Consider the following 288,358-nt stretch of genomic DNA (forward strand, 5'->3'; position numbering starts at 1 on the left):
CTAAAGGGTCTGTTTTCATGCTGTACATCTCTATGATTCTACCCCACAGTTAAACCCCTGCCCAGGGCACAGCAACCTGAACAAATGGTACATTCCTTGTGTGAAGGAGCTTAGGGGTGAGGGGGCTGAGGGGCGATAAATGACCCATTAAAACCTGACGCAACACAACTGCTGAGGCTATTGCAGGGGGAGCAGAGACAATAAAGATCAGGGAATGGGGATGATCAGGGGATGGGGATGATATGGGATAGGGAAGATCAGGGGATAGGGACGATCAGGGGATAGAGAAAATCAGGTGATAGTGAAGATCAGAAGTTAGGGAAGATCAAAGGATAGGGAAGATCAGTGGATAGGGAAGATCAGGGGATAGTGAAGATCAGGGGTTAGGGAAGATTGGGGATAGTGACGATCAGGGGATGGGGAAGATCAAGGGATAGGGAAGATCGGGGATAGGGAAGATCAGGGGTTAGGGAAGATCAAGGGATAGGGAAGATCGGTGGATACGGAAGATCAGGGGATAGTGAAGATCAGGGGTTAGGGAAGTTTGGGGATAGTGATGATCAGGGGATGGGGAAGATATGGGATAGGGAAGATCAGGGGATAGGGACGATCAGGGGATAGAGAAAATCAGGTGATAGTGAAGATCAGAAGTTAGGGAAAATCAAGGGATAGGGAAGATCAGTGGATAGGGAAGATCAGGGGATAGTGAAGATCAGGGGTTAGGGAAGATTGGGGATAGTGACGATCAGGGGATGGGGAAGATCAAGGGATAGGGAAGATCGGGGATAGGGAAGATCAGTGGATAGGGAAAATCAGGGATAGGGAAGATCAGTAGATAGGGAAGATCAGGGGTTAGGGAGGATCAAGGGATAGGGAAGATCAAGGAATAGGGAAGATCAGGGATCGGGAAGATCAAAGGATTGGGAAGATCGGGGATAGTGAAGATCATGGGATAGTGAAGGTCAGGGGTTAGGGAAGGTCAGGGGATAGGGAAGATCAGGGGTTGGGGAAGATCGGTGATGGGGAAGATCAGGGGATGGGGAAGATCAGGGGATGGGGAAGATCAGGGGATAGGGAAGATCAGGGGATGGGGAAGATCAGGGGTTAGGAAAGATCAGGGAATAGGGGAGATCAAGGGATAGGGAAGATCAGGGGATAGTGAAAATCAGGGGATAGGGAAGACGAGGGGTTAGGGAAGATCAGGGATAGAGCAGATCAGGAGATAGGGAAGATCAGGAGTTAGGGAAGATCGGGGAATAAGGAAAATCAGAGGATAGGGATGATCAAGGGATAGTGAAGATCAAGGGATAGGGAAGATCAGGGGATAGGGAAGATCAGGGGATGGGGAAGATCAGGGATAGGGAAGATCAGGTATCGGGAAGATCAGGGGATAGGGAAGATCAGGGGTTAGGAAAGATCAAGGGATAAGGAAGATTAGGGGATAGTGAAGATCAGGGAATAGGGAAAATCAGGGGATAGGGATTATCAGGGGATAGGGAAGGCCAGAAGTTAGGGAAGATCAGGGAATAGGGAAGATTAGGGGATAGTGTAGATCAGGGATAGGGAAGATCAGGCATTGGGAAGATCAGGGTATAGGGTAGACCGAGGTTAGGGAAGATCAGGGGATAGTGAAGATCAGGGATTAGGGAATATCAGGGCTTAGGGAAGATCAGGAGTTATGGAAGATCAAGGGATAGGGAAGATCAGGGCATAGTGAAGATCAGGGAATAAGGAAAATCAGGAGATAGGGGTGATCAGGGTATAGGGAAGACCAGGGGTTAGGGATGACCAGGGGATAGGGAAGATCAGGGGATAGAGAAAATCAGGGGATAGTGAAGAGAAGTTAGGCAAGATCAAAGGATAGGGAAGATCAGGGTATAGGGAAGAACAGGGGTTAGGGAAGATCAGGGGATAGAGAAGATCAGGGGTTACAGAAGATAAGGGGTTAGGGAAGATCAGGGAATAAGGAAAATCAGGAGATAGGGATGATCAAGGGATAGTGAAGATCAAGGGATAGGGAAGATCAGTGGATAGAGAAGATCGGGGATAGGGAAGATCAGGGATTAGGGAAGATCAGACCTTAGGGAAGATCAGGGGATAGGGAAAATCGGGGATTAGGGAATATCAGGGGTTAGGGATCTTGGGAAGGGAAAGATCAGGGGATAGGGAAGATCAGGGGTTAGGGAAGATCAGGGGATAGGGAAGATCAGGGATAGGGAAGATCAGGGATATGGAAAATCAGGGCTGAGGGAAGATCAGGGGTTAGGGAAGATCAAGGGATAGGGAAGATCAGGGGATAGTCAAAATCAGGGAATAGAGAAAATCAGGGGATAGGGATGATCGGGGATAGGGAAGATCAGGGGTTAGGCAAGATCAGGAAATAGGGAAGATTAGGGGATAGTGAAGATCAGGGATAGGGAAGATCAGGCATCGGGAAGATCAGGGTATTGGGGAGACCGGGATTAGGGAAGACCAGGGGATAGTGAAGATCAGGGGCTAGGGAAGATCAAGGGATAGGGAAAATCAGGGATTAGGGAAGATCAGGGGATATGGAAGATTGGGGATAGGGAAGATCAGGGATTAGGGAAGATCAGACCTTAGGGAAGATCAGGGGATAGGGATCTTGGGAAGGGAAAGATCAGGGGTTAGGGAAGATCAGGGGATAGGGAAGATCAAGAAATAGGGAAGGTCAGGGATTAGGGAAGATCAGGGATAGGGAAGATCAGGGATATGGAAAATCAGGGCTGAGGGAAGATCAGGGGTTAGGGAAGATCAAGGGATAGGGAAGATCTGGGGATAGTCAAGATCAGGGAATAGAGAAAATCAAGGGATAGGGATGATCGGGGATAGGGAAGATCAGGGGTTAGGCAAGATCAGGAAATAGGGAAGATTAGGGGATAGTGAAGATCAGGGATAGGGAAGATCAGGCATCGGGAAGATCAGGGTATAGGGGAGACCGGGATTAGGGAAGATCAGGGGATAGTGAAGATCAGGGGCTAGGGAAGATCAAGGGATAGGGAAAATCAGGGATTAGGGAAGATTAGGGGATATGGAAGACCATGGGTTAGGGAAGGTCAGGGCTTAGAGAAGATCAGGGGATAGGGAAGATCAGGGGTTAGGGAGATTAGGGGATAGGGAAGATCAGGGGATAGGGAAAATCAGGGGTTAGGGAGATAAGGGGATAGGGAAGATCAGGGGATAGGGAAAATCAGGGGATAGGGAAAATCAGGGATTGGGGAAGGTCAGGGGTTAGGGAAGATCAAGGGAAGGGAAAGATCAGGGGATAGGGAAGATTGGGGATAGGGAAGATCAAGGAATAGGTAAGATAAGGGGTTAGGGAAGGTCAGGGATAGGGAAGATCAGGGGTTAGGGAAGATCAGGAGATCGTGAAGATGAGGGGTTAGGAAAGATCAGGGATATGGAAGATCAGGGGATAGTGAAGATAAGGGGATAGGGAAGATCAGGGGTTAGGGAAGATCAGGGGTTAGGGAAGATCAGGGGATAGGGAAGATCAGGGATTGAGAAGATCAGGGGTTAGGGAAGATCAGGGGATAGGGAAGATCAGGGATTGAGAAGATCAGGGGTTAGGGAAGATCAGGGATAGTGAAGATCAGGGATAGGGAAGATCTGGGGATAGGGAAGATTGTGGGTTAGGGAAGATTGGGGATAGGGAAGATCAGGGGATATGGACAATTGGGGATAGTGAAAATCAGAGAATAGGGAAGATCAAAGAATAGGGAAGATCAGGGGATAGCGAAGATCAGGGGATAGGGAAGATCAGGGGATAGGGAAGATCCGAGGATAGTGAAGATCAGGGAATAGGGAAGATCTGGGGATAGGGTAGATCAGGGAAAAGGAAGATCCGGGGATATGGAAGATCAGGGATTGAGAAGATCAGGGGTTAGGGAAGATCAGGTATAGTGAAGATCAGGAATAAGGAAGATCTGGGAATAGGGAAGATCGTGGGTTAGGGAAGATTGGGGATAGGGAAGATCAGGGGATATGGACGATTGGGGATAGTGAAGATCAGGGAATAGGGAAGATCAAAGAATAGGGAAGATCAGAGGATAGTGAAGATCAGGGGATAGGGAAGATCCGGGGATAGTGAAGATCAGGGAATAGGGAAGATCTGGGGATAGGGAAGATCAGGGAAAAGGAAGATCCGGGGATATGGAAGATCAGGGATAAGGAAGATCGGGGGATAAGGAAGATTGGGGGTTAGGGCAGATCAGGGGATATGGAAGATTAGGGATAGGGAAGATCAGGGAATGGGGAAGATCAGGGATAGGGAAGATCAGGGGTTAGGGAAGATCAGGGGTTAGCAAAGGTCAGGGAATGGGGAAGATCAGGGAATGGGGAAGATCAGGGATAGGGAAGATCAGGGGATAGGGAAGATCAGGGGTTAGGGAATATCAGGGGTTAGCGAAGATCAGGGAATGGGGAAGATCAGGGATAGGGAAGATCAGGGGTTAGCGAAGATCAGGGAATGGGGAAGATCAGGGGAGTCTCCAACCATCTTCATCTTCCTTTTTCAAGGAGAAAGATGTCCAGACTGAGGGGTGGCTGAGGAACTGACTGAAGGAAGACTTAAAATCCGGGAGTGGGGCGGGGCTGCAGCGGCTGTTCGGCCGCCGAGTTGGCTGCTGTACTCTGGGCTGGTTCCAGTCGAATGCAGAGTAGCCGTGTGGCTAATTCGATTTATTTTCTGCGCAGATGGAATGAGTGAGCGGGACTGTCAGCTGCTTTGTGTGTGTGAGAGAGGGAGAGAGAACCCCGGACACTGTTACCTCGCTCTGCACAAATCAGAAGGAAGCGGAATAGAAATCAGAAGTTTATTTATTCCTGCGCTAGCTGTTTACTTCATTCGGGTCCGGGTTAATTTCACCACAGAAGCTGGGGATGAGATGCAGTAGAGTTGGTGAGGAGCTGGGAGATTGCAGATTCATTGGGAACGGAATCCTTTATTCAACATCAGCAGACGCTGAGAATCCCAGGAAGAGAGAGAGGTTTTCACACCGAGGGACCTGTTGGATCTGCAGCCGGGGCTGAACCATGTCAGAGATGGTGCTGTCAGCGCTGCTGCTGCTAATGTCTTACCTCGGAACCCAGTCAGCACCAGCCCCCAGTGAGGAGACAGTCCTGGGCATTGTGAGTATGGCTTTTCCCGTATACAACAGCTCCACAGCACCAAAAATCAATCCTAGGGTTTGGATTGTGGGCTTATTCGGGTAAGATTCAGTTCAGGCGTTTTCTGGCTGCGAATTAATTCTTTAAAAATGTGACACTGAGACACTGAATGGGTGCTGGGGGCTGGTACATGGAGCGATGTTTTCTATAACAAAGCGAAAGGTAAACTCCGCTGAGAATGGTCAGCTTTGCTGATCCTGATCCGCTATCTGCCCTGGACTGGCTGAGTTTGACTCTGGCAACTTGCTCTCCCTCTCCATACAGGGACCTGCCTGGTTCAGGGCAGACACAGCACTGGGATTAACATGGAGCATCACCAACTCCCCCTGTCCTCATCCCCCCCGGCTGTCTCACCCCACCCCCTGCCTCGTTGCCAACCCCATGGTCAGTGCCCACTGTGTGCTCTGGGTAGGTGCAGTGCTTTGATCTGCAGTATCTGATCTGACTGGAATATGGCCTGACTGCATTCTGCCCAGTCCCTGGGGCTGGGATAAATTGGCAACTCTTTGGTTCTCAGTCAGAGTGTCATGAATTGTAATGTGACCTTTGGTTTCTTTTTAACTGAAACATTTTTGAACAATCTTGAAGCTACAGCTGAAATCCTGACAGCATACACACACTTGGAGGGAGAATGTTCCAGCTCTTTTCTGGTCTGCTGGCTGTGTACACATTCTGCTGGCTGTGTACACATTGCACTGGCTTTGTACACACTCTACTTGCTGTGTACACACTCCACTGACTGTGTACACATTGCACTGGCTGTGTACACACTCCACTGGCTATGTACACATTCCACTGGCTATGTATACATTGCACTGGCTGTGTACACACTCCACTGGCTATGTACACATTCCACTGGCTATGTATACATTGCACTGGCTGTGTACACACTCTGCTGGCTGTGTACACACTCTGCTGGCTGTGTACACATTTTGCTGGCTGTGTACACACTCCACTGGCTGTGTACACATTTTGCTGGCTATGTACACATTCTGCTGGCTGTGTACACCTTGCACTGGCTGTGTACATATTCTGCTGGCTGTGTACACACTGCACTTGACTGTGTACCCACTCCACTGGCTGTGACACATTCTGTTGACTGTGTACACAATCTGCTGAAGAGGACACTGCATGCAGTCTAGGTATGTATACATTTGACTCAGTGGACTTTCTGCTGGCTGTAAATACTCAAAGCACTTTCATTCGTGGATCTTGGTGCAGTTTCAGAAGCCTTTCAGACAGTGGCTGTCTTCAAAGATAACCAATGTGTTTGTATAGATGTGGTCCCAATTTTAGCACCAGCTGGTGAGGGGAGACAGCAATTCTGGGGAAATATCTGTAACAGCCACAAGTAATTGCTGTTTGTCACTGTGTTAATTTAAAACAGCCATATCTGATTTTACTTTGCATAGAGGCGTTATAATTGTTTAATCTTTCCGAGACTGAGGCTGTTGCAGAGCTCCCCCTGATGGTTAACCTGGTAGCCTTTGTATAAGAAGCAGACAGCCATAGCCTTGGCTTTGCAAATGCATATCTAAGTAATTCTTCAATGTTCTGAGAGTTTCTGCCTCCCCCACCCTTACAGGCAGTGAGTTCTGGATTCCCACCACCCTCTGGGTGAAAACATTTTTCCTCACATTCCCTCGAAACCTCAACCCTTCCCTTCAATCTCTGCCACTTGCTCACTGATCCCTCCACCAAGGGGAAAGGATTCTTCCTGTCTACCCTGTCCATGCCTCTCATCATGTTCTCCATCTCAATCATTTCCCCCACAGCCCCCTCTGCTCCAAGGAAAACAACCCAGTCTGCCCAATCTCTCTCCATCAGTGAAACTCTCCAGCACAGGTAACATCCTGGTAAATCTCCTTCTGCCCCCTCTCCCACTGCTATTACATCTGGAGTGCTATGTGCAATACTGGTCACCATACTTACAGAAGGATGTTAATGCATTAGAAGCAATTCAGAGAAGGTTTACTTGACTAATACCTGGAATGAATGAGTTACCTTTTGAGGAAATGACCTGACAGGCCAGGACCATGGGCCAGGCTCTGGAGTTCAGAAGAGTCAGAGAGAACTGAGTTGGAACACCTAAGACCCTGAGGAGGATTGACCGGGTGAATGTGTAAAAGGATGTTCCCCCTTGTGGAAGAATCTAAAATAAGGCGTCACTGTTAAAAAAATAAGGTGCCGCCCATTTAAAACAGAGATGAGGAAACTTTTTTTTCTAAGTCTTTGGAATTCCCTTCCTCAAATGTCAGTGGATGCAGAAACTTTGAATATTTTAAGACAGAGGGAGATAGATCTTTGATTCCCAAGAGGATGAAAGATTACTGGGGATATGCAGGAATGTAAAACTGAGATTAACATCAGACCAGCTGAGACCTTATTGAATGGTGTAGCAGGGTCAAAGGGCTGAGTGGCCTCCTCATTTTTTTTGTTTGTATATTCATGAATTTCATACAGTTTTTACTTGTGTATGTTTGGGAGAATTTTTCCCCTTTTTAATTTGGATATTGAAAAATTTCTGCTCTTGAGCAGCAGATTTCCGTAATCTCTGATTTCTTTACAACAAATTTGGATGATGTAAAATTGACGGGATCTCTTGAACCCTCTAGGCTGTTAGACCGATGTCAGTGATCCCCATGTAAATTGCACACTGGGGAAAATTCAATCATGTCTATTCATCGCTAAAATTATAACTCAATTGCACCTCCTAGTGGTATTAGAGAAATAGCAACAACATCTTACACAATGTTGTTCCAAGACAGTGTTTTTAAGATGTGACTGAGCAGTAATTTGGTTAACAGGAAGCTTTACTTACATGTAAAGAGGTGATTGGGACCTTGGTTTGACATCTCGCCTAGGAGCAGTGTAGATTATCCTCCAGCTCTCAGCAGTGGATCAGGAATCCCGAAATGGTATGGAGACGGTAATGACTGCAGATGTTGGAAGCTAGACAAAAGTGAGTATTACAGATGCTGGAGTCAAGATTAGAGTGTTGCTGGAAAAGCACAGCAGGTCAGGCAGCATCCAAGGAACAGGAAAGTCTACGTTTTTTTCCAGCTTCATATCTGTTGACTCAGGAATCCTCAAATCTTTGACCTAAATGTGTGATTTGCTCTGAAAACAAAAGATCTTAATTAATTTCTCTTTGAAATGCTGTTAAATCATCAGCATGGTCTTCAATACAGTAAGACATATCATGAGTTTGATCTCCAGATTACATTCGCTGCTTTACAAACCTAATTATAAGCCTGCCACTAACAGAGTAAAGCTGCAAGAGGAACGAGCAATGATATTATTTTGCTCAGAAGTCAGTGACTGGTGTGAGATCCAAACTTGGAAATCAAATATTGCAGTGTTATGCGGTGCTTTATCTAACACTGAAGATAATGACTGTTCTTCCCAGCAAGTCTGTTTGATGCTACTTTCATTTTAAAAATGGTCTCATGCTTAACAGCATGCAGGGTCTATAAGTATTATATATGTTTGACTCAGTCAGCAGCCAATGTGCTCCATTCCTCTAATTGTGCAGTGCAACTCTTCCTTTTAAAATCTTACTGAAGTCAGGGAGTTGCTTTGAATTCATATTGCAATGTTGAATTTGAAATCTCTGAGGGAGCTGCACTCGGATCTGTAATTGGATGAACTTTGTTTGACTGCTCACAACCCCCTGGATATGTGCAATTGAATTAATTGGTCGGCCTACCCTGAGGAGTCTGAGCCCCCTGTGCCAACTTCAACCTCACTCCAAAAGGATGTTTTGTATCAGTAACTCCCTTTCCATTGGGGCAGGTGGGTCATGGTGCTGATGAATGTTGAGAATTCTTTAAAGTGGGAAAGTACAAAGTCTAGGAGGAAGTGGGTACTGCAGATACTGGAGATCAGAGTCTAGATTAGAATGGTTCTGGAAAAGCACAGCAGGTCAGGCAGCATCCAAGGAGCAGGAAAATCAAAAGCCCTTCATCAGGAATGAAAGTACAAATGTAGACCCAGGCTTAATAGTCTGATCGAAAACCCTTTAAGGGAGACTGTGAGCAAAAGCTGCTAAAATTCTAAATTTCAACACCGTGTGAAGGATCTGTGTGACTCGTATCAGAATATCAGAGCATTCTTTCATGGGAATGCTTCTTCTCAGTCCCTGGGGGGGTTGTCGACTCTTTGACAGGGAAACACAATGCACTTTATAGCATCAGAACAGACCATTCAGCCCAACATCTCCATGCTGGTGTCTGTGCTCCACCCTCCCACCCCAACCTGTTTCCATCTCAGCCTGTGATTATAACCTTTGATTCCTTGCTCCCTTGTGTTTATCAAGATATTCCTTAACTGTCAGGGGGTCAGTTAGCTCAGTTGGCTGGTTTCATACAAGCATAGAATCCCTACAGTGTGGAAGCAGGCCATTCAGCCCATTGAGTCCACACTGACCCTCTAAACAACATCCTACCCTGTCCCTCATAACCCTGCATCCCTCATGGCTAATCCACCTAGCCTGCACATCCCTGGACACTATGGGCAATTTTACACTGCAGAGTGCCAGCAACAGCATGGCTACAATTCCTACGCTAGCTGAGGTTACCATGAAGGCCGTATCTTCTCAACCTCACCCACTCTTGGGGTAAGGCGCAATGACCATCAGGTTAAACCACCCCCAGTCATCTCTCTCTCTCGCAAGAACTGCAGCCCTAAAGTCTGGTAGGAATTAATCTAGATCAGACTGGTGCTGGAAAAGCACGGCAGGCCAGGCAGCATCCGAGGAGCAGGAAAATTGACATTTCGGGCAAAAGCCCTTCATCAGGAATGAGGCTTTTCCTCAGATGCTGCCTGACCTGCTGTGCTTTTCCAGCATCATTCTAATCTAGAGTCTGGTCTCCAGCATCTGCAGTCCTCACTTTTGTCTGGTAGGACTTAGTCATTCCAATCACTTGGAGCACCCTCTGGGGCCGTGAATTCCACATTCATCCCACTCTAGGGGTTATAAAGTTTATTTTTCTGAATTCTTGATTAGTTTTATTAGGAACTGCCTCATCTAGATGCCCGATTCTGGATCAGTGGTGCTGGAAGAGCACAGCAATTCAGGCAGCATCCGACGAGCAGCAAAATCGACGTTTCAGGCAAAAGCCCTTCATCAGGAATAAAGGCAGAGAGCCTGAAGCGTGGAGAGATAAGCTAGAGGAGGGTGGGGGTGGGGAGAAAGGTGATAGGTCAGGGAGGAGAGGGTGGAGTGGATAGATGGAAAAGGAGCTAGGCAGGTCGGACAAGTCCGGACAAGTCATGGGGACAGTGTGGAGCTCGAAGTTTGAAACTAGGATGAGGTGGGGGAAGGGGAAATGAGGAAGCTGTTGAAGTCCTCATCTAGATGCCCACCAGCCTCTAGTTTGTGGTGTTCCCCTAAAGCGGGAACCTCCCCATGTTCAAAAGAGAAAATGCTGGAAAATCTCAGCAGGTCTGGTAGCATCTGTAAGGAGAGAAAAGAGCACCTTTTCCAGTGCAACTGTGACTTTCTGTGCAAGGACCTGGCTTGATTAAACCTACGATGGCGAACATTGAGTAAAGCATTGCCACTAATCGATGTAACATTCAATAGCTGAACCCAGCAGTCTCACTCCCACCTTCCTGCTGCTCTCTTGTTCTCCGTGATTTATCTGTCCATTACTGTTCTTCTAATCACCTCATTCCCCCTCCCTGGCGCAGACTCTCAGAAAGTCAATCTTTCTACATTGTAAAGTCAAGATTTGAGAATTGGCTGGTTCTGAGGAAGGGTTGCTTGACCCGAAACGTTAACAATGATTTCTCTCCACAGATGCTGCCAGACCTACTGAGCTTTTCCAGCAATTTCTGTCTTTCTTTCTGACTGACAGCATCTGCAGTTCTTTTGAATCCTTTAGTTGAGAATTGGCCACACAGTGACAGAGCGTACTGATTGGTCATGGCTGACCGAATGAAGGCTAGGGCTGGGAGTGATGTGAAGGTAGTGTCCTGTCCTGGTCTTGTAACTGAACTCATAATCCAGGGACTTGGGCACACCCTCTGAGGGGGTGTGTTAAAATCCCGCCGTGACAGATGCTGGAATTCAAATTCAATTCATAAAATTTTGTGATTGAAAACTAGTCTTAGTGTTGATCTATCATCAGTTGTTGTTAAAAACCCATCTGTTTCCTAATGTCCTTTAGGGAAGGAAATCCTTCCCTGGTCTGGCCTACATGTGATTCCAGACTCACAGCAATAAGGTTGACTCTTTACTGCCCTCTGAAATGGCTATTAGGCAATCAATCAGTTCAAGGGGCAATTAGGAACAGCAGCCACTGCTGACCCTGTCAGTGACATCGAAAAGCCATGAATAAGTTTCCAGAAGCATTTTCCTGGATTATCCACCATTTTTACCCTCCTTCCCTCTTCCTAAGAGGTGGGAGGCAGAGTCCTTGGGATAAGGAAAGAGTTTGAGGATCAGTTGTAGGCCAGTGAATATCCCTTAGGATTAGAATATCCTTTATTGTCACATGTACTCAAGTCCAGAAGTACAGGTGTACTGTGAAAAGTTTTTCAATTCCTCCTCTTATGGCGCGAACCTAGGCCCAGGTACCTCAGTACAGACCTTTTGCATTATTTCACAGTGATTCATAGTATAAGTTAGAAATAAAACATAGTTCAAAGGATAGGCATGACAGTCACATAAACTATTTATACATGAACATTACATTGCAATAGCTTAGTACAGGGGCTTCCCCTCAGTCTAACCGTCAGCGCCAGACCCAGTCCAACAAACATCCCCGCACAGCTCCAAACCTCCACCCCGCATCACAACAGCTCTCAGGTGCACCAGAGAGGTTTACTCCAGGACTCACTCCCTGCACCATTCCCCGCTCCGAGACTCACTCCCTGCACCATCCTCCACTCCGAGACTCACTCCTTGCACCATCCTCTGCTCCAGGAATCATTCCCTGCACCATCCTCTGCTCCAGGACTCACTCCCTGCACCATCCTCCGCTCCTGGACTCACTCCCTGCACCATCCTCCGCTCCAGGAATCACTCCCTGCACCATCCTCCACTCCGAGACTCACTCCCTGCACCATCCTCTGCTCCAGGACTCACTCCCTGCACCATTCTCCACTCCGAGACTCACTCCCTGCACCATCCTCCGCTCCGGGACTCACTCCCTGCACCATCCTCCACTCTGGGACTCACTCCCTGCACCATCCCCCGCTCTGCGACTCACTCCCTGCACCATCCTCCACTCCGAGACTCACTCCCTGCACCATCCTCCACTCCGAGACTCACTCCCTGCACCATCCTCCACTCTGGGATTCATTTCCTGCACCATCCCCCGCTCTGCGACTCACTCCCTGCACCATCCTCCACTACGAGACTCACTCCCTGCACCATCCTCCACTACGAGACTCACTCCCTGCACCATCCTCCACTCTGGGACTCACTCCCTGCACCATCCTCCACTACGAGACTCACTCCCTGCACCATCCTCCACTTCGAGAGTCACTCCCTGCACCATCCTCCGCTCTGGGACTCACTCCCTGCACCATCCTCCACTTCGAGACTCACTCCCTGCACCATCCTCCACTACGAGACTCACTCACTGCACCATCCCCCACTACGAGACTCACTCCCTGCACCATCCTCCACTCCGAGACTCACTCCCTGCACCATCCTCCACTACGAGACTCACTCCCTGCACCATCCTCCACTCCGAGACTCACTCCCTGCACCATCCTCCACTACGAGACTCACTCCCTGCACCATCCTCCACTCTGGGACTCACTCCCTGCACCATCCTCCACTACGAGACTCACTCCCTGCACCATCCTCCACTCCGAGACTCACTCCCTGCACCATCCTCCGCTCTAGGACTCAATCCCTGCACCATCCACCGCTCTGGGACTCACTCCCTGCACCATCCTCCACTTCGAGACTCACTCCCTGCACCATCCTCCACTTCGAGACTCACTCCCTGCACCATCCTCCGCTCTGGGACTCACTCCCTGCACCATCCCCCACTCTGGGTCTCACTCCCTGCACCATCCTCCGCTCTGGGACTCACTCCCTGCACTATCCTCCGCTCTGGGACTCACTCCCTGCACCATCCTCCTCTACGAGACTCACTCCCTGCACCATCCTCCACTACGAGACTCACTCCCCGCACCATCCTCCACTCTGGGACTCACTCCCTGCACCATCCCCCGCTCTGCGACTAACTCCCTGCACCATCCTCCACTCCGAGACTCACTCCCTGCACCATCCTCCACTCTGGCACTCACTCTCTGCACCATCCTCTGCTTTGGGACTCACTCCCTGCACCATCCTCCACTCTGGGACTCACTCCCTGCACCATCCCCCGCTCTGCGACTCACTCCCAGCACCATCCACCAATCCGAAACTCACTCCCTGCACCATCCCTCGCTGTGGGACTCACTTCCTGCACCATCCTCCACTCCGAGACTCATTCCCTGCACCATCCTCCACTCTGGGACTCACTCCCTGCACCATCCTCCACTCCGAGACTCACTCCCTGCACTATCCTCCACTCTGGGACTCACTCCCTGCACAATCCTCCACTCCGAGACTCACTCCCTGCACTATCCTCCACTCTGGGACTCACTCCCTGCACCATTCTCCACTACGAGACTCACTCCCTGCACCATCCTCCACTCCGAGACTCACTCCCTGCACCATCCTCTGCTCTGGGACTCACTCCCTGCACCATCCTCCCCTCTGGGACTCACTCCTTGCACCATCCTCCCCTCTGGGACACACTCCCTGCACCATCCTCTGCTCTGGGACTCACTCCCTGCACCATCCTCTGATCTGGGACTCACTCCCTGCACCATCCTCCACTCCGAGACTCACTCCCTGCACCATCCTCCACTTCGAGACTCACTCCCTGCACCATCCTCCACTCCGAGACTCACTCCCTGCACTATCCTCCACTCTGGGACTCACTCCCTGCACCATCCTCCACTCCGAGATTCACTCCCTGCACCATTCTCCGTTCTAGGACTCACTCCCTGCACCATCCTCCACTCTGAGACTCACTCACTGCACCATCCTCCACTCTGGGACTCACTCCCTGCACCATCCTCTGCTCTGGGACTCACTCCCTGCACCATCCTCTGATCTGGGACTCACTCCCTGCACCATCCTCCACCACGAGACTCACTCCCTGCACCATCCTCCACTCTGGGACTCACTCCCTGCACCATCTTCTGCTCCGAGACTCACTCCCTGCACCATTCTCCGCTCTGGGACTCACTCCCTGCACCATCCTCCACTCTGGGACTCACTCCCTGCACCATCCTCCACTCTAGGACTCACTCCCTGCACCATGCTCCCCTCTGGGACTCACTCCCTGCACCATCCTCCACTCTGGGACTCACTTCCTGCACCATCCTCCCCTCTGGGACTCACTCCCTGCACCATCCTCCACTCTGGGACTCACTCCCTCCACCATCTTCCCCTCTGGGACTCACTCCCTGCACCATCCTCCACTCTGGGACTCACTCCCTGCACCATCCCCCACTCTGGGAGTCACTCCCTGCACCATCCTCCACTCCGAGACTCACTCCCTGCACCATCCTCCACTACGTGACTAACTCCCTGCACCAAGTCCAACCAGCATCTCCATTTCTGTCCAAGGCACACATTGTTTGAGGCTGTCATAACACAGGCTGACATTTGCAGCCAGTGTGTGCTGGCACAGACTGGTCAAGGTGCCCTATACCAGTTGGGACACGTCCAGTGACTTCCTTTGTGCTTTCTGGCCAAGCTGAGATGGAAATGATGCCATTGTTTGGTGGAGTGACTCCAAATATGATTGGCTTTCCTGGATGAGAGATCATCCCTCGCTGTTTCAATGTAAAATCTATAAAATGACATGAAAATGGGATTTCAAATAAACTCAAAATAAAAGGAGGTGATCGTAGCTGGAATGCTGCCTAGACATCATGCATTTCCCCCAGTTTGTGGGACACAATGGGACCATTGTTCCTTTTATTCTGTGTCTGGAACTGGCAAGAGATGGAGCTGGGAAGCCAGGAACATTCTCTCTCCATTGTGCAAAATGAAGTGAGGAAGAATCCCTCAGAAACAAAAGAAACAGAAATGGCTGGAGAAACTCTGGCAGCATCTGTGGAGAGAGAAACAGAAATAATGTTTCCCGTCCAATGACCCTTCTTCATAGTGAAGAATTCTTTAAGCCTGCAATGGTTTTAGCGATCAATCCTCAGGCCTGTATGAAGTGACGTGTTTCTGTTTTATCTTTCTTCGTATATGTTTCATTTCCAGAAAACATCTGTTTGGACATGTGTGTGTGTTTGTGTGTGTGTGTGTGTGTTTGTGTCTGTGTATGTGTCTGTGTGTGTGTGAGTGTGTGTGTCTGTGTGTGTGTCTGTGTGTTTCTGTGTGCGTGTCTGTGTGTATATGTGAATGCCTGTGTGTGTATCTGTGTGTGTGTGAGTGTATGTGTGTCTGTGTGTATATGTGAATGCCTGTATATGTATCAGTGTGTGTGTGTGTGTGTGTGGGTGTGTGTGTATCTGTGTGTGTATATATGTGAATGCATGTGTGTTTATATCTGTGTGTGTGTGTCTATATGTATATGTGAATGCCTGTGTGTGTATCTGTGTGTGTGTGTGAGTGTGTATATATGTGAGTGTGTGTCTGTGTGTATATGTGAATGCCTGTGTGTGTATCTGTATGTGTATGTCTGTGTGTGTATGTGTCTGTGTGTATATGTAAATGCGTGTGTGTATGTGTGTCTGTGTCTGTGTGTGTATATGTGAATGCCTGTGTGTGTATCTGTGTCTGTGTGTGTGTGTGTATACCTGTGTGTGTGTGTTTATCTCTGTGTGTGGTGTGTCTGTGTGTATATGTGAATGTCTGTGTGTGTGTGTCTGTGTGTATGTGTGTCTGTGTGTGTGTGTGTCTGTGTGTGTGTATCTGTGTGTGTGTGTGTGTGTCTGTGTGTATATGTGAATGCCTGTGTGTGTGTGTATCTGTGTGTGTGTGTGTGTGTGTCTGTGTGTATATGTGAATGTCTGTGTGTGTATTCCTGAGTGTGTCTGGAGGCCCTACCTCTCCCTCATGTGATCGCCAAATTCCAATCACATCTGGAGAAAATTGCAGAAATTCTCCCTGTGTCCTGACTAATGTTTACCCCTTCAATCATCACTCAAAGACAGGATTACGTTTTCATTTCCATGTTACTGCATGTGGGAACTTGCTGTGTGCAAATTAGCTGTAAAGCACTTTGAGACATATTGAGGGTGTGAAACGGTTTGTAAAATGCAAATACTTCTTCAAGTTGTTTCTTGCTTTATCTGTTTCATCCTCTTCAAAATTATCACTTTCCCTTTAGCTGCAAATTTGTTGATACCCCTTCATTTCCTGCTCAATAACAGTTGGTAATGCAACAGATAATCTAACCTTTTTTTAATATGTTTCTAACTCATCACAAGACCATAATCTCTTAGTACAGGGATTAATTTACGTCACTTATTAATCGCTCCATGTTTGTTTTAATCTGCAATCACATCTGACTGATTAGAGCCAGTATTTTCACTCTAAAGTGATGCTGAGCGTGTTGCAGTTTAATGTCCATGAGTTATTTTTGCCGCCCACATAACTCCCTATAATTGTCCACAATGTCTGCATTCATCTGATCCTGACATCTACAGTTTCCTTCACCAAACTTATTGGTGGTTATAATTCTGCCTCCTCCTTTCAAACACGGTTAAAATCTTTGACCAATGTTTCGGTTAACTGCCTGACTATAATTTTATATGGATTCATTGCTGAATTTTTGTTGACTTCCCCTTGAATCATCTTGGAATATATTACAATTTTATAGATGCTTTACAGTTGCAAATTGTTGTCACAATTTTTTCAGCTCATTCCTGAGACATGGGCATCGCTGGCTGGGCCCAGCATTTATTGCCCATCCCTAGTTGCCCCCTTGAGAAGGTGGGGGTGAGCTGCCTTCTTGAACCGCTGCAGTCCATGTACTGTGGGTAGACCCACAATGCCCTGAGGGAGGGAATTCCAGGATTTTGACTGAACAACAGTGAAGGAACAGCAATATATTTCCAAGTCAGGATAGATGAGGGGCTTGAAGGGAACTTGCAGGGGATGGTGTTCCCATGTATCTGCTGTCAAAGAGTATGGTGCTGGAAAAGCACAGCTAGTGGGGCAGCATCCAAGGAGCAGGAGAATCAGTATTTCAGGCATAAGCCCTTCCTGACCGAAACATTGATTCGCCTGCTCCTCAGACGCTCCCTGACCAGCTGTGTTTTCCAGCACCACACTTTTCGACTCTGGTCTCCAGCATCTGCAGTCCTCACTTTCTTCATGTATCTGCTGCCCTTGTCCTTCTAGATGGAAGTGGTCGTGGGTTTGGAAGTGGCTCTCTGAGGATTTTTGGTGAATTTCTGCAGTGCATCTTGTAGATATTACACACGGCTGCTACTGAGCATCGGTGGTGGAGGGAGTGGGTGTTTGTGCATGTGGGGCCAATCAAGCGGGGGCTGCTTTGTCCTGGTTGGTGTTAAGCTCCTTGAGTGTTGTTGGAGCTGCCCCCAACTCAGGCAAGTGGGGAGTATTCCATCACACTTCTGACTTGTGTCTTGTAGATGGTGGACAGGCTTTGGGAGGCAGGAGGTGAGTTACTCGTTGCAGTATTCCTAGCCTCTGACCTGCTCTTCAAGCCACTGATTGATTGATTGATTTTATTGTTGTCACAGACATTAAACTGCAACACTATCAGTGTCTATTTAAGGTGAAAATACTGGCTCTAATCAGTGAGATACTGTGAAAAATGTTGCTTTGCGTGCTATACAGGAGATCAAACCCAAGAAAGTGTATCAGGCTAGCAGAACAGAGGGCAGGATACAGTGTTACAGCAGCAGCAAAGGTGCACAGAGAGAGAGAGAGAGAGAGAGAGAGAGAGATATCAACATTAACATTTGAGAGGTCTGTTCAAAAGTCTGATAACAACGGGGAAGAAGCTGTTCTTGAATCTGATCATACATGTTTTCAAACTTTTATATCTTTTGCCCAATGGAAGAGGGTGGAAGAGAGTGTAACAGGGATGGTAGGGGTCTTTGATGATGTTGGTTGTTTTCTTGAGGCAGCGAGAAATATAGATGGAGTTAGTGGATGGAAGGTTGGGTTGTGTGCTGGAATGGGCTGTATTCATGACCCTCTGTAGTTTCTTTCAGTCTTGGGAAGAGCAGTTGCCATACCTTGCTGTGATGCATACACATTGGATGCTTTCTATGGTGCATATGGGGTATGGATGGGATAAATAGGCAAAGTCTTTTCCCTGGGATGGGGGAGTCCAGAACTAGAGGGCATAGGTTTAGGGTGAGAGGGGAAAGATATAAAAGAGATCTTCGGGCAACGTTTTCATGCAGAGGGTGGTACATGTATGGAATGAACTGCCAGAGGAAGTGATGGAGGCTGGTACAATTGCAACATTTAAGAGGCATTTGGATGGGTATATGAATAGGAAGGGTTTGGAGGGATATGGGCCAAGTGCTGGCAGGTGGGACTAGATTGGGTTGGGATATCTGGTCGGCACGGACGGGTTGGACCGAAGGGTCTGTTTCCATGCTGTCCATCTCTATGACTCTATCTATAAAAATTATAGTCCTTATAGACACGCTGAATGTCCTTAGCCTCCTGAGTAAGTAGAGATGTTGATGTGCTTTCATGACCATCACATTGACATGGGTAGACCAGGACAGATTGTTGGTGATCATCACTCCCAGGAACCTGATGCTCTCGACCATCTCCCCCTCAGCACCATTGATACAGACAGGGGGCATGTCCTCCACTCAGCTTCCTGAAGTCCACTCCTTCGTTTTGCCAATAAACATCCAATCTCTTTCCCGTCTTCTGTATCATCGTTGTTTGAGATCCAACCTACAACACTGCTGTTGTCATCAAACTTGTAAATGGAGTTGGGATGGAATTTGGCCACACAGCCATGGGTTCATAAGGAGGGGGCTGAGTACACAGCCTTGGAGGGACACTGGTTCTGAGAGTTATGGTGGAGGAGATGTTGTCGCCTATTCTTACTGACTGCGGTCTGTGTGTCAGGAAATTTAGGGTCCAGTTACAGAGGGGAGAACTGAAACCCAGCTCTTAGAATTTGGATTCTGGATCAGTGGTGCTGGAAGAGCACAGCAGTTCAGGCAGCATCCGAGGAGCTTTGAAATCGACGTTTCGGGCAAAAGCTCTTCATCAGGAATAAAGGCAGTGAGCCTGGAGCGTGGAGAGATAAGCTAGAGGAGGGTGGGGGTGGGGAGAAAGTAGCATAGAGTACAATAGGTGAGTGGGGGAGGGGATGAAGGTGATAGGTCAGAGAGGAGAGGGTGGAGTGGATAGGTGGAAAAGGAGATAGGCAGGTAGGACAAGTCCGGACAAGTCATGGGGACAGTGCTGAGCTGGAAGTTTGGAACTAGGGTGAGGTGGGGGAAGGGGAAATGAGGAAACTGTTGAAGTCCACATTGATGCCCTGGGGTTGAAGTGTTCCGAGGCGGAAGATGAGGCGTTCTTCCTCCAGGCGTCTGGTGGTGAGGGAGCGGCGGTGAAGGAGGCCCAGGACCTCCATGTTCTCGGCAGAGTGGGAGGGGAGTTGAAATGTTGGGCCACAAGGCGGTGTGGTTGATTGGTGCGGGTGTCCCGGAGATGTTCCCTAAAGCGCTCTGCTAGGAGGCGCCCAGTCTCCCCAGTGTAGAGGAGACCGCACCGGGAGCAACGGATACAATAAATGATATTAGTGGATGTGCAAGTAAAACTTTGATGGATGTGGAAGGCTCCTTTAGGGCCTTGGATAGAGGTGAGGGAGGAGGTGTAGGCACAGGTTTTACAGTTCCTGCGGTGGCAGGGGAAAGTGCCAGGATGGGAGGGTGGGTTGTAGGGAGGCGTGGACCTGACGAGGTAGTCACGGAGGGAACGGTCTTTGCGGAAGGCAGAAAGGGGTGGAGAGGAAAATATATTCCTGGTGGTGGGGTCTGTTTGGAGGTGGCGGAAATGTCGGCGGATGATTTGGTTTATGCGAAGGTTGGTAGGGTGGAAGGTGAGCACCAGGGGCGTTCTGTCCTTGTTACGGTTGGAGGGGGTGGGGTCTGAGGGCGGAGGTGCGGGATGTGGACGAGATGCGTTGGAGGGCATCTTTAACCACGTGGGAAGGGAAATTGCAGTCTCTAAAGAAGGAGGCCATCTGGTGTGTTCTGTGGTGGAACTGGTCCTCCTGGGAGCAGATACGGCGGAGGCGGAGGAATTGGGAATACAGGATGGCATTTTTGCAGGAGGTAGGGTGGGAAGAGGTGTAATCCAGGTAGCTGTGGGAGTCGGTGGGTTTGTAAAACATGTCAGTGCCAAGTCGGTTGTCATTAATGGAGATTGAGAGGTCCAGGAAGGGGAGGGAGCTATCAGAGATGGTCCAGGTAAATTTAAGGTCAGGGTGGAATGTGTTGGTGAAGTTGATGAATTGCTCAACCTCCTCACGGGAGCACGGGGTGGCGCCAATGCAGTCATCAATGTAGCGGTGGAAGAGGTGGGGAGTGGTGCCAGTGTAATTACGGAAGATCAACTGCTCTACATAGCCAGCAAAGAGACAGGCATAGCTGGGGCCCATAAGTGTGCCCATGGCTACCCCTTTGGTCTGGAGGAAGTGGGAGGATTCAAAGGAGAAATTGTTAAGGGTGAGGACCAGCTCAGCCAAACGAATGAGGGTGTCAGTGGAAGGGTACCGTTGGGACGTCTGGAGAGTAAGAAACGGAGGGCTTGGAGGCCCTGGTCATGGCGTATGGAGGTGTAGAGGGATTGGATATCCATGGTGAAGATGATGCATTGGGGGCCGGGGAAACAGAAGTCTTGGAGGAGGTGGAGGGCGTGGGTGGTGTCTCGAATGTATGTGGGGAGTTCCTGGACTAGGGGAGATAGGACAATGACGAGGTAGGTAGAAATGAGTTCAGTGGGGCAGGAGCATGCTGAGACAATGGGTCGGCCAGGGTGGTCAGACTTGTGGATCTTGGGAAGGAGGTAGAACCGGGCAGTGCGGGGTTCCCGGACTATGAGGTTGGAAGCTGTGGGTGGGAGGTCTCCTGAGGTGATGAGGTTCTGTATGGTCTGGGAGATGCTGGTTTGGTGATGGGGGGTGGGGTCATGGTCGAGGGGGCGGTAGGAAGAGGTGTCCTCGAGTTGGCATTTGGCTTCAGCGGTGTTGAGGTCAGTGCGCCAGACTACCACTGCGCCCCCTTTATCCGCTGGCTTGATGGTGAGGTCAGGATTGGAGCAGAGGGATTGGAGGGCTGCACGTTGTGAGGGTGAGAGGTTTGGAGTGGGGGAGGGGGGTAGACAGGTTGAGGCGGTTAATGTCCCGGCGGCAGTTGGAATTTGGAGATGAGTTTGTGTCTATAAGGCAAATCCAGTAGAGTTTCTGGTCGATGGTAACCCCCAGGATGTTGACAATGAGGGATTCAGTGATGATATTACCATTTATCATAGAGTCACACAGCATGGAAACAGACCCTTTGGTCCAATCTGTCCACGCTAACATTTCCCAAACTAAACTAGTCCCATTTACCTGCGCTTGGCCCGTGTCCCTCTAAACCTTTCCTATTCATGTACCTGTCTGAATGACTTTTAAGTGTTGTAATTGTACCTGCATCTACCATTTCTTCTGGCAGTTCATTCCACACACAAACCAGCCTCTGTGCAAAAATGTTGCCCAACAGATCCCGTTCTCCTCTCACCTTAAAACTATGCCCTTTAGTTTTGAAAATACCCTTACTATTCACCTTATCTATGCCTCTTATGATTTTATAAATCTCGATAAGGTCATCCCTCAACCTCTTACACTGCACTTCCCTGAGTTGGGGGCAGCTCCAGCACCACTCAAAAAGCTCAACACCATCCAGGACAAAGCAGCCGCTGCTTGATTGACCTCATAGGCACAAACATCCACTCCCACCTCCACCGACGCTCAGTAACAGCAGCTTGTAATATCTACAAGATGCACTGCAGTAATTCACCAAAGATCCTCAGACAGCACCTTCTAACCTCTCCTTATAACTCAAACCCTACAGTCCCAATAAGATCCTTGTAAATCTTTTCTGCACCCTTCCTAATTTGATAATGTCCTTCCTGTAACCGGGCAAGGTGGTGGTTAGGTTGTCTCTTGGAGATGGTCATTGCCTGACATTTGTGTGGAATGAATGTTACTTGCCACTTGCCATATCAAACCTTGATATTGTCCAGATCTTGTTATATTTGAACATGGATTGCGTCAGTATCTGAGGAGTCGTGTATGGTGCTGAACATTGTACAATTATCGGTGAACATCCCCACTTACAAAGAACATAGAACATTACAGCGCAGTACAGGCCCTTCAGCCCTCGATGTTGCGTCGACCTGTCATACCAATCTGAAGCCCATCTAACCTACACTATTCCACATGCTTGCCCAATGACGACTTAACTGTACTTAAAGTTGGCAAATCTACGACCATTGCAGGCAAAGCATTCCATACCCTTACTACTCCCTGAGTAAAGAAATTACCTTTGACATCTGTCCTATATCTATCACCCCTCAATTTAAAGCTATGCCCCCTCGTGCTCGCCATCACCATTCTTGGAAAAAGGCTCTCCCTGTCCACCCTATCTAACCCTCTGATTATCTTATATGACTCTATTAAGTCACCTCTCAACCTTCGTCTCTCTAACGAAAACAGCCTCAAGTCCCTCAGCCTTTCCTCGTAAGACCTTCCCTCCATACCAGGCAACATCCTAGTAAATCTCCTCTGCACCCTTTCCAAAGCTTCCACATCCTTCTTATAATGTGGTGACCAGAACTGTACACAATACTCCAAGTGCGGCCGCACTAGAGTTTTGTACAGCTGTAGCATAACCTCATGGTTCCGGAACCTGATCCCTCTATTAATAAAAGCTAAAACACTGTACACCTTCTTAACAACCCTGTCAACCTGGATGGCAACTTTCAAGGGTCTGTTTACCTGGACACCGAGATCTCTCTGCTCATCAACACTACCAAGGATCTTACCATTAGCCCAGTACTTTGCATTCCGGTTACTCCGACCAAAATGAATCACCTCACACTTGTCCGCATTAAACTCCATTTGCCACCTCTCAGCCCAGCTCTGCAGCTTATCTATGTCTCTCTGTAACCTACAACATCCTTTGTCACTGTCCACAACTCCACTTCCTTAGTGTCGTCTGCAAATTTACTAACCCACCCTTCTACGCCCTCATCCAGGTCGTTTATAAAAATGACGAACAGCAGTGGACCCAACACCGATCCTTGCAGTACACCACTGGTAACTGGACTCCAGGATGAACAGTTCCCATCAACCACCACCCTCTGTCTTCTTTCAGCAAGCCAATTACTGATCCAAACTGCTATATCTCCCACAATCCCATTCCTCTGCATTTTGTACAATAGCCTACTGTGGGGATCCTTATTGAACGCCTTGCTGAAATCCATATACACCACATCAACTGGTTTACTCTCATCTACCTGTTTGGTCACCTTCTCAAAGAACTCAATAAGGTTTGTGAGGCACGACCTATCCTTCACAAAACTGTGCTGACTATCCCTAATCAAATTATTTTTTTCTAGATGATTGTAAATCCTATCTCTTATAACCTTTTCCAGCACTTTACCAACAACTGAAGTAAGGCTCACTGGTCTGTAATTACCAGGGTTGTCTCTACTCCCCTTCTTGAACAGGGGAACCACATTTGGTATCCTCCAGTCTTCTGGCACTATTCCTATAGACAATGACAATTTAAAGATCAATGCCAAAGGTTCGACAATCACCTCCCTGAGTTCCCAGAGGATCCTAGGATAAATCCCATCCGGCCCAGGGAACTTATCTATTTTCACACTCTGCAGGATTTCTAATACCTCTTCCTTGTGAACCTCAATCCCACCTCGTCTAGTAGGCTGTATCTCAGTATTCTCCTCGACAACATTGTCATTTTCTAGAGTGAATACTGTTGAAAAATATTCATTCAGTTCTTCCACTATCTCCTCTGACTCCAACACAACTTCCCACTACTATCCTTGACTGGCCCTAAACCTACTCTCGTCATTCTTTTATTCCTTAAATACCTACAGAAAGCCTTAGGGTTTACCCTGATCCTATCTGCCAACAAATTCTCATGTCTCCTCCTGGCTCTTCTGAGCTTTCTCTTTAGGTCTTTCCTGGCTACCTTGTAACCCTTAAGCACCCTAACTGAGCCTTCAAATCTCATCCTAACATAAGCCTTCTTCTTCCTCTTGACCAGCAATTCCACTTCCTTCATAAACCATGGCTCCCGCGCTCTACAGCTTCCTCCCTGCCTGACAGGTACATACTTATCTAGGACACACAGTAGCTTTTCCTTGAATAAGCTCCACATTTCTATGTGCCCATCCCCTGCAGTTTCCTTCCCCATCCTATGCTTCCTAAATCTTGCCTAATTGCATCGTAATTGCCTTTCCCCCGGCTGTAACTCTTGCCCAGTGGTATACACTGATCCCTTTCTATCACTAAAGTAAATATAACAGAACTGTGATCGCTATCACCGAAGTGCTCACCTACTTCCAAGTCTAACACCTGGCCGGGCTCATTACCCAGTACCAAATCTAATGTGGCTTTGCCCCTTGTTGGCCTGTCTACATACTGTGTCAGGAAGCCCTCCTGCACACACTGGACAAAAACTGACCCATCTATAATACTCATACTATTGTGTTCCCAGTCAATATTTGGAAAGTTGAAGTCCCCCATGACAACTACCTTGTCTCTCTCACTCCTATCAAGAATCATCTTTGCTATCCTTTCCTCTACATCTCTGGAACTATTCAGAAGCCTATAGAAAACTCCCAACTCTCCTTTCCTGTTTCTAACCTCAGCCCATACAACCTCAGTTGACGAGTCCCCAAACATCCTTTCTGCAATTGTAATACTGTCCTTGACCAACAATGCCACATCTCCCCCTCTTTTACCATCTTCTCTGTTCTTACTGAAACATCTAAATCCTGGAACCTGCAACAACCATTCCTGTCCCTGCTCTATCCATGTCTCCAAAATGGCTACAACATCGAAGTCCCAGGTACCAACCCATGCTGCAAGTTCACCCATCTTATTCCGGATGCTCCTGGCATTGAAGTAGACACACTTCAAACCAACCTCTTGCTTGCCGGTGCCATCTTGTGTCCCTGAAACTTGATTTTGGACCTCCCTACTCTCAATCTTTTCTATACTCGAACTACAATTTTGGTTCCCATCCCCCTGCTGGATTAGTTTAAACCCACCCCAATAGCCCTAGTGAATTTCCCCCCCAGGATATTGGTACCCCTCTGGTTCAGATGAAGACCATCGTGCTTGTAGAGGTCCCACCTCCCCCAGAAAAAGCCCCAATTATCCAAGAATCCAAAACCCCTCCCTCCTGCACCATCCCTGTAGCCACATGTTCAACTCCTCTCGCTCCCTATTCCTCACCTCACTAGCACGTGGCACAGGTAACAAACTAGAGACAACAACTCTGTTCGTCCTAGCTCTAAGCTTCCATCCTAGCTCCCTGAATTTCTGCCTTGAATCCCCATCTCTCTTCCTACCTATGTTGTTGGTGCCTGTGTGAACCACGACTTGGGGCTGCTCCCCCTCCCCCTTAAGGATCCCAAAAACACGATCAGAGACATCACAAACCCTGGCACCTGGGAGGCAACACACCAACCGTGAGTCTCTCTCATCCCCACAGAACCTCCTATCTGTCCCCCTAACTATGGAGTCCCCAATGACTACTGCTCTGCTCCTCTTCCCCCTTCCCTTCTGAGCAGCAGGGACAGACTCTGTGCCAGAGCCCTGTGCCCCACTGCTTTCCCCTGGTAAGTCATCCCCCCCAACAGTATCCAAAATGGTATACTTATTGTTGAGGGGAATGGCCACGGGGAATCCCTGCACTGCCTGCCAGCTCCCTTTCCATCGCCTGACTGTAACCCATCTGCCTTTTTCTTGTATATGGGGAGTGACTACCTCCCTGTAACTCCTCTCAATAACCCCCTCTGCCTCCCGAATGATCCGAAGTTCATCCAGCTCCAGCTCCAGTTCCTTAACGCGGTTTTCGAGGAGCTGGAGTTGGGTGCACTTCCCGCAGATGCAGTCAGCAGGGACACTAGTGGTGACCCTTACCTCCCACATTCTGTTAGAGGAACATTCAACTGCCCTAACCTCCATTCCCACTATTCTAAATTCCTAAAGAGACTGTTGAAAAAATAAGGAATAAAAATAAACTGGTTACCTTACCAATCTGGCACACAGAACCTTTTTGCTTTGGTTAGAGGAGGAGGATGGGTGGGAGACACTACCCGAGTAGTGTTTCGGGTAACGCAATCACACAAATATATGACTTCCCAGAAGTCCTTCGCTCCTCCCTCGCACCTCTCAACAAATGGAGGCCTTAGTCCCGAGGTAAGTCCCTTTTAATGCGGGAAGACCCACCCTTCCCGGCAGCCCTCGCTTCACCTCCTTTTCTCCTCACTGCTCTTGGCAAAATGGAGGCCCGACTCCCGAGGTAAGACCCTTTTAAAGCGGGAAAACCCACCCTTCCTGGCAGCCCTTGCTTCACCTCACTTCTGACCTTATGATGGAGAGAAGGTAATTGATGAAGCAGAAATGGCTGCATCCAAGATTCACAATTCATTTGAAAGTGATGGAGGGAGTGATGAAGGAAATTCTTGCTTTTTTGATACCTATTTATTGTTTGTTTTGTGTGTGAATCACACCCGCTATCAGCTACCAGCCCCTGGTTGAATGAACTGGCTTGTTTCAAGGACAATCAGTATACAGCAGACAGGGTGTGAAGACTGGTTTACTCAGCTACTCTCTGACAGTTGGACAGTGATTTGAATCTTTTCCATCTGAAAATCATTTTTCTCTTTGCTTCAGGTTCCAGCCTCCTCCTTGAGTCAGTGCTGAGCCTTTGAGCATAAGGAGAGTTCAAAAACAATGACCCGGGGCACACTGTCCTGACAACAACAGGATTCATCCCTCCCATCGACCAACCAGGTTGCATTCACCTCCTGTGTTCACCTAGCACGACCTCATCATTCCCCCGTAGCTCTTTATCTGTGGCTCCCCCTACCCCCACCTCCAGTCCTGAAGGATTATACCCGATACATTGACTCCTCCACCTCATGATGCTGCCTGGCTTGCTGTGTTCTTCTAGTCTCTTGTATTTTATTCTGGATTCCAGAACCTGCAGGGTTTTTTTGTCCCAATCCAAGTACAGGCCTCAGAAATAAGCAAAAGTGTGCTTCCCAAATGGTAATGGCCAATCCCATCACACTGGTGTACAGAAATTACCACTTCTCAGACAGACCATACATTTCAGTAGCACCTTCAACATAACAATGCCGGGAGACCCAGTACAGTGGAGGAGGAATGGAAGTTCGGAAGTTACACTTCAGTTAGACCGAGCTCTCATTGAACCTCATTGGAATTTAATTTTTGGAGCTGCAGCTCAAAGAGGATCAGATGAAACACAAACCTAGCGAGTTTTGAGAACATTTGTAGCTCAGGTTGAGGTTCTGGATGTGTTTGCTCGCTGAGCTGCAAGGTTCATTTCTAGACGTTTCATCACCTTACGAGGTAACATCCTCAGTGGGCCTCTGGGTGAAGCACTGTTGATGATTCCTGCTTTCTATTTATATATTTATATTTATATTTATATGCAGAGACTCGAACAAACAGCTCTGCCAACCATCCAACCCAAACTTTGGTTCCGCTACATGGATGATACCTTTGTCATCATTAAACAAAACAAGTTAGTGGAAACCTTCAATGCCATCAATAATACCCTTTCTGGCATAAAATTCACTAAAGAGGAGGAAAACAACAACAAACTGCTATTCCTAGATGTCACAGTTCAGCGAACAGCCAATGGGGAACTTCAAACCAGCGTCTACAGGAAAACAACACATACAGACCAAATATTGAACTACAGAGGCAATCATCGCAACACCCACAAACGAACCTGCATCAGAATATTATTTCAATGAGCCACCACACACTGCAGCACAGAGGAACCACGCAGAGCAGAGAAAAATCACCTATACAGTGTATTCAAAAAGAACGGGTACCCAATGAACACAGTCCGCCGGTTTCTCAGCAACAAACCCAAACAAGCAGACAAAACATGTCCAGAAACCCTAGCTCCTCTCCCCTACATCAAAGACATCACGGAAATGACTGCCAGACTACTCAGATCCCTTGGATCACGGTAGCCCGCAAACCCACCAACACACTAAAACAGCAGCTAATGAACTTGAAAGATCCCATACAGACAACAAGCAAAACTAATGTCATTTACAAAATACCGTGCAAGGATTGTAACATACACTATATTGGACAAACAGGCAGAAAACTAGCCACCACAATACATGAACACCAACTAGCCATAAAACGACATGACCCTCTTTCACTAGTATTCTTACACACAGATAAGGAAGGACACCACTTCGACTGGGGTAACACATCCATCCTAGGACAAGCCAAACAGAGACACGCACGAGAATTCCTAGAAACATAGCATTCCAGTCGGAACTCTATCAACACACACATTGATTTAGACACCATCTACCACCCCCTGAGAAAAAAAAACAGGAAATGACATCACCTCAGGAAATGACATCGCCAACCCAAAGCAACCAAAACATATAAATAGAAAACAGGAATCATCAACAGTGCTTTGCCTGGAGGCCCACTGAAGATGTTACCTAGTAGGGTGACGAAAACATCTGGAAATGAACCTTCCAGCTCAGCGAGCAAACCTACATCCATAAACCTAGCAGGATAATATCGCCACTTTACAGGGTTAAATAATGAGGGCAGGTTGTACATATTACATGGAGTTGTTCTCACCTCAGTTTTGACATTTGCGGTATTTACCTAACTTGTAAACTTTACAGGGAAATTCAGGTTAAAGTTGAGTAGCAGGACGCACTGAATTATCTCCTCCTCCTAATCCATTCTCCCAAGGATTTCCTAATTCCTAATTTATAGATTAAAGAGTCATAGAGTCATTTAGAAAATGTCTGATTGCTCCTGCCTTCAGAATCATTCCTGTTCATAGAATGACTACATTTGATTCTCATGATTGCAAAGACATCTGTGAATAGCACATTCATTCATCTCAGCTTTATCAGAAACAATCCCGCAATCATGTAACCTGTTCCTCAAACTATTATTTATAACCATAGAGTAACTGTGCCTCTCAAGCGCAATGATTTTTTTTGATAAAAGATTCCTTTGAAACCTTAAAATATAGCTTAATGATTAGCTTCCACAACAAAAAAAAAGCCTCTTACTTTTCTAAATGTAATTATTTCAGGCTTTTTTCATGTAAGTGCAATCCAGCTGAGAAAGTTGGGAGCAGCAAGTTGAGATGCTAGAAACTATTGGGTCAGAATCCTGGATTTCCCTCCCTAAGGCCACTGTGGGTCTATCTGCAGCACATGGACTATAGTGGTGCAAGAAGGCAGCTCACCCCCACCTTCACAAGGGACGGGCAATAAATGCTGGGACCAGTCAGTGACACCTATGTCCCATGAAGTCTCAATTGTAGGTTGTAGATTCTTGTGTAAAACTAAGGACAAGCCTGCACTCTCAAGTGGATTGTAGAAGGTCAGAGGTCACAATTAGGAGAAAAAATGATGGGGACTTCCCTCTGGCTTTCTTGCTCAGTATTTTTCTCAGTAGACGAGTAGGGAACTGGAAGAACACAGCAAGGCAGACAACATCAGGAGGTGGAGAAGTCGTCATTTCGACTAGAACTCTTCTTCAGGAATGGAGATGCAGTATCATTAAACCAGATTCTTAGGGCCACCATCACATTGCTGCTTGCTGTGCACAAATTTGACACTATGCTTCTCACATTACAACAGCGACCTCACCTCATTGGCTGCACCCTGCATTCCGGTGGTATGAAAGGTACCACCGGAATGCAGGGTCTTCTGTGTGTTCGCAAGTAGAAGTGTTGATACTTACCCCAGAGAGTTGTTCAGCTCAGCAGCCATGTCTCAGCGAGACTCTGATTACTCTATGTTTTTACTGAGGATTGTTTCAACTGACCTTTAAAGGAAGTTTTGGAAATCCGTTTGCTCTTCTATAATATCTTGAAATGCAGCTCCTTGTATGGGGTCATTGTTAGACTGTGCCTGGAATTGAGAGGAGATTAGATTCCCTACAGTGGCCCAACCAGTCCACACCAACCCTCCGAAGAGTAACCCATCCAGACCCATTTCCCTCTGACTAATGCTAACACTACGGGCAATTTAGCACGGCCAATTCACCTGACCTGCACATCTTTGGACTGTGGGAGGAAACCGGAGCAAACTCCACACAGACAGTTGCCTGTGGCTGGAATAGAACTTGGGTCCCTGGTGCTTTGAGGCAGCAGTGCAAACCACTGAGCCACCATACCTCACCTGAGGTTCAGGTGAAGTGCGTGTTTGTTACAGAGGCCATTTCAGGATCGATTTAGATTTGAACTGAATCATGATTGATTGTGTGTCCTGAAACTCAGCTTGAGGCTGGACTGCTTTTGCTGTGCTTTACTTTCACTCCTTCATTTGCTGTATTGTAGGAACATGGGAGCGGGAGAGGGATTGAACATTCATGGACTACCTATACAGCCAGCCCCATTCATAGAAACATAGAATCCCTACAATGCAGAAAGAGGATATTCAGCCCATTGAGTCCACACCGACCCTCCAAAGAGCATCCTACCTAGACCCGCCCCCTTACCTATCCCTGTAACCCCACATTTCCCATGGCAAATCCATCTAACCTGCACATCCCTGGACACTACGGGCAATTTAGCATGGCCAATCCACCTTAACCTGCACATCTCTGGACTGTGGGAGGAAACCGGAGGACCTGGAGACACAGGGAGAACATACAAACTCCACACGGACGGTCACCTGAGGCCGGAATGAAACCCAGATCCCTGGTGCTGTGAGGCAGCAGTGCTAACCACTGAGCCACTGTACTGCACTAGATCCTAGATTAGAGTGGTGCTGGAAAAGTACAGCAGGTCAGGCAGCATCCAAGGAGCAGGAAAATCAATGTTTCGGGCAAAAGCCCTTCATCAGCTCTATTCCTGATGAAGGGCTTTTTCCCGAAACGTTGATTTTCCTGCTCCTTGGATGCTGCCTGACCTGCTGTGCTTTTCCAGCACCACTCTAATCTAGGATCTGGTTTCCAGCATCTGCAGTCCTTGTTTTTACCACCGTGCTGCACCAGCCAATGCCACACCCCCTGCCACCCCTACCATTTCTCCTCCCCACCCAACAACATTGAGAAGTTTCAGAAGCCTTTCTCATGCACCTACAGATTCCCTTGAGCAGCTGACCTGCACAACCATCACCATTTCAATCCACCTCGTTGTTGAGCAGAGCAGGAGGCCAATCAGCCTATCATGTTCCTTGGCGTTCTCTGAAACAGCTACCAGTCACCTCTTTCCACTAAGTATTTTTCGCCATTATCCAACTCCCCCTAATGAAAGTGTTTAATCCATTTTCACCAACATCACAGTTAATGAATCTGGATTATTCCACTGGTCCTTTTACTCTCCAACTTTAATCTGTGATTTTTGGTTTCTTGCCTTCCTATCATTTGGAATAGTTTCCCCTTTTTTGAGTATCAGGGTTTTGAACTTGTTTATTAAAATATCCCCTGAACACTTGATGCTTGAGGAAACAATTATTTAGCTTACTGTGTACATTCAGCAATGTTTCTTTCATTTGTATGTATCGTTATGCAATCCTAATTTCAGTATTCCTGCAACAGCTCAGACTGTGACCTTCAGATTATAATTATATCATGGCAAATGCACCCACAGCCGTGCCTGCTCTCAACTATATCCCAATTAGGGAATTTTAGCCATCCATCTGTCCTAATATGATAACTGCACTTTCATCCTTTGATGGTTCTGTTCCCAATGAAATCATTTCTCTTCCCCACTGAGGCCTTTCCTGTCTCTGCCTCACCTCTGCTCCCATCAGTCCAAGGGACACTGATTTGAAGAGCTATGGTAAATCTAGTTGTGGCTTGGCTTCTGCAGCTTATCCAGCTTGGTCTGTGTTCTGCAACAAGATTCAATCAGATTCAAAGATTTCATCAGACCTCAGCGACTCACAGGCGTTTGATTCTGAGTTTCCATTAACCTTCCTTTACCATGCTCTGCCTCTTACACTTTGACCTGTTAAGCATTTTGTTGGCAGAGTGGGCACTTGAACAATCTCACTCACTGAGGTATCAGTTCTCCCAGTATGTGGATATAATCTCCTGATAAACCCCCTGTCTGTCAATGTGAGGATGTGACAGCCTACTGGCCTTACCCCTGGTCTACTAATCCTGAGCACCTGAGTTCAAATCTTGCCACGGCAGGTGGAATTTGAAATTAATAAAAATCTGGAATTAAGAGTCTAATGATGACCATCAAACCACTGTTGATTGTCAGGGAAAACAAATCTGGTTCACTCCTTAAGGAAAGATCGGGCCTACATGTGACTCCAGATCCACAGCAATGTGATTGAACTCTTAACTGCCCTCTGGACAATTAGGGATAGGCAATAAATGTTGATCTAGACAGAGAAGCCCTCATCATGTGAATTAATTAAATAAACTTGCAAAGGATTTGAGCTCCTCCAAAATTCTGCTGCGTCCTACCCTGCACCAGTTCCCCTTTGCTCATCATCCCTGCACTCAGTGACCGGTTACCTGCCCCTGTACTGTCTCAGTTTTAAAATAATCCCAATGATATTCCCTCTTTAGCTCTAATCTCATCAGCCCACACCCGTTTCCAACATTTGTACTCTTCCAAGTCGTGCTCTCTTGTTCATCCACAATTTTAATCACTCTGCTGTTGGTGAGCCTGTGGCCCAAGCTCTGAGGTTCTTTCCTCACCATCTCCCTACCTCTCTCTTCTTCTTAACAAATAACGACCAGATGTGGCTTTGATGTCAAACATTGGCCAATAATGCACTTGTGAAGCACGTTGTGAAATGTTATTGCTTCAAAGGTGCCACGTGAATGTAGATTGCTGTTGTTGTAGTAATTATTCTTGTGAAATTCAAGACGTTAGACATTGGTGGAACAAAAAACAGATGAAATCTTGTCTTATTCCAATATAAACTCGATGGATTAATTGGCCTCTTTCTGTGCTGTGATAAATATGATACTTTCAGTCAACAGTGGCCTTCACATATGACCTATTGCACGTGTGTATTGACTTAGTTTGAAAGTGTCTGAGTGACAAGGTTGTGGTTTAAGATGATAATTGTTCCTGAGTATACAATATAGGCTGACACTTCAAATTCTAACTCTAGTCCTGGTGCTTATCATTCCCCTGTGCACTTTCCATTCTGTAAGTCTCTCATGATTTATTACTGTGCAGCATTGACACCAAACTCAGCAAACTTTCCCAGTTTGGAATTTCAACCCATGCCAATACTCATCCTTGAGTGTTATCTGATCATCTTTAGGGTGTAATCATAAATATTTATGGTGATAATAACCAAAGAGTTTGAATAAAGTGTTGGTCCTGCTTGGGAATTGGCATTTGCTGCTTTTTAATCTTGACGATGTTATGAAGGATGTAATCATTTAAAGTATTGTACAGAACAGTGAAAAGAGCTCTCCCATCCTTCAATCTTGCTCCCAGTTCTATCATGTATAATTATAATGGGAGGGTTTTTGCAAGTCTTTGAAATGCTTGAATTTAATTTTGAAAGAACTTGCACTTCCATGGCACCTTTCCCAACCTCACAATACCCCAGAGCACTTTTACAGCCAATGAAGGTCTTTTTGAAGTGTAGTCATTGTTGTAATGTAGGACATGAGTGCACAGCAAGATCCCACAAACAGCAATGTGATGCACTGAGCATCTGTGAAGTTATTAAAGCACCGATTCTTAAACCCTCATTTGCTCAGGAATGGTTAGTAATGTCTTTATTCTTTATCCACGTTCATTCAGGGGATGAGGGTGTTGCTGGCCAGGCCTGCATTTATTTCCCAGAGGGCAGTTGAGAGTCACCCACATTGCTGTGGGTCTGGAGTCACATATAGGTCAGACCAGGTAAGGATGGCAGACTCCTTCCCTGAAGGACATTAGTGAACCCAATGAGTTTTTCCCAACAATAGTTTATGGTTGTCATTAGACTCTTAATTCCAGTTTTTTAAAAAAAAATTGAATTCAAATTCTACCATCTGTTGTGGCAGGACTTGAATTCAGATCCCCTGAGCATTACCTCTGGATAAACAGTCCAGCAATAATACCACTGGGCTATCACCTCCCAATATGTCCTCAGTTTCTGCTAATTTTACTTCCTCTGAATGTAGGGAAACTGGAGTCTGCTTTAAATGGCAGAGTTCACGTTGACCTTATCCATTCATTGTTTAAAGACATTTTGTCTCTTCTCAGTCTCCTGTTTCAAGCTAATTCAGTAATTGAGGGGTGACCCCCTGGCATATAATTCAGATCCCCAGTGTAAAGTTCTGAAGATATGAGTTCAATTCCCAGGATGGTGAAATTTGAATTCAATTTTAAAAACAATAATCTAGAATATAGACCTAACCTAATGTGACCATCTAACCTGTCAATTGTTGTAATTAACCCATCTGATTCACTGATGTCCTTTAGGGAAGGAACCTGCCATCCTTACCTGGTCCTAAATGTGACTGCAGACACACAGCAATATTGTTGACTCTTAACTGTCCTCTGGGCAATTAGGTATGGGCAATAAATGCTGGCAATTTTGCTCACATCAATAAAAGAATTTTTTTTAAAAAAGTAATAATTTCTATTCAAGGCACGTTCATTAGGAGAATCCAGCACTGTGTTTCAATCTGAATGCTCCATTAAAACTTACCCCAGGTTGGGCAACTTTAAAAGACATCAACTTTATTCATACCACACCTTTGGTGACTGGTTCTATTATGATGAGTGATTACTCTCAGCAAATTGGAAAGGGTGTCGAAAAGTTTTACAAGGATGTTACCAAGACTGGAGGGTTTGAGTTATAAGTAGAGGCTGGATAAGCTAGGACATTTTGCCCTGGATCATAGGAGATTGAGGGGTGACCAAGTAGAGGTTTATAAAATCATGACGGGCACAGATAAGGTAAATATCTAAGGTCTTTTCCCTAGGGTAGTGGAGTTTAAAACTAGAGAGCACAAGTTAAAGGTGAGAGGATGAAGAATTAAAAAGAACCTGTGGGGCAGCGTTTTCACACAGAGGCTGGTTTGTCTGTGGAATGAACTGCCAGAGGAAGTGGTAAGTACAGATACAGCTATAATATTTAAAAGACATTTATACTGGTAGATGAATAAGAAAGGATTAGAGGGATGTGGGCCAAACACAGGCAGATGGGACTAGTTCAGTTTGGGAAATTTGGTTGGCTTCGATGATTTGGACCGAAGAGGCTGTTTCTGTGTTGGTTGACTTTATTGTCTCAGAGCTGAGATAATTGACCTCCAAGAAACATGACAATGGAAAGATTTCCCTGAATTTTATTGGCTCCAGTTTTGCTGGGGCTCCTTGATGCCTCACTCGGTCGAATGCAGCCTTGATGTTAAGGGCTGTCCCTCTCCCCTCCCCTCTGGAATTCATCTCTTTTGTACATGTTTGACCCAAGGTTGTAATGAGGCCAGGAGCTGAGTGACCCTGGGGGATCCCAAGCTGGGCGTCACTGAGCAGGTTATTGCTGAGCAGGTGCTGCTTGATAGCCCCGTTGGTGACCCCTTCCATCACTTTACTGATGATGGGGAGTAGACCGATGGGGATGGTAATTGGCCAGGTTGGATTTGTCCTGTTTTTTATGTATTGGACATACCTGGGCAATTTTCCACATTGTCAAGTAGATGCCAGTGTTGTAATTGTAACTGCTTGGTGAGGGGAGTGGTAAGTTCTGGAGCACAAGTCTACAGTGCCATTGCTGGTATGTTGTCAGGGCCCATAGCCTTTGCAGTATCCAGTGTCTCCAATTATTTCTTGATATCATGAGATTGGCTGGAGACTGGTATCTATGATGCTGGGGACCACTGAAGGAGGCCAAGGTGAATCATTGACTCAGCACTTCTGGCTGCTAGCACACAAGAATCACAGCAAATTTAGTTGCTTTATACAATCTATAGGCTATTACTAGAAGACATGTCTAAAACAAATTAAAAATGCAGAGATATCCAAGGTTACGTTAATGTTGAGAATAACCATTTACCAGAGTTTGCCAGTTTCTGTCTTTCAGCCTAATTTTTATCCAGGCTGGCACTGAGCCCTGTATTCCATAAGCCTCGATGTTATCAAACACCTTTCTCCATATAGACACTATCTACTGTATTCCCTTCATCACATTCCCTTTTACGGCATTAAAACTTTCTAACGGATTAGTCAAACACAATCTGCCTTTTCCAACCCTGTGCTGCCTCTCCTAATGAACTGAAAACTCTCCAAAAGCCTGGTGTTCCCTGATTATAACTCCCCACCAATGATAACCTAACAGGTCTGTAGTTATTCAGGAAAATCCTGACACCCCTTATTGAATAAAGGTGCCATGTTTGCCAGTGTCCAATCCTCTGTAGACAAGCAGGAGGTTGGAAGAACACAGCAAGCCAGGCAGCATCAGGAGGCAGAAAAGTCAACAATTTGGGTGTAACCCTTCTTCAGGACTGGGGGTGGGGGTTGGGGGAGCTGCAGATAGAGGGGGAGGCGGGGGGAAGATTGGGGAAGTGGGGATAGGTGAGGACAGGTAGAGGGTACGACCTGGTTGGTCAATAGGAGGAACGAATCCGGTTGGTGGCAGAGGAAGGGAGGGGGAGGGGCTGGGAAGCGAGTTGGGGAATGGGAAGGGAGGTTATTTGAAATTGGAGAACTCAGTGTTGAGTCCTCTGGGCTGTAGGCTGCCCAGGTGGAAGATGAGGTGTTGTTCCTCCAATTTACGGTTTGGTTCATTGTGGCAATGGAGGAGGCCAAGGATGGTCATGTTGGAAAGGGAGTGGGAAGAGGAATTGAAATGGGCGGTGGCTGGGAGGTCTGGTCAGTCCCTGCTGGCCTGGCTGTGATGCTCGGTGAACCGTTCCCTAAGTTTACGCTTGGAGAGAAGATGGAGAGAAGACCACGTTGGCAGCACCTAATGGAGTAAACCTGGTTGGAAGGGAGGCAGGTGAACCTCTGTCTTGCCTGGAAGGACTGTTTGGGGCCCGGGATGGAGGTGAGGAGGGGATGGGGAACCAGCAGGTTTTGCATCTTTCCCAGTTGCAGGAAAAGGTATATTCGGGGGGCTCGGTGGGGAGAGTGGCGTGAATCAAGGATTGGCGAAGGGAATGGGCCTTGCAGAAAACAGAGAGGGGTGGGGAGGGGAAGATGTTCTTGGTGGTGGGGTCTAATTGCAGTTGGCGGAAGTGTTTAAGGATGATGTGTTGGATGTGGCGACTGGTGAGGTGGTAGGTGAGGACAAGAGGGACTCTGTCTTTATTGCATTGGGGGGGTTTAGAACAAAAGAATGGGGAATGGAGGTGGTGAGGCGGTGACAGAGGGAGGAAAAGCATGTTGTTCAAAATAGGTGGACATCTGGAATTCTCGCGAGTGGAATGTCTCCTCATCCAAGCAAATGTGGGGGAGGCGGAGGAATTAGGAGAATGGGATGGAGTTACTGCAGGATACTGGGTGGGAAGAGGTGTAGTCCAGGTAGTTTTGGGAGTCTGTGGGTCTGTCATAAATGTCCATCTGGAGACTGTTGCCGGAGATGGAAGTGGTGAAGTCAAGGAGAGGAAGGGAGGTGCCCAAGATGGGCCAAGTGAATTTGACGGTGGTGTAGAAGTTGGGTCTGAAGATACATGTAGACCTGACCCGGCAGATTTCCTTCCCTGGAGGACATATGTGAACCAGTTGACTGTATGCTACAATTCAGTAGTTCCATGGTCGTCATTACTAAGACTAGCTTCTAATTCCACACTTCTTTAATCAAATTGGAGCACTGAAATTGTTCAAAACTCTGTATTAAAGTTTCAGAAATAAAGCCACTTTTTTCCTTTACCCTGCATGGAGTGATACAAAGTTGGTCTATCTGTCTGGTAGCTGTAAACTGTACTCACCACTGAGAGTGACAGCTTGGTGATTTCTGACTGAAGTCCCCTTTTAATGGTGTGTTAAAAGTTAGCTCCAAACAACTTCACTATCTTTGAAAAAGTAACTTTTACACACCTGGAGTCTCATTCCTTTAGAATTTAATTGATGGATATTCTTTAAAATTCAAATTTAAACTACATTTTTAAAAGTTTTCAGAATTTTTCTCCCTCTCTTTCTTTTCCTCTGTTTATCTCTCTTACTGTATTGGATTGGACAGTGAAGCAATCCACTCGAATTTACACTTCCCGATTAGTCATTACATTGTTACTTTTATTATCAGTCAATTTGATTGGTTGAAGTGATACTCCATTAATGACCGTCCACCCAGGTTCCCATTGCTGTGACATTATCAAGTCACATTGTCAACAGGGTGTCACGCTGAAAAATGTAAAAGATTAAATGTACACATTATAGAATTTCTTTCTTTCTCTAGGCTCCATCTCCACCTATCGCTTACTCCTTCCCCCTCCTCCCACCCCTTCTCCAGCACTTATACCAATCCCAACCTTTTCCTAGCTACAGTCAGTTCTGAAGAAGGGTCACTGGACACGAAACATTTCCTCTGCTTTCTCTCCACAGATGCAGCCTGACCTGCTGAGTTTTTCCAGCAAGTTCTGATTTTGTTTCTATGCTCCACATTCTATGTAGATGCTCTACTGTCCAGTAAAAACAACATAATTAACCTATTGTCTTGTCTGCACCCTCAGTGACAATTCATTGTTCGGTTTCTTAATAAAGATTTATGGAGGGTAATAAATACTGGAAAATTCGGTTGCATCTCATCTTCCAATAGTCAGTTAATTTATTTGTGTGTCCTTATTCTATTCCTATCTTGTTTCACTTTCTCATTTCTTTTATCAAGTGCACATTGATCAGGGGGTTTCTCTATGACATTAAGCCATTCATCGAAGTATTTATTAATCTTTCATCCACTACAGCATTTTCCTCTGAGTCAGCATTATTCCCTGTGACACAGAAGCCTTTTTGTAATCTGCTCTTGCGAAGGTGAATGAGAACTAAACAGTTTGCGGCAGTTCATGGACTAAATGATAAAGAATTGGAGAACATCAGTTGCAGATCAGAGCTTTAATAATCCAAGTTAGCTGAATTGTGCTTACAATTAGACAGGAGAGAGATAAAAGACAAGCATGATAGGAATTTGTTATTGTGGTAACTCGATGAATAAGGTGTCTAGTCATTGTGTTTTGCCCCAGAACAGTTAGCAGCTCCAGTTTCTGATGTGAGATTCATAAATCCCCTACTTGAATCCATAATATAGATTGACCCTCTCAGTAATTCTCTGAGGTAGTGCTGCACTGCTTAAGATGCTGGCTTTTGTCTGAGATTGAGGTCTCATCTGCCCATTTCAAGGGCTTAGGTATAGTTTTTAGGGCAAAAGGGATTGAAGGGTACGTGGAGCAGGTGGGAACAGGGTAGTCAGTTGGATGATCGACTATGATGTCATTGAATGACAGAGCAGACTCGAAGGGCAGAATGGCCTACTCCTGCTTCTATTTTCTATGTTTCTAGAATAGGATTTGATCCCCATTCCCGGGAGAACCCACTCAGTGAAGACTGGAATGTCGTCCTTACAAACAGGGTTGATAATCCCCCACAGTATGTAGCACTGAAGGTGGAGACTATGACTTTCCATCTGTACCCACTCCAGACCCATGTGACCCCTGCCCAATTCCCTCTGCCCACTGACCGCACTTACCATATGGCACTATTTTGAAGTAGAGCAGGAGAGTTTTTTTTCATTCATGGGATGTGGGCATCGCTGGCTGGGTCCAGCATTTACTGCCCGTCCCTAGTTGGCTCTTGAGGAGGTGGGAGTGAGCTGCCTTCTTGAACCGCTGTAGTCCATGTACTATTGGAACACTCACAATGCCATTCCAGGATTTTGACCCAATGACCCTGAAGGAACAGTGATATATTTCCAAGTCAGGCTAACTCTCCTGAGTGTCTGTGCTAATGTCTATCCATCAGGTATCATTCTGATTGGTTGTTGCTATATTACAAACACTCTCTGAAAGTACTTAATTGGCTGGAAAGTACTTTGGAACATCCTGAGGTTGTGATAGGCACCACAGAAATGCAATTCTGTTCTTTCCTGAGGAAGAGCAGTTGAAACAGTTTAGTATTGCCATTGTCATGGTTGAGGTTTGCACCTGACCTTAAGACTGGGTAAGGTAAACACTACTGATGTTTGGCAGTTGTGTGGGAAAAAGATAAAGAAAATTAGTATTTAAACAGAGAATTTAGAATCTCCTCTAAAAGAAAAGACTGGAGTAAATCACACCTCCTCCTATTCTATAGTATGGGGTTGGAGCCAGCTGAGGTCAGTGGGGAGCAATGATTACAGGGAGAAGGCAAGGGAGTGGGATTGAGAAACACATTAGCCATGATCAGAATGGTGAAGTAAACCTGATGGACTGAATGGCCTAATTCTGTTTATATTTTATGGTCTTATGATCTAACCAATCCAGTCCACCTTCATTTAAATGATGCCACTGAGGCACCAGCTGCTGAACAACGTCTATCAGAGGCGATTTTCTCTTTTTAAATCCTGAGCTCTGATCAAGGTTCTTTATTTGAGTGAGGAGTCCTTCATAATTCCACTAACGTTCTTTTTTCTCCTCTGTTGCTCTCCCTCATAAATCTTTGCTGTAATTTGTAATGGAATCAGCATGCGTATAACCTGAGTCATACATCAGAACCCTTCAACAACTCCAATCAAAGATGACATCCTGCCGATTCCTATTCCTAATCATTTAAGGGTCTTTGTAGTCAGTTTTCCAACCAGCCAAATTCCTCAACACCTTTAATAATTAAATTGTTACCGACTCGAACCTTGACACGATTATGTTCCAAAATTCTATTGCCTGTCTTTGTATGTTTCTCTCTGTTTGAAATATAAATATAGTTAAAATGGTACACGAAAAAAAAAGAAACTTTATTTTCATCCCTCCAGCGGTTGATATTTACTTTTAAAAGGGTACTTTCAATATTAGCATGTTTTCCACAGTCTGTTGTGTTGCTTGAAGGATTGTTCTATAAGACAACAGCTGGTTTGAGTTGTTTGCAGTGTTGTGTCTAAGATAATAGCCAGCCAAACCAGATGTGCTTGTTGTGGTGGTTTCATCAAATATTAGAGATTTGACTGTGGTGAGGAATGTTGATGTGGGGATTTTGGGGGAATGGTGGTGGGGGAATTAAATCAGAAATATGGAGTGACTACCTTTGGAATTTTGTACAGTTGATAAAAATAAATTGCTGAGGATTGGTGAGCCATTAAACTATGGCCAGATCTGCACTTTCTCAGATGGAGCTAATTGCTTTGATGATGTGTTGAAGAACAGGGCAGGATGCCAGTGTCCTAGCCAATATCCTTCAGCCATTATCATTAAAATCAAATTATGCAGTCATTATCTCATTCCTCTTTGTGGGAGTTTGCTGTGTGCAAATTGGCTGCCTTGTGCCTTACATTATAACAGTGACAACATCTTAAAAGTATTTAATCGACTGTAAAGCAGTTGAGACATTCTGAGGTCACAAAAGATGCTAATGAAATATAAGGCTGTCTTCTAATTCTTTGACTGTCTGCCCATCCTTCCACTGTATGCCTGTGTCTGTCTGTCCTTTGACAGTCTGCCTGCCCTTCAATTGTCTGCCTGTGTCTGCCTGTTTGTCTGTCTATCCTTGAGGTGTCTGCCTGTATCTGTCTGTCTGTCTGTCCTTTGTCTGCCCATCCATTGTTATCTGCCTGTGTCTGCCTATTTGTCCATCTTGCGATTGTCTGCCTGTGTCTGTCTATGCCTTGATTGTTTTGCTGATCTTTGATGGCTGAATCATTACACCATGTGTCATTTTTTTTTACGTGGCTTCACATTGAATGTCTTTTGGAAATCTAAATATGCTGACACTTTCCATGACAAAGCAGCTCATGTGATTGGCAGCACATCTGTACCTTCATCATCTCCTCCCTCCAGCAGCGGCGCTCAGTAGCAACAGCAGTGGGAACCATCTACAAGATGCACTGCAGCAACTCCAACAGTCATTTCCCAAACCCACACCCTCTAACACCAGGGAGGACAAAAACAGAAAAATCTCTGTCTCCTACTTTATCCTCTGGCTTGGATCCATGTAACATATTCCAATTAAAAGTCGTTGTTTTTTTAGTAATGACTTCTAGTTCTTATCTGCACAATCCCCACAATGATTAATCTATTAAATCTTTTTCTAATTTTAAAGCTGCCATGAAGCTATAGCTGAGAGGAAAGAGTGCCAGCCTGTTCAAACTTCCCAGTTCAATTGTCACATCTCAGTCAAAGTGTTCTTGTTGTTCAGTTTCTCCATATCCTCTCTGGAATGTGGAGATCTGAACTATTCACATATGCTCCGACTAAAAGCTAACCTTATACTTTGCCACAAAAACAGAAATTTCTGGAGAAACTCAGCAGATCTCTGTGGAGGGAGAAACAAAGTTAACATCTCGAGCCCCAGTGACCCTTCTTCGGGACAATCTGAAGTTGAGGGTCAAAGCAATACCCTTGGGGAGAGAGACAGAATTAAGTGTCAGCCACATCCTACACCACACTCCCTGCCATCATCCCACTCTGCAGCTCAACATGCTATTACATGTAACCTTTAACACAGGTTCCTAGGAATGTAATGCTAATGAAAAGCAGAATAAGCAACAATGCTGGAAATTGCCAGGACCCATAGTCTTTGCAGTATCCAGTGCCTCCAACTGTTTCTTGATGCCTCATGAATCAAATTAGCTGAAGACTAGAATCTGTGATGCTGGGGACCGCTGGAGGAGGCTGAGATGGATCATCCACTTGGCCCTTCTGGCTGAAGATTGCTGTTAATGCTTCTGCCTTATCTTTTGCACTGATGAGCTGGGTTCTTCCATCATTGAGGAATAGCCTCCTCAAGATAGAAATTTTTAAGGGGAAGTTGGATAAAGACATGAACCACAGAAAAACAGAAGGAGAGGTGAGAGGGCAAGTGAAGGATGCTGATTTGTGATGTAAAATCTCTGGTGTGGACTGAATGGCTTGCTTGGATGTAATTCTATATAAACACATGTTGTTTATGTTAAATCCATTGTATTTGAGATCTGACAGCATTTTCTTATTCACTCCTGGGACCTGGGCATCGCTGGCTGGGCCAGCATTTATTGCCCGTCCCTAGTTGCCCCTTGAGAAGGTGGGGGTGAGCTGCCTTCTTGAACTATTGCAGTCCATGTGCTGTCGGTAGACTCACAATGTCCTTAGGGACGGAATTCCAGGATTCTGACCCAGTGACAGTGAAGGAACAACATTATATTTCCATTATGAGCATCACGTTAAGGAGTGGGAGTCAGGAGGGGAGAAGTGGGGGAATGTCAGACTTTGAGCTTCAGCAATATCTTTTTGACTCGACACTGATCAGGGATTTCCTCTGAACAAAGTTGACTCTAGACCTTGAAGAAACCTGGGTCGTGTTGGGAAAAGCTGCAAGCAAATTCATGGTGATACCTTTAATATGAGATAAAAACAGAAAACAACCTGCCAGATTGTGCAGTTTCTGTGTTGCTGTCTCTACCTTTGTAGCAGCATTTACTTTGGCAGTCTAGTGTCTAATTCCTTCCAGCAATCTTTGTGTTTGGTTCAGATTCCCAGCTTCTGCAGTGTTTAGTTTTTATCTGAGGTTGTGCTGGGACTGTATAAAATACTGGTTAAACCATAGCTGGAGTACTGTGTGCAGTTCTGGTCACTACATTCTAGGAGGATGTGATTTCACTGGAGAGGGGGCAGAGGAGATTTACCAGGATGCTGCCTGGGCTAGAGGGAGGGTCTGAGCTCTGAGGAGAGATTGGAGAAACTGGGCTTGTTTTCTTCAGAACAGTGAACACAACCCTTCTGAGGAAGGGAGACTTTGACCCGAAACATTAACTCTGGTTTCTCTCCACAGACCTGCTGAGCTTTTCCAGCAATTTCTATTTTTGTTTCTGACTTACAGAATCCACAGTTCTTTCGGTTTTTATATGTAAATAACTAACTCCAGTCCCCAGTTTAACACATGTGCCAGTGGCTGATGTATTCAGATAAACGCCGGGCTTGGCAAATGGATATTCTTGTTTCCTGAGGTGTCACTCTTAAGACAAGATGCTCCACTTGGTAAAAAATGAATGTGTAGACTGGGAGAACCATTTCACTTCTCTGCTGTTCATGGTTTGTGGCTGGTTCTGACAGATTGATGAATTGAAGGTGTTGAATGGATTTGTTTATCATAACTTTAAAGATAATGGGTCTCCAGATCATAAAACTGTATTCAATTGTTACCTTCCACAGGAATGGTTGACTAAGTTTGGCTACCTGGCTCCACTGGGTCCTGCTACTGATCAACGTCAAACCCAAGAAGCATTAACTAAGGCCATTAAAGCCATGCAGAGGTTTGGAGGCCTGGAAATTAATGGACTATTAGGTACGTGCTGTTATTTCTGAAGCCAAGTTAGCATTTCAAATAAGCTTTTGTAACGTATATTTCAGTTTGTAATTTTGATTCAGTCCCAATAGCTGCACAAAGAGCTCTGCTTCTCTTCCTTTACTCATTCCTGGGACACAGGTATTGCTGGAAAGGCAGTGATTTGTCACTCATCATCATTTCCCCTTGAACTGAGTGGCTGGCTAGGCCATTCCAGAGGGGAGTTAAAGAGTCAATCACGTTGCTGCGGGTCTGGAGTGACATGTAGGCCAGACTGTTAAGGATAGCAGATTCCATTCCCTAAAGCTCAACCAGATGAGTTTTTACAGCAGTTGATATATAGGTGGTTGCCACCAAAGGAAGTTTTATTTCCAGATATTTTTTATTGATGAATACAAATTTCATAATCTTCCACAGAACCATTAGTCTGGGCTTCTGGATTACTACTTTACAGCAAGTAAATTATTTCCTAACTCCCCACAGCCCATCCAGCATCTACACGGCACAAGTCAGGAGGGTGATGGAATACTACCCACTTGCCTGGGTGGGTGCAGCTCCAACAACACTCAGGAAGCTCAATACCATCCAGAACACAGCAGACCACTTGGTTGGCATAACATCCACTTATTCCACCTCTGACACTCAGTAGCAGAAGTGCGTAGCATCTACAAGATGCACTGCAGAAATTCACCTGATGAAGGAATAGCAGTCCAAACGCTAGTGATTTCAAATACACCTGGTGTCATGTGACTTCTGACGCTGTCCACCCCAGGTGATCACTGGCACCTCCACATCATAGAAGAACAAGGGCAGTAGATATTTGGGAACACCATCCCCTGCAAGTTCCCCTCCAAGCCACTCATTATCCTGAAATATATCGTCATTCCTTCACTGTCACTGGGTCAAAATCCTGGAAATCCCTCCCAAAGGGCATTGTGAGTCTACCCACAGCACATGGACTGCAGCGGTTTAAAAAGGCAGCTCGCCCCCACCTTCTCAAGGGGTAACTAGGGATGATAATAAATGCTGGGCCCAGCCAGTGACACCCACGTTTGATGAGTGAATAAAAAATAAACAAACACATAACTAAACAAGCAGACAAATAAATAGCATCCTGCCATCTGCCCATAGCTATATTGAAGTTAACATTGTACTGATACCAATACAGGTAAATGTATTCAGCACCAGGGACAGTTACTGAACAAACAACTGCCACTATTCAGTCACAAAGAAGGTAAAACACTCACAACAATCAGAAAGTTAAAAATCAAAAATACCCTGGTTATCGTCCAACAAGTTTATTTGGAAGCACATCCACAGCCACCTGGTGAAGGAGCAGCTCTCCAAAAGCTCGTGCCTCGAAATCAGCCTGTTGGACTATAACCTGGTGCTGTGTGATTTTTTAACTTTGTCCACCCCAGTCCAACACCAGCACCTCCAAATCATGACACCAACCAGAAACCTCACCTCCTTTACCCTCCAGCTTAGCAACAAATGCAGAAATACCCAGGCAACTCTGTAGAATATCTTTCATAGATATTTGTGTTTGCTGCTTGTGAAACTTTCTCTCAGTTTGAGGGCCATAACTATTTCAGAAAGATGTTGATACAAGCCATAAACTAGAGCAGTGACTGCTTTGTAAAAAATAGTGGAAATGTTCCTGTACAGAGGATCTTGAGGCTGAAGAATCATTTTATTTCCTGGCTGTATGACTGGGCCAACATGAAGGATTGTCTGAGAGAGGCGAATAGAGAACTAAGGGTTAACAATATATGGGAATGGATGGCTAGACTTTGCTAAGCCACATTTGGAGTGCTGGAAAAGATGGAAATAGATTTACGAGGATGATACCAGAACTGTGACTGATTAATAGGTTGGTTCTCTTTCCTATTAAAGAGAGTAGGCTCAAGGGTAACCAAATGGAGTTTGTTAAAATTGTGCAAAGTTTTGATTGAATGGATACAGAAGAGTGTCTCCAGTTGTGGGAAGGAGCAAGTCTAGAGGCCACTGATATGAGGCAGTGACTCGAAAGTCCAATTGGGAATTCAGGTGGGAATGTACTCTCACTATCACTCACTGAATTGTGTGGGTTGTTTTAAGGAAGGCTTGGTAACTACATTAGAGAGAATAGGATAGATACGCCAATGGCTGAGATGTGTGTTTTATTATGTCACCTAGTTAGCTCTGGGGTCAGTTAGCTCAGTTGGTTGGATGGCTGGTCTTTGCTGCAGAGTGACACCAATGGCGTGGGTTCCATTCCCATACTGGCTAAGGTGACCATGAAGGACTCTCCCTCCCACCTTAACTGAGGTGGGATCACCCTCTGATTAAAACACCACCAGTTGTCTATCTGTCTCATAAAAGAGCAGCCCAAGGACTATGGCAGTGTGAGTCCTTCAGGTTTAGGTATTGACTTAGACCAGGAACCTGCTCATTGTCACACTGTACATGACACTGATAGAACCGAGTAACATGCTCTGAGCTGGACAGAATACAACTTCTTAAAGCATTAAACAAGACTACAAAGGTCACAGTCCCATCAGTGCCTACCTAATGACCTTCACCCACACATTCATCCGAGCAGGCGAGAGAGGAGCTCTGACACTCAGCCTGTTTCTGTATTGTCATAAAGTACAGAAAAGGCTCTTCAGCCCATCAAATAAATCTATGCCAACAAAACAAAATCCATCACCTTAGTTCTGTGGAAGGGTCATTGGACCTGAAAAGTTAACTCTGATTTCTCTCCACAGATGCTGCCAGACCTGCTAAGCTTTTCCAGCCATTTCTGTTTTTGTTCCCATCATTTATCTGCACCAATCCTGTTTTCCAGCATTAGGTCCATAGCCTTGAGGTTTATGACGTTTGAGGTGTTCATCCACTTAGCCTTTTAAAGGTTTCAATATCTCCCATCCCAATTACCCTCCCAGGCAGTGCATTTTTCCTGAAATCCCCTCTGAACCTCCTGCCTTTCACCTTAAAATGATGCCCCCGTCTTATTGACCCTTCAAGCCGAGGGAACAGCTGCTTCCTAACCACTGACTCCATGCCCCTCCTAACCATGATGTTGTATGTTCTATATAATTGAGTCAGAAGTCATACAACACTAGGTTATAGCCTATCAGGTTAGTTTGAAATCACAAGGTTTTAGAGCACTGTCCTTTGTCAGGTGAAGTGGAGGGAAGTGCACAGGCACAGAATAAATAGGCAGAGAGATAATAGCAAGATAATTCCAGGTAATTAAGAGTGTCAACAGGTAGGTACAAATGGTGTGAGTGGAGTGTTGACTGGCTGAATAATAGGTCTCTGCAGGTGGTCAAAATTGCCAAATTGTAAGAGTAAAGTGTCAACAGCTGAATAACAAGCGAAGGGGTGACCTATAATCTGACTAAATGAGGCAGAGAGATCATTACAAATAATCATAAATAAGATGGTGCTGGAGACAAACCAAATGACTGAAATAACATGATAAGTAGAAGAGTCACATGCTGAGGGTCTAACCAAAGTGATAATTAATCCAAAACCGTATAAACTAATTCAGGCTGAGAGATCATAACAATTTATGAAGGCGATGGTGTCAAAACAGGACAGTAAGGAAGATCTTACAGGTACAGAACAGTCTGGTGGGTCACATGTAGCATGATAGGAACCCAAGATCACGATTGAGGCTGTCTTCATGGCTACGGAACGTGGCTATCAGTTTCTGCTCGGCGATTCTGCATTGTTGTTTATCTTGAAGGCACCCTTGGAGGACGTTTACCTGAAGATCAGAGGCTGAATATCCCGGACAGCTAAAGTGTTCCCCAACTGGGAGGGAACACCCCTGCCTGATGATTGTTGTGCAGTGTCCATTCATCCGTTATCGTAGTGTCTGCTTGTCCTCGCCAATGTACCTTGCCTCAGGGCATCCTTGCCTGCAGTGTCTGAGGTAGATAACGTTGGCCCAAGTACTCAATACCAACAATTGCCAATCTCCAGGCACCATCCTACAGCTCATCTGCTTCATCCTTGACCACAACGACTTCATCTTTGACAACCAGCTCTTCATCAAGACACACGGAACAGCCATGGGAACCAAATTTGCATCCCAATATGCCAACGTTTTCATGCACAAGTTTGAGCAAGACTTCTTCACTAAGACTCCAACCAACGTTATATTGACGACATTTTCTTCCTCTGGACTCACGGCAAAGTATCACTGAAACAACTATGTTGTGATATCAGCAAGTCTCATCCTACCATCAGATTTACCATGGACTACTCTTCAGAATCAGAGTCGAGAGTGTGTTGCTGGAAAAGCACAGCAGGTCAGGCAGAATCCAAGGAGCAGACGAATTGACATTTCAGGCCAGAGCCCTTCATCATGAATGAGACTGGGAGTTTCAGGGTGAGAGATAAATGGGTGGAAAGATAAACCTATTGCACTCTTATCCCCAGCCCCACCCTCCCTCCTATTTATCTCTCCATCCCCAAGGCTCCTAGCCTCATTCCTGATGAAGGACTCTGGCCCAAAACGTCGACTCTCCTGCTCCTCGGATGCTGCCTGACCTGCTGTGCTTTTCCAGCAACTCATTCTCGACTCTGATCTCCAGCATCTGCAGACCTCACTTTCTCCTACTCTTCAGAATCAGTCTCAATCTTAGACATATACATCTCCGTCAAGAACAGGCACCTCAGTACCTCACTCTATTGCAAGCCCACAGATAACTTCACAATGCTGCACTTCTCTAGTTTCCATCCTAAACATGTTACAGAAGCCATTCCCTATGGGTAAGCTCAGACAAGGAGGAACATGATGGACACCTAAAGATGCTAGTAGATGTCCTTATAAGAACAGGATATGATGCTCATCTCATCGATCACCAGTTCCAACTTGCCACAGTGAAAAACTGTAATGGGATGGAAGGGATGAGTGGGAGCAGTTGTTGAATGGGAGAGTAGAGGCTGTGGTGATGCGGAGGCAAGGAATTAATGAGCAGTGTTTAATATTTTTGTCCTGAGCCATCTGAAGTCTCAGGGCCAATCCTGGGACTGTGTAGAACGTCTTCACCCAGAGGGATGGAATTCCCTGCCCAGTGAAGTAGTTGAGGCTTCCTCATTGAATGTTTTTAAAGCTAAGATAGATAATGTTTTGAACAGTAGAGTAATTAAGGGTTAGGTTTAGAGGGTGGGTAAGTGGACCTGAGGTCACGAAGATCAGCCATGATCTTATTGAATGGGGGAGCAGGCACGAAGGGCCAGATGGCCTTCTCCTGCTCCTAGCTGTTATGTTCTTATGTCAATCTCCAGTCAACAGTGATTATTACTGCCTCAGGGCTGAGCATCCCAAATGATTGCTCCCCCAGCCACTTTGGGATCCACTCATCTGGATTGTTACACTCATGACCACAGGGGAATTTAAGCAAATTGTTTTTGATGCTTTGAAAGGGTGAATGTGAGAGAATAAGAGATAGAACCACATGCTGAGAGTCTGAGATGAGGCAAATTGTACAGGAGGAATTGTGTGGATTCTCAACATCAGCACAGGTGCTTTAGGACAAACCACTATATTCTGCATGCACCTATCTTTTTGAAGTTGGGAATCATTTCTTTATTGTTGCCTAATATTAGATGCAGTAACGTTATGCAAAACAGATCCCATTACCTGCTTGTACTCACAATATTTGAAATTATTCCTTCAGTCCCTTTACTAGGATGATTCTTAATGTGTGCCTCATTAACAATTCTCTATCATAACGTTTCCTACCGCCTTTATATCGGAGGGATGTTTTCCATTACTGCTTTTGATGTCCATGTTTAATTATTGTACCCTTGAGCTAATAGAATTACAATTCTAGAATTCCTACAGTGAAAAAAGAGGACATTGAGCCCATTGTGTCTACACCAACCTTTGAAACAACATCCCACCCACACCCTATAACTTTGCATTTTCCAAGGCCAATCCACCTAACCTACACATCTTTGAACTTTTGATGAATGAAGAAGCATTTTGTTAGAGTTTGTCTTGCACTCATCATGACAATTGCAAGAATACCAATTCAAGTGGAGTAGAAACTAACATTTATATTGCAAAAGAGGAGAGCACTGATTGGTTGGCAATTGAGCTATGATTGATTGAGATGTAGAATGCTGCAATAATGTTGATTGACAGTTAACTGCCAGCTTTGTTTAATTTTTAAACCAGACGGTTTGACACTGACTGATCTAGGGATTGCTCTGAGAAATGAACCAGAGATTGGCTGCCACCTATTTTAATGTTTTGAAACAGACACAGTTCTATAAATATGCAGAGAACAGACCCCTGTGCATTAACATATGGAGCTTCCACTACACACAACTACACCACACTGTGAACCTGAAGGATGATCCTAAACTAGTTGTCAGTACAATTCTTCACATACTCTCCAGTCATGCAGTATTGATGTTATTTTTCCCTTTGGTATTCTTATGAATTGTCCTGGTGAGTGCAAAACAAACACTTCGACAAAGTGTGTCATGTTTCAGAAGCCAGAATGTCTGGCTTTAATTTTGGTGCCTATACTTCCTATTCCTTTCTCAAACTCCGGCTGCCCATTTCCCTCTTCATCATCCCCAGCTCCTTTTCTCAACCGTTTCCACATGCAATTGCACAGTGCAGAGTGAGGCCTTCAGACCCATTGTGCTTGTGTCTGTGTTCTTCTTCCTAACTCTAATCTTAATCCTATTCCTAGCCTTAACCTTAAGTTGAAACCAAACCCTGAATCTAACCATAATCGTAATCCTAACCCCAACCCTAACCTTAACCCAAACCCTAATTCTGAGCCCAACTGTAATCCTAACCCTGATCCTAACTTAAGACTAACTCTAACCTCAACCAGAAACCTAGCTTTAACCCTCGCCCTAACCCTAATCTTAACCCTAGTCCTAATTTTAACATTAACCCTAAGCTTAACTTCAACCTTAACTTTAACCTTAACCCTGACCCTGACTCTAATCCATATCCTAACCCATATTTCTGTTAGTAGAAACATTATGGAAGTAACTGAGATTGAATGCCTGAGTGAAGGACCTTGGTGCATGGAGGTTCCCACATCCATCCAGTTCATTTATTGCGCTCCTATGTGAAAAACAATTAACTTGTTTGAATTTTAGATCAAGCCACTGTGACACTAATGAAGACACCTCGTTGCTCACTGCCTGATATTGTGGAACCAGAAAGTATCAGGAGGAAAAGATCTCTTCAACTCGGGACTAAATGGAATAAAAGAAATATATCCTGGAGGTAAATGTCAATCTTGTAATTGCATCCTCACATTTAATGTTATTAATGGAAAGTTGTGAGCAGATGAAAGCTACTTCAGTTAATCAGATGTAAAATTTATTGGCAATAGCACTTTAGGACCAAAGTCACTTGCTTGCAGAAATGTAATAGTTTTAAGTGCTATAAATAATTTCACTTCTTATTACAAACGACACTTGGCCAGTAACTTGCTCCATTTTCCTTCCACTATTTGTTATCAGATCTCTTTCTCCCCCCCTAAGTCATTTGGAGGTCTCACAGCACAGTGGGTAGTGTCCCTGCCTCTGAGCCAGAGCTCCAGGTTCACATTTGCAGTTTGGGACTGGATGGCCAAGCTGACTGTTTATCACAGATCAGCAAACTGTAACAGTAGAGTTAAAAATCACACAACACCAGGTTATAGTCCAACAGGTTTAATTGGAAGCACACTAGCTTTCGGAGCGATGCTTCAAAAGCTAGTGTGCTTCCAATTAAACCTATTGGACTATAACCTGGTGTTGTGTGATTTTTAACTTTGTACACCCCAGTCCAACACCGGCATCTCCAAATCATAACGGTACAGAGTGACCTCATTCAGTCCATCCAGCTTACACTGGCTCTGTCCTCTTGTGCTAAACTCCTCCCATCTCTATGCAAACCATTTCCACTCAAATAACCATCCAGTGCTCCTCTTGAATGCTTCAATGGAATCTGTATCCCTCACATTTCCAGGCAGAGGATTCCACAGTCTTGCTGTCAACTACTCAGCTACTCACTGTAGAAAGAGATTTTCTCTCATGTAGTGCTTACTTCATTTGCACTTTGTTTTAAACCTTGCACTTTGTTTTAAATCTGCACCTCATCATTTTTGATCGTTTTATGAGCGGGGGGTTTCTCTCTGTCTGTTGTGTCCTGTCCACTTACTCTGCTGAAGACTTTGTCAGATCAACTTGCAAGGGTGTGGGACAGGGTGCTGCTCAGATGTGTGAGGAGAGAGAAGAGGAATTTCTACCATCACTATCCATAGCCCCACGCTGGTAAAGGTGCAGCCATCACAGCTTATAACCATGGAGGTGGTGGAGGGAGCCAGTCGGTAGGGGTGGGTCACACCTTTTCAGGCCTGTTTGCTCTCTCCATGGTAGAGGTAGTGTGGCTGTGGGTCAGACCTGCCTTCAGACAGAGAACTGAATACAGAGTCACTTGGAATCAACAACTTAAGGTGTTCTCTGCAGAAACATTCCACTGGCCAGATTTTGATGTACCCACTGGCAAATGGTTCTTCTTTTGCCCGGTGTGATTTGGGGATTTGCTAAAGTGTGGCTCACTCCCTACTAACAGCAAAAACATTCCTTACCACTGCCGGATCACAGGATGTCGAAGCACCAAACTAAAGAAGTGAGAGTGTGTGTGTTTGTGTGTCTGTGAGAGTGTGGGGTTGTGTGTGAGTGTGTGTGTGCATGTGTATGTGTGTGAGTGTTAGGTTGTGTATGAGTGTGCGTGTGTGTGTGTATGTGTGCGTGCGTGAATGTGCGTGTGTAAGTTGAATATAATGTGCCTGAAACAGTTTACAATGTTTAATGTCAGCCAAGACGTGGTGTAAAATATTCTGATGTTGTGAGTTTGAGTCCCACTGTAGAGACTTTGGTACATAATCCAGATTGCCCTTCCCAGTGCGGTGCTGAAGGAGTGTTGCACTGTCAGGCAGCGCCATCCTCCAGATAGGATATTATACCAGGGCCATGTCTATCCTGACTGATATAAACGTTCCTAATTGAAGCTGTGCTGCTGAGTTCGCTCTGGTGTCTTGTCAATTTTTAATCTTTAATTCAGCCCCATTCAAGCTGATTATCCAATAACTGTTGCAATGCAGTTTCTGGGAGTTTGCAACATGGCGATTGACTGCTGTGTTTTCTTTATGACAATAGAATTAATAATTGAAAGGTATTTGAGTTCTAAAGTGTTTACAGATGCCCTGAGATTGTGAACCGTAACAACTTGCATTTATATAGCATCTTTAAAATAGTCATCAAACAAATCTTGACATTGAGCCATGTGAATGGGAGTTATTAGGAGAGGTGAGAGCAAGAATTTAAGGATGGCTGAAAAGAGGGAGAAATCGAGGACTTAGGGTTACATTGAAAACAGGAGCAGGAGGAGGCCATTCAGCCCTTTGAGCCTGCTCCTCTATTGAATGGGATCATGGCTGATCATTCGCCTCAGTCCCCTATTCCCACATCTTCACCATACCCTTTCATCCCTTTAGCCCTAAGAACTATATATAAAACTCCTTCTTGAAAACATTCAATGTCTGGGCCTCAATCACTTTCTGCTCATGACAGCAGAGAATCCCACTGGTTCCCCACTCTCTGGGTGAATACATTTCTCCCCATCTCAGTCCGAAATGGCCTATCATGTATCCTTAGATTGTGACCTCCTGGTTCTGGGCTCCCTGGTCATAGAGAACATCCCTTTTGTGTTTACCCTTGCCTTAGCATGTTAGAATTTTACACGTTTCTGAGATCACCCCTAAACCTTATAAACTCCTGGCCAATCCAGTCCCTCTTCATCATCACACCTGCCGTCCCAGGAATCAGTCAGGGAAACCTTTGCTGCCCTCCCTCCATCACCAGAACATCCTTCCTCAGATAAGGAGACTCCAAACTGCACACAGTACTCCAGGAGTGGTCTCAGCAAGGTCTCTATACAATTACAGCAAATCAACCCTGCTCCTATACGTGAATCCATGGCTGATGAAGACTAACATAACATTTATCTTCTTCATCATGTGCTGCCCTTGCAATGCTTACCTTTAGTGACTGATGTACAAGGATATTCAGGTCTTGTTGCACTCCCCACTTTCCCAATCTATTGCTGTTCAGGTAATCCTCTGCCTTCCCGTTTTTGCTAGCAAAGTGGAGAAGCAGCTGAAGACAGAGCAGGAGAAAGTGAGCACTGCAGATGCTGGAGATCAGAGTTGAGAGTGTGTTGCTGGAAAAGCACAGCAGGTCAGGCAGCATCTGAGGAGCAGGGGAATCCAGGAATTCCTGATGAAGGGTTCTTGCCCGAAACGTCGATGCGCCTGCTGCTTGGATTCTGCCTGATCTGAAGACACAGCAGCCAATAGTGGAGCAATATAACTTGAGGATACACAAGAATCACACAGTGTTATGGCACAGAGAGAGGCAATTCAGCCCATTCTGTCCATACTTGCCATCCAATGAGTGTCAAGATTTAGTGCCATTTTCCTACCCTTTCCCTATACCTTCGCACATTGTTTATGAAATTAACTGTCCCATGCCCTCTTGAATGCTTCAGGTGAATGTGTGTCATTTCAGGCAGATCGGAACCTTGCTGTTTGAAACTTTTATTTCTCACATCACATTTGCAATATTTGAAAATCACTTTAAGTCTGTGTCCTTTCATTCTTGAAAGTGACACACTTTCCTCATTCCTGAAGAAGGGCTTATGCCCGAAACGTCGATTCTCCTGTTCCTTGGATGCTGCCTGACCTGCTGCGCTTTTCCAGCAACACATCTCCAGTATCCGCAGTCCTCACTTTCTCCAGGAATAGAACCCCCCTACCTAATCCCTCCAAATCTCTCATGATTTTGAGAACTTATATTAAATGTCGTTCTAGTCTGCTACTCTGCAAGGAAATCAGTCACGCTCTCCCCTCATAACTGAAGATTCTTATCCCTGAAACTATTCGTGAAAATCACTTCTGCACTTTCTGCAATGCTCCCCATAATATGGCACCCAGAACTATACACAATACTCCAGCTGCAGTCTCATAAGCATCTTACAAAAGTTTGGTATCACCTCCCTGCTCTTGTATTGTATGTCTATATTAATAAAGCCAAGAGCACTATATGCTTTATTCACTGCTTGGAAGGTTTGAGCGATAGGGAGAGGCTATATAGACTAGGGCTGTTTTCCTGGAGCATTGAACGCTGAGCCTTATAGAGGTTTATAAAACATGATGGGCATGGATAGGATAAATAGACAAAGTCTTTTCCCATGGGTTGGGGAGTCCAGAACTAGATGGCATAGGCTTAGGGTGAGAGGGGAAAGATATAAAAGAGACATAACGGGCAACCTTTTCACGCAGAGGGTGGTACGTTTATGGAATGAGCTGCCAGAGGAAGTGGTGGAGGCTGGTACAATTGCAACGTTTAAGAGGCATTTGGATGGGTATATGAATAGGAAGGGTTTGGAGGGATATGGACCAGGTGTTGGCAAATGGGACTAGATTAAGTTAGGATATCTGGTCAGTATGGATGTGTTTCTGTGCTGTACATCGCTATGACTCTTCACCTGACCTGCCACCTTCAATGATCTATGAGCATAAAGATCAGGTCCCTCTAGCACCCTTTTGAGTATTGTACACTGAAATTGGCCAAACCTGAATCAAACCCTAACTCTATCGCACAGGGAGTTGCTGAAGTTATAAGTTTAAGAAACTACTCCAGCAGTCAAACCTACTCAGCCATTCAGTCCATTGCGTCTACTCTGACCCTCTGAAGAACATCCCACCCACACCCACCCAATCCATGTCACCCTGAATTTTCCATGACTCATCCAACTAGCCTGCACATCCCTGGACTGGGAGGAAACCAGAGCACCCAGAGAAAGCCCAGACATACAGTCACCCATGGCTGGAATTGAACTTGAGTCCCTGGTGCTGTGAGGCAGCAGTACTAACCACTGAGCCACAATGACACCCTTCAGTTTTCTTCATGTCTTGGTATCATGTGGGACACAGTCAATATTCATATTCCCCCAAAAGCAAACAGATATTGCTGGGATATACTGCTTGAGATCAGGATGCTGGTGTTTATCAGGCCTTTTATGCTTCTTCAATATTCAGGTGCATCAATCTTCATTACATCAAATATGGATCAATGATTGCTTTATAACAAACAAGGAATTCTCCTTGAGTCAACTGCAGTTTATTACTCATTAAACCCTAAGCAATAACATCACAGGATACTGATTGCCTTTAATGAATGTCAAGACATTAGAGTTAGCTAAAGGCTGAATCTTCTTTCTCAGGGATGAGAAAAAGATACAATCCAATTTTCTCTCCCGCCTGGATTGTGAATCAAATTTAGCTCTAGAGAAAGATGAGAAGACAGTTCAGTCCCTTTACCATTCCGTTGGAACATGCCTGAGCTCTAAGTCCCATCCCTTCACCTGTAATTTATATACCGTGATGTCCAAAACTAATAATGATCAATTCCAGACACAACTGCCCAAAAACATCAACAGTATGTTTGGGGAGAGGGTCTTAAATTTCCATGACGCTTTGTCTAAAGGGGTATTCAGCCCTGAACAGCCCAAATTTAAGACCGTGCCCCCTTGAACTGGATCCCCTCTGCCCAAGGAATTAGTTCTCTACATGGGACTGGTTTAATTTGGTGCAGACTAGATAGATTGAAAGGTCTGTTTCCACACTGTGTGACTCTATCTACCCAACTGGAACATCCTCCACTATTTTACACAGTGAAAGCACTCACTTTGTGGAAATATGAAGAAAAGTGATTTTAAGTCTGCCTCTTTGGCCCTGATACACAACGCCTGATTAGATCTGGAGGAGAAAGTGAGGTCTGCAGATGCTGGAGATCAGAGCTGAAAATGTGTTGGTGGAAAAGCGCAGCAGGTCAGGCAGCATCCAGGGAACAGGAGAATCGACGTTTCGGGCATAAGCCCTTCTTCAGGAATGAGGAAAGTTTGTCCAGCAGGCTAAGATAAAAGGTAGGGAGGAGGGACTTGGGGGAGGGGCGTCGGAAATGTGATAGGTGGAAAGAGGTCAAGGTGAGGGTGATAGGTCAGACTGGGGTGGGGGCGGAGAGGTCAGGAAGAAGATTGCAGGTTAGGAAGGCGGTGCTGAGTTCGATGGATTTGACTGAGTCAAGGTGGGGGGAGGGGAAATGAGGAAACTGGTGAAATCCGAGTTCATCCCTTGTGGTTGGAGGGTTCCTAGGCGGAAGATGAGGCGCTCTTCCTCCAACCGTCGTGTTGTTGTGATCTGGCGATGGAGGAGTTCAAAGACCTGATCTGGAGCCCTGGGAGCTCCCTGATGCTTTGCCCACTAGACTTTCTGCAGCCATCATAAAATTGGTGTTTGGCAAAATGGTCAAAAGGCAACATGAGGAAATGTTTTTACACTGCACATAGCAAGGATTGGGGTAACATTGCTGGACTGTGTGCTGGATGTCCATTCAATTGTAGAATGGGGTATGTTTCTGAAGGGGAAAATAATTGACAGGACTAGAGGGAAGGAGCAAGAGAGTGGAATTAATTCCTCTTAGGTAGGGCTAGCAAAAACATGATGGGCCACATAGCCTCTGAGCTGTAACTATTCTGTGATTCTAAGCACATGTTTTCAGGCAAAGCTGCTAAAACACAGCACCCCAGCTAAATCCAATCTGTCCTCAGGTGATTCTCAGACATGAACTGTTCTCCTCTAGATGCGATGATCTTTCGATCACAATGTCAAGATGAGTCACAAACGTCCAGACTCTGAATGAGATTATTGAGTAATTCTACACTGGCTACGATACAGCATTTCCCATTCCAACTGGTCCTATTTTCCATAAAGCTATGGTGCAGAATCTTGCAGCATTCCGCACATTGACCCATATCCTTTCAGTGTTATCCTATCAATTCCACTTGCCTGTTCTTTCCTGGTAATCCCACAAAGGCTCAGCTGTTTACTTTGTATAATTTTGAAGATTATTACAGAATGTTCTCCCACTTCCTTTTCATTGTGTGCACCCCAGGTCATAACAACTGACTGTGTTCAAAAACATTCTCCTCAACTCCAACTCCAGCTCTTTGACCAATTATCTTCAATGTCTCTGCTCCAAGAAACATCAAACATAGGAATAGGAGTCAGCCATATAGCCCTTGCTCCCCCATTCAATACGCTGATATCCAACACAGTTCCCACTTTCTCCCCCTTCCCATTGATTCCTTTAGCCTTACGAATTATATCCAACTCCTTCTTGAAAACATTCAGTGTATTGAAATAACTGCACAGAAGCAATATCCCATCACTAGGTCACCATTTATTTACACGTACACAGTACACTGGCAGTGGCCAGCCAGCTTGGAGAGAGTCCCTGAACTGAGGAGGTTCGAAATCCCCTGTTTATACCTGTCAGCCAGGGCTCCCTGACTGGCCCAGGTTAACAACTCCAAACAAGGATCTCACAGTTAATAAGATCAACTTGGTTCCAATCATTACCGGACTCAACCACGTTCTGTGGCTGGGAATTCCCCAGGCTCCCCACTCTCGGGATATTTCCCCATCTCAGTCCTAAATGCCTACCCTGTATCTTTAGACTCTAACCCTCCGGTTCTGATCTCCCTGGTCATCGGGAACATCCTTCTTGTGTTTACTCTGTCTTGTACTGGTAGAAATGTATGGGTTTCTCTGAGGGTTACCCCCACAATTCTTTTAAACTGCAGTGAACATGGCCTGACTCTATCAGCATCCTGATAGCTTCTCCCTGTCTGCCCTTCACACTGTTTTAAACAGGCTGGATTAGATTTCCCCTTCACCATCGTGGTTTGAACGAGAACAGTCCAAGACTCCTGACGTAATCGAAGGCCTTCACCTTAGACAAATATCATCTGTAACCTCTCTCTCTCTCTAACCTCATCCAGAGTTGTACCATTTACAGAGAGGCAACCGGGTATGGGTCATTAAGGAGCTGCCCAATAGCTGCCCCTAATGGCTGGCTTGTTATTTTGTTTACTGGCATTATTTAGGAAGGCATCTGGGAATCGGTAAGGAACCTCCACTTTTCATCAGTGCAAGCCTACAGTCAATTATTGACATTTTAATCTTAATGCAAATGTCAGTTGTGAAAAGCATTATCATTTTTTCACGGAAGCTTAAAAGACTAGAGTATCACATTGTGCTCCCATTAATGTTAACAAGAGATTAATTGCACCTTTGTCGCTCATTAGCAGTAATGAAGTCCGTGCTCACAGCTTTGATTTACCATCTGCAGAGTCCGAACATTTCCAACGGACAGCCGGTTGGGACATGACACCATTCGTGCTCTGATGTATTATGCTCTGAAGGTCTGGAGTGACATTGCACCACTCAATTTCCATGAGGTGGCGGGAGACAACGCAGACATTCTGATCGACTTCACAAAGTCACAACACAATGACCAGTACCCCTTCGATGGACCAGGGGGTGCCGTGGCTCACGCATTCCTCCCCGGTGACGAACCAATTGCAGGAGATGTGCATTTCGATAACGATGAGGCTTGGACCTTCCGGTCGTCAGGTATTGTCATTCGTTGGAGCCACAACCAATGGAAACCTTTTAAAGATGTCAGGCAGTGGCTTCATTGGGGATTGTTTGTGACTTTGAGTCAGGAGGTGCATGGCACTAACTCACCACACCACAGCAGCCCAGCTCATCCTTTCAGGGTCAGCACTGAGGGAGTACCGCACTGTCGGAGGGTCAGCACTGAGGGAGTGCCACACTGTCGGAGGGTCAGCACTGAGGGAGTGCCGCACTGTCGGAGGGTCAGTACTGAGGGAGTGCCACACTGTCGGAGGGTCAGTGCTGAAGGAGTGCTGCACTGTCAGAGGGTCAGTGCTGAAGGAGTGCTGCACTGTCGGAGGGTCAGTACTGAGGGAGTACCGCACTGTTGGAGGGTCAGCACTGAGGGAGTGCCGCACTGTCGGAGGGTCAGTACTGAGGGAGTGCACCACTTTCAGAGGGTCAGCACTGAGGGAGGACCGCACTATCGGAGGGTCAGCACTGAGGGAGTACACCACTGTCAGAGGGTCAGCGCTGAGGGTGGGCCACACTGTCAGAAGGCCAATTCTGAGGGAGTGCCGCACTGTTGGAGGGTCAGTGGTGAGGGAGTACCGCACTATCGGAGGATCAATGCTAGGGGTGTACCGCACTGTCAGAGAGTCAGTGCTGAGTTCCGCACTGTTGGAGGGTCAGTACTGAAGGAGTGCCGCACTGTTGGAGGGTCAGTACTGAGAGAGAGCTGCACTGTCGGAAGGTCAGTACTGAGGGAGTGCAGCACTGTCTGAGTGTCAGTGCTGAGGGAGTGCCGCACTGTCGGAGGGTCAGTGCTGAGGGAGTGCTGCACTGTAGGAGGGTCAGTACTGAGGGAGTGCTGCACTGTCAGAGGTTCAGTGCTGAAGGGGTGCTGCACTGTCGGAGGGTCAGTACTGAGGGAGTGCAGCACTGTCTGAGTGTCAGTGCTGAGGGAGTGCCGTACTGTCAGAGGGTCAGTACTGAAGGAGTGCTGCACTGTCGGAGGGTCAGTACTGAGGGCGTACTGCACTGTCGGAGGGTCAGTGCTGAAGGAGTGCTGCACTGTCAGAGGGTCAGTGCTGAAGGAGTGCCGCACTGTCAGAGGGTCAGTACTGAGGGAGTGCTGCACTGTCGGAGGGTCAGTACTGAGGGCGTACTGCACTGTCGGAGGGTCAGTGCTGAAGGAGTGCTGCAATGTCAGAGGGTCAGCACTGTGCCCCTTCCAGCTGTGGGTTTGAAGAGGAAATTGAATAGAAATCCTCACAGCCCTGACTGTTTTGCTGTTGTAAATAAGTAGAAACTGTTCCAGTGACAGAAATCTCAATGTCTGGAGCACGCAAGTTTTAAGGTCTGGCAGCATCTCTGGAGAGAGAAACAGAGTTAATGATTCAGATCCAGTGACCCTTTATCAGAACCAACTCAGAAGGGTCACTGATCTGGTATCATTAACTCTGTTTCTCTCTCCACAGATACTGCCAGAGTTTCTCCAGCAATGTCTTGGTTTGTTTTGATTCCCAGGGTCTCTGGATTAAAAGCCTAATGATAATTTTGTTTTTTATTTTGCCTATTTTTCTAACCAACCTGTTCAGACATAATATTACACATTGTGGCACATGTGGGATGAACTCAGATCCCTTTGTTCAGGGGTAAGAATTCCACCAGAGGGGCCCTTATCGCAGTAATACCACCAGGCTATTGCCTCCCCTAAACCTGCAGATAATTCTCCTGTAATAACTTATCCAACTCCCTGTTCATAGCCTTGACTCGATGCTCCCCCTCCCCCTCCCTCTGCACCTACTAATTCTATCGGCAGTGTTCCAGCTACTGCATTGAGGTAATTCTTCAAATCTAATCTTTCACAGATGAAATGATCCAAATTGCGAGGAATACATCGATGTCAGAAACATATTGATGCATTGACGAGATATGCATCTTATAGACAAAGTAAAGACCTTTACATGAAGCTCTGAGGATGTCTGCTCAATTGCTGGTGTCTCTCCCGATGGAAGGCATTGTCAGCAAGATGAGGAAGCACATTAAATACACATAAAATCCATCTGTTGAGCCCCCGGCTAAAGGAGACATTTGAACATTAGATGCGACATTCTCAGGTAGCTCTTTAACAGGGTTCTAGTGCTACACAGCAGCAAGCCTGATTTACAGTTCCATTTTATTGCTTTCCTGTTTATCCATTTGCATTTGTTCTGTTGTTTATGAGCAGAGTAAAAGGTGGTTGGATGTGTACTGTGAGGGCTGGGGGTGCAGTGAATACAGATTGACATGAATAGAGAGAGGCAGCAGGGGGTTACAATGGATACAGCACCCCCTCCCTCTGTTGGCACAGTACTTCCCTTACTGCCATTACTCTGTTAACTCCCAGGTTTCACAAGGCAACAAAAAAGCTCTTCAAAATAATCAACAAAGGCTACTGAAGCATTGTTAAAGATCACACAACACCAGGTTATAGTCCAACAGGTTTAATTGGAAGCACACTAGCTTTCGGAGCGTCGCTCCTTCATCAGGTGGACACACATACACACAGATGCGCACACAGACACCCACACACCCTTACAGACACACACACCCACACATGCACCCCCTCACAGACTTAAGACACTCTGCACTCACTACACATATGCACTTTCTCACACTTACAACCCCCAACCCAGACAGACTCACACACACAGACAGACCAAGACCCACATGCACACATATATTTTGTGGGGTGAATTTGTACTTGCAGGGTTACATTGTACTTTGCTCAAAAACTGCATGAATTTATGTAAAACTCCGTTATCTCACTTTTTAGATTAGAATCAATCTAAACGTCATGGCATAGACAGAGAACACAGGGGGCTAACACCTTCAACATATTGTCTAGCTATCACCATTGTTAACAGCTAACCCGAGAATGCAACTTTTTAAAAAAAGGTTTTGTGATTTACACATGAAAGAAGTGAAACTATCATGGTATTCTAACAGATGAAAGGCTTAACAGACAATCAGTTTTTCAATGTATAATTTCAGTTACATCACACTGTAAATTTTTGCTATAAATTCTGTGTTACGATCGAGCCCTCCACTACCACCTGATGAAGGAGCGACGCTCCGAAAGCTAGTGTGCTTCCAATTAAACCTGTTGGACTATAACCTGGTGTTGTGTGATTTTTAACTTTGTACACCCCAGTCCAACACCGGCATCGCCAAATCATGACTACTGGAACATTGACCTTTATAACTAGAGAGCTGGAACATAAACAGGACATTTTCTGCAACCATACAAATCCTTGGCAAGATTGAAGTACTGTGTGTGCTTGTGAGCATTGCAACTTCAAATAGGTGGACAGTAATGGCTTTTGGGAAGCTCTTAGCACAGACCGGGGGAAGGAGTAAGGTGGTATTGCTAGACGATTAACTCAGAGACTGGATTAATACACTGGGGCCTGGGTTCAAATCTCATCAGTGACCACTTGTGGAATTTCAAATCGTTTAATAAAAATCTGGACTTAGCAAAGTTAAAAATCACACAACACCAGGCTATAGTCCAACAGGTTTGATTTGGAAGCACACTAGCTTTCGGAGCGCTGCTCCTTCATCAGGTGGTTGTGCTGGACTATGCAGCGAGTGTTAGTGATGGTAAATGTGAAGCAATTATTGATTGCTGCTCCCTAGTGCTGTTTAAGGAAGGGAATCTACGGTCCTTGCTCTGTGTGGTCTATGTGACACTTCAACTCATTAGAGTCGACTCTTAACCACCCTGAGATATAGTCTAGAAAGCCATAAGGTTCAAGGGGTATTAGGAATGGGCAACAGATCCCACATCTCATGAAAGAAAAATCACAAAAGTGTGACCAGAAGTTAGATTGTGGCGCATACATAAAGTTGCCATAGCTCTAAAATCTCACCAGATAGAGTGAGGTGACAGGAGATGGTTTAACCTGAGGGGGAGAAGTGGGTCCTTCATGATAACCTCAGCCAGTTTGGGTATCAAACCGATATTGTCACTCTGCATGACCATCATCCAACTGAGCTAACCCACACCGCAACAAGTCTGGTATTTTCAGGAGATAGAGTCATGGAGTCATAGAGACGCACAGTACGGAAACAGACCCTTCGGTCCAACTTGTCCATGCCGACCAGATATCCCAACCCAATCTAGCACCAACTGCCAGTACCCGGCCCATATCCCTCCAAACCCTTCCTATTCATATACCCATCCAGATGCCTTTCAAATGTTGAAATTGTACCAGCCTCCACCACTTCCTTTGGCAGCTCATTCCATGCATGTACCAACCCCTTGTATGAAACAGTTGTCCCTTAGGTCTCTATTATATCTTTCCACTCTCACCCTAAACCTATGCCCTCTAGTTCTGGACTCCTCCACCCCAGGGAAAAGACTTTGTCTATTTACCCTATCTATGCCCCTCATGATTTTATAAACCTCTACAAGGTCACCCCTCAGCCTCCAACGCTGCAGGGAAAAAAAACCCAGCCTATTCAACCTCTCCCTATAACTCAAACCCTCCAACCCTGGCAACATCCTTGTAAATATTTTCTTTAATCCTTTCAAGTTTCACAACATCTTTCCAATAGCTAGGAGACCAGAATTGCAATATTCCAACAGTGGCCTAACCAATGTCCTGTACAGCCGCAACATGACCTCCCAACTCCTGTACTCAATACTCTGACCAATAAAGGAAAGCATACCAAACACCTTCTTCACTATCCTATCTACCAGTGGCTCCACTTTCAAGGATTTATGAACCTGCACTCCAAGGTCTCTTTGTTCAGCAACACTCCCTAGGACCTTACCATTAAGTGTATAAGTCCTGCTAAGATTTGCTTTCCCAAAATTCAGCACCTCGCATTTATCTGAATTAAACTCCATCTGCCAGTTCTCAGCCCATTGGCCCATCTGACCAAGATCCTGTTGTAATCTGAGGTAACCCTCTTCGCTGTCCACTACACCTCCAATTTTGGTGTCATCTGCAAACTTACTAACTATACTCTTATGTTCACATCCAAATCATTTATATAAATGACGAAAAGTAGTGGACCCGGTAATGATCCTTGTGGCACACCACTAGTCAGAGGCCTTCAGTCTGAAAAATAACCCTCCACCACCACCCTCTGTCTTCTACCTTTGAGCTAGTTCTGTATCCAAATGGCTAGTTCTCCATGTATTCCATGAGATCTAACCTTGCTAATCAGTCTTCCATGGGGAACACTGTCAACTGCCTTGCTGAAGTCCATATAGATCCTGTCCATTGCTCTGCCCTCATCAATCCTCTGTGTTGCTTCTTCAAAAAACTCAGTAAAGTTTGTGAGACATGATTTCCCACGCACAAAGCCATGTTGACTATCCCTAATCCCTTGCACGTACACGTACATCCTGTCCCTCAGGATTCCCTCCAACAACTTGCCTACCACCGAGGTCAGGTTCACCGGTCTATAGTTCCCTGGCTTGTCTTTACCGCCCTTCTTAAACAGTGGCACCACGTTAGCCAACCTCCAGTCTTCCGGTACCTCACCTGTGACTATCTCTGGAAGATTTAAGAGGTTTAAGGTTTTTGGGATGTTGGAAAGAATTGAGCAAGGTGTGTGTGAGAGAGAGAGAGAGAGAGAGAACCTTTTCATTCAGGGAGGAGTCCAGGAAAGGGGATAGAGTCCAGCTATTCAGGAATTTGCATGGTATAAAGTTGGCACTCTGCCCTAGGAATGCTGTAGATAAAACATTTTAAATTCGAGGCCAGTCGGGTTTTGACAGATAAACATGTTAGAAATATGAATCTTCAGTGGGTGGATGGAATGAAGATATAAATCAGCTGTAAAGGATAGAATAAGGTAGAATGGAAGAATGGCCACCTGCTCTTCCCGTCTTCCTTCATTGTAGGCAGCCAAATTCCTCATTAAAATGTAGAGTTGATCATCTGATGTCCTCATTCAGATCCCAGAACTATTTCAACTCTGCATTTTCCACCAATTCAGCCTCTATATGATCTGCGGATAACCTAGACGAGAGTCAAGAAGGTTGGAGGATTTTATTGAGTAAAGTTTCTGCCCAACATAGAATAGAAACAAGGAGTGCAGTAACATCACCACCCCAACCCATAATCATACAGTCAGCAGGTCAACACCTCAAACAATGTTCTTGCAACTGTATTGAAATCTTTCTTTGCGAGATAATGATACTCCTTGAAATCTACTCATTGTAACAAAAGCAGCAATCACTTTTACAATAGTAAAATTTCCAAGGCAACTCAAACACAGTCTAGCACTGAGTCACATAGTGGGAGATCTGGACAGATGATTGAATTCTGGATCAATGGTGCTGGAAGAGCACAGCAGTTCAGGCAGCATCCGAGGAGCTTCAGCAAAATCGATGTTTCAGGCAAAAGCCCTTCATCAGGAATCAGGAAGAACGCCTCATCTTTCGCCTCGGAACACTTCAACCCCAGGGCATCAATATGGACTTCAACAGTTTCCTCATTTCCTCTTCCCCCACCTCACCCTAGTTCCAAACTTCCAGCTCAGCACTGTCCCCATGACTTGTCCGGACCTATCCTACCTGCCTATCTCCTTTTCCACCTATCCACTCCACCCTACTCCCTGACCTATCACCTTCATCCCCTCCCCCACTCACCTATTGTACTCTATGCTACTCTCTCCCCACCCCCACCCTCCCCTAGCTTATCTCTCCACGCTTCAGGCTCACTGCCTTTATTCCTGATGAAGGGCTTTTGCCCGAAATGTCGATTTCGCTGCTCCTCGGATGCTGCCTGAACTGCTGTGCTCTTCCAGCACCATTGATCCAGAATCAGGTTTCCAGCATCTGCAGTCATTGTTTTTACCTCACAGATGATTAAATGCCTAGTCATAGAGTTGCAGAGTTAAACAGCATGGAAACAGACCCTTTGGAACAACTTATCCAAGCCAATCAGATATCCTAAATTAATCTAGCCCTGTGTGCCGGCAGTTGGTCCATATCCCACTAAACTCTTCCTATTCAGAATTCTGGATTAGTGGTGCTGGAAGAGCACAGCAGTTCAGGCAGCATCCAAGGAGTAGCAAAATCGACATTTCGGGCAAAAGCCCTTCATCAGGAATAAAGGCAGTGAGCCTGAAGCATGGAGAGATAAGCTAGAGGAGGGTGGGGGTGGGGAGAGAGTAGCATAGAGTACAATAGGTGAGTGGGGGAGGGGATGAAGGTGATAGGTCAGGGAGGAGAGGGTGGAGTGGATAGGTGGAAACTGAGATAGGCAGGTAGGACAAGTCCGGACAAGTCATGGGGACAGTGCTGAGCTGGAAGTTTGGAACTAGGGTGAGGTGGGGGAAGGGGAAATGAGGAAACTGTTGAAGTCCACATTGATGCCCTGGGGTTGAAGTGTTCCGAGGCGGAAGATGAGGCGTTCTTCCTCCAGGCGTCTGGTGGTGAGGGAGCGGCGGTGAAGGAGGCCCAGGACCTCCATGTCCCTCCTTCCCAAGATCCACAAGCCTGACCACCCTGGCCAACCCATTGTCTCAGCATGCTCCTGCCCCACTGAACTCATCTCTACCTGCCTCGACACCGTCCTATCCCTCCTAGTCCAGGAACTCCCCACATACGTACGAGACACCACCCACGCCCTCCACCTCCTCCAAGACTTCCGTTTCCCTGGCCCCCAATGCCTCATCTTCACCATGGATATCCAATCCCTCTACACCTCCATCCGCCATAACCAGGGCCTCCAAGCCCTCCGTTTTTTCCTCTCCAGGCGTCCCCAACAGTACCCTTCCACCGACACTCTCATTCGTTTGGCCGAACTGGTCCTCACCCTTAAAAATTTCTCCTTTGAATCCTCCCACTTCCTCCAGACCAAAGGGGTAGCCATGGGCACACGTATGGGCCCCAGCTAAGCCTGTCTCTTTGTTGGCTACGTAGAGCAGTTGATCTTCCGTAATTACACCGGCACCACTCCCCACCTCTTCCTCCGCTACATTGATGACTGCATTGGTGCCACCTCATGCGCCCGCGAGGAGGTTGAGCAATTCATCAACTTCACCAACACATTCCACCCTGACCTTAAATTTACCTGGACCATCTCTGACACCTCCCTCCCCTTCCTGGACCTCTCCATCTCCATTAATGACGACCGACTTGACACTGACATTTTTTACAAACCCACCGACTCCCACACCTACCTGGATTACACCTCTTCCCACCCTACCTCTTGAAAAAATGCCATCCCGTATTCCCAATTCCTCCGCCTCCGCCGTATCTGCTCCCAGGAGGAGCGGTTCCACCATAGAACACACCAGATGGCCTCCTTCTTTAGAGACCGCAATTTCCCTTCCCACGTGGTTAAAGATGCCCTGCAACGCATCTCATCCACATCCCGCACCTCCGCCCTCAGACCCCACCCCCTCCAACCGTAACAAGGACAGAACGCCCCTGGTGCTCACCTTCCACCCTACCAACCTTCGCATAAACCAAATCATCCGCCGACATTTCCGCCACCTCCAAACAGACCCCACCACCAGGGATATATTTCCCTCCCCACCCCTTTCCGCCTTCCGCAAAAACCGTTCCCTCCGTGACTACCTGGTCAGGTCCACGCCCCCCTACAACCCACCCTCCCATCCTGGCACTTTCCCCTGCCACCGCAGGAACTGTAAAACCTGCGCCCACACCTCCTCCCTCACCTCTATCCAAGGCCCTAAAGGAGCCTTCCACATCCATCAACGTTTTACTTGCACATCCACTAATATCATTTATTGTATCCGTTACTTCCGATGCGGTCTCCTCTACATTGGGGAGACTGGGCGCCTCCTAGCAGAGCGCTTTAGGGAACATCTCCGGGACACCCGCACCAATCAACCACACCACCCTGTGACTCAACATTTCAACTCCCCCTCCCACTCTGCTGAGGACATGGAGGTCCTGGGCCTCCTTCACCGCCACTCCTTCACCACCAGACGCCTGGAGGAAGAACGCCTCATCTTCCGCCTCGGAACACTTCAACCCCAGGGCATCAATGTGGACTTCAACAGTTTCCTCATTTCCCCTTCCCCCACCTCACCCTGGTTCCAAACTTCCAGCTCAGTACTGTCCCCATGACTTGTCCGGACTTGTCCGACCTGCCTATCTCCTTTTCCACCTCTCCACTCCACCCTCTCCTCCCTGACCTATCTCCTTCATCCCCTCCCCCACTCACCTATTGTACTCTATGCTACTCTCTCCCCACCCCCACCCTCCTCTAGCTTATCTCTCCACACTCCAGGCTCTCTGCCTTTCTTCCTGATGAAGGGCTTTTGCCCAAAAAGTCGATTTCGAAGCTCCTTGGATGCTGCCTGAACTGCTGTGCTCTTCCAGCACCACTAATCCGGGGTCTGGTTTCCAGCATCTGCAGTCATTGTTTTTACCCCTTCCTATTCAGAAACTCATCCAGATGACTTTTAAATGTTATTATTGTACCAGCCTCCACCACTTCCTCTCAAAGAGGGAGGTTTTAAAGGGAGTTTCTAAAAACAGGAGAGGGAGAAGTGGAGAGATTTGGGCAGGAAATTCCTCAGATTAGGGCACAACACAGCTCAAATCATGGCCACCAACGGCTGAATAATTAAAATCAGGAATGTGCTCAAAGCTGGGATTGGAGGAGCACAGAGATCTCAAATGGCTGTGGGGCTAAGGTTGGTTCTGGAGATGTGGAGGGTGGGGTGGGAAGTGGCAAGGACCTGGAAGATTTGAACAATGAGAATGAGGATGATGTGGGATGATGTGACATCACAGCCAGTTTCAGAAGGTGTTTTTGTCCCTTTCTTGCAGATCCCCAGGAGATGGACCTGTTTGCAGTCGCTGTCCATGAATTTGGTCACGCCATTGGACTGTCCCATTCTTCAGTCAACGAATCCATCATGAGACCTTATTACCAGGGGCCTGTGGGTGATCCCCTCCAATACCATCTTCCTTACGATGACCGGCTCCGGATCTGGCAAATTTATGGTTTGGACTCTAACCTCATGCATTGTTCCTTGATTTTCTCTTGGGACCCAGAAAGTAGTAACAGAGAGTATTGTAATAAAACAGAGAACTGTAGAAGTTGGAGAGCCTAAACAAAAGTAGAAATTATGAAAACAAAGCCTTAGCAGCATCAATGGGGAGAAAGCAGAGTTAATGTTCCCGAGTCTAGTGATTCTCCATCAGAACCAATAGCAGTTAGGAAAACATGGTATTTATGGTGAAGGTGAGGTTGAGGGTTCAGGAGGGAAGGCAGAAGAGATGAGCAGATAGGTAGAGTTGGAGCACATGGAGACCACGAAATGAAACAAGGAGGTATCTGAGGGGCTTATTGATGGTAAGCCAGGACAGAGGCGAAGCTGACTAAGTGATAATGAGAGTTAAGGATAGGAGAGAATAGGTAGGTTGTGCTGAAAGCCACTCATGTTATGATACGACCTGGGTGTGGGGGGATGGGTAAAAAACATGGAAAGATAAGGGTGGGCACGGTGGCTCAGTGGTTAGCACTGAGGACCGGGATTTATTCTAGCCTCGGGCGACTGTCTGGGTGGAGTTTGCACATTCTCCACGTGTCAGTGTGGGTTTCCTCCAGGTGCTCCATTTTCCTCCCACAGACCAAAGATGTGCAGGTTAGGGTGAATTGGCCATGCTAAATTGCCCATAGTGTCCAGGGATGTGCAGGTTAGGTACATTAGTCAGAGGTGAATGTAGAGTAATAAGTTTAGGGAAAAGGGTCTGGTTGAGTTACTCTTTGGAGGGCTGGGGTGGACTTGTTGGGCTGAAGGGCCTGTTTTCACGCTGTAGGGATTCTATGATTCAATGGAATCAGGGTGTAAACTTATTGAACTTGGTGTTGAGTCCTAGAGGCTACAGGGTCCCTAAGGGAAAGGGGAGATGCTGGTCAGCATTACGGAAAGTATTAGTCAATTCAGGTACAAATAGGAAAGGTTGTTTTCAGAAGTAACATTGTTGGGATGCAGTCTCTGAGTAATTTGAGAGTTGACATCTGGTAGGTGTGGCATGTTCCGGGAGAAACAAGCGACTGTGGACCTACCATTCCCAAAGCTCACCCCCCCCTCCCTCCCCACCTTCGGGTTTTCCTCATCCTCATTGTCAGACTGCACCAGGTTTAATTGGAAGCACTAGCTTTCAGATTGCCACTCCATCAGGTGGTTGTGGAGGGTAAGATCATGCTCATAGAATTTTTAACCAAAGGAGTCCAGTGTCATGGCGATGTGATGCAGTAAACAATCTTAGATTAAAACTTTCATCTTTTAGAATACGCTGGTTCTGTTCTTTGATATGTAAATCTAAGAACTTCTTTTAAATTACATTCTCAACATAGCTCAGCTTTTTAAACAATAGGTCTGAAGTCGGTCTGCGTCCCAATGCTGTGTCAGACTAACAAGCCTTTGGTACAGTTTTACTGAGGTTTACGTGGATTCATGCAGTTTTTGAGCAAAATAAAATGTAATTCTGCAAAAACAAATTCACCCCATAAGCTTATATGTGTGTGAATGTAGGAGCGACAGATTGAGTGTTCATGTCAGTGTGTGCATGTGGGTGTGAGCGCATATGATAGAGTGTGTGTGTAAATGTGTGTGTGTGTGTAAGCTTGGTTAAGTGTGTGTGAGGGGTGGAGGTGTGTGCATATGAGAGAGAGGATCTGCATGGTGTGTGAGTATGTAGGGTTGCGTGTGTGTAAGAGTGTATCGTGCAGTGGGGTCACCTGTAGTGTGATGTGAACCCAAGGTCCCATTTGAGGCCATCCCCATGGGTACCGAAGTTGGCTATCAGCCTCTGCTCGGCCACTTTGTGTTGTTGCCTGTTCCAAAGTCCGCCTTGGAAGGTGGTCACACAAAGATCCGAGGTCAAATGTCCAGGCCCACTGAAGTGTTTCCTGACTGGGAGGGAACACTCCTCTGGTGATTGTTGTGCAGTGCCCATTCATCCGTTGCCTGTACCCTCTGTTCGGTTTTGCCAATGTACCATGCCTCAGGGCAGAGTATGAGATAGATAATGTTGGCCGAGTCACCTGAGTACACGCCGCGTACACCTATGTTTAAAATGCTGAGCTATCTTGAGAATGTAATTTAACTGAAGCTCTGCGATTTACATATCAAAGAACAGAAACCAGCAAATCCCATTATAAAAGATGTAAATTTTAATCTAAGATTGTTTACTGTATCATATTCCATGACAGTGGATTCCTTTGGCTATAAATTCTGTGAGCATGATCTTAACCTCCACAACCACCTGATGAAGGAGCGGCGCTCCAAAAGCTAGTGCTTCCAAATAAACCCGTTGGACTATAACCTGGTGTTGTGTGATTTTTAACTTTGTCCACCTGAGTCCAACACTGGCTCCTCCAGGTCATTGTCAGACTGGTGTAGACAGATCCCTGTGATTGGTCAGTAATTCCATCTTGCTGTATCATGTGATGGAAAAGAGTGAACTCAAGGGCTTTTTTTTCAAAGAATTGTTAACGGGATGGCTAGGCCAATATTTATTTGCCCAGAGGGCAATGAGGAGTCAGCCATGTTTCTGTGGGACTGGAGGCACATGTAGGTAAAATAAGAGCAGAAGATTTCCTTAACTGGAGGACATTGGTAGCAATAACTGAATGTTTACATAGCTCTTCATTCCAGATTTTCTTCTGAATTCAAATTTCATCCATCTATCATGGTGGGAGTTGACCCTGTGGCCACCCAGTTCTGAGGAAGGGTCACTCGATCTGAAACGTTAACTCTGATTTCTCTCCACAGATGCTGCCAGACCTGCTGAGCTTTTCCAGCAACTTCTGTTTTCGTGCCCAGAATATTAATCTGGCTGAGTGATATTCCACAATGCCACCACCACCTTCCCCCACTTGGGGGCTGCTATGTTCCTAGCTTAAGATATGCCGGGTTATATGCAGTCTTCAGAACAGAGAGAAAATTATATTTGTCCAACCAGAAACCATCTCGAATCCAGCTATTGCCTGTGACTGCCAGCATTAAATCTCACAATGTGCCTGGACTTAATGTACTCAACTGAGTACTTACACAATGAGATTTATGACTTCTCTGGGCTAATCAATCATTGAGAGAATTTAATAAAAATCAAACTGTCTGGAAGAATGTGTTTGACTTCCAGCTGTGTTCTTGTTGAAAACAGCCTTCACATCTGTCTAACTGTGACCATCTTTAATATTAAAAGCTAAGATTTAAATGTCTCTCTCTATTGCTTTTTCCTGAATTGAGATGAATCCTGACAGTGGAGATTGGTTTCACATCCATCTGCCAGGATACAGATATATCCGTTACCTGCTGAAAGATCATAGGCACAGATCAGGTCCCCGTGGTTACATGCAGGGACAGAGCAGGAGCAGTGGGTCTGGGTTGGATGCTCTTCAGAGGGTTGATGTGGTGTTGATGGGCTGAATGGCCTGCTTCCACACTGTAGGGATTCTGTGATTCTATAATGTCTCACTGAAGACTGAAGGATAATTTGAATTCACGGTGAAAATCAATCTACCCAGCCCCAACCTTTGGGAGTGCAAGATTTTAACTCTTTTAGCCTGACACATGATTCCTGGTCAAAACTGGTGAGAATTATGTCATACTTGGACAGCAGGGGTGGGGAAGTGGGATTGGGATGGGACAAAGTTGGTGAGGTACCTTGTGGGGCGATGGTCGCTGTGATCACGAGTTCCCGGGTGGGGAGGATGAAGGGATTGTCAACGCTGCAAGACAGAGAGTGCAGGATGTGTGGCACCTGAATGAGCCTCCCACTCCTCCAGTCTCCCACCTCGTGGGCTGCACGAACAACAACTGAGACACGAACAACAACAACTTACACTGGCCCAAGGTGCTATGTAGTGGTAGCAAAGCTAGATTTGACTATGAAACAAAAACAGAAATTGCTGGAAAAGCTCAGCAGGTCTGGCAGCACCACTCTAATCTAGACTCTGTGAAGAGAAATCAAAGTTAACATTTTGGATCCGGTGACCCTTCCTCAGAACTGATGGTAGCTAGGAAAATGTTGGTTTACCTGCAGAAGCTAGGGTAGGGGGAGGGGGCAAGGAGTAAACAGTAGGAGGGGATAGAGCCCAAAGGGAGAGAAAAACAGTTGGACAAACAAAAGAATTGATAATGATCTGGCTGGGAGGGTGAATAGCTGTTAATGGAGACTAACAATAGGTAGTGAGCAATGGCAGACTGTGTGATAACTAGGCCTGGGTGTGTGTGGCAGGTGCATGGGAGACTATACACGAGACAAGGTGATGTTGGGGACAGGAGATATAAAAAAAATTGGTCAAAGAGAGTAGGGTTAGAAGGAAGCGAGTTAGAGGGATGGCGATGTGCAGGAACGGAACTCCAGAGGTTGAAGTGTCCAAATTTCTGAACGGCTGACCGATGACACTGAAATGATTAAAAGAATGCTGAGATCTCAGGTGAAAATGGAGGGAGATGGGGGGGGAGAGGGTGGAGAGCTGGATACAGCCACAGAGGGATTTCAAAATTATACAAAGAATGTCAAAACTGAGGCACTGTTTAACCAGGAGCCAGTATCGGTCAGGTTGCACAGAGACCATTGGGTGAATGGCACTGGATGCAAGTGCATAGATAGCAGCAGAGATTTGAATGGCCTCAGGCTTGTGAAGGATAAAATATGGAAGGCCAGTCCGCAGGGTGCTGGAATAATTCTGCAGCAAGGTAATAACTATGTGAATGAGAGATTGGGCAGCTGATGAACTGAGGCAGGATGTTATAGTGGTCTTCATGATGATTGGATTGGGAGACGGAAGCTCAGCAAGGGCTCAATGTGACACCAATGTTGTGAAGAGTCTGGTGGAGCCACAGGCAGTTGCCAGGGAATGGGTTAAGATTGGTGGTGACAGAGTGTGGTTATTGGGCAGGGCTAAAGACAGTGAATATTTGTGCTTATTCAATAAATAAATTAGAAATTTATGGAATTTGTGGAATAAATTAGAAAGAGATTTCATCACCTATGAGGGGCAACTAGATAAAGCAAGGAAGGTGTTCATTGCTAGGCTAATTATAAAAAAATTTAAAACATTTTTACAGAAGAACTACCTCTGTTTCAGCTCCTTCGACTAACTAGACACCGTGGTTATGTTGGAGAGTATTACTGTTGACTTGCTTATTCCTGTTTCGAGTTCAGATCTGTGTGTGTGTGTGTGTGTGTTCATGCGTGTGGGTGTGTGCGAAGTGTGTGTGCCCATTTATGTCCCTTATTGTGAGGTGATAGACACTGACTTTAAAAACAGCTACTAATTGTGGAAGAACAAATTATTCCAAATAGAAACTATTTGTTTCAGTGTGGCACTGAGGGAGTGCCACACTGTCACAGGATCGGTACTGAATGAGCAGCACACTGTCGGAGGGTCAGTACTGACATATTGTCGCACTGTCGGAGGGTCAGTGCTGAGGGAGTGCTGCACTGTCGGAGGGTCAGTGCTGAGGGAGTGCCTCACTGTCGGATGGTCAGTACTGAGTGAGCGCTGCACTATTGGAGGGTCAGTGCTGAGGGAGTGCAGCATTGTCGGAGGGTCAGTGCTGAGGGAGTGCCTCACTGTCGGAGGGTCAGTACTGAGGGAGCACTGCACTACTGGAGGGTCAGTGCTGAGGGAGTGCCGCACTGTCGGAGGATCAATGCAGAGGGAGCGCAGCACTGTTGGAGGGTCAGTGCTGAGGGAGTGCTGCACTATCGGAGGGTCAGTGCTGAGGGAGTGCCTCACTGTTGGAGGGTCAGTGCTGAGGGAGTGCCGCACTGTTGGAGGATCAATGCAGAGGGAGCGCTGCACTGTTGGAGGGTCAGTGCTGAGGGAGTGCTGCACTGTCGGAGGGTTAGTGCTGAGGGAGTGCTGCACTGTCAGAGGGTCAGTGCTGAGGGAGTGCCGCACTGTCAGAGGGTCAGTACTGAGGGAGTGCCGCACTGCCGGAGGGTCAGTGCTGAGGGAGTGCTGCACTGTCGGAGGGTCAGTGCTGAGGGAGTGGGCACTGTCGGAGGGTCAGTGCTGAGGGAGTGCCGCACTGTCGGAGGGTCAGTACTGAGGGAGTGCCGCACTGCCGGAGGGTCAGTGCTGAGGGAGTGCTGCACTGTCGGAGGGTCAGTGCTGAGGGAGCGCTGCACTGCTGGAGGGTCAGTGCTGAGGGAGTGCTGCACTGTCGGAGGGTCAGTGCTGAGGGAGTGCCGCACTGTCGGAGTGTCAGTGCTGAGGGAGTGCCGCACTGTCGGAGGGTCAGTGCTGAGGGAGTGCCGCACTGTCGGAGGGTCAGTGCTGAGGGAGTGCCGCACTGTCGGAGGGTCAGTGCTGAGGGAGTGCTGCACTGTCGGAGGGTCAGTGCTGAGGGAGTGCTGCACTGTCGGAGGGTCAGTGCTGAGGGAGTGCTGCACTGTCGATGGGTCAGTGCTGAGGGAGTGCCACACTGTTGGAGGGTCAGTGCTGAGGGAGTGGGCACTGTCGGAGGGTCAGTACTGAGGGAGTGCCACACTGTCGGAGGGTCAGTACTGAGGGAGTGGGCACTGTCGGAGGGTCAGTGCTGAGGGAGTGAGCACTGTCGGAGGGTCAGTGCTGAGGGAGCGCTGGACGTCATTCAGTGGGGCATGAACTGATAGCTCCCTCAAATACAATCAAATCCTGTGAAGGCTTCACAAAAGTTTGAAGTGTATTCCAAACAATGAGAGAAGACACATGTTCTATTAAATTGAGGTCATTCAGCCCTCAGAAGAGCGTCTTTCTTCAAGTTGCTCTCTGATGCCACACTCCGAGCTGATAATGAAAGCTGAAGCAGTACCCTGGGTATAAAAGAATAAATGGGATAGTCGATGAACTGGAAAGAATGTTGCTAATTAGAAATGTCACCCGTTGATTTAATACATATGCAGAGTACAGAAGGCTACTTAGATCTAGATGATGAGATACCAATGGCCTTGACAAAGAGCCTGAAAAATTGCAGTTATAGCTTTCTGCAGTTCCAGACAGCTCTGAACCATTCACATTAACCTCGTGATACCAAAGGGGATAAAATAAAAGCCTGTTTGGAGAGATTTTACAAGACTGCACTATCAAATTTGATTTGCTCTTTGGTTAATCAGGTTTAGTCAGGACCGTGCTTGTCTGTTTTGTTTATTTGAAGTGGTGTTTTAATTTTTGTCTTTCTCCAGGTGTCAGGGAGCTGCTGTTCCCCACCAGCCAAGTTCCACTGGATAATTCATCCTGGAACCCAGTGTTGCCAATTCCTGCAGACTCATGGCCGACTGCTCCGTGAGTACTGCTTATTCAAGCCATCACTTTCACCAACCCCCCCTCCCAGCTCCCCCATCTCTCTCTCCATCCCCTCACACCCCAGCTCAGCAGTCAGCTTCACTACAAGGCAAGAAACATTACATTTTGAGGGACCACCTTTTTTTTTAATGTTTTCATCTTCCACTCATCAGGACAATTTGCAAGAATACTGTGATGGGGAGAAACCTCTTCACCCAGAGAGTTGGGAACCCGTGCAATTCACTGCCATGGAACATGATTGGAACCAAAACATTGTGTGTTTTTAAGAAGGACGCAGATACAGGTCCTGTAGCTAAGGGGATCAAGGGATCCCCTCAGGCGACTGACTGTGTGGAACATAGAACATAGAAGAATACAGCGCAGTACAGGCCCTTTGGCCCTCGATGTTGCGCCGATCCAAGCCCACCTAACCTATACTAACCCACTATCCTCCATATACCTATCCAATGCCCGCTTAAATGCCCATAAAGAGGGAGAGTCCACCACTGCTACTGGCAGGGCATTCCATGAACTTACAACTCGCTGAGTGAAGAACCTACCCCTAACTTCAGTCCTATATCTACCCCCCCTTAATTTAAAGCTATGCCCCCTTGTAATACCCGACTCCATACGCGGGAAAAGGTTCACACTGTCAACCCTATCTAACCCCCTAATCATCTTGTACACCTCAATCAAGTCACCCCTAAACCTTCTTTTCTCTAATGAAAACAGCCCCAAGTGTCTCAGTCTTTCCTCATACGATCTTCCTTCCATACCAGGCAACATCCTGGTAAACCTCCTCTGCACCCGTTCCAGTGTCTCCACATCCTTCCTATAGTATGGTGACCAAAACTGCACACAATATTCCAGATGCGGCCGCACCAGAGTCTTATACAACTGCATCATGACCTCAGGACTCCGGAACTCAATTCCTCTACCAATAAAAGCCAGTACGCCATATGCCTTCCTCACCGCACTATTTACCTGGGTGGCAACTTTCAGAGATCTGTGTACATGGACACCAAGATCCCTCTGCTCATCCACACTACCAAGTATCCGACCATTAGCCCAGTACCCCATCTTTTTGTTATTCTTCCCAAAGTGAATCACCTCACACTTAGCTACATTGAATTCCATTTGCCACCTTTCTGCCCAGCTCTGCAGCTTCTCTATATCCTGCTGTAACCTGCCACATCCTTCCTCACTGTCCACAACTCCTCCGACTTTCGTATCATTTTCGTATCGTTTGCACGTTCTCCCTGTGTCTGTGTGGGTTTCCTCCAGGTGCTCCGGTTTCCTCCCACAGTCCAAAGATGTGCAGGTCAGGTGAATTGGCCATGCTAAATTGCCCGTAGTGTTAGGTAAAGGGTAAATGTAGGGGTATGGGTGCGTTACGCTTCGGTGGGTCGGTGTGGACTTGTTTGGCCGAAGGGCCTGTTTCCACACTGTAATGTAATCTGTAATCTGTAATCAGATTCTAATCTGTAAAGGGATGTGGGGGGAGGGTGGGATTAGGGTATTGAGCTCAATGATCAGATTGAAGGGAGGACAGGATCGAGGGGCTGAATGGCCTGCTCCTCTCTTCAATGTTTCTGTGTAATTCATGTGAAAAGCCGACATTTATACTAATAGCTGCCACCTCCATACATTAAGTTGCCAGTAACGTTCAAATTGATTCTAGTTGTCAGGGTATCACTGCATTAGGAGTGCGTTTTCACCCTCTGTCTATCTCATCCCAGACTCGATAGGTAGCTGAAAAAAAAATGGCTGAATTGAATTTATTGTCACCTGTACCGAGGCACAGTGAAAAGCTTTGTTTTTTGAGCACTACAGCTTATATATTGTCAGATGTTTTGAGTCTATTGTTGCCATCAAAACAATGAGGTTTAATGAGAACGAACAGAGTGTATCCTGTTCAGGAACTTTCTGTCCTTTGACAATATTAATCCCAAGGTGCTGATTTCAAATGGCCCCGCTCCATCAATGCTTTCTAATTGCACGGCCTGCAAACTGATGTCAATAATATCTGCCAAAAATGGCTGTACGTTTCCTCAATGGATTGGAAAGAATGTAGGCAATGCTGGCTAGGCCTACATTTATTGCCTTTCCCCAGTTCCCTTGAGAAGGTGATGGTTGAAATAACTCCACAGGAACCTGTATCCAGTCACCAAGTCCCCCTTTATTAACATGTGGAGAGTCCTGATCCAGTTCCCTCGGTGCCAGTTCTCACAGGGAACAGAACCCCTGACACTATTGTTTATATCTGTCAGCCAGGGCTCCTGATTGGACCATGTTAACAGCCCCAATCAGGGAACTCCTACTCTATGAGGTCCACCTGGCTGACCCCATTACAAACACTACTTCCCTCCCCCTCTGAGACCGAGGATGTGGGCTGCTCTTTCTCTTGTAACTCCTCCCAGGGTGTGTCAGCACTGGGTCAGGCTCCCCTTTCACCCAGAGCATCTCGGAAAATATTCATCCTCTTCTTCAGCTGACAAATGCGTCAAGGCAGTGACATCCCCCGTGTCCATCTCAGATTCCGAGGTATCTACCGTGCTCGATGGAGAGGGAAAGCCCACGGGTTCAGGGACAGTCGGAAAGGCTGTCAAGGGGCCGGGCACGTTCTGCTCCTGCACCATTTGTGAGTTTGCAGCTTTCATGTGGTCTCCGTATTCGTTCAGGATTATCACACCAACCCGAACTTTCTACATCACTGGCCCTGACCTTCCGTTGACCATGCCTCTTACCCATACAGGGCCATTCCTGTAGCACCCTAATCATCATCTCCTAAAGTTAACTGTCTCTCTCTCTCTCTCTGTCAGCGGAGTCTTGTGTCTGACATTCGTGTTCCTGATGCTGTTTCACCCTCCCCTGCCCCAGGTCTGCGAAGATCAGGTTTAACCTGATTCTCCCAGTTAGTAACTCTGCTGGAGCTCTCCCTGTAGTTACATGAGTGTGGTCTGATAATCAAATAGTGACCAGGATGGCTTGGTATCTGGTGGAGTTTTCAGCTGTTTCTTTAATGAAAACAACAAATGTTGGATAAACCAGCAGGTCAGACAGCATCCATTCTTCTTCATCCGAGTCATCTAGACTTGAAACATTAGCTTCCTCTCTCTCTATGGATGTTGTCTGACTCACTGTAATCTCCAGAATCTGCAGTAACTTGCTGTTTCTTTAAGCCTGCCTTCAAAGTTTGGACTGCTCTTCCAGCAGTTCTGGGAGTCCATTTATTGCAAAAGATGCACACATTTTTTTCTGTTGTAATTCCCATGTTTGATGAATGGACTCTGTGCACATCCGGCCACTTTAAGTGGGGGTCCACAGTGACGAAGAACATCAAGCCCGTGAAAGGACCAGCATGATTATGTGTAACTGCATCCAGCATTTACTTGGCCATTCCCACAAATGTGGGGAAGTTGCTGGTGGTACCTTTTGTCCTTGTTGGCACCCTGGGCACTGTCCCACCAATGCAGCTATGTCTGTATCCAATCCTGGCCACCAGACATAACATCTCACCCACATTTTCATTTTGGAAACCCCTGGATAACCCTGGTTGAGTTCAGCCAATATCTGGTAGTGACCCATGCTCAGGGCAATCACTCTTACTCCCCATAATAATATGTCATCCTCTACTGCAATCTGGTCTCTCCAGGTCCAGAACAGGTCTCAGTTGCCTCCTGGTCAATATGCAAGGTTGCCTTGGATCATTTAATATCCTAAGCCTTTCCTGAAAAACGTAAGTGTATTTAGTTAGGACTTCACTCAGGCAGCCATTTTCTAATCAGAAAATGTTAAGCCACTGTAGATGAATCTTTCTGAAGCGATTTCATCCAATCAAGCTCAGGCCTGAGTCTTTTACTATCGTCAGTGGGAACTGAGCCAGCTGCTTCTCATTAGAGACCAGAACCACAGTTGTACCCCTAATCTGTAAAGGTTCCCTGGTATGGGTTCTCAGTCTAGCTGAGGTCTTGCACAAATTTAAGGATTGGAGTCCAGAGCGAATTTTGTTACAGACTGGTTCTGTGATCACTGAAACAGCTGCACCGGGATCAACCTCCAATAGAGCTGGGTGACAATTTAACCAGGATATTGTAAGCAATTTAACTTCTAAACCAAATGTAGGTTGACTTCCCAGGGTGTGCTCTCTCACGGATACTGGTCTATGAGTCCTCTTTCCCCATTTAGGTCCAGTGAGACTGCCTTGCTGTTTTGATTCCATAAACCGGCAGCAACTACACTGGTTTGCTGGCCCAGATCCTGAAGAAACGAGTTAACCGTTTGACCGAGGCTTGGTTTTGTTTTGGGGTTTTGCTGTGGGCTGATCTAGAGTCCCTCTGTCCAGGATATACCCGAGTGAGGCGACGCAATTGCCTTCACTCAAGCGGTGTTCCCCAAGCTCGGTCGGACTGGTGAGGGTGTCGACTTCCATCAGCGTAGCCTGAAACTCATATGCTCCACTTGCTGCATTTTCCAAAGATGAAGCCAGTTGTAGTGCCTGTTTTGACATCCAGTTAGGCCTCAGTTGGTAGGTGCTTTTACATGGTTACATCATTAATCTCACATACCAATCAGTCTCCCAGCATCTCATGAAGAGTTAAACCAAAGTCACATGCCTCTGTCAGTCACTCTTAACCTCATAAAAATCCTGACATGGATTCCCCTGGTTCTCAAACTGCTGAGTAAAACAGATAATGTCTCTGAATTAGAGGAGGCTTGGGGTCATAATATTCCTTAACTAAATATGTCAACTTTTGAAAGGTTTTAGTATCTGGTGCCTTAGGGAACAATAGGCTCCTAATAACTGAAAAAGCTGTGGGTCCACATGCAGTCACAAGAATTACTCATTACTTTTCATCTGCCCCAATGTCATTTGCCTGGAAACAAATAAGGCATTCTTTCCATACACTGGGCCCAGTCTTCGATGGCAGGTTTGAATGAGTCAAGCTTCCCAAATAACGGCATGATGCCAGAAATGCTTATCCCAACTCAAAGACAACTGTTGTGAGTGAATTTTTTTCAGGAACATGCTTTTCTCTCTTTGCCACCGAGGTCCACACAGGTCAGATTCTCATCATTGAGTCCCCCTTTATTTACATATGGAGAGCCCTTGACACTGATCCAGCTCCCGGGGTCAAGGTTAGAGTGGTGCTGGAAAAGCACAATAAGTGCTGTCAAATAGCTATTTATATAACAACCTTCGTTTATTTTGTGTTAATTAAGTAAATCTTAGTTACTTTTCACCTGGTGAAAACCATGAAGGCACATGGTTTAGCAGCCAGGGTGAATGCGATCAGGGTCATGTTTCAGAATCAACACGTGACCCTGTTGGGTCATTCTAAAGTACGAAGGGGGCAGGGGTGTGATCAGGAATACCACTGCCTCTCAATTTCTGCCCAATTTGGTCATGGGTGAGAAAGCTTGTTGGTTACCTTCCTGCCCCACAGTCAACTCGAGCCTCTAGGTGGGAAATCAACATCCAATGAAGGGCATCATTCTGCTGCTGCTAGTTTTCACTCACTGGCTAGTGAATCGGGAACCTGTAAAGCAAATACATACAGGGCACCACCCCTCACCCATTCAAACTCCTCGGATACCCCACTGTCTCACACACAATAGGAAATGGAAAGGAATCTTCATTCAGTTGAGTGAATGAGCCCCAGCTTTCAGTCAGCCATCTCTCCACAGAAATCCTCAATCTCTATTTTATTAATGCCTCCAAATTTCCTTCCTGGGGCTTTTGTGCCAACCAACATCCTAGAGATTATTCTTCAATTCTTGGAGATTACAGAGCAATCTGCAGGATTCGCAATCCCCTAGCCCCCAAAGCCTGCCCACCTACACTGGTGAGTGTTTCCCCACATTTGCCATTGGAATGAAAAGTGGATGGATTGAGGAGTTCTTGAGTATGAAGAAAGCTGTGTCGCTGACCTTGCTGCCTTTCCTTTGAAGGTCTCGACCGGATGTTCCTGACAGATGTAACACTAACTTTGATGCTGTGGCTCAGATCAGGGGAGAAGCTTTCTTCTTTAAAGGTAAAGACTGGAATTCTGCTTTTATTTCATTTTGATGCAAGATTGTATGAGCTATTTTGACACATAAATTCTAACCTACACCGTACCAACAAGTTCTGAGAACTGAACTCATCACCTCTTTCTGTGGTGGTGGTTAATATTCCCCTCTCCTTCCCCTGCTACCTGCGTTAAATCTACTGTGTACAGCTTGACTCAGAACCCGCATCAAGCACTGTGTCTACTTCTGGTCAATCCCCACATTGAGCACTGTGTCTATTTCCACTGACTGAAACAGGAGGGTGATGTTGAAATTGCAGAATGTGCCACAGTGAGAGGAACGAACTGTCACAAGACGAGTAAATAATGAGAACTGGAGAAAACTGGGCTCGTCAGAAGGGACTTTGTGGAGTTTGAGCCAATATTCAACAGGCAGAAAAATGTAACTTTATTCTCATCTCCAAATACACTCATGGCAAGGGATTCAGAGGAAATGAGTTAGAACTGGCAAAAATAAAGTATAAACACTTAAGTTACACAAAGAATGAATCAGCACGTAGCAGCAAAAATGTTGAAACAATTACTGGAACAGTCAGTGGCAATGGTGGAGAGGGAGACACTTATTTTTGCCTGAACTTAGCATTGCTGTCTCACAGTGTGATATCTCATTGTGTCTGAGCTCGTTACCAACCCATTGAATCACGTCATTTGCAGTTGGAACATAGTGATGCCTTATTCACAAATGTCCGGGGCAAGACCTGCATCCAACACTGCATTCTGTTAGTTCTCAGGTATAATTTACTCTTTACAAACCTGTGAGCGCAGGCAGCTGCCTCCAATGTCCTTGTCTATTTATGTGAATGTTTACAGTGGTGGAGTGGACTGTGTGACAATGAGGTATTCAAATCGCAATGCTATACAATTACCAGCACAGGCTGGAAATGCAGATTGACCTGAAGGATACACTAGAACTGGGCAGTCAGTCAGTCTGTTTCCTGCTAAGACAGCTGAAGGATTATTTGTGCATAAGACTGAAATAAAATGAATCTTGGCTCCATTCAACCATGCAGCCTCCAGAAAGAAATTATAAATGTGATGCATGTCTCGCTCATTTAATTTTTTAATTTTCCACCTTCGTCAATTCATAGCATCCAAGAAGAAAGACCAGTCAGTCCATTGTCCTGGTACTGGCTCTCTATAACAACCGTCCAATTCCTCATACACCAGGATTGTTTTTCTCTTCAAATTATTATAAAATTCCTTTCTGAACGCTCCTGTTTATGTCACCCTGAGTAGCAGAATGTTCCAGATCACAACAATTCGTTGCAAGAGAAACCTGTTTCCTCTTTTATCTAACTTTTCCCAGGTTACTGAGGGAAGCGAGAGAGGAAATAGCTGGGGCCTTAATAGATATCTTTGCAGCATCCTTGAAAATGGGAGAGGTCCCAGAGGACTGGAGAATTGATAATGTCCCCTTGTTTAAGAAGGATAGCAGGGATAATCCAGGTAATTACAGACTTGTGAGCCTGACATCAGTGGTAGGGAAGCTAGTAGAGAAGATACTGAGGGACAGGATCTATTCCATTTGGAAGAAAATGGGCTTATCAGTGAAAGGTAGCATGGTTTTGTGGAGGGAAGGTCATGTCTTAGAAATCTAATAGAATTCTTTGAAGAGGTGACAAAGTTATTGATGAGGGAAGGGATGTAGTTGTCATATACATGGACTTCAGTAAGGCATTTGATAAAGTTCCCCATGGTAGGCTGTTGAAGAAGATGAAGTTGCATGGGGTCCAGGGTGTTCTAACTAGATGGATAGAGAACTGACTGGGCAGCAGGAGACAGAGAGTAGTAGTGGAAGGGAGCTTCTCAAAATGGAGACCTGTGACCAGTGGTGTCCCACAGGGATCTGTGCTGGGACCGCTGTTGGTTGTAATATACGTAACTGATCTGGAGGAAGATAGAGGTGGTCTGATTAGCAAGTTTGCAGATGACACTAAGATTGATGGAGTAGCAGATAGTGAAGGGGACTGTCAGAGAATACAGCAGAATATCGATAGATTGGAGAGTTGGGTAGAGAAATGGCAGATGGAGTTCAATCTGGACAAATGCGAGGTGATGCATTTTTCAAGAGTGAACTATACAGTAAATGGAAAGGTCCTGTGGAAAATTGATGTACAGAGAGATCTGGGTGTTCAGGTCCATTGTTCCCTGAAGGTGGCAACGCCGGTCGATAGAGTGGTCAAGAAGGCATACAGCTTGCCTTCCTTCATCGGATGGGGTATTGAGTACAAGAGTTGGCAAGCCATGTTACAGTTGTATAGGACCTTGGTGCGGCCACATTTGGAATACTGCGTACTGTTCTGGTCCCCACATTACCAAAAGCATGTGGATGCTTTGGAGAGGGTGCAGAGGAGGTTCACCAGGATGTTGCCTGGTATGGAGGGCACTAGCTATGAAGAGAGGTTGTGTAAATTAGGATTATATTCATTAGAAAGAAGGAGGTTGAAGGGGGGACCTAGTTGAGGCCTACAAAATCATGAGCGGTATAGACAGGGTGGATAGCAAGAAACTGTATCTCGGAGTGGAGGACTCAATTACTAGGGGTCATGAGATCAAGGTAATGGGGGAAAAGTTTAGGGGAGATATATGGAGAAGGTTCTTTATGGAGAGGGTGGTGGGTGCCTGGAGCGCATTGCCAGTGGAGATGGTAGAGGTGGGTACGATAGCATCATTTAAGATGTATCGAGACAGATAGATGAATGGGCAGGGAGCAGAGGGATACAGACCTTTAGAAAATAGGTGACAGGTTTAGATAGAGGATCTGGATCAGCACAGGCTTGGAGGGCTGAAGGGCCTGTTCCTGTACTGTAATTTTCTTTGTTCTTCTCATTGGCCCTTTCACTAATTGGATTCAATCTGCATCTTCCATTTGAGTTAACATTTCGGATCCAGTGACCCATACATCCAGGCCTCTCTACATTGGGGAGACAAAGTGTAGACTGGGTGATGAAATAATTCCACAGAGACTGGAATATCCCTTCACCCAGTCACCCTTTATTTATACATTAACAGTTCTTTACTTTAATACTGCCTCATTCAGAGTCAGCTATCAGAGAGGCAGCATCTCTGACCCTCCTGTTTATATCTGTCAGCCAGGGCTCCCTGTTTGGACCAGGTGAACAGCCCAAATCAGGGAACTCATAGTCTAGGAGGTCCTACTGGCTGGCCTTGTTACAGTCACTACAGGTGGCCACTGTGCAGAACATCTACATTTCATCCACAAAAATGACCCTGAGCTTCCAGTCGCCTGCCACTTTAACAGCCCACCCTGTTCCCTGGCCAACATCTCTGTCTCAGGCTTGCTGCAATGTTCCAATGAAACTCAGCACAAGCTGGAAGAACAACAACTCATTTTCCACTTGGGGACCCTGCAGCCCATTGGACTCAATACTGAGTTCAATAATCTTTGGGCCTGAGCACCTTCTCCCATGCCGTTACCCCAACCCCCACACACCAGGCCCTGTCATCACGTGAGCTTCTACAACACACAGCCCATTGTCAGTCAGTAATCGTCCTGACAGACAGCTATTTGTCCTCACAGACTGACCTTTACTCTTCCCTTTGTCTGTACAGCTGTTGTTCTCTCTCTCTGGGCTCCATGGCCACCTCCCCCTGTCCCCACCCCATCCTCAGCATATACACCAACCTTTTCTGAGCTATAATCAGTTCTGAAGAAGGGTCGCTGGACCCAAAATGTTAACTTCAATTTCTCTCCCCAGATGCTCCCAGACCTGCTGAGTTTGTCCAGTAATTTGTGTTTTTGTGACGAATTTCCAATACCATCAGTTCTTTGTTTTCTTTTCCTTCATTTGTTGACCCTCCTGCCTCTGAGCAGTGTATCTCGTTGTTTGCCCCATTAAAATTCTTTGAGAGCGTGAACACCCATAAACAACCTGAGCCCACTGCCCAGAACCAGGCCATGGAGCCCAATTGCTCTAAGCTGGTGTTTCTGTTACATCTCATCTTCTCACTCCCTCTCCATCTCACTCCAATGCCATCGCTTTCTGTCTCTTTCTCCCTTCGAGTGTTAATATAACTTTCTCTAAAATACATTTGTATCATTCATCTTAACCACTGCCTGTGGCAGTGAGTTCCCCATTCTCTTCATGTCGGTAGTTAAGCACTTCCCCTGGCTTCACCTTTACTACTCTAAGGAGAATAATCGCAGTTTTCTATATGTATGATGGATGTCTTGACCTGGTACGGCTGAAATTCTGTGAATGGTTTTCATCCCCTTATCCAAGGAAAGATCGTAGTATCCCTCCAGTGTGGAGCCAGGCCATTTAGCCCATTGGGTCCAACCTGGCCCTCCTAAGAGCATCCCGCCCACCTCTGTAACCCTGCATTTCCCATGACTAATCCACATCCCTGGACACTATGTGTAATTTAGCTTGGCCAATCACCCTAACCTGCACATCTTTGCATTGTGGTAGGAAACCGGAGCACCTGGAGGAAACCCATGCAGAGACAGGGACAATGTGCAAACTCCACATAGACAGTCGCCTGAGGGTGGAATCGAGCCAGGTCCCTGGCGCTGTGAGGCAGCAGTGCTGACCACTGAGTCAGCGTGCCACCCTATCCCAGGCTTAATTACACACAAGGATACAAAGTGTAACTACTGATCATGAGATTCCTTAAGTCGTCCTGACAATATGATAATATGATGTACAAGCATGAGCTGTTTCACTTCAAAATATCCTCCCAGAACATCCTTTGCACTTGGAAGCGTTGAAGATATTCCAATCTGCAGATCAGAAAGGTGCTTATCATTCCCCTGTGCACTTTCCATTCTGTAAGTCTCTCATGATTTATTACTGTGCAGCATTGACACCAAACTCAGCAAACTTTCCCAGTTTGGAATTTCAGCCCATGTACTTGCATTGGAGGCAGTCCAGAGAAGGTTCATTAGCTTGTTCCTGAGGATGCAGGGACTGCCTCATGAGGAGAGGTTGAGTAGGTTGGGCCTGTACTCATTGGAGTTTAGAAGAATGAGAGGTGACCTTATTGAAGCATATAGATTCTTCGAGGAGTCGACAGAGAGAGATGTGGAGACATTGTTTCCCCATTGTGGGAGGGTCTAGGATCAGAGGGCATCAACTCAGAGTAAGGGATCACCCCATTGAAGACAGAGATGAGGAGGAATTTCCTCTCTCAGAGGGGAGAGAATCTGTGGAATTCTTTACGGCAGAGGACTGTTAAGGCTGGGTCATTAAAATTATTCAAGGCAGAGATAGACAGATTATTAATCAGGAAGGGAAATCAAGGGTTATGGGGAAAAGGCAGGAAAGTGAAGTTGTAGATGATTAAATCAGCCATTGTCTGATTGGATGATGGAGCAGACTTGATGGGCCGAATGGCCTGTTTAGTTCTCACATCCAATAGTATTATCCTGCTTGCTATTTCACTTGGCTCTCATTTGCTCTTGGTCTTACCACTGACAATATATCCACATCAGTGCCCTTCACACCTGTACATGCTTCCTATTTCCCTTCTTCATAACAACAACTCACATTTGAATGGCATCCTTTAACGTTGATTATCGAACAGAATTTAACACTGAGATTGGTCAATGAACTAGGTTTTAGGGAGCATTCTAAAGGAGATGAGAGAGGTGGAGAACTGAAGAGGTTTTGGAGGAGATTCCAGACCTTAGAACCAGGCAGCTGGAGTCACGGCTGCCATTAAAATGTGGGAATCACAAAAGGCCAGAAATCTTGGAACACCCAAAGCTATCGCAATTTATTTTGGTCTTCATTTATGTTTTACACACATGGGATTATTTGTGTTAATTTTGCACGCAGCTTGCTCTCTTCCTCACTGTTTTCTCTGACTTTATACAAAATGCCCAGCATTGAAACAGGCCATTTGGCCCATTGGGTCTATGCAACATTTTTTGTTTTCCAAAGTTTGTGAGAAGATTTGTAGCTCGGGTGCTCATTGCTGTGGTTCTGTTCGCCGAGCTGGAAGTTTTTGTTGCAAACGTTTCGTCCCCTGTCTAGGTGACATCCTCAGTGCTTGGGAGCCTCCTGTGAAGCGCTTCTGTGGTGTTTCCTCCGGCATTTATAGTGGCCTGTCCCTGCTGCTCTGGTTGTCAGTTTCAGCTGTCCGCTGTAGTGGCCGGTATATTGGGTCCAGGTCGATGTGTTTGTTGATGGAGTTTGTGGATGAGTGCCATGCTTCTAGGAATTCCCTGGCTGTTCTTTGTTTGGCTTGCCCTATAATGGTAGTGTTGTCCCAGTCAAATTCATGTTGCTTGTCGTCTGCGTGTGTGGCTACTAGGGATAGCTGGTCATGTCGTTTCGTGGCTAGTTGGTGTTCATGGATGCGGATCGTTAGCTGTCTTCCTGTTTGTCCTATATAGTGTTTTGTGCAGTCCTTGCATGGGATTTTGTACACTACCTTAGTTTTGCTCCTGCTGGGTATCGGGTCCTTCGTTCTGGTGAGTTGTTGTCTGAGTGTGGCTGTTGGTTTGTGTGCTGTTATAAGTCCTAGTGGTCGCAGTAGTCTGGCTGTCAGTTCAGAGATGTTCTTGATGTATGGTAGTGTGGCTAGTCCTTTGGGTTGCGGCATGTCCTCGTTCCGTTGTCTTTCCCTTAGGCATCTGTTGATGAAATAGCGAAGATATCCGTTTTTGGCGAATACCTTGTATAGGTGTTCCTCTTCCTCTTTTTGCAGTTCTGGTGTGCTGCAGTGTGTTGTGGCCCTTTTGAATAGTGTCTTGATGCAACTTCGTTTGTGTGTAATGGGGTGGTTGCTTTCATAGTTCAGGACTTGGTCTGTGTGTGTAGCTTTCCTGTATACCCTTGTGGTGAATTCTCCGTTTGGTGTTCTCTGTACCATCACGTCTAGGAATGGGAGTTGGTTGTCCTTTTCTTCCTCTCTCGTGAATCGGATTCCTGTGAGTGTGCCCGATACCCAGCATGAGCAAAACTAAGGTAGTGTACAAAATCCCATGCAAGGACTGCACAAAACACTATATAGGACAAACAGGAAGACAGCTAACGATCCGCATCCATGAACACCAACTAGCCACGAAATGACACGACCAGCTATCCTTAGTAGCCACACACGCAGACGACAAGCAACATGAATTCGACTGGGACAACACTACTATTATAGGGCAAGCCAAACAAAGAACAGCCAGGAAATTCCTAGAAGCATGGCACTCATCCACAAACACCATCAACAAACACATCGACCTGGACCCAATATACCGGCCACTACAGCGGACAGCTGAAACTGACAACCGGAAGCGGCAGCGACAGGCCACTATAAATGCCAGAGGAAACACCACAGAAGCGCTTCACAGGAGGCTCCCAAGCACTGAGGATGTCACCTAGACAGGGGACGAAACGTTTGCAACAACAACTTCCAGCTCGGCGAACAGAACCACAGCAGCATTTTTTGTTTTGTACAAGTGTTCTCCCACCCAACCCCACCTCACTCTATCCTCATGGTAAGGAATCATTGGTGTAAATAGTCTAGATATCTTGAAGGGGTAGCTGGATGAACATATTACACACATAGATACCTCTGCTTTTCACTTTGCTCTCATCAGGACACATACAAGAATGTCAAAGGGGACGTCAATTCATTGCTCAGTCCTTCGAGTATAGGAGTAGGGAAGTCAGGTTGAGGTTGTATAGGACATTGGTGAGGCCTCTTCTGGAATACTGTGTCCAGTTCTGATCGCCCAATTATAGGAAGGACATGGATGTAAGTTTGCTCGCTGAGCTGGAGGGTTTGTTTTCTGACGTTTCATCACCATACTAGGTAACATCTTCAGTGAACCTCCGGATGAAGCACTGGTGGTGTAGCACCCTTTCTATTTATATGTTTGGGTTTCTTTGGGTTGGTGATGTCATTTCCTATTATTTTTCTCGGGGGTGGTAAATGGGATCGAAGTCAATGTGTTTGTTGATAGAATTCCAGTTGTAATGCCATGCTTCTAGGAATTCTCGTGCGTGTCTCTGTTATGCTTGTCCTAGGATGGATGTATTGTCCCAGTCGAAGTGGTGTCCTTGCTCATCCGTATGTGAGGATACTAGTGAGAGAGGGTCATGTCTTTTTGTGGCTAGTTGGTGTTCATGTAGCAAGGATATTATTAAGCTGGAGAGGGTTCAGAAGAGATTTTCCAGGATGTTGCTGGAAATGGAAGATTTGAGTTATAAAGAAAGGCTGGATAGGCTGGGACTTTTTTCACTGGAAGATAGGAGATTAAGAAGCGACCTGATAGAAGTTTATAAAGTAATGAAAGGTATAGATAGAGTTAATAGTAGTTGTCTTTTCCTGAGGGTTAGGGATTTCAAGACTCGAGGGCAGATTTTTAAGGTGAGAGGAGAAAGACTTAAAGAAGACATGAGGGACAAATTCTTTACACAGAGGGTGGTTCATGTGTGGAATGAACTTCCTGAGGGGGTAGTGGGTGTGGGTACAATTACAACATTTAAGAGAGATTTGGATAAGTACATGAATAGGGAAAGGTTTTGAGGGAAATGGATCAGGACCAGACAGCTGAGACTAGTCTAGGTTGGGATTATACACCAGCATGGACTGGTGTGGACCAAAGGATCTGTTTCTCTGCTGTCAGACTCTGTGACAAACAGCCTGCTGATAGGTTAGCAAGTGGGTTCTCATTGGTCAAGTGTTGCCATGGCAAATGCACGCAGGAACACTTAAAAGCCAATTTTTGTTTAAATTCACAAACGTAAATTAATTCTGATAAGTTGTTTTGAAAGCGATATTGTGTGCAGCGATATTCAAGTTCTGTCCGAGCTGCCATTGAACAGAAGGATGTAGAGATGGGGCTTCAGGAGGCGGGGGGATGTAGATAAAGCAGGGCTTGTGGCTTGTTTGGAATAGGAACACCAACTGGGGCAGCATCCGAAAACTTGTGATTTGGAATGAATCTGTTGGACTATAATGTGGTGTCATGTGACTTCTGACTTTGTCCATCCCAATCCAACACTAACACCTTCACATTAATACAGGTCACAGTTTCCAAACATCAGGGAAACAGCTACACTTCTCAGGAATTAAATAAAACACCTCAGCAGGCTCCTATTTATATGTATTTAAAAACTTGCATTTAGGTAGCACCTTTCCCAACCAATGGGTCTCTATAATTGATGACGTGTTTTTGAAGTGTGGGCGTTGTTGTAGTGCAGGCAGCTGGGCAGTCAATTTGCATCAATTTAATGGTTCATATTGGCTCCTGGTTTTCTTGTGTGCATTCTCATATTCTCTCAATTTTTCACACAGCTGCCCAGGGCCAGCTCCCAAACCACTGCTGTTCACTTGATTACAAATGGTCTCCTGTGAAATATTGCTGCCTTTTTGCTGCAATTTAAAGGCAATCACATCAGCCTGGAGATGAAACAATATATTATTACTATTATTGAAAGATTTGACAAATGATTGGAATAGGAAGCTATTTAACGGAGCAGGGAGAGATGGTGTAATGAATTGAAGGCAGTAATATTAAACATTAAAATTTCCGGTGGTGCTATCAATGAAGCCATTCAGTGTTTGCCTTCTTGACGTGTCTTGTTTGGCACATAGCTCCATCTGCTGGAATAGACAATAACTGCAGCAGTCAAGACAATAATTCAGCTCCATTTTACAGGTATTGTGGAATTATAGAATCCTACAGTACATAAGAGACCCTTTGGCTGATCGAGTCTGTAGTACTAAAACTGTAAAAGTGTGCTTTGTGTTAGTGACCCTCTGACTAAGGGGAAACAGCTGCTCTCTCTCCACCCTGTCCATGCCCCTTATAACCTTATACACCTCTATAAGGCCTCCCCTTTAACCTTCCCGGTTCCCAAGAAAACACCCCGAGCTTATCCAGCCTCCCTTCATCACTGAAATGCTCCATCCCAGGCAACATCCTGGGGAAACTATTCTGCAGCCTCTCCAGTACAACCACATCCTTCTTATAGTGTTGGGATCAGACCTGCACACAGTATTCCAGCTGTGGTCTAACCAAAGTCCTGTACATCTCCAACATGATCTCCCTGCTCTTACAGTCCATGCTATATCTGATAAAGGAAAGTGTCCCCTTCTCAATCACCCTATTAACCTGCCTTGCCACCATCAGGGATCTGCAGACAGGCACCACCTGATCCCCCTGTTCCTCTGAGCTTCCTAGTGTCCTGTCACTTACTCAATTCTCTCTTGTCTTGTGGCTGCTTCCAAAGTGCATCACCTGACAGTGATCAGGGTTAGATTCCATCAGTCACTGACCTGCCAATCTGACCAAGCCACTTACATCTTCCTGTAACCTAACAACTTCCTCCTTACTGGCAACCAATCTTTGTGCCATCCAGAGTTGCTTGTCATCACGCCCACATTTTCATCTCCATTGTTTATGAATATCACAAACAAAAAGGCTCCCAGCACCGATCCCTGTGGTACTCCACTGCACAACAGGCCTCTATCACCACCCGCTGTCTCCTGTCACTAATCTTGGATCCAATTTGCCAAGTTACCCTGGATCCCACCTTCTATATCAAGTTCCCATTTAGGACCTTTTCAAAACCCTTGCTGAAATCCATAGAAACCGCATCACACTAAGGATGACGATTTCAAAACTAGTCGCTTGTTCATGGAAAACTTGAGTATTGATGAACCGAAAAAACATTTCATCTTGCACTCATCAGGACAATTTGTAAAAGTCATAGAGTCATAGAGATGCATAGCACAGAAACAGACACTTTGGTCCAACTCGTCCATGCTGACCAGGTATCCTAAATTAATCTAGTCCCATCTTCCAGTACTTGGCCTATATCCCTCCAAACCCTTCCTATTCATATACCCATCCAGATGCCTTTTAAATGCTGTAATTGTACCAGCCTCCACCACTTCCTCTGGCAGCTCATTCCATACACGCACCACCCTCTGTGTGAAAAAGTTGCCCCTTAGGTCTCTTTTAAATATTTCCCCTCTCAACCTAAACCTATGCCCTCTAGTTCTGGATTCCCCCACCCCAGGGAAAAGACCTTGTCTATTTACCCTATCCAAGCCCCTCATGATTTTATAAACCTCTGTAAGGTTACCCCTCAGTCTCCGATGCTCCAGGGAACAGTAACAATACAAAGGCAAGACAATATTTATACTGCATGGGAAAAGCGAGCCGATTTGTTGGCGAGTGGACTCTGATTGTAATTAATAAGAGTTAACTATTAAATAGTACTGTAATTGTAATAACAATTGAAGGAGTCAACTTGCTTACAAATTAACTCTCTCTTCCCATGCAGTTTAACTGTTGTTTTGCCTTTATATTAGTAATCTTGCAGATTGACCTGATGAGTGCAATTTCTGTTATGGTGCAGGCTATGGAGAGAATTGATAATAACAACTTACATTTACATAGCACCCTTCACATAGTAAATGCGAGCCAAGGCTTGACAGCTTTTGTGTGACAGAATTTAATATTCAATCTAAAAATCAGGTTCTATGCAGAATTTCCAAGGAGGCAGAGGCACGGAGAGGTTGAAGTAAGAGAATTGTAGAGTCAGGCCCTAGACAGCTGCATTTAAGGCTGTCATTTGTGGAGCAATTAAAACGGGAGATGCTGAAGAGGTCAGAGCTGGAGGAATGTAGAGATCCTGGAGTGTTGTGGAGGTGAAGGAGGTCACGGAGAGGGTAGGGAGGGAATTGAGGACAATGTGAAGTATTGCACTGTAGATCGCGGTGCTACACTCCTGTTTTTGAATCCGGTTCCCTCAGTAAACTCTTGTGTTTGCTCCAATAGGGAGGTATTTCTGGCGGCTGACCCGTAACAGACATTTGGTCTCCTTGCAACCAGCAGAGATCCAGCGGTTTTGGCGGGGGTTACCCAGCAACATGGAAGGTGTGGACTCTGTCTATGAGAGAACTGGAGACCATAAAATAGTATTCTTCAAAGGTAAGAAATTAACTTCTTCAGCTGGGGTATGGCAGGTTCACCCACCTGAACCCACCCCAGTGCACTCTCCAGTCCTTACCCTCTCCACCATTAGAACCTGGCAGGTGTTTGAATCCTGATGAAGGGCTTTTGCCCAAAATGTCAATTCTCCTGCTCCTCGGATGCTGCCTGACCTGCTGTGGTTTTCCAGCACCACACTCTCGACTCTGACCTCCAGCATCTGCAGTCCTCACTTTCGCCAGAGATGTTTGTATCAGTCTAAATGGGCCACCAATAACCATTTCCATCAACTCAACCTCAAACAGCTGGCTACAGTCTCTTAATCTGCTTCTTTCTCACCACCTTGACCCATGGCTCAGTCACAGAAAGAGTTGCAGATTATGATTTCAGAAAAGCTATTATGGTCACATTTAGAGTCATGGGAGGCTACATCACAGGAAAAGACTCTTCAGCCCATCAAGTCTGTATTGATCAAAAACAATGACCTCCCTATTCTAATCCCATTTCCCAGCACGTGGTCTAGAACCCTATATGCCATGGCTTTGTAGGTGTATATCTAAATGCTTCTTCACTGTCCTGCCAGGTACAGTTAGTAAGTTTGCAGATGACACCAAAATCGGAGGTGTAGTGGACAGTGAAGAGGGTTACCTCAGATTACAACAGGATCTTGGCCAGATGGGCCAATGGGCTGAGAAGTGGCAGGTGGAGTTTAGCTCAGATGAATGCGAGGTGCTGCATTTTGGGAAAGCAAACCTTTGCAGGACTTATACACTTAATGAATCGACGTTTCGGGCATAAGCCCTTCTTCAGGATTTCCTGAAGAAGGGCTTACGCCTGAAACGTCGATTCTCCTGTTCCCTGGATGCTGCCTGACCTGCTGCGCTTTTCCAGCAACACATTTTCAGCTCTGATCTCCAGCATCTGCAGACCTCACTTTCTCCTTATACACTTAATGGTAAGGTCCTAGGGAGTGTTGCTGAACAAAGAGACCTTGGAGTGCAGGTTCATAGCTCCTTGAAAGTGGAGTCGCAGGTAGATAGGATAGTGAAGAAGGCGTTTGGTATGCTTTCCTTTATTGGTCAGAGTATTGAGTACAAGAGTTGGGAGGTCATGTTGCGGCTGTACAGGACATTGGTTAGGCCACTTTTGGAATATTGTGTGCAATTCTGGTCTCCTTCCTATCAGAAAGATGTTGTGAAACTTGAAAGGGTTCAGAAAAGATTTACAAGGATGATGCCAGGGTTGGAGGATTTGAGCTATAGGGAGAGGCTGAACAGGCTGGGGCTGTTTTCCCTGGAGTGTCAGAGGCTAAGGGGTGACCTTATAGAGGTTTACAAAATTATGAGGGGCATGAATAGGGTAAATAGGCAATGTCTTTCCCCTGGGGTCGGGGAGTCCAGAACTAGAGGCCATAGGTTTAGAGTGAGAGGGGAAAGACATAAAAGGTACCTAATGGGCAACTTTTTCACGCAGAGGGTGGTACGTGTATGGAATGAACTGCCAGAGGATGTGGTGAAGATTGGTACAATTGCAACATTTAAAAGGCATTTGGATGGGTATATGAATAGGAAGGGTTTGGAGGCATATGGGCCGGGTGCTGGCAGGTGGGACTAGATTGGGTTGGGATATCTGGTCAGCATGGATGAGTTGGATCGAAGGGTCTGTTTCCATGCTTTACATCTCTGTAACTCTATGACTCTCCCACCCTTACTGGTAGGGAGTTCCAGACTCCCAAAACCCTCTGGGTGGAAGCATTTTTTTTCTCACATCTCCTCGAAGCCTCTTGGCCTGAACCTTCAATCTCCACCCCCTGCTCGCTGATCCCTCCACCAAGGTGAAAGGATTCTTCCTGTCTACCCTGTCCATGCCCCTCATCATGTTCTCCATCTCAATCATGTCCCCCTCAGTCCCCTCTGCTCTAAGGACAGCATCCCCAGTCTGTCCAATCTCTCTCCATCACTGAGACTCTCCAGCCCAGGCAGCATCCTTGTAAATCTCTCTCTCCCAGTGCTATCACATCCTCCCTATAATATGAATTCCAGAACTGCACCCAGTACTTCAGCTGTGGCCTAACCAATATTTTATACAGTTCCAGCATCACCTCCCTGCTCTATACCTCAGCTAATAAAGGCTTCTTAACCATTTTATCTAAGTATCCCACTACCTTAAGGGGCTGGTGAACATGTACATTAGGGTCTCTCGGTGTTTCCTTAGATCCTTCTATTCATCATGTATTCCCTTGCCTTGTTTGTCCTGCCCAAGTGCATCATTTTACACTGATCCAGATTGATCAGCCCATCTGTCCAGCCCATCTATATCCTCATGTAGTCCCAGGCTATCTCCCTCACTATTTACCACTCACAAATTTTCACATTGTTCACAAACTTACAGATCAAGCCTTTCAACTTTTAAATATACCACAAACAGCAAGGGCCTGAACCCTGATCCATATGGGGCCGCACTGAGCACACACTTTCATTCATAAAAACATTCCTCAACCATCACACTCGGGTTTCTGCCACTCAGTCAATTCTGGATCCAATATATCAAATTTCCTCGGATCCCACGGGCTGTCACTTTAAGCATTAGTATCCTTTGTGGGACTTTATCAAAAACATGTAATCATGTTGTTTTGTCTTTATATTATATTAAACAGCCCACAGAGATATGTATCAGAATGATAGGATGACAGAGCACATCGGGCGTCTGTTAGCTCCTGGTGCCTGAAGCAGCTGTTTGAGAGAAGTTTCTCACAAACCCCACACCCTGCCCTCTCCCCATGGTCTGGTCATTTGTTTCTGCCCTTTTCAAGTTTGTATGCAATTCCCTTTTGAAGGCAATTGTTGAATGTGCTTCCATCAACTTATCAGGCTTTACAAATATCATTTCATCATTCCCAATTACCATTACGGCTGACTGAGCAATATCTTCCCTTGTGTCACTGTCTACTCTGGCAAAACTCTTCCACATTTGAACACCTCTATTTAACCCTCTCCTTCGTTTTCGCATTGACTGGTCTGGGAATCACAATCTGCCCCATCCCCATCTTGCCCCATCAATCTCCTGTGTTATGTGATTCCCTGTGTTTACAGGAACAGGGTAAACCCTCTGTTAAAACTCAGGGTTTCTCACCATGGTGTGTTTTACTAGCCATCACCAGCTCCTTTTATTCCTTCCCAGGCTGTGGGCGTGGCTGGGTATTATCTATCCTCAATTGCCCATCAGGCAGTTCAGAGTCAGCCACATGGCTATGGGTCTGGAGTGACCCGTAGGTCAGATTTGGTGAGACAGACAGTTTTCTTTTGGTTCTGGCAGATTGGGAAACAGCAATTTGATGCCATTGTTTAAAAAAGGAGGTAGACAAAAGGCAGGTATTGACAGGTCCGTGAGCTTCACTTCTTTAGTGGGGAAAATGTTTGAATCTATAACCGAGGAAGAAATAGTGAGACATCTGGATAGAAATTGTTCCATCGGGCAGGTGTAGCATGGGTTCATGAAAGGCAGGTCATGTTTAACTAATTTACTGGAATTCTTTGAGGACAGTGGTGGAAAATGGGGACCCTGTAGATGTGGTGTACCTGGATTTCCAGAAGGTATTCGACAAGGTGCTGCACAAAAGGCTGCTGCAAAAGATAAAGGTGCAAGGTGTTATGGGTAATGTATTGGGATGGATAGAGGATTGATTAATTAACTGGAAGCAAAGAGTCGGGATAAATGAGTGCTTTTCTGGTTCGCAATCAGTAGCTAGTGGTGTGTCCCAGGGATCAGTGTTGGGATCGCAATTGTTTACAATTCTTAGATTAGATTACATTACAGTGTGGAAACAGGCCCTTTGGCCCAACAAGTCCACACTGACCCGCTGAAGCGCAACCCACCCAGACCCATTCCCCTACATTTATCCCTTCACCTAACACTACGGGCAATTTAGCCTCGCCAATTCACCTAACCTGCACATTTTTGGACTATGGGAGGAAACCAGAGCACCCGGAGGAAACCCATGCAGGCACGGGGGGAATGTGCAAACTCCACACAGTGGATCTCCTGAGGAGGGAAATGAACCCGGGTCTCTGGCGCTGTGAGGCAGCAGTGCTAACCACTGTGCCACCGTGCCGCCCACATCGATGATTTAGAGTTGGAGACCACATGTGGTGTGTCAACGTTCACAGTTGACACTAAGATGAGTGTCCTGATGAAAGGCTTTTGCCCAAAAAATTGATTTTCCTGCTCCTCGAATGCTGCCTGACCTGCTGTGCTTTTCCAGCACCACTCTAATCTAGACTCTGATTTCCAGCATCTGCAGTACCCAGTTCTGCCACTAAGATGAGTGGTAGAACAAGTGTGCAGAGGACTGTGAATGTCTGCAGAGGGATGTAGACAGGTTAAGTGAGTGGGCAAGGGTCTGGCAGTTGGAGTGCACTGTTGGTAAATGTGAGGTCCTTTACTTTGGGTGAAAAACAGCAAAACGGACGCTTATTTAAATGGTGAAAAGTTGCAGCATGCTGCTGTGCAGAGGGACCTGGATATCCTTGTGCATGAACACAGAAGGTTGGTTTGCAGGTGTAACAGGTAATTATGAAGGCAATTGGAATTTTGTCCTTCATTGCTAAAGGGATGCAATTTAAAAACAGGGAGGTTATGTTATAGCTGTACAAAGTGCTGGTGAGGCCACACCTGGAATACTGTGCAGTTGAGGTCTCCTTCCTTAAGAAAGGATGTACTGGCACTGGAGGGGGTGCAGAGGAGGTTCACTAGGTTTATTCTGGAGTTGAGGGGGTTGGCTTATGAGGAGAGACTGAGTAGACTGGGATTATATTCATTGGAATTCAGAAGAATGAGGGGGATCTTATAGAAATATAAAACTATGAAGGGAATCGATAAGATGGAAGTAAAGAGGATGTCTCCACTGGCAGGTGAAACTAGGACAAGAGGGCATAGCCTCAAACTTAGCGGGAGCAGATTTAGGATTGAGTTGAGAAGGATCTTCACCCAGAGGGTTGTGTATCTGTGGAATTCCCTGCCCAGTGAAGCAGTTGAGGCTTCCTCATTGAATGGTTTAAGGCAAAGTTAGATAGGTTTTTGAATAGTAAAGAAATTAAGGGTTACGGTGGGAGGGCGGGAAGTGGAGCTGAGGCCATGAAAAGATCAGCCGTGATCATACTGAATGTCAGAGCAGGCTCGAAGGGCCAGACGGCCTACTCCTGCTCCTTGTCCTTATGGTCTTATGCTTCCTAAAGGACATTTGTGAATCAGATGGATTCTTCAGCAATTAACATTTGTTTCCTGGTCATTATTAGATTTTTATTAAAATCAAATTCCACTATCTGGTGCGGTGGGTTCAAACCCAGGTCCCGGAAACATGACTTGGGTCTCTGGATTAAATGCTAGGGCATAATCGATCACTTTAAATCGGAGATCGGATTTTGTTAGGCAAGGGCTATTAAGAGATATGGAGTGAAGGCAGGTGGGTGTAGATAGGACAGTGTAGCAAGCTTGAATGGCCACTTCCTGCTCCCCTATTTTAAAACTATGGGAGGAAGCAGCTGATTATTATGGGCTGGTCAGAACAAAATGAGCCAAAACACACAACAGACACGAAATGCTGGAGAAACTCAGCAGGTCTGGCAGTATCTATGGAGAGAGAAACAGTTAACACTGTGAGTCCCATGACCCTTCTTCAGACTTGAAGCATTAACTGTCTCTCTCTCTCTCCACAGATGCTGCCAGATCTGCTGAGTTTCTCTGTATGCTGCTTTCATTTAAGGGGGAAAATGGAAATGGAATTACCATGTTTGGTTTGCTCAGTTTGTGTTGGGGTATTACTCAGGAAGTGACAGCCTGGGTTATGAGGTCACATCTTTACAATTTCGTAACAACAGATTCCTAAGAAACACTGAATCCTGCAGGTTTGTAATACAGATTTCTGAAAGACATTGCCGGGTAAATATTGTCGAACAGGGTTTATCTTCAGAGTCACACTGTGAGGCCAATGTGAAGTGGTGGCATAAATCGAAAAGCTGAGTAAGCTGACGATTTCATGATGAACAGCTGTAGACCTTGATCTGAAAGACACTGAAACATTAACGGTTAAAATGCTTAATATAGAACCATTGCTTCTAAAATCAATCTTACGGAGTATTTTCACATCCATTTCAGCCTCTGTTACATCAAACCTTGAGCAAAGAAACAGACCATTCTGCCCCACAGTTTCCACTCCACGTGAGGTCCCTCTTCCCATCCTTTCTTCAGCATTGCTCTCTTCCATGTGTTTCATTCAGTTCTCTGCCTCAAACAATCCTTCTGTCAGCATTACAGAATCATACACCATGACAGGACAGAACGAGGCCTCTCAGCCCATTCAGCACATGCTAGCCCATTGGTAGAGACAAAAAAACTGCAGATGCTGGAACCCCTAGTCCTGAAGAAGGGTTACCCCCGCAATGTCAATTTCTGCACCTCCTGATGTCGCCTGGCTTGCTGTGTTCTTCCAGCCTCCTGCCTGTCTGCTTACAGCCCATTGGTCAAGCCATCCTTCCTATCCCGCTCTCATTGGTCTTTCCCCACAGTCTGATCTGTTTTCTCCTGCCTTCAATTCGGCTTCTCGCGTGTAGCTGACAGTAAAATCTGCCCCAGGCAGCGCCCATCACTGTCTGGTACACAGCCTTTTCCTGAACTCCCTGTTACAGCTGCTAATGACCAGTTTACCTGTATGGATCCCCCAGAAAAGGAAATATTTGTATGTCAAATCTCAAACCCCACCCATTCATTATTTTAAAAGCCTTGACTAAATTATCTGGAAAGCATACCTTTCCCAGAGAAATGAGCCCCAGCGTGTTCAATCATTTGTTCCATGGATTGATACCAGAATGGAATTCTTTGATCTTTGCATTGACAACAGCAAGGAAGGTATGTCCCACATTGAATTGCTGGCTTCCTGGCCAACATTGGGAAAGGCACTGGTGAAAACAGGCAATAGGCCCCTTTTGTCTGTAACTGATAGGCCTAACTGCGAATTGGAATCAAATTGTCAAAACTGGTTGATGGTCAGACATACAGAAAAATCCCATTTATCGAGACAGAGGCGGACTGCCCTCAGGGTCAGTGCTGAGGGAGTGCCGCACTGTTTGAGGGTCAGTGCTGAGGGAGCGCCGCACTGTCGGAGGGTCAGTGCTGAGGAAGTGTCGCACTATCAGAGGGTCATTGCTGAAGGAGTGCCGCACTGTCAGAGGGTCATTGCTGAGCGAGTGCTGCACTGTCAGAGGGTCAGTGCTGAGGGAGTGGGCACTGTCGGAGGGTCAGTGTTGAGGGAGTGCTGCACTGTCGGAGGGTCAGTGCTTAGGGAGTGCTGCACTGTCAGAGGGTCAGTGCTGAGGGAGTGCTGCACTGTCAGAGAGTCAGTGCTGGGGGAGTGCTACACTGTCAGAGGGTCAGTGCTGAGGGAGTGCTGCACTATTGGAGGGTCAGTGCTGAGGGAGTGCCGCACTGTTGGAGGGTCAGTGCTGAGGGAGTGCTGCACTGTCAGAGGGTCAGTGCTGAGGGAGTGCTGCACTGTCGGAAGGTCAGTGCTGAGGGAGTGCTGCACTGTCGGAAGGTCAGTGCTGAGGGAATGCCGCACTGTCAGAAGATCAATGCTGAGGGAGCACCACATTGTCAGAGGGTCAGTGCTGAGGGAGTGCCGCACTGTCGGAGGGTCAGTGCTGAGGAAGTGTCGCACTATCAGAGGGTCATTGCTGAAGGAGTGCCGCACTGTCAGAGGGTCATTGCTGAGCGAGTGCTGCACTGTCAGAGGGTCAGTGCTGAGGGAGTGGGCACTGTCGGAGGGTCAGTGTTGAGGGAGTGCTGCACTGTCGGAGGGTCAGTGCTTAGGGAGTGCTGCACTGTCAGAGGGTCAGTGCTGAGGGAGTGCTGCACTGTCAGAGGGTCAGTACTGAGGCAGTGCTGCACCATCAGAGAGTCAGTACTGAGGGAGTGCCACACTGTTTAAGGGCCTGTTCTGAGGGAGCGGGCACTGTCAGAGGGTCAGTGCTGACGGAGTGCCGCACTGTCAGAGGGTCAGTGCTGACGGAGTGCCGCACTGTCAGAGGGTCAGTGCTGAGGGAGTGCCGCACTGTCAGAGTGTCAGTATTAGGTTGAATGGCATCCCTGTATCAACCTATGGTTTTGCAGAAATCCAATACTTTACGACTGAAAAAAGAAGTTGATTAACCAAATAGTATGAGCCACCTGTTTGGAGGTATGTTAAGGCTGACTGTGTGTTGGTATTGCTGTTTAACAGGGGAGCGGTACTGGGTGTTCAAAGATAATAATGTCGAGGAGAGTTACCCACGCTTCATCAGTGACTTTGACCTGTCAGTGAAGAGTATTGATGCAGCATTTGTCTGTCCCCACGACGATAAAACCTACTTCTTTAAGGACAACCAGTACTGGAGATATGACGACCACCTGCGGAGAATGGACCCTGATTACCCGAAAGACATGGGTCAGTGGCAGGGGCTGCCCAGCCAACTCGACGATGCCATGAAGTGGTCTGATGGTATGTTTGTGGTTTTGGCAATCGCTATCGGGGAAACCTGGTGTGAGTTTATCTCCAGCCACTTCAGTTGTCTCCCATGACATTGGAAACTGGGTGTGGATGTGCTGGTATTGAAGGATCCAACAGACAGTTATTACAATAATCAATGGTCTGTCAGCATTACATTCCTCAGGGACTACATGCCTGGGCTAATATTACATTCATGGTTTACAGCAGCAAAACATGTTACCCATGAGTGTCACGCTTCAAGTGATCCGCAGGGTAAGATGGAGTATGGGATCTTTATGCCCTCCGGTCACATGACATGAATGTTGTTAATGTACCAGCCTCAACCACTTCCACTGGCAGCTCATTCCATACACGTACCACCCTCTGTGTAAAAAAGTTGCCCCTCAGGTTCCCTTTTATTCTTTCCCCTCTAACCTTAACCGGATGCGCTCTAGTCCTCGATTCCCCCACCCCTGGGAAAAAGACTGAGACTTTTTCTGAGACTGAGACTGAAAAAGACTTATACACTTCTATAAGCTCCCCCCCGCCCTTAGTCTCCTGCACTCTAAAGAAAAATATCCTCCCTTGTCCAACCTCTCCCGATAACTCAGACCCTTGAGTTCTGGCAACATCCTTGTAAATTTCTTCTGCGCTCTTTCCAGTTTGATAGCATCCTTCCTATTGCAAGGGGACCAAAATTGAACATAGTACTCCAAGTGTAGCCTCACCAACGTCCTGTACAACTGCAGCATAACTTCCCAACTTCTATACTCATGACTGATGAAGGCCAGTGTGCCGAAAGCCACCTTCACTGCCCTGTCTACCTGAATCAGGAATGATTTCATGAGCATGTCTCTGAAAGGCATAATGATAGTGAGCTCTCTTAAAGGTACAAACTCAGCAGGAGTCAGGTTCTGAAGAAGGGTTACTGGACTTGAAATGTCAACTCTGCTTTCTCTCCCCAGATGCTGCCAGACCTGCTGGGTTTCTCCAGCAATTTTTTTTTGTTTGTTTCAGATCTTCAGCATCTGCATCTATTTGTGTTATTCTTTTAAAGGCTTTACTGACAACAAGGCAAGCTGAGGTGCTGAAAGCTGGAAAGGGTAGTGAGGTCTCTCCGTGCTCTGCCACTGACATATCTTCATCCCAGACTTACTGAGCTGGTGGCATCTCCCAAAGTCCTGTTCTTATTCCCTCTGTGACCCTGACAACCTGCAGCAGCAATCTGGAACCTGTTTCCCCAAAACGAGTCCACTGCAGCTATTGAGACTGAGGTGATCACCTTACATTGGGTAAGGATATCAAGAGCTATGGGGAATTTAAGCAAATGGATTTGAGGTACAGTCAGCTGTGACCTAATTAAATGGCTGTGGAACAAGGTTAAAGTACTATTTGGACTCCAACTTACTTGGGACCACTCTACGCATTTAATAATGTAGAGCTATAGAATCCCTCCAGTGTCGGAGCAGGCCGTTCAGTCCATACTAACTCTCTGAAAAGCATCCCACCCAGAACCACCCTATCCCCGTGGCCCTGCATTTTCCCATGGCTAACTCACCGAGCCTGCTCATCCCTGGACAGTACGGGCAATTTAGCATGGCCATTCCACCCTAACTTGCACATCTTTGGACTGGGAAGAGCGTGCAACCTCCACACAGACAGTCACCCAAGACGGGAATCAAACCTGGGTCCCTGGCACTGTGAGGCAGTGGTGTTAACCACAGAGCCACCATGACACCCTATAACGAAGTGCAAAGATGAGGCATTTATTGCAAGGAATGCAGCTTTTGACTGCTGGATGCTGAAAATTGGATTTTCACCAGCGTTGTAGAGACACACAAAAACCTCTAGAAAATCATTGTGTTGACCCATTGTGCTGGGCTCTCAGTCCACCTCCCCTCTCCACCCACCAATCTCTGTGTTCCTCCAATTCCAGCCACTTGAGGCTGTCTGATTATAATCGCTGCACTGTTGCCTGGTGTGCCTTCAGTTACCGGCACTTGAAACTCTATATGTAACATTGCCCCTTCCTCTTTTCCTTTATGATGTTCCTTAAAACCTGTCTGTTTGAAGAAGCTTTTGCTGTTATGTTCCAATGTCTCAATATGAGCCTCAGCATCTTGGGTTATTATTTTATAACACTTCCATGAAGCAACTTGGGTGGGGGTGGATTGGTATGGTTTGCCATGTTAGAGGTGCTACATAAATGCAGACCGATCCAGCAAACCCGCTTTCCCCTTCAACTTGACTGCTTCCATGACAGCAGGTGGACAAATGAAGCTGTGCAAACCCCATAAAGATTGAGCTGAAAGATCAGTGCTACCCACCAGCTGATGACCTGCAGGTAGTTTGCAGTTTGAGGAGAGTAACTCAGAAGGGGGGAACTGGGGTGGGGGTGAGGGGGGTGAGGCAGTTTGGGATGTGACCTGTCCCTTGCATTCAATTCTCACATACTCCCTGTCGAAGGGGCACAGCCCAGAATTCATTGTGACATGTCCCTGTGAACATATTCTCCAGGTATGGGTTCTCCTTATGAAGTGCCACACTCAGGCAGTGAGATGTGAGAAATGGTGACTTTATTCCGGTTTTAAAACTTTTTTAAAAAGTGATGTGACTCATTGCCCTTTAGCAACTTGACATGAGCCAATCAGATGCAAGCTTGATGTAAAATGAAAGAATTTTCATTTTCAGTGCTTTTCACAATCTCGAACAGCCCAATTGGGTGATGTTGATTCAGGGATAATTACTGGTCAAGACACTGGAAGAACTGGCACATTCTTCAAATAGTGTCATGGAAACTTCTTCACCCAATTGTGAACCTACATTACTTCTGATAGATGAAAGACCTGACAGTACAGCACACCTCAAGAACTGACCCTCCGACAGTGCTGCATTCCCTCAGTACTAACCTTCAGATGGTTCTACACTCCCTCACCACTGAGCCTCTGACAATGCAGCACTCCCTCAGTACTGACCCTCCGACAGTGCGGCACTCCCTCAGCACTGACCCTCCGACAGTGCGGCACTCCCTCAGCACTGACCCTCCGACAGTGCGGCACTCCCTCAGCACTGACCCTCCGACAGTGCGGCACTCCCTCAGCACTGACCCTCCGACAGTGCGGCACTCCCTCAGCACTGACCCTCCGACAGTGCGGCACTCCCTCAGCACTGACCCTCCGACAGTGCGGCACTCCCTCAGCACTGACCCTCCAACAATGCTGCACTCCCTCAGCACTGACCCTCTGACACTGCAGCACTCCCTCAGTACTGACCCTCCGACAGTGCGGCACTCCCTCAGCACTGACCCTCCAACAGTGCGGCACTCCCTCAGCACTGACCCTCCGACAGTGCAGCACTCCCTCAGCACTGACCCTCCAACAATGCAGCACTCCCTCAGTACTGACCCTCCGACAGTGCTGCACTCCCTCAGCACTGACCCTCCAACAATGCAGCACTCCCTCAGCACTGACCCTCTGACACTGCAGCACTCCCTCAGTACTGACCCTCCAACAGTGCGGCACTCCCTCAGCACTGACCCTCCAACAGTGCGGCACTCCCTCAGCACTGACTCTCTGACAGTGCGACACTCCCTCAGCACTGACTCTCCGACAGTGCAGCACTCGCTCAGCACTGACCCTCCGACAGTGCAAAACTCCCTCAGCACTGACCCTCCGACAGTGCGGCACTCCCTCAGCACTGACCCTCCGACAGTGCAGAACTCACTCAGTACTGACCCTCCGACAGTGCAGCACTCGCTCAGCACTGACCCTCCGACAGTGCGGCACACCCTCAGCACTGACCTTCTGACATTGCAGCACTCCCTCAGTACTGACCCTCCGACAGTGCAGTACTCCCTCAGTACTGACCCTCTGACAGTGTAGCACTCACTCAGCACTGTCTCTCTGACACTGCGACACTCCCCCAGCACTGACCCTCCGACAGTGCGGCTCTCCCTCAGCACTGACCCTCCAACAGTGCAGTACTCCCTCAGCATTGACCCTCCGACAGTGCGGCACTCCCTCAGCACTGACCCTCTGACAGTGTAGCACTCACTCAGCATTGACCCTCTGACACTGTGGCACTCCCTCAGCACTGACCTTCTGACATTGCAGCACTCCCTCAGCACTGACCCTCCGACAGTGCAGCACTCCCTCAGTACTGACCCTCTGACAGTGTAGCACTCACTCAGCATTGACCCTCTGACACTGTGGCACTCCCTCAGCACTGACCTTCTGACATTGCAGCACTCCCTCAGTACTGACTCTCTGACAGTGCGGCACTCCCTCAGCACTGACCCTCTGACATTGCAGCACTCCCTCAGCCCTGACCCTCCGACAGTGCGGCACTCCCTCAGCACTGACCCTCCGACAGTGCGGCACTCCCTCAGCACTGACCCTCTGACATTGCAGCACTCCCTCAGCCCTGACCCTCCGACAGTGCGGCACTCCCTCAGCACTGACCCTCCGACAGTGCGGCACTCCCTCAGCACTGACCCATATACTTATGTAGGTTATGATTTGCCTGGATAAAGTGCAAAACAATACTTTTCACTGCATCAGCAATCAACTCAAATTAAATTCTTGTGTTCCCATGTAGGAGCTGCCTATTTCTTTAAGGGGAAGGATTACTGGAAAGTGACACACAGTAACATGCAAGTGGACCCTGGGTATCCGAAGTCCGTGGCCAGGGATTGGCTGGTGTGCAGCGAGATGCAGGCGGACTCATCGATTTCCGAGCACACCCGTTCCAGAGCCCGAACGGGTCGGGGTCATCATGATGAAAGCCAGTCGGGAGATGAGAAAAGGAATTGCTCCTGTACATCTAAGGCTGGGATGTCTCGAGCCGCCATTGCATTGAGCTGGAAGGTGAAGCTGGCTGTTAGTTCTGTGGTGTTAGCCTGGCTGGGGTTGGATTAATGGACTGCATCAACTTCAACAGCAGCAGCTTCATGAGGCAGCATTGACTATATCAGAGTCAATCGTCATTGACTCACCAGGAGGAGGCTGGGTCATTACTTAACCTCCACTTAACCAAAACAGAACGCTGTGCCAAGTCCAACTGGAACTTTTCACTCTGCGTGGATTCATGGTGAATCAGCATTTTTTAAAAAGAAAATGAAGGAATTTCATGGAGAGTGTTCTTTATCATTGAAGAAAGTCCAAACAATTTATTTTTTTAACACAAAAAATACAGAGTAGTTGTGAGGACCTTTGTATGGCTATGATTAAGAAGAGTTTACTGGCATTTGTTTTCTCAGTATTATAAAATCAGGTGTTAATCAATGTTATTCATATTTATTTCGATACGTTTTCATTCACTTTTCCTTTGGCACTCAAAGCTGTTTTAAACAATGTTGCCTGTCAGCAGACGATGTGCTCTCTCCCCGAACACACCCAGACCTGGCTGACTGACTGGATGCTGTGGTGAGATTTCACTGGCAAGCAATGTTAATGAATCCTAACTGAGACCAAGGCCTGCTTACTAACCTACATTAGCTCCTGCCTGGTAATGCCTCAATGTTAGAACAGACGTATATAGGAAATAGAAGCAGGTGGATTACTTAGGGTATATGGGCACAGAAAGAGGCCATTTGGCCAACCAGTCCTTGCCAATGTTTAAACCCACTTGAGCCCCCTTCCATCATTCCTCACTTAAATCTATCAACGCGGCTTGTCCAGCTTAACCCTTAAAGCATCCATTTGCCTTAATTGTTCCTACCATTTCCCTCTTAACCATCGTGCTTCCTACATCATCAAAGGGCTCCAATAAATTTGTCAGACACAATTTCCCTTTCACAAAACCGTGTCGACTCTGTCTGATTAAATTACCACTTTCAAAGTGTCCCATTTCCTTAATAATAAACTCAAACATTAATTCAATGGCAAATATTCGGCAAACTGTTCTCTGTTGTTTGTCTCCCTCCTTTCTTGAATAGAGGTGTTACATTTACAGTTTTCCAATCTACAGAGTCTTTTTCAGAATCTAGAGATCTTTGGAAGATTATAACCAATGCATTCACAAATTACTTTAAGAACCTAGGACACAGGTCATCATATTGAGGGAACCCGTTAATTTTCAGTCCCAGGAAGAGCCTGAGGCTACTTTGATGGTGACAATGGCCATTTTGGGTTTCTTGCTCTCTTCATCCCTCTAACATTCTGCTACTGATGGAATAGATTTACTGTCTTGTCCACAGTCTCCGCCATTTTCTTGCTTCCATTTTTAATTCCTCTCAACCTTACTTTGGATGCTCTCTTTCATATATACAAGTAGAAGCTCTTACTGCCTGTTTTTATATTTCTTGCTAGCTTACTCTCACAGTCTCATGTCCCCTCCATATTTTTAGTTATCCTTTGCTGGTTTCAGGAGTATTCCCAATCTCTGACCTACCAGTAATCTTCACAACACTACATGCTTTTTCTGTCAATTTGATGCCATTCTTAACTTGCTCAATTAAGAAATTTCTAATAATCTTTGATATGTTGTCACTGTTCCTCCTTGCAGATGTCCAATAGGAAGGAATTGAGAGTCTGAAACTGATTCTCAAGAAGCTTTTCAATAAAATAAGTTCTCAGGATATGTATTTCAGAACCTTGACAATGTCTCCTTGACTCATGTTAGTCCATCCTATTCTCTATCTGATTTTATTCTTTGTCACAGTTTGATACTGTTTAGGAGACAGCTTAAGGGTTAATCAAATTGGTGTGAGACTGGAGTCACATGTTGGCTAGATTGGTTAAGAAGGGGAGGTAAAGGACGCACCTGAACCAGTTAGGACTTTGAAAAGGTAGCGACAGTAAGAAGGATGGTTTTGGATGAGAGCAGGATATGGACAGGCAGATCAGTGGCAGATGAAATTTAATCCTGATCGATGTAAGGTGATATACTTTGGAAGAAGTAACCAGACAAGGGAGCACTCAGTGAATGACAGGAAAGTAAGAAGCTCAGAGGGAACAGAGGAATCTGAGGCTGTTTCTCCACAGATATCTGAAGCAGGCAAATGAAATGCTTGCCTTAGTCAGTCATGCTATAGATTATAAGAGCAGGGAGGTTATGTTGGAATTGGACAGGTGTTTGGTTAGGTCAGAATTGGAGTACTGTGTGCAGTTCTGGTCCCCATGCTGTTTGAAGGATGTTGAATTGAATTAGTTTTATTGTCACATAGACTCAAATGAATGCAGTGAAAAGTTTTCAGATACTTTAGATCAAATTCATAAGAAACAAAAGAAAATTAGAAAAGTGAAGAAATAAATTATAGGTGACAGGAATAAATTAGAAAAATAAAATGTTCAGAATATCCATCTTTCCAACCCAGTCCCTGCCAGACCCTAATCTCATGAAGATCTCCACTACCAGCACCTCACCTCCACCTGCACTGGACCCTCCAACGTAGGAGTCGCCCCACTTTAGGCGTTATCTCTTCACTGCTGGGTCCACAACACAGATTCCCCGGGTCCTTTGCCAGGCCAGGCCACTACTAGGCAACAAGTCCCACTTTGGCTGTAGATGTCACGCTGCCAGCACCGCCATCTTGAAGAGACCCCTGCCGCCTAAACAAAAGACCAAAAGAGAAGGAAATAAAGCGAAAGAGCAGAAGCAAAACTAAAACAAAGAAGGAGAGCAGATGGGAGTGCACAGGCCACAGGCGAGAGATCACACGCAGCCCTGGAACTCTGCTGCCATCTTGCCCTGAAGGGAATACAGAGGAGATTCACCAGGATACAGACTGGGATGGAGCATCTTAGCGATGGAGGGAGGCTGGATAAGCTCAGGCTGTTTTCTTCAGAGCAGAGAAGGCTGAGGGGGAGCCCTGAAAGTGGTGAAGAAGGTTATGAGGGACTGAGAGAAGGTGGATAGAAAGCAGCTGTTCTCCTTTGTCAAAGGGTCAAGAACAAAGGGTGCATCATTCTAAGGTGAAAAGCAGGAGGTTTCAAAGGGAGTTGAACATGTTTTCACCCAGAGGTTGGTGAGAATCTGGAATGCATTGCCTGGTGGGGATCTGAGGTGGAAAATCTCACAAACATTAAAAAGTATTTGGCCGAGCACTTGAAATGTCAGAACATTCAAGGATACAGGCTCAGTGCGAGACACTAGGACCCATGTAGGTTCAGTATATTTTTGTCAGTACAGACTTGATGGGTCAAAGAGCCTAATCTGTACTGTATGAGTCGATGATTTTATTAGAATCCATGCTCACTTCCACCAGTAACTGATATATATCCAATGATATTCAAACTGACAAGACACCGCTGTGGGATTTGAACTCGTAGTTTGCTAGATTGCTGCATAACTCCTACACTGTGTGTGGGAAACAAAAAGAGAAATTGCTGAAAAATCTCATTGGGTCTGGTGGCGTCTGTGGAGAGAAATCACAGTTAACATTTCGGGTCCAGTCACTTTTCTTCAGAACTGAAGAACTTCGGAATCCCAGGATGATCCTGGTGGGGTTCGGCCAGTATTTGAAAGCGACCTTTGCTCTGGGCAATCTCTCTCACTGCCCATAATAAATGCCATCCTTTATGGTGATTTGGTCTCGCCAGGCCCGGAAAGGTTTCAATTCTGGTCCTTTTGTTTCCCCCGTCCGTTTTAGTGTTACCAGGACCAGATCTTTGTTGCGTCCACGGTCTGATATTGTCAGCAGTAACTGGGAGGGTGTCCTGAAAACTAGAACAGAACTGTTCCAGAGGCAGCAGCACCCGTGGTGTATCTACCAGCAGGAAGCAGCTCAAGGCATCTGCATTTGCTACTTGGCCTCCCAGCCTGTGTTCCAATTTGTAATTGTACGCACTTGGCATTCAGCCCATCACGAACTCGAATGGAAGCTATGGGCAACAAGGCCTTGATCTCTCTGAGTATCCCTAGCAGGGGCTTGTGGTCTGGTACTATGACAAATCTACATCTGTAAAGGCATTGGTGGAACTTTCTCACACCAAAGATGACCGTCAAACGTTCCTTCTCTATCCGGTATATCTTCATTCAGCATCAGCCAAAGTCCGGGAAGCACGTGCTATTGGTTGTTCCTCTCCATTGGGTCACCTGTGAGCCAACACTACCCCGATGCCGTACAGGGAGGCATCGCATGTCAGCACCAGGTATTGCTTGGGATCATAGTGTGCCAACATCTTAGAGGATGACGGCTGCTTCTTCACTTCCCAAGAGGATAGGTCTTGGCTACAGGACCATTTCCAAGGCTGACACTTTTTCAATAGCAGCTGTAAGGGTAGCAGGATGAAAGTGAGATTATGTATGAACTTTCCATAAAAATTCACCAATCCAAGGAAAGACCATGCTCTGGTACAGACGTGGGAGCTGGGGTATCTTTGATCATCCTCACTTTATCTTCTACTGTGTGTAACCCTGTTGTGTCAACTCTGTAACCCAAGTAGGTTATTTGGGGTGCTTAGAATACACATTTTTCCCTTCTAAGGCGTATGCCTGTCTTTGAGAAACACCTATGGACTCTGTCCAAGTTCTCTAATTGGCCTTATTGGTTTTCCCAGTTATTAGCCCACCATCCAGATGAATGGAAACCTGGGATAGCCCTTATAAAATGTTCTCCACCATCTGCTGAAAATTTGCACAGGCACGAAAAGGCAGTCTCGTTTTTTGGTACAAACCCTTATGGGTATTAAATGTAGCATTCTTCTGGGAATCCTCATCTAAGCACAATTGCAGGTACATATGGTTCATGTCCAGCTTTGTGATGGACAGCAACTCGGCCAGCTTGGGGTACACGTCCTCTGTGTGAGAAATTGGGTATTTATCCAGCTGCGGTTTACCACTTGGTTTAAGTCCCCACAAAGGCGAACCAAGCCATCAGGCTTCACAAGGAGAAAGTGAGGTCTGCAGATGCTGGAGATCAGAGCTGAAAATGTGTTGCTGGAAAAGCACAGCAGGTCAGGCAGCATCCAAGGAGCAGGAGAATCGACGTTTCGGGCATAAGCCCTTCTTCAGGAATCAGGCTTCTGACCGGTGCTGCCCATTCCACCAACTGTGCCGGTTTGATGATTCCTTCACTTTTCAGCCTCCTGATTTCTGCCTCTACATTTACCAAAAGGCAAATGGCACTTGGTGGGCCTTGCAGAATCATGGGATTGCTTCCTGGTCAACTGGCAAAGTGGCCTTGTCTCATTTGATAGTCCCTAGTCCTTCCTGAAAAACCTCGGGTATTTAATCAGGACTCCACTCAGGCTGCCATTCTAATTGAAAATCAATCAAGGTGAATCTTTCTCAACCAATTTCACCAAGTCATGCCTGGGCCTAGGTGTTTTACTACAATCAGCGATAACTGATCCAGCTGCTTCTCATATGAGACTTGAACTGAATATTATGTAACTCATCTGCTCCACTTGCTACATTTTCTCATGACAAAGCTAGTTGTCAGGTATGTTTGAAGTCCAGTGGGGCTTTTGCATGGTTACATCATTAATCCCTTCCACCAATTGGTCTCTCAGCATCTCATTAAGGGTTAAACCAAAGTCACACGCCTCTGCCAGTCATCTTAACCTCATGAAAAATCCTGATACAGATTCCCCCGGCTCTCGAATTGCTGAGTAAAAGTGAAAGTGTCTCAGAATTAGAGGAGGCTTGGAGTCATAATATTCCTCAACTAAATCCGTCAGCGCTTGAAAGGTTTTAGTATCTGGCGCCTCAGGAAACATTGGGCTCCTAATAACCGAAAAAGCTGTGAGACCACAAGCTGTCAGGAGAATTACTTGTTGCTTTTCATCTGCCCCCAATGTTATTTGCCAGAAAAAATAATGCATTCTTACCACACACTGAACCCAGTCTTCGACAGCAGGATTGAACAATTCAGGCTTCTCAAATAACAACATGATGCCAGAAATGCTTATCCCAACTCAAAGACAACCATTGTGATTGAATTTCTTCAGCAGCATTTTTTTTTCTCGCTGCCACTGAATTAATTCCACAGAGGCCAGTATCCCATCACCAAGTCCCCCCTTTTTTACACGGGGAGAGTCCTTAACACTGATCCAGCTCCCTCAGAGCCAGCTCTCAGAGTGAACAGGACCTCTGACACTCCTGTTTATTTTTTCTTTTTTTTCTTTCTTTTTTCTTCTTGTTCTATCGCCTAACTGTGGTAGTGATTATTTTCCCCAGCACCCATGGTGTGTGTGTGCAGGTGTGAGACACAGTGAGAGACACAAGGTACACGAATCTTTATTCAGTTTCCACCACCAGGAAAAAAGGAAACACCCGAGTGGCCAGTGACAAGCAGTGCCCTTCACAAAAGGCAATGCTGTGTGATCATACAGTGAAGGGGAGGGCAGGGATTAAATCAAAATAGAATTGGAGGGGGAAATAATACACTCCACACCCTGCGGCGCCCACCTCTCCCTGAACAACTCCAGGGTATCAGTGGATGCATTCCTGTTTATTTTTTTTTGTGAATAGAACGACACTCCTGTTTATTTTTTTTCTTCTTTTTCTATTACCCACACCCGACCACCTAACCACGGTAGTGCTTATATTTTCCCCCAGCACCCATGTTGTGTGTGTGCAGGTGTGAGACACAGTGAAAGACTCAAGGTGTACAAACCTTTATTCAAATTTCCACCACCAGGAAGAAAGGAAACACCCGAGTGGCCAGTGATAAGCAGTGCCCTTCACATCAAAGGGCACACTCCTGTTTATATCTGTCAGCCAGGACTCCCTGATTGGACCAGGTTAACAGCCCCAGTCAGGGAACTCAGATTCTATGAAGTCCACCTGGCTGACCTCGTTGTAATCAGTACGACTCTCTTTCCTGTCCTTCTCGAATTGAAGACTGGACCAACCTCCGTTGATATTGGAAACAAAACAGACGAGAACCTGGGGCAGGTGGACTTGTATTTGTCCTTCCTCCTCTCTTTCTCCCTCTCTCTCTCTCCAGTACCTGTCACAGAGAGTCATGATTACTAACTGTCACAGCAGGAGCAAAGCAAGGAGCCTTGTTGGAATCCCTTGATGGCCTGTTGAGAGTACTCAGTGATTTAGAATGTGGCTGTGGTTGTGTGGGAGGTTGTGCCTAGTCTGACACTCTGGGTACCAGTTACTAAGTTTCACAGCATCATTCCAGTGAATAACAGCAGAAACAGGCAGACTTGTCACCTTCTGTGGGATCTTGCTGTGTGCAATTAACTGCAGTGCCTGTCCTTCATTGTACATGAAATGTGTTCGAATATGTCTGAGCAATGTCATTAAAGTGCTTTATAGAAATGACATGCATGTCCCTTGAGTCTGCTTTCTTCATTGTCACTTGGATTTTCTGGCTCAGAGTCAGAGGCTGGATGTGTGCCCCTTTGCTACACTGCATCATTCTCGGGTGGCTGAAATTTGCCACGACATGCTGATTTTCAAGGTGGAAATAAGAGGCAAAAAGGTGTGATTTACAAAGCCAACATTGCTCTTCCCAAAGGTTATCGGCAGCCTGTCGAATTCGGGAATGTCGAGAGCTTTTAAAATAGGCACTCGGCCTCTTGAAGATTCAAAAGCTGATTTTGGACAGACAGAGGCCTAGTGATAATGTCACTGGGCTGATAACACAAATAATGCAATCTCCAGGCTACTTCATTCTAATTTTAATTAGCAGCGATGGATGTTTTTAACAGTATTTTTGTGCTCTCAGCAAAAGTGCCTACTAAATTAGAAAAATTTCAAACTTTACTTATAAAGTGTTTCAGATTGAATAACAAATCTTTGAAGTAAATTGAGATTTAGAGTTTATCTTAAACCACGTAAGCTCAAGCTTCAACTTTAGGTGACTTCTACGTTTTGGGTATTTTATTATGTCAAGAGCCCTATATAAGTTATTTGTTTTCAAACAGTAACTTTTTGAGTTAAAGTGATTCTTTGAAAACAAAAAATCAAATCTTTTTCGATGTTGAAGTATTTCTCCAACTGGCTGTGATCTGAATAATGCTAACAGTGGGTATTGGGACATGCATGGCTCAAACTAACCTTCCCTTCCTACTACATGCCAACATGGAGTTTACTATTCCAACCTTAGAAAAGCTACGCCAATACAGACCGGATCATTTCAGGATATCTAGCAGGTGTGGACAAGTTGGACCGAAGGGTCTGTTATTGTGCTGTAAAACTCTGTGATCTGAGGATAATGGGTTTGAATCTCACCATGTCTGATGGCGAATTCAATAAAAATCTGAAGTTAATAGCTAGTCTAAAAGTGACGGTGTAGCTATTGTTGATTGTTGTAAAAACCCACCTGGTTTGCAAGTATTCTTTAGGGAAGGAAATCTGCCATCCTTACCTGATCTGGCATACAAGTGACTCTGGACCCACTGCAATGTGGCTGACTCTCAACTGCCCTCTGAGCATTTAGGAATGGGCAATAAATGCTGGCCCATCCAGTGACATCCAAATTCTATGAATAAACAAAGATAAGTAACTCAAATTAAATCAGGATTACCAGCACTACGTGGAAGCTAACCAATAGTCCTTGAGCCCTCCTGTCAATGGTGGAGGAACAGCACCTCCACTGGAAGGGGTTTGTAACTGCAGCATGATACATTTCTGTGGATAGATTGATTCTATTGCAATCATAGAGACAGTAAATTACAATGGCAAAGTTGATAGGACATGGACAGGTGTGAATGTATATGTCTATGTTTCTTCTCATAATTTAAAATAAAACACATATCATTTCATATGCAACAACTGCAGGAATCCAAACCTGAACTTCCATGATTCAGACACTATACTGTGTATAATCCCCAGTGCGGGAAAGGAAATTGAGCTCAATCCTCAAAATAAAAGCAGAATGATCTAAAATACAGTGCACAGAGATATTTAAATTGGTTAAATTGTTGATCTTGACATTAATTAATAAAAGGAAAATTTTACAGGGCTAGAAAGGACAAGAGAGTTGGGGATGGCGGACCAAGGGAAATGGGTTATTTGGCAAGTCCTTCAAAGAGCTTGCAGAGCCTCAATGGGTGAATGGCCTCCTACTGTACCATGCCAGTGAATTCCTAATCACTATTTGTAGGGCAGTTTTCGCATTTACTCTGTGAAATTGGGGCAAACTGTAATTGTCTGTGACAATGAGATTAGTTTTTAAAAGGAAGGATTTTTTCATTGGACAGTCACTTCGGCGTGTAATGGGGAGATTCTTGGTGCAGTTAAGCATTCAATCCTGTCAGTGTTCTCAAAGAATGTAAAATGGTTTCAAAAACAACACACTTGTATGGAGGAAAGCGCAGCATTTGTCTATTTTGCGGCGCCGTCTAATCCCTTTATTTTGTGAAGGTGCAATGACCTTTTCTGGGTTACATTCCCTGGGTGTCAACTCTTTTCCAGTGTCTCATATTCCTGGCAACCCAGTCATCGGGATTGTTGGCTGAAATGTGAACCTCCCAAACCAGGTTCAGACTGAGGGATGTAGAAATTACTGAAACACCCCCTCCTCCCCACCCCCATTCCCCACCAAGAGTGATCTCACATCGCCAGGAATTTAACATCAATTTTCAGAAAACTGCTGCGGAAAGAAAGATTGGTGACACATAACCCAACCTCCACTCCCGGCACCTTCTCCTGCAACCGCAAGAAATGTAAAACTTGCGCCCACACCTCCCCCCTTACTTCCCTCCAAGGCCCAAAGGGATCCTTCCATATCCGCCACAAATTCACCTGCACCTCCACACGCATCATTTATTGCAACCGCTGCACCCGATGTAGCCTCCTCTATATTGGAGAGACAGGCCGCCTACTTGCGGAACGTTTCAGAGAACACCTCTGGGACACCTCACAACCTTTAAGAAGTACTTGCATGGTCACCTGAAGGATCATAAGATTCGGAGCTATGCGCCAAGTGTGAGAAAGTGGGACTGGTGTGGATTTAATGTGGTTTCAGATGAAGCAAACAAAGCAGTTGGCAAAATCCAGTGCTCAGAATAAGAAAAGTATTATTTAATCAGAGAATATGATCAAAGGCTGGCTGGGATTGAGGCTGAGACATTGCTGGGACCTCTCCAGTTGCTGTTCATGCATTCGCCACCAAGTGGTGCCAGAGAGACCCGGGAGCTCACTGTGTAATAATGGCCAATACAAGCTTGAATGTCCCATTGATGGAAAAAAGGCCATGCAGCCCATCAACCTTTTACTTCAGACTTCGACCACATATACCCCCTTCAGCCTCAGTGGCTCTATTCTCCTCACTCATTATCGGGCTCTATGCTTTCAGCTGCCTGGGCCTTTAGCTCTGGAATGTATCCATAACTATCTTGGCCTCTCTTCCTCCACAAAAACACTCCACAAAACCTGCCCCTTGGATCATGGTTTATTGGTCACTGACCTAATATACTCATGTGTCTCAGTGTGAAATCTTGTTTGGCAGTTACTTCCAAGAAGAATGTGGGGATGTTTACGGGTGGCATGGTGGCTCAGTGGTTAGCATGGCTGCCTCACAGCACCAGGGTCCCAGGTTCAATTCTAGCCTCAGGCAACTGTCTGTGTGGAGTTTGCACATTCTCCTCACATCTGAGTGGGTTTGCCCTGGTTTCCTCCCACAGTCCACAGATGTGTGGGTCAGGTGAATTGGCCATGCTGAATTGCCCATAGTGTTAAGTGCATTAGTCAGAGGGAAATGGGTCTGGGTAGGTTACTGTTCGGTGTGGACTGGTTGGGCTGAAGGGCCTGTTTCCACACTGTAGAGAATCTAATCTAACTTTCTGACATTAAATGCACTGTACAAATTCATGTATTATGTTTGATAGACATCCCTGAAGGAATGTAAAAGAACTTACATTTCCATAGCACCTTCGTGCAGCCTTGTGAATTATACTGAAGTGTCATCGCTAAAATGATATTGGAAAACAGCGAGGCCCAGAATCAGGAAATAATAGAAATGCTCATGTAGTCCTTCTCCGTTTTGTTGTTTGAGGGAGAAATGTTGGCCAGTACCTGAAGAGAAATCTTTGAGCCACACCACCAGACTAAATCACTCGGTCAGTTTTGTTGTGGGATTTTCCTGTGTGAAAATTGACTACAAAAATACTATTTCATTGTCAGTAAAACATATTGGGACTGGCTGAGGTCATCACAATAAGACCATAAGAAATAGGAACAGCAGTAGGCCATTCGGCCCCTTGGACCTGTCCTGCTATCCAATAGAATCATGGCTGATCGAAGATTCCTCGCACCCAGTTCCCTGCCCTTTCCCTATAACCTTAGATTCGCCAACAGATCAAGAATCTATCTCAGCCTTAAATAGGACTCTACCCCCACAGCTCTCTGTGACAAAGAGTTCCAAAGACCCACATCCCTCTGAGAGAAGTAATCCCTCCTCATTTCAGTCTGAAATTGGTGCCCCTTTATTCTCAGACTGTGCCCTCTGGTCCTAGACTCTCCCATGAGGGGAAACAGCCTCTCAACATTGACCCTGTCAAGATCCTTAAGCATTTAAAATGTTTCAGTGAGATCACCTCTTATTTTTCTAAACCCCAGTGAGTAGACTTCAAACTGCCCTTTTAAGAGAGCTGGTCAGGTGACCTGGGTCCAGTCTAGAACCTGCTAAGGAGGTGTGAGCATCGTTAATTAAGTGCTCCTGTTCAGCTTCACCATTTTTCTCCTTGGTATATTGTTCTAAAGGATGCACTTACCTAATATCAACCTGTTTAAACTTTGCTTGTTAAGACAATCCCTCCATTCTGGAATCACTCTTGTGAACCTTCTTTGAAATGCCTCCAATGAAAAAATATCTTTCCTTAAATAAGGGGACTCTGAAACTCAAATAACTTCACAGAGGCCAGTATCCCGTCACTGAGTCCCCCTTTATTTACACGGGGAGAGTCCCTGACCCTGATCCAGCTCCCTCAGAGCCAGCTCTCAGAGTGAACAGAACCTCTGACATTCCCGTTTCTATCTGTCAGCCAGGGCTCCCTGATTGGACCAGATAAACAGCCCCAGGACTTTGTCACAATCAGAACAGAAACTGTCACAGTACTCCTAATGTGGTCTCATCTACACCTTGTACAGTTGCAGGTGCTATAGAAATGCATATAGAAATTCTTTCCTTCATCTTCATGGGGAAATAATGATTGCCTTGATCTGATTACATTGAACAAGTATGAAGGAATATTTGTAATCACAGTGTTTGTCCAGTTTTATCTCATTTGAGTTAAGGAAATGTTGGTATTTTGGCCAAGAAATCCAATGTGTTTTCAATAATTATTCTAATTAACACACACGTGCTGCAAGTTAAAGGTGTAGAGTCATACAGCATGGAAACAGACCCTTTGGTCTAAATTGTCCATGCTGACCAGGTTTCCCAGTGTTCTAGACTCTGCAGTAAGCAGGAAGTGCTTCTCAATATTGACCCCGTCACCTCGTAAAGAATTTTATATCCTCCAATATGATCAATCACCTCTCATTCTTCTAAACACATGCCAGTGTAAGCCTGTTCCACTCAATCATCCCTCATTGCATAGCTCACTTGCTTATTCCATTTTGTCTTCATTGAAGGGATTTAGGGATATAGGAACAGGAGTAGGCCATTCAGCCCATCAAATCTGCCCCACTATACAAAATGATCATTTTACTGACTGTAACGGGCTCAGCCAGGTGGACCTCATAGAATAGGAGTTCCCTGATTGGGGCTGTTAATCTGGTCCAATCAGGGAGCCCTGGCTGACAGATATAAACAGGCGTGTCGGTGGTTCTGTTCACTCTGAGAGCTGGCTCTGAGGGAGCTGGATCAGTGTCTAGGACGCTCCCCACATAAATAAAGGGGGAACTGGTGACGGGGGTGAAGTCACTTCAATTATGGTTGATCAAACACTTTCATGAATTTTATCCACCGTGTTCCCATTACCCCGTACCCCACTAGGAATCAGAAATCAGTGAATGTCTGCCTTAAACAGACTCAAAGCCTGAGCTTCTACAGCCCTCTGTGGGAGAGAATTCCAAACAGTCACAATCTGCTGAGTAAAATGACACAGCAATAGACTATTCAGCTTCCCCAAACCCCAACCCCAGTCTTCCTCCCAACCTGTCAACATCTCCTTCCAACCCTTTCATGATGTCCACTGTAACTGTAACAATACCATTCCCCTCACCCATTCTCCAAGGGGGTGAGTTTCACTTTCTCACGACTCTCTTGGTAAAAATTGGTTGTATTCAGAGGTCCTGATTGGATTTCTTGGTGATGATCTTACACTGATGGCCTTTAACGTGGCTCCTCCCCACAGGATGAAAGGTTATCCCTTGCCTGTGTCATTAAAATCTTTCATCATTTTAAAGGCCTCCATTAAATCACCTTCAGTCTACTCATTTCAAGGAAAGAGAGCCCTACACTGTATCTCTCCTGATATATACATGCACTCTCAGATTACTGTAAATCCTTTACGTACCCAGGGCCACAATATCCTTATTAAAGCATTGGTAAGCCAAAATGGAGATGATGACCTAGTCGTGTTACCACTAAACTGTTAATCCAGAGACCTGGCTTCGAGTACCACTGCAGCAGATGGTGGAATTTGAATTCGATTAAAATTTGGAATTAAGAGTCTGATGATGACCACAAGTTGATTGTTAGAAAAACACATCTGGTTCACTAATGTCCTATAGGGAAGGAAACTGCCATCCTTACCTGGTCTGGCCTACATGTGACTCCAGACCCACAGCCATGTGGTTGACTCCCAACCTCAATCAGCGATGGGCAATAAACGTTTGTCTAGCCAGCGACACCCTCATCCTGTGAATGAATGCAAAGATTTCAGAATGCCCTTATTCTAGGCATTTTCCAATCCACAGTATTTGCAGAGTTCAGTTAACGTCTGTGTCATTTCCCTTAGTTCAAGATCAGGGTTCTGAAGATTTTTTTGCTTCTCATCATAGTTCCCGCTTCCCCTGTTTTAGAAAAATCCACAACAGAGGTTTTTTTATCGGGATTAAAAATTGGAAAAACAGTGCAATGTATACTTCATATTAATTTTATTTTACTTACGAAGTGTTAAGCTGTTACTGAGCAAACATTCACCAATTTTAAGCCGATATTCAAACCGATTCTCAGCTCAGTTAAAACACAAGAGTTCAGAATATCCCACAAGTCGGCCATTATTTTTCTTGATCAGGGATATGAAAGAGTTTCCCGTTGTCCCTAAGCCAGCTCCTCTCACTCTCAGTCCTGATCGTCATTCATGACATGACTACACTCTCACCAGAGCACCCCCCCGCCCCACCCCAACACAGGAAACTTGGCTAAAGAATACTCTGCAGATGTACCCAGCTTGAAGAAGCTGGCTGGAGCCGTTGTGTCTGAGCAGCGAAAACAGACTTTGGAGGAAATGAAATCTGCTGCTGTGTGGCTTTATCACAAGAGAAAAGATGGGGGCAGCAATAACAGGAAGGATACACTCTGCGGAGGAGTTTTTTTTATATAAATGCAGAGTCTGTGTGAACCAGAGACCGACTGTCTGGATGACTTCAGATCCATTCTGAGACATGCCTCATTTCAGTAGCAATTAGCTCTCAATGACACTATCATTCCTCAGCACCTGATTGGAAAGCTGAGTCTGCTGGGCCAGAATACCTCCCTCTGTAACTGGATCCTGGTCTTCTTGACTGGGAGTCCTCAGTCAGTCTGGATTGGGAACAGCATCTCCAACACCATCACACTGAGCACGGGGGCACCCCAGTGCTGTGTGCTCAGTCCACTGCTGTTCACCCTGCTGACACACAACTGTGCAGTGATGCCCAGCTCAAATCACATTATCAAGTTCACTGATGACACGACTGTAGTGGGTTTCATCAGCAGGAACAATGAGTCAGCTTACAGACAGGAGGTGCAGCGGCTAACAGACTGGTGCGGAGCCAACAACCTGTCTCTGAACGTGGACTAAACGAAAGAAATCATTGTTGACTTCAGGAAGGCACGGAGCAGCATCTCTACTTTCTGCACAGACTGAGGAAAGCCCATCTCCCACACCCTCATCCTCACCACATTCTACAGAGGGCTCATTGAGAGTACCCTGAGCTGGGGTACTCTCAAGCATCAGTGCTTGGTTCGGGAATTGTACCGCCTTGGATTGTAAGACCCTACAACGGATAGTGAGGACAGCTGAGGAAATCATCTGGGTCTCTCTCCCCTCCATTACTAACATTTACACCACACGCTGCATCCGAAAGGCTAAGAGGATTATGGAAGACCCCACACACCCCTCACTCAAACTCTTCGCCCTCCTGCCATCTGGCAGAAGATACCAGAGCATTCGGTCTCTCATGGCCAGACTGTGCAACAGTTTCTTCCCCCAAGCAATAAGGCTCCTTAACACTGTACAGTCACATTCTATTCCATCTGCAATTCTTTGCATGACTTTTTGAATTGTTGCTAAATTATTACACTGTAATTTGTCCACCACTGTGCCTATTGTCTTGTCAGGAGTTACTCTGCTGTCTTACATGTTTTGCACTTTTATATGCACTTTATGCTGCCCTCCGTATGACTATACACTTGTGTAATTTGTGTTGTCCATGTAGCATCTTGGTCCTGGAGGAATGCTGTCTCGTTTTTACTGTATCAGTTGTATATGGTAGAAATGACAAATCAAGTTCCTCTTGACTCTTGACTTGCATCCCTAGTGTGTACATGTGAAGGATATGTGTTTTGAGTGTGTATATGTTTGAGTGTGAGTTTGCACGTGTGTCTCTGAATGTTTTGAGTGTGCATGATTGAGTGTGTGTGCGTGTTTGAGTGTACACGAGCATAACTATATGTGTATAAGTGTGTTTATGAATGTGTTCGAGTGTTTTTAGGTTTCCATGTGTGTATGTTTGCGTGTGTGGGTTTACAAGTCTGTATGTTTGAGTGTGTGTGTTTGAGTACGTATGTTCAGGGTACGTGTGTGTACAGAGTGTCTGTTTGACTGTGGGAGTGTCTTTGAGTGTGTTTTGTGTGCTTAAGTGTATGTTGTGTGTTTGAATGTGTTGTGAGTGTGAGTGTTGCATGTGTTTGATTGTGTGTGTTCTGTGCATGAATGTGTTGTGTGCTTGAATATGTTTTGTGTATGCGTGTGCGTTGTATATTTAAGCATGTGTTGTATGTGTGAGTGTTATGTCCGTGAGTATGTTGCATATTTGAGTGTGTTGTGAGTGTGAGTACTCTATGTATACTGTATATAGTTACTAGTATTCCTGCAATAAACCTAAAAGGCTGTGTTACTGAGAGAATGGCACCAAGACAATCGCTCAGTTGAAGAGTTGGTGCAGACACAAAGGGCTCAATGGCTTTCAGCAGGCATGGCCTTGCTCCTCCTCCCTCCCTGATTGGCCAGATTTGAATGAGTGGTCACCCCCAGCCTCTTTGTTGCCTTTGAGGGAGGGAGGTAATTGGACCCATGGCAAGTTGAGGCCCATTAATTGGCCAATCAAGGATCTTTATTGCTGGTGAGTCCCAAGGGATCTCCTCATCCAGCACTTCAATGCTGAGGCAGTATCGGGGGGGTGTCACCACTTCCCCAGGAAGATAAGGAAATTCAGCTTATCCTCAAGGATTCTGGAGGTGCACCATATAAACAGCCTATCCTGTGTGGCAACTGCTCTTCCCAAGAGTGCAAGAAACTGCAGAGAGTTGTGAACACATCCCACATCACAGAAAACAGCCTTCCATCCATTGGCTCCGTCTATACATCCTGCTGCCTCGGGAGATCAGCCAACATCATCAAAGACCCCTCCCAACCCCATTTATACTCTCCTCCACCCTCTTCCATCAGGCACACAATATAAATGCGCACACAAATAGTTGTAAGTACAGCTTCTTCCCTGCTGTTATCAGACTCTTGAACAGACCTCTCAAATGTTAACATTGATCTCTCTCTGCACCTTCTCTGCTGCTGTAACACTGTAGTCTACACTCTGCTCTGCTACACTGATGCACTTTGTATGGTATGATCTGTAGAGCATGTAAAACAGCACTTCTCACTGTATCTCGGTACACGTGACAACAATCAATCAATCAATATGAATATCTCGTTGGGTCAACTTGCCAACTATTTGCCCTTCCATACTGTGCCCAGGGAGGGGGGAATTGCACTTGGTGCCTCTAGAAGGTAATCACGGCCTGACAAACACAAACAGGTGGAAATCCAATAATGATAAGAGAGTACTGGGTAATTGGCAATGAGTGAACTCTCCAGACATCAACTAAGGGAAAGCAGACATGGAACTGTTGCCAAGGTGTGCTGGTTAGTATACCCTCTAACCCAGAGTGTAGCTCCCAACAGTGTTATCGATATCACTCCATAAAATATAGAGAAAAGCCACCGGCACGGTGGCTCAATGGTTAGCACTGCTGCCTCACAGCACCAGGGACCCAGATTCGATTCCAGCCTCAGGCGACTGTCCGTGTGGAGCTTGCACATTCTCCCCGTGTCTGCGTGGGTTTCCTCCCACAGTCCAAAAATGTGCAGGTCAGGTGAATTGTCCATGCTAAATTGCCCGTAGTGTTAGGTGCATTAGTCAGAGGGAAATGGGTCTGGGTGGGTTACTCTTCGGAGGGTCAGTGTGGATTGGTTGAGCCAAAGGGCCTGTTTCCACACTGTAGGGAATCAAATCTAATCTAGTTATCAAGTCAGATTCACACCACACCGGCCATTAAGTTTCTACACCACGACATTAAATGTTGAGGAAAATGTGTGTTTTGTGTCGTGAGATGTCAGAAGAGTGTCATGAATGGTCAGTGAGGAGGCTCTCACTGATTTTAATATGGACTGGAGTCTTGGGGAGACTTATTGAAATGATCAAAATGAAATGGTGGCAGATGGAATGACACGCAGTGAAGGGTGAAATGATACATTCTGGTTAATAGAATGAGTAAGAGGAGTTGGTGATAGAGACAAATGGGGCTGCAGGAGTGGATTGACCTGTGCACGCACCTGTGACAGTGACAGGTTAGACGCTGGTGAAAAGGCTGAGCAACAAAGGACATCAGCAAGGGAATTAATCCAAACCTTGCAATCACTAGTTACATGTCAGTGGCAGTATTGTGCCTGATGGTGGGTATTGCCCTTCATCCAGGAAGGATATAGAGGCATTAAACAAAATTCAGACCAAATAGTTAGTGTGTGGTATCAGAGCACAGCTGGAACACTGTGAATAGTTTCAGTCCCTTAACTAAGGAAAGATAGACTGGCATGGGAGACAGTCCAGAAAAGGTTCACTGGGCTGCTCCAGGTCTGCAGTGATTCTCTTATGAGGAGAGGTTGAGTCAGTTGGGATTGAAGTTTATAAAAATGAAAGGTGATGACATCAAAAGATATTAATTCCTAGAGGCTTGATAGGGGAGATGGAGAAAGGTTGTTTCCTCATGTGGGAGAGTCCAGGACCAGAGGCCGTTATCTCAGGATAAGTAGTTGCACATTTAAGACAGCGATAAGGAAACTCGACATGTCCACAAGGATTTTACAGATGCACCATAGAAAGCATCCTATCCAGAGATAATTCCAGAAATTTCTTCTCTCAGAGGGGGAGTGAATCTGTGGAATTCTTTACTGCAAAGGGCTGTCAAGCCTGGGACGTTAACTGTATTCAAGGCTGAAACAGACAGATTTTTAATCAGCAAGAGGAAAAGGGAGGAAAGTGGAGTTGAGGATTAGGAGATCAGCCAATGGCCTGGTTAACTAGTGGAGCAGGCTTCATGGACTGAATGGTCCATTTCTGCTCCTTCATCCCATGGTTTTATGGAGAGAATGTGGAATTGTTATCTCAGGGAGGGGTTGAAGTGACTCACACCTACATAGATAAGGGGAGCTAAGCAAGAATGACAAAAATGATGACAGATTTAGATGAGCAAAAACATGACAGGACTTGAAAAGTGTGTAAACACCATCAGGCACCTATTGGGCTGAATGGCCTGTTTCAGTACTATCTCTCCTATGTACATCCATGGACCAGACTTACTGGAATGGTACTACCTGCGAGGAACTTCTGTTTATGTGGAGAGATGAGAAAAACAGAGGTTGTTCTCCTGATAGCCGCTAATAGTCTTGGTCTAAAGAATATTTACAGAGTCTGCTGAGGTAAGTAAAGCATTCAGTTTTTTTAAGAAACAGCCTAATGTGGCTCCAGCTTGACATGAGTGCGAGCAAGATCAAATGATACAGAATCACTCTCTGAGGCAGTGTATAGTGTCACATTAACATTTGACACAGTCAGGCTTCACTCCTTAAACTACAGAAGCAGGGAAGGTGCAAACTAATGGAAGTGTTTAAATCATAAAGAGTGCAACGTGGAGTGAGAGTAAACAATTCCCCGGGTCAGAAGTCTCAGTAAACAGATCTATCAGGCCCTATGCCGGCTCAGATTAACTGGTTATTGCTGATTACTTCCAACAGTTCACCGATATTTTGAGATAAGAACTTGACAGTTGTCAGGATTGAAATTGTTATTGCGTTCGCATTTTTATCAAGTAATGACTCTGCTGTGAGATTTTCAAACTGAGGCTAGTTTCACTCTCTCTCTGAATCTTCAGTCACAGCTCTCCTGCTTATGATTCCAATTTAAAGCCTGCTATTAATAGTTTTAAGACTTTATAGTAAACATCACTTCCTGTACCCTTTCACCCCTTGCTGTCAGGCTGTCTGCTTTTGTTCGTTTCCATGCAACTGCTCTTGCTGCCCTATTCATCTAATTGGATGTTCTTGACTAACATAACAAATCAGGCATCATTTCTTCAAAGCAAGTTTGTTTCCCTGTGCATAATCTTTTCTCTTAACAAGTGTCAAGGAATCCATTCTAGATCCTGTTTTGTCAGCTTCTTAATCTCCGCACACATTAATCACAGCATTTAAAAAACATATACTTTCATGGGGTATGTGCATCGCTGGCAAGGCCAGGATTTGCTTCTGACCCTTAATTACCCTTGGAAACTGGCTTGAAGGTTTCTACCTGTCTGCTTTCACCTCTCTTACTTCAGGGCGCTGTTACTGCTCTGGATCTGTCTGGGTGTGTGTAGCTCCCAGCTTGGTGAGTTCACACACCAACGTATCAGGTACATGCATCTCATCGCTTTTGGTTTGTTTGCTCAATTTATTCTGGAATAAGGTTTAAACATCCACTTCCTCCTCCAACAACATTCAGTAGCAGCAGTGTGTACCATTGACAAGATGCGTTGCAGAAATGATTATCAGACAGCACCTTCCAAACCCACGACCACTTCTACCTCGAAGGACAAGGGCAGCAGATACATGGGGACACCATCCCTTGTAGGTTCCCCTCCAAGTCACTCCCCATCCTTACTTGGAATTTTCTTCACTATGCTAAAGTCCTGGAATTTCTTCCCTAAAATCCTATATTTTGAAATAACTGCACAGAGGCTGGAATCCCATCACCAAGTCACTCTTTATTTACACATGTTCAGTATATGAGCTCTGACCAGCCAGCCTCAGAGCCAGCCCCTGGAATGAGGAAACTCATTAAATCTCCTGTTTATATCTGTCAGCCAGGGCTCCCTGATTGAGCCAGGTTAACAGCCCCAATCAAGGATCTCATGCTTAATATGATCCACCTGGCCCTTGTTACAGTCGCTACACATTTCTATAGTGTTATTAACATAATTAAAAATGTTCCAAGTTGCTTCACAGGAGCATTAAAAAAAATGACACCAAGCCACATCGGGGGATATGAGATCAATTGACAAAAGCATGGTCAATGAGATGGGTTTTAGGGACTAGCTGAAGGAAAAAGAGAGAGGCAGAGAGGTTTTGGGAGAAAAATCCAAGCATCAGTTTTCAGATCTGCATAGGAGAACATGCTAATAACGTTCCAAAACTAGTGCTGAATGATCAAGAAGAACAAGTGGGAGGGGAAATAATGACAAGTATCACCAGGGAAAAGATACTTGGGAAGCCAATGGAACTAAAGGCCAATATGTTCCCTGGACCTGATGGATGTATCCTAGGATAGTCAAGAAAGTAACTATGAGATGACGGATGCACTGGGAGTAATCATCCAAGAATCTTTAGATTCTGAAAACGTCCCAGAGGATGAGAAAACTGCCATTATTATAGAACATAGAACATAGAACATAGAAGAATATAGCGCAGTACAGGCCCTTCGGCCCTCAATGTTGCGCCGATCCAAGCCCACCTAACCTACACTAGCCCACTATTCTCCATATGCCTATCCAATGCCCGCTTAAATGCCCATAATGAGGGAGAGTCCACCACTGCTACTGGCAGGGCATTCCATGAACTCACGACTCGCTGAGTAAAGAATCTACCCCTAACATCTGTCCTATACCTACCCCCCCCCCTTAATTTAAAGCTATGCCCCCTTGTAATAGCTGACTCCATACGTGGAAAAAGATTCTCACTGTCGACCCTATCTAAACCCCTAATCATCTTGTACACCTCTATCAAGTCACCCCTAAACCTTCTTTTCTCCAATGAAAACAACCCCAACTGCCTCAGCCTTTCCTCATACGATCTTTCTACCATACCAGGCAACATCCTGGTAAACCTCCTCTGCACCCGTTCCAGTGCCTCCACATCCTTCCTATAGTATGGCGACCAAAACTGCACACAATACTCCAGATGCAGCCGCACCAGAGTCTTATACAACTGCAACATGACCTCAGTACTCCGGAACTCAATTCCTCTACCAATAAAAGCCAGTACGCCATATGCTTTCTTCACCGCACTATTTACCTGGGTGGCAACTTTCAAAGATCTGTGTACATGGACACCAAGATCCCTCTGCTCATCCACACTACCAAGAATCCGACCATTAGCCCAGTACCCCATCTTTTTGTTACTCTTACCAAAGTGAATCACCTCACACTTAGCTCCATTGAACTCCATTTGCCACCTTTCTGCCCAGTTCTGCAGCTTATCTATATCCCACTGTAACCTGCCACATCCTTCCTCACTGTCTACAACTCCTCCAACTTTCGTATCATCCGCAAACGTGCTCACCCAACCTTCTAACCCCTCCTCCAGGTCATTTATAAAAATGACAAACAGCAATGGTCCCAAAACAGATCCTTGCGGAACACCGCTAGTGACGGCACTCCAAGATGAACCTTTGCCATCAACCACTACCCTCTGTCTTCTTCCAGCCAGCCAACTCCTAATCCAAACCTCCAACTCACCCTCAATGCCATACCTCCGTATTTTTTGCAGTAGTCTACCATGGGGAACCTTATCAAACGCCTTACTAAAATCCATATACACCACATCTACCGCTTTCCCCTCGTCCACCTCTTTAGTCACCTTCTCAAAGAATTCAATAAGGTTTGTGAGGCACGACCTGCCCTTCACAAAACCATGCTGACTATCCTTGATCACATTATTCCTATCCAAATGTTCATAAATCCTATCCCTTACAATTCTCTCTAAGATTTTGCCCACAACAGAAGTGAGACTCACCAGCCTATAGTTACTAGGGTTATCCCTACTCCCCTTCTTGAACAAGGGAACCACATTTGCTAGCCTCCAATCTTCTGGCACTACTCCTGTAGACAACGAGGACATAAAAATCAAGGCCAATAGCTCTGCAATCTCCTCCCTTGCTTCCCAGAGAATCCTAGGATAAATGCCATCAGGCCCAGGGGACTTATCTATTTTCACCCTTTCCAGAATTTCCAACACCTCTTCTCTACATACCTCAAAGCCATCCATTCTACTTAATTGTGACTCAGTATTCACATTGACAACAATGTCCTGTTCCTGATTGAATACTGACGAAAAGTATTCATTCAGTGTCTCCCCAATCTCTTCAGCCTCCACACGCAACTTCCCACTACTATCCTTGACTGGACCTATTCCTACCCTAGTCATTCTTTTATTCCTGACATACCTATAGAAAGCCTTAGGGTTTTCCCTAATCCTACCAACTAAGGACCTTTCATGTCCCCTCCTCACTGCTCTTAGCTCTCTCTTCAGGTCCTTCCTGGCTACCTTATAACTCTCAATCGCCCCAATTGAACCTTCACGCCTCATCTTTACATAGGCCGCCCTCTTCCATTTAACAAGGGATTCCAATTCCTTATTAAACCACGGCTCCCTCACACGACCCTTTCCTCCCTGCCTGATGGGTACATACTTATCAAGGATACTCAATAGTTGCTCCTTGAACAAGCTCCACACATCAATTACGCCCTTGCCTTGATGCTTACTTTTCCAAGCCACACATCCTAAGTCATGCCTCACCGCATCATAATTTCCCTGCCCCCAGCTATAACTCTTGCCCTGTAGTGCACACTTATCCCTCTCCATCACTAGAGTAAAAGTCACCGAATTGTGGTCACTGTCCCCAAAGTGCTCACCTTCCTCTAATTCTAACACCTGGCCTGGTTCATTACCCAGAACCAAATCCAGTATGGCCTCATCTCTTGTTGGCCTATCTACATATTGTGTCAGGAAACCCTCCTGCACACATTGGACAAACACTGACCCATCTAACGAACTTGAGCTATAGCTTTCCCAATCAATATCAGGAAAGTTAAAGTCCCCCATAACAACCACCCTATTACTTTCACTCTTCTCTTGAATCATCCTCGCAATCCTTTCTTCTACGTTTCTAGGACTATTAGGAGGCCTGTAAAAGACTCCTAACAGGGTGAGCTCACCTTTCCTATTCCTAACCTCAGCCCAAACTACCTCAGATGGCGAGTCTTCATCCATCGTCCTTTCCACAGCTGTAATACTATCTTTGACAAGCAATGCCACACCTCCCCCTCTTTTACCCCCACCTCTGACCCTACTAAAACATTTAAACCCTGGGACCTGCAACAGCCAATCCTGTCCCTGTTCTAGCCATGTCTCTGTAATAGCCACAACATCGAAGTCCCAGGTACCAACCCACGCTGCAAGTTCACCTACCTTATTTCGTATACTTCTTGCATTGAAGTATACACACTTCAAGCCACTTTCCTGTTTACAGGCACCCTCCTTTGAAATTCTCCTGCGCGCTTTTAAAGGGAAAAAAAAACCTACCCCTCTGGTCTTCGTCACTTCCCCCTGCTGCTCCCGCTCTTTCTGTGAAGAGAAAAAAAAACACCGCTGCCCGCTACCAGTAAGTAATTTTAAAACAAACTGTCTTACCTTAGCTGCTGCTCGCACTCAAAGTCAACAAAAAAGCAGAGAAACAGTTAGCTTAATGTTTTTTATTGGGAAAACATTTGGGTAGTACGGTGGCTCAGTGGTTAGCACTGCTGCCTCACAGCACCAGGGACCTGGGTTCAACTCCAGCCTCGGCTGACTGTCTGTGTGGAGTTTGCACATTCTCCCCGTGTCTGTGTGGGTTTCCTCCAGGTGCTCCAGTTTCCTCCCAAAATCCAAAGATGTGCAGGTTAAGTGAATTGGCCAATTTGAATTGCCCGCAGTGTTCAGGGATGTGCAGACTAGGTGCATTAGTCAGGGGTAAATGTAGGGTAGGGGGAATTGGTCTGGGTGGGTTACTCTTTGGAGGGTCAGTGTGGACATGTTGGGCCAAAGGGCCTGTTTCTACACTGTAGGGATTCTAATTCTAATTAGAGTCTATTATAAAACATGCAATAGCAGAGCATTTAGCAATGTACAATATGATCAATATGATAGCTTTATGAAGGGGAAATCGTGTCTGACAAATTTATGAGAATTCTTCCAGGAAAAAACAAGTAGGATAGATAAAGGGGAACCAGTAGATGTAATATATTGGATTTCAAAAAGGCATTTGTTAAGGTACCTTATGTGAGGGTACTTTGTAAGTTAGGAGCCCATGGATTGGGGTAATACAATAGCATGGATGGAGGATTGGCTAATTAATAGATGAAAGACAGTTAGATTAGATTAGATTAGATTAGATTACTTACAGTGTGGAAACAGGCCCTTCGGCCCAACAAGTCCACACGGCCCCGCCGAAGTGCAACCCACCCATACCCCTACATTTACCCCTTACCTAACACTACAGGCAATTTAGCATGACCAATTCACCTGACCTGCACATCTTTGGACTGTGGGAGGAAACCGGAGCACCCGGAGAAAACCCACACAGACACGGGGAGAACATGCAAACTCCACACAGTCAGTCGCCTGAGGTGGGAACTGAACCCGGGTCTCTGGCGCTGTGAGGCAGCAGTGCTAACCACTGTGCCACCATGCCGCCCACTATAGATTAGATTAGATTCCCTACAGTGTGGAAACAGGCCCTTCGGCCCAACAAGTCCACACTGACCCTCCGAAGAGCAACCCACCCAGACCCATTCCCCTACACCTAACATTATGGGATAATGCAGACATTTTTAGGATGGCAATGTGTAATGAGTAGAGTGCCACAGGCATCAGCACAGGGGTCACAGTTTAGAAGAATGAGAGGAGATTATATTGAGATATATATGATTCTTGAGAAAGTACATGTTGAAAGGATGTTTCCCCTTGTAGGAGAGTCTCGAACCTGAGGCACCATTTCCAAATAACGAGTCACATATTGAGGACAGAGAGGTAGAATTACTTCTCTCAGAGGGGAGTGAATCTGTGGAATTCTCTACCACAGAGGGCTGTCAAGGCTGGATCAATAAGTATATTCAAAGCTGAGGTGGAGAGATTTTTAATCAGGAAGGGAATCGGGGTTACAGGGAAAAAGAAGGAAAGTGGAGTTGCAGATGATCAGACTAACATTGAATATTGGAACTAACTCAATGGGCTGAATGGCCTACTTCTGCTCCCGTGCCTTGTTGTTCATAGCTCCTTGAAAGTGGAGTCGCAGGTAGATAGGATAGTGAAGAAGGCGTTTGATATGCTTTCCTTTATTGGTCAGAGTATTGAGTACAGGAGTTGGTTAGGCCACTGTTGGAATATTGCGTGCAATTCTGGTCTCCTTCCTATCAGAAAGATGTTGTGAAACTTGAAAGGGTTCAGAAAAGACTTACAAGGATGTTGTCAGGGTTGGAGGATCTGAGCTACAGGGAGAGGCTGAACAGGCTGGGGCTGTTTTCCTTGGAGCGTCGGAGGCTGAGGGGTGACCTTATAGAGGTTTAAAAAATTATGAGGGACATGGATAGGATAAATAGACAAAGTCTCTTCCCTGGGGTCGGGGAGTCCAGAACTAGAGGGCATAGGTTTAGGGTGAGAGGGGAAAGATATAAAAGAGACCTAAGGGGCAACGTTTTCACACAGAGGGTGGTACGTGTACGGAATGAGCTGCCAGAGGATACGGTGGAGGCTGGTACAATTGCAACATTTAAGAGGCATTTGGATGGGTATATGAATAGGAAGAGTTTGGAGGGATATGGGCCGGGTGCTGGCAGGTGGGACTAGATTGGGTTGGGATATCTGGTCGGCATGGACGGGTTGGACCGAAGGGTCTGTTTCCATGCTGTACATCTCTATGACTCTATGACTCTAAGTCACAGCCACCACTGGTGGAATGACTAAATTAAGGATGCACATGAAGCCAGAATGAAAGGAATACAAGGTCTCCCCAGGTGTGGGACTGGACATTACAGAATTGTTCCAGGTAAGGCCTAACCACATAGAGTCACAGAGTCATACAGCACGAAAACAGACCCTTTGGCCCATCTCGTCCATGCTGACCAGGCTTCCTAAAATGAACTAATTCCATTCACTTGTGTTTGCCCCATATCCATCTAAACCCTTCCTATTCATTTACCTGCCAAATGTCTCTTAAATGTAGTAATTTTACCAGCCTCCACCACTGCCTCTGGCAGCTCATTCCATACACACACCAACCTGTGTGTGAAAAGGTTGCCCCTCAGGTCCCTTTTAAATCTTTAACCTCTCACCTTAAACCTCTGCCTTCTAGCTTTGAACCCCCCATACCCTCGCGAAAAGGGCCTTTGCTATTCACCTTATCTATGCCCCTTGTGACTTTATAAAGCTCTATAAGGTCACCCTGCAGACTCCTACACTCCAGGGTAAAAGGCTCAGCCTATGCAGCCTCTCCTTGTAACTCAAACCCTCAGTCTCTGTAACATCTTTGTAAATCGTTTTTGTACCCTTGCCAGTTTAATAACATCCTTTTTATAGCAGGGTGACCAGAATTGTACACAGTACTCCAAAAATGGCCTTGTTTATGGCTTGTACAGCCACAACACGACGAGCCAACTCCTATATTCAATGTACTGACCAATGAAGACAAGTGTGCCAAATGTATTTTTCACCGTCCTGTCTACCCATGATGCCACTTTGGAGCTAAACCCCTAGGTCTCTTTGTTCTCTAACCTGCCCAGGGCCCTAACATTAACAGTGTAAGTCCTGCCTTCGTTTGTCTTATCAAAATGCAACACCTCGTATTTGTTTGTATTAAACTCCATCTGCTTCATCTCCATTCTCTTCCTAGTTACTTTTTTGCCCTTAAAGTACTTGTAGAATCTCCTTCACGTTATGTACCAAAGCTATTTTATGTCCCCTTTTTGCCCTCCCGATTTCCCTCTTAAGCATATTCTTACACCCCCTATACTCCTCAAGGGATTCACTTAATCCCAGCTGCCTATATCTAACACATGCTTCCTTCTTTTTCTTGACCAGAACATCCAGACATTCAGTGCTCCCTACTCCTGCCAGCCTTGCCCTTCACAATAACAGGAACATGCTGGCCTCGAACTCTCGCTATCATGTTTCTGAAAGCCTCCCACTCTCCAGATGTCCCTTTTCCTTCCCCCAACAAACTTTTGACAGCTCCTGTTAAATATGATCAAAATTGGCCTTGCCCCAATTTAGAACTTTAACTTGTGGGCCAGACCTGTCTTTTTCCATAACTACTTTAAAACTCATCTGGGAAATTCAAAGGTCTATGAATGGCTTTTTAAAAAATCATTCACAGGTTAGATCAGCATTTATTGCCCATCCCTAATTGCCCAGAGGGCAGCTGAGAGTCAACCACTTGGCCGTGGGTTTGGAGTCATATGTAGGCCAGAGCAGGTAAAGATGGCAGTTTCCTTCTCTAAAGGGCATGAGTGAACCAGATGGGTTTTTCATGACAATGGTTTCATGGTTATCATAAGACTCTTAATTCCAGATTTATATTGAATTCAAATTCCACCATCTGCCATTGTGGGATTTGAACCTGGGTCCCCAAACTTTATCTGGGTCAACAGTCCAGTGATAGGGCATCGCCTCCCTGCTTCAATTTGTTCATTTGTTCAATTTGTTGCAATTTCTTCCCATTGATATGAGCCTGTTGAGGAACATTCAAAAGAGAACTTTAGCCACATGTTATATACCTTATGTTGGTTTCAGTCACTTTCATTTTCTGACCCAATCGGTCAGATGCTGGAAATACTCAGCAGATAAGGCTGCATGTGGGAGAGACAGCGAGGTTACATTTCAGTTCTTAGTGAACCAGATGGATTTTACAATAATCAGTTATGACACTGTGATTACAACTACTAGACTGGCTTCCGGTTACAGATTTGCTTTAGGAACTTACATTCCACCATTTGCCAACGGTGGGATTTGTATCCATGTACCCAGAGCATTAATCTGGGTCTCTAGATTACTATAATAAAAGCGAAAAATCACACAACACCAGGTTATAGTCCAACAGGTTTATTTGGAAGCACTAATTTTCAGAACACCGCTCCTGCATCAAGTGGTTGTCACCCTGATAAAGGAGCAGCGCTCCGAAAGCTAGTGCTTCCAAATAAACCTGTTGGACTATAACCTGGTGTTGTGTGATTTTTAACTTTGTCCACCCCAGCCCAACACCGGCACCTCCAAGTTATAACAAAAGCAAAATACTTAATGGTGGAAATCAAACACAGAGAAAGATGGAGAAACTCAGCAGATCTGGCAGCATCTGTGGAGAGAGAAAGCAGAACTCATGCTCTGAAGAGTCACACCAGACTCAAAATGTTTCTCTCTCCACAGATCCTGCCAGGCCTGCTGAGTTTCTCCAGCATTGTCTGTGTTTGTGAATCACTTGCTAGTGTTGTTACCATTACTGCTGGCTCCCTTTAATTATCTGTATTTCAAAAGGGATCTGAAGAAGCAATACAAAGTTGGCGGACTGTGCTCCTGCTGATTGAAACATTCATTTCTAACGTTCCCCTGTCACAAAACTCATCACACCAATTGCAAACCATTCACCCTTTGCAATTTTCATTGTGTAATAATGCAATAAATTTTCTGCTGTTGCATTAAACTGCGATTTTGTCATTTTTTACGACATTTGGTGGGGATGAGGACACAATGTGGGAGCAGTGCTTTGAAACCAACAACTACTTGCAGTTGTCTCGATCCTTTAATGCAATCATATGTTCCACAAGGTGCTTCACAGCCAATGGAATTTAACACTATGAGGCCTAAACATGGCCCAAATAGGCAGGATTTTCGATGGATAATATTATGCAGCCAGCACAGATATCATGGGACAAATAGCCTCTTTCTGTGGCATGAACTTTCAATGGTTTGATGTGTCCTGTATTAACAAATGTCTAAAAATTGAGTTAAGGAAATCGAGGAAGTGAACTGAGGGTTTAGAACCACATCTCCAATAGTGAATGATGTGAGAGATGAACCAGGATTGAAGAAGACCAGATATCATAGAGGGTTGTTGGGGTGGAAATAGTTAAAAGTAGCATTGGGGTAATCCATTAGAAGGATACATTGCTGTGTCCAATGAGCTCAAAACTGACTTGCAAAAAGGGGAGAAAATATGCAAATGTTGTGCCTCTGAAATGTAAACTGCAAATGCTGGGAGGGAACAGTACAGTTCGTATTTTGACAAGGGAAAAAAGTGTTAGCTTTGAAATAAACACATCCCTCTGCACAGGGTGGAAACAAATGTAAAGGAGAGCAAGAAGTCAAGGTCAAATGTCAAGACTGGTACCTGGCAACATAATCGAGCAGATAAGGGAGTTTCTCACATGTGAACAGATATTTTAAGGCACTGTCAAAGAGGCTTCTTTTAAAAGAGAAGTTTGAAGATACCCTCACAGATTACAAATATCACCTGACATACATACGGAAGACAGAGTGTGGGGTAAAATTCCACATCAAATCGAAAAACAAATCAATGGCAGGATGATGGGGGTGGCAGAGACAGACTGGAACAATTGGGAAGAGACCGACAGAACGTTCAGGCCAACAGGCAACAATGATGAGAACAACAATAACTTAGATTTACATAGTGTTTTCTCAACATGATAAAAGCTCACAGGACATGACATGAAAACAATGTTAACATGATCTGTCAGTAGAGCTGACTAAAGGGCAGTTTAAGCTGATGGGTGGATGGTTGGAGAGTTTTAGGGAGGATGTCATAGAATCATGGAGGATTCCAGCATGGAAGGTGGTGATGAGGTGCTCCCCAGTACGAGAGGGGTCTTCAGAGTCCGTTGGGCACCTCAAGGCTGGTCTGGTGAAGGGGTCCGGCCTGAAACGTTGATTTTCCTGCTCCTCGGATGCTGCCTGACCTGCTGTGCTTTTCCAGCAACACACTCTCAACACTGGTATGTATCATCAGCCTGGACAATGCTGTTTTAACTTATTAAGTTCCTGTTTTATTATATAAGATTCTATTATATTGTTAATCTGTGTTTGTAGGGGCTGTTCGGCATTTTTTGTGGCTTCCTGTTTAAAGAGTAAAAGCGGATGATATGGTCCATTGTGTCCACACTTACTCCCAGTCTCGGTGGTCCCACTGCACTATCAGCTCCTATCCATTCACCACTTTCAGAAAGTATCTCCAGGTGTTCCTTAATCATTTGCCTTCAATCAGTGGCCCCTGGTTTGCAATCATTCCGTCAATGGGATCGGTCTATCTTTATCTACTCTGTCCAGATGCCTCATGATTTTGAACAACTCCATCAACTTCTCTTCTTTAACAACACCAGCTTCTCCAATCTATCTGTGTCACTGAAATCCCTCTATGCTTGAGAACATTCACATCAGTGCTGAAGTGTGGTACTCAGAGTTGGACACAATGCTCCATTTGAGGCTGAACCAATGTTTTACAAAGTTGCATCATAACTTCCTTGCTTATGCATTTTGTGTTTTGATTCTTAAACCCAGTTTGCCACATACCTTCCTAACCACTTGCCTAACCTGCCCTGCTCTGCAAACTGTTTGTATATGTAAACTCCCAGCTCCTCTGTTCCTGCATTTGTTTTAGAGTCAGAGTCATGGAATCACAACTCAGAAACAGGCCCTTTGGCCCATCTTGTCTAATCCAACCAACAAATACCAAACTACACTACACCCATTTACCTGCTGTTGGTCCATAGCGTACTATGGCCTGGCATTTTCAGTCTTTACCCAGAAACTCGCTGACAGTGTGTTCCATATTGTACCACAGTCTGGGTGAAGTAAACGTTCCTCAGATCTCCTCCAAACCACTTATTCCTCACCTTCAACGTTTGCCCTCTGGTCTTAGACATGCTTGCCACAGGGAAAAAGTTCTAATGATCTATCCTGCCTATTTCTCTCTATTTTGTCTCCCTCAATCTGATCCACCCCTCAGTCTCTTCTGCTCCAGGAAAAACAAACCCAGCCTATCCAGTCTCTCCTCATAACTGAGACTTTCCATCCCAGGCAACATCCTGGTGAATCTCCTCTGCAATCATGATTATGTAAGCAGACATCACATTGGATAATAATTGCAGGAGATTAACAAAATGGTCACCATGAGGCTACCTTTTTTTAAAATTGCAGAGTTTTTTTATTGAATGCACATTTCATTGTCTGCCATGGTGGGATGCTGAACCACTGTTCCCTGAAGATCAGGATTACTAGCCCAGGGACATGACTAATGGGCCACTACTGTCTCTCAAATCATTGCACTTTTTTTTGATACTGCTTCTCAATGTCCTTCTTGCTAAAAAGTAGAACATCACACATTTCTCTGCATTAAATGTCATCTGCTGAGTATCTGCCAGTCTGTCTGTCTCTCACTCTCCTGCTCACTGTTTACAAGACTTTCAAGTTTTGCATCATTGTAAATTTTAAACTTCTGTCCAGATCTAGGTCATTCAGATAGATTATGAGAAGCAGTAGTTCTTCAAGCAACCCTGGGGAAGTCCACAAGATACAACTGCTCACCACAACACTTGTTTTGCTCTTGCTCAGCTAACGTCTGACCCATGATATGACTGCCCCTTCTATTCCAAAGCTGCTGATGAATCTGTTACATGGCACATTATCAAATGCCTTTAGAAATCCACACACACAACATCACCCATATTACCCTTCATGAACCATTCCTGCAACTTCATCAACACCTCAATCAAGTTGATGAAATATGATTTAACAGCTGGCTTTTCTGAATCAATCCAGACTTGTCCAAACATCAGAGAGTGGAGCTCAGGAGCTGAAAGCATAGCCACTGATGATGGGGTGCATGTGCGAGGTCAGAGTTAGGGGAACAAAGGATCTCAAAGGAACACAAGGGAGGAAAAGATTACAGAGTGGGAAGGACTGGAGAATGTTGCAGAGATAGGGAGAGGGTGAAGGAGGTTACAGAGTTTGGAGAAGGGTTTGAAGGAGGTTACAGAGATTGGGAGAGGGTGAAGTAGGTTATAGAGATTGGGAGAGGACGGAGAGGTTACAGAAATTGGGAGGGTCTGAAAGGGGTTACAGAGATTGGGAGAGGGAGAGTTGTAGAAGAACTTTTCTTATTTGTTCATGGGACGAGAGCATCACTGGCTGGGCCCAGCATTTATTGCCCGTCCCTAGTTGCCCCTTGAGAAGGTGGGTGTGAGCTGCTTTCTTGAACCTCTGCAGTTCATGCGCTGTCGTAGACCCAGAGTATCTTTAGGGAGGAAATTCCAGGATTTTGACCCAGCAACACTGAAGGAATGGTGGTATATTTCAAAGTCAGGATGGTGAGTGGCTCAGAGGGGAACTTGCAGGGGGTGGTGTTCCCATGTATCTGCTGTCCTTGTCCTTCTAGTTGGAAGTGGTCATGAGTTTGAAAGGTGCTGTATCAGGATCTTTGGTGAATTTCTGCAGTGTATCTCGTAGATAGTACACACTGCTGCTACTGAGTGTCAGTGACGGAGGGAGTGGATGCTTAAAATGGTGGATTTTACTATTCAAAAGTGATGCTGTTTTCTGTATTTAGTCAAGCTTCTTAAGTGTTGTTGGAGCTGCACCCATCCAGGCAAGTGGGAGTATTCCATCACACTCCTGACTTGTGCCTTATAAGTAATGGACAGGCTGTGGGGACCTGGAAGATGAGTTACTCATTGCAGTATTCCTAGCCTCTTATAGACTATTTATTTGGTGACTCTGGCTCCGTGCTGCACCCAAGTATTTACTTTGATGGATGGAGCAGTGGAAATTAGGTCAAACCTGGTGCATGCTATCACTGTGTTATCAGGTGTAACATTCTCAGCTCTCAATCAGATCATTTCAGGTTTATTATTCCTCCCTCCAAGGCTTGGAGGAAATACCATGCTGTCTCTCAGACATTAGAATGAGATTTTCTGCCACTTCTCAGGCAGTGCAATGGGCATGCTGGTGTTTTATTTTTCAACTGCATTCTGGACAGCAGAGTGGAAGTTGGCTCAGCAAAAGCTAAGCAAAACCCTACAGATACTGGAAATCTGAAATCAATCTGAGAATGTTCAAAGTTCTGACAATATCAATGAGGAAGAATGGAGTTGACATTCTGATGTTTGGCTGTTGACCTGAGATGTTAGCTTAGTGGGGAATCTTGTTGAAATGACCAAGAGTGTTCTAGCTGGTTTGACGCTGCATGGCCTCTCTTTGGGAGAAGCCTTGTCTACCAAACCCTGTGTCAAACACTCCAGTATTTTAACAGATGAATGATGATCCCAAACTGGGGAGGAGGGAGCATTCCACCCACCAAGAGCTGCTAACCAATCAGGCTAATGGGAGATGTTTCAGATCATCACAGGGAGGGAGAGGGGAGTGACTGCAGTAGCATCAATTCCCACTCAAAGCCTCAAGGACAGTCCCAGAGACAGTGATGACAGGAAGGGAGCCTGGGGAGGGGAAGCACGGGTTGTGGCTTTCAGTGTTCGCCCCCCCTGCCCCCTCCCCCCTTTTTCTGATGGTTGGATCCGCCATCAGGCACTGGATTTCTTTGATAAAGGGTCCAAATCCATCAGGGATCCACATGCCAACACACCCAGAATAGGGACACTTCACAAGCTGCCCACCACTGGAGAGTCCCACTCACTGCAGGGCCTAATACCACAGGGCAGGATGGAGGCCTCAGCTGGGCAATTAGTGGCTGAGCGGGAGGGGGGAGCGGTCATATCTGTTTGGCCTTCCTCTCACAGACCGTAAAGAGAGGATGTGCAGGGTTGCAAGGAGAAGATGGCAGAATGGCACTCAGTCATAATGCTCATTCAGAGAGAAAGCTTCCTCAGGCATTGTCTTATGATATGAGGTTCGGTAGATCAGTACTGTGGACAGTCATAGAATCCTTACAGTTTGGGGGCAGACCATTCAGTCCATCCAGCCCATCATGCCCACATCAACCCTCCACAGAGCATCACATTCCACACCCCCCCCCCCCCCACCTCCAAAACCCCACATTTCCCACGGCTGACCTACCAAGCAGGGTAATTTAGCATGGCCAATCCTCCTAACCTACATATCGTTGGATTGTGAGAGGAAACCAGAGCACCCAGAGGAAGCCCGCACATGCACAGGAACAATGTACAAATTCCACACAGACAGTTGCCTGATGCTGGAATCGAAACCGGGTCCCTGTCATTATGAAGCAGCAGTGCTAACCACTGAGTCACACTGTGTGCTCATTGGAATTTAAAAGAATGAGCAACAAGCTTATTGAAATATAAGGTTTATTGGGGGAGTTGACAGGGTTGATGTGGAGAGGGTCCAGGACCAGAGGGCATCATCTCAGAATAAGGGATGACACATTTAAGATAGAGGCAAAAGCAAGGACAGCAAATGCTAGGGATCAGAGTCAAGGTTAGTGTGGTGTTGGAAAAGCACAGCAGGTCGGGCAGCATCCGACGAGCAGGAAAATTGACATTTTGGGCAAAAGCCTTTCATCAGGATGAAGGGCTCCTGCCCAAAACGTCGATTTTCTTGCTCCTCAGATGCTGCCCGACCTGCTGTGCTTTTCCAACACCACACTAATCTTGACTCTAATCTCCAGCATCTGCAGTACGCACTTTCTCCCACATTTAAGATAGATATGAGGAGGAACTCTTTATCTCTGGGGGAGTGAATCTGTGGAATTCTTTACCACAGAGGGTGGTCAAGGATGGGTTAGTAAGTATATTCAAGGCTGAGATAGACGAGTTTTTAACCAGTAAGGCGGGAATCAAGCATTATGCAGAAAAGTGGAGGTGAGGGTTAACAGATCAGTCATGATCTCACTGAATGGTAGAACGGACTCAATGGACTGAATGGCCTACTTCTGCCCCTATGTCAGATGGTCTTATGATTAAATGCCCAGCACCCACTGCCCACCAACCCGTCATTGGGACAGGGGGAGTGGAGGGTACAAGATCTCTCTCTCTGCAGAGGCTGCTGGACCTGCTGAGGATTCCCAGCACTCTCTGGTTAGATTTCAATAACAACGGAAATTGGAATAAATACTTGAGGGGCAACTGTTTGGTGGGTCAAGGGGGATACCGAGTGGCTGGAATTGATCTCATTGAAAAGCTATTCCAAAGAGGAAGTGGGGAGGTGATGGTGTAATGGTATTATTGCTGTAATATATAACCCTGAGGCCCAGGTAATGTTCTGGGGACCCAGGTTTGAATCCCCTGTAGTTTGGATGGAGCAAGGTGGTGAAATTTGAATTCAATACAAAGCTGGAATTAAAGAGTCTAACAATGGCAATGAATCCATTGTTGATTGTCAGGAAAACCCATCTGGTTCATTCATGTCTTTTAGGGAAGGAAATTGTCATCCTTACCTGGTCTAACTACATGAGACTCCAGACCCACAGCAGTGGTGCTGACTCTGAACTGCCTTATGGGCAGTTAGGAATGGGCAATAAATGCTTGCCTCGCCAGTGATCCTGCTATCCCGTGAATGAATAAAGAGCTAGCACATACGAGACGGGCCGAATGGATTCTTTCTTTGGGCCAGCTGCGCGTGGTTAATCTGGTCTGCTGTGGAAATTTGTGTGCGTGTGTGTTTGCAGGGAAAGAGTTAAACAGTCAGGCTGCTGTGTTGACTTTGCTGCAGTTTCCGCTCATCAGCGACAGAGTGAGAGCAGGCTGGGCTTACACACAAAAAGCGCCTGCGCGTTTCCAGAAAAGCTAAGCTGCACAGACAGACAGAGGGAGAGGAAAATAACAAACAGGGTTCTTTGTCTCATCGTTGCGAGTGTTTCTCACCCAGAGAGAGCTCAGATACTGTGGGATCAGCTTACTGGCAGAGTGCACATCGACTTCAGTGGAAACGTGGCCCCTTTTTCTCCCCCAGTGTAGCAGAATACTTTACAACAGTAACCAGCGAGGAGTCTGTCTCTTTACCTCGGTATCTCAGCTGTCCTTTGTATACAAACAGTCTCCAGCTCGGGATTGCAGACACACATACACATATGTACATACTGCAGTCTACCATGGAGACAAAGAGGGCTCTGAGAAACGCCAGCCAACTCTGATCACTCAGGAGAAGCAGATCGACCCGTTATTACAAAAAAAAATGTACGAAAAGGCATCGGCGGAGACAGAGAAACAGCCCCTGGACATGGCAGGAGAGAGGGATGCTTTCTGGTCTGACTGCCCAGAGATCTGCCCTGCTCCATCCAATCCCTAATCGGAACCTCCCTGGCGTGGCTGAGAACTGGGAGAGAGGAATTCAGATAAACCAGAGCACCAAATAATTTCAGCAAATCAAAACAAAAGAAATATTGAGAGGAGAGGCGATGGAGAGTGTGGGGAAATTCGAATTCAACCGGCAGGATCTGATCGGGCATGGGGCTTTCGCTGTAGTTTTCAAAGGCCGTTACATCGAGGTAAATTTCAGTGGTCAGTGTCCCTCAGGGAGGGATACTGCGGGCCTTGGACACACTGTCCATCCGTGTTGGATCTTTCTGTTCCTTCTCGACTTGCCTTCTCGGTTTGCAGCAGATTTTCTGCACTTCCACTGGATGTCTGTCTAATATTTTCGAAAAGTGTCTGAATTTCGCCCGGTCGCATTATTGACTGAGCTTTTGGAGGACACTCTGTCTGCACCAGGCCGGGGCAAGTTAGGGCAAGTCTGCTTTCACATGGGCCTGAGGTTCTGCAGTGCTGCTGAGGCTAATTTTCCCCGGTCAGCTTTATACAGCAGGAGCTTCCAGCTCAATCTGTACAACAAAACAAAAACAGAAATTGCTGGGGTAACTCAGCAGGTCTGGCAGCATACATTAATATGAACAGTTCAGAAGAAGGTTACTCTGTCTCTCTGCACAGATGCTGCCAGATCTGCTGAGTTCCTCCAGCAATTTCTGCTTTTGTTTGTTTGAGATCTCCAGCAGTTCTTTGTTTTAGCTCGCCCTGTACGTGTCCACTCAATCCTCAATAAAAATTAACCTCACATATGCCATACTTGTTACCCGTCCCCAGGTGCACGGAAAAATGGGGAGGGTTCCATTTGTTTCCAATAGAAGAAATCGAACTGATTTCAGCAATTACAAACTTTATTTCAGAAACACGATTGGGAAGTTGCCATTAAATGTATCAACAAGAAAAACCTAGCAAAGTCACAAACCCTTCTGGGAAAAGAAATTAAAATATTGAAGGTAAGGACATCACTTCATTTGATGCTTCTTAATTTTTCGATTTTTAGCAATAATACAGTCAGTGCTACCATCTGGAATGCTGGTGGTGAAGTTTAGCCTATTAATCCTGTGGTTTTATGTTCTCTTTCAGGAACTGAAACATGACAATATTGTGGCGTTGTATGACTTTCAGGTATTTGCATGCTATTTTTGATAAAGTCAATGCCAAAGTTTCTTATTTTAGGCAAGTGTTTTTTTAAAAATAGAGAATGACCTAATTGTATTTGTAATTTAGTTTGAGGGTCAGATCCAGATAATTTACACTGCACTTATTCACAGTGATATAAGAGGGCTCTGGTGGTGCAATGGTAGTGTCTCTTGCTCTGTACCAAGGGATCAGGGTTCAAATCCCACCTGGTCGAGATTGTTATAACATCTTTGAAAGGTTAATCAGGAAAATATCTTCATGGTAATCTATGTATCACAAACAAGTAATATATAGACCTTTCTAACGATTGGATTAAATTGGTTTTCAATGGTTCATAAAGGGATGGAAGATTGCTGGAACAAATATTCCAATATGCCTCTGATGTGTTTGGGATTATTTGCACCCTGGAGTTTGGATTGATGGGACTATCCCCTCTGCCCCTGGTTTGATTGAGATATTTACCCTCTGTATTTGGATTGATGGAATTACCCCCTCTGCCCCTGGTTTGATTGAGATATTTACCCTCTGTATTTGGATTGATGGAATTACCCCCTCTGCCCCTGGTTTGATTGAGATATTTACCCTCTGTATTTGGATTGATGGAATTACCCCCTCTGCCCCTGGTTTGATTGAGATATTTACCCTCTGTATTTGGATTGATGGGATTACCCCCTCTGCCCATGGTTTGATTGAGATATTTACCCTATGTATTTGGATTGATGGAATTACCCCCTCTGCCCCTGGTTTCATTGGGATTATTTACCCCCGAGCTCTGGAATGCCTTTGTCGAAGAATCTTCTGGCTTGTGTTGTTTCGGGTTCGCGCATGCGCGGGTAGCCAACAGCTGATCGATTGTTGATATTTTTTCCAGGGCCCGGAGTTTCACTGCGCTTGCGCAAGGGGTTGACAACCTTTCGCAGAGGCTCCTGGGGAATGTAGTCCACTGCTCCTTCCACTACAATGGGGCCCGGTTCGCGCAGAACTACAACCCCCAGGGCAGCTGTGCGCGCCCGTGTAGCAACACGTAACATGGGCTGTTGCAAACAGAGCCGGGGTTGATTGGGCAAAGCAGGGTCTCCCTATGTGACAGTTTTGTAGGAAACATGACTAAGGTTACCCATTGCATGTACTGTACATGCTGGTACCAAAAATAACCAGAGCTGCACTTTTGCTTGAACTGCTTGTGACCTCCTGAACATTATATTAGTTCCTGGGACAAATGCAAAGAATAGAACTAGGGGCCCTGAATAAAAGACACTCCCTCATTAATCCAGAGGTTCAGGAGAACCCTCTTTTACTGGAAATTCCATGAGGAGTGGTCAAAGTGATTTAAGGGGAAGCTGGAAAAGGAAAATAGATGGATATGTAAACAGGAAAATAGTACATTTTTGTAGCACCTTTTGTGTCCTTGGATCATCTGAAACTGCTTTAAAGCTACTGAAATGGATGTAGGTTCGTTTTCAGACGTTTCATCACCATACTAGGTAACATCATGAGTGAGCCTCCGCATGAAGCACTGGTGGTATGGCCCACTTTCTATTTATGTGTTTAGGTGTTTTTTGGGTTGGTGATGTCATTTCCTGTGATGACATCATGTTAAGTTCTTTTTCTCAGGGGGTGGTAATTAGGATCAACAGAGGAACTACGAAGAGCAGAGGAAAATGACCTATACAGTTTATACAAAACGAACGGGGACTGAATGAGCACAGTCCACAGATTTCTCAGCAACAAACCCAAATAAGCAGATAAAACACGTCCAGCAACCCTAGCCACTCTCCCCTCAAAGGCATCTCAGAAATGACTGCCAGATTATTCAGACCTCTTGGCATCATGGTAGCCCACAAACCCACCAACACACGAAAACAGCAGCTAATGAACTTGAAGGACCCAATACAGACAACAAGCAAAACTAATGTCATTTACAAAATACCTTGCAATAACTGTAACAAATACTGCATTGGACAAACAGGAAAATAACTAGCCACCAGGATACATGAATATCAACTAGGCACAAATGACATGACCCTTTCTCACTAGTATCCTTACATACAGATGAGGAAGGACACCACTTTGACTGGGTCAACACATCCGTCCTAGGACAAGCCAAACAGAGACACGCACGCATGGCACTCCAACCTGAACTCTGTCAACGAACACATTGACTTGGATCCCATCTACCACGTCCTGAGAAAAAGAACAGGAAATGATGTCACCATTGGAAATGACATCAACCCAAGGAAACCTTAACACATAAATAGAAAATGGGCCATATCACCAGTGCTTCATCCGGAGGCTCATTGATGATGTTACCTAGTATGGTGACGAAATGTCATTCAGAACCTCAACCTGAGCTACAAATCTTCTCAAAACTCGCTACTGAAATAATTGGTGCCAGCATTGTTGTAACGAGGGAAAGGAAGCAGCCAGTTTATGCATAACAAGATCCCACACATAGCAATGTTATAATCATCAGATTGGACGCCTCACTGTACCAGAAAGAATCTCCCTTCTCTTTTGAATAGTTTTGGAATCCTTATGTCACCTGAAAGAGTAGAGAGGGTCTTGGTTTACTGTCTCATCTGAAAAGGAAGAATTTGCAGAGTATAGTGCTATGCTGCATGGACAAGTTGCGCTGAATTTTGTGTTGTAAATTTTATGCAAGTTGCGTCTTTCCGCTCTTTGTTGAGGATTGTACATAATACATTTCTTTTGTTTATCTGTGCAAAGTTTTAGCTGGGGTGATTTTTTCTGATTTAACAACTGCAGCCAAACATTCATAACGTTTGTGCCATTTGTCAAAATAAGCTGTGATTTTTACCGAATGACGCTCATGGAGATAATGACTCACTGAGACCAGAAGGCATTTCTTTCCACTTGTCACACATCAGGAGACTGTCCAACTCAATGTGCCTGTGCCAGCTATTTCTTAAATTATTCTTTCAGAGGATATGGACATTGCTGGCAAGCCTTGCATTTATTGCCCGTATCAAACAGTCCTGTAAAAGGTGGTGGTGAGCTGCCTTCCTGAATCCCTACAGTCCATATGCAATGTTAGATCCACAATGTTGTTAGCAAGAGATTTCCAGGATTTTGACCCAGTGACACTGAAGGAACTGCGATATATTTCCAATTCTGGATGATGTGCGGCAGGGGGTGGTGTTCCCATGTATCTGCTGTACTTGTCCTTTCGAAAAAAAGGTCTATCCAATTAGTCCCACTCCACCTGCAATTTATTATCCTTTCCAAGTCCTTACTCAATTATTTGGAAAGTACAAATTGAATATCTTTGCACGGCCATTTTAGGTGGCACAATTTACATCACAGCATTGATATGAAGGTCTCTGAAGGTTTTGGATTCTAGTCAGCTAGAGTCTCACAAAAAGCATCAGTACAGTTATTCACCATTGCGTATCTCTAGTTTATTATGCTTAATGGGAGCTTGTTACCTGTCTCAATTTTGCAGTTTTACCTCCTGGTTAAACCATCCCTGGCCTTGCATCTCCAAATCTCTGTAACTTTCTCCAGCCCTTTAAGCCTCTGAGATATCTGTGCTCCTCCGACTCTGGCCTCTTGTGCAGTTGATTTTAGCTACTCCACTACATCAGTCACAATCTGCCACCTCGGAGAAGGTGAGGACTGCAGATGCTGGCGATCAGAGTCGAGAGTGTGGTGCTGGAAAAGCACAGCAGGTCAGGCAACATCCAGGGAGCAGGAGAATCGCCATTTCGGGCATAAGCCCTTCATCAGGAATCTGCCACCTACACATTCACAGTATCACTGCTGAGATTAATGGGGTGGGAGCTGTGCAGAGTGCACCCTCAGACATTCAGTTTGCTTGAGATGCCATGTTCAATTGTCAGCACCATACTGTAATCTTTTATACTCACAACAAATTAGCTCAGGGAACGATCAGAAAGTTTTTGATTTGAAAATTTGAAATAAATGTTAGAATTTTACACTTGTGTCATTAATACTTTGCTCCACATCAGAGTATGTGGTGAATATAAGAATGCTCACTTTCCGACAGGTGCAAAATAAAAATGTAGGAGTTTAAAGTGTGACTTTGTAGAGGTCATTCAGTGATACAGCACAGAAACAGGCCCTTCAGCCCAACTTGTTCATGCCAACCAAGTGTCCTAAACTGAACCAGCTCCATTTCCCTGAGTCTGATCCATATCCTGAAGAAGGGCTAATGCCCGAAACGTCGATTCTCCTGTTCCCTACCTGCTGCCTGACCTGCTGCGCTTCTCCAGCAACACATTTCCATATCCATCTAAACCTTTTCTATCCATGTACCTGTCCACATGTCTTTTAAATGTTGTAATTGTACCTACCTGCCTCTACCACTTGCTCTGGCAGCTCGCTTATATACTCTCTGTGTGAAAAGGTTGGCCCTCAGGTCCCTTTTAAATCTTTCCTCTCTCACTTTAAACCAATGTCCTCTAGTTTTGGACACTCCTTCCCTGGGGAAAAGACCTTGGCTATTTACCTTATCTATCCCCTCATGATTTTATAAACCTCAATGAGGTCACCCCTCAGCTTCCTACACTCTGGTGAAAAATGACCCAACCCAGCCCTCTAACTCAAACCCTTGGTAACATCATTGTGGGGTTTGTTTGCATCCTTCCTACAGCAGGGTGATCAGAATTGTGTACTGAACTCCAAATGTGGCCTTACACATAACATGATATCCCAACTCCCGTACTCAAAGTTATGACCGATGAAAGCAAATTACTTCTTCAACACATCTACCTGTGACCCCACTCTGAAGAAACTGGGACACTCTAGATAGAAATTAAATGTTTCTGGTGCTTTAGTTTGTGTCGTTTTGGGGACTAAAATGTAAAAATAATGCACCATTGATCTAGTGCTTTGAACTTCACAGCACCATGATGAGACACAGATGCAGAGAGGCGATGGGTATGGGATTTAGTGTGTGCAGGGATACATGAGCTGTGGTGGATTACAGCTGATACTGGATGGAGGGGCGAAATCAGCGAACAGTGTTATAGAATTGTTGAGGATCTCAGTCAAATGTAACAGAATGTTCCACATTTCCACTGCACTCGGGCTACTCCTAAATCTCTGATTGGATTTATAATTGATGGTCTTCTGCAGGCAAGGTGATGGCCTATCACCAGACTATTAACCTAGAGACCGAGATGGTGGGGTTTGGATCCAATAAAAAGCTGGAATTAAGAGTCAAATATTGACCATGAAACTGTTGTCAGTTGCTTCACTAATGTCCTTTAGGGAAGGGAACTGCCATCCTTACCTGGTCTTGGGCCTACATGTGACTGCAGACCCACAGCAATGTGGTTGACTTTTACCTTAGCTGCCCTTGGGACAGTTAGGGATGAGCATGACTTGCCAACATTAAGAGCATTTAAATGGTCATTAGATAAAAAAATGGATGAAAATGGAATAATGTAGAATGGATGGGCTTCAGATTAGTTTCACAGGTCGACGCAACATTGTGGGCCGAAGGGCCTGTACTGCGCTGTAATGTTCTTAAGTACCAAGCATCATTGTATGAATGAATTAAAAAACATAATTTTGACTCTTTCAAGTGACAATACCTACTTGATCTCTTCTCCATCAAATCCCTCTGTAATCTTAAAACAAAGACTGTAAGACATAGGAGAAGAAATTAGGCCATTCAGCCCATCGAGTCTGCTCTACCATTCAATCATGGCTGATAAGTTTCTCAATCCCATTGTCCCACGTTCTCGTCATATCTCTGGATCCCTGTGGATTCAGGAAAGGAATTGCTTACAGCCATTATGCTTCTCTGAGAAGCCAGATGGAAGTAGAAGGTGGTGGGTTCATGGAGATTCAAAGCCCCCTCAATGCTGATCTTTACGTATCACATCAGTGAAAGATACAGTTTGAATGAAGTTGTCTCCCAGAGTGAGGACAGGCTCCCAGGACCCAAGTCTCACTAAAAGAAGGGATTTTATTTAAAAAGCAAAGAGTCATAGAGATGTACAGTATGGAAACAGACGCTTTGGTCCAACCTGTCCATGCCAACCAGATACTCTAAATTAATCTAGTCCCATTTGCCAGCACTTGGCCCGTATTCCTCCAAACCCTTCCTATTCATAAAACTAACCATACACCTTTTAAATGTTGCAGTTGTACCAGCCTCCACCACTTCCTTTGGCCGCTCATTCCATACACGTACCACCCTATGTGTGAAAACGTTGCCACTTAAGTCTCTCCTAAATTTTTCCCCTCTCACACTAAACATGTGCCCTCTAGTTCTGGATTCCCCCAACCCGGGCAAAAGACCTTGTCTATTCACCTTAACCATGTCCCTCATGATTTTATAAACTTATATAAGGTCACCCCTCAGCCTCTGACACTCCAGGTAAAACAACCCCAGCTTATTCAGCCTCTCCCTATAGGTCAAACTCTCCAGCCCTGGCAACATGTTTCCTCTTTCATTGTGACAGTTTTGTTTTAGTCCCAGGTCCCAAATGGAATCTGGGTTTCAAATTAAAAAATAACAGTCAGAGAATGTGAACTGAGAGTGTGATCACAACGTGGGGGACCTGGCAGGGCCCTTTGTTCCTGTAGAGAAGAAAAGGCTGAAGAGTGTCCTGATAGAGATCATTAACATTCTGAAAGAGTTAGTACAAACATAGGAAATAGCAGCTGGAGTAGACCATTCGGCCCCTTGAGCCTGCTCCACCATTCAATAAGATCATGGTTGATCTGTTTCTGATGCCACATTCCCATCTCTGCCGAATAACCTTAGATTCCCCTGGCTAATGAGAATCTGGGGTAAATGTTGATGTTTCCCCTTTGTGGGGGAGGACAGAATCGGGGCCATGGGAATGAGAGGGGCATGAGTAACAGGGATTTTAGGACAAACCTTTCAGAAAGCCCTGAGGGTGGGGAAACAGTGAGGCCTGCTCCCCACCCCCCTACCCAGAGGAGAGGGGTTGGGATGGGGGGTGGTGTGGGATGAGCTGTGTTGTACAGTTGCCTTTAAGGAGCAAGCTGGATAAATATTGAGGGAGAAGATAACAGGTGGAGATGATCACAGGGTGAGAGGGTGAAGAGTAAGGGGAGGCCTGTGCAGAGTGGAAACAGCAACAACGAGCAGTTGGAGTTTCCTTGGTAAGTTTCTTGCAGAAGTCAAAAATTACAAACGCCCAATATCACTGTTGAATTTAATGGAGTGGGAACTGTGCAGTGTGCAGTCTGATGTCTTTATTTGGTTCCATGTCAGTGTTTACATACATATACTGTTTAGTGAAGGGATGACCATCACAGAATTGTTAGAGCACAGAAAGAGGTCATTAATCCCATCATGTTCACATCATCTCTCTCTCTCTCTCTCTCTCTCTCCATGAGCAATTGACTGAGTGCCGTTCATCTGCTTCCCCACCATTATTCCTGAGCGTTGTTCCTTTCCCAGTAACAGTCTAACTGCCTTGGAGTTCATTGAATGAACCTGCCTCCAGTACATTCTCTGGCAGTGGCGTTCTCAATCTTAACTACTCATAGCATGGCATAGAAAATAGGAGCAAGTGGTAGGCCATTTGGCCCATCAAACCCTATCCACCATTCAGCATAATCATGGCTGATCCTCCATCTCAACACCATTCTCCCATTCACTCCCTATTGTGGGACTGTGTCCCCACAAACCCTCGTCCACATATTTGCCCAATCATTCAGCTTATCTAAAATGCCCCGAAGCCCCTTTAAACCTTCATCACCTCTCACACTTTCAGCTAGTTGGAACAAAGAACAGCAGAGAACAATACAGCACAGGGACAGGCCCTTCGGCCCTCCAAACCTGTGCTGCCACATTTTTGCATAGTTTTGTATTGTCAGTGATATTACATTCAATTGCATCATCCAAGTCGTTGATATATATTATGAATAGCTGGAGCCTAAGCACAGAACCCTATGATACTGGTCACCATCTTCCACTGAAAAGGACCCACTCATTCCTGTTCTGTTTCCTGTCTATTAGCCATTCTCAGTCCATGCTTATGCCCAAAATGTCAACTCTCCTGTTGCAGCCTGACCTGTTGTGCTTTTCCAGCATCGCGCTTTTCAACTCTAATTTTTCAGCACCTGCAGTCCTCACGTTTTCCCAATACAGGTATATTACCCCCAATCTCATGTGCTTGGATTTTATGAATTAACCTCTTCTGTGAAAAGTTAGCCATAACTTTCTGAAAATTCACATACACCACAAACACTGGCTGTCCCTCATGAGTCATGAGGCCTATGGCACAGACACATCCTCAATAAATTCCAGTGGATCTGTCAAACATGATTTCCATTTTATAAATCCATGTTGACTTTGTGTAATACTGTTGATATTTTTTAAATGTAATATTATCACATGCTTTATAATAGATGACAGCACCGGCCTTATGACTGATATCGGGCTAAGGGGTCTGTAATTTTCTGGTTTCTATCTCCCTCCTTTTTTAGACAGTGGGGTTACACTTGCTGCCCCAAATCTGCAGAACTCTGGAAGACAGCAACTAACACATGCATTATTCCCACTCCCACCTCCTTTTCTGCCCAATGATGTGGATTTTCAGGTCCTGGGCATTTGTCAGTTTTCAGCCATGTTGGTTTCTCCATCACTACCTTTTAACAAGCACTAATTTCCTTCAATTCTTCTGCACAAAAGACCTTTATTTGATTGGCATTTCTGGCCAGTTCTTTTCTGTCTTCTTCCTTGAAGACGGAACAAAGCTAGTTATTTAACTGCTCTGTCATTTCTTTGTTCTCTATTATCGATTCTCCTGACTCAGACAGTGAGGGATCTACATTTGACTTTAATAATCTTTTTTCATTTTGCATACACATGGAAGCTCTTCCAGTCTGCTTTTGTGTTCCTTGCAGTACTGCCAATGTGGTTTGCCCATCAATATGTAGATTGAAATGACCTACACTTTCTGCTGCACTCCTATTGTTTGCATCTTTTGGCCATTTTTTTCTCTGTCTGGATCCCTCATGAAGTTGTGTACCTCTGTCCGATCTGCTGTCAGCTATCTGTCACCCAAGGAAAATGGTGCTGAATTCTCCAATCTATAACTTGTTAAAGCTCCAAGTAAAATTAGAATTTGCTACCTGTTTAGTTAAATTTCTGTGCTGTGAATTAAATTCTATCTTCAGGTAAGGAACGTGGGAATAGGAGTAGACCCCATTTAGCTGCTCAAGCTTGTTCTACTACTCAGAACATGGCTGATCTGTGGCCTAGCTCCATATACCTGCCTTTGGCCCATATCCCTTCACTGAACAAAGATGTATCTATCTTAGATTTAAAATGATCCAGCATCCACTGCAGTTTGTGGAAGAGAATTCCAAACCTCTCCCACCCTTTGTGTGTCGAAGTGCTTCCTAACATCTCTCCTGAACGCTCTGGCCCTCATTCTCAGACTGTGCCCTTAGTTCTCGAAGCCCTAACCAGTGGAAATAGTTTCTCTTTATCTGACCCTGTCTTTTCTGGTTAATATCTTGAAGATTTCAGTCAGATCACCCCTTAACCTTCTAGATTCTAGGACTGGTTTGTATAATCTCTCCTCATAACTTAACTCCTGAAGTATCCTAGAATTTCAATTACTGCCATACTGTCAGAGGGTCAGTGCTGAGGGAGTGCCATTATGTTAGAGGGTCAGTGCTGAGGCAGCGCCACACTGTCGGAGTGTCAGTGCTGAGGGAGTGCCACACTGTCGGAGGGTCAGTGCTGAGGGAGTGCCACACTGTCGGAGGGTCAGTGCTGAGGGAGTGCCACACTGTCGGAGGGTCAGTGCTGAGGGAGTGCTGCACTGTCGGAGGGTCAGTGCTGAGGGAGTGCCACACTGTTGGACGGTCAGTGCCAAGGGAGTACAGCACTGTCAGAGTGTCAGTGCTGAGGGAATGCAGCACTGTCGGAGGTTCGGTACTGACAGAACACCGCACTGTCGGAGGGTCAGCGCTGAGGGAACATCGCACTGTTGAAGGGTCTGTACTGAGGGAGTGCCACACTGTCGGAGGGTCAGTGCTGAGGGAGTGCCGCACTGTCGGAGGGTCAGTGCTGAGGGAGTGCCGCACTGTTGTGTCGATGTAAAATAAATCCCTTCAAATCATTCAAAGGAGAGCAGGACTGTATCCACTAATGTCCTGGATACAAGTTGTCTCTTACCTACATTATTAAAACAGATTATTAATTGTGTTAATGGTGCTTTGTTGCATTCAAGTTGGCTTTCACTTCTCCTAGTTTACAACCGGAAATGCACTCCGAAAGTAATTCATTGGTTGTGGACAGTTTTCATTAATTATCAAATTCTTTCACATCTTTAAGATAAGTGTTTTTGTGGTGCAGTGGCAGTGGTCCTACGTCTGGACCTGGAGGCCTGGCCTCAAGGCCCAAATATTTGGGAGATGTGTCACAGCAATGGATTAGGGCTAATATTAATATCGAAGGTAGATTTAGATTGTCTTTAACCAAACCAGTATCTGTCCTTATCAGAGCCTTGTGCTTAGGGCCGGGTTCATGCTCTGTTCCTGGTTTCTTAGTGTCACATTCCAGTGTGTGGAAACTGTCTCATAAAGCACTGGCCATTCACTGTTTCTCAGTCTTTATTGCTCTAAGGAGCTGAGTATGATGGATACACTCCCTCTTCAGCAGCCAGCAGTATTCAGCCAAGTGTCAGTTGTGCGATAGCATGTGGAATCAAACCTTTCACCATGATCTATGCCGACATGACGGATTGAACAGCCTGTTTCTGTGTTGCACTGTTCTGTTCTCTATGGTTTGCAGTTGCTCACCTCCGATGCAATATCTAAGTGTGATTTAAATTGGAAAAATTACCTGTACTGAGACGAAAGGAGCTGCCCCTCGCAAATGTTTCCTAAATCTTCACTTGTCAGGGCAGTCACTCCAACATTGACACTGCCGATGTCGTTTAAACACACCCCCTCAGCGTGAACCTGTGTTTCCTGCTCACTCCATCAGTACCTTCATTTCAAATTCTCATCCCTCCGACCTGCATCTCCCCCTGCAATACTGCTCCACCGACCCTCTAAGCCTGTTGAGTCCCAGACCACTCTCAGACCTCTCTATTTCTCCATCTCTGGCTCGTTCTGAACATTGGCCTTTGCCCTTCCTCCAGCAATCCAGGAATTCCCTCGCTAAGCTTCTTTGCCTTTACTGTCTCTTGTCCTTTACAGTGCTCCTTCACACCTACAAATGCCACCACCTCGCCCCCAACGTGCCCCAACCCAACCACCCCAACCCCCAGCCGAAAGGGTGCAGCTCCAACAACACTCAAAGCTCGACACCATCCAGGCCAAAGCAGCCCCCGCTGGATTGGCAGCATATTCACAAACATCCACTCCCTCCACCAGATTCCCTTATCCAGCTCCATATTAAATTGAGTTTAAAAACCGAAAGAACTGTGGATGCTGTAAATTAGACACAAAACCAGAAATTGCTGGAAAAGCTCAGCAGATCTGGCAGCATCTGTGGAGAAAAATCAGAGTTAATGTTTCAGGTCCAGTGACCCTTCCTCAGAATTAGAAAGAAAGTTCTGAGGAAAGGTCACTGGACCCGAAACATTAACTCTGATTTCACTTCACAGACACTGCAGATCTACTGAACTTTTCCAGCAATTTCTGGTTTTGTTTCCAATTAAATTGAGTTTGATTTGTTTCTTTTTGTGAAGCAAGACTTTAACAAAGTAAAAGCAGATAGGCATTGTTTGTGTTTCGTTCCTTTGGTTTTGTAAAAGCTCAAGAGCCCCATGTAGCTCCCTGTGAGATCATGGCTCACTATCTTGGCAATTTATCCATTTCACAAAATTGTAACCCATCCACTGTCAACTCCTCAAACTAAAAGTAGGTTATAAACAAAGTCTTAGCTGCATTTGGAATGGAAAGCTTCTTTCTTTACTTCTAAACTTATTCTAAGGAACCTATTCTAAGCAGACTTCAAATGACCTGGATTTCCTGTAGCTCTGAATGTGTCCTTTAAGCTGTTCTAATACAGATAAGCTTAAGCTGTGATTATACTTGCCATCTTTGTGTCTCCCTCTATTGTGACTTACAATTGCTCTTGTATTCTGTGTAATAATTTGCTACGTACATGATGGAACATGGTCCATCTACATGCAGAGAAGATGATTGTAATTTGGTTTCAATCTGTAATTGCTTGTTGTTTGTTTTCTGGGCCTGACTAAATGCCATTGAAAGTTCAGGAGACATTTGTTAATTGTCTGATGTTTGTGATTGTTCACTTGGGGGAGGGTTGAAGGCGTAGGATCCGCAGTCTCGCCTTCACAGCTGCTCATCCTTGGCATGAATTCCTTTCAATTGCTTAAGCCACAAGCTTCCAGCCTGTGCTGCATCTGGGGGGTTTTGATGGGGAGATGGTGGGTGCCCACCTAATCACAGGGGACTGACAGCACCAGAATTCCGTCGATCAAATCTCTAGTACTCACCCATCAATACTCAGAGGCTAGGAATACTGCAGCATGTGACTCTTGGCTGTGTGCAGAGGAAGCTAGGTTGAATAAGGGAAGGGGAAAGATTGAGTGAGATGCGAGAGTCTGGCACGGCTATTAGCTTTAGTGCCGATGGGGGAAAGGGAGTGGTGAGGTGTCTGGAGTGTGTGAGTAGGCAGCACAGAGACCATGCAGGGTCAGTGGGATGGGGCAATTCAGTGTGTGAGAGTGGGTGAAGGAAGAAGACATTGTCAACGACAGTGGGAGTGGTAGAACATGTACCTTGATAGATGCAGTGGCAGAGAGAGAGTGAGTGTGAAGGAGAAGAGTGAAGAGATTGTAACCTGAGACCTTCAAGCAGCCATTAATTGACCACTGAAGGGCTTTTACTTTGGCAAGTCACAAAGGTTACCCGTGGAGATTCTCTCCTAGTACTGAGTTGGTAAGAAAAAGATTCTGTTCAGGACAAACCCAGTGAGTTATTTCCACATCTCGCCATCTTCAGGGAGGGGCAAATCATTCCATAAGATCCCAATGTGATAATAAAAAGAAATGGACTGGTAATCCAAAGGCCTAGACTATCAATCCAGAAACATTAATTCAAATCCTCACATGGACACTGAAGAATTTCAATAAAATTTCAGTAACAGTGCCCAGGAAGTTCCCGGAATAAAATAAAACCCCTTCTGGGTCACTGACGCACTTTTAAGAAGGAGATCTGTCATCCTTGGAGAAAGTGAGGACTGCAGATGCTGGAGGTCAGATCTGAAATTGTGTTGCTGGAAAAGCGCAGCAGGCCAAGCAGCATCCAAGGAGCAGGAGAATCGACGTTTCGGGCATGAGCCCTTCTTCAGGAATTCCTGAAGAAGGGCTCATGCCCGAAACGTCGATTCTCCTGCTCCTTGGATGCTGCCTGACCTGCTGCGCGTTTCCAGCAACACATTTTCAGATCTGTCATCCTTACCTGGTCTGGCCTATATGTGACTCCAGACCCACAGCAATGTGCTTGACCCTTAAACTGCCCTCTGAAATGGCCCTAATAAGCCACTCGCTTCAAGGGTAATTGGGGGATGGAGAATAAATGCAGACTTTGCCTGCGATTCCAACACCCTGTAATTTTTTTTTAACAATTGACAGACCATCTGTTCATAGTGATGTTGGTTGAGTGGTAAATATTAGCCAGCACAGTGGGGATGTTTTGGCTTCTGTGCTATTGTATGTGTGTCAGCATAAATGTTGGGCTCAAATTTCAGGAGCAGGATTTGACTCCACAACCTTGTTATAGCAGTAGGTGAGAGTGCGATACTTTGGGTTCGTAGGCCCTGAGATGAGAGCAAACATACAGAGGCTGTGTTTACTTTGATATTGCAGGCCATGGTGGCTCTCACACTGAGGAAGATCTTTGACCTCAAGTCAACCACACCCACAAGCTGTTTATCTATACTCCCCTGGAAGTGATCAGAAAACATTGTGACTGTCCGGGCTGAGCCAGATGGTTTGTGTGTAATTTTTGTTCGAACAATGGCCTGGTGTTTTATTTCTGGCTGGTGACAAGCGAGGGAACTGCACTCTCACTGCTGACTGTATGACCTGGGAAAAGCCAGCTGAACAAATGGAGGTTGTAGCCTGCACCACATTCCCCTCCCTCTCCCTGAACTGACAACCTGTTTGCTTAATGGTGGGAAAGTCCCCACTCCCACAGTCTACTGCACTCCATCATCAAACAGTAGCGGCCCTGTGATGATTGTAAACCTGGAAGAGATTTTTAACCACCCTGTTCAAAGGTGCTATTGCACACCTCTGGAGCAGATGGGACTTCAACCTGGACCTCTTGGCCCAGAGGTAGGGACACTACTGCAGCACCACAACAGTGCTTTCATAATCCCAATATATGCTTTACAGTCTCTTCAGCCACATAAAATAAAATCCTTATGAATCATATTCCCGTCTGCGGCCAATACCTGTACTGTATCCCCAACCCCACTGATGTCAGATAAAAAACAACCTGCAATTATATAGAAACTCCTTAAAATTAATTCCTGGGGTATGGTTGTCGCTGGTGCCAGCATTTATTGCCCATCCCTAGTTGCTCCCTTGAGAAGATGGGCTGAGCCACCTTCTTGAACCTCTGCAGTCCATGTTCAGATCCATAATGCCCTGAGGGAGAGAATTCCAGGATTTTGACCCAGCCACTGTGGAGGAACGGCAATATGGTGAGTGGCTCGGAGGGGAACTTGCAGGGGGTGGTGTTCCCATGGATCTGCTGCCCTTGTCTTTCTATATGGAATGGTCTTGGGTTTGGAAGGTGCTCTCTAAGCATCTTTGGTGAATTTCTGCAGTGCAACTTGTAGATGGTACACACTGCTGCTATTGAGCAGAGTGGCTATTTGTGGGCGTGATGCCAACCCACTGGACTGCTTTGTCCTGGATGGTATCAAGCTTCTTGAGTGTTGTTAGGGTTGCACCATCCAGACTAGTGGGGAGTATTCCATTACACTCCTAACTTGTGTCTTGTCGATGATGGACAGGCTTTGCGGAGTCAGAAGGTGAGTTACTCACTGCAGTATTCCCAGCCTCTGACCTGCTCTTGTAATTTATGTAGTGAGTCTAGTTCAGTTTCTGGTCAATGGTAATCCCTACAATGTTGATAGTGGGGGTTTCAGTGCTGGTAACACCATTGAATGACAAAGAGCTGTGGTTCGATTCTCTCCTGTTGGCAATTGGCATGGCTAGGCATTTGTGTGGCTCAGATATTTCTTGCCTCTTGTCAGCCCTAGCCTAGATATTATCCAGACCTTGCTGCATATGAACATGGACTGCTTTAGTATCTGAGGAGCCATGAAATGTGTTGAACATTGTCATCAAAGTTATAAAAGCATTCCAGGTACTTTACTGGAGAGTTACCAAAGAACATAAACACATAAGGAGAAATGATGAGCATTGCATTATATAAAAACTTGATCAAAGAGATAAGTCAAAGGAAGAAAGAGTGAAAGGGTTAAAGAGTTTTAAGGAGAGAACCCCAGAGCTTTGAGAGCTGGGCTAAGCAATTTGACATTGTTTGATTGTAAAACTGATGGGAATTACTGGTGGCTACCGAAGGATTTGAAAATGAGGAGAATTTAATTCACAATGTCAGAAGATTGCGATAATGTGCTTTGGGATTCCAGTGTAGGGTGCTAGATACAGGCTCAACATCGCTTTCCAAAGGGTGGAGCAACTGAAGAGAAACAAATTGTGCGGAGCCAGAGAGAGGGTGACTGAGTGGGACCAGTGAAATTGTTCGTGCATAGAGCCAACACTGACACAATGAGCTAAAATGGTCTTCTTCTGTGTAATAAATACTCTATGATTGTATCATAAAGTGAGGTTGGAATGGCCAAAGTCTCTGTGGGAGGTGTGATAAAGCGTTCTAAAGCCTCTGTTAATTGACATTAATTAATTTTGGAGGATGGAACATCAGGTTACTAATCTCAATGTCTCCGATCCACTTCGGGAAGGGCGGAGACCATTCAGCTCCTCAAGCCATGTCTACTATCCAGTGAGATCCTGCTTGATCTCAAGTTACTTAACAACGAAACCTTAATTGGAATGTTGCTCCCATGTGGATAGGAAAAGCTTCGAGGGAGAGGGGCTAAACGCAGACAAATGGGACTAGTTTATACCTTTCAGAGAGGTAGTTCACAGCCTTTTCTTGGTACCTTGCCCAAGTTTTAATTCTTTTGACATTTAGGCTCCCTGAACTATTGTCCTGCTTTGTGTAACTGGTTTTGCTTTACTCTGAGTTAGGTAGATCAGTAAGTTAGGGCTGTTATCAGAACATTTCTCTCTGATACTGTGGGAAAGAAAGACCCCTCCAATCTTCTTGATAACATTGGAACTCGAGGTTTGTTTGTATTAGTTAAATATCTAAACCAAATCTGTGGCAACTTAGAAATGAACATTATATTCAGCACAAGAATATGCCATTCGGCCCAACAATTCCCTGCTTGCTCATACCACAAACATGCCTCCTCACTTCCTCTTATCTCAGTCTTGGAGCAGCATCATTGAGATTACATCATGAGGATTTTGTAATCTGTCTGTACTGTTGCAACAATGCTGACCACTGATTGATTTTGAAAATGCTCTAATCTCTGTACAATGTCGTTTTAAAAATCAGTTTTTAATCAACTGGCAAAGAGAGTTTATGAATAGAACACGGGCCGACATGTCCATCAGTGAAGGAAATCTGCCATCCTTAACCGGTCTAGCCCACACAGAGTCATAAAGCACAGAAATAGACCCTTTGGTTCAACTCATCCATGTCAACCAGGTTTCCCAAATTAAACTAGTCCCATTTCCATGCGTTTGGTCCATATCCCTGTCCTACCCACATACCTGTCCAAATTCAAAAGAGACGACAGTGAAAGCTGTGCCTGGCTTTGGGTGCTGTGTGTAGAGTAGGCAGTAAACTTAATTAAAGATGGTGAAGCAAGAGACATTTCACTTTCAAATGTAATATCAACCCAGTGGATGGTTTTAACATGGTATTATTTTAACCTCCCCTCCAGCCCATAAACCCCCTCCCTATCTCTGTAACCCCCTCCAGCCCCTACATCCCCTCCCTATCTCTGTAACCCCCTACACCCCCTCCCTATCTCTGTCACCTCCTCCAGCCCCTACACCCCTCCCTCTCTCTGTAACCCGCTCCAGCCCCTACACCCCCTCCCTATCTCTGTAACCCCTTCCAGCCCCTGCACCCCTTTCCTATCTCTGTAACCCCCTACACCCCCTCCCTATCTCTGTCACCTCTCCAGCCCCTACACCCCCTCCCTAACTCTGTAACCCACTCCAGCACCTACACCCCCTCCCTATCTCTGTAACCCCTCCAGCTCCTACACCCCCTCCATCCCCTAGACCCCCTCCCTATCTCTGTAACCCCCTACACCCCCCCCATCTCTGTCACCTCCTCCAGCCCATACACCCCCTCCCTATCTCTGTAACCCCCTCCAGCCCCTACACCCCCTCCATCCCCTACACCCCCTCCCTATCTCTGTAACCCCCTACACCCCCTCCCTATCTCTGTCACCTCCTCCAGCCCCTACACCCCTTCCCTATCACTGTCTCCTCCTCCAGCCCCTACACCCCCTCCCTATCTCTGTAACCCCGTCCAGCCCCTACACCCCCTCCCTATCTGTGTAACCTCCTCCAGCCCCTACACCCCCTCCCTATCTCTGTAACCCCCTACACTCCCTCCCTATCTCTGTCACCTCCTCCAGCCCCTACACCCCTTCCCTATCACTGTCTCCTCCTCCAGCCCCTACACCCCCTCCCTATCTCTGTAACCCCGTCCAGCCCCTACACCCCCTCCCTATCTGTGTAACCTCCTCCAGCCCCTACACCCCCTCCCTATCTCTGTAACCCCGTCCAGCCCCTGCACCCCTTTCCTATCTCTGACTTCGATCAGCCGGGGCAAGACATGGTTTGGTTCCTGAGAAAAGTGCCAGTGGGGAGGGTTATACAGTCCTCTCTCCTTGTCCTTATTTCAGCACGTATATGCTGTGATCGTCAGCATTGTATAGGCTAGAGCTCATCCAGTAAAAAATACTGACAAACTGTATCCGGACTCTACCATTCCATCATTGCAGCTTCAAGAATTAATTTTAATCAGCAGTGGTTCTTAGGCTCTGCAGGTACAAACTCCCCACATGTATAACAACCGCCAGCAATCAGTAACAAAGAGAGGCAATTAGTCACACCTTCCTAAAGCTCTTCCTCTTATCATGTTACTGCCAAACCCACAGAAAGGTGAAAGTTCACGTGCATGTCTTGAGATCACGTAGTCTAACAAAGGCATCTGTTTTTTGTATTTAATTCAATTAGCCCCCATCTGGCAGCCAGTTAATGTCACTGTAAAGACCAGAGGGTAATGCGATGTGGGAGCATAAGTAGGCCATTTGACCCATCGAGTTCTTTGCTGCCGTAGGGTTAGTGCAGTCAAGGCTGATCTGCTCATCCTGCACTCCCCATCACCTCGGGTTCCCTTCCTGAATAAAAATCTGTCAATCTCGGCCTTAAACACAGTTAATGACCCAGTCTGGGCAGTTCCCCACGCTAATTAATTCCACAGATTCACTCCCCTTGGAGAGAAGGAATTCCTCCTCATCATTGTCTTTAATATGGGACTCCTTACTCTGAGATGATGCCATCTGGTCCTAGGCTGTCAACCTGTCTGTATCCAGCCTGTCAACTCCCTAAATAAACTTGTGTTTCACTGAGGTCACCTCTCATTCTTTCAAATTCTAATGAGTACAGGCCCAACCAACTCCAACTCTCCTGATAAGAGGGGAGGGGGGTGGTCATTGATGGTTCTGCCACCTTCCCCATCACCAAATTGTACCCATGCAAGAGGGAGGTCATTAACCCATTGTGCCGTGTCTGTGCTGTCTCTCTCTGGTGACTAAGTGTCATTTTCCCATCTCCTTTTTGTAACCTTGCACAGTCTTCCCTTTGAGACTGTGGCAGGATGGCCACAAACCCAAACCCCCAACCTACTCAACCTCCCCTCGCAAGAGAGTCCCTCCAAATCCAGGATCAACATAGTGGAGCTTCTCCAGAAAGCCTCTGACATTACCTTTATCTTTACCCAGAGGGAAGGAAATCTGCCAGCCTTTCCCGTTCTGGCCTATGTGTGGCTGATTTCTCAGGTGCCCTCTGAAATAGCCAAGCAAGCTGCTTCATTACATTCAAGATGCTCACTGACCACCACACTCACAAGTCTAACTAGGAACAGGCAACAAATGTAGAATTTGCACATCGCCTTTTTCTCAAATTAATTTAACAAAAAAATCAGTAGACAGGTAGTGAATGGTAGGAGTTGGTTAGCAACCCAACCAAAGGTCCCCCCCCCCCCCCGCCCCAACAATGTTCAAAACTGAAAACAAACAAATTGGATGATTTATAACTTTTTGTAAACTTTACTTGACAGTGATGTTGTGCAAGGACATTTCATGAATGACATTTGATTTTTCTACACACAAGATGGTCAACATGATTAGAAAGAGAGAAAGGAACTTCGCAGGTTAAAGCAGGAAATTGGACATGAGGAACGTCAGATCAGTGACAATCCTGTTGAATGGTGGGGCTGAATGGCTTGAGGGGCTGAATTCTGAATTAGTGGTGCTGGAAGAGCACAGCAGTTCAGGCAGCATCCAAGGAGCTTCGAAATCGACGTTTCGGGCAAAAGCCCTTTATCAGGAATAAAGGCTTTATTCCTGATGAAGGGCTTTTGCCCGAAATGTCGATTTCGAAGCTCCTTGGATGCTGCCTGAACTGCTGTGCTCTTCCAGCACCACTAATTCAGAATCTGGTTTCCAGCATCTGCAGTCATTTGTTTTTACCTTGAGGGGCTGAATGGCCACCTTCTCTTCCTGTTCCTTATGGGTGTTATGGTCTTAATCCAAGGCACCAGCCTAATGGTCAGAGTGTGTAACTACGTTGTGACAGTTGACATTACCATGATGAATGGAAAATATAGACATAGCAGTTTTACAATGGGAAATAGGCAAACCATTTAAAAACCACAGCCAGAAAGGCTTGTGAACCAGATATTGGCATCTTACGCACAAATATAATGTATGAAAACGTTGCTATTTCTAATCGTCATCTTTCCATTTTACAGGAGATGGCAAATTCTGTTTATCTGGTGATGGAGGTGAGTTATATAGTAGGCACTGGCTACGCCGGTGGGGGGGTCAGCAGGGAAAGGTTAATTTTCAGGAATTATTGCTCCAAGGCTAACAGCTGCCCATCCCAGATACCATGTATTTAGAATCCCTACAGTGCGGAAAGAGACCATTGAGTCCACATCAACCTTCCAAAGAACATCTCTCCCAGACCACCCCATCCCTGTAACCCTGAGTTTCCATGGCCAACCCACCCAGCCTGCACAGGCCCAGATATTACATTTCCCATGGCCAATCTACCCTAACCTGCGCATCTTCGGATTGTGGGAGGAAACTGGAGAACCCAGAGCACACCCACGCAGACATGGGGAGCATGTGCAAACTCTACACAGACAGTCACCCGAGGCTGGAATCGAACCTGGGTCCCTTGCGCTGTGAGGCAGGAGTGCCAACCACTGAGCCATCGTGCCACCCTGAAGAGCTGGATTTGAGAACAGATTCTCCTCAGGTCCATAGCAGTAGCCATAGCCGGGCTGGGGGCAGGCAGTGCCTGGACTTTTCCTGAACTTCCACAATACACTGTATGACCAACAGCCTCAGTGACGTTACCAGACACAGCTTTACTGTTAAACGTGATTTAGAGTTGACAGCGAATGGCAGATGCCAAAATCCTGGTCATGCACTGGGTCTGCGCCATGCTGTCTATTTTCACATGATGCTACAGCTGATAAACAATGTTGGATTTGGATAACCACAAATAGAGCTTTACTCACTGAGCCTTTTGTGTTTTTGTCTTTTCCAGTACTGTAATGGGGGCGACCTTGCTGATTATCTCCACTGTAAGTCTACCATAAAGATCGCTTCAGTAGAGTGGCAGGCAATGATCATGGCTGTTACGTCTGGCTGGATTTACTCGGGAGAGTAGAATTGTGTTCACCCTGAGGGGTGATTGAGAGGTTCACCTCCTGAAAAAGGCAGAACAAAGACCTTTCCCACCATCCCACTGTCTCTAATCACGTTATCGACCAATGAAGTACTTGTGGACTTGCTGTTGTAATATAGGAAATGAGCACAGCAAACTCCCATAGACAGCAAAAGTGTGTCGTGCAGGTGGTGTTCCCACCTAGCTGCTGCCCTCGGCCTTTTAGATAGGACTGGCTTGAATCACGGATTCAAACAAGACAGCAAACTACAAAGTCCCCTCCACGCCTCTCACCGTTCCGACTTGGAAATAGATCACTGTTCCTTGAACGTCACTGGGTCAAACTCCTGGAATCCCCTCCCTAAGGGCACTGTGGGTGTCCCTGCACCCCAATGACTGCAGTAGTTGAAAGGCAGCACATCTGCACCTTCTCAGGCATCGGTAGGGATGGCCCCCCTGAGAGTCTGAACCCAACACAATTCTCTCCTCACTCACATCTACACCTTGCAACTTGCAGGGAGACACTGGATAGTGAGCCGACTGATCCTTCCTTTCCCTCTGAATCTAAATACCTAAAATCTCAGCACACACCAAACACTAGCTTTCAAATTAATACTAGAAAAACGTATTATTTCACATGATTTACTACCGTCCCTAGTTGCCCCCTGAAAAGGTGGGAGTGAGCTGCCTTCTTGAACTGCTGCAGTCCATGTGCTGTAGATAGAGGTGCAATGCCCTTAGGGAGAGAATTCCAGGAATTTGACCCAGTGACACGGAAGGAACGGCAATATATTTCCAAGTCAGGACGGTGAGTGGCTTGCAGGGTGTGTTGTTCCCATGTACCTGCTGCCCTTGTCCTTCTAGATGGAAGTGGTTATGGGTTTGGAAGGTGCTGTCTGAGGGTCTTTGGTGAATTTCTGCAGTACATCTTTGTCCTGGATGGTGTTGAGCTTCTTGAGTATTGTTGGAGCTGCCCCCATCCAGGCAAGTGGGGAGTATTCCATCACACTCCTGACTTGTGCCGTGTAGATGGTGGACTTGGGGAATCAGGAGGGGAGTTACTCATCGCAAAATTCCTAGCCCCTGACTTGTTGCCATTGTAATTAAATGGCTCGTCCAGGTGAAGTTGCTGATCAGGGATGATATCAGATTCCCTACAGTGTGGAAACAGGCCCTTCAGCCCAAAAAGTCCACGCTGACCCTCCGAAGAGCATCCAACCCTGACCCACCCCCCTCTGACTGATGCACCTATCACTTTGGGCAATTTAGCATGGCCAATTCACCTGACCTGCACATCTTTGGAGTGTGGGAGGAAACCAGAGCACCCGTGGGAAATCCATGCAGACACGGGGAGAATGTGCAAACTCCACACAGACAGTCACCAGCTGGAATCAAACCTGGGTCCCTGGCGCTGTCAGGCAGCAGTGCTAACCACTGAGCTGCACTAGTAATAATGCTGGTAATGAGGGGGTGTTCAGCCATGGGAATGGAGTTAAGTGCCTAAAGATTAAACTCTGTCCTAGAGGCATCTGTGCAACATATACTTGTCTCTGATAGAAACTGAAGAATTGCTTTGTGCATTTGGATGTTTAAGGAGATTACATGCAGAGAAAATACACTGTGCTGGGGTGTGCAAGAAGTCTGCTTTCGAGCTTTGGTGATTACAAGTTGCCATTTTAACCCAAAACAACTTTAAGCATCATGGTTGCGAAGGGATGTTTGGTACAGACATATTGATAGGATTACAGCGTGACGTGGAAGCTGAGCACTGTCCAATCCCAGAGCGCAGTGCACTGTATCACTGTGATTGATTTCAGTTGCTGTGATTTGATGAGTGTGTTTTGCCGCTGGTTCGGACACAGTCTGGAGTCCAGCCGGAAACGAATGCCTGACATTATGTTTCCTTTCCAGCGAAGGGGACCCTCAGTGAGGACACCATCCGACTGTTCCTGCAGCAGATAGCTGGGGCCATGAAGATGTTGCACAGCAAGGGGGTCATCCATCGTGACTTGAAGCCCCAGAACATCCTGCTGTCTTGTACGGGGGGCCGTAAATCCAACCCCAACAATATCCGGATCAAGATAGGTGAGTGTCAAGTGTGGTGATGTTCAACTTCACAGGCTTCTCATGGGGTGGGCCAGCTGTGATGGGCAACATTCTCTGTGATTCCGCATTGCAAGGACAAAAGCCATGTATAGCCCGAGTGAGCTCATGATTCACCCACTGTCTCTTTGCCATATTTTACATTCTGCCGAAATCCCACCCACCATCGGCAGTATTCCGATGCTCAGTCTGAGCTCTCGCTGCCCATTTCCTAACTCGCACCAAATTCCATTCACTCCCCGTATCTGTGCTCACCTTACCCACGTGGGCTTTGGCTCAGAGACATCTCAGTTCTACAATTCCCACCTGTGTTTTCCAGTCCCTCCATGGCCTCTCTAACCCCCTCCCGATTCCTGTAACCTCCCACAATGCTCCGAGATCTCTGCATCCTCTAATCCTGGCCTCTTGCCTACCTGACTTTTTATCTTCCCAAATATTAGCAGCTGTGCCTTCAGCTGCCTTAACTCTGGCATTCTCTCCCGAAACCCCTCTACCCTCCCTTCTCCAGCAGTGTCCTCCTTGAACCTCTCATATCTCCATACATACCAGAATATTGACATTGCAGTGTAACATTTCATGACAGTTTTACTCGAGGTAACTAAGTTTATACTCGATAGAGTTTAGAAGGATGAGGGGGGATCTAATTGAAACATACAGTATACTGAATGGCCTGGACAGAGTAGATGTTGGGAAGATGTTTCCATTGGTAGGACAGACTAGGTCCCGAGGGCACAGCCTTAGAGTAAAGGGAAGACCTTTTAGAATGGAGATAAGGAGAAACGTCTTCAGCCAGAGAGTAGGGAATCTATGGAATTCATTCCCACAGAAGGTTGTGGAGGCCGGGTCATTGAGTATATTAAAGACTTGAGATAGATAATTCTTGACTATCAAGGGGATCAAGGATTACAGGGAGAAAGCGGGAGAATGGGGTTGAGAAACTTATCAGCCCCGATTGAATGGCAGAGCAGACTGGATGGGCTGATTGGTCTGATTTCTGCTCCAAGGTCTTATGGTCTTAATGGTGTTACATAAATGCAAAATGATATTCTTTCCCAGCTTGTCTGAAATCTATCTGTAAATGTTGTTGCTTCTTTTGCCATATTTAACATTGATTGAAAGAGGAATATTTAGAATAAAGAGTGTTGACGGGAGGCTGTACTTCTGTGTGATGTTACAAACAGATGAAGATTTGTAAATAATCCAAACTGCCTGGGTTTCAGGAAGGTTTCACTGAAAGCTGTGAGCTTCATTCCAGACAAGGGGAAACTTGCTTCTTTTCTGAGCTGGAAGCTAGTTTTCTGTCTGAAACTTGGAAGTTCCCAAGAAATGGAAGTGTGAGAGCTTCTACTCCTGCCCTCAATATTTTCCTTGGCACGGTTACTCTATCGAGTAGTTATTTCTGCTGGAGAGAGCCTTGCTGCCCTTATCTGACACTTGTTCCTAAAAATTAATAACCGCTGCCCCGCGAGAAAAGCAAATTAATCCAGCACATTTAGGTTTTACCATCATCTTATTTTCATCCTTGTTTGCTACCTCAGCCCACTCCCCCCACACCCCATTCACCCCACACACCCTCACCTCACACCCCCTCACCTCATCCCCTCACCCCCCACCCCGTTCACCCCACACCCCCTTCACCCCACACACCCCTCACCCCACTCCCCCTTCAGTTGGCTGGATGGCAGGTTTGCAATGCACGGTGATGCCAACAGAGTGGGTTTGATTCCAGTGCCACCTGAGGTTACCATGTAGGTTTCTTGTCCTGAACTTCTCCACTTGTCAAAGGTGTGGTGACCCTCAGGTTAAACCTCCACCCATCATCTCTCTGTTTCTGAGAGGTCGATCCCACAGCCTGGTGGGATTACAGTGACTTTACCTTTTTCTCTAACACTACCTATGTGGTGTAGTGATAGTGTCCGTACTTCTGAACCAGATGTCCCAGGTTCAGGTCCCACCTGCTTGAGAAGTGTGTGATAGTGTCTCTGAACAGGTTAATTACAAAAGATCTACCACATGACTGTATTGGCTGTGGTCAGAAATGGTGGTTTCCTGTTTCCAACATCACACACACACACACACACACAAACCCCTATCCATGCACATGCACACATAGACACCTACCCACACATGCCTGCATGTGCATATGCACGCACTCTCACACACTGTCTCACACACACAAGCACACACACGCAATCTCACAGACTGACACACACACACACACACACACACACACACCGGGCTGAGTTTCTGTCCTTAGTAATAGTCTTAAATTGGAGTCGACGAATGAAGAGGTGAATTACTTTTGTAATGCCACAGCGACTTTGCACTTTTTTTTTATTGTTGTCACAAATTCGCACACGGGGTGAATCATCAAGAGAGCAATTCAAAGGATTTGATGGTGATCTCTTCATGATGATAGCAATTAACAGGAGTGATTTAACCATTCACTTCCAATTGAAAGAAATTATTGTCTCGATAACACTGAATGTTCTCTAAACACACAGCTTTGTGTTATTTGGTTGAGAGACTGTTGTAATGTTTAAATTGCAAACACACATGTAGGCTTGCTTTGGCAATAATATTCACTCCTTTACCCCACCCCCACAGCTGACTTTGGCTTTGCCCGATATTTACAGACCAACATGTTAGCAGCAACATTGTGTGGATCGCCCATGTATATGGTGAGTACCATCCTGACGGATTTCTTCATTGGTTCATTTGTGTTGTCTGGTGGTGAGTAACTAAATTACTGATTACATCATCCAGAGAACATGCCTTTCAATCTCACCACAACAGCTTTGAGAGTTTTAGTTTCAAAACATGGAAAGATATTTAAAAAAATATGTTTTAGCCAAAAGAAATCAAATCAGAAATTGTTGGAGAAACTCAACAGGTCCGGCAGCATCTGTGGAGAGAAATCAGAGTTAACGTTTCAGATCCAGTGACTCAATTAACAAAATTTTAGCATCTGTAGAGAGAGAAATAGAACTAATGTGTGTTGAGTGAGTCACTGGGCTGGAAATGTTAACTCTGCTTTCTCTCCACAGATGCTGCCAGACCTGTTGAGTTTCTCCAGCAATTTCTGTGTTAATTTCTGATTTCCAGCATCTGCAGGATTACAGCTAAAAGAGAAATGAGTTGAAAGGAATTTGTTGGATTTCCTGAACACTCACTGGTTCACGAGAAGCCCATTGGAGAGAAAGACTTCCATTTACGAGGTGCTGCAAGGCGGTTTACAAACATTTGAATTGTTTTTTGATGTCCTATCATTGTTGTAATGTCGCGAGCCCAGCTCTCCATTTTCACACAGCAAGATCCCATGTGACCATCTAATAAATAAATGCAGATTTCACAGATACCTGTGGTTTAAGGGAGGGTGGGTCCCCAACACCACCTCATGGCACCCAGGGATTGTCAGTAAATGCTAACATTGCCAGCGATGCCCATGTTCCTGGAATGAATTGTAAATATACACCGTCAGCTGGCCCAGACTGTGAACACGCAGTGTCTTGTTAGCACTGGTAACATGGGAGTGACTGAAATAACAATGCCTAATCCTGTTGCCACCCAGTAATCTGATCAGTCACCTATCGGTGTGGTGTGGTGAGAAGTTTGAGAAAACGCAGCCCCTGGATTTTGTAAATCCTTCATTAATGGGATGAGGGTGTCACTGGCTAGGCAGCATTTATTGCCCATCCCTAATTGCCCTGAGGGCAGTTAAGAGTCAACCCCATTGCTGTGGGTCTGGAGTCACATGTAGGCCAGACCAGGTAAGGATGACAGTTTCCTTCCCTAAAGGACATTAGTGAACCAGCTGGGGTTTTTCCTGACAATCATTATTAGATTTTTAACTCCAGACTTTTTTTTAAACACATCACCATCTGCTGTGGTGGGATTTGAACCTCGGTCCCCTGGGCATTACCTGGGTCTCTGGATTAACTGTGTAGTGATAATACCATAGGACCATCACCTCCACTCTAATTCTCTGTTGAGAATTCCTTGGAGCTACCATCCCTCCATCTCCCATTCCAGGGGCCTGTGTCTGTTTGATTAAAAAACAAAAGAACTGTGGGTACTGTATAAATCAGAAACTGTTGGAAAAGCTTGGTGGGTCTGGCAGCATCTGTGAAGGGAAATCAGAGTTAACCTTTCTGGTCTAGTGACCCTTCCCTAGGACATAAGGAGAATGTGCAAACAGATAGTTGTCTGAGGCGAGAATCGAACCTGGGGGGCAGCAGTGCGAACCACTGAGCTACCTCGTGATACTCCTCAGTATCTATGCCATGACATGATTGTTGTTAAAATCCATCTGGTTCTCTGATGGCCTATACGGAAGGAAATCTGCTGTCCTTACCCGGTCTGGCCTACATGAGACTCCAGGCACACTGTGCAATATGGTTGACTCTTAACAGGCCTCTGAAATGGCCCCGGCAAGTCACTCAGTTCAAGGGTAATTAGGGGTGGGCAATAATGCTGGCCTTGCCTGTGATGCCCACACTCTGTAACAGAATAAAGGCATGAAGCAGTGGGAATACAGTGTTGGGACACAGTTTGTGAAAAACAAACATCAACATTTCTGATGCAACTCTGTCATTACAGAAGCAATGAAAACTGTCCAGGAAGCAAACAGTTTAACCTTCTCCTCAAGTTGTGAATCACGGAGGAGTGTGTACTGGCTGATGTAATTCTCCTCAGATACTGTAACAGGTCATTATGGTTCATTAGGAAAGCATCAGCTGACCTTGTTTACCAGTTTAACCACACAAACCAAAGATTAGACAACAACAACCATATGGGGGTAGTGGATCAGTGAGGTATTCTATACAAACGCAACAGGATCTGGACACTGTCCAGGCTTGGGCTGACCAGTAGCGAGTAGCATTCGCGCCACACAAATGCCAGGCAATGACCATCACCAATAAGAGATAATCTAACCACCACCCCTTGACATCCAATGGTGTTGCCATCACTGAGTTCCCCATTATCAACACCCTGAGAGTTATCATTGACCAGAAACTCACCATCTAAACACAGCAGCTACAAGAGCAGGGGCTAGGAATACTGTGGCGAGTAACTTACTTCCTGTCTCCCCAAAGCCCGTCCACCATCTACAAGGCGCAAGTCAGGAGTGTGAGGGAGTACTCCCCACTTGCCTGGATGGGAGCAGCTCCAACAACACTCAAGAAGCTTGACACTATCCAGGACAAAGCAGCCCCCGCTTGATTGGCCCCACACCCACAAACATCCACTGCCTCCACCACCGAGTCCCAGTAGCAGCAGTGTTTACTATTTCCAAATGCACTGCAGTAATTCACCAAAGATCCTTCCAAACCCACGACCACTTCCATCTAGAAGGACAAGGGAAGCAAGTACATGGGAATACCATCGCCTGTAAGTTCCCCTCTGAGCCCCTCACCATCCTGACTTGGAAATATATATCACTGTTCCTTCGCTGTTGCTCGGTCAATATCCTGGAATTCCCTCCCTAAGGATATTGTGGGTCTACCTACAGCACGTGGACTGCAGCGGTTCAAGAACGCAGCTCACCCCCACCTTCTCAAGGGGCAACTAAGGACAGTAATAAATGCTGGGCCCAGCCAACATTGCCCTGATCCCACTAAAATGAATCTAAAAAACATCTGTGAGGGCCCTCCTCTCTCTCTCTTGCATTCATATCTGTAAGCACTAGAATTTCCCTAGCAACTTTCCTGACCTCATCCCAAAGTGCTTTCATTCAAACTAAATAATTTACATTTTTTTTGGTTGTAGCGCCTGTTGTAGAAAATGCAGCAACCAGTTTTCAGACAGAGAGACTCCACACTCCCATAATCATCAACAAGAGTCATTTTGGATTCCCATTATCTGATTGTGCGTTGCCATTATTTACTCGAGACTAGCTCAGAGCTTGATTTAAAATGAAGCCCTCACACTCCTGATAGGTTCACCCTTGATATTTTCCAAATTGATCTGTTCAGAAATTATATGACACAGTTCTGGAGTAAGTGAGTCTTGAAGCCTTCTTTCCAGATGTAGGAACATTACCACTGCACTACAAGAGCTCTGCTATCCACCTTGCACGATTAAACACGCTGAATCAATTTGATCCAGAATTGCCTTATGATTTGTCGTTACATTGCCATGGACTGCAGCAGTTCATGAAGATAGCTCATCACTACCCTCTTGATAGGTAACTAGGGGCGGGCAATAAATACTGGGCCCAGCCAGCAACACCCGTGTCCCAGGAATGAATCTTTGTCAAAACACAATCGTCTTTCACTTTCTACGTTCAAGAGAATACACTCCAAATGTACATAATCCATTAATTTAACCTTTTTATAAGCCTGAATAACTTCCTGGTGGTGTTGTGCTTCATTTCACCCAGGACTCAGGCTGTAGATGCTGGGTGACAATTTGACTTGTCACAACTTACAGATTTTTGTTGGAGCATGTTAGCATGATATACAGTAAAGAGGGTGGGCAAAGTTGAGATGAACGACCATCAAACTGAATGTCAGAGTAGACTCAAAGGGGCTGAATGGCCTACTCTTTCTCCAATTTGTCGTTTCAGTACCATCCCTACAACAGGCTCCCATTTATCCTACTTTTCTTGAGTCCACCCCATTTCAATATCCAAGTCTGAGTGAATTCTCTGGAGAAATGGGGATATCTAGTGTGTTTTTGGTGAAGCTACAATTCTAACTGTCAAGAGATGGGGAGGGAGGGGGTTGCTTTACAAAGAGAGATTGAGCAGTTTAGAAAGAGTTTTTAGAAAAATGAGAGAGATCTAATGGAGGTGTGTAAGATACTAAAGGAGATTGACAAAGTAGAGGTAGAGAGGATGTTCCCTCATGTGGGGAAATCTAGAATGTTTTAGGATAAGGAGCTGCAGATTTAAGACAGTGGTGGGGAGAAATTACTTCTCTCAAAGGATGGTAAATCTGTGGAATTCATTACCCCAGAGTGCGAGTAAATTCAGGGAGGAGAAAGACAGACTTTTAGTTAGCAATGGGTTGAAGGGTCATGGAGAATGGACTTGGATGAGATCAGCCATGATTGTATTAAATGGTGGAGTAGGCTCGATGGGTTGAATGGCCTACTCCTTGCTCCTAGTTCTTATGTTCTTCATGTGCTTAACTCCTGTCTGGCCTTTCATCACCAGGCCCCAGAGGTCATCATGTCCCAACATTACGATGCTAAGGCTGACCTGTGGAGTATTGGAACCATTGTATACCAGTGCCTGACTGGCAAAGCTCCCTTCCAGGTAAGCTACCCTCTTCACCACCACCGCCACTACCACCATCATCACCACCACCACCACCTATGTGTTGTTGGACACATGGGGCTTCAAGTTGCCAACGTTCCTGGATTGCCCAGGAGTGTCTAAAAATCGAATGTTAATCTAAGGGGCTTTGCTACAAGCAGAAGAACACAGGGAAAAAAAGTTAAAGGTACATTAAAAAATATGTGCTTCTGACAAATAAATTATTTGAATACTTTTTGCTTCAGAATTCTTTAAGATACTTTGGGGGGGAGGGGTGTAGTAAAACTGTTAGTTGAACAATCAAAAATCATCCAATCAGGTAATAAAGAGGCTGTTGACTTTCTGATTGTTGGGAAGGTGCACATGGACAACCAATGGCAGGATTTGTGAGGTCATGGCAGTTGGAGATAGAAGGTCATGTGATGACATCTACAGGAATATGTTGGAACAAGATTTGGAAACTTCAAGTTCAAACCCTCCAAAGAGACTGAATGTATTCACCTGTGTTCTCCATTTCCAGGTGATCAAAGGTCTCCTGAGGCCGTATGATGGACTGCATAGATACAAGTACTTACCTTATACAATCAGTGAGGGGTACATTTCTTCGACTTGGGGAAGAGGGGGGAGAAAATCTTGCATTTATGCAATCTTGAGATGTCCCAGAGTATTTTACTGTCAAGTGAAATACTTTTTGACGTGGTTTCTGCTGAAATGTGCAGAAAGCAGCTTCCAATTTGTTGTGATCTTATTTAGATGACTGGAGTTTCTTTTTGAATGACAGAGGAAGAAAGAGAACCAGTGAACTATCCCCGATCACTCAGTTTGATATTACCTGTTCTAATCCTACTGAGTTCCCACTGAAACTATTGCTGTTACTGCTCATAATTCTAGCAATGTAAGAGGGAGGTGGGAGAAGGAATTTTCTTTTGCCAAGTTAATTGCTATGCAATTAGTTGCATGACTATGTCACTGAGAGAAGAATGAATTGTTCTTGTTTAAAGTGAATGTGCTGAAACCTGTTTAGTTTCTCTCTGTGTGCAAAGTGAGCATTATGACTGGGTTTGGATGGTCCAGCCCTCTGACTTCCTGGTATTCTGAGGGCGACAGACCAAAGCATGCTTCCTTCAGTTAAGGTTCCTTCCATTAATATTCATTTTATTCATTTCACAAAATTATTTCCCCCTCCAACTCTATTTTGATTTAGTCCCTACCCTTCCCTTCACTGTTTTGATCACACAGTATTGCCCTTCGATGTGAAGGGCACTGCTTGTCACTGGCCACTCGGGTGTTTTCCTATCTTCCTGGTGCTGGAAATTGAATAAAGATTCGTGCACCTTGTGTCTCACACCTGCACACACACACCATGGGTGCTGGGGAACAATAAGCACTACCACACTTAGGCGGTAGTGTGGGGGTTAAATTTAAAAAAAAGAAACAGAAAAAAAAAGAAACAGGAGTGTCAGAGGTTCTGTTCACTCTGAGAGCTGGCTCTGAGGGAGCTGGATCAGTGTCAAGGACTCTCCCCTTGTAAATAAAGGGGGACTCGGTAACGGGATACTGGCCTCTGGGAAGTTATTTCAAGGGCAACATGAGTAAAGCACACTTCTGAAGAAATTCGCTCACAACAGTCATCTTTGAGTTGGGGGTAAGCATTTCTGGGAAACTTGACTCATTCAATCCTGCTGTCCAAGACTGGGCCCAGTGTGTGGAAACAATGCCTTATTTTTATCTGGGCAACCTACATTTTTCTGGAAACGTGTATTTCTCCTGACAGCATACGGATCCACAGCTGTTTCGGTTATTAGGAGCCTAACTTTCTCTATGCCACCAGATACTAAAACCTTTCAAGATTTGACGGATTTAGTTAAGGAATATTATGACCCCCAAGCCTACTCTAATTCTGAGATGCTGTCGATTTTACTCAGCAATTGGTGAACCAGGGGAATATATATCAGGATTTTTGACAAGGTTAAGACAACTGACAGAGGAATGTGACTTTGGTTTAATAAGAAGTGGAGGCACTGTCTGGTACGTGGGATGAATAATGTAACCATGCAAAGCACCTACTACCTGAAGCCCATCTGGATTTCAAATAGCGCCTACGACTGGTTTTGTCATTGGGAAACGCAGCAAGTGGAGCATATGGGTTTCAGGCTACGCTGATGGAAGTGGACACCCTCCCAGTCCGACCGAGCTTGGGGAACACCGCTTGAGTGAAAGCAATTGCATCATCTCACTCAAGACATGTGCTGGACAGAGGGTCACCCACCGCAAAACCCCAAAACAAAGCCAAGCCTCTGCCAAACGGTTAATATTTTCTTCAAGATTTAAGCTCTGGTGTCACCGACCTATAATTGTCCGTTAATTCCTTCAGACTAGTCGTAGTAAAGTTCCTGTTAGCAAATCGTCCTTTTCTCTTGTTCCTGATTCACTGATATCCTCTCACACCATTGGCCAGTGCCCTGCTTGTGTCTCAGTAAAGCTGAACCTGGGGCAAACAAATGCCTCCTGATTTATTTAAATAAATGATGTAATTAAATAAATGTAAATTACTGTCCACTGATCATTCCTTGACTGTCTACCTATTGACCGTCCAGTCACTGCCGACTCACTACCCATTGATTGTCCACTGACTGTCCACTCACTACCCACTCACCAACTCTCTGTCCACTGATCTTCCTCTGCCTTTTACTCTAAACTCCTGGCCTGTCCAGCTTTGCCTCATAAAACAATCCACTTATTCCAGGTATTCTTCTGAACTGAATCCAATGCATTTTCATCCTTAAATAAAGAGACCAGTACTTCCCACAGTCCTCCAAATGTGATCACATTTAATACACTCCTAAAAACCTCCCTTTTGGTTACCTCACCTTCATAATCTCTTGCTTTGCGTCGGAGTTTGTTTTTGTTATTAATAATGCATTTGTGGTGCGCCTCAGAATGATTATAACTATGTTAAAGGTGCTATATAAATGCAGGCAATGTGTCTATCCGTGTGAATAGCAATGTAAGCTGTTGTTGTGCAGTTGAGGAACCCATGTGTTTACTGTCAGATAAAGTCGGAAGGGCTGAAAGTAACAGACATTTTCTATTCCAGGCCAGCAGTCCACAGAACCTGCGGCTACTTTACGAGAAAAACAGAAACCTTGTACCAAAGTAAGCCACGTGTGTTTCTCGATGTCTCCACAAGCTTGTGTTTGCTGTATTTACCAAGGCTTCTCCTCACAGATTGCTGCGAGTATTCAGACAGACAGACAGACAGCTTGGCACTGCACACGGCATTCCCAGAGGGAACAAGTGCCGTTTGGATGGGATGAGGTAACAGATTATACATGTGGAATATTTAGGCTGGAGTATGTATCCCAGGATCACTAGATCACATTTTGATTTGTCAGGGTGTCTGAGGTATGTAAACAGCATGAGGAATATTCCAATCGTATATACACCCTGACACCCCTCCCTCTCTAACCTCCTCCAGCCCCTACACCCCTCCCTCTCTAACCTCCTCCAGCCCCTAAACCCCTCCCTCTCTCATCTCCTCCAGCTCCTACACCCCTCCCTCTCTAACCTCCTCCAGCCCCTACACACCTCCGTCTCTAACCTCCTCCAGCCCCTAAACCCCCCCTCTCTAACCTCCTCCAGCTCCTACACCCCTCCCTCTCTAACCTCCTCCAGCCCCTACACACCTCCCTCTCTAACCTCCTCCAGCCCCTACACACCTCCCTCTCTAACCTCCTCCAGCTCCTACACCCCTCCCTCTCTAACCTCCTCCAGCCCCTACACCCCTCCCTCTCTAACCTCCTCCAGCCCCTAAACCCCCCCTAACCTCCTCCAGTCCCTACCCCCCTCCCTCTCTAACCTCCTCCAGCTCCTACACCCCTCCCTCTCTAACCTCCTCCAGCCCCTGCACCCCTCCCTCTCTCACCTCCTCCAGCCCCTAACCCCCCCCAACCTCCTCCAGCCCCTACACCCCTCCCTCTCTAACCTCCTCCAGCCCCTACACCCCTCCCTCTCTAACCTCCTCCAGCCCCTAAACCCCCCCTCTCTCATCTCCTCCAGCTCCTACACCCCTCCCTCTCTAACCTCCTCCAGCCCCTACACACCTCCCTCTCTAACCTCCTCCAGCCCCTAAACCCCCCCTCTCTAACCTCCTCCAGCCCCTACACACCTCCCTCTCTCACCTCCTCCAGCCCCTACACACCTCCCTCTCTAACCTCCTCCAGCTCCTACACCCCTCCCTCTCTAACCTCCTCCAGCCCCTACACACCTCCCTCTCTAACCTCCTCCAGACCCTACACCCCTCCCTCTCTCACCTCCTCCAGCCCCTACACCCCTCCCTCTCTCACCTCCTCCAGCCCCTACACACCTCCTCTCTAACGTCCTCCAGCCCCTAAACCCCCCCTCTCTAACCTCCTCCAGCCCCTACACACCTCCCTCTCTAACCTCCTCCAGCCCCTAAACCCCCCCTCTAACCTCCTTCAGCTCCTACACCCCTCCCTCTCTAACCTCCTCCAGCCCCTACACACCTCCCTCTCTAACCTCCTCCAGCCCCTAAACCCCCCCCAACCTCCTCCAGCCCCTACACACACCTCCCTCTCTAACCTCCTTCAGCCCCTACACACCTCCCTCTAACCTCCTCCAGCCCCTACACACACCTCCCTCTCTAACCTCCTCCAGCCCCTACACACCTCCCTCTCTAACCTCTTCCAGCCCCTACACACCTCTCTCTCTAACCTCCTCCAGCCCCCAAACCCCCCCAACCTCCTCCATCCCCTACACCCCTCCCTCTCTAAACTCCTCCAGCTCCAGAGCGAGGAGGATTAGTTGGGGAGGAGGGGTTGGGGGCAGGGAGGAGGGGATGAGGAGTGGGGAGGATGGGGGCGAGGGGGTGTGGACGATGGGGGTGACATATCGAGGAGGATTGGTTGGGGAGGAGGGGGTGAGGGGTGGGGGGCAGGGAGGATGGGGTGATGTGAAGGAGGGTGTGGAGGAGGCAGTGAGGGGGCGAGGAAGGTGGGGTGAGGGGCCAAGGAGGATGTGGAGGGTATATGGGGTGGGGCAATGGGGAGGAGGGTATGGAGAGAAGGGAGTGAGGAGGATGTGGTGAGAGATGGGAAGGATAGGGTGGGGAGGATGTGGTGGGAGGGTATATGGAGGAGGGGGTGAGGGGATTGGGAAAGATTTGACTATAGCCAGTTGATTTTGACTGGAACATTCAGAGCTCCTCACTGCCACTCGATCCTGGGAGGAGGTGGAGCTGGTATTGCTGCTCTCTGGCCTTTCACTGGACTCAAACTGAAGGGAAGCTCAGTGCGACTGGCTGCTGTAGCGAAAGTGCTTTCAGATAGCTCCTGCAGCTGTTCCGGAAGGCTGTCCAGTGTGTGTCTGTGACCTGGGTAAAAATAATCCTGATCTGAAACAAACCCAGACAGTACTGGAGAAACTCAGCAGGTCTGGAAGTATTTGAGGCAAGAGAAACAGTTATTGTTCCGAGTCCCCTTCTGAAGAGGTGAGTCACCCAGCACAGAGTTTGGAGCCGCTGACCTGCTGTGGTAGCCACAGTATTTAATGGCTGGTGCAGTTCAGTTTCTGGCCAGTGCTAACCTGGAGGGTGTTGGTCTGCCTGTGCTGAAGACAGCTCCAAAAACTGGAAGTCATAAAGTTGTCTTAAAAGTGGATAAACCTGTGGGTCAGAATGGGTTGTGTACCTGACTGCCGAGGGGAGATATCAGGAACAGGGCTAACCACCTCCCCCTCCCAGTGGGTCACCTCCCACTTTCCCAGGTTGAAGTCCAGTTGCCACTACTCTGCCCAGTCCATTGATGTCCTCCTAGAGTTTAAAGCTGTACCCCTCACTGTTTACCATCCTGAGTGACCAAACCCTGGAACCTTGGTAGATTGCAGTTAAATAAGGTGGTTAAGAAGGCAAATAGGATAATTACCTTCATTAGCCAAGGCATAGAATCCCTACAGTGGGTGGATGCCATTTGGCCCATCGAGTTCATACTAGCCCTCTAAAGAGGAGCATCCCACCCCCCCATCATATCCATCCTGAACACTATGGGGCAATTTCTTGTGGGCAATCCACCCAACCTACACAACTTTTAGATTGTTAGAGGAAACCCACACAGACACGGGGAGAATGTGCAAACTCCACACAGACAGTCGCCTGAGGGTGGGATCAAACCTGGGTCCCTGGTGCAGTGAGATAGCAGTGCTAACCACTGAGCCACCACGCTATCCGAGAACAGGAAGTTATGCGGGAACTGTGTAAAATGCAAGTTAGGTCACAGTGGAAGTACAATGTGCAGTTCTGGTCACTATCCTCTCAGAAAGATATGATTTCACTGGAGAAGGTGCAGCGGAGGTTTACCAGGATACTGCCTGGGCTGGAGGGAAGGTCTGAGCTCTGGGGAGAGATTGGAGAGACTAGCATTGTTTTCCTCATAGTAGCAAAGTTGGGGAGGGGATTTAATAGAGATGTGTAAGATAGGATTGATAGGGAGGGACACTTTTCCATTAGTAGAGGGGTCTATACCCAGGGGACAGAGATGTAAGACATGAGGTAGAAGGCTAAAGGAGATTTGAGAAGACTTTTTTCATCCAGAAGATGGTGGGAGTCTGGAAGTCTCTGCCTCAGGGTGGCTGTGTCAGAAGCTCTTGTAACATATAAGCTATATTTAGATAATCACTTGTTTTGTCCTTAGCCTCCAAGGTCATGGGTCATGGGCTGGAAAGTGAGATTAGTGTAGTCAGATCTTTATTCACCAACATGGATGTGATGGGCCAAATGTCCTCTTTCTGTGCTGAAAATGACTGTGAATGTGTAATATATTTCAACTTGAAAGGGAATTCCAAAACTGGAGCTGATACATATAAGGCGGTCATTAATAAATCTAGGTAATGTCAGAATAAACTCCATTCTCTGAAAAAAAATGATGAGATTGTGGAACTTGCTACCAGGTGTGAGTAGTTGAAGTGAATCGTAGAGATTCTCTTCAGCACAAGCTGGATAAACAGATGAGGGAGGAAGGAATAAGAGGGAGAGAGTGAGATGATGTCAGTGTGAGAGGAAGGCTGTAGTTGCAGGTTCTGCATTGTCATTTCTATGGAAGTGAAATGTACGTTGTTGTGCACTGTCCATTGGCGAATTATGAGATGTAAGACCATTCAGAGCAGAGTTCATGTGGAAGCCTGGGGCTTGAACTTGAATCTTATGTCATTTGTTTTCTCTCTTGCCAACAGCATTCCAAGAGAGACGTCCAGCCAGCTGCGTCACCTACTCCTGGGTCTCCTGCTCCGTAACCATAAGGACCGCATGGAATTCAGTAAGTGACCAGTTTTCCCTCTCACTGGATACAGCTTAACGAATAGGAGCAGAAATCAACCATTCTCCCCCATCCCCCATTCCAAACCTGGTCCCACATTGAGTCAAATCACTTTCAGCTGATCCTCCACTCAGCTCCACCTTCCTGCCTTATCCCTGTGACCCTCAATTCTTTTAGTGTTCAAACACCCTTCAGTCTCTGAATACACTACATAAGGCAGATAGTACCTGAAAGGGTTAACAGATATTGTGAGAGAAGCTCCACCCATCAGGATATACAGGAGTGTCTTTGGGAGAGCTAACCAGTTTGAAGTTCTATGTAGCTGACAGTAATGTGTCCAGATCAGCTTCTTGTTAAAACCGCTGTAAGATATTCTTGTAGAGAAAATGTGTGAGAGGAACCATCACTCTACTTTCAATTGTTTGGAGCACAAAAGCCGTGTTCTGATTGTAGGATCCAGCCGCTAAGGAGTTAACAGGACGGCTTCCTGATGAAGAGCTTTTGCCCGAAATATTGATTTTCCTGCTCCTCGGATGCTGCCCGACCTGCTGTGCTTTTCCAGCACCACTCTAATCTTGACTCTAATCTCCAGCATCTGCTGTCCCCACTTCTGCCTATTAATGTGTCCATAGCAAGTCTACTCCCACATTCAATGGCTGATCTGATAACCCTCAACTCCACATTGCTGCCTGATCCCTACAACCCTCAATTCCCTTCCTGGTTAAAAATCCATCTCAGTGCCAAATGACCTCCTCCTGTTCTTGAGGAAGCCATCCTGTTAACTCCTTAGCGGCTGGATCCTACAATCAGAACACGGCTTTTGTGCTCCAAACAATTGAAAGTAGTTTGATGGTTCCTCTCACACGTTTTCTCTACAAGAATATCTTACAGCGGTTTTAACAAGAAGCTGATCTAGGCTCATCTGGATGTTGATGGAACGTTTCCCCAGCACTTACCCAATGCAATTGACATCTTTTTCCCCATTGTGTTTCTTTCCACAGGTGAATTTTTTCATCATCCATTTTTAGATGCCAGTTCTTTGATGAAGAAATGTAAGTGGGGCAGCGGGTGATCTGTGTTGGCAGCTGACGTATGTGCAATGATCCGACTTGATGCTGCAGAGGCCATCTGCGATAGTTTGACCCTGCTGTCTGTGTTTCAGCCTCACAACCCTCTCGTGTAGTTTAGCCTCTCCCAATTGGCAGCCAGATACAGTGGCATCCCTGGGTGCTGCTGGAGGGGGTGAGGTGACAGGTGGGAGTACTTACCCTGAAACAGGAACCGGTTTCTGGCAAGTGGTGCTTTTGGAAGGAAAGGGTGAGGAAAACATTAACGAATATGTTTTGGCAGTGCCGTCCATGAGTTAAGGATGTCTCGAAAACATTTCAGAGCCAAAGGTGTACTTTTGGAAAGTAATCCCTGTGACAACATGGGAAAATGCTGCAGCAAATTTGCACAAAGCAAGATCCCATAAACAGTGACCAGATAATCTGTACTTGATAATCTTTAACATGACTGTTTGTTGGATTTTGTTTTAGAATTTGTTCCCGGGATATGGGCATTACTGCTGGGCCTGCATTTTATTGCCCAGAGGCTGTCGGTCTGAAGACACATGGAGGCAAAATCTGGGACTACCTGTCAAATAATGACCATGAATCCATTGTCGATTGTCAGAAAAACCCACCTGGGTCACTAATGCCCTTTAGAGAAGGAAACTGCTGTCTTTACCTGGTCTGGCCTAATTGTGACTCCAGACACACAGCAATGGGGTCAGCTCTTAACTGCCCTCTGGGCAATTAGGGACGGGCAATAAATGCTGGCCTAAACAGTGATGCCCTCATCTCATGACTGAGTAAATAAAGAAAAAAGACCTATAAGAATGGCAGATTTCCTTCCTTAAAGGACATTAGTGAGCCAGATGGGAACTCCCCCACCAACAATTTCATGGTTATCTTCATTTATTAAATTCACGTTTAACCATCTGGCACAGTGCTATTTGACCACGTGTGCCCAGAACATTAGCTGGGTGATTTGATTACTAGCCTAGTAATAAGCCCACTAGGCTATCAGTTCCCCGGTGTAGTGGTTGTGATGTTACTGTGCTACTTTATATGCTGCATGTGGTGAATGGAGCTGTGTAACTGCTTTGTGTAAGAGGACATTCGCGATGATGATGGTAACTCACGGCTTTGCTCTCTGCTGACAGCTGTCCCAGTGCCTATGCCAGTCTACGCCAGCTCAGCCTCCACCAGTTCCTGCAGCAGCTCCTCCACCTCCCACCTTGCTTCATCTCCAGTAAGTCCATGTGAATCCTCACTGTTCTCCAGTAAGTCCCAGCAGAGTGTGGGGGACTCGGGCGAGGTGGGGGAGGGGCAGGGTGCTGCACGGAAGAAGGGGCTGGGAATGATGGTGGAGGGAATTTGGGAAAGAGCTGGTAGTGTGCCCACCTCTGGCACGTGGGCAAGAACCCAGGGCCATGGTCTCAAAGTGGGGAGAGGAGGAAGTGAGCTCAAAGGACAGGAATAAAAGTCTAGGCTGGATCTCCAGTTTTGAAGGAACTAAAAGCCTTGGGTTGGAGATAGTACAGTAACAGTTTCTAAATGAGTTCCTGGGATGAGACGGATGTTCTGTGACGAGGGGCTGAGGAAATGGGTCAGTGTTCCTTGGAGTTTAGAAGATGCACAGGTGATCTCCTTGAAACCTTCATGGGGCTAGGCAGGATGGACACTGACACAATGCACTCTCCCGTCCCTCCCTGAGGGGGGTTAGAGAATCTGGGACACAGGGTGGGGGGGGATGTGGGCTCAGGATTAGAGGGCGATCATTTAGGAGTGAAATGAGAAGAAATGACTTCGCTCGGGAAGGTCAGGTATCTTTGGAACTCTGTCCCCAGAGGCTGTGGGTATTGCTGAATATGTTCAAAGCTACGATAAACAGATTTTAGTCCCATGTGGATTTGAGGGGATATGGAGAGCAAGTGGGCTGATAGTACTGAATGGTGACACAGACACAATGGGCTGAATGGTCTTCTAATGCTCCTATTTCTGGTGGTCTTATGGCACCTTGCCTTCCCTAAAAGTCATTCCTGAACTTGTGGTCTTTATGACCCTTCAGTAACTTGGGTGGCACAGTGGCTCAGTGCAACCTCACAGCACCAGGGTTTGATTGCACCCTCAAATGTTTGACTGTGAAGTTTGCACATTCTCCCTGTGACTGTGTGGGTTTCCTCCCACAATCCAAAGATGTGTAGGATAGGTTGGTTAGCCTTGGGAAATGCAGGGTCCCAGGGATTGGGTGGGATACTCTTCAGAGGGTTAGCACAGACTCAATGGACCAAATGGTCTCTTTCTGCACTGTAGGGATTCTGTGACCTTTGTAGGTACTTCTACGGAGACCCACAATATATGAATGGAATTCACTTTCTTAAACTCTTAGCAAATCAACTCACATTATTTGGGTTAGTATTGCAGTAACTACTCTTATGTGTGTACCCATCACTGTGCCACACCACCCCCAATATCTCCAGGTGCTACTGTTGTGACTGCTCATCCTATTTCTCTTTTTCCTTCCCTCTCTCTTTGTGTTGATTTTGGTTGTTTTGGAGATTCACACTGACAGATGAACTCCACACCAAGGGTCGCTGAAGCAATGTTGCTGTGTTGATGCCGATGTCCCTTTAACACTTTCCTCTCCTTTGTACCCAGTCACTAGCCGATGTGCACCAGCTCTCTGAGAAGGTTATCAGTCCCCCTACCCAGGAGAGCCCAGCCTTCCTGCAGGGCTCTAGGGATTCAGGCAGCGGCAGCAGCAAGAATTCCTCCTGTGACATCGATGACTTTGTGCTGGTGCCTTACAACAGCCCCACGCAGTACTCTGGTAAGTCTGCTTTCTGCAGGACCCTCACATTATCACCCCCATCCCTGGGTAACACCCTCAAAACCACTCCCCACTGTTCCCAGAGCCCTACCTAATTTCTTTTTAAGATACATACACTTCCCAATTTCCCTGACTTTCAGACCAAAGTTGATAGAAAGCACAAAGTAGGTTTCTAACTAAACAAGAATTATTGTTATTGTAAGTAGTTAGACCACAGCTACAAGCAAACAGATATAAAACTATTATAAAAACTATTAACCAAAATTCGAAAGTTCTTTTAAATTTCTCTTTACACACTCTCACACACACAATCACACACACAATCACATACACACACCCACAATCACACACACAATCACACACCACACAATCACACACACACAATCACACACACAATCTCTCTCACACACACACACACAATCACACACTCACAATCACTCACACACACACCCCCACAATCTCTCTCTCACACACACACACAATCATGCGTAATGACACATGGGCACACACACACATGAGTACAGACACAAATACAGGCACGTACAAACACACGTAAACATGCATATGTTGACAAACAAATGGGGAAAGTAGATTATTGGTCAAAGTAGATTAACCATAAAGTCCATCCAGTGGTCTCTTCCCAATTCTGATGTTGAGATTATCCGTCTGCAGCTAGCCAGGTGCATGGTGTTCAGTTGCCTTTTTCTGGAAGCATCCACTGGTGTGTGAAAAGTAGAGGGACTAATTCATTTGGAAAATGTCTCTGATTTATCCATTCAACAGTCACAGCAACTGCCGCAGGAAAGGGAAGGGTTATTCTTCAAGTTTAAACTGAGATTTTCATTCCAGAGAATAGGCAGCTTCTGCTGGAGGCAACAACAGAACAACCCCTTTGTGCCTCTCTCTCTCTGTCTCTCTCTCTGTCTGTGTGTGTATGTCTCTCTCTCTCTGTAACTTATTTCCTGTTCCAACTTACTCCATCAGCTGAAAGCCAAACAGTTTTGTTTGTAAATAACTCCTCAGCTCCTGATTGTTGGCACATTGCAGGAGCCCACAGTCACTAAATCAGAGTTGCACAATTGTAATCAAATTCCTTGCTGTGAAATTATTCAGCCATCCTGGTAAATCCCTGTTTTTAAAAGCAGTGTGTTCTCATTGCAGTCCACAGATTTAGGGACACATAGTGTCTTATTTGGTTAGCACGCTGCCTCACAGCACCAGGGACCTGGGTTCGATTCCACCCTCAGGTGACTGTCTGTGCGGAGTTTGCATATTCTCCCTGTGTCTATATGGGTTTCTTCCCACACTTCCCACAGGTCAGGTGGATTGGCCAAGCTGAACTGCCCTACTGTGGCATGGATATGCAGGGTCAGGGAATGGGTCTGTGTGGGATGTTCTTTAGAGGGTCAGTGAGGACTCGATGGGCTGAATGGCCCACTTCTAAACTGTAGGGATTCTAACAGAGCTGAAAAGGCATAATACTAACACTGAGTCCTCAGCGCTGGAATTCCCTCTCACACAACTCTCTGACTTTGCAGCAGTCAAAGACTTCCTCAAGTTTGGTGTCAGATTTGTTTGCTCATACAGCTGTGACACACCATTAAACCGTTTTCTGTTTAGTTTGTGGTATTAGTATTTATTGTATGCCCCTAATTTCCCTTGTGTTGTAATATTCAAGGTCCCAAAAAATGCAAATTGTCCTTGTAATGTCTTTGATCCGAACTGATTGTCAAAATTGAGTGCACAGGTGGACGTGTGCACCTCACGTCTGCCCCCTTATCAAAGTGGGGCAAACGTGGGCTGGTTACCATCGTACAAAGTCCTGAGTAGCCCAGCAGTGAATTGTGGCATACATCCATTATCTCCTTATGTTTTCGGAGTGATTAACATGGTGATTGGTTGTGAAGATGTCCAAACTTGTGTCCTTTGAAATTGGAAAGAACTAAATCCAGCAAAGCAGCAATAAATATTGTGATTCCAAGCTCAGACTTGTACCTGGGAGAGAATTGAGAATCCTGGCCAGTCTGTGAAACTGCTGACATCGCTGGTTATTTGTTGCGTAAGGTAATCAAGGGATCATCATAGAATCCCCACAGTGTGAAAGTAGGTCATTCAGTCCATCAAATCCACACTGACCCTCCAAAGAGCATCCTACCCAGACCCACCCCTCCCCACCCCCAGACCTGTAAACCTGCATTTCCCATGGCTAATCCAACTAGCCTGCACTTCCCTGAACAATTTAGCATGGCCAATCCACCTTAACCTGTGCGTCTTTGGATTGTGGGAGGAAACCTACACAGACACAGGGAGAATGTGTAAACTCCACACAGACAGTTACTCAATGGTGAATTGAACCTGGGTCCCTGGAGCTGCGAGGCGGGAGTGCTAACCACTGAGCAGACGTGACCTAAAAAATTGAGCTGGGGGCTGCTCCCAATGAGGGTGGGTTTGCAGACAATGAGGAAGATTTGGAAAGAATGGGCTGAAAGGCTTTTTCTGTGGTGCATCACTCTGTGAACTTGTGGGGCAGTAAAGTTGCAGTCCCTGGGGATAAAACAGAGAGGTGACACCAACATGTACTCAATGAACCAAATGGCCTCCTGCTGTGTTGCAAATGATTCTGACTCATCCGTGAGTGTTTTGTCAATTGGGTTTTTGAAAGGAGAGTGTGTTTATTTGATGTGTTGTTTTTCAGGTGAGCTGCTGAGTGACACAATGGCAGGAAGGACACTGATTGACAGCTTGAATTACAGCAGGTAATGTTTGTTGGTCTCTGTCGAATGCAGTGGGAAACTGGACACAAATTGTGGGCGGCACGGTGGCACAGTGGTTAGCACTGCTGCCTCACAGCGCCTGAGACCCGGGTTCAATTCCCGCCTCAGGCAACTGACTGTGTGGAGTTTGCACGTTCTCCCCGTGTCTGCGTGGGTTTCCTCCGGGTGCTCCGGTTTCCTCCCACAGTCCAAAAGATGTGCAGGGTCAGGTGAATTGGCCATGCTAAATTGCCCGTAGTGTTAGGTAAGGGGTAAATGTAGGGGTATGGGTGGGTTTCGCTTCGGCGGGTCGGTGTGGACTTGTTGGGCCGAAGGGCCTGTTTCCACACTGTAATGTAATGTAATCTAATCTAATCTAATCTAAATTCCCCAGGCTCTTTGACAAGAGCCAGTTCTGTATTGATCATTGTTACAGACGTCACCCTGAGCTCAGCTCAATACTGATCTGTCTGCTTTCATCTGGTTCTCCTTCTCTTCGAGACCAGGCATAACTCCCTAAACGTGATCGGAAAGTGATCGGGGCAGGAGTGAATATCCAGCCCCGCTACCCATCATCATCCCCATGTTCCTTAATCTCCTTTGTATCCGAAAATCCCAAAGATTTACCATCATGCTCACTGACTGAACATCACAGCTCTCTGAGATATACAGCTAATCAAAACATTGGCACTTCAAAACAGCACTGAGGGAGTGCTGCACTGTCGGAGGGTCAGTACTGAGGGAGCGCCGCACTGTCGGAGGGTCAGTGCTGAGGGAGTGCTGCACTGTCGGAGGGTCAGTACTGAGGGAGCGCCGCACTGTCGGAGGGTCAGTGCTGAGGGAGTGCCGCACTGTCGGAGGGTCAGTGCTGAGGGAGTGCTGCACTGTCGGAGGGTCAGTGCTGAGGGAGTGCTGCACTGTTGGACAGTCAGTACTGAGGGAGCGCCGCAATGTCGGAGGGTCAGTGCTGAGGGAACGCCACACTGTCAGAGGGTCTGTGCTGAAGAAGCGGCGCACTGTTGGAGGGTCAGTACTGAGGGAGCGCCGCACTGTCGGAAGGTCAGCACTGAGGGAGCGCCGCACTGTCGGAGGGCCAGTGCTGAGGGAGCGCCGCACTGTCGGAGGGTCAGTACTGAGGGAGCGCCGCACAGTCAGAGGGTCAGCTTGAGGGAGCGCCGCACTGTCAGAGGGTCAGTACTGAGGGAGTGCCGTACTGTTGGAGGGTCTGTGCTGAGGTAGTGCCGTACTGTTGGAGGGTCAGTGCTGAGGAACCTGTGGGAATTTTTACTTTCTTATGAAACAGTATATTGAGATGCTTTTTGGCTGTTTGGTGGGGGTGAAACCTCCCATGCATCAGTCTTACAGAAGGGTAGGTCATGTCATTGTGTTCCTGCTCCCGAGAGAGTATTTAATCCTGCCATCACAACCCAGTGAATGACCTGCTTATTATCACATTGCTGTTTGTGAGTGTTTGCTGAGGATAAATTGGTTTTCTATCTGCTGCATTACAATAGCGCCTACATTTCAAATGTTCTTCACTGCTGTAAAGTGCTTTGAGATGTCCGCTGGTTGTGAAAGGTGCTATATGAATGCATATCTTTATTTTTAGTCAGTGTCTGCATTGAAAAGCCTTGTGTTTCACTCGTCAGCATTACTCAGTTCCAGTGTCACTGTGATGCTCTGTTTTGTGTGTAATTCTCTCATTCTCTGCTGTCTGTTTACCAGTGGCTCAGTCCTGACCTCAGCAGGGTTAGCAAGTCACGGGAGACCATCATCCCCATCTGGGTCGTGCAGCAGTTCACCAAGCCCCTCCGGGTAAGACCTCTGCCATGTTGGACAAATCGCAGGTTTTAGTAAGATTTCTTCCTGCCATATGAGTTTGCTGACATTTTCTCAAAAGCATTGCCCCAACTCCTGACATTTAACAAGTTAGAAATTTGCCAACGGTGTGTCTGCCAGGCATTTCAAATCTCACAGCTAAATTTTTAACAGTTTGTGTTCTTGGCTGTGTGGCTGGGTTCTTTAACTGAGCAGGTTTTTAATTGAATAGAATCCCTCCAGTGTAGAGACAGGCCATTCGGCCCATCAAGTCCACGCTAACTCTCTGAAGAGCATCGCACTCGACTCACCCTCCCCTATCCCTGTCACCCTGCTTCCCATGGATAACACACCTATCCCTGGACACTACAGGCAATGTCCCATGGCCGATCCACCCTAACCTGCACATCATTAGACCGTGGGAGGAAACCCATGCAGACATAGGGAGAAGATGTAAACTCCGCATAGACGATTGCCTGTGAAGGCTGGAATTTAACCCAGGTCCCTGGCGCAGTGAGGCAGCAGTGCAAACCACTGAGCCTCTGTGTCACCCCTAGCATTAGATACAATACCCTCTTGTCAACAATTCAGGGGATGGTATATTCAAACCACACCCAGTCACCTGATATAGTCCTGAGGGAGAGACGGACTGTCGGCGGGTCAGTGCCGAGAGAGTGCTGCACTGTCGGCGGGTCAGTGCCGAGGGTGTGCCGCACTGTCGGCGGGTCAGTGCTGATGGAGCACTGCACTGTCGGAGGGTCAGTACTGAGGGAGTTTTGCACTGGCTGAAGGTCAGTGCTGCGGGAGCACTACTCTGTTGGGGGGTCAGTACTGAGGGGGTTCTGCACTGACAGAGCGTAAGTACTGAGGGAGTGCCGTACTGTTGGAGGGTCAGTGCCAAGGGTGTGCTGCACTGTCGGCGGGTCAGTGCTGAGGGAGCACTGCACTTGTTGGGGGGGTCAGTACTGAGGGGGTGCCACACTGTTGGAGGGTCAGTGCTGAGGGAGTGCCGCACTGTCGGAGGGTCAGTGCTGAAGGAGTGCCGCACTGTCGGTGGGTCAGTGCTGAGGGAGTGCCGCACTGTCGAGGGTCAGTTCTGAGGGAGTGCCGCACTGTCGGAGGGTCAGTGCTGAGGGAGTGCCGCACTGTCGGAGGGTCAGTGCTGAGGGAGTGCCGCACTGTCGAAGGGTCAGTGCTGAGGGAGTGCCGCACTGTCGGAGTGTCAGTACTGAGGGAGTGCCGCACTGTCGGAGGGTCAGTACTGAAGGAGTGTTACACTGTCGGTGGTGTTGTTTTTGGGTAAGGCATTAGACTAATGCCCAGCTGCTGACTTCAGTTGAATGGAAAGAGCCCACCCAAAGTTGTGAGGAATAGTGTGGAAGCTCTCACCAATGTCCTTGTCTATATTTGTCCCTGAACCTGATTCCCTTAATGCCCTACAATCTGGTCATTTATTACATCAATTTTTATGGAAGCTTAAGTCATAGAGATGTACAGCACGGAAACAGACCCTTCGGTCCAACTCATCCATACTGACCAGATATCCCGAATTAATCCAGTCCCATTTGCCAGCACTTGGCCCATATCCCTCCAAACCCTTCCTATTCATGTCCCCATCCAGGTGCCTTTTAAATGTTGTATTTGTACCAGCCTCCACCACTTCCTCTGGCAGCTCATTCAATACACATACCACCCTCTGTGTGAAAGAGTTGCCCCTCAGATCCCTTTTAAATCTTTCCCCTCTCACTTTAAACCTATGCCCCTCTAGTTTTGAACTCCACCACCGTGGGGAATACACCTTGTATATTTATCCTATCCATTCCCCCACACTTGCTGTGCATTTCCTACACGATAACAGGTACTTCAAGTGCATTCCGTTGGCTGGAACACACTCTGAGGTTCTGTAAGGGGCTATGAATATTGAGGTATTTCTGCTCAGCATCTATGACTTAATTAACAATTGAGTGAATTATGAATAGCACTATTATTTTGTTGTGGTTCTGTTCGCCGAGCTGGGAATTTGTGTTGCAGACATTTCGTCCCCTGTCTAGGTGACATCCTCAGTGCTTGGGAGCCTCCTGTGAAGTGCTTCTGTGGTGTTTCCTCCGGCATTTATAGTGGCCTGTCCCTGCCGCTTCCGGTTGTCAGTTTCAGCTGTCCGCTGTAGTGGCCGGTATATTGGGTCCAGGTCGATGTGTTTGTTGATGGAGTTTGTGGATGAGTGCCATGCTTCTAGGAATTCCCTGGCTGTTCTTTGTTTGGCTTGCCCTATAATGGTAGTGTTGTCCCAGTCGAATTCATGTTGCTTGTCGTCTGCGTGTGTGGCTACTAGGGATAGCTGGTCGTGTCGTTTTGTGGCTAGTTGATGTTCATGGATGCGGATCGTTAGCTGTCTTCCTGTTTGTCCTATATAGTGTTTTGTGCAGTCCTTGCATGGGATTTTGTACACTACATTAGTTTTGCTCATGCTGGGTATCGGGTCCTTCGTTCTGGTGAGTTTTCGGCATTCATGCAGGAACCGGAGTTGTTCGTATGTGGCGCTTAGGCGGTTAGCGCAGGATTCCCATTTTCTGGCTTGTCTTAGCGTCTCTTGCCCGTAGGTGATCAAAGTTTGGGTGAAGATTTGTAGCTCGGGTGCTCGTTGTGGTTCTGTTCGCCGAGCTGGAAATTTTTGTTGCAAACGTTTCGTCCCCTGTCTAGGTGACATCCTCAGTGCTTGGGAGCCTCCTGTGAAGCGCTTCTGTGGTGTTTCCTCTGGCATTTATAGTGGCCTGTCCCTGCCGCTTCCGGTTGTCAGTTTCAGCTGTCCGCTGTAGTGGCCGGTATATTGGGTCCAGGTCGATGTGTTTGTTGATCGGTTTGAACATATGAGTATTTGGGATAGGATCAGGAGGAGGCTATTTGGCCCCTGGAGCCTCACCCAACATTCAGTGCAGTCATGATTGATCATTACCTCACCTCCATCTTCCTACGGGGTAGCTTTCTTCGTACCAACCTCCACCTTGCACACACATCAATGCGCTGATCACCCACAGCCCTTGGAGGTAGAGAATGGTGAAGTTTCACTGCTCTCTGAATGAAGAAATTTCTCACCATCTCAGTCGTACACAGCCGCCCCATTCTCCTGAGAGTGTGACCCTGGGAAAGGCTGTTGGGGGTAGCTGGGAACGTGGAGTATTTGGATCCGCTGTGATCTTATTGAGTGGTGGAGCGGGCTCCAGGGACTGAGTGACTCCTAATGGAAACAGGCTCTCGATCCAGGAGGAAACAATCTCACTGTGTCTGTGCTGGGAAGCTGCCAAAAAACCTTTAGGTTTCAGTGGGATCATCTCTCACCATTTTAGTTCCAGGGATATAGGCTCTGCCTATTCTGTCAGTGCAGTGATGAGCAGGGGTTCATGTAATGAGCAGTGCTGTATGATAAACCCTCCTGTTGCACCCTTTATAAGCATCTCATGACGTAAACTCTTCCTGTGCCTTGCAGCCGGCTGTGCCAGGAATCCGTCAGCACCTATGGAGACACTGTCCCTATCCCTGTGCCTACACAGATTCTCAATTACCAGCGAATAGAGCAGAACCTTCAGGCTCCGAAGGCCTGCAGCTCTCCAAGGTGAGTCCTCCCAGTGAGTGGCAGGAGCCTGTGTAACAAATGACCTGTGCTTCAAGCCAAAGCCCACTTCCGTCTGGCAGGAGCCTGGTCTTCCAGTGAAATCTGAGCGAGTTATACAGGTAAGAGTGAATTTACCAAACCATTCTGAAAGAAGTTCATACGGATCATATATTGATACCAACGGGCTGTGTTCCAAGGGGTAAGGGAGACATTTTCATTCATTGCTCAGGGAACCATCATACCTGAGCTTTGTCCTTTTAGGATCTAATGGAGTGGAAACTGGGTGGGTTCTGTTGAGGAAGGGCAGTCTCCTCTTGTTGCAAGAGTTGATGTTTGAGGAACACTTGGTGTATACAAGAGCATTGTAGGAGTTTAACTAGCTCACATCATATGGTTGATCAAAAGACCACCTTTGACCCCTGAGCTGTTGGCTGGCAAAGTTCTCTGGGTCAGAGTGGGAGAAAACTACCGTCTGACCTCCAATTAGTCATCCCAGCCGGTAGACTTTTAGTTCAACTCAAATGGAACTGCCATGTATTGCCCCTCCCAAGTTGTCCTGACATGGTGGTCATATGATTTTGTGATCAGTCAATACCATTGCCCTTTCAGTTTCCAGATCTCTAAAATCCCACAGAGGACTGAGAAAACAGCACAGCACAGAAGGGAGCGATTCAGGTCATTGTGCATTTCGCTAGCTGTTTGAGAGAACAATTCTGCTAGTGCCAGTCCCCTGCCCTTTCCCCATAGTCCTGGAAATGTTTCCATTGTGAGCTCGTATCCAGTTCTCTGCTGCCAGCTCTTTGTGAGTCACCATATGTTCAAGCAGAGTGTTCCAGATCACAACAGCCCCCTACACAGAAATATTCCCTGTGTCTCCCTCTGGCTTTAGAACAAAGAACAGTACAGCACAGCAACAGACCCTCCTGCCCAGCATGTCTGCACTGACCATGGTGCCATTCTAAACTAATCCCATCTACCTGCCCATGGTCTATATCCCTCACACCTCACATCGTATCCCTCATTTCCCAGCCTGAGCACCTTCTGCCATGTTCTTGTCCCAACCCCCACACACTGGGCCTTGTTATCACATGGGCTGCTACCACACACAATCCATTGTTAGCCACTAACAGTCCCCATTAACAGCTATTCATTCTCCCAGACTGACATTTATCATTGACCAACTGGTTGTCTCTCTCTCTCTCTTTCTCTCTCTCCCTGGCCTCGATCTCCACTGATTATTGACACCAGCAACATATCCCCAACGTCTTCAAGAGATATACTTCTCCTGGGTACAATCAGTTCAGAAGAAAGGTCAGTAGATCTTTCACTCCGCTTTCTCGCTGCTGAGTTTTTCCAGCACTTCTGTTTTTGTCTGATTTCCAGCATCCACAGTTCTTTGGTGTTGTTTGTCTATATCCCTGTACTCTCTGTCTGATCATGTGTCTGCCTAAATCCCTCTTAAACATTGCTATCATGTCTGCTTCTGACACCTGCCCCTGGCAGTGCTTTCCAGACACTCACCATCCTCTGTGTAAAATGCTTGCCTCACACATCTCCTTTAAGTACTCCCCCCCCCCCCCACCTTAAACCTATGTCCCTGGGTAAAAGACTCCCAACTATCCACCCTATCCATGCCTCTCATAATGTTATAGGCTTCTGTCAGGTCATCTCCTCAGCCTCCCATGCTCTGGTGAAAACAAATTCTAGATTAGAGTGGTGCTGGAAAAGCACAGCAGGTCGGGCAACATCTGAGGAGCTGAGAAGGGCTTTTGCCCAAAACGTCGATTTTCCTGCTCCTCGGATGTTGCCTGACCTGCTGTGCTTTTCCAGCACCACTCTAATCTAGAATCTGGTTTCCAGCATCGGCAGTCCTTGTTTTTACCTCTGGTGAAAACAATCCAAGTTTATCCAATCTCTCCTTATAGCTAATACACTCCAATCTAGACAGCATCCTGGTCAACCTCTTCTGCACCGTCTCCACCTCCTCCTATGGTGCGGCACCAGAACGGCACACAATACTTTAGGTGTGGCTGAAGTAAATTTTTATATAGCTACAACATGACTTGCCAATTTTTATCTTCAATGCCCCGACCAATTAAGGCAGTCTTCTCTATCACCTTATCCCCTTGTGTTGCCACTTGCAATCGTTTGAATATTTGAGTATTTGGGATAGTATCAGGAGAAGGCGATTTGGCCCCTGGATCCTAACCCAACATTCAATGCAGTCATTCCAAGATCCTGTTTGTAGCAATGTTCTGAAGGGGCCTACCTTTTCCTCTTGCATTTGGTCCTCCAAAATGTATCACCTCACACTTAGAATAGAATCATACAGTGCAGAGGAGGCCTTTCAGCCCATCGAGTCTGCACTGACACATGAGAAACACCTGACTTTCAACCTAATCCCATTGACCAGCACATGGCCCATAGCCCTGAATGTTATCACGTGCCAAGTGCTCATCCAGGAATGTTTTAAACGATGTGAGGCAAATCGCCTCTACCACCCTCCAGGCAGTGCATTCCAAGCCATTACCATCCTCTGGGTAAATCCCTAAACCTCCTGCCCCTCACCTTGACCCCATGCTCCCTCGTGACTGACCCTTCAACTCGGGGGAACGGCTGCTCTTTGTCCACCCTGCCTATGCCCCTCACAATCTTGTACACCTCAATCAGGTGGCCCTTCGGTCTTATGTGCTCCAATGAACAGAACCCAAGCCTGTCCAACCTTTTCTCATCACTTATATTTTCCATCCCCAGTAGCAACCTGCTGAATCTGCAGTTATTTAACAGAGACCACACTTGCTATAGTGCCACTTGTTCCAGACCATATTTAAAGCTCTCTCATGGGATTTGGCTGTCACTACTGGGCCAATATTTGACGCCTATCCTTTGAACTGAGTGATTTGCTAAACCCATTGCAGATAGGAGCCACCCACATTACTGTGGGTTTGGAGTCACACACAGACCAGGTAAGGATGGCTGATGTCCTTCCCGAAATGTCTGGCAGAATTTTTCATGAATTCTTCACCGAGAGGGTTGTGAATCTGTGGAATTCCCTGCCCAGTGAAGTAGTTGAGGCTTCCTCACTGAATAGTTTTAAAGCTAAGATCAGTCATTTTTTGAAAAGTAAAGGAATGAAGGGTTACGTAGGAGGGTGGGTAAGTGGAGCTGAGGCCACAAGAAGATCAGCCATGATCTGACTGAATGGCAGAGCGGGCTCGATGGGCCAGGCGGCCTGTTCCTGCTCCCAGTTCTGATGTTCTAATTTAGTCCATTGGTGAAGTTTTGGAATGAAGATGAGAATTATGCAGTAAGCTTTTAATAATCTGAGATGCACCCCACTGGAAACAGATAAAATAGCAACTTTCACAAAGAATGGGATGAACAGTTGAAGAGGAGAGAAGTGCAGGGTTCTGCAAGGGAATAGTGGGACTAATTGGAAACTCTTTCAAAGCTGGGCAGAATGGGGGTATGATGGGCAGAGTGGCCGCTTCTGCGCTGCATAGCTCCATCATTTCCTCATGTTGCCAATGAAAGATCCGGGTAGTGAACAGGGAACCCAGACAATTAGCCACACTGTCTTCATTTTATTCCCTGACATTCCAAGTCGATGGAATCACTGTTGAGAGTGATACTTCAGGATTCAAAGTCTAAGGGAAGACAAAGCTTCTTCAGTTCCTTGTCTGACTCAGAGTTACATTTGTTTATCCCCTCAGGTCCGGAAGGGTTCGAAGGCCGAGCAATACCAGTCCCTTGGGTTTCAGCAGGACAGGGGCATCCCCTCCACATCCTGGAGAACAGCCATCAACACCATTCCGAAGATTGTCTTCCGGAAACGTGAAATCTTTCTTGCCGTCACCACAAGGTAGGCCATGGTTAGAATCCGGAGCCTTGACATGGACAATCAGTGGGTTCAAAATGCTCAGGGGGCAATAGGAACATAGGAACAGGAGTAGGCCATTCAGCCCATCCACCACTCAATGAGATCTTGGCTGATTTGTGGCTTAATTCCTGCCTTTGGCCCATATTCCTTATTATTACCCGTTTGCTTAACAAAGATATACCCGTCTCAGATTTAAAATTAACAACTGATGCAGCATCCACTGCAGTTTGTGGAAGAGAGTTCCAAACCTCTCCCACCCTTTGTGTGTCGAAGTGCTTCCTAACATCTCTCCTGAACGCTCTGGCCCTCATTCCCAGACTGTGCCCCTAGCTCTAGAATCCCCAACCAGTGGAAACAGTTTCTCTTTATCTGTCCATGTTTTTTCTGTTAATATTTTGAAGGTTTCGATCAGATCGCCCCTTCAAGAAAACACGCCTAATATGTGTAGTTTCTTTTCATAACGTAACCCCTGAGGTCCCAGTATCATTCCTGTAAACCTACAGTGTATTCCCTCCAAGGCCAGTCTCTCCTTCCGAATGGGTGGGGCCCAGATCTGCTCACAGTGCTCCGAGTGAGGTCTAATCAGGGTTCTGTATAACTGCAGCATAACCCCTGCATCCTTGTACTCCAATCCTCTCTATATAAAGGCCAGCACTCCAATCACTTTTCTGAGTGTCTCCAACAGTGTTCGGGTCAGTGTTCCAACAGGTTCAGTAAACATGGGCTGGATTTTACCACCTGGCAAGGAGTTGAGGGTGGAAGGGAGCATGGAGGAACCAGTGATGGGAGGGTGTGGGGGAAGAGTCCTTGCACCTGGAGGCAAACTGAGTGACCTCAATGTTTGTTGGATCAGCAGCAAGCTATGGGGCTGTGGTCTGAGTCACATGGGGAAGCTGCTCAGAAAACCTTGATGACTCCCATCAAACCCATTGTGGAGGGTATCTCCTTATCATGGCACTCTGTCACCCACGGTAGCAATGGCATGGCTTGCCTTCGGTCACTCTATGCCTACCCCCTCACCAAGATTGGCCCCCGGGCCACAACAACCCATTGTCCCCTCTCAGGACAAGTATTTCTTCCACGTGCAATCACAGCATTGTGCACTGCTCCTGATGGTATCCTCTGTGGGGTAGGGGAGTAGACCACTGTCAGTATTATCACACCCACCCACCCCTGCGCCGTCTCCCAACCTCCAAGTCACAGCGAGAGGCTGCATAGAGGAGAGGTCCTGAGAGTCACCGATCGCTCAAATGCATTCTCCACCTCAAACCTTCAAGTCATTCTCCAAACCTTCTCATGGGAATCACCCCCCCTCCCCCCACCCCCAACTGCTCCTCAACAACCCCTCCCACCAAGTTAAAGATTCACCCTGCTCTTCTAGAATTCAAGCTTAGGGCTAGGGTTCTAGAAATTCAAGCTGCAAAAGTAATCATATTGTGAGGGGGTTAATCTACATTTCATTCAGCACTATACAACCAGTGCTACTGTTCTTAAACATTCACTGATGGGACTTCACAATGAAACGTTAAGGATTGTGATGGCACATGAACTAAAATGTTTATTACTGTTTTCCTCGCGCCACTGAGTAATTTTTCTCAAAATTCACAGCCCTGGTCATGTTTTCTTTTTTCTGTGTTCAAGTTGGCACAATCCCTGAGCAACTGGATCAGTTTGCTAGCGCCACTCCTATTGGATCAGAGGCACGGGTTAGACACACCTCACCAGGTGAGCAAGTCCCTCAGCTGTCAATCTCATTGGCAGAGGATTTCATAGATTACTCTCAGGATAATTTCCAAGATTCTAGGTTTCTTTTTTACAGCCAAGCAGATAGGTGGCCACACTGATTGGTATTGTGCACCAAGATAGGGTTAATGAATGACCTAATAATGAAAGCATCCAAAGGAAGCAACACAATTACATTTTATGTTCAGCTTGACGGAGATAACAGTGAATCTAAGACTAGTATTTTAAACTTAAATGCAGGCAATGATGAGGGCATGGAAGCAATGTTGGCTGAAGTGAGCTGGCAACTTCAGTTGAATAATTGGACAGGAGAGAAACTATGGCAGGGATATTTCAGAATAGGTAGGACAGATACATTCCACTGAGAAAATAAACTTCTAAGGCGAGGACCCATGTCCTGGTATCAAAATTAAAGGAAAAAAAATAATTGCGCAAAAATAGGTGGCAGGTCGGAATATAAAGAATGTCTAAAAAAATTAATATGGAGGGAAAATTAGAGAACAAGAGAAAGCAAGCTAGAAATAGTAAAATAAATAGTAAGAGCTTCTATAACTATTGTGGAAATAAGCTAATAAAGTGAGCATAGCACCGGTAGGAAGTGATTTGGGGAATTAGTAATGGATTATAAAGATAATGGCAAAGGAATTGAACAAATATTTTCATGATAGGGATATAAGTAGCATCCCAGAAGTAGCTACATATCAAGAAATGCAAGTGATGGAAGAAGGCAAGAAAGCTACACTCTCCCAGGGGAGTGATACAGAGCAAACCTTTGGAGCTGTGGGCTGATGAGGTCCAAGTCCAAGTGGACAATACCCAGAGATTTTGAAAGAAGCAGTTTGTGAGATGGTTGATATATTGGTTTTAATTTTGCAAAGTCCCCTAGTTTCAGGGAAGGTTCCCTTGGATTGTAAAATTGTGAATGTAACTTCTTTACTTAGAGGGGAGAGAGAAATCAGGAAACTACAGACTAATTAACATCTGTCATAAGGAACATGGTCAAAGCTATTCATAAAGACATTATGACAGGGCACTTCAACAAATTCCAGTAATCAGGCAGAGTCGACATGGTTTTGAGAAAGGGAAATCTTGTTTAACCAATGTATTAGAGATTTTCAAAGAATTTGCAAATGCACTGTGGATAAAGGGGAACCAATGGGTGTACGTACTTACATTTCCGTGAAGCATTTGTTAAGGTGACACATCAAAGGTTACTGCAGAAAATAAAAACTTACATGTGAAGGATAACATAATGGCATGGAGAGAAGATTGGCTAGCTAGCAGCAAACAGAGTTGGTATAAAAGGGTCAATTTTTGCTTGGCAAAGTCAGTGCTGGACCATTACATTTTCTATAAATGACTTGGATGGACGGACTGCGTGTCAGGTCGCTAAATCTGCTGATGACCAAATGATAGGTAGGAAAGGGACTAAAGGGATAGAGGTAGGTTAGTGAGCGGGCAATGATTAGGCAAATAGAGGGAAATGCAAATTCGCTGTTTGGCAGGATGAATAAAGAAAAATATATTATCTGGATGGTGAGAGATTGCAAAGCTCTGAAATGTGGAAGGAACTGATTGTCCTAGTGAATAATTACAAAAGGTTAGAATGCAGATACCGTAAGTAATTGGAAAATTAGTAGAATATTGTTGGTGATTGCGAGTGGAATTGAATACAAACATAGGCACATTATAGACTGGGAAGGAGAAAGTGAGGTCTGCAGATGCTGGACATCAGAGCTGAAAATGTGTTGCTGGAAAAGCGCAGCAGGTCAGGCAGCATCCAGGGAACAGGAGAATCGACGTTTCGGACATAAGCCCTTCTTCAGGAATGAGGAAAGTTTGTCCAGCAGGCTAAGATAAAAGGTAGGGAGGAGGGACTTGGGGGAGGGGCGTCGGAAATGTGATAGGTGGAAAGAGGTCAAGGTGAGGGTGATAGGTCAGACTGGGGTGGGGGCGGAGAGGTCAGGAAGAAGATTGCAGGTTAGGAAGGCGGTGCAGAATTCGATGGATTTGACTGAGACAAGGTGGGGGGAGGGGGAATGAGGAAACTGGTGAAATCCGAGTTCATCCCTTGTGATTGGAGGGTTCCTAGGCGGAAGATGAGGCGTTCTTCCTCCAGCCGTCGTTTTGTTGTGGTCTGGCGATGGAGGAGTCCAAAGACCTGCATATCCTTGGTGGAGTGAGAGGGGGAGTTGAAGTGTTGAGCCACAGGGTGGTTGGGTTCATTGGTCCGGGTGTTCCAGAGGTGTTCTCTGAAACACTCCGCAAGTAGCCGGCCTGTCTCCCCAATATAGAGGAGGCCACATCGGGTGCAGAGGATGCAATAGATGATGTGTGTGGAGGTGCAGGTGAATCTGTGGCGGATATGGAAGTTTCCTTTGGGGCCTTGGAGGGAGGTGAGGGCACAAGTCTTGCACCTCCTGCGGTTGCAGGGGAAGGTGCCGGGAGTGGAGGTTGGGTTGGTGGGGGGTGTGGATCTGACGAGGGAGTCACGGAGGGAGTGGTCTTTACGGAATGCTGATAGGGGAGGGGAGGGAAATATATCCTTGGTGGTGGGGTCCGTTTGGAGGTGGCGGAAATGACGGCGGATGATGCGCTGTACATGGAGATTGGTGGGGTGGTAGGTGAGGACCAGTGGGGTTCTGTCCTGGTGGCGGTTGGAGGGGCGGGGTTCAAGGGCGGAGGAACGGGAATTGGAAGAGATGCGGTGGAGGGCATCGTCGACCACGTCGGGGGGGAAATTGCGGTCCTTGAAGAAGGAGGCCATCTGGGTTGTACGTTTTTGGAACTGGTCCTCCTGGGAGCAGATGCGGCGGAGTCGAAGGAATTGGGAGAATGGGATGGCATTTTTACAGGGGGCAGGGTGGGAGGAGGTGTAGTCCAGGTAGCTGTGGGAGTCGGTCGGTTTGTAGTAGATGTCCGTGTTGATTCGGTCGCCTGAGATAGAAAGGATATGCAGTTCTTTGGACTCCTCCATCGCCAGACCACAACAAAACGACGGCTGGAGGAAGAACGCCTCATCTTCCGCCTAGGAACCCTCCAACCACAATGGATGAACTCGGATTTCACCAGTTTCCTCATTCCCCCTCCCCCCACCTTGTCTCAGTCAAATCCATCGAATTCAGCACCGCCTTCCTAACCTGCAATCTTCTTCCTGACCTCTCCGCCCCCACCCAGTCTGACCTATCACCCTCACCTTGACCCTTTCCACCTATCACATTTCCAACGTCCCTCCCCCAAGTCCCTCCTCCCTATCTTTTATCTTAGCCTGCTGGACAAACTTTCCTCATTCCTGAAGAAGGGCTTATGCCCGAAACGTCGATTCTCCTGTTCCCTGGATGCTGCCTGACCTGCTGCGCTTTTCCAGCAACACATTTTCAGCCCACATTATAGGCTGGGGCCATTTTCCCTGGAGTGCAGGAGGTTGAGGGGTGACATAATGGACGTTTATAAAATCACGATGGGCATAGCTAAGGTGAACAGGAAAGGTCTTTTCTCTCGAGTAGGGGAGTTCAAAACTAAAGAGCATAGGTTTAGGGTGAGACGAGAAAAATTTAAAAGGGACCTGAGGGGCAGCGTTTTCACGCAGAAGTTGGTGCGTGGAATGAGCTTCCAGAGGAAGTGGTGGAGGCTGGTACAATTGCAACATTTAAAAGGCATCTGGATGGGTATATGAACAGGAAGGGTTTGGAGGGATATGAGCCAGGTGCTGACAAATGGGACCAGATTGGGCTGGGATATCTGGTCGGCATGGACGAGTTGGACCAAGGGGTCTGTTTCTGTGTTGTACATCTCTGTGGCTCTATAACAGGACCTTGTGTGGCCCTACACTCAATGAACTGCGACAGCTCACCAGCACCTTCTCAAGGGGCAATTAGGGATGGGCTATAAAGACTGGCCCAGCCATCAACACCCACATCCCCTGAACGAATGAAAAGAAGGTGGCCCAAAAATCTGCTCCTGCCAGAGATCTCACCATTTTACTGTGTCACCGCCATACTGTTGCTCTGAGGCTGTGTTAAATGTGGGCCGTTTTGAGCTAATGGATTGATTTCCCCTGTTACAAACAGGCCTTTTCCTGACAGAGCCACACCAGCAGCGCGGATTGAGACCCAGATTACACAGCGCTCCAAATCTCTCGGACACACACCAGTGTCAGCAGAAGATGAGGAAACAGTACTCTGAGCCGATGGTGACCTATATGCCACACAGCCATCTCCTGCAGCCTTGCAGACAGATGAGATCCTCTCCCAAACTCTCGGAATTAATTCAGCGGAGTCCACTCCCAACCATCGTGGGTTCCCCGACAAAGGTAACACCCAATTGGAAAACTCTGTTTCACTGTAAATTAGGTCGTCTCTGCCTAAAACATTTCTGCATCTCCGTCCATAGCGGCTGCCGGAACTGCTGAGTATTCTCCAGCAGTTTCTGTTGTTATTTCAGATTACCAACACTATACTGTTTAGCTTTCCTTCTTAATATTCAACATGTCGAGGTGCTGGTGTTGGACTGGGGTGGACAAAGTCAGAAGTCACAATGCACCAGGTTATAGTGCGACAGGTTTATTTGAAATCACACAAGTTTTCAGAACGTTGGACTATAACCTGGTGTCATGTGACTTCTGAAATAATATTCAAGGCTGGAGAGAGTGACTGGTGTAGATTTGTCAGCACAGACTCAATGGGCTGAAGGACATCTTCTCTGCTCAATGATTTCTATACAAATTGTGCCATTAATTTTGCTAAAATATTGATTTAAAAAGGAAGCCTTGCATTTCGTTTGTGCTTTTCACAATCTCAAAGACATCCCACTGCACTTTACAGCCAGTGCAGTACCTGTGCAGTCACTGTTGTAATGTAGCAAACCTGGCAGTCAGCAGTGCACAGCAAGATCCCACAATCAGCCGTGGGATAACGATCAGATACCCTGCTTTTATTAATGTTGGTTTTATCCTTCTTTAACTCCCTGGACGCCCCCAAACTGTCCAATCGAAATCATTTATCAGTTTTGACACAACCCAGCCTGATTGCCATTGTTTCACAGAATTCAACTGTATGACAAGAAGAGTAAGACGAATTGAGTTTTCTTCTCTTCTGTTCATAAGCAGAGTTTTCATTTCAAAAAGAATTCTTCTTTCTTTTCCCTTTTATTCTCCCCTGAGCCCTCTGTTGGTGCAATCCAATTTTAAAATGATCCTCAGCAAACCCTTTAGAGTTAAAACAGAAGAATGGTTTATTCACAGATTCGAACCTGGGGGATGGTTATTGTAGCACATACTCACAAACAGGCTTTCAAGGAAGAAACAAAAAAAAGGGGGAAAGGGAAGAAGTTAAATCCCAGCAAACATAAAAATTGAAGATGGACGCATTAATTCACAAGATTTTTGGTTGAGTCCAGAAACCGCTGTTCAGGGTTGGTTCCTATTCCTTAGGAGCTCATGTTGAGGTGGACTCCCTTTCGCTGAATTTGCAGAATTCCTTTTCCAAGTTGGCATTGTGTCGAGCACTGCTGCCTTATAGCGCCAGGGACCTAGGTTTAATTCCATCTCCTGGGGTGGTGTAGTCCAGAACTAGAGGGCACAGGTTTAGGGTGAGAGGGGAAAGATTTGAAAGTGACTTAAGGGACAGCTTTTTCATGCAGAGGACAGTGCATTTATGGACTGAGCTGCCAGAGGAAGTGGTGGAGACTGATACAATTACAGCATTTAAAAGGCATCTAGATGGGTATATGAATAGGAAGGGTTTAGAGGGATATAGGCCAGATGCTGGCAAATGGGACTAGATTAGGTTAGGATATCTGGTTGGCATGGATGAGTTGGATCGAAGGGTCTGTTTCCGTGCTGTACATCTCTGTGACTCTATGGCTGTCTGTGTGGAGTTTGCACACTCTCCCTGTGTCTGCGTGAGTTTCCTCTGTGTGATCCGATTTCCTCCCACACCCCAAAGATGTCCAGGTTAGGGTAGATTAGCCGTGCTAAATCACCATAGTGTTAGGTGGGTTTGCCATGGTAAAGGTGGGAATAGGGTGAGGGTCTAGGTGGGATGCTCTTTGGAGGGTTGGTGCAGACTCAATGGGCCAAATGGCCTCTATGCATACTGTTGGGATTCTATGAGTTTTGAAGGCATAAGAATATGAGGTTGGTTCACTTTTCAGATGAATGGAGAATATCTTCAGGTTTTGAACTCAATGCCTGTTCTGATTATGGCCTTACTTCCCCTTTCCTGTCTGCTTCCCCCTATCCCTTCGCTGCAGGGTTGGCAACTCCAGGCAGGGAGAGGAGCCAGAGGATTCGGGTGCGGGTTTGAGTGAGGGGAGAACAAGTTAGTGATGGGCTGCAGGGCAGCGCAGCAGAGACAAGGGGACAGTGGGCAGCTTTCCCCAGAGGGGGATGAGACCAGACACAGACTGCACGGGGAGGGGAGCCTGTTGTGTCAGGCAAACGTGGAGTTGGAGGTTTTGCACCAGAGCTCCATTTGTTCCTGGTATCTCCATGGATCCCTGTCGGGACTTGATCTTTGATCCATGTAGAAATCACGACATTAATCAATGAAATCCAAAGCTCAACAAATTGTAAAATCACAGAGCGTTGAAGTTGTGTAGGTTGTTAATGAGGAGAAGGGTTTGGTTTAGCATAGTTGGCTGGATGGCTGGTCTTGTGATGGAGATTGATACCAACAGCATAGGTTCACTTCCCACACTAGTTGAGGATTACCACAAAGGATTCAACCTCTCCCCCCCCCCACTTGCATGGTGACCCTCAGATTAAACTATCATCCAATCATCCATCTCTCTGCATCTAATAAGCTCCCTGTTGAACTGTGGCAACTTTACCTTACCTTTATATGAAAATCCTAGGTTTACAGAATCATGTGCCCTTTATTGGAAACTCTGTTAAAAAGTCTTGAATTTGACAAAACTGTAAACTCCATGATGTTGTTTTTGCAGGTTCAGCCTCCTTTCGAATTCTCCGAGTCCCCTGGCTCTCCTAACCTAGTCACCTTGCTCACTCACCAGGGCCTCTCCCTGACTCCAGCTCCAGCTCGCAACAGGACAGTGCCAACTCTGACCCCCCTCCAAAACCAGCACATCAACGTCGGACTCAAACCTGTCGATGAGATGAAGGGACCGTTTGGCAGGTTTGTAAATTAACCCGAACCAGCAGCTGAACAGCCACAGTCCCTATAAGATCAGACCAGGCCACAAAGGTGATGATATGACGCTAGTAAAAGACACATTCAGGTCTCATGTTCTTCCCTCACCAGCAGAGAATGATCACCAGCAGAGAAGAGCTAAGAGCAGCAAGGAGGGGACATGAAAGGTCCTTAGTTGGTAGGATTAGGGAAAACCCTAAGGCTTTCTATAGGTATGTTAGGAATAAAAGAATGACTAGGGTAGGAATAGGTCCAGTCAAGGATAGTAGTGGGAAGTTGCGTGTGGAGGCTGAAGAGATTGGGGAGACACTGAATGAATACTTTTCTTCAGTATTTACTCAGGAACAGGACATTGTTGCCGATGTGAATACTGAGTCACAATTAAGTAGAATGGATGGCTTTGAGGTATGTAGAGAAGAGGTGTTGGAAATTCTGGAAAGGGTGAAAATAGATAAGTCCCCTGGGCCTGATGGCATTTATCCTAGGATTCTCTGGGAAGCAAGGGAGGAGATTGCAGAGCCATTGGCCTTGATTTTTATGTCCTCGTTGTCTACAGGAGTAGTGCCAGAAGATTGGAGGCTAGCAAATGTGGTTCCCTTGTTCAAGAAGGGGAGTAGGGATAACCCTAGTAACTATAGGCCGGTGAGTCTCACTTCTGTTGTGGGCAAAATCTTAGAGAGAATTGTAAGGGATCGGATTTATGAACATCTGGATAGGAATAATGTGATCAAGGATAGTCAGCATGGTTTTGTGAAGGGCAGGTTGTGCCTCACAAACCTTATTGAATTCTTTGAGAAGGTGACTAAGGAGGTGGACGAGGGGAAAGCGGTAGATGTGGTGTATATGGATTTTAGTAAGGCGTTTGGTAAGGTTCCCCATGGTAGACTACTGCAAAAAATACGGAGGTATGGCATTGAGGGTGAGTTGGAGGTTTGGATTAGGAGTTGGCTGGCTGGAAGAAGACAGAGAGTAGTAGTTGATGGTAAAGGTTCATCTTGGAGTGCCGTCACTAGCGGTGTTCCGCAAGGATCTGTTTTGGGACCATTGCTGTTTGTCATTTTTATAAATGACCTGGAGGAGGGGTTAGAAGGTTGGGTGAGCAAGTTTGCGGATGATACGAAAGTCGGAGGAGTTGTAGACAGTGAGGAAGAATATGGCAGGTTACAGCGGGATATAGATAAGCTGCAGAACTGGGCAGAAAGGTGGCAAATGGAGTTCAATGTAGCTAAGTGTGAGGTGATTCACTCTGGTAAGAGTAACAAAAAGATGGGGTACTGGGCTAATGGTCGGATACTTGGTAGTGTGGATGAGCAGAGGGATCTTGGTGTCCATGTACACAGATCTTTGAAAGTTGCCACCCAGGTAAATAGTGCGGTGAAGAAGGCATATGGCGTACTGGCGTTTATTGGTAGAGGAATTGAGTTCCGGAGTACTGAGGTCATGTTGCAGTTGTATAAGACTCTGGTGCGGCCGCATCTGGAGTATTGTGTGCAGTTTTGGTCGCCATATTATAGGAAGGATGTGGAGGCACTGGAACGGGTGCAGAGGAGGTTTACCAGGATGTTGCCTGGTATGGTAGAAAGATCGTATGAGGAAAGGCTGAGGCACTTGGGGTTGTTTTCATTGGAGAAAAGAAGGTTTAGGGGTGACTTGATAAAGGTGTACAAGATGATTAAGGGTTTAGATAGGGTTGACCGTGAGAATCTTTTTCCACGTATGGAGTCAGCTATTACAAGGGGGCATAGCTTTAAATTAAGGGGGGGTAGGTATAGGACAGATGTTAGGGGTAGGTTCTTTACTCAGCGAGTCGTGAGTTCATGGAATGCCCTGCCAGTAGCAGTGGTGGACTCTCCCTCATTATGGGCATTTAAGCGGGCATTGGATAGGCATATGGAGGATAGTGGGCTAGTGTAGGTTAGGTGGGCTTGGATCGGCGCAACATCGAGGGCCGAAGGGCCTGTACTGTGCTGTATTCTTCTATGTTCTATGTTCTAATACTTTATATAGAATTCCCAAGACTGTATAACACTGAATCAGGCGATTCAGCCCAACTCGTCTGTATTGGTATTTATGCTGTGCACAAACTTCCTGCCAACCTCTTCTCATTTTGTCAGCATTCTCTTCTAATCCTTTGTCCCCTGAGCAACCTGTCCCTTAAATGTGACTACACCAACTGCCTCAACTATTCCCTATGGTAGGAAGTTCGACATTCACATCACTGTCTCTTAGTTTAAAATAAAATTCCTGAGTTCTTTCCAGGATTGTTTAGTGAATGTCCTTGTATATTCCTGATGGATATGAGAAGACAAGAAGTAGAGGTGAAAACTTGATTTTTTCAGGACAGACTTGTGTGTGTTATTAACGTTGAAGAGTGAGCCAATGAGCATTTCCCACTATGATAATGACCTCATATGGATTCACAGCTTAGGATCTTTAAGGAGTAAGATCAAACATTCAGGCCCTCCTCATTGTCTCTGTACCAATGCCCATCATTCCTTTTTTAATGCATTCATGGGATGTAGGTGTCGCTGGCTAAACCAGCATTTACTGCCTATCCCTAATTGCCTAGGGGGCAGTTGAGAGTCAGCCACATTGCTGTGGCCTGGAGTCACGTGCAGCTCAGATTAGGTAAGGATGGCAGTTTCCTTCTCTAAAGGACCAGACGGATTTTTCCTGACAATCAACAATGGTTTAATTCAATTCTTAATTCCAGAATTTTGTTAGATTCAAGTTCCAAATGTTGGATTTGAACCCAGGTCCCCAGAACATTCTGTGGATCTCTAATTAATACTGTAGTGATAATATCACTAGACCATTGCCTCCTTATATTCGTGTAACCTGTAACTGGTTACTAACATGCAGTAAACCATTTCCCGTCCAAAACAAGAGACGTTTCTGATTGGACCAGTCAGTGGCCTAATTTGTCTGAAACTTATAAGACCATTCAGGTGCCTATCCTGAAAGAAAATGGTGACAGAAAACTCACCCAACAGTTCAGTCCAAGCTCTGCTTAACTACAAATACAACTGTAGTTGGATGTTGTGATGAGTCGAGCTTAATGGTCTGAATGGCCTCCTTCATTCATAGAATCCCTACAATGTGGAAAGAGGCCATTCAGACCATTGAGTCCACACTGACCCTCTGAAGAGCATTCCACTTTTCCCACCCTCTTACCCTGCATATACCTCGACAGAGGTAAATCAGTCATTAATTTAATGGTGAGTATTTTTAATTTGGAACTTGTGGGAAGTGGCCAGCACAGGTAAGGCTTGCACTTATTACCTATACCTTGGACTGTGCGATTTGTTCAGCCATTTAAGAGTTGACAGTTTTGTTAAAGGGTATTAGTGACCAGATGACTTTGTACAACATTCATCCAACTCCAGATGTATTGACTGTATTAGACTCCTTCAGCTGCACATTGTGGGATTTTAACCCACATCCCGAGAGCAGCAGCCTGGTTCACTAATCCGCTGATATTCCCACTACACCACCATCTTCCACGGTGCTGCTGAATGTCTGGAGAGAGGTTTTCTTTTGTTAATTCGGATCCGCTGCTGACCATTATTGCATAATATTGCACAAAAGAGAATTGGAGAAGCAATGTAAATAAACTATTTTAAAATGAGGAAGGATTTTGATAAAAAGAAAAATGGGAAGAAACTGTTCCCCTTTGCAGCTGGATTGGTAATCAGAGGATGCACATTGAAGATATTTGGTGTAGTTACATGAATGGACAGGAAAAGCTATGGTTGATCTCCTAAGATAAGGTTAAGAGGAGATTTAATGGAGATGTTTAAAATGTTGAAGGGTCTAGGGAGATTAAATAAACAGAACTTTTGTCCAATGTCTGAAGAATGATGAGAACGCCACCCCTGCAAGTTCTCCTCCAAGCCGCTCCCCATCCTGACTCGGAAATATATCACCGTTCCTTCACTGTCACTGGTTCAAGATCCAGGAATTCCCTCCCTCCCAGTCATTGTGGGTCCGCCCACAGCACATGGACTGCAGCAGTTCAAGAAAGCAGCTCATCCCCACCTTCTCAAGGGGAAAACTAGGGACGGGGCAATAAATACTGGGTCCAACCAGTGATGTCCATGTCCTAATGGCTGTGGGCATCATTGATAATGCCAGCATTTGTTGTCCCTTCTCAATAGCCCTTTAACTGCGTGGCTGTCTAGACTGCAGACTGCAGTTGAGTCACCCATATTGTTGTGGGCCTGAAGTCACATGTAGGCCCGACTGGTGAAGGACAGTAGATTTCTTTCCCTAATGAAGCAGATAGGTTTTTATAACAATGGTCACCGTTGAGCAAATATATTTTTTGTGTAAAAAAATCCAGCCTCTGGTTGAATTCAAATTTCTCTATGATGGGACTTGAACCTATATCACTAAGATATTAGTCAAGAACTTGAATAACTAGTCAAGTAACACCACTACTGCCTGTATATTGTGTAACCAGGTTTACAGTGATTTACACACAAGACAGATGCAGTATGAGGGTTTTTTTTACGTAGTGAGTGCTGAGGATCTGGAGTGCACTGCCTGAGACTGTGGTAGACAGTGGAGAGATTATAGTTGTTGTGGTTCTGTTCGCCGAGCTGGGAATTTGTGTTGCAGACGTTTCGGCCCCTGTCTAGGTGACATCCTCAGTGCTTGGGAGCCTCCTGTGAAGCACTTCTGTGGTGTTTCCTCCGGCATTTATAGTGGCCTATCCCTGCCGCTTCCGGTTGTCAGTTTCAGCTGTCCGCTGTAGTGGCCGGTATATTGGCTCCAGGTCGATGTGTTTGTTGATGGAGTTTGTGGATGAGTGCCATGCTTCTAGGAATTCCCTGGCTTCTAGGAATTCCTAGAAGCATGGCACTCATCCACAAACTCCATCAACAAACACATCGACCTGGAGCCAATATACCGGCCACTACAGCGGACAGCTGAAACTGACAACCGGAAGCGGCAGGGATAGGCCACTATAAATGCTGGAGGAAACACCACAGAAGCGCTTCACAGGAGGCTCCCAAGCACTGAGGATGTCACCTAGACAGGGGCCGAAACGTTTGCAACAAAAACTTCCAGCTCGGCGAACAGAACCACAACAACGAGCACCCGAGCTACAAATCTTCTCCCAAACTTTGAGAGATTATAGTTTCAGACAATGAGTCAAACATCTATCTGGTCAAATGAAGTGTTCTTGAAGCAAAGGAAGCCTGTAATTATTCTCTGATGTATTGCTGCTTCTGATGTTGAATGAATGTGTGAGAAGGATGAGGAAGGTGTTACCAAGGATGATGTATCCTGTGTTCCAAATGCTCATGAATTTCCTCAGGTCTCTCAGCGCTGGCAAACTGTCTGATCTACTGCTGAAGGCGGCATTTGGGGGACCCAACTTGGACCCTGTCAGCTACGATAGCCTGAACACCGAGAAGCCAATGGATGTAACAGGTAGGGAGTCCCAAGTATCTGCTCATAAAAAACTGTCTCCAGGCATCCGTTTTAACTTGAGCTGCAGGATGTAACTTGCGGATTCTTGCATGATCTGAAAAGCTCTGCTGTTCTTGGCTGGGCATTCGTCAACCGAGATCCTGGTCCTCTGTATCTCACTACCTCCTTCAAACCTCTTCTTGCACCATGCCTTCAGGTGACCCATCCCTAATGACTCCTCATGTTACTTGTTGTCTGTTTTTTGCCTGGTTCCACTCCAGTGGAACATCTAGTATGTGAAAGGTGCCATATAAATTCAGGAGTTGTTGAGCATCAGGTTGAAGTTGAAACAGTCTGACCTGGCATTTTCTGTTCCTCCCGGTGTGTGCTGGTTTCAGAGTTTTGGCTTTGGTTCCATTTCTTCAAGGTTAAAACATTGGATTTTATAACATTTTCAACTGGCTTCCCCAACTACCAACAAATCACACACACTTGTACACACAGGTGCATGCACGCACACTCACACATACACTGTCACACATACACTGTTACACACACACATGCGCACACACTCTCACACATACACTCACACACACACACTCTCTCATACACAGACACACTCTCACACATAACACTCACACTCACACACATGCACTCTCATACACACACAGGTGCACACACACACTTGCTGTCACACGCACACTTATACACACAGGTACACACACACACTCACTCTCACACGCACACACTCTCATATGTACACACACACGCACAGGTGCAGACATCCAAACTCTCTTACACACACATTCTCATACATACAGCTTTCACACACTCTCTCTCTCACACACACTCACAGACACACACACAGTCTCAAACACACATTCTCTCAGACACACTGTCACACACACACTCTTGCACGCACACACTCTCACACAAACACACTCTATCTCACACACACATTCTCACTCACTCTCTCTCTCACACACTCCAGTACACTTACTCAGTCATGTACATCACACAAACACTGAAAGACTGGCCAGGCTTGGTGGGTTTTTTCCCTCACTATTCTGGATTTATTGGAAATAAGGCACTGTCACAGAGAAACAGAGGAGTCGCGAATTCTCCGACAGTTTCTCAACGTTTATATGTTCTCTGGAGTTTAGGAAAATGGAAGATGATCTCATAGAAACATAAGCTATTTTAAATGGGTGAGAATGAGTAGATGCAGGAATTATGAGTCCATTTGGCTGTGGGGTCCATAACTGGGCACACCCTTGGCAGAAGGACAGGTGATGAAGAGTGAGATGAGGATAAAAGTCTTCACTCAGAGGATGGTGAGTCTTTGGAATTCTGTATTCCAGAGGGATGTGGTGGCTGAGTAGGTTCAAGAAAGAGGTTGAGAGATTTGTATATGGACTTCAGTAAGGCATTCGACAGTGTTCCCCATGGGAGACTGGTTAGCAAGTTTATATTTCATGGAATACAGGGAGAACTAGCCATTTGGATACAGAAGTGACTCAAAGGTAGAAGACAGAGGGTAGTGTGGAGGGTTATTTTTCAGACTGGAGGCCAGTGACCAGTGGAGTGCCACAAGGATTGGTGCTGGGTTCCATGCTTTTCGTCATTTATATAAATGATTTGGATGCGAGAATAAGAGGTACAGTTAGTAAGTTTGCAGATGACACCAAAATTGGAGGTGTAGTGGACAGCGAATAAGGTTTACCTCAGATTACAACAGGATCTGGACTAGATGGGCCAATGGGCTGAGAAGTGGCAGATGGAGTTTAATTTAGATAAATGTGAGGTGCTGCATTTTGGGAAAGCAAATCTTTGCAGGACTTATACACTTAATGGTAAGGTCCTAGGGAGTGTTGCTGAACAAAGAGACCTTGGAGTGCAGATTCATAGCTCCTTGAAAGTGGAGTCGCAGGTAGATAGGATAGTGAAGAAGGTGTTTGATATGCTTTCCTTTATTGGTCAGAGTATTGAGTGCAGGAGTTGGGAGGTCATGTTGCGGCTGTACAGGACATTGGTTAGGCCACTGTTGGAATATTGCGTGTAATTCTGATCTCCTTCCTATCGGAAAGATGTTGTGAAACTTGAACGGGTTCAGAAAAGATTTCCAAGGATGTTGCCAGGGTTGGAGGATTGAGCTACAGGGAGAGGCTGAACAGGCTAGGGCTGTTTTCCCTGGAGCATCGGATGTTGAGGGGTGACCTTATAGAAGTTTATAAAGTGATGAGTGGCATAGACAGGATAAATAGACAAAGTATTTTCTCTCAGGTGGGGGAGTCCAAAAGTATGAGGGGCTTGGATAGGGTAAATAGACAAAGTCTTTTCTCTGGGGTCGGGGAGTCCAGAACTAGAGGGCATAGGTTTAGGGTGAGAGGGGAAAGACATAAAAGAGACCTAAGGGGCAACTTGTTCACGCAGAGGGTGGTACGTGTATGGAATGAGCTGCCAGAGGAAGTGGTGGAGGCTGGTACAATTGCAACATTTAAAAGGCATTTGGATGGACATATGAATAGGAAGGATTTGGAGGGATATGGGCCGGGTGCTGGCAGGTGGGACTAGATTGGGTTGGGGTATCTGGTTGGCATGGACGGGTTAGACCGAAGGGTCTGCTTCTGTGCTGTGCCTCTCTGTGATTATGACTATGACTCGTTAGTCATGACATTGCTGGAGATGGGGCTAGTGTGGGAATATGTTGTTGAGACAGATAATCAGCTATGATCTAGCATTTGGAATATTGTGAGCAATTATGAGCTCTGTATCCAAGGGAGGATGTGCTCATGTTGGAGGGGGTCGTGAGGAGGTTTACAAGAATGATCCTGGGGATGAAGGGTTTATCATATGAGGAGTGGTTGAGGACTCTGGGTCTGTACTCGATAGAGCTTAGAAGGATGAGGAGGTATCTGATTGAAGCTTACAGAATACTGAGAGGCCTGGATAGAGTGGACGTGGAGAAGATTTTTCCAGTTGGAGAGATTCAGACCTGAGGACACAGCCTCTGAGTGAAGGGATGACTCTTCAAAACTGAGATGGGTGGATCTTCTTCAGCCAGTGGATGTGGAACTCATTGCCGCAGAGGGCTGTGGAGGTCAAGTCATTGAGTCTATTTAAGGCAGAGATAGATAGGTTAATGATTAGTAAGGGGGGGAGGAGGTGATCAAGGGTTACAGGGAGAAGGAAGGAGAATGGGATTGAGAAACATATCAGCCATGATCAAATGGTGCAGCAGACTCGCTGGGCTGAATGGCCTAATTCTGCTCCTATATCTTATGGTCTTCTGGTAGAGTAGGGCTGAAAGTTCTACTCCTGTGTTCTATCCCAAATTCTGATTGCTCAAACACTGAGAGCTGTGCCGTCAGATATTGAGGGGTTAAGCTGTGGAATTTCCTCCCAAAACCTTTCTGACTCTTTCTCACTCTTCTGAGACTGCTTACAATCTAACCCCGACACCAAACATCAGCCTCCCCTAACATGCCTTTATGCAGCTCAGTGTCAAATTGTGGAGGACAAAGTGAGGGCTGAAGAGCTTATGCCCGAAACGTCGATTCTCCTGCTCCTCAGATGCTGCCTGACTGGCTGTGCTTTTCCAGCACCGCAGTCTTTGACTAAGTGTTAAATTATGTTTGTTAATGTTCCTCTTATGTTCCTTATCACTAGAGCACTAGATAAATACAGGTTCTTGTTGATCTGTTGGAGTGATGGATGTGTTGTGAGCAGTTGAATGGCCTAAGGTTTCAAAAGAATGGCTACAATGACCTTTCACCTCTGTTGGGTTTACTGTGTGTGGTTCTGGGAGTCCCTGTGATGACCCTTGTTTGTCGGTGCTCTGAGGAATCTCTGACAGAGTTATTGTCTCCATCTCTCTCCCCAACTCCAGGTCCTCCCAGAGGCTGCGTGTCTTCAGGGATAGGGGCAGCCTACTCCAGCAGTCCAGCCCCCGTGGTGTTCACCGTGGGCTCTCCGCCCAGTGACACCTCCCCGCACTCGGGCAGAATGCGAATGTTTTCAGGTATGATCGCTCCTGATTTATTTTGTTCAGCCTGTATAAAAAGTAAGGGATTGGGCAGCCGTTGACTCGTTGTTCTTGAGTCACCCACATTGGGAGCAATGTTCAACCTATCCATTCTAGAGGTTTCATTGCATGACCTCCCACTGCCCCCTCCCTCCCATTGTATCACCATAAGCTGCTCTCTTATTACAGAGAGAGAGAGAGAAGGAGGGGGGTCCTGGTGATGGTTTAACCTGAGGGTCACCATACCTCCAGCGAAGTTGAGAAGGAGAGTCTCTCATGGTAGCCTCAGCTGATGCAGGAACTGAACCCACACACCATCTGTTTCACAAACCAACCTTCCACCCATTGTTAATTGCATGGGACTCCATGATCATTATGTCCCCATTCTCCGCCCAACGATCAGAAACTACTTAAACTCTCTGTTCACCTCATCGGCTGATCCTTGGTTGCCAATCGAATGGCTGTTACTTTCCCCTTTTCCAATATATGTTTTGACTAATAAAGTGTTCATGGTGGATAGTGTCCCTGTGACTGAACCAGAACCTCTTGAGTTTGGGTCAAGCTAGCAGAGGTAGGTGGTTATCTGGCTGTACCTCCTTCAAGTCTGCTGGATGCCAGACATTGGCATTGTGAGAGCTCCCTGGGCAGCCTTCCTGCACAAGGTAGTGACAGTCCAATGTAGCACCTTACCAAGTTAATCAGGGTCAATCCAATGCAAGCACATGGCCTTCCACTGGGTTGGTAGCTGAACTGGGACATTTGAAAGAAAATAGTAAAGAAAACACAGTTCCTGAAGCCGCTGTGATTGTTTTGTCCTGTTACTGGGGACAGGGTTGTTGTGGTCAGCCAGAATCCGAGGCTAATGTCCAGGGGATAGGGTTCCTATCCCACCATGGCAGATGGTGAATCAATAAATATCTGGAGTTAAAGGTTAGCCTAATGTGACCATGTAGCTATTTTTGATTGTTGTACAAACCCCTCTGCTTCACTAATGTCCTTTAGGGAAGGAAACTGCCATCCTTACCTGCTCAGACCTATATGTGACTCCAGACCCACAGCAATGTGGTTGAATCTTAACTGCCCTCTGAAATGGTCCTACAAACTATACAGTTGGAGGGCAATTATCAAAAACATTGATATTGCCCCATGAACAAAGCAACCAAATGACAAGCCAGAGTGCCAATTAACAGTAGGCCATTCTCCCCCACAAATTTCCTTCCCCCGTAAGACTTTGCGTGACCGTGGTCTACAATCCTGCCTGGCCTGGAATAATCAGTAATGCCTGTCAATGCTGAGGCAATCCAGGAGGATTGGTGACACAGTGTGGTGGGTCACCTTCCCTCTGTCCTCTCCGGACAGTGATGTGCTTTCTCAGGGATGTTTTTGGACGCTGAGTGAGAAAACTGCTGTGAATCATCCTTTCTCCAAATAAACATTAAATGTCAGACTTAGAGCGCACAGAGCAAAGCTGAAGGCTTTGTATATTGTTTTCTCTCATTTCCAGGATGTGGGCGACATTACGTTTTTAGCCCATCATCAGTTGCCCTGGCAACAGGAATAGGCTTGAGTCACACATAAGGCCCAATTCAGAAGCTCACGGAATCATTTAGAGCAAATGGTGATAATGTCACTGTGCTAGCAATCCACATCCACCGGATACTGTCCCAGGGTTTGAGTCCAGTGTCGAAATTTGAATTCAGTAAAAAAATCTGGCATTAAAAATTGACGATGACCATATAGCTGCTGTGATTGCTATAAAACCCCATCTGGTTCACATCTGTACTCTGAGGAATTCTGCTGTCCTTATCTGGTCTGGCCTACATTGACTCCAGACCCACAACAATGTGGTCGACTCTTAGATGCCGTCTGGGCAATAAGGAATGGTCTGTCCTGGCCAGTCTTGAACAAATAGAAATAATAACAGCATTTGACCCATTAAATGTGGCTGTTATTGTCCACCCATCCAATGAGCCCTGTTCCTCCACTCAGCTCCCATAGCTTTTAAGTTTATTTCCTTCACGTGACCTGTTTGAAATCCACTCCACTCCTGGGAAGCAGGTATTCCCTGATTCCTTACTTCAACCCATCACTGTCTTCTACCCCTCCATCAGGGGTTCGGCTGCTTCCTTCCTGAAAAAAGGCTTAGTTAGGTCTTTGTTACAATCAGCCAGTTATCGCGCATTTCAGATGTTAGAATCTTACAGCATAGAAGGAGACCAATCAGCCCATCATCTACATTGGCTCTTGGAAAGAGATTTCAGTCTATCCCACTGCCAGCTCTTTCCCCATAGCCCTCTCAATTTTCCACAACTAAATTTATGTCTAATAACATCACACCTCACCTTTCAAAACTCCAAGGAATATAAGCTGGTTTTATGCAGCTAGTCTTCACAAATTAGCCATTTGAACCCCTCTATTATTCGTGTGCATTCTACTAAAATTTCAGCATCACTTCAGTCTCTCGTTCCTTTTTATCCTCAACTCCACTTCTGAGCTAATACAAAACAAAGAACTGCTGGAAACCCGAAATAAAAACCAAAATTGCTGGAGAAACTCAACAGGTCTGGCAGCATCCTTTGGAGAGAGAAAAAAAGTTAACTTTACGAGTGCAGTGACCCTAGATCAGAACTGCTCTCCAAAAGGATTGCTGGGCTTGAAGCATTAACTTTGTTTTCTCTCTCCATGGATGTTGCCAGGCCCGTTGAGTTTCTCCAGCAGTTCGCTTTTATTAAGGCTGTTGGAGTCCACAATGGGAATCCTTTTTGAGCATTAGAGATGTCAGCAACATCACCTTCCTGTTTGATTTCTATATCTAACCGACTGTGCATTTCTTCAGCAGATTAATATTTAACACAAAGTCAATAGAATACGCTGTGAAGTTCCTCATTTATATCCTTGTTACTGCCAGAACGAAACATTCCTGAGGAGTGCATTCAGCTGTGAGTTATAAATGAACTACATCTAAATTCAAATCAAAGCAATTTGCTTGATTGGCATCTCATTCACTAACTTAAATATCCACTCCCTCCACCCCCGGGTTCAGTACCAGCAGTGTGTACTGTCTGCTAGTTGTGCCGCAGAAATTCACCGATGCCCAGGAGCAGCAGTGTGTACCATCTACAAGATGCACTGCAGAAATTCAACAAAGATCCTTCCAAACCCACGACCACTTCCATCTAGAGGGACACGGGCAGCAGATACATGGGAACACCACCCCCTGCAAGTTCCCCTCTGAGCCACTCCCCATCCTGACTTGGTAATATATCTCCGTTCCTTCAGTGTCACTGGGTCAGAATCCTGGAATTCCCTCCCTCAGGGACATTGTGGGTCTACCTATAGCACATTGTCTGCAGCGGTTCAAGAAGGCAGCTCACCCCCACCTTCTCAAGGGGCAACTAAGGACGGGCAGTAAATGCTGGGGCCAGTCAGCGACACCCACATCCTGAGAGCGAGTATTAAATGAAAAGCCATCCAAGCATTTTACACATATCTCCTATTTATCTAGGAAAATAATTTTACAATCATTTGTAAATAATTCTTAAATCTTTAAACTCAAGCAATTTACTGGAAAATCAGCTGTGAATTAATTGCAAGGTAACAGCTGGATTAATACAAGTCTGCTGTTTGTTTTTAGACAAACAGAAGCCTACAATCAGCCAATCAGCAATCAGGCCAGAGCCTACGTGTACTGAAGACATTCCAACACAGCCACGGGCTCCAGTATTGGCCAAAAGCTTTCTCCTCATGTTTTGTTCATGGGATGTTACTGTCGAGACAGTGTTTATTGCCCCTCCTTCACTGGCCTTGAACTGAGTAGCTCTCTAAGCCATTTCAGGGGGTGCAGTTAAGAGTCAACCAAATCGCTGTGGGTCTGGAGTCACATGTAGGCCAGACCAGGTGAGGAAAGCAGATACAAAAACAGAAATTGCTGGAAAAGCTCTGGTTGCATATGTGGAGAGAAATCAGAGTTAACGTTTCACACTGTGACCCTTTCTTGCAACCTCCCCTTCCCCAATTCTGAGGAGGGTTCATTGGACCCCAAACATTAACTCTGTTTCTCTGTACAGATGCTGCCAGACCTGCTGAGTTTTTTCAGTAATTTATATCTTTGTTTCTGTTTTACAGCATCTGCAGTTTGTTCAGATATTATTGAGGATGGCAGATTGTTTCCTTGAAGGGTGACTAGATGGGTTTTTGCAAGAATTGGCAATTGTTTTCATGGTAACTGCTGGGAACAGTTTTCCATTCCAGATCTTTTTGAATTAAATTGCAATCTCACCAGCTGCTTGTGGTGGGATTCGAGCCCACATCCTCAGAACATCAGCCTGAGCGTCTGGAGGACCAGCTCAGAGACTTCCCCACCATCCTCCCCTTTGGCTTTGAAATGCTTCACCTGTGTCTCTGCCTGTTTGTCGTCCTGCCACAGTTGGCTGCTCCAGTTCGATGAGCTCAGTGGGCTCCAGCAGCAGTCCAGTGTTCCAGTGTTCACCAGCAGGGACCAGCGCAGAGTCCCCTCCGACAGCGTATGAGGGACCCCCAAGTCTCCGGTACACATACCCTGACACCATCACCACAAACATGGAGACAATGGTGACCTTCGAAGCACCAGAACTACCGGAAGAAACTCTGATGGAGGTGCTTAAAGTTTAAAGATTTTTGTATAAAACAGCATGTGCCAACAGATAGAATTTTCAGGCAAAGGGTTACTTTAAACCTCTAGGTAGAGGGTGGCATGGTGGCTCAGTGGTTAGCCTCACAGCGCTAGGCACCTGGGTTCAGTTCCCACCTTGGGTGACTCTCTGTGTGGAGTTTACATGTTCTCCCTGTATCTAAGCGGGTTTGCTCTGGTCTCCTCCCGCAATCGGATTGGTGCTGGGTCCGTTACTTTTCGTCATTTATTTGGATGCGAGCATAAGAGGTACAGTTAGTAAGTTTGCAAATGACACCAAAATTGGAGGTGTAGTGGACAGCGAAGAGGGTTACCTCAGATTACAATAGGATCTTGATCAGATGTACTATTGGGCTGAGAAGTGGCAGATGGAGTTTAATTTAGATAAATGCGAGGGGCTGCATTTTGGAAAAGCAAATCTTAGCAGGACTTATACACTTAATGGTAAGGTCCTAGGGAGTGTCGCTGAACAAAGAGACCTTGGAGTGCAAGTTCATAGCTCCTTGAAAGTGGAGTCGCAGGTAGATAGGATAGTGAAGAAGGCGTTTGGTATGCTTTCCTTTATTGGTCAGAGTATTGAGTACAGGAGTTGGGAGGTCATGGTACAGTTGTACAGGACATTGGTTAGGCCACTGTTGGAATATTTGCTTACAATTCTGGTCTCCTTACTATCAGAAAGATGTTGTGAAACTTGAAATGGTTCGGAAAAGATTTACAAGGATGTTGCCAGGGTTGGAGGATTTGCACTATAGGGAGAGGCTGAACAGGCTGGGGCTGTTTTCACTGGAGTGTCAGAGGCTGAGGGGTGGCTTTTTAGATGTTTGTAAAATCATGAGGGGCATGGATAGGATAAATAGACAAAGTCTTTTCCCTGGGGTGGGGGAGTCCAGAACTGGAGGGCATAGGTTTAGGGTGAGAGGGGAAAGATATAAAAGAGACCTAGGGGGCAACATTTTCACACAGAGGCTGGTACATGTGTGGAATGAACTGCCAGAGGAAGTGGTGGAGGCTGGTACAATTACAGCATTTAACAAGCATCAGGATGGGAATATGAATAGGAAGGGTATCGAGGGATATGGGCCAAGTGCTGGAAATAGGACTAGATTAATTTAGGATATCTGGTCAGCATGGACAAGTTGGACCGAAGGGTCTATTTCCATGCTGTATATCTCTATGACTCTATGTGCTGGTTAGGTGAATTGGCCATGTTAAACCTGCCCATAGTGTAAAGGATGTGTAGGTTAGGTGTATTAGTCTGGAGTAAACGTCGAGCAGTAGGCGATTGGTCTGAGTGGGAGGTCTCTGGAAATTCGGTGTGGACTTGTTGGTCCGAAGGGTCTATTTCCACACTGTAGGAACTCTATTCTATTCTAAAGCTGCCATAGTCCCAGTTTAACCTCGAGGATCATCACTCCTCAGGTGAGGGTAGAGTTTGAGAAGAAGAGTCCTTCACAATAACTTCAGTTGGTGTGGGTATTGAACCCATGCTGTTGGTGAGTGCTTTATATCACAGAGCAGCTGTCCAGCCAACCAGCCCTTACACCTTCAGGCAGGGAGACAGCCAGGAATTGAACTTGGCTCAGCTACTTGGAAAGCAGCTATACTCACGATTACACTGCTGTTACTTACTCATCTTGAGGTTAAAGGTGAATTACAGATGACACCGCAGTAACAAAACACATCAAAAGACTCTGCACACTGGAAGTCTGAAATAATGATAGAAATTATCATCAGGCCTGGCAGCCTCTGTTCAGAAGCTGAGAGTCATATTAACCTCGGAACGTTAATTCTGTTTCCCTCTTTATAGATGCTGTTGAGTTTCTCCAGCATTTTCTCTTTTAAGGATGGATTTGATATTTTGCATGCATTTTCATCCCATTAATTTTTTTGTCCAGTGATAAGTGCTCGAATCATTCTGGCAAGTTCTGGAAACTCTCCTCTTCCTCCATCCGTATTCTCCGTGCCCTGTCTCACTCGGGCTTCCATTCTCTCATTATGACTCACAGTGGCCTCCTGGTCAGGCAGGAGTTCAGTTCCCATCATCCCTCCCTATTTCAGGAACCTGCTCTGGCCCCACAATCCTCTCTCTGTATTCCTCTCACGTTGTCCTCTCAACTACTCCACTGTGAATCACTCTGGGAACTGTGCCTTTAGCTACCAGAGCTCCATGGTTGCAGTTCACCCCCACCTCAACCCTCCCTAGACCTTTGGTTTTATTTTAACAAAGTTAAAAATCACACAACACCAAGTTATAGTCCTACAGGTTTATTTGGAAGCACTAGCTTTCGGAGCGCTGCTCCTTTGTTATATAGCTCGTGGGGCAGGATAGTAGGGCACAGAATTTATAGTAAAAGATCAAAGTACCATACAATTGATGCAATGTATTAGACAAACCTAGATTGCCGTTAAGTCTTTAATCACTTAGCATGGGGATGCAGGTTTTAGAATGATTCATATGCAAAACCCAAAACTTCTTTCAAGTCCCATTCCTGAGATAACTTAATGTTTTATCAGTATAAAAAAAGGTGACATCTCACTAGGTGTGAGGTTAGAGTCTGTCTGTATCCCAATCTTGAGTCAGACTGGGAATGTGTGTATTTGTGTCTGTATGGCACCTTTCACGACCTTAGCACATCCTGAAGCCTTTCACAGTCCGACCAAGGCTGTTTCTTGAAGAGTGACAAAGGAAATGCAGCAACCCATTTGTACACAGCATGATCCCACTGAGAACAATCTAATAAATCAGCAGATAATCTGATTTCAATTGTGTCCATTGAGGGATAAATATTGACCAGAAAACAGAGGAGAGCGCAATAGATGTGAAGCTGGAAACAGCATGAAACATTGACTTGCCTGCTCCTCGGATGCTGTCTGACCTCCTGTGCTCTTCCGCCTTCACATCTACTGACTCTAGCTTTCAGCATGTGCAGTCCAAAAGACAGTGGAGAACTCCCTGGGTCATCAGTGAAATAGTGACCGTTCATCTTTGAACCCCGCAGAAAATCTCTTCAAACCATCTAATGGTGTGCTCAGGCGTTGGTGTCATTGAAGGTGCTGACGTTAGTGTGGCACTACTTATGTCTCGCTGTGGGGGGAGGGGGTGGTGATGTCTAGGTCATTTTGCCAGCTCAGTCTACCCACGGGAGATACCTATCCCAGAAATGGAGAATTGTGAGGAAACTCTGTAGGTCATCGCAAATTTCTGTGATTCCCAACTCCGGCTGTGGTCGACTCCTGCTGAATGTTTTCAGGCCCGTGTCTCACCTTCAGCCAGCAGCCAAAACAGATTTTCTGATCATTTACCTCCTTACCGTTTGCGGTATCTTGCTGTGCACTCATTGGCTGTAGCGTTTCCAATGTCATGGCAAGGTGACAACACAGCCAAACTTTTCTCTTTCGTTGTGTCACCAAACTAGGAACCCGGAAAACAAAAGTTCAAATTCTTCTCGAAAAATAAAAAAATTGAATTCATGGTTCTTAAAAATAAAATCAAAGGGCTGCTCTTGGCCAAAGTGACTGTGAATCTGTCGGGTTGGTGTAAAGACTACAAAAAATACAGGAGCGCGTTGAGACTGCCTGTAAAACCCAGCCAGCTCAGTAATGACCCGAGGCAAGGAAACCTCGTGTCCCGTGCTTGGTGTGGCCTGTGCGTGACACTCAGTCCCTACACCAATGTGATCATCTCTTAATTGGGGACATGCAGAGTAAATGCCATTCTCACTAATGCCCCCACATCCCCAGCAAGTATAAGAAAAAGGAAGATGGATCACAGTTAGGCTCAGTGTGATAATTTACGTTGGAAGCTAGAAAGACTCCTCTGCACACAAAAGCAACTTGTCCTGGCTTTACAATTACAATTTACCATTAAACAAAAGCATGGAGGGATGGAGCCAATAGTTCCCTTGTGCATGCTCCATGGCAACTCCTTCAACAATCAGAGTTGATTTTCCAACCAGTTGGCCCCCCTTTTCTCATGCAGGACTAAGTTGTTGTTCACTTTGAAGTCTGGCATTCTTGTGTTGGTTCTGATGAGTGCTGAACAAAAACCTATAACGCTGTGTGTGAAAATGTTGGCCCTTAGGTTCTTTTTAAATCTTTCCCCTCTCACCTTAAACCTATGCTCTCTAGTTCTGGACCCCCAAACCCCCGGGAAAGACGTTGTCTATTTACTCGATCCATACGCCTCATGTTTTTATAAACCTCTATAAGGTCAGCTCTGTCTAATTGATGATGTGTTTCAGCAGCTGCCTGGGGTGTGGGGTGGGGTGGTGAGTTTGCTGACATCCCCTCAGTGACAGGGACCCTGCCTCCTTTGTACAATTCAGATGGAGGCGAACTGCCGAGTTGCTGATTGCTCAGAGGTGCTATGTTGTTTATCCACCTGGTTTGGTTCAAGACAGCTGCTTGCTGTGGGGGAGATGCTGAGCTGTTACTGTGGGGGTGATACTGAGCTGTTGCTGTCGGGGAGATCCTGAGCTGTTACTGTAGGGGAGATACTGAGCTGTTGTTCTGGGGGAGATACTGAGCTGTTACTGTGGGTGTGATACTGAGCTGTTGCTGTGGGGGAGATACTGAGATGTTGCTGTGGGGGAGATCCTGAGCTGTTGCTGTGGGTGTGATACTGAGCTGTTGCTGTGGGGGAGATACTGAGATGTTGCTGTGGGGGAGATACTGAGATGTTGCTGTGGGGGAGATCCTGAGCTGTTGCTGTAGGGGAGATACTGAGATGTTGCTGTAGGGGAGATACTGAGCTGTTACTGTGGGTGTGATACTGAGCTGTTGCTGTAGGGGAGATACTGAGCTGTTACTGTGGGTGTGATACTGAGCTGTTGCTGTAGGGGAGATACTGAGCTGTTACTGTGGGTGTGATACTGAGCTGTTGCTGTAGGGGAGATACTGAGCTGTTACTGTGGGTGTGATACTGAGATGTTGCTGTAGGGGAGATCCGGAGCTGTTACTGTGGGATGTTTTATTTCAAGGTGTTTTTTTTGGAAAAGGAAAGACTTGCATTCCAACGGTGCCTTTCGCAACCTCAGGATGCCACTTTGCAGCCAATAATAGTCTTTCTCTGCATTGCAGCCACCATTGCAGTGTATGAAAGTGGCAAGGAAGGATTCGCACCAGACAAGTGGCAGGCCAGGACCAACTCAAAACAGAGAGAAACTAACCATGGCTCCCAGACATCCAATGGCCTCCCTAATGCGAAATTGCCATTGTCAACATCCAGGGGTTACCATTGACCAACAGCTGAGTTGGACTAGCCACATAAACACAGTGGCTACAAAAACAGGTCAGAGGCTAGGAACCCTGCAGCAAGTAACTCATCTCTTGACTCCACACAGCCTATCTGCAAGGCACAAGTCAGGAGTGTAACTTATCCGGCTCCAAAAACATTCAAGAAACTTGACACCATCCAGGACAAAGCAGTCGCTTGATTGGCCCCACATCCATAAACATCCACTCCCTGCACCACTGACAGAGCAGTGTGTACCATCTACAAGATACACTGCAGAAGTTCACCAAAGATCCTCAGACAGCACCTTCCAAACCCACGACCACTTCCATCAGGCAGGACAAGGGGCAGCAGATACATGGGAACACCACCCCCTGCAAGTTCCCCTCTGAGCGACTCCTCATCCTGACATGAAAATGTATCACTGTTCCTTCACTGTCACTGGGTCAAAATCCTGGAATTCTCTCCCTAAGAGCATTGTGGGTCTATCTACAGCACATGGACTGCAAGGGTTCAAGAAAGCAGCTCACCCCCACCTTCTCAAGGGGTAACTAGGGATGGTGGGCCCAGCCAGTGAGACCCACGTTGAATGAATGAAGAACAAGAACATGATTTGCGCACAGTAAAACCCCATAAACTGCAATTAGATTCCTATGGATCTTATGTATTTGGGGCAGGGATAAAAATAAAGGCCCAATTTATCAGTAAGAATGCCCTGCTTTTCATTTCAACAGGGCTCTGAGATCTGTTCCATTCACCTTGAAAGTAGGGATAATCTGAAGGTCAGCATGTCCCAGCAGTGCAGCACCCCCTCGGCACTGCCTGCCCCACTTATTAGCTAACGTGTCTGGGGTGGGACGTACTCCACTACCCTTGACTCAGAAACAAGCAAGTATTATCCAAATGAACTGAGATGTACTCCTGACCAGTTAGCATGGCATCTGTCCTGAAGGTGGTCGTGGTAATATCACTGACCTGCAGGTGTTCAGGGGATCAGACTTTAAATCCCACGATGACACACAGTGAACTTTGACTTCAACAATATTGGGATAATTTTGCCTCATGGTGACTGTGTTTTAAAAATGCAGTTGGGTCACCAATGGCAATCAGGGAAGGAAATGTGCCAGCCTTACCTGGGTCTGGCCTCCATGTTGCTCCAGACCCACAGCAATATGGTTGTCTTTTAAATGGAGCCTTTGGAATGGCAGAACAAGACATTCAGTTCCATGATAATTAGGGGAATTACCAAATCTAACTCCCACATCCCATCCCCGGGAAAACCTCAATGATGCTCTCCATGTGGGAACGCTGGGGAGATTGGGAGCTGTGATAGCGACAAACCATTTTATTTCTTATACCTTATAGAGGTTTATAAAATCATGAGGGGCATGGTTAGGATAAGTAGACAAAGTCTCTTCCCTGGGGTGGGGGAGTCCAGAACTAGAGGGCATAGGTTTAGGGTGAGAGGGGAAAGATATAAAAGAGACTTAAGGGGCAACCTTTTCACGCAGAGGATGGTACGTGTATGGAATGAGCTGCCAGAGGATGTGGTGGAGGCTGGTACAATTGCAACATTTAAAAAGCATCTGGATGGGTATATGAATAGGAAGGGTTTGGAGGGATATGGGCCGGGTGCTGGCAGGTGGGACTAGATTGGGTTGGGATATCTGGTCAGCATGGACGGGTTGGACCGAAGGGTCTGTTTCTGTGCTGTGCTACAGTTTTATACATATTCTCAATTAAATCAAATACAGCAGACTCATAACTTTAAGCATTGACTTGTCTTTTGCAAATAGCAGGTTTTTAATAATGAAGACTACACAGCTAGTGTGGCCAGTCACTACACTCAAAATATTAACTCTGCTTTCCTCCACAGAAGTTGCCTGACCTGCTGAGTTTCTCCTGCGATTTCTGTTGTAATGTGTTTCCGACCCCCAGAGTCCGCAGTTGTTTGTTTGATTTCCATGTAGCTGGTTGTTGGGTTTAGTGTCTGTCAGTTCCAGGGTTTATATCAAGAGTCTGTGTCATCCACAGCAGGAACACACCGAGATACTGAAGAACCTGCGATTCACCCTGGTCTTTGTTCGCTGTGTAATGGAGATAGCCTCGGCTAAGGGTAACCCCTTTGAGATGGTCTGCAGCTCAGTCAGCTCGGCCAGCCAGCTCCAGGAGAGTGTGGTCGCCGATCAGATTAGTCTGCTGAGTAAGGAGTGGAGGTGAGTCTCAAAGACAGGGGGCAAGAGGTTCCGGCATCTACAGTATCAGCTCAGTGTCATTCAGGATGGCCCAGTACATCACACACTACTACCTGTTTTTCAAACCCCTCCATTCCTTCATTCCCAAATCGCTCTGTCACCATCTCCAGCCCCTACATCCCTCCCTATCACTGTCACCTCCTCCAGCCCCTACACCCCTCCCTATCTCTGTTACCTCCTCCAGCCCCTATACCCCCTCCCTATCTCTGTAACCCCCTCCAGCCCCTACATCCCTCCATATCTCTGTAACCCCCTACAACCCCTCCCTATCTCTGTCACCTCCTCCAGCCCCTACACCCCCTCCCTATCTCTGTAACCCCCTCCAGCCCCTACACCCCTCCCTATCTCTGTCACCTCCTCCAGCCCCTATACCCCCTCCCTATCTCTGTAACCCCCTCCAGACCCTACATCCCTCCCTATCTCTGTCACCTCCTCCAGCCCCTACATCCCTCCCTATCTCTGTAACCCCCTCCAACCCCTACATCCCTCCCTAACTGGAGATCCCTGATTCCTGTCGCTGTGTCAGTGGTATCTGTGCCTTCAGCTGTCTGGGCCCTAAACTCTGGAACTCCCTCGTTAAATCTCTCTTCCTCTCTGTCTTTCACTGAGACTCTCCTTGAACCGACCTGCTAGAGCAATCTTTCATGCACCTGCCCTACTCAGAGTTAGACTTTTTCTGATTATACTCCTGCTGAGAACCAACTGATGTTTCTCTGCATTAAAGGCCTTACAGAAATTGAATCTTTGACATTGAATCAGAAACATCTGACTCCAAGGCATCAGCAGAAATTACTTTCAAGAATAAGAACCTGCAGTGTTGCACTCACGTGTCGTTGGACTGATGCACATCTTCAGCCCTCTCTCTCTCTCCCTCCCCCCCTCCCCCTTTCTCTCTCCCACGCACACAAATACACTCACACTCTCACTCCCACATACATGTTCTCTCTTTCTCACACACACTTACTCCCTCACACGCACACACGTGTGCATAGTCTCCCTCTTACACACACTCCCGCACACATGCTACACACACTCTCCCTCTCTCACACACACGCACATTCTCTCTTTTTCTCTCTCTTTCTCTCTCTCTCTCTCTCTCACACATTCAGACATGCACCCTCTCTCTCTCTCACACACACCCTCTCTCTCTCTCACACACACACTCTCTCACATGTACGCACACTATCTCCTCTCTCTGACACGCACATACGCTCTCTCTCATATACACACACACTCTCTCCCTTTCTCTCACTTGTGCACATTCTCTCTCTCTCTCTGTCTCGCGCTCTCTTTCTCACACACACACACACACACACGCAGTATCTCTTGCTGACTGCCCTGTTCCTGTTTGTTTCTGATGATTGCAGCTATGCAGAGCAGCTGGTTCTCTATATGAAGGTGACGGAACTCCTGGCATCAGCTTTACACATGAGCAAGAATCAGATCAAGGCTGGCAAGCTGTGCCCATCATCAACTGTCAAACAAGGTGAGCTGGCTCTGCCCCCTGTGGATAATCCCCTGGCTCACGTACCAAACTGGTCACAAGCAGTGAAAGGACCAGCTCGCGTGGAACACTCCATGACAACAACGCCCTGGATATAGTCTGTGTGTTTTGGAAAAGGTTGGTTTGGGAAAGGTTACAGAAACCATTTAGTCAGCATTAAATCTCACCAAGTCATCTCAGCAAATCTGGCCAGGACTTAGTGAGTACCAGAATGAGAGCACAAAGACGATGGCCATTCCCCCATCATGCCTTTGCTGGTTCTTTGAAAGGGTATTGTAATTAATCCCACTCTCCCTTCTCACTCAGTTGATTCACTTTTTCTTGGCCATTGGTTTGAAGCCGAGCTGTCAGCCCTGTATGGGTCTGTCCTGTCCTGGGAGCTGCCAGACCTTCTCCAGCCTAGTCCTGAAGTGGCTCAACACTGTGCCTGGTCTGAACGTGAGGCCAGGGTGGAGTCAGCGATGCTGCACCATGTACTGTGCAATGTTACTAATATCCCTGTCATGAACCTAAGTTTCAATCATGTTCCAATTCTGCAGTGCAGCACTGTACCTCAGATCCTAAATAAGCTCTGGTGGTGGAATCTCTGTATTCTTTTGAGAGTCAAAGAGACTTACAGCACAGAAACAGACCCTACAGTCCAACTCGTCCATGCTGACCAGATATGTTGCAATTGTACCAGCCTCCACCACATCCTCTGGCAGCTCATTCCATACACGTACCACCCTCTGTGTGAAAACGTTGCCCCTTAGGTCTCTTTTATATCTTTCCCCTCTCACACTAAACCTATGCCCTCTAGTTCTGGACTCCCCAGCCCCAGGGAAAAGATTGCCTATTTACCCTATCCATGTCCCTCATAATTTTATAAACCTCTATAAGGTCACCCCTCAGCCTCCGATGCTCCAAGGAAAACAGCCCCAACCTGTTCAGCCTCTCCCAATAGTTCAAATCCTCTAACCCTGGCAACATCCTTGTAAATCTTTTCTGAACCCTTTCAAGTTTCAGGACATCTTTCCAATAGAATTGCACGCAATATTTCAACAATGTCCTGTACAGCCGCAACATGACCTCCCAACTCCTGTACTCAATACTCTGACCAATAAAGGAAAGCATACCAAACACCTTCTTCACTATCCTATCTACCTGTGATTCCACTTTCAAGGAGCTATGAAAGTGCACTCTTGAACCACTGCTGTCCATATGCTGTAGGAAGACCCACAATGTCCCTTAGTGGGGGAGTTCCAGAATTTTGACAGTAAAGGAATGGTAATATATTGCCAAATCAGGATGGTGAGTGGCTCGGAGGGTATGTTATCTCAGTAATAATGATTTCAGAATAGAACGTGACTTGAACCTAAAATTGAAGTAAGAAAGTGGATCTTTGTATCTCTGCAGTGGTGAAGAAGCTGAACGAACACTACAAATCCTGTGTGTCTCACTGTCGCTGTCTCACGGTCAGACTCCAGCGCTTTTTCATTCATAAACAACGGCTCATGGACAGAATAAACAGCATCACTGCAGCAAAGCTGATTTACAGTCATACTGTACAGATGGTAAAAATATCTCCGTCTCTCCTACCCGGGATATAACCACTTTCACACTGCTCCTTGCCAACTGAGGACTCGTTCTGCACCTACTGCTAGGGAGATAGGGAGGGAAGACTGGAGGCAGCAGAGAGGGCTGCAGGGGTGAGAATGAGGCAGAGTGGGCACAATGTTGGAGGGTGCAGAGGGCTCAGCTCTGCCCTTGGCACTAGGCCTGTGTTTCTCTTTTGAGTCCCTATCCTTGAGTTTACAGCCCAGAGATGAATATGGTGCAAAATCAGAAAAAAACAATTTGCCAGAGAGCATCAGAACTAGGAACAGGAGGAGGCCATTCAGCCCCTTGAACCTGTCCTGCCATTCAAAGCATCATGGCTGAGTAATCTCAGCCTGAAATCCCCTTTCCTGTCTGCTCCCTGAAACCTTTCAACCAATCACTAATTAAAAACCTGTCTACCTCCTCATATTTACTCAATGTCCCAGCATATATCGCACTCTGGGGGAAGCGAATTCCACAGGTTCATGACCCTTCAACAGGAGTAATTCCACCTCAACTCTGTTTTAAATCTGCTGTTCATTATCCCAAAACTATCACCTCTTGTTAGATAGGCGTGGTGGCTCAGTGGTTAGCACTGCTGCCTCACAGCACCAGGGTCCCAGGTTCGATTCCAGCCTTGAAGCAACTGTCTGTGTGGAGTTTGCACATTCTCCCTGTAGTTGCATGGGTTTCCTCCCACAGTCCAAAGATGTTCCGGTCAGATGAATTGCCCATAGTGTTAGATGCATTTGTCAGAGATAAATGTAGGTGAATGGGTCTGGGTGGGCCGCTCTTCAGAGGGTCGGTGTGGACTTGTTGGGCCAAAGGGCCTGTTTCCATATTGTAAGGAATCTAATCTTGTTCTAGATTGTCCCAGGTGGGGAAACATTTGCAAAAATAACAGCAAAAGCTTTTATAAATATTTGAGAGAACAAAGGGCAGAGGGTTGTGTCATCTTAATGTCAGTGAACTCGTGATTGTGAGGCTCAGACTGGTCGTCTGGGGAGTTCTGAAAGAGGGTTGCTGCACTTGAAATGTTAACACTCTCTCTCTCTCTCTCTTTCTCTCTCTGTCTCTATAGATGCTGCCAGACCAGCTGAGTTTTCATTCTTGTCTCAGGTTTCAGCATCCTCTGTATTTTGCTTTTAATGTTCTGGGGTCACAAGTTCAAATTCCACTTTGGCTACTGGTAGAATTTGAAAATTCAGTTTTAGAAAATCTGTAATTAAAGCCAAATTTAATTGACACCGACCAGGAATTTATTATTAACTGTTGTAAAATCTCACCTGGTTCACTAATGGAAGGAAATCTGCCATCCTTTCCTGGACTGGCCTACATGTGACTCCAGACCCACACTGATGTGATGACTCTTAACTACCCTCTGTAAGGGGCTAGTAACTGCCTACTAACTCTGAAAAGGGCACTTAGCTTAAAGGCAATTAGGGCTAGGCAATAAATACGGCTTTGCCAGTGATGCCCACATCCCATGAAAGAATAAAGACCAATACAGAAAGCAGGGAAATGTGGCCCCATTAAGAACAGACGCAGCTGTAGTTCAAAATACACAAAACTTTAATGACAATATCGTCTCCACAAAGGAGGAAAGGATAAAATTTCAGCGATTCAAAGGAACATAAAAAGGAATCGATGGAAGGAGCTGAGTGGATTAAAAATAAGTGCAGAATAGGAATGGAGAAAGTAATGAGACTTAAGGAAAACTGTCCCCAGGATTTGATGGTTTCCACCCAAATGTATCAGAGAAAACAAATGGAGAAAGTCCAATGCATTTGTCTCATTATTTTGAATCTTTGTTCGGAATTGTATTTGATAAAATTGTTAACCTCACTCCAGAAGTAAGACAGAAATCTGGTAAATACTTCAGTGTCTGTTTGCCTTTGGCTGTGAGGATGTCATTAGGGTCAGGGTGACTGATCTTGCGAGTTGCTGCAGTGTGCCAGGGTGGATTTGTGAAGGGTCAGTCATTTCTGATGAATCTAGCAGAATTCTGATGACCTCACTAGCACAGTGCATTAGAATGTGTTGCCAGATGTTGTTGATAGCAATGTTTGAACAGTGTAATGAGGAAAAGTGAAAGCACAGAGGGCTACAGACAGCCTTGTTAGAAACTGGCTGGAAGGCAAGAGATGGTATTGGGAGCTAACTGTGGGCATGATGAATGTTACTCACCAGGGATTAGTACTGAGCCCTCAGCTTCCACAGTCTGAGCTGAGTTGCACATAGATGAGAGGATAAAGATTTATATAGAAGCACATAGGATGAGACCATTCAGTCCTTCAAGACTGTTCATGACTGATCTTCCATCTCAACTTGTTTGCTTGCCTAATACCAAACAAACTGAAGAGACAACACACTAACTGTGTAGTTGGAAATAGTGAGTTACAAACGGACAGATTAAGTCAGGGATAAGGCTATGGCAGCTGGAGATAAACGAGGGGGAGTTAAAGGTTATTCACCTTGAATCATTAAAGACAGACTCCTTAAAGATGAGAAACTCAGATATGGAAGAGACCTTTCAGTGTCTGTGTCTGTGACAAGCTGGTATACAGGTCCAGAGACCTGAGAGAGAATGTGGAGAGATTGGCAGAAATGGGAATAGTCAGGGAAATAGTGTGAACAATGACAGCCTCACATAGTGAATGCTGCTTCCCTGATGCAGGAAAGGTCTCGAATTCTAACTCTCAAATTCTTAGGGAGGGACAGGGGAGGATTATCCCCAGATGTGCCTCTCACATTTTTACATGACATTGGAGAAACTCAGCAGAGCTGTCAACATCTGTGGAGAGAGAAACAGAGTTAATGTTTTGAGTCAGCGACCCTGAGAAGTTGGAAAGTGGTAGTTTTGTTGTTGCTAACAGACGGGGAGGAGGAGCCAGTGGAACAGATGGTGATGCTGCAAAAAACAAAGATGTGTAAATGTTAGATTGCAAAATAAAACTGTGTTCACTCTGCTGAGAGTAAAGACAACATGAGGAAGGTGGAGGATATAAGGAGAATGGAGTACAGAGCTTCTGCTCTGAAATATTTTATAGCCTCTAGGATTCAGTATTGAGTTTCACTATCAGGAGGAACCCTGTCCTCCATTTTCCACACTCTGACCCTCCCATAGCTGGTTCTCGTTTGTGTCTTATTAGCTTTGCTGTTGGCAGAGATAACATATTTTTTCCTTTCCAATCTAACATTTGCACCTATTTTACATCTCTTTCACTCCTTTACCACTGCTTTGTCTTTTGCCCTGGGCACCCTCACTGTCTGTTCCTCCTCCCCTCTCTCCATCAGCAGCTACTAAACCACCACTTCACAAGTCCTTTCATTTCTGAAGAGGGTCACGAGACTCGAGATGTTAATTCAGTTTCTCTCTCAATACATGCTACCTGACCTGTGGAGTTTTTACAGCAATTTCAGATTAAAGGGCAATTTGTTTAGAGGCTGGAAGGCCTTCACCTGCATATCAGTCAAATGACAGGTACCTCCAACCCAGAGATTGAAGCAAGAGGATGATGGTAGTGTTTTGGTCTGATTTTAGGTTCAGTCTACAGCATTGGATGAGATGTTTCAGCAGGGAGAGGACTGTATCCAGCGCTACCACAAGGCACTGCTGCTAATGGAGGGTCTCTCTCAGATAATCACGGAACAGGAAGATGTGGAAAACATCAGCAAATGTAAGAGTCTTCTATTAAATCATTACCGTCCAGGGGACAGGTTAGGACAGAGGGCAGATGGAATACTTAGGTATGAAGAATACAAGCATAGTTTATTTGCAAAAAAGGCAAAGCCTTTGGAAATCTGAAGCACAAAGGGACTTGGGAGTCTCAGTTCAAGATTCTCTTAAGGTTTTTGCAAGGTTTGTGAAGGTCTGTAGCTCAGGTTGAGGTTTAGGGTGTAGGTTTGCTCGCTGAGCTGTAGGTTTGATCACCACAAGCCCCAGGAACCCCATCCAGGAGAAAGGTATAAATAGAAAGCAGGAGACAACAGCTTCGCTTCACTTGGAGGTCGCCACTATGATGTTACCTAGCCAGGTATGAAATGTCTGGATATCAAACCTACAGCTCAGTGAGCAAACCTACACTATAAATCTCTTAAGGTTAACATGCAGGTTCAGTTGGCAGTTAGGAAGGGGAACGCAACATTAGCATTTATTTCAAGGGAGCTAGAATATAAGAACAGAGATGTACTGCTTATACTTACTGTATAAGACTCTAGTCAGACTGTATTTAGAATACTAAGAGCAGTTTTGGGCCCTGTGTCTAAGGAAGGATGTGCTGGTGTTGGAGGGAGTCCAGAGGAGGTTTATAAGAATGACTCTTGAATGAAGGGCTTGTCATATGAGATACGGTTAAGGGCACTGGGTCTGTCTGTATTCAATGAGTTTAGAAGGATTAGGGGATAACTTCAGTAAAACACTTGACAAGGTTCCTCATGGTACACTGGTTAGCATATCACATGGAATACAGGGAGAACGAGCTATTTAGACACAGAACTGGCTTGAAGGTAGAAGATAGAGGGTACTGGTGGAGGGTTGCTTTTCAGACTGGAGGCCTGTGACTAGTGGTGTGCCACAAGGATCAGTACTGGGTCCACTGCTTTTTGTCATTTATATAAATGATTTGGATGTGAACATAGAAGGTATAGTTAGTAAGTTTGCAGATGACACCAGAATTGGAGGTGTAGTGGACAGCGAAGAAGATTACCTCAGATTACAACAGGATCTGGACCAGATGGGCCAGTGGCAGCTGGAGTTTGATTTAGATAAATGTGAGGTGCTGCATTTTGGGAAAGCAAATCTTAGCAGGACTTATACACTTAATGGTAAGGTCCTAGGGAGTGTTGCTGAACAAAGAGACCTTGGAGTGCAGGTTCATAGCTCCTTGAAAGTGGAATCACAGGTAGATAGGATAGTGAAGAAGGCATTTGGTATGCTTTCCTTTATTGGTCAGTGCATTGAGTGTAGGAGTTGGGAGGTCATGTTGCGGCTGTAAAGGTCATTGGTTAGGCCACTTTTGGAATGTTGTGTGTAATTCTGGTCTCCCTCCTATCAGAAAGATGTTGTGAAACTTGAAAAGGTTCAGAAAAGATTTACAAGGATGTCGCAAGGGTTGGAGGGTTTGAGCTATAGGGAGAGGCTGAACAGGCTGGGGCTGTTTTCCCTGGAGCGTGGGAGGCTGAGGGGTGACCTCAAGAGGGGCATAGATAGGATAAATAGACAAAGTCTCTTCCCTGGAATGGGGAAGTTCAAAACTAGAGGGCATAGATTTAAAGTGAGAGGGGAAAAATTTAAAAGGGACCAAAGGGGCACCTTTTTCACACAGAAAGTGGTGCATGTATGGAATGAGCTGCCAGAGGAAGTGGTGGAGGCTGCAGAATGAGATTGGGAATCTGATTGAAACTTATAGAATACTGAGAGATCTGGATAGAATGGATGTGGAGAAGATGTTTCCTGTAGAAGAGACTAGGACCTGAGGGCACAGCCTCAGAGTGAAGGGAAGACCCTTTAGAATGGAACTGGGGAGGAATTTCTTCAGCCAGAGGGTGGTGACTCTGTGGGACTCATTGCCACAGAGGGCTGTGGAGGGCAAATCATTGAGTATCTTTAAGACAGAGATAGATAGGTTCTTCATTAGTAAGGGGACCAAGGGTTACGGGGAGGAGGAAGAAGAATGGGGTTGACAGCCATGGTCGAATGGTGGAACAGACTCAATGGGCTGAATGGCCTAATTCTGCTCCGATGTCTTACGGACATGCCCTTCATGATCCTAACAAGACTCAATGTAATCCTGAAAGCACAAACTAAACACGGTTTTACAATGACATAACTTTCCAAGTGCAATTATTTTGTTTGCAATGATTAACATACTGTTCTTGAGCAAGTTTTGTTAGAAACATTTTAACTGCAATCAATGAATACCAGGTTCATTAAGCAAACATTCCAATTCCATTTCACTCATCTGCCTGCTCAGAATTCGACATTGTAAGGTAGGGTGGTGAGGACAGGTTCAACGCATATAGAGAGTTCCTACTTATACATCAAGTCTTCACCATCTGTTATAAACCCTCCCAATTGACACACAATCCGGCCACCTCATCCCTGCACACGACTCAGCAACATTTAAGTGACTCTTGTATAGGCACATGGATGATAGTAAAATGTAGGGTATGTGGTTAGTTTGACCTTAGGGTAGGATAAAAGGTCAACACAACATCAAGGGCCAAAGGGCGTGTACTGTGCTGTACTGTTCTATCTTCTATCTCTGAACTCCTCCAATTCAAGCCAATACTGTTGTATTGGATATAAACCAATACTGCACAATCACAGGGGCAGTTGTGAAAGAGTGCCACGCTGTCGGAGGGTCAGTGCTGAGGGAGTGCCACACTGTCAGAGGGTCAGTACTGAGGGAGTGCCGCACTGTCAGAGGGTCAGTACTGAGGGAGTGCCGCACTGTCAGAGGGTCAGTACTGAGGGAGTGCTGCACTGTCGGAGGGTCAGTGCTGAGGGAGTGCCACACTGTCGGAGGGTCAGTACTGAGGGAGTGCCGCACTGTCAGAGGGTCAGTACTGAGGGAGTGCTGCACTGTCAGAGGGTCAGTACTGAGGGAGTGCTGCACTGTTAAAGGGTCAGTACTGAGGGAGTGCTGCGCTGTCAGAGGGTCAATACTGAGGGAGCGTCGCACTGTCAGAGGGTCAGTGCTGAGGGAATGCCACACTGTCAAAGGGTCAGTACTGAGGGAGCGCCGCATTGTCAGAGGGTCAGTACTGAGGGAGTGCCGCACTGTCAGAGGGTCAGTACTGAGGGAGTGCTGCACTGTCAGAGGGTCAGTATTGAGGGAGTGCCGCACTGTCAGAGGGTCAGTACTGAGGGAGTGCTACACTGTCAAAGGGTCAGTGCTGAGGGAGCGCCGCGCTGTCGGAGGATCAGTACTGAGGGAGCGCCGCGCTGTCGAAGGGTCAGTGCTGAGGGAGTGCTGCACTGTTGGAGGGTCAGTGCTGAGGGAGTGCCACACTGTTAGAGGGTTAGCCACTGGGGGCGTGCCATCCTGTCGAACAGATTAATTCTCTTTAGAAAGTTTGGGCTGGGATGTACCTGGGATCAGGGCGGCATGGTAGCACAGTGGTTAGCACTGCTGCCTCACGGTGCCAGAGACCCGGGTTCAATTCCCGACTCAGGCGACTGACTGTGTGGAGTTTGCACATTCTCCCCGTGTCTGCGTGGGTTTCCTCCGGGTGCTCCGGTTTCCTCGCACAGTCCATAGATGTGCAGGTCAGGTGAATTGGCCATGCTAAATTGCCCGTAGTGTTAGGTAAGGGGTAAATGTAGGGGAATGGGTGGGTTGGGGGTCAGTGTGGACTTGTTGGGCCGAAGGGCCTGTTTCCACACTGTAAGTAATCTAATCTACCTACAGGTGAAGTATTTTCCAGACCTGACCACTCAGTGCATGAACATGCTTTTCCTTCTCTCAGTTTTGCTTCTTTTACCAATTAGTTTAAATCTCTGCCTTCTGGTTCTCTATCTGTTAACAAGTGAGAATGGTTACTCCCTGCATACATATACCAGGTACTTCCTGATTTTAAACCTTCTCTGAAATCTCTGCTCAGGTTTTGTTTTCCAGGGAAAACAGCCACAAATTCTCCAGTTTATCCTCAGCACTAAAGTTCCTCATCCCTGAAACCCTTCTCGAGAATTGTTTCTGTCCCCTCTTTACCTTCCTGAAACCAGGTACCAAGTACTCTGGGGTGCAGTACTTTTGATGAAGCTCAAATTGTAATTTCTAAAATTGGGACTTGTGTGGCACAGTGGTAGTGTCCTTACCTCTGGATCGGGAGGCCAAGTTTGAGTTGCGCTTACTCCAGGGTTTTGTAGTGCCTTCGGTGATCTGTGTGGTTAGGAGAGATCTCTGTGAGTTCAGCATAACCTTTTTGGTCTTGTACTCAATGCCCCTCGAGTCATAGAGTCCTACTGCACAGAGACAGAATTTAGATTAGAGTGGTGCTGGAAAAGCACAGCCAGTCAGGCAGCATCCGAGGAGCAGGAAAAATTGACGTTTCGGCCAAAACCCTTCATCAGGACTTTTCCCCGATTTTCCTGCTCCTCGGATGCTGCCTGACTGGCTGTGCTTTTCTAGCACCACTCTAATCTAGACTCTGATTTCCAGCATCTGCAGTCATCACGTTTGCATGGAGACAGGCCCTTTGGCATAAACTATCCATAAAGACCAGTCTACATTTTTAAAAAATGCTTTTACACCACTCTCTTACTTTTAATGACTCACACATACGTACACTGAGATTCCTCTGCTCCCTTAACTCCCCTTTCGAATAGTACCCTTTCATTTACACTGCTTTCCTGCGATTCTGTCTGTAAAAATTAATCACTTCATTCTTGTCTGTGTCGAATGTCCTCTGCCCCCTGTCTGCCAGTCCCACTGACATCTCAATGGCCTTTTCGAGTAAAAGACATTTCCAAATTTATCATGTCACTGACGGTCAGGAATCTAATGTTGCTGAGTACTGTATTGGGGACCTGTCCTCATAAGGAGTCACGATCACTGAGTAATGTACATCATATGCAAACATATCAGCTGATGGTCCACTGTGCTTTATTCCTCTGCAACTAACAGAAGCTGTCATTGGCTGTCTTGTTACTAGGTAAACAGAGCATTGAACGCAGACTGTCTGCATTACAGCCAGGACTGTGCGCGTGACGCTACACACTGGAGCACTTTCCCTCGTCTTGGGTCTTGCAGTGTCCAGGATATCCCGGATACTGGATCCGAACCATCCCAGTCATCCCTCGGAGCGATTTGGAGTTTTATCGTGTAATCCTGCGAACCGAGTGACTCACTGGGGACTTGAAGTGGAAACCTTCTTTCCCCTTCCGCTCGCCCCCCTCTCCTCTCATGAACTGTGCCCCATTACAGGAACACCTTCTGTGTTCCGTGGAATTCTTCTGATGAAGAGGAGCCTTCAGCAGCTCTTCACAAGGCACCTGATGGAAGAGGAATACTTGCCGTGGGAATTCTCTCTGACATTGCATTTGGGCCTACATGAAGACTCTTCAGCCTGGACCTTGTGGTCTGGTGATTAACAAGTAAACAGAAAGCATTAGTTGATTGCTAAAGAAGAAGATTAAACACTTGCCTTGCAAAACGTCAGTGAGATATTTGCAGAGTGACTAAGCTGTTGATTTTTTTGTTGTTTTCCATTGAATGCTGCCTTGAAGCACTTTCCTCACTTTTTTTGTCTGAAGTGTTAATTGTGCACACACACACACAAACACACACCCGAGTAACCCCCCCCCCCCCCCCCCCCACTAGCCTGTAAGGTAGAGGTGCACTTTATATTAGCTTTACATGGTTATGAACTTGAACCACGCAGTGGCCCATGTGATCTAAGTACAGAAGGATGGAATGCAAAGTGTAAATTCAGTCAGCCCTGTTTCCTTTCTCCCAACCCTTCTAGCCCCCTCACACCCTGCCATTTCTCATCTGTTCATGTGTTGCACTATCTGAGAATTTCAGTATGTAGTTGGTACTGCACAGTATGGGCTGACAGAGAGAGAGTGTATATGTGTGTGTGTGTGTATGCACACCCGAATCTTTTCTCGGTTGAACTCTGCCAGGGAGACATTTCCGAAGAGAATTTCACAAACTAGCAACAACAACAGACAATCGCACCCTATAGATTGTTCTTCATGGACTTATTGTTTTGTTTTTTGTGAGATAATTGAGTGTGCACCTGAGTGCATGATGGTGTGTGTGAATACTTTGCTTTGTTTCAGTAGGTAAATGAAGCTCATGAGGATGAGAATGGTGAGGGGTTTGAATGGATAAGTGTGTGTACATAATTGAGTGCTTGCAGTTCCACACTGTAGCAAATTGTCACTTGAATGGATAATGAATTTCAAGGCCACATTGTCAACCAATGATTTTCTTTTCTTCCCTCTATCTTGCATAAATACTTGAAAATTAGCCACTGTGTGTACACAAAAATATATGTATATTGCAAAGATATCAATGCCACCAAACATTTGACTTAACCCTGAATTGTGTAAGATAAATGTTAGCAGTTAGTATTTATTGCTTCAAGCCAGAGAGGATTGCAAGCAAATTGGAGTGATTTACTGTACTCGAAACATCAGCTGTTTCCAAGACAACCGTTCCTTGGTAATTTCTTTGTTATTGATGTGTAGTTTTTGTTTGATAAATTTCCTAAAAGCTTCATCCTCAGCTCTCGACTTACATCGTTCAGGTCGGAACTGTTCAAAGTGTGTTTGGTTATTCCACAATGTTAAAATGCTGGAAACATTTTCATTTATGTTTTTATTTCTGTGTGTGCTGTAACCTTTTTTTTGTCTTTGACCTGTACAAAATCAGAACAGAACTAAATAAAACAGTTGGAAACGTTTGACAGTTCTGCTCCCAGTACCTTTTGAAGAGAGTTTCAAGATCACTCCATTATCTACTTGTGAGGACTGAGTTTATATGAGTATTTTCTGTGTTCATGTGTCTGTCTGCCCGAGCTCCAGATCCATCAGATGAACTAATGCCCCTGATGTGGCCCATTTGGACTGTTTACACTCCTATGCCATGCCTTGGGAATGTTTTACTGTTTTATGTTGTTATATAAATGTAGTTCAATGAGGATAAAAGGTCGTTGACCCATACTGTTAATTTGGTTCTCACTCCACAGGTACTGCCTGACCTTATGCTGTAACTTCCAGCATCTGCAGGGTTCTGTTTTTTAGATTTATATAATTGTAAGCCCATGCATCATTTTACAACTCAACAGCAAAGTTTAGCTAGAAGTCTAGGTATGTTCACAGAGTCGGAGCTTTTACAAGGATGTTACATGATGTAAATAACAATCTGCTTTAAACTGTTGATAAAGTTCTTAACTTCCTGTATACTACAGGCAATGAGGTGTTTTTTTAAAAAAAGTTATTTTAACAGAAATGATAGGTGCACCTCAGTTAATTGATTACTGCATCGTTATTCAGTTCACTAATCTGGAGCAAGTTCACCTTAATTAGGCCGCAGTATTTCAGATGTGGGAGGATTGGGGTTATTTGACCTTGACCCTGTGACATGGTCATGTTTATCCCATTGAACTGGTTAGTGATCTGAACATAGCAATTATCAGTGCAATTACTGGTGCGACCTCAATGTGGACAGAGTGTGTGCTTTTTTGTCATGGGACCTTCCTTTAACTTGTAAATGAGTTGGGGATAGGATTTAGCAGAATCCATCAGTCAGTTCTACAAAATTTACGATGGCGGTCTGCTTAAATCTGGCTTATATTCTCTTAAATGAATAAAGATTGAAGGGTGAGCTGGTCAAGGTGTTTAAAATACTGTAAGGGTTTTGTCAGGGACATTGTGGGGAACCATTTTCCCTGGGGTGTGAATTCAGGTAAAGGTATGGGATTTTGTTTGGAATATATTCTGTGAGTGTGTCCATTTGCACCCAGACCAGGTCATCTCTGCCAACAAATTAACCTGAGTCTTTTCACCAAGACTTATACTAGTGTTTAAAGGAAGCAAACTCCTCTGTGTATTTGTGTCAACCTCAGATCAATCACCTCCCCATTGTAAGGATTTTCAAGTTAGTGGGCAGTTTTTAAAATTGCCGTTAATCTTCATTTGCATCATTGGCAGGAGTCGGGTATCAGACAACATGGTTCAGTGGCATCAGAGCACAGGCTGCACCTTCCTTCGATGACTTTGCATTCAAGGAGATAAATATCTTCCCAACTGAGGGCACTGGAAAGTAAATCATAGAATCTGACAAAAGAGCAGAACACTATTTGGTCCATTGTGCCTACACCTGCTCATTGATTCTTTCTGCGTATGTGTCAGTGTTAGCTCAGTATAGCAATCTAACCCTGAATGAGGAGAGATTCAGCATTCAATTCCATTTCAGGGCTGAGGATATAAAATCTTAGGTTAGTCCTTGAGGTACAGCATCGAGGGAAAGCTGCTCTGCTGAAGCTGTGTCTTTGGACGAAGCATTAAAACCCATCCTCTCTCTCTGATGAATGTAGAAGTTCCCTAGGCACATTTTGAAGACCAGAGGAGTTTATCACTATGTCCTGGTAAATATTTATCCCACTTGTCATGAAGGGCTGCCTGAGAAGCAGACAGGATCATGGCTTTCTGTTTCTGCAACAACAGCTAAAGTTTATATCAATACATTTTAATGAAGCCAAGAATCCCGAAGTGTGTCACAGGGATGATCATCCAACAAAACTAACCACATGCAGAGATGTTAGGGTAGGGGACTAAAAGCTTGGTAAAGAAGTCAGTTTAAAGAGTTTTTTTAAGTTATGGAAGACAAGCCAAGAGATTTTGAAAGCCTTTGCAAGCTGAGGGCCCAGGCAGCTTTTGATCCAGTCGCCGCTGCAGTGAAAATCCTGGGCTAGCCAAGAGGCTGGCATTACCACCATAGTTCCATTAGTTTTAAAACAGCGATGGAAAAGGATAGACCAGATCTAAAAGTTGAAGTTCTAAATTGGAGAAAGGCTAATTTTGACGGTATTAGGTAAGAACTTTCAAAAGCTGATTGGAGGCAGATGTTCGCAGGTAAAGGGATGGCTGGAAAATGGGAAGCCTTCAGAAACAGGATAACGAGAGTCCAGAGACAGTATATTCCTGTCAGGGTGAAAGGAAAGGCTGGTAGGTATAGGGAATGCTGGATGACTAAAGAAATTTAGGGTTTGGTTAAGAAAAGGAAGGAAGCACATGTAAGGTATAGACAGGAGAGATCGAGTGAATCCTTAGAAGAGTAGAAAGTGAGGTCTGCAGATGCTGGAGATCAGAGATGGAAATGTGTTGCTGGAAAAGCGCAGCAGGTCAGGCAGCATCTAGGGAACAGGAGAATCGACGTTTTGGGCATTAGCCCTTCTTCAGGAATGAGGAAAGTTGGTCCAGCAGGCTAAGATAAAAGATAGGGAGGAGGGACTTGGGGGAGGGGCGTCGGAAATGTGATAGGTGGAAAGAGGTCAAGGAGAGGGTGATAGGTCAGACTGGGGTGGGGGCGGAGAGGTCGGGAAGAAGATTGCAGGTTAGGAAGGCGGTGCTAAATTTGATGGATTTGACTGAGACAGGCTGGGGGGAGGGGAAATGAGGAAACTGGTGAAATCCGAGTTCATCCCTTGTGGTTGGAGGGTTCCTAGGCGGAAGATGAGGCGTTCTTCCTCCAACCGTCGTTTCGCTGTGGTCTGACGATGGAGGAGTCCAAAGACCTGCATATCCTTGGTGGAGTGGGAGGGGGAATTGAAATGTTGAGCTACAGGGTGGTTGGGTTGGTTGGTCCGGGTGTCCCAGAGGTGTTCCCTGAAACGCTCCGCAAGCAGGCGGCCCGTCTCCCCAATATAGAGGAGTATAGAGGCAGTAGGAGTATATTTAAGAGGGAAATCAGGAGGGCAAAAAGGGGACATGAGATAGCTTTGGCAAATAGAATTAAGGAGAATCCAAAGGGTTTTTACACAGACATTAAGGACAAAAGGGTAACTAGGGAGAGAATAGGGCCCCTCAAAGATCAGCAAGGCGGCCTACGTGTGGAGCCACAAGAGATGGGGTAAATACTAAAAAATTATTTTGCATCAGTGTTTATTGTGGAGAAGGACATGGAAGGTATAGAATGTAGGGAAATAGATGGTGACATTTTGAAAATGTCCATACTACAGAGGCAGAAGTGCTGGATGTCTTAACACCTAAAAGTGGATTAGTCCCCAGGACCTGATCAGGTGGACCCTGGAACTCTGTAGGAAGCTAGGGAAGTGATTGCTGGGCCCCTTGCTGAGATATTTGTATCATCGATAATCACAGGGGAGGTGCCGGAAGACTGGAGGTTGACTAACATGGTACCATTATTTAAGAAAAGTGGTAAGGACAAGCCAGAGAACTATAGACTGGTGAGCGTGACAGCAGTGGTGGGCAAGTTGTTGCAGGGTATCCTGAGGGACAGGATGTACATGTATTTGGAAAACAAGAAGTGATTAGGGATAGCCAGCACGGCTTTGTGTGTGGGAAATCATTTTTCACGGACGTGATTGGGTTTTTGAAGAAATAACAAGAAGGATTGATGAGGGCAGAGTGGTGGACATGATCTATATGGACTTCAGTAATGCGTTCAACAAGGTCCCCCATGGGAGACGGGTTAGCAAGCTTATATCTCAAGAAATACAGGGAGAACTAGCCATTTGGATACAGAACTGACTCAAAGGTAGAAGACAGAGGGTGGTGGTGTAGGGTTGTTTTCAGACTGGAGGCCTGTGACCAGTGGAGTGCCACAAGGATCAGTGCTGGGTCCACTATGTTTCATCATTTATATAAATGATTTGGATGTGAGCGTAAGAGGTATAGTTAGTAAGTTTGCAGATGACACCAAAATTGGAGGTGTACTGGACAGCGAAGAAGGTTACCTCAGATTACAACAGGATCTTGATCAGATGGGCCAATGGGCTGAGAGGTGGCAGATGGAGTTTCATTTAGATAAATGTGAGGTGCTGCATTTTGGGAAAGCAAATCTTAGCAGGACTTATACACTTAATGGTAAGGTCCTAGGGAGTGTTGCTGAACAAAGCGAACACAGCATGTTCATGGTTCCTTGAAAGTAGAGTCACAGGTCAATAGGATAGTGAAGAAGGCATTTGATATACCTTCCTTTATTGGTCAGAGTATTGAGTACAGGAGTTCAGAGGTCTTGTGGCTATACAGGATGTTGATTAGGCCACTTTTGGAATATTGTGTGCAATTCTGGTCTCCTTCCTATTGGAAGGATGTTGTGAAACTTGAAAGGGTTCAGAAAAGATTTGCAAGGACGTTGCCAGGGTTGGAGATTTTGAACTAAAGGGAGAGGTTAAATAGGCTGGGGCTGTTTTCCCTGGAGCATCGGAGACTGAGGGGTGATCTTATAGAGGTTTATAAAATAATGAAGGACATGGATAGGGTAAATAGAGAAGGCTTTTACCCTGGGATGGGAGAATCCAGAACTAGAGGGCATAGGTTTGGATGAGAGGGGAATGATATAAAAGTGATATAAGGGGCAACATTTTCACGCACAGAATGGTGCATGAGTGAAATGAGCTACCAGAGGAAGTGGCGGACGTTGGTACAATTGCAACATTTAACAGGCATCTGGATGGGTATATGAATAGGGAGGGTTTAGAGGGATATGGGCCAAGTGCTGGCAAGTGGGACTAGATTAATTTAGGATATTGGGTCTGAATGGACGAGTTGGATCGAAGGGTCTGTATCCTTGACTCTGATTCTTTGACCTCCAGCAGTGCAGTGTTCAGTAAAAGGTTCACTCAAACTCCACCCAGCTCTCTCTGTCTGGGGAAGACATTTTCGCAATCAGGTTAGTTAGTGTTGGCACTGTGGTTACTTTAGTGACTTGATGACTGTGGGAAATATCATCAGCATTATTTGTAGCTAAGGTTGTGCTTTGGCTGTAAAACTGGCCAGAAGAAAGATTTAGTGTCTTGGCAGAGAGACAGGTCTGAGCAGGGTTTTGTTTTGCTGATGGTATTGTACTCAGTGTCAGCTGGTGTTGAGGACTCCAGGCACAGGGCTGAAAATCAGGGATTGATCCAGAAGAGGAGACACATTGGAATGAGATGTTCACCCTGTTCTTGTCTGCACAGACACTGCCAGAACTGCTCAGGATTTCTATCACTTCCAGTTTCTGTTCCTGCTGTAATTCCACTCGTTTACACGGGCAAAGTAGCTCTTCCAGATAAACAATAACCTGACATTTCTAAGACGTTCTGTTTCCACCAACAACTACAACCTACATCTCTGCAGCACCATGAAAATAAAACATCCCAAGCCATGTTAAAAAAAATATAATTCACAGACTGTGAACCTACAGGCAAAGCCTTAAGTGCCCCTGAACTGAGTAACACTGTAGGAGAAAATGAGGACTGTAGATGCTGGAGATCAGAGCTGAAAAATGTGTCGCTGGAAAAACGCAGCAGGTCAGGCAGCGTCCAAGGAGCAGGAGAATCGACGTTTCAGGTATAAGCCCTTCTTCAGGAATGAGGAGAGTGTGCCCAGCAGGCTAAGATAAAAGGTAGGGAGGAGGGACTTGGGGGAGGGGCGTTGGGAATGCGATTGGTGGAAGGAGGTTAAGGTGAGGGTGATAGGCTGGAGTGGGGGTGGGGGCGGAGAGGTCAGGAAGAAGATTGCAGGTTAGGAAGGTGGTGCTGAGTCTGAGGGTTGGGACTGAGAAAAGGTGGGGAAACTGGAGAAATCTGAGTTCATCCCTTATGGTTGGAGGGTTCCTAGGCGGAAAATGAGGCGCTCTTCCTCCAGCTGTCGTGTTGCTATGGTCTGGCGATGGAGGAGTCCAAGGACCTGCATGTCCTTGGTGGAGTGGGAGGGGGAGTTGAAGTGTTGAGCCACGGGGTGGTTGGGTTGGTTGGTCCGGGTGTCCCAGAGGTGTTCTCTGAAACGTTCCGCAAGTAGGCGGCCTGTCTCCTCAGTATAGAGGAGGCCACATCGAATGCAGCAGATGCAGTAAATGATGTGTGTGGAGGTGCAGGTGAATTTGTGGCGGATATGGAAGGATCCCTTGGGGCCTTGGAGGGAAGTAAGGGGGGAGGTGTGGGCGCAAGTTTTGCATTTCTTGCGGTTGCAGGGGAAGGTGCCGGGTGTGGAGGTTGGGTTGGTGGGTGGTGTGGACCTGACAAGGGAGTCACGGAGGGAGTGGTCTTTTCAGAACGCTCCTCCGCCCTTGAGCCCGCCCCTCCAATCGCCACCAGGACAGAACCCCACTGGTCCTCACTGCCACCCCACCAACCTCCAGATACATCGTATCATCCGTCGTCATTTCTGCCACCTCCAAACGGACCCCACCACCAGGGATATATTTCCCTCCCCTCCCCTATCAGCATTCCAAAAAGACCACTCCCTTTATGACTCCCTCGTCAGGTCCACACCCCCCACCAACTCAACCTCCACTCCCGGCACCTTCCCCTGCAACCGCAAGAAATGCAAAACTTGCGCCCACACCTCCCCCCTTACTTCCCTCCAAGGCCCCAAAGCAACAGATGTCTCCAGACATAGTCTATGCCTCTGTCTTACTACTTTCATAATGTAACCATGACCTCCTTCACAGGACTGGTATCATTTAATACTGAGCAACATGAGGACATTGGAACAGGTGAGAGCTCTTGTGGGAGGAGAGTGAGATTTAAAAAGGGGATTCCAGAGGTGATGCCTCTCTGGTTGAGGGTATGACTATCAATGGTCAAGCAAAGTAAATGGGAGTGGTGTTGTACAAAAAGCCAAAACCGGAGCCAAAACACAAGGTCCCAGAGGGTTGTAAGGGGGCGAGGACACTATATTTTACTGCCTCTACTTGGTCTCACTCTTGGGTTCTTGGAGATGTGGTTTCCCCATCGGTCCTGTGCGCTGGGTGGAAATGGTCAAAAGTTACACAACACCAAGTTATAGTGCAGCAGGCTTACTTGAATTTGTAAGCTATCATAGCCCTGCCCCTTCATCCAACCAAGGCCTGTGATGCACCAATTCCACTTGGTCTAGAGCAAGGCAAATGGGAATGTTGTCACAATGGTCCCTGAGGATTTGTGGGATTTTGCAGAGTTAGAGAACCTGTTCTTTAGCTCATAGCACAACTCCAGGAGGTCTCTTTGACCTCCTCGCAACTCTTTCAGCCCTTCCAATCCCTATCTTGACCCATCCTCACCTCCCTACTGGGAAAGATTGAGAGGTGGCAGGAACCTACTGGCAATGCCGCTGGGCTAATAAGCCAAAACGTCAGGAGACAAGGTTCGTCATCCCTCTCTAGCAGATGGTAAAATGTGAATTTAATATAAATTTGCCATTTAAAAAAAAAGGAATTCACTGGCTGTAAGGGTGAGAGTGGCAAAGACCCTCTTCATCTTTAAGTTGTATTTGTATGTGTGTATGCAGTGCCAAGGCATACAAGACAATGGGCCAAATGCTGGGAAACAGGATTAGAATAGTTATGTGGCTGTTTTTTAAATTGGTATAGATTCAATGGGCTGAAGAGCCTTTTTCTGTGCTGTAGATCCCTATGACTCAACTGCATTACTGTGGATCTGGAGTCACATGTAGGCCAGATTGGGTAAGGATGGTGGTTTCCTTCTCTAAAGGACATTAGTGAACCAGATGGGTTTTTGCAAGTTGATGATACTTCCATGAAATTACTTTACAATTCGAAATTTTATTAGAAATTTTATTAATCCCATTCAAATTCCACCAATTGCTGTTGTGGGATTTGAACGCAGGACCTCAGCCTGGCTCTTTAGATTACTCGTTCTGCATGAACTCCCTGTTGTCACCTCATGGACAATGGTACCAGAGGGAGGGATCCCAGGGCAGGAAGAAAATCTGACTCAATAAGATTAGAACCAGGAAAGAGTAGTTGGTCAATGGATTTCAATTGATCACTGGGATAAAGGGAGTCAGTGGCTCCTGTCGGGATAGGAGTGATTGTACATCACTGGACAATTAAATGAAGATGAGATGGTCGTTTTTGATGGAGACATTTATTGGAGCAACGGTGCTTTCCTGGAAATGGCTATTAATTCTGAGATGGTGATGTTCACTCCCCCTCTGCCGTCGGTTCAAACACTCTCAAGTTAGGCATTTTCAAAAGGATGATTGGTTGAAGTGTGATTCTTCCACTTGAGGGAAAGAATGCAAGATTTATTTATATCAAGTCTGAATTGAAGTTGAGATCTCCAAATCTTGAACAATCACTGATCAATTTAAATACTCAACGATTAATAAATACAGTCTCCAAACTTCCAATCTTACCCGAGTCTACACACACCATGATTTGGGTGACATTGTGGAAACTTCCTTGAAGAAAGAATTTTCAGTGAAAATAATGAACACCCTATTTTAGGAAGATAGAAACTATAAAGCAAATTTGTCATGGAAGAGAGGCATTAGTACGTATGGAGAGACTGGAGAGACTGCGATTATTCCTGTTAGAGCAGTAGAGGTTTACACGGAGTGCAATAGAGAGTTCAAAATTGTGAAGAATTTCTATACTGGGGTGACAGAGTAGATGCTGAGAGGTTATTTCCTCTTTTATGGGAGCCTTCATTCCTGATGAAGGGCTTATGCCCAAAAAATCGATTCTACTGTTCCTCGGATGCTGCCTGACCTGCTGTGCTTTTCCAGCAACACACTCTCAACTCTTTGTGGGAGAGTCTAGGACCAGAGGATAAAGGGATGTCCATTTAGAGCAGAACTGAGGATGATTTTTTTTCTCTCTGAGGTAATGAATCTGTGGGATTCTTTACTAAGGGCTGTTGAGGCTGTGTCATTCAATACACTCAAGGCTGAGATGGCTTTTTAATCAATAAGGTGAATCATGGGTTATGGGGAAAGGCAGGGAAGTGGAAGTGAGGGTTATCAGATCAGCCATTATCTCATTGACTAGTAGAGCAGGCTCAATGGGCCAAATTAGGGTCCAGATTAGAGTGGTGCTGGAAAAGCACAGCAGGTCAGGCAGCATCCGAGGAGCAGGTAAATTGACATTTGGGCAAAAGCCCTTCATCAGGAATAGAGGCAGGGTGCCTGCAGAGTGGAGAGATTAATGAGAGGGGGGAGTGGGGGTGGGGAGAAAGTAGCATAGAGTACAATAGGTGAATGGGGGTGGGAATGGAGGTGATAGGTCAGAGGGGAGAGTGGGGGAAGGTAGCAAAGAGTACAATGGGTGAATGGGGGTGGGGATGAAGGTGATAGGTCAGAGAGGAGGGTGGAGTGGATAGGTGGAAAGTAGGATAGGCAGGTAGGACAGGTCATGAGGGCGGTGCTAAGATGGAAGGCTGGAGCTAGGGTGAGGTGGGGGAAGGGGAAATGAGGAAACTGGTGAAGTCCACATTGATGCCCTGGGGTTGAAGTGTTCCGAGGTGGAAGATGAGGCGTTCTTCCTCAAGGCATCGGGGCCGACATCCGCTCCCATGTCTGACGGCCTTTTCTAAACTCAGAGAAACTATCTCCAATGACAGAGAAAACCAAAGGGACAAGCATTAACAATAATGGACATAAGAAAGGCATTGAGTGGAATTGTTTTCATACAACGAGCTGTTTTGATCTGGAATGCACTACCTCTGAAAGTGCAGTGGAAACAGATTAAATGTGAACTTTCAAAAAAGAATGAGATACATTAATGCAAAAACGTAGGACTGTGAGAAAGAGCAGGCGAGTGGGACTAATTAGAGAGAAAACAACAATATTAAAGATATCAAGGATTCAAAGTTTGTGTGAAGATTTGTCCACAGACTCCATCAACAAACACATCGACCTGGACCCAATATACCAACCACTACAGTGGACAGCTGAAACTGACAACCGGAAGCGGCAGGGACAGACCACTATAAACACTGGAGGAAACATCAAAGAAGCGCTTCGCAGGAGGCTCCCAAGCACTGATGATGTCGCCTAGCCAGGGGACGAAACGTTTGCAACAAAAACTTCCAGCTCGGCGAACAGAACCACAGCAATATCAAGGATTATCAATCTGAGGTAAATAAATAATCTAGGATATAGATTAGCTGTGATCTAATACAATGATAGAATCTGCTCGAGAGGCTGAAGGAAGTACAAGCTTTCAGAGCACTGCTCCTTCATTAGATAGCTCGTGGGGCAGGATCATAGGACGTGGAATTTATAGTAAAAGATTAAAATGTCATACAGCTGATGCGATGTATTGAACAAAACTAGATTGTTATCAAGTTTTCAATCACTTAGAATGGGGATGTAATTTCATTCCAATTTCGATTCATTAACATGTAAATCCCAGAACTTCTTTCAAATTACATTCCTGAGATAACATAAGGTTTTATCAATATATAAAACAACATATCAGCTCAAATACATTAAAGGTGTGAGACTAGAGTCTGTATCCCAATCTTGAGTCAGATTGATTCTATTTCCAAGATAGGAATTTATAAAATGTCGTATGGACTGACTGCCGACAGATTGTGTGCTTTTTGAACAAAGTAGAATGTATCTGCAAATACAAGGGCAGCACAGTGGCTCAGTGGTTAGCACTGCTGCCTCACAGCACCAGGGACCTGGGTTTGATTCCAGCCTCGCTCACTGTCTGTGTGGCATTTGTACATTCCCTGTGTCTGCATGGGTTTCCTCTGGGTCCTCTGGTTTCCTCCCACAAGCAAAAGATGTGCAGGTCAGGTGGATTGGCCATGTTAAATTGCCCATAGTGTTCAGGGATATGTAGATTAGGTGCATTAGTCAAGGGTAAATGTAGAGTAATAGGGCAGGGGAATAGTGTCTGGTTGGGTTACTGTTCGGACGGTTTGGACTTATCAGGCTGAAGGGTCTGTTTCCTTACTGTAGGGATTCTATTCTATGAAAACAAATCTGCAAATGCAAATTCACCCCATAGATTTACATGTGTCTGTGTGTGTGTGAGGGAGAGAGTGTGAGTGTGTGTGTGAGCTGAAATGTCACTTTTCTTTAGATACTGATAAAACCATGTTATCAGTGGTTAGCACTGCTGCCTCACAGCGCCAGAGACCCAGGTTCAATTCCCGCCTCAGGCGACTGTCTGTGTGGAGCTTGCACATTCTCCCCGTGTCTGCGTGGGTTTCCTCCGGGTGCTCCGGTTTCCTCCCACAGTCCAAAAATGTGCAGGGGTTAGGTGAATTGGCCATGCTAAATTGCCCGTAGTGTTAGGTGAAGGGGTAAATGTAGGGGAATGGGTCTGGGTGGGTTGCGCTTCGGCGGGTCGGTGTGGACTTGTTGGGCCGAAGGGCCTGTTTCCACACTGTAAGTAATCTAATCTAATCTAATCTTATCTCGGGCCTGTGACTTGAAAGAAGTTTTGGGATTTACATATTAATCAATTGAAACCTGCATCCCCATTCTAAGTGATTGAAGATTTAACAGCAATCTAGGTTTGTTCAACACATCACATCAGTTTAATGACACTTCGATCTTTTACTATAAATTCTGTGTCCTCTGATCCTGCCCCACTAGCTACCCGGTGAAGGAGCAGCACTCCGAAAACTAGTGCTTCCAAATAAACTTGGTGGACTATAGCCTGGTCTTGTGTGATTTTTAATTTTGCCCACACCAGTCCAACACTGGCACCCCCACATCCTGATTATTAAGTGGAAGAGGGTTCAGAAGAGATTTACTAGGATGTTGCTGGGTATGAAAGGCTTGATTTATAAACAAAGGCGAGGACCTTTTTCACTGGAATGTAGGAGGTTTACAGGCAACCATAGAAGTTGATAAAATACTGAGAGGTATAGAAAAAGTTAATGGTAGTTTTCTTTTCCTTAGGGTGAGGGATTTCAAGACGAGGGGGCAGATTTTGAAGATGAAGGAAGGAGATTTTAAAAAGATGTGGGGGCAACATTTTTACAGCGATGGTGGTTCACGTATGGCTGGCTATGGTTACAATTACAATGTTTAAAACACACTTGGATAAATACATGGAAAGGTTTTGAGGGAGATGAGCTAGGAGCAGGCAGGTGGGATGAGTTTAGTTGAGGGCTATACACCACAGCAGGTCAGACAGCATCCGAGGAGAAGCAGGGGAAAAGCCCTTTGTCAGGAATCCTGACGAAGGGCTTTTGCCTGAAACATCGACTCTCCTGCTCCTTGGATGGTGCCTGATCTGCTGTGCTTTTCCAGCACCACACTCTCAACTCTGATTTCCAACATCTGCAGTCTTCACTTTCTCCATAATGTCATTACCCTGGGAGGGAGTTTGTAAATAGTTAGCATTCTCATTTGGTTTGTTACTTGGTCCTGTGATTTATAAACTCTCGGAGTTAACAGGTTAAAATCAGGAGAATAAATTCCTATTCATTTCACATCCACATTCATGAGAAGCTGTTTCACAGGGACAGAATGATAGGTTAGCCTCATGCATACTTGTCATTCTCAATGTCTTCAGTTCCCTAAATGACCAACCTTAACGAGCAGCTTTTAAATAATTAAACCAGCTCACCCCAGCTCTCATTTTTACTCAGAACATAATTCTTTGTTCAGTCAAAGTCCTGTTAGTAATATAAAGTGGTTTCTTCAGTAGCTGACGCTGTGTGGTCTAACAGGATGCTATTCAGAAATTATAAGATTAGGTTTTGGAACAAGGCAATGTGTATTAAACAACTGAGCAAAGAATAACAGGAGGTGCAAAAATAAGCCTTTTCCCATAGCATGGAGCCTGGGGGTTGGTTTAGCTTGGACAGCTGGTTTGTGATGCAGAGTAACACCAACAGTGTGGGTTCAGTTCCCTCACCGGCTGAAGGGACCGTGAAGGACTCTCCTTCTGAACCTCTCCTCTTGCCTGAGAAATGGTGACCCCCCCCAGGTTAAACCACTCCCAGTTGTCTCTCCCTCTGATGAGAAAACAGCCTAATGGCCCGGTAGGGCTATGGTGACTTTGTCTTTTTTTTAGTTGAGATCTAGGATGCACTGTCTGCAGATATGGTGGAAGCTGGTTAAATGGAAGCATTCATGTGGGGAATTTGGTGATAATTAGTGGATATGGGGAGAAAGCAGGATATTGGCACGAGGTAATGATGCTTGTTTGAAGAATCAGTGCAGGCATGACGGGCCAAATGGCCTCCTTCTGCAATACAATAATTCTGATTTTCAGGAGGATTCGTTGATGTGGTAAACAGCAATGAGAACTGTCACAGGCCTACTGTGCTTAAAATAGTCAGCAAGCAAAGAAAGCACAGTGCCAAAGCGGTCTTAATGCCATTGGGTTCTTCACTGGCTGTGTGTTGCTCGGGAGGCAGTGATGACACGGGGGTTTCTCCAGCTGTCCAGCCAGTGGCCAGAACCCCCAACAGCTCCACAAGACCCCTCTCATTGTTTCAGTCTGACTGCGAGAGTGGTGGGGTGTGGAACTTGTGACGGAGCTGCCAGGTGTGAGAGTCAGATGATATTTCCAGCAATGCAAGATTGTTGGAAAGACCTGCAAGAACAAGAGATTGTCTCCAGGGAGAGAATGCTTTAACAGGCATCTGTAGGTCTGCCCTTTAGCTGGTTAGACATGATTAGACCTCCACACACTCAACAGAGATTCATGTAGGGTGTGTGCTGGCTAACAAGTCTCCCAGGGTGACTAAGAGATAACATGTCAACTCAGTCACTCGCAGGAGGGCAGTTCTGTGAATCTTTGAGATAAACAGGAAGCTGCAAGGCTGCCTGAAGCAGTGGAAAATGCCGTCAGGTTACGGAAGAGAGAGTTGCAATGTTTGTTTGAGTTAAAGAATTGTGCTCTCTGAGACAAAAGAAATTGCTGTGGGTTCAAACAATGCAGAATTTATTTCAAATTCACAGAAACAGGCCATTCAGCCTGACTCCTTTGTGATGGTGATCCTCCTGTCAATTTATCAGCACAATCCTTCTGTTGCATCTGCCTCTTGTGGTTTAGCTCCTCATTAAACATATCCATGAATACTTACTTCAAACACTTCCTGCTCCACCTTCTCAACATGCTCTGACTGAAGACCTTTCTTTATGATTCCCAGTTGAATGGAACCTTCCATCACCAATGTGGGAATTGCAGGGAATGTTGGGAAACTGGGATGAGATTGGCAGGAATGAGATCCTCGGTATTGAGAACACGAAGCCCAAATCTCCAACGAGTGTTGAACGGTGAAATGCGAATCTTGCTGGTGAAGAGCCAGCAGCCTGGTTGCATCTATTTACATGCATCTTGTTATTATTCAATCTTATTACTGAAACGAGAGGCCAGGAATTCCTGATGTGCGCACTGGAGTGAATCCTGACCACTCCCATTCACTGCTGGCTTCTCCAGGCTTCCATTGTGTACACCCTGCACTGATATCTCAGGGCAGGCTCCCTGACTGTAGAGTTTGACCCCTGATACCCATTGATTCCAGTTTTGCTAGGGGCTCCTTGATGCTACACTCGGTCGAATGCAGCCTTGATGTTAAGGGCTGTCCCTCTGCCCTCCCCTCTGGAATCCAGCTCTTTTGTCCATGTTTGACCCAAGGCTGTAATGAGGTCAGGAGCTGAGTGACCCTGGGGGAGCCCAAACTGGGCGTCACTGAGCAGGTTATTGCTGAGCAGGTGCTGCTTGATAGCCCTGTCACTGACCCCTTCCATCACTTTACCGATGATCGAGAGTAGACTGATGGGGCAGGGATTGGCTGGGTTGGATTTGTCCTGTTTATTTGTATAAAGGGCATACCTGAGGAGTTTTCCACATTGTCAGGTAGATGCCAGAGTTGTAACTGTACTGGAACAGCTTGGCTAGGGGAGCCAGTCTTGTATTTCTTTCAGAGAACTCAATCCAGAATTGCCTGATATCTCACTGCCACCTCCGTTCTCAGTGATGTTACAATTTTAACCACAAACACAACTGGGAACAAAATGATTCAACATGACCTTTATGTCAAACTCATAAAGAATGCCTGACTGAAGTTGACATTTCGAGGCAATTTAACATTCGCTGCAGTTAAAGACCCTGAGATTCCAGCTGAACAGTTAGATATATTTGTTATTATCCGGGGAGCTGCAGGCTTTGGTCTAATGCAGCACTTTGCAGAGATCTCCGTGGAGCTGTTTCTAATTATTGCTTGCTGTGTAAGGTTACTATGTCCCATTGAATAAAGCGAGGCAGCAATGAAGGCATCTCCCACTCTGGCTGTTGGCCAATCGCCTCAAAACTCTGCCCTCGGCTTATCAACCCTCCTCCTTGTGGGCACAGTCTCCCTTTATTTACTTTCTCCTCGATTAAATCTCAGTTGCTGGTCAATCGGAGATTTTGGTCGGTTTTCCTCTCCCCGCGTAGCTAACCGTAGGAGGTGAGGAGCAGCTCTCGGAAGCTGCTGTTCTGCTGTGTTATCAGTACAAACTGAAAGGGCAATGACTGAAGGAGGGGAAATGTTTGACATAACAAGACATCAGCAGCATGAATATTGATGGAATGATGGTGTCAGTGTCGTGTGTAGAGAGATTTGGAGGGAATTAGAGGATCTACCCAAGTCTAAGGGAAACTCTGTGTCAACTAGACTGAAAATAAAGAGTTTTTAAAGAAAATGCCTTGGATTCAAACTGCTATCATGGAGACTAAGGTTAGTGTGAATGATGTACAATTGATGAATAGAAAATGGGCTAGATGTGTTCAGCACAGAATACTCCTGTAACGTATGGGAGGATTATCAAACTAGCATCTGCACATTCAACGGAGTGAGGAAGAGATCTTGATCAGGGAGAAGTTCTGCACTCAAACTGCAAGGTCTGTTTGATTAGATTCCTTACAGTGTAGAAACAGGTCCTTTGGCCCAACAAGTCCACACCAACCCTCCGAAGAGTAACCCACCCAGACCCATTTCCCTCTGACAAATGCACCTACACTATGGGCAATTTAGCATGGCCAATTCACCTGACCTGCACATTTTTGGACTGTGGAAGGAAACTGGAGCACCCGGAGGAAACCCACACAGACACGGGGAGAATGTGCAAACGCCACATAGACAGTCGCCTGGGGCTGAGCATCGAACCTGGGACCCTGAAGCTGCGAGGCAGCAGGGCTAACCACTGAGCCACCATGCCACCCGTTTGCATTGATGGTCTGAGACTGCCTCTGGAAGAGTGTGAGAATGTAGCTCAGCAAAATGATGAGGGTAGACTGATCAGAGCTTGAATGTTTTAAAAAATCCATCCCGGCTCATAAACTGTCAACGAATTTAACACCCCCCTGTGCAACATCTCCCCACGCTGACATCACCGAACGCCTCTTCCCTCAAACTCCTGCCTCTGTCCGTGTTTTCTGTTTCTGGTGCCAAGCCCAGCCATTATTTACCTCAGTGCTGGTACCTGGTGATTTGCCCGAGCCCCTGCCCTTTGCCATGACTCTCCTTGAACCCTACCTTCCACTAACGCCCTGGCTCCCCTCCTCCAGGTCACCCTTCCAAACAAAGCAGCTACGTCACTGAGGTGGGCCCCGTGGTGAGACACGTAACTTCAACGTTGGTGGGTCCGGTGCAAGAGGTTGCGAGACCATGGCAGAGGGATGACTGCATGGGCATCATTGACGGTGACGAGCTGGCTCAGGACTGATGGAGTCTCTTCAGTCTGTATTTTCCTACTTTTTTCTCTTATTCTTAATTATCCTAAATGAAATTTGGAAGTGTTCAGAAAAGATTTACAAGGATATTGGAGAATTTGAGCTACAGGGAGAGGCGGAACAAACTGGGGCTGTTTTCCCTGGAGCATCAGAGGCTGAGGGCTGACCTTACAGACGTTTATAAATTCATGAGGGGCATGGATAGGGTAAATAGACAAAGCTTTTTCACTGGGGTGGGGGAGTCCAGAACTAGAGGGCATAGGTTTAGGGTGAGAGGGGAAAGATATAAAAGGGACCTAAGGGGCAACTTTTTCACACAGAGGGTGGTGCGTGTGTGGAATGAGCTGCCAGAGGAAGTGGTGGAGGCTGGTACAATTACAACATTTAAAAGGCAGGTAAAAACAATGACTGCAGATGCTGGAAACCAGATTCTGGATTAGTGGTGCTGGAAAAGCACAGCAGTTCAGGCAGCATCCGAGGAGCAGGAAAATCGACGTTTCGGGCAAAAGCCCTTCATCAGGAATACAGGCAGAGAGCCTGAATGGTGGAGAGATAAGTGAGAGGAGGGTGGGGGTGGGGAGAAAGTAGCATAGAGTACAATAGGTGAGTGGGGGAGAGGATGAAGGTGATAGGTTGGAGGCGGGGGGAGGGTGGAGTGGATAGGTGGAAAGGAAGATAGGCAGGTTGGACAAGTCCAAACAAGTCATGGGGACAGTGCTGAGCTGGAAGTTTGGAACACTAGGGTGAGGTGGGGGAAGGGGAAATGAGGAAACTGTTGAAATCCACATTGATGCCCTGGGGTTGAAGTGTTCCGAGGCGGAAGATGAGGCGTTCTTCCTCCCTCTGGTGGTGAGGGAGCGGCGGTGAAGGAGGCCCAGGACCTCCATGTCCTTGGCAGAGTGGGAGGGGGAGTTGAAATGTTGGGCCACGGGACGGTGTGGTCGATTGGTGTGGGTGTCCCGGAGATGTTCCCTAAAGCGCTCTGCAAGGAAGCGTCCAGTCTCCCCAATATAGAGGAGACCACATCGGGAGCAACGGATACAATAAATGATATTGGTGGATGTGCAGGTAAAACTTTGATGGATGTGGAAGGCTCCTTTAGGGCCTTGTATGGAGGTGAGGGAGGAGGTGTGGGCACAGGTTTTGCAATTCCTGCAGTGTCAGGGGAAGGTGCCAGGATGGGAGGGTGGGTTGTTGGGGGGATGGACCTGACCAGGTAGTCACGAAGGAAACGGTCTTTGCGGAAGGCGGAAAGGGGTGGGGAGGGAAATATATCCCTGGTGGTGGGGTCTGTTTGGAGGTGGCGGAAATGTCGGCGGATGATTTGGTTTATGCGAAGGTTGGTAGGGTGGAAGGTGGGCACCAGGGACGTTCTGTCCTTGTTAGGGTTGGAGGGGAGGGGTCTGAGGGCGGCGGTGCGGGATGTGGATGAGATGCGTTGGAGGGCATCTTTAACCATGTGGGAAGGGAAATTGCAGTCTCTAAAGAAGGAGGCCATCTGGTGTGTTCTGTGGTGGAACTGGTCCTCCTGGGAGCAGGTACGGCGGAGGCAGAGGAATTGGGAATATGAGATGGCATTTTTCCAGGAGGTAGGATGGGAAGAGGTGTAATCCAGGTGGGTTTGTAAAAAAATGTCAGTGTCAAGTTGGTCGTCATTAATGGGGATGGAGAGGTTCAGGAAGGGGAGGGAGGTGTCAGAGATGGTCCAGGTAAATTTAAGGTCAGGGTGGAATGTGTTAGTGAAGTTGATGACTTGCTCAACCTCCTCGCGGGAGCACAAGGTGGCGCCAATGCAGTCATCAATGTAGCAGAGGAAGAGGTGGGGAGTGGTGCCGGTGTAATTACGGAAGATGGACTTTTCTACATAGCCAACAAAGAGACAGGCATAGCTGGGGCCCGTACGGGTGCCCATGGGTATCCCTTTGGTCTGGAGGAAGTGGGATGATTTGAAGGCGAAATTTTTTTTTTTAATAGATATTTTTATTATAAATTTAACATTTTTACAAGTTTACAAAAATAAACAAAACTCTCAGATATAAACATTGATATACAATTAGCTCAAATATACAATAGCCAAAATTTGACAAAAAAAAAACAAAACAACAAAAAAAAACCGAAAAGAAAAAAAAAACAAACAAACAAAACTCAACTATCTACTAATCTAACCTACAACTAACCAGGGTGTATATTTAAGTCTCTTACATGCTCGGGATGTGTTAGCATCAGATATAATAAAACCCGTATTCGTGCGGGATTCCTCCCCCGAGGGGCCGCGGACCAGCCAGGTTTGTAATCTCAATTAAATAAAAGCCCTTGTTAGGATAGCCGAAATATCTGTATTTATGTAATTCAAAAAGGGCTGCCATATTTTATAAAATAATTCAGTCTTTCGGTGCACCATATTTGTAAGGAAGTCAAGGGGAATACATTCCATAATTAGTCTGTGCCAATTTGAAAGTCCAGGGGGGCCCTCCGCCGCCCAGTTCACCAAAATATTTTTCCTTGCACAGAAAGAAAGAATAGAAAATAGTCTCTTCCCGTACGTGTCCAGGGAGGGAAAGTTCGAAAAGCCCAAGAGGAGAGATACGGGGTCCACGTTTATTTCCGTTCCTAAAATTTCTGTCAGGGTACTTGCTACTTTAGTCCAATATCTACGGATCTTATGACAGGTCCATAAGCAATGTACAAGAGTGCCCACCTCTATTTTGCATTTAGGACACATTGGAGATGCTCCTGCCTTAAATTTTGCCAATCGAACCGGTGCTATATGGGCCCTATGAAGTATCTTCAGCTGGATAGCCTGGGTTCTGTTACAGATAGTAATTCTTCTAGCATTTTCCCAGATATCATTCCACGTTTCTGTGGAGATTTCTAGTCCCAGATCCTGATCCCATGTTTTAAGCAGATTATCCATATCTCCCGATACTTCATCATGTAGTAAATGATAAATATTACTGACGGAAGATACCCCCACTGGTCGTAGGACACTACATTCTCTATCGGATTTATAAAGACTATCTAATAACGTAGTCTTCTTCTGTATATAATTTCGAATTTGGAAGTATCGAAAGAGGTCTCCATTGGGTAATCCGAATTTCTGACGCAGCTGTCCGAAAGACATCAGGACCCCATCTTTAAATAAATCCCCCAGACAGGAGATACCCCTGGATCTCCAGAGTTTAAAAGTGGCATCTGTTAACCCCGGTTGGAATCCCCATGCTCCCACTATCGGTGCATAGGGGGATGTTTTTTGTGAATTACCCTCATTTTGCCGCATTATATTCCAAGCCTTGATTGTATTTAGTATTATAGGGTTTTTACAGTGATCTGTAATGATTTTCCTCTTGTCTGAGAATAAAAGGTTAATAAGTGGGTATTTTTACTTGAGAAGCCTCGATGTCCAACCAGATTGATTGTGGATCAGACAAGACCCAATCAGCTATGTAACTTAATAGGGAACTTAATTGATATTTCCTAAAATCTGGGAAGTCCAATCCACCCCTTGCCTGTGGAAGCTGTAGCTTCTTCAGCTTAATGAGGGGCCGCCTATAATTCCAGATAAAGGAACTCAGCCAGCCGTATAATTTACATAAAGCCGTCCTCGGCAGCATCACCCGAAGCATTCTCATAGGATATAGGAGACGGGGCAGGATATTCTTTTTGATTAATGCTATTCTACCCAACCAGGAAATTGCCAGGTCTCCCCATCGCTGGAGGTCCTGCCTTATCCTTTCCAATAAATACACAAAATTAGCCTTATACAACTGACCAAATACTGGAGTAATAAAAATGCCTAAATATAAGAAGCCCTCCAGGGACCAGCGAAAGGGAAAAAGGGAACCGTCCGCTAAGCGGGGTATCACAGCAAGGCCACCCATTGGCATAGCCTCCGATTTTGAAAAATTAATTTTATAGCCTGAGAATGCACTAAATGTATTAATAACTTGGATTAAGCGAGGTATGGACATCAAAGGGTTACTGAGGAATAGAAGAACATCATCTGCATAAAGGGTAATTTTATGTTTACCTGTACCAATCCTCGGGGCCGTTATATTAGGATCAGCTCGTATAGCTTCTGCTAGTGGTTCAATTATTAGCGTGAATAACAATGGCGAGAGGGGACATCCCTGACGGCAGCCCCTACCCACACTGAAGCTATCCGAGCCTAATCCATTGGTAACCACAACTGCTTTGGGATCACTATACAATGTTGAGATCCATTTGGTAAACACCTGTCCAACACTAAACCTCTCCAATGTGTAAAACAAATATGACCATTCGACCCTATCAAATGCCTTTTCCGTGTCTAATGAAACCACTACTCCTGGTATCTTTCCCTGATGACAAGCTTGAATCATATTCAGAGCCCTTCTAACATTATTGGATGATCTACGGCCCTTAATAAACCCCGTCTGATCCTCCTTTATAATATGTGGCAGTATCCTTTCTAGTCTCAGTGCTAACGTTTTAGAGAGGATTTTAAAATCTACATTTAGCAAGGATATTGGTCTGTATGATGTACAATCTTCTGGGTCCTTTCCTTTTTTAAGGATAAGAGAGATATTTGCCTCTTTCAGCGAAGGCGGGAGACAGCCCTGACTATATGCATAGTTATACATGTCCATAAGTGGACCAGCCAGTATTTCTGTAAATTCTTTATAGAATTCAGCTTGAAAGCCATCTGGGCCCGGCGTCTTACCATTTTGAAGTTGCCTAATTGCATCAACTATTTCTTGGGGTGTAAGAGGAGCATTTAGGACCGATACTTGTTCCGGAGTTAGGTCTGGAAAAGTCAATTTTTTTAAAAATGACTGCATCCTCTTCGTCCTATCTTCACAATCCTGTGATTTATATAACTCAGAATAGAATTCTCTAAAGGTCGCATTAATCTTTTTATGATCATGAGTCAAAATACCCGTACTTTCCTTGATAGACATAATAGTCTGAGGGGCCTTTTTTCCCTTTCCAAGAAATGCTAAGTATCTACCCGGTTTATCGCCATATTCATATAACCTTTGCTTTGCAAATAATATTTCCCTCTTAGCCGTTTGAGTAAGTGTAGTGTTTAGAGCTGTCCTTAGAGCTGTCATCCTTTGCAATTTAATAATAGAAGGTCTATCAGTGTATGCTGTTTCAGCCGCTTTTAAGCGGGCTTCAAGCAGACGCTGTTGTTCTCCCTTTAATTTCTTCTGGGTCGCTGAGTAGGAGATGATCAAGCCTCGCGTGTAAGCTTTGATGGTCTCCCACATCATTGACGGGTTGCTAGCTGTACCTGAATTAATTTCTAAAAAAGTTTTAAATTCTTGGGAGAAGTACTTTACAAATTTACTATCTTTCATTAAGAAGGGGTCCATACGCCAATGCCGAGGGGATGTCCCACTGTTCCTCGCCTTAGTTTCCATATATACAGCAGCGTGGTCAGAAATTGCTATATTACCTATTTTACAGGATGATATGGAATTTAAAAAAATCGAGGGGGCAAAAAACATATCAATTCTGGTATGACATTTATGTGGATTAGAGTAGAAAGAAAAATCTCTACCCTGTGGATGAAGACATCTCCATACATCTACTAATCCTAATTCTTTGTTCAAATCCATCAATTGTCTAGATCTGGGAGATACTCCTGCAGTACTCTTGGGAATCCTGTCTATTTCCAGATCCATAATACAATTAAAGTCTCCCCCTATAATTATATGACGGGCATCAAAAGCCATCAATTTTGAAAAGGCTTCCGTTATAAATTTAAAGGGGTGTGCCGGGGGGCAGTACAAATTTAAAATCCCATATTCCTCTCCATTTATGAGGGCTTTAATCAAGATATATCGTCCAGATTTGTCTTTTATCTGCTTTAGGATTTTGAAAGGGAAATTCTTCCGAACAAGAATAACAACTCCCCTGCTTTTTGAGCTAAAAGAAGAAAAAAAGGCCTGATCAAATCCGCCCTGTCGTAATTTCAAGTGTTCTTTATCTGACAGGTGTGTCTCCTGTAGGAGAGCTATATCAACTCTTTCCTTCTTAAGATTTGATAATATTTTCTTCCTTTTGAGTGGCGAATTACTCCCCTTGACATTCCAGGTGCACCACTTAACCGACTGATCAACCATAATCCTCTGGGCCAATCCGAGACCCCTCGGGAGGGGGAACCCTATCCAGAACATCCCGAGCGTGGAACATGTAAAATTTACAAAAATAAAGCCTCTTTAATACATCCACAACAATACAGTAAAAAACTATTTCTAAATAAAAAAAATATAAAACGTATCTAAGTGGAGACTTTCCCCCTTGTTCCCAGGGGCCGTCACTTCCTCTCCAAAAGTCCCTCATATCCTCTCCCAACCAATGCCCCACCCTTGACCCAGGCACTCCTCAATAAAATGAGGAGAATTCAAATATAATACAAAGCTAGAGTTAACAGTGAGCACCCCACCCCCACCCATACCAACACCTGGGTATATTTGGTAATGTTAATACCATATATAAACATATAACTATAAAATTACCACTTCAACAAATAATAATTAAATATGATAATACAAAATAACGAATGGAAAACAACCCCGCTCCTAAAGACAGAGGTAAAATCGAATAAGGTAACCACCTCCCCCCACCAACATTAACCAAATCCCCCAGCTTATATATATATATACATATATATACATACACATACACACATATATATATATATACATACACATACACACATACACACACATATACATACATCCCTCATATATACATAAAATAATAACAGAAAACAACTCCAAGGGGGGGGGGAGGGGAGAAAATCAAATCCCTCTCCCTACCCCCCATGATAATATTAAGCAGTAAGGTAAGAGAAAAAAAAGGGAGGGGATATAAACCAAAGCGGGGTGGGGGGAAAGGCAGACCAACATCCATTATGTCCTACAGTTTATCTAAGAGAGTCCAAGAATTCTTTAGCCTTTTCTGGTGATCCAAAGTTATATACGGATCCTTCATGGTTAAAGCGTAACATCGCTGGGTAGCGTAAGGAGTACTGAACATTTAAGTCCCTTAAACGCTTCTTCACCTTGTCGAATGCCTTCCTCTTTCGAACCAGAGCCAGGGAAAAGTCCTGAAATAGCATGATCTTGGATCCTTTGTAGATCATAGCTTGGGGGTCTTTTCCGAGATTTCTAGAGGCTTCTAGGAGTATCTGCCTCTCCCTGTAGCTCTGCAGCCGGAACAGGACCGGGCGTGGGCGCTGGTTCGAGCCGGGCCCGCGTATTGCTACCCGGTAGGCCCATTCCACCCTTACCTGGCCTGATCCAGCTTGCAGATTTAAAAGTTGTGGCAGCCACTGCTCCAGGAATGCTGTAAGCTGGCCTTCCTCTTCCCGTTCGGGAAGCCCAGCAAACGAATATTTTTTCGGCGACCTCGATTATCGAGGTCGTCAATATGATTTTCCAAGGTCTGGATTCGCTGCTCGAGAGTCCGGACCTGATCCACGGCCGATTGAGCGGTTGTCTCCGAGGTCGCGGCCTTTAGCTCAGCCCCTCCGACTCGGCGTTGAATTTCTTCAATCTCTCGGTCGTGCTTCTGCAGCGCGGCCGAGAGCGACTCCCAACGGTTTCTGGATTCGACAATAAAAGCATCGATCTTCGAGTCAAGCTTGGAAAGCATTTCTGCAAGGCTTGTTACTGTTGGTAAGTCCCCCGGGGCGGCTGTGGACGCCTCTGCTGCAGCTGGAGAGTGTGGGGGAGGGGTTCCTGCTTGCTGAGAGCTGCGGGCTCCCTTCCCTTTAGTCATTTTAACTTAGGATTAAGTTGTTTAAATGTAATATTACATAACTAATTGAGTTACTAAACTATTATAAATGGTTTGGTGAGCTTGGTAGGGGGTAGGTGACCCACTGTGCCCAAGTCTTGGAAGGAGCACTATAGACTCAGTCTTACTGGGTCGCCGCCATCTTGGATCCCCGAAGGCGAAATTGTTAAGGGTGAGGACCAGTTCGGCCAAACGAATAAGAGTGTCGGTGGAAGGGTATTGTTGGGGACGTCGGAAGAGGAAGAAACAGAGGGCTTGGACGCCCTCGTCATGGCAGATGGAGGTGTAGAGGGATTGGATATCCATGGTGAAGATGAGGCGTTGGGGGCCAGGGAAACGGAGGTCTTGGAGGAGGTGGAGGGCATGGGTGGTGTCTCGAACATATGTGGGGAGTTCCTGGACTAGGGGGGATAGGACGGTGTCGAGGTAGATAGAAATGAGTTCAGTGGGGCAGGAGCATGCTGAGACAATGGGTTGGCCAGGGTGGTCAGGCTTGTGGATCTTGGGAAGGAGGTAGAATCGGGCAGTGCGGGGTTCCCGGACTGTGAGGTTGGAAGCATCTGGATGGGTATATGAATAGGAAGGGTTTGGAAAGATATGGGCCAGGTGCTAGCAGGCGGGACTAGAGTGGGTTGGGATATCTGATCGGCATGGATGTTTTGGACCGAAGAGTCTGTTTCTATGCTGTACATCTCTATGACTCTATACACTGTATTGTGGTAACAAATGAAAGCTTTTCACTGTATTTTAAGTGCAGTCTTATGTAAAATACACATGACAATAAATTCAAAGTCAAATCAAAATTAAACATCAAAATCAAAGCAACCACTGATATCAAACTATAGAGTGTGGAAAACCTGCATTATTATGTTCTCCGGATAACTATGAATGAGCAATAATTGTCCACATCAACAATAACGAACATCCCAGAATTCTTCACAAAGAGTCATGCGGACTGGCGAACAGATTAATCTGATTTGTCATGGTGCATGTAATATGGTGCAGATGGGCCAAAACGCTTCCTTTGAGTTGTATGGCTCAATGAGGAACAACTTAAAGAGGTAGAAAGGCAGGCAGGTTTGGGCAAGGAATAACAGAGACAAGGGCTCAGACTGCTAAAGGCATGTCTACCAATGTTGTGTGTTTCAAACTGGAGATACTCAAAATAAACAGATCTGGGGCAAGGCACTGAAATCTTGAAGTGTTCGGGAAGGTGATTATTTAAGCAATTAGAGACAGTGAAGTGAGGACGGGACTGGAAAATAAACAATTCCAGATTTAAAATTGAGGCAATGCTGGACTATGAGCCAATAAGCATAAGGGTGTTGGATAAATAGAACCTGCGCACACACTGTATTATCCCAGGAATCAGTGCAACTATTCCAATTGTCAAACTTCTGTTATTCAAGGGTTGCATCAATTGTCTGACTTCTCAACTGGTGTGTTATAGGACCTCCACCCCCTGGACCCACAAAGCCTTTACACCTGATATCTGAAGAAACACTGAGATCAGCAAGACCTCAGCACTGAAGACCTTACCCCTGAGTCTCCAGAAATCAAAGTGAATCCTCAGAACACCACTGCACACAAACATTGTGCAGAAAATGCACAAGGATATTGAGAGAGTGGGGGTGAGCTGCCTTCTTGAACTGCTACAGTCATGTGCTGTAGATGGACCCACAATGCCCTGAAGGAGGGAATTCCAGGATGGTGACCCAGTGACAGCGAAGGAACGGCGATATATTTTCAAGTCAGGATGGTGAGGGGCTTGGAGGGGAACTTGCAGGGGGTGGTGTTCCCATGTATCTGCTGTCCTTGCCCTTTAAGATGGAAGGGGTCGTGGATTTGGAAGGCGCTGTCTGAGGACCTTTAGTGAATTTCTGCAGCACAATTTGTAGATAGTACACACTGCTGCTCCTTTGCATAGTTTGAACATAGAACGTAGAACATTACAGCGCAGTACAGGCACTTCAGCCCTTGAAGTTGCACCAACCTGTGGAACCAATCCGAAGCCCATCTATCCTACACCAATCCATTTTCATCCATATGTCTATCCTATGAACATTTAAATGCCCTTAAAGTTGGTGAGTCTGCGACTGTTGCAGGCAGTGTGCTTCACGCCCCCTAGTCTCTGAGTAAAGAAACTACCTCTGACATCTGTCCTATGTCTATCACCCCTCAATATAAAGCAATGTCCCCTTGTGCTCGCCATCACCATCCGAGGAAAAAAGCTCTTACTGTCCACCCTATCTAACCCTCTGATTATCTTATATGTCTCAATTAAGTCACCTCTCAATCTCCCTCTCTCCAATGAAAACAGCCTCAAGTCCCTCAGCTTTTCCTCATAAGACCTTCCCTCCATACCAGGCAACATCCTAGTAAATCTTCTCTGAACCCCCTCCAAAGCTTCCACATCCTTCCTATAATGCACTGACCAGAACTGTACGCAATACTCCAAGTGCAGCCGCACCAGAGCTTTGTACAGCTGCAGCATGACCTTGTGGCTCCGAAACTCAATCCCTGCACCAATAAAAGCGAACACACTGTATGTCTTCTTAACAACTCTATCAACCTGGATGGCAACTTTCAGAGATCGATGCACATGGACACTGAGATCTCTCTGCTCTTCTACACTACCAAGAATCTTACCACTAGCCCAGTACTCTGCATTCCTGTTACTCCATCTAAAGTGAATCACCTCACACTTTTCCACATTAAATTCCACATTTGCCACCTCTCAGCCCAGCTCAGCAGCTTATCTATGTCCCTCTGTAACCTGCAACACCCTTCAGCACTATCCACAACTCTGCCAACCTTAATGTCATCCGCAAATTTACTAACCTAAATTCTACGCTCTCATCTAGGTCATTTATAAAAATGACAAACACAATGGCCCCAAAACAGATCCTTGCAGTACACCACTAGTAAGTGAACTCCAGGATGAATATTTCCCATTAACCCCCACCTTCTGTCTTCTTTCAGCTAGCCAATTTCTGATCCAATTCACTAAATCACCCTCAATCCCATGCCTCTGTATTTTGTGCAATAGCGTAACGTGGGGAACTTTATCAAACACCTTACTGAAATCCATATACTGTACATCACATCAATGGCTTTACCCTCATCCACCTGTTTGGTCACCTTCTCGAAGAACTCAATAAGGTCTGTGAGGCACAACCTACCCTACACAAAACTGTGTTGACTATCCCTAATCAAAGTATTCCTTTCTAGATGCTCATAAATCCTATCTCTTATAACCCTTTCCAACACTTTACCAACAACCAAAGTAAGGCTCACTGGTCTGTAATTACCAGGGTTGTCTCTACTTCCCTTCTTGAATAGGGGACCACGTTTGCTATCCTCCAGTCTTTTAGCACTATCCCTGTAGACCATGATGACATAAAGATCAATGCCAAAGGCTCGGTAATCTCCTCCCTGGCTTCCCAGAGAATCCTCAGATAAATCCCATATGACTCAGGGGATTTATCTATTTTCACACTTTCCAGAATTGCTGACACCTCCTCCTTGTGAACCTCAATCCTGTCTAGTATAGTAGCCTTTATCTCAGTATTCTCCTCGACAACACTGTCTTTTTCCAGTGTGAATACTGACGAAAAATATTCATTTAGCGCTTCCCCTATCTCCTCAGACTCCACGCATAACTTCCCACTACTATCCTTGATTAGCCCTAATCTTACTCTAGTCTTTCTTTTATTCCTGATATACCTATAGAAAGCCTCAGGGTTTTCCTTGATCCTACCTGCCAACAATTTCTCATGTCCCCTCCTGCTCTTCTTAGTTCTCTCTTTAGGTTTTTCCTGGCTAACTTGTAACTCTGAAGCACCCTAACCTAGCCTTCACATCTCATCCTAACATAAGTCGCCTTCTTCCTCTTGACAAGAAAGTCAACTTCTTTAGTAAACCACGGCTCCCTTGCTCGAACACTTCCTCCCTGCCTGACATGTACATATTTATTAAGGACTCGCAGTAGCTGTCCCTTGAATTGTGCCCATCCCCTGCAGTTTCCTTCCCCACCCAATGCATCCTAAATCGCAGTGTGCCTAATCGCATCATAATTGCCTTTCCCTTAGCAATAACTCTTGCCCTGCATTATATATCTATCCCTTCCCATCACTAAAGTAAACATAACCAAATTGTTGGTCACTATCACCAAAATGCTCATCTATCTCCAAATCTAACACCTGGCCAGGTTCATTACCCAGTACCAAATCCAATGGGGCATCTCCCCTTGTTGACCTGTCTACATACTGTGTCAGGAAACCCTCCTGCACACATTGGACGTGAACTTAAGTTATATCCAGTCAATATTTGGAAAGTTAAAGTCCCCCATAACAACTACCCTGTTACTCTCACTCCTTTCCAGAATCGTCTTTGATCTCCTTTCCTCTGCATCTCTGGAACAATCCAGAGGCCTGTAGAAAACTCCCAACAGGGTGACCTCTCCTTTCCTGTTTCTAACCTCAGCCCATACTACCTCAGTAGAGGATTCCTCAAACGTCCTTTCTGCCACCATAATACTGTCCTTGACCAACAATGCCACACCTCCCCCTCTTTTACCATCTTCTCTGTTCTTACTGAAACATCTAAATCCTGGAACCTGCAACAACCATTCCTGTCCCTGCTCTACCCATGTCTCTGAAATAGCCACAACATCGAAGTCCCAGATACCAACCCATGCTGCAAGTTCACCCACCTTATTCCGGATGCTCCAGGCATTGAAGTAGACAGACTTCAAGCCAACATCCTGTTTGCTGGTGAACTCTTGCGACCTTGAAACCATATTTCTGACCTCACTACTCTCAACCTTCTGGACTCTGAAATGACAATTCTGGTTCCCATCCCCCTGCTGAATTAGCTTAAACCCTCCCGAAGATCATTAGCAAATTCCACCCCCTCAAGATATTGGTACTCCTCTGGTTCAGGTGTAGACCATCATGTTTGTAGAGTTCCTACCTACCCCAGAATGAATCCCAATTATTCCTGACACCAGGACTGGATGACTCCTGGGACTGGATGACTCCTGGACTGGGCGACACTAGGATTAGGTGACACCAGGATTGGGTGACTCCAGGATTGGATGACACCAGGATTGGGTGACTCCAGGATTGGATGACTGCAGGATTGGATGACACCAGGATTGGATGACACCAGGACTGGAGGACACCAGGTTTAGTTGACACCAGGATTGGGTAACTCCTGGACTGAGTAACTCCAGGATTGGATGACTCCAGGATTGGGTGACACCCAGATTGGGCGACCCCAGGATTGTATGACTTCAGGATTGAATAACTCCAAGATTGGGTGTCACTAGGATTGGATGACACCAGGAATTGGGGGACACCTGGTTGGATGACCCCAGGATTGGATGACACTAGGATTGGGTGACTCCAGGATTGGGTGACTCCAGGATTGTATGACTCCTGGACTGGGTAACTCCAGGATTGGGAGACACCAGAATTGGATGACACCAGGATTGGATAACTCCTGGTTTGGATGACCCCTGGACTGGGTGACATCCGGTTTGGTTGACTCCAGGGATGGGATGACACCAGGATTGGATGACACCTGGATTGGATGATTCCTGGATTAGATGATTCCTGGATTAGATGACTCCTGGATTGAATGACTCCCGGATTGGGAGACACCAGGATTTGATGACACCTGGACTGGGTGGCATCTGGACTACGTAATAGATTCCTGGAATGATTTGTTACTAATTTTCCTGGTGTCCTGGTTCATCACCTTGATGAGCACAGAAGTTCTCACAGTATGAGTTCAGTGTATACAGTGTTGTGATTGCACATTATGTTTCCTGATTGAGTTTGTGTCTCTGTCTGGGTGTTGATGCTTTCAGCATAGCTTGGGCTAGTCTTTACATGAAGCCCTGGCCATGGAATTTGCCCTCCAAATGTTCTTTTAATTTTGTTGTTTATGGGGATTTGTGATTAATGCTCAGGCCCAGCAGGAAGTGTTAAACACTGCATGGTCAGATAGTCAGAACTGAATGGATCATTTAAATGCACTCTGATTGCTGAAGCACAAAGTTTTATTTCTGCCGTCAGTGTTATTCTGTCGCTGTGGAGTCTTTCATCACATCAGCCCCCTCGTCAGTCCACTGTGCATGATATCATTAGATGCACTCCTGAAGCTTGGCCTGATTTGGAAACAATGCCAAGTGATGTGCTCTTAGTGGAAGGGAACTGCATGATGGTACAGCCCCTACAGTCTAATGATTCTGAAAATAATTGGGCAGATGTCTGTCAAGCTGCCAACACTGCTTCCTGGAATCACTTCAAGAAACTGAGCAGCTCAGATGCTGGAAGAAGTGGAAATGCAGCATTTCACAATCAGGAAGCTGACTGCCATGACTGGAATTGATGGTTTTCAATCAAGCTGCTCAAAGGGACATACCAGAAGGACAACACAATATACAACAACCTGTCCATTCTTATCAAAGTCACAATCACAGTCTACGGAGTGAATTTCAGTCCTCATAGTCCTTGAACACATCAAGGATATTCTGATTACAAAAAGCCTGGGTAATCTGTACTTGATATTTACACAAACAGCCTCATGCCTGATCAAGTTAAGCCATTGCACTGGAACTACCCTGTTTGAGAGTCGAAAACCCTTACACAGTTACCATTTCTCACACACAACTCACTGGCGGATTTAATTGGTACAAATACATCACAATCCCATTGGAAATGACTCTTTCAACTGTCTAATTGGCTGATGAGCAGGCAGAATCACTACAGTCCTGTCAAACTATGGGACAACTCTCTCATTAGAGACAGAGACAGAGAGAGAGAACAGATAGTAACCCTGGCCTCAGGTGGGGGGAGAGTTTGAGAAGGAGAGTCCTTCACGGTAACCTCAGCAGCTTGGGGAATTGAACCCAGACTGTTGGTATCACTCTGTATCACAAACCAGGCATCCAAGCAAACCTAACGGAACAAGTACCCCACTATTGGTTTCAGTGACTGTATGGTCCATTGCAGAGAATAATTTGCATTTGTATAGAATATTTCATGACCACAAATAGTTTGAAAGCTCTTGACACAAATAAAGATCTTCGGAAGTTCAATCACTGCTGTCAAGGGGATAATGCAAGCAGGCAATTCGTGCATAGCAAGATCCCACAACAGCCCTGCACCATTTACTGGAGAATCTGTTGTCTGTTCGAAGGGCACATTTTCACCAGGATTGGACTCAGCCAAAAACTTAATGAAAAGCGTGCTCGACTGAAGATTTAAAAGCTCTGTGGTCTAATCCTGGGTTTCAGTAGGGCTTCTTCAGCACTATCTCCTGGGTCTCTCTACTTGTCTGGCTGGTAATCAGACCCTCTTGTCCCTGACCCCTGACTGTATGTCTTTGTGGAGAATTACTAGTGTCCCTAGCTCTGGCATAGGAGTCCTGGTTTCAAGCCCCACCTGCACTAGAGAGGTTTCATAACATCTCTGAACGTTGATTAAAAACACCTAAACCAACTCTAAGTTCTGTTTTGAAAAAGTGGCCTTGAGACTGATTAGATTCCATATAGTGTGGAAGCAGGCCCTTCAGCCCAACAAGTCCACACAGACCCTCCAAAGAGCAACCCACCCAGGCCCATCCCCCTACATTTACTCCTTCTCCTAACACTATGGGCAATTTAGCATGGCCAATTCACATGACCTGCACTTCTTTGGACTGTGGAAGGAAACTGGCACACCCAGAGGAAACCCATGCAGACACGGGGTGAATGTGCAAACTCCACACAGACAGTTGCCCGAGGCAGGAATTGAACCTGGGTCTCTGGTGCTGTGAGGCAGCAGTGCTAACCACTGGGCCACCGTGCCACCCATAGACCTTTGATATCCAGCCAGTGTGGCTGACAGACTCAGTCTATGACTCCATCCAATGGACAGCACTCCCTCAATATCGCATGGGGACTGCAGCCTAATTTTTCAGTTCATGTCTCTGCTGTGGGGTTTCAACTCACAACCACCTATCCCAGAGGTGAGTATGCTACCCACAGAGCCCTAGTTAAGACATACTCACTGGCTCCAATGTTTTCTCAATGCAGATTTTAGCATCATATTTTGGTTTCTGTATTTACAAGTGCAGTATCCACAGCCCTGATTATGCGATTCTCCAGCACTCTGGTCCCTGATTCAGGTGGAGTCTGCCCAAAGGAACAGTTCCCTCCTTCCCCAGTGCCCATATCCCAGGAATTCAAACCTGTTTCTCCCTCACCAATCTAAGGTCCACGTGTTTATCTCTTTAGTCATATTGACCTTATGCCAATTAGCTTGTGGCTGAAGTAGTAATCCAGAGATAACTATCTTTTTGGTTCTGCTTTCCTCTTTATACAAGTACCTACATGGAGCATGGTAACTGGATCATTACCTTCCCACGCCAAGTTCCTCTGCAACCCAGATATGATATCCTGAACCTGGGCACCAACCTTCAGTACCCTTATTCCTGGCCATAGAGAACAGTGTCTATTCCCCTGACTATACTATCCCTGATTACAATGACATTTCTCTTTTTCAGCCCTCTCTTGAATGGCTCCCTGTACCTTGGTGCTATGGTCAGCTTGCTCATTCTCCCTACAGACCCCACTCTCATCCACAGACGCAGCAAGAAACTCCAACTTGTTAGACAAGCTCAAAGGCACTACCTCCTGGATCCCTCTACCTGTCTTGCTGTTAGTCAGCCTGACCCCTGACTGAATTCGAGGTAGTTAATCAATGGGTTGTGACTGCCTCCTGACACACAGTGTCTAGGTAACTCTCCCCCTCCCTGATGTGTCACATTGTTCAAAGCTCAGACTCCAGCTCAGCAACTCTGAGCTCAAGTTCTTCAAACAACAACACGTTCTGCAGATGTGGTCACTGTGAACCACACTGGGGTCCAGTAGCTCTCACATCCTGCAGTTCCAACACATCAGTTGCCACCCAGGTAAATAGTGCGGTGAAGAAGGCATATGGCGTACTGGCTTTTATTGGTAGAGGAATTGAGTTCCGGAGTCCTGAGATCATGTTGCAGTTGTATAAGACTCTGGTGCGGCCGCATCTGGAGTATTGTGTGCAGTTTTGGTCGCCATACTATAGGAAGGATGTGGAGGCACTGGAACGGGTGCAGAGGAGGTTTACCAGGATGTTGCCTGGTATGGTAGGAAGATCGTACGAGGAAAGGCTGAGGCACTTGGGGTTGTTTTCATTGGAGAAAAGAAGGTTTAGGGGTGACTTGATAGAGGTGTACAAGATGATTAGGGATTTAGATAGGGTTGACCGTGAGAACCTTTTTCCACGTATGGAGTCAGCTATTACGAGGGGGCATAGCTTTAAATTAAGGGGTGGTAGGTATAGGACAGATGTTAGGGGTAGGTTCTTTACTCAGCGAGTCGTGAGTTCATGGAATGCCCTGCCAGTAGCAGTGGTGGACTCTCCCTCTTTATAGGCATTTAAGCGGGCATTGGATAGGCATATGGAGGATAGTGGGCTAGTGTAGGTTAGGTGGGCTTGGATCGGCGCAACATCGTGGGCCAAAGGGCCTGTACTGCGCTGTATTCTTTTATGTTCTATGTTCTATGTTCCATCACCTGGCTCTGCATCTCTATATTAATTACTTAGTTCTTAATTTGAGATTTAAATATTTCCAACTAGTCTTTTGGTTTGTGACCTGCAAATATTTCCCCTGTTTACCTTCAATCTAAATGTAATCTATAATAGATGGTCAAATTACTAACCATTACCAACCAATCAACTTACAGTTTTCCTGTGATATCACTCTGTGTTGTGATGGGTCCCTGATCCTGGACATACTGATCCTGAACCTTATTAACTATGAACCAAGAAAAAAGCAAACAAAAATGACCTCTTCCTCTCTGCATTGAATTTCCACTCTATCTCCAAATTCCCCAAACTAAATACTCTCACCTGCCTGTGTCCCTCTCTGGATGTGATCTCTCCAGATGTGATCTCTCTGGATGTGACTGTGTGAAGCTTACCTAGCGAGTGTTTTCATGAGGCCCTCTTATAAACAGAACTGGGGTGAGCTGAGACCACCCACACTAGCTCAACTTCAATAGTAGACAGCACCTGTTGGGGCAGGATGGTTGGTTCACAGCACAACACCCCATAGGGACCCAGGTTTGATTCCATCCTCAGGTGACTGTCTGCATGGAGTTTGCATATTTTTCTCGTGTCTGCGTGGGTTTCCTCTGGGTGTTCCAGTTTCCTCCCACAATCCAAAGATGTGCGGATTAGGGTGGATTGGCCATGGGAAATTGCCCGATGGTGTCAGGGATGTGTGAATTATATGGGTTGGCCTAGTTAATGAGAAGTAATGGAGATAGGGTATAGGAAGCTCAGTTTGGGTGGGATATTCTTTGGATAGTCGGTGCACACTTGATGGGCCGAATGGCAAGTAGGGCATCTATAATTTTACTGAGGCTCTATTCAGGCTTCAAGTGACTGACTGATAACTGTTTCTGAGTCAGCTACCTTATTAACCTTTTCACCAGACTACTGAATTTTAAACTTTTAAAATGGAGAAAGAGAAGAATGATTTATCAGTTCAATTCCCACGCTGTGTCCAATTTCCCCAGCTCCAGTGACCTCACCTTCCTGACTGTGTGAAGCTGACTGAGACACCAACAAGGCATAGTGAAGGGGCTACAAGATACCTCAGGCTCCTTTCCAGATGCTATGAAGTAAAATAAAGTGGCGGTCCAAAGAAACCCAAGGGTTCAGGTGGGTAGATCTTTAAAATGTCACGGACTGCTGCAGAAAATAATAAAGAAAATGAATGGAGTGCTGGCCTTTATATAGAAAGGATTGGAGTACAAGCATACATGGGTTATGCTGCAGTTATACAGAACCCTGGTTAGACCTCACTCGGAGCATTGCGAGCAGATCTGGGCCCCACCCGTTAGGAAGGAGAGATTGTCCTTGGAGGGAGTACACTGTTGGTTTACAGGAATGATACCGCGACCTCACGGGTTACCTTACAGAATTCCAAAAGTGTGGAAACAGTCCCTTCAGCTCAAAGAGTCCACATTGACCATCTGAACAGTAATCCAACCAGATCCATTCCGCTACATTTATCCCTGACTGATGTACCTAATTTGCGTATCTCTGAACACTATGGGCAATTTAGCATGGCCAATTCACCTAACCTGCATGTCTTTGGACTACAGGAGGAATCCAGAGCAAAACCACACAGACATGGGGAGAATGTGCAAACTCCACACAGTTGCCGGTGGCTGGAACTGAATCTGGATCCGTGGCACCGTGAGCCAACAGTGCTAACCACTGGGCCACCATGCTGCCCTTATCAGGGGTGATTACAAATGATGCTGTTTTTCCATAACATTGAAAGTTGAGGAGTGATCTGATCAAAGACATCACAAAATTAAAAGGAGAAGTCAGAGTAAATAAAGAGAAACTGTTTCCACTGGTTGGGGATTCTAGAACTAGGGGCACAGTCTGAGAATGAGGGCCAGAGTGTTCAGGAGAGATGTTAGGAAGCACTTCGACACACAAAGAGTGGGAGAGGTTTGGAACTCCCACAAATAGAATGCTGCTGGCTCTGTTAGTTTTATATCTGAGTTGGGTACATTTTTGTTCAACAAAAGTATTAAGGAATATGGACCAAACGCAGGTATATGGAGTTAGGCCACTATGTGTAATTTCTTTTCATAACGTAACCCCTGAGGTCCCAGTATCATTCCTGTAAACCTACAGTGTATTCCCTCCAAGGCCAGTCTCTCCTTCCAAATGGGTGGGGCCCAGATCTGCTCACAGTGCTCTAACCAGGGTTCTGTATAACTGCAGTATAACCCCTGAGCGGCAGGGTGGCACAGTGGTTAGCACTGCTGCCTCACAGCGCCTGAGACCCGGGTTCAATTCCCGCCTCAGGCGACTGACTGTGTGGAGTTTGCACGTTCTCCCCGTGTCTGCGTGGGTTTCCTCCCACAGTCCAAAGATGTGCAGGTCAGGTGAATTGGCCATGCTAAATTGCCCGTAGTGTTAGGTAAGGGGTAAATGTAGGGGTATGGATGGGTTGCGCTTCGGTGGGTCGGTGTGAACTTGTTGGGCCGAAGGGCCTGTTTCCACACTGTAATGTAATCTAAAAAAAATCAGCCATGATCTTATTGAATGGTGGAACAGACTGGAGGGGCTGAATGGCCTACTCCCATTCCTCTACATAGAAACAATAGGAGCAGGAATAAGGCATTCAGCTCATCAAGTCTGCTCCCTCATTCAATAGGGTCATGGCTAATCATCCAACTCAATCCCACACCTCGTTTTCTCCCCATAACCTTTGATCCCTTTAACCCTAGGAACTATATCTGAGTCCTTCTCGAAAACATTCAATGTTTGGCCTCAACCCCTTCCTGTGGCACAGAATTCCACAGGCTCTCCACACTCTGGGTAAAGAAATCTCTCCTCCTCTCAGTCCTAAATAAACTACTCTGAAACTGTGTGGCTAGTTTGGGAACATCTTTCCTGTGTTTTCCTTATCTAGTCCTATTAGAATTTTACAGGTTTCTTTGGTATCACCACCTCATTTTTGTAAATTCCAGTTAATAATGCTCTTACTGATCTAATCTCTCTTTATCCTCCAGTCCTACTATCCCAAGAATCACTACACCCCTTTCATAGCCAGAACACCCTTCTTCAGAAAAGGAGACCACACCTGTGCACAATGCTCCAGGCGTTGTCTCACTAAAGTCCTGTATCATTGTTGCAATGCATCCCTGCCCCTGTACTTAATTCCACTCACTATGAAGACCAACCAGCAGTGCTCACCAAGGGACCTGCTGCCCCTGCATACTTACCTTTCCTGAAGAAGGGCTTATGCCCGAAACGTCGATTCTCCTGTTCCCTGGATGCTGCCTGACCTGCTGCGCTTTTCCAGCAACACATTTTCAGCTCTGATCTCCAGCATCTGCAGACCTCACTTTCTCCTCCCTACTTGCCTTCAGTGACTTGTGTATGAGGACACCAGGTCTTGTTGCAGCACCTCCCCTATTCCCAATCTATCGCCATTCAGATAATAATCTGCCTTCCTGATTTTGCTCTTCAAGTGGATAACCTCACATTTCTCCACATTATACTGCATCGGACATGTATTCACCCACTCACTCAAATCATCCACATCACACTGAAACATCTCTGAATGCTCCTCCCAGCTCACCCTTCCAGCCAACTTTGTGAAATCTGGAAATTAGAAACAAAAACAGGAATTGCTGGAAAAGCTCAGCAGGAAATTTGGAGATATTACACAAGGTTCTACCATCTAAGTCAGTAATATATATGATGCTATGTCACTTGATGTTCCCTTTAACAAAGCCAGTTGGTGAAGCAAGATACTGGAGGTAAACGCTAGTCAGACTTGGGTTTCTTTGCAAAATGAAACTTTATGAGCGTACACTTCTTACCAGTTTGATTGAGTGCCTCTTTATACTCAAAATAAACAATAAAGCCTAAAATGCAATAAAGGGCACTGTAACAAAAATCAGAAGTTCAAACCAAATGTAAAATTAAATAAAAATGTTGTTTTGGGCAGAAATGAAGCTGTCCAGCTTTGGATCTAATGTTTCAGACAGGGTAGATCAGTTTGTCATGGACAATTTTAACGAGTCCCTCTAGAATCCTAAAAATGCAATCACTTCACCACTCAACCTCCTTTCTCCAGTGAGAACAGATTTATGTAATCGCTCCTTGTAATCTAATCTTTCCATCCCTGCAGTCTTTCTGGCTATTGTTCCATGTGTTCTTCCAATTGCTCCAATATCAATGTAATGGTCAGAATGGTACATGACCTCTGATGTCAGCCTCCACCACTCATTCATAACGAGACAGGATTATCACAGTGGTTCAGCCTCGACGTGAATCCTAACATCTCGCTTGCCTTACTCACGATGAGCAAGCTTCATTGCAAATTATTTCAATTGATTTTCAATCAGGAAACCCAGCTCTCATTAGTCCCCATCGCACATTATTCTTTCAGTTGAAGTAATCATCTACTCCTGTGTCTTTTAAATTAAGTGTTGCCTTAATAGGGGTTTCAAAGTCAGTTTTAATGATTTTACTGTCACAACCTCCCTTGATTCCAGAGTTTCTGTCAAATGTGTGAAAGGCTCCACCTGCTGTGAGTATCTTTTTGCTCTTTAATATGTGAAACAAGTACTTTTATTGACAAGTGTTTATATTGATAGTGTTCAGATCCAGCTCTCTGCTCACTCATGGCCTTTCTCTGGTTGGTCACATTTAGGTCAGCCTTCAAATTATGTACATTATTAACCTTAAGAAGTGCATCTTTAACGTGTGTTGTATGCAAGCCTATTGTGGACTGTTTTAACAAAGGCACTCAGATGGATGGATTAATGTTGCTGCTGCATTGGTGAACAAGAGATTTCTATGCAAAACATATTGTAATTAATCCTGAGTGTGTGGATGCTGCTGGAAAGATCAACATTTATTTCCTGACCTTGTTAACCTTGAAGAAATTGTATTGATTGGCAGGACTACCAACTTTTCCCATTCACACCACCCTCCCTTCCCCCCACTTTAAAGAGCAAATGTCATTAATTAGTACAATGTGTTATGTCTCACACATAACATGCAGTGTACCTTTAAGAGATATGCTCATGATGTCATCGTAAAAGTCGAAAGAACTGCGGATGCTGGAAATTAGAAACAAAAGCAGGAATTGCCGGAAAAGCTCAGCAGGTCTGTGGAGAGAAATCAGAGTTAACGTTTTGGGTTGAGTGACCCTTCCTCAGGACTAGAGCTGAGATATGCCGTCATTTTCTATTTAGATCTCGGGTACATCTCCGTCCTCCTTCCCATCTCCTCTGAGGGAGGACATAACTTTCCAACCTGTATGTGTGTTTCAAGCTATGATTGGGACATCTCAGTCGCCAAGAAGGAAGACCTCACCTCTGGTTTCCTTCGACAATTCCTTTGGGTTTTCTTTTCTGCTTTTGCTTCCTCTCCCCAGAATTGAAAATCACTTTTTGCAAGACCTTAGCTGGAATATTCTGCCCAGTTCTGGGAACTACATTACAGGGAGTTGGAGAAATAGCAGGAAATTAGCACTAGGGGATAGAATCAGACCAGGCAAGACATGCTGACTGGCCTCCTCTGCACAATAACAGTTCTGTGTTTCTATCGGTTATATTAGCCACTGGTCACACCGATGGTAAACAGTCACAGTGTTAAGTTGGATCAGATGGTACTCCACTCTTGCTTGATTCAGAAATTTGTCAGATCACGATATGTGACTCTGGACTCTGAATCTAACCTCAGCAGATTGCCCAGTTACTACCTTGCAGATGCCACCACAGGGTGGTGATAGCAAGTTCAGCAGCTCCTCTCAAAATGAAATGTCAAGCAAACCTTTGAAAAGGGAAAGGTTTTCAGGGAAAAGAGAAGAGGACAGCAGGGAGAGTGACTCATTGGATAGCTCTTTCAAAAGAATAGCATCAGCATGTTGGGATAAATGGCATCCTTTTCTGCAGTGAGATTCTAAAATGAGATGTTAAACCAAGGTTGACTGACTTCGTGGGCTGATGTGAGTGATCTTAAATCTCTACTTAATAAAGAAAAGGTGCTCTCAACAAACATTGTGAAAGTCTAATTCACATTGTGGATCTAGCTGTCTGACCAGATTCTGACAGTAATTTATCAAGCCACATTTCCAAGCAATTCCCTCTTCGCAAAGCATTGCAGGATTTCTGAGAGACACACACACTTACAGGCACATACACTCACAGACAGACAGACACTCACAGAAACACACACACACTCACAGACACACACTCTCACAGACACACACACACACACAGACACTCACAGACACACACACATACAGACTCTCACTCTCTCTCTCTGTCTCACAAACATACACCAGCGCTGTCCAGTTAAAGTCTGTTCTTCAAAGTCTAGTTTAAATAAATATTTTATTGTAATAATCTCTCATTATTTTGTTTTTTTTTAAAATGTGTACAGCCCAATCAGTAGTTGGGTGAAGTTTACAATTTGGTACAGGTGAGAAAACAAATACAGAAATACAAGCTGCAGCTTCATGGTCCTAAAACTGAACTTGAATACGTTTCACGTGGAAGTAGCACATCTGTGATTGGAGATTGCACGCCTGAATGAACAGACTCCCAAGGAACGTGGAGAGGGGAGCTCTAATGTCAATTATTGTTCATCATTTCGAAACTGTTCAATGACGAGTTGGTATCGGAAACTATCTGATATCCACTCTGCTCCAGTGGTGATGTTGAGGTTGTAAGGTCTGGCGTGTCGACTTGCAACATCACTTCCTCTCCTTGGACTGTTTGATCTTCTTCAGAGTGATGGCAGTGATTTGGCCTTCGATGGTGCTTTCGCTTCCTTCTCTGCTCACTCTTCTTTTTGAACTCCTTCATGGCCTTGTAGAAATAGCAGCTGTAAAGGAGTTTGGACGACACAAGAACATCTGAGTAATTTTGATGCTGAGGGCTGGGGGTTTTAACACAACCTCCACCGAATCATAAAGCAACCCAGCATTTCCTTTCAGACACTGGCTGTTTGTTTGCTTTGGAAGATCTGGGAATTTGGAGTTTGGGGGATATCGAGTGAGATGGAGCAAATAGATTAAATATAGATAGTAGCCATGATGTGGAGGTGCTGGTGTTGAACTGGGGTTGACAAAGTCAGAAGTCACACAACACCAAGTTATAGTCTAACAGATTTATTTGGAATCACAAGCATTCAGACCACTGCTCCTTCGTCAGGTGAAGTCTTCACTTCATCTCACAAAGGAACAGCACTACGATAGCTTATGATTTCAAATAAACCTGTTGGACTATAACCTGGTGTTGTGTGACTTCTGAGATTTGAGTGTAAATTGGAGAACAAATCCAGAAGACACAAGGATTCCTGGTCAGTTTGGGATGGAGTCAGGTTGTATTTAGGCTATTTTGGACCTGATGGGGAGAGTGTGAGGCTGGGGTCCAGAGTAAGATCTGACTCTGAGGGCAGGACCATATGCACTTACTGGGACCTCAGGCTTTGCTAAGAGGTGTTGAGAGAGAAATAGACCTTTTGGAGCAGAACTTAAAAATGTGTTGCTGGAAAAGCACAGCAGGTCAGGCAGCATCCAAGGAGAAGGAGAATCGATGTTTCGGGCATGAGCCCTTCTTCCGGAATGAGGAGGGTGTGTCAAGCAGGCTAAGATAAAAGGTAGGGAGGAGGGACTTGGGGGAGGGGCATTGGGAATGCGATTGGTGGAAGGAGGTTAAGGTGAGGGTGATAGCCTGGAGAGGGGGTAGGGCGCGGAGAGGTCGGGAAGAAGATTGCAGGTCAAGAAGGCGGTGCTGATGTCTGAGGGTTGGGACTGAGAAAAGATGGGGGAGGGGAAATGAGGAAGCTGGAGAAATCTGTATTCATCCCTTGTGGTTGGAGGGTTCCTAGGCGGAAGATGAGTCGCTCTTCCTCCAGGCGCCGTGTTGCCATGGTCTGGTGATGGAGGAGGCCAAGGACCTGCATGTCCTTGGCAGAGTGGGAGGGGGAGTTAAAGTGTTCAGCCACGGGGCGGTTGGGTTGGTTGGTGCAGGTGTCCCAGAGGTGTTCGCTGAAACGTTCCACAAGTAGGCAGCCTGTCTCCCCAATGTATAGGAGGCCACATCGGGTACAGCGGATGCAATAAATGATGTGTGTGGAGGTGCAGGTGAATTTGTGACGGATGTGGAAGGATCCCTTGGGGCCTTGGAGGGAAGTGAGGGGGGAGGTGTGGGCGCAAGTTTTGCATTTTTTGCGGTTGCAGGGGAAGGTGCTGGGAGTGGAGGTTGGGTTGGTGGAGGGTGTGGACCTGACGAGGGAGTCACGGAGGGAGTGGTCTTTCCGGAACGCTGATAGGGGTGGGGAGGGAAATATATCCTTGGTGGTGGGGTCCGTTTGCAGGTGGCGGAAATGACGAAGGATGATCCGATGTATCTGGAGGTTGGTGGGGTGGTAGGTGAGGACTAGTGGGGTTCTGTCCTGGTGGCGATTGGAGGGGTGGGGTTCAAGGGTGGAGGAGCAGGAAGTGGAGGAGATGCGGTGGAGAGCATCGTCAACATGTCTGAGGGGATATTGCAGTCTTTGAAGAAGGAGGCCATCTGGGTTGTTCGGTATTGGAACTGGTCCTCCTGGGAGCAGATGCGGCGAAGGCGAAGGAATTGGGAATATGGGATGGCGTTTTTACAGGGGGCACGCTGGGAGGAGGTGTAGTCCAGGTAGCTGTGGGAGTTGGTCGGTCTATAGTATACGTTCGTGTTGAGTCGGTCGTCCGAGATAGAGATGGAGAGGTCTAGGAAGGGGAGGGAGGAGTCTGAGACGATTCAGGTAAATTTGAGGTCGGGGTGGAAGGTGTTAGTAAAGTGGATGAACTGTTCAACCTCCTCGTGGGAGCACAAGGTAGCACCGATACAGTCATCAATGTAGCAGAGGAAAAGGTGGGGGGTGGTGCCAGTGTAGCTGCGGAAGATGGACTGTTCCACATATCCAACGAAGAGGCAGGCATAGCTAGGGTGCCCATGGCTACTCCTTTGGTTTGGAGGAAGTGGGAGAATTGGAAGGAGAAGTTGTTAAGAGTGAGGACCAGTTCAATCATTCAAAGGAGAGTGTCAGTGGAAGGGTACTGGTTGGTTCAGTGGGAAAGGAAGAAATGGTTGACGATGCTCTCCACCACATCTCTTTCACTTCCCACTCCTCCGCCCTTGAACCCCGTCCCTCCAATCGCCAATACGAAAGAACCCCACTGGTCCTCACCTACCACCCCACCAACCTCCAGATACATCAGATCATCCGCCGTCATTTCCGCCATATATTTCCCTCCCCACCCCTATCAGCGTTCCGGAAAGACCACTCACTCCATCATAAATTCACCTGCACCTCCACACACATCATTTACTGCATCCGCTATACCTGATGTGGCCTCCTATACATTGGGGAGACAGGCCGCCTACTTGTGGAACTTTTCAGAGAACACCTCTGGGGCACCCGGACCAACCAACCCAACCGCCCTGTGGCTGAACACTTTAACTCCCCCTCCCACTCCGCCAAGGACATGCAGGTCCTTGGCCTCCTCCATCACCAGACTGAGGAAGAGCGCCTCATCTTCTGCCTAGGAACCCTCCAACCACAAGGGATGAATACAGATTTC

The 288,358-nt window shown here is 46.0% G+C and overlaps 2 protein-coding genes and 1 long non-coding RNA gene across 7 annotated transcripts; 2 read left to right on the plus strand and 1 right to left on the minus strand.

Moving 5' to 3' along the window:
* The first annotated feature begins 4,787 nt into the window (after positions 1–4,787).
* mmp17a (matrix metallopeptidase 17a) lies at positions 4,788–115,518 on the plus strand. 2 transcript variants are annotated; one of them, XM_087999857.1, is made up of 10 exons: positions 4,788–5,148; positions 44,733–44,865; positions 51,994–52,123; positions 60,142–60,425; positions 70,225–70,401; positions 77,590–77,689; positions 83,642–83,724; positions 95,516–95,668; positions 103,941–104,198; positions 108,783–115,518. In XM_087999857.1, the coding sequence occupies exons 1-10, from the start codon at positions 5,053–5,055 to the stop codon at positions 109,100–109,102; spliced, it is 1,734 nt and encodes a 577-aa protein (XP_087855983.1). In that variant the 5' UTR covers positions 4,788–5,052; the 3' UTR covers positions 109,103–115,518. The 2 variants fall into 2 exon arrangements, with proteins under 2 accessions (XP_087855983.1, XP_087855984.1); XM_087999858.1 differs by having other exon boundaries at positions 5,145–5,228.
* A 440-nt stretch (positions 115,519–115,958) lies between these two features.
* On the minus strand, positions 115,959–124,289 carry LOC122562440 (uncharacterized). The gene is made up of 4 exons (XR_006315296.2): positions 123,151–124,289; positions 122,794–123,053; positions 117,457–117,570; positions 115,959–116,082 (listed from the first exon to the last, which is right to left on the minus strand). It is a non-coding gene; the product is annotated as an uncharacterized LOC122562440 (long non-coding RNA).
* Positions 124,290–145,339: 21,050 nt separating this feature from the next.
* ulk1b (unc-51 like autophagy activating kinase 1) lies at positions 145,340–244,673 on the plus strand. Of its 4 annotated transcripts, none has more exons than XM_087999860.1 (29): positions 145,341–146,051; positions 146,727–146,819; positions 146,950–146,991; positions 167,128–167,160; positions 167,934–167,970; positions 169,965–170,138; positions 172,764–172,837; positions 177,316–177,417; positions 180,515–180,573; positions 184,663–184,745; positions 185,747–185,797; positions 186,952–187,040; positions 188,450–188,621; positions 191,317–191,377; positions 193,100–193,189; positions 196,677–196,802; positions 198,051–198,113; positions 200,516–200,664; positions 202,324–202,407; positions 206,496–206,737; positions 209,371–209,561; positions 214,900–215,015; positions 218,884–219,015; positions 223,445–223,653; positions 230,958–231,136; positions 232,543–232,661; positions 234,075–234,232; positions 237,802–237,937; positions 242,916–244,673. In XM_087999860.1, the coding sequence occupies exons 1-29, from the start codon at positions 145,962–145,964 to the stop codon at positions 242,969–242,971; spliced, it is 3,210 nt and encodes a 1,069-aa protein (XP_087855986.1). In that variant the 5' UTR covers positions 145,341–145,961; the 3' UTR covers positions 242,972–244,673. The 4 variants fall into 4 exon arrangements, with proteins under 4 accessions (XP_087855987.1, XP_087855986.1, XP_087855985.1 ...); XM_087999859.1 differs by having other exon boundaries at positions 145,342–146,051; positions 230,955–231,136; XM_087999861.1 differs by lacking the exon at positions 237,802–237,937 and having other exon boundaries at positions 145,340–146,051; positions 230,955–231,136.
* The last annotated feature ends 43,685 nt before the right edge of the window (positions 244,674–288,358 follow it).

The sequence above is a fragment of the Chiloscyllium plagiosum genome, unplaced genomic scaffold (assembly GCF_037043375.1).
Source record: "Chiloscyllium plagiosum isolate Xiang-an unplaced genomic scaffold, Cpla_swu_hap1 HiC_scaffold_24, whole genome shotgun sequence".
Lineage (NCBI taxonomy): Eukaryota > Metazoa > Chordata > Chondrichthyes > Orectolobiformes > Hemiscylliidae > Chiloscyllium > Chiloscyllium plagiosum.

What these genes read in the sequence shown, in the direction of transcription:
- mmp17a (XM_087999857.1), top strand. Translation starts at nt 5,053, where the DNA reads ATGTCAGAGATGGTGCTGTCAGCGCTGCTGCTGCTAATGTCTTACCTC. An exon ending in GACTCATGGCCGACTGCTCC is followed by an intron (nt 77,690 to 83,641) that starts GTGAGTACTGCT and finishes TTTCCTTTGAAG; the next exon opens with GTCTCGACCGGATGTTCCTG. An exon ending in TGCCATGAAGTGGTCTGATG is followed by an intron (nt 104,199 to 108,782) that starts GTATGTTTGTGG and finishes GTTCCCATGTAG; the next exon opens with GAGCTGCCTATTTCTTTAAG.
- ulk1b (XM_087999859.1), top strand. Translation starts at nt 145,962, where the DNA reads ATGGAGAGTGTGGGGAAATTCGAATTCAACCGGCAGGATCTGATCGGG. An exon ending in CAGTTCTTTGATGAAGAAAT is followed by an intron (nt 185,798 to 186,951) that starts GTAAGTGGGGCA and finishes CTCTGCTGACAG; the next exon opens with CTGTCCCAGTGCCTATGCCA. An exon ending in AAGGCCTGCAGCTCTCCAAG is followed by an intron (nt 196,803 to 198,050) that starts GTGAGTCCTCCC and finishes TATTGACACCAG; the next exon opens with CAACATATCCCCAACGTCTT.